The sequence below is a fragment of the Manis pentadactyla genome, chromosome 11 (genome assembly GCF_030020395.1).
Source record: "Manis pentadactyla isolate mManPen7 chromosome 11, mManPen7.hap1, whole genome shotgun sequence".
Classification (NCBI taxonomy): domain Eukaryota; kingdom Metazoa; phylum Chordata; class Mammalia; order Pholidota; family Manidae; genus Manis; species Manis pentadactyla.
This window is the reverse complement of record NC_080029.1, coordinates 104,671,931-104,960,288: the sequence shown is the minus strand read 5'-3', so window position 1 is coordinate 104,960,288 and position 288,358 is coordinate 104,671,931. Positions and strand designations below refer to the sequence as shown.

At 38.0% G+C, this 288,358-nt stretch overlaps 1 protein-coding gene and 1 non-coding gene across 3 annotated transcripts; both read left to right on the top strand.

The window, feature by feature from the left end:
• The first annotated feature begins 80,400 nt into the window (after nt 1-80,400).
• Nucleotides 80,401-277,504, top strand: RFX7 (regulatory factor X7). 2 transcript variants are annotated; one of them, XM_057488833.1, is made up of 10 exons: nt 80,401-80,957; nt 81,112-81,274; nt 166,608-166,641; nt 223,855-223,937; nt 225,411-225,533; nt 264,614-264,734; nt 266,038-266,118; nt 266,848-267,055; nt 269,917-270,212; nt 271,408-277,504. In XM_057488833.1, exons 2-10 carry the CDS (start codon nt 81,114-81,116, stop codon nt 274,675-274,677), a joined length of 4,377 nt encoding a protein of 1,458 aa, XP_057344816.1. In that variant the 5' UTR covers nt 80,401-80,957; nt 81,112-81,113; the 3' UTR covers nt 274,678-277,504. The 2 variants fall into 2 exon arrangements, with proteins under 2 accessions (XP_057344816.1, XP_057344817.1); XM_057488834.1 differs by having other exon boundaries at nt 81,109-81,274.
• A 6,869-nt stretch (nt 277,505-284,373) lies between these two features.
• On the top strand, nt 284,374-284,480 carry LOC118934320 (U6 spliceosomal RNA). Its single transcript, XR_005033431.2, has one exon. It is a non-coding gene; the product is annotated as a U6 spliceosomal RNA (small nuclear RNA).
• The last annotated feature ends 3,878 nt before the right edge of the window (nt 284,481-288,358 follow it).

The following is a 288,358-nucleotide window of genomic DNA, read 5'->3' as shown; positions in this document are numbered from 1 at the left end:
AAAAATTACTCAAGTGATATAAAAGTATTTGTTTTTGTATATCATGTATATATGCATTTCTTAAATACCAGGACACAAGAAATGCCCTAATTTTCAAAGACACTAGTTTTTACTTAATTGGCTCACATTTCATTTCCTCCTGCAATTTACCTCTACCCTCATGGCATGCAATATGCAGAACTTGGTAGGTGTATTCTAGCCAGCATAATGTTTGGCCAGATGCCATTTCCTGTTCTTTTAACAGAATCTCTGCAGTATTTTCTCTAAATGCTTTTTTCTGTAATATAATCTATCTTCCTTCTTTGTGTCACCCTTTTTTTTTTAAAGCCTATCACATAACCCAATAAGGATCTAAAAAGCTTTATTTCAGCAGCTTCTAATCTGCTACTGAATTCTTCCCAGACCCCTGATTTAATATCTGTGTTCAATATTCTAATCTACTAAAGAGGAATGTAGCTCACCTTAACCTGCTTCTTTCAACCTGGGAGAGTAACTCAAAAAAAAAAAAGATAGAGTAATTGAATGCATCAGCTTCCTGATTTGAGATCTTTAAAATATAGCTCCATTATTTTGACATGAGTTCCCAAGATATCAGACTCACCCATATTAAAATTTAAGGCCAAAAGCATCCCAAAGATAAATATAAATTACCTCTGGATTACTCAATCTGTTTTTCCTGATACAGACAATTGAGATGACATTATATTTTTCACAGTGAAAAGTGATACCTTTGGCTAGCAATTAGACTTTTTATACGACTTTGAGATATTGTAGCCCAAAGAGATAGAGTACAGACTTAATAATTCTTTTTAATGTTACCTTTAAAATAACTTTAAAATTGGGTCATAATGAGTGATTCTTCAAAAATCCCCAGCTAATTTTAATGTCTTAGCTTTAAGTAATGCTGAAACACAATGGCTTCATCTTGAAAATTTGACAACCAAATTGATACTAATTAAAGCAATATGTGCAAGTTTCCTAAAGCAAAATGGATTTGAAACTCAGTAACAAACTAGAATCACTGTCACAAAATTAGATAATTAGAAGATTTTAAAAGAAGCACAAGTGTAATACAGTAGAGAGCAGGTAATTCTAAAGGTATTATATGGAATGTAATTTATGTGAATTTTTAAAAAGATGTAATACTTAAGTGCATTTAACAATGCTGATGCTTGGATGAGCCTGACCCTGAGGTGTACTGGTGTCTGAATCCAGGCTAGGACAGGAGGAACAGCTCCAGTTATAGGACTGGTTGCGGAGCAGCAAGCTAGCGTTCAAATGATCAATTCACCACTGATTCAGATTGGCAATTAAATCTGGGGCATTGCAGTTGGCAAGCGTAGAGAGAGTAGAAAATAATGAAGTTAGGGGATGCAGCAGTTTTGGATTTCAGGACCAGAAGTCAAACCAAAGCCTGGGGTTTGTGGGGCATAGTATTCTACCCCTTAAAAGGTTGTTAGGGTCCCATTCACATGGATTTGGTTCAATACCCTTGTTCCAAAGGGGAGCTTGGATTCTGTACAGTTTACTGAGGCAGAAATCCAGTCAAATAACCTTGGGTAACACAGAGGGAGGAGCAGAGACTGTGGCTTTGGGGCCTATGAAAGCCAGGGCTCTCCCCAGGCATGTAAAACCTAGGCTTAAAGCAGCAAAACTAATCCCACACTCTGATGGCTCTGGTTTGAATCCGATAAAATATTTCCTCTTAGGTACAAAGGTACAAAGCAATGGTCAAGAATCTAGTGAGGCTGAATGTCAGGTTGAAGATACAAGTGCCTTCTAAAGAACAAGGCCAGAGAAGGCAAAAATGAGGGCCTAGTCCTCAGGCAGTTATCATGATATAGAAATGGAATACCCTAAAAGGAATGGACTGTATTCAGACAGATGCAAAAGAATGTGCTGCTTAATTGGTATATCCAGTTAGGACACCAGAGTGGTGCCTCCTTAAGGATATTTGGTGAGTTAATTTTTAAAATCCAAAATGTTATGAGAACTAATATTATTAGCTTCATTTAGTGAGCCTCTTTATTGGGCCAAGCACTTTTCATAAATATCTAGAATGCTCTCAACAACTTATAAGGCAGTTAGACTTACCACTATGTTACAGATAGGGAAACTAAGACTGAGAGAGGTATAGTAAATGGCCCTTATCCACTCCGTTTAAAAGGTGCTGAACTGGGTCTGGTCTCAGTAAAGCAATTAAGAAAAAATAGGCTTATATTATGGAATAAAATGCATAGTTTATTACCAGTTAACTTAAGCAAAAAAACCCACAAAAATCATTTGCATATGTAGGTAAGCTTATTTTATATATGTATTTACAGCAAAATGAAAATAAAATATTGACTTCATTACAGGACCTTTAGACTTCTCATGCCAACTGGTCCTGTCTCATTCTGATATTAGTGAGATCTTTAGATAGTGTCTGCTCTTCTCAATCTCTGCCTTGGTTTCTTAGTGTCCACTTTTTTACTTCCCGAATTGGCCTATAGATCTATTGCCCGGTTCCTATGCTAATCCTAAATGAAAGAGAATTTGTGTTTAAAATCTGCTGGTGTTCAATCCTGTCTTTGGGTCACATCCAAACATTACCATGAAGCCTCCTCTCAGTCATTCTCAAGCAACTGACATCAACTAATACCTGATGACAGGAAAAGATAAAGAATGAGGTAATATAATTAGTTAGGATAATAAAAATTTAAAAGAAAATTGCAACAGACTCCTTAAAATTATAGAGAAAATGCTGTGGATGCCATACTATATCTTTCACAAAGATGTTCCATTATAAAGTAACATTTATAATTAACATCCAGTGTTAATTAAAAATTCAATTTCTAATTGAAGATGAAAATAGTATAGGTGTTCTCATATGTAAAATAGGAATCAGATGAGGAAGGTTGCAACACTAAGATATCACTGATTTCCAAGCAAAATAAGAGATGCATCAATAAACAAAAAGCATACATTGGGCATCTGAAAGGAGAGGGAAGTTCAAGGTAAAGGATGAGAGGGGAGTGTCTCTTGGTGAGGCAGGAAAGAAAGGGAATAAAGGAAAAGAAGCACCATCAGCAATAATCTGAGTGGAGAAGCAGGCATTTGTCAGTGCAGGGCAGTTTCCTGGTCCTAGGAAATGCTAGTGAAACTTGAACATCTTTTTGTCAGACCACCCTATCAACTTCCCTCTCTCCCATCTTCAATCAAATGTATTGATGGGCTGTGTTCTATTCACCTGGCCCTACTGATGGCTCCAGAAGTAGAGATAAGGCCCAAGCCAGGTGTGAGTTTAGCCATCTGTACAGTTAGGAGGAGCAATGTCCACACGAAATTGCTCTCGCTTCTGACACCAACTGCAAGTTCAGGGGATTCCCAAAACTACACTCAATATTGATAATTTGCTGGAAGGACTCAGAAGGCACTGAAAGCTTCTATACCCACAGTTACGAGTTACTACAGGGATTAAAATCAGCCAAGAGAAGACATGCATAGGGAGAGTCCAGGTAGTTTCCAAATGCAGTTTCTGGTTGCCCTCTCCACATGCAGTCATGGCCAATGTCAACTCCTCTGGCTCTGATGCGTGATGGCATGCATGGCTGGCCAGGGAAGCTCATTTTTGGTGTTTAGAGGTTTTTGGGGTATCCTGCCGCCATGGCTGACCTTTAGTCTCCAGTCCCTTCTGGAGGCAAAACTGATACTGAATGGCCCAATGCTCCCATCATAAATCGCATTTGTGGACTGATACCACATGGGCCAAAGTCCCCAGGCAACAAAGATACTCCTACCAGACAGGACACTCCAAGGGTTCAGAGATCACCTCCTGGTAGTTAAGGGCAAAGGCCAGCCTCTCTTTGTGTAGTTCATTCTTTACCACATACTGGGCCAATCAGAATTCTTCCCCAGGAATTTTCTGTGTGGAGACAGGAAGGCACCGTTTTAGTTGGGATCTCTAGAAGTAGAGTTTGAGACTGGATTCTTGCGTAAGTGATTTATTGAGGGGGTTTTCTTAGGAGAAAGCTATCGGGATGTAAGGGAAGCATGATGGTATAGGAGAAGATGCTAAGCAAAGATATGGTTTCAGCTGAAGTCCAACCATAGCCTGATCCCACACAAAGCCCTGAACAGGACTGATTACACCTCAGAACTGACCCACCTTGAAAAGGTGTTTTGTAACTTCGTATCAGTCAGCCATAGCTGTGGGCCATCTAGCGGGGTGGACATTTTTTCCCAGGCATTTCCGGATGAGGCAGCAACTAATAGCCCAAGGCAATTCTCCAAAGTTGGGTGCAGCTAGGAGCCAATATCAATCAGCCACACTGGGAGCAGCTCAAGGACAGATGCACTGATATGGCAAAGGGGGTATGGGTAGGCCACCAACAGCATTTACTATAGTTCATGACTTGCACTGCTCAGATCAGCTTGCCTGTCACAGTGAGTTCACTCCAGTCAGTCACGCTTCTCCAGAATTCTGATTGTTCAAAATTTATGGGGGAAGTTACAAAAGGAGGGTCAAAGGACTTCAGCTGCCTTCTGCTATGTTTGATCACAAGGCCAGATACCCATCATGTCCCTCCTCCACTGCTCAATCTAGATTACCCTGTTGGCAAACATTTTCACTGATCTAGGTTTGCCCAGTGGAGTAATTCAGACCCTCACTGCACACAGCTGAGGCCCTCCTCAAGCTGTTGCTGCTACTTTTGCCTATTTATGATGAAAATCGGGCAGGGGGACAGTAAGAGATGCTGCACTGGATCACCTGAACATTAAACCCATTTCTCCCTGCTCCTTTATGTATCAACAGTTCTACTTCTTCATAAGATGAAGGTCAATTACCCCTGCCAGTGTGGTAATTACTTTCTTTGCTTACTAGCTGCTGTAGAGGGACAAGAAGTGCAAAGTGATCAGAAACCAGCTTCAGCATTAAGTTTAGAGGTACTCTATGCTCCTTGGTGGAAGGATTCATCCCTCTGGAAACTTAGGTCTCTCCACCCACAGAAGTGAACACTGCAAGGACACGAAGACAAATTCAGCAGGGAGGTCATTGGAAGTGAAGCAGACTGGGGGTACAACTGTTTCTACCCCTTAGTTCCTGAACTTATGTATTCTAGGTCCCCAGTAGTTAGACGTATACAGCATTCTGAACTGCCCCTTTCTCACATGGGAGTTATCTCCAAGCTAGCACCTCAGCAGAAGCTTCAAAAAGCCACTGAAGCACATTATCAAGCTGACAGCTCCTGGGTTGTGCTGTATGTTTAAGAACAGTGGATTCCAGTCATATGAAAGTTGTCTCATCTCCTTTGTGATAAGGTAGGTCCTTCATTCTAGGGAGATATTACATGGGATCTCATGTCAGTAAATTGGTTTATGAGCCCTCAAACAGTAGTTACATTAGGCTCTGTGAACAAGAAAACACACCCATGGTCAACAATCACAGTTAAAATGAGTCTTTGCTTACTCAAAGGTGGACACTATTCCTTGTAATCAATCTGCTACCAAATGACTGCAAGGAGAACAAATGGTCTAGTCAAGGGATTGTGAATACCCCCCTCAATGATCCCAAGCAAACTCAAGCATCATTGGCTCATCAGCTCCATACCACTCTCTATGGTCATGACTGAGGCCAGTAGTATCCTCTTCTCCTGCTCAGACTTGCAGCATCTCTGACCCAGAATATCTTTCACATATGTATTTAGAAAAGTGTCTCAATCTGTATTACAATCTATATAAAGAATTCAAAATTTATCTAAAGTATCTAGGTACATCAATACTGTTTCCTGAACTGTTAGAGACTTCTATTTTCTTTCTACTTTAAGTTAGTTCTACCTTTGAATGCTGTTTGTACAATAAAATGGAAGGAAAATAGGAGCTAGAGTCCTTACTTAATTACTTAAAAACATTACTTAATCTGCCTAAAAGAGCGAGAGTACCTTTTTAATTCTACTAATCCAATAATCTAAACATCTTGAAAGAAAGTCAGAGAAGTGGCATTTATTTTTAGTATTTCTTACCCAATGGAACTCCAGCCTTCCAGTCTTAAAGACTCATGACACATATTGCTGTTCATCTTTTAATCATGTGCCATTCCCTTGATTTGATTTTTTTTAGATCATTTTAAAGCCAGAGCTTATCACAAAGCTCCTTATAATAGCTAATTTTCTTTATTTATATGCTGGCTACCTCATTTTCCCAATGAGATAATGATTGCATAGTGATAATTTCATATTTATAAGAATCTCTTAAATATTTTGAAGATATTCTAGACCTAGTATCATAACTTTATAGATATTCTAGTCCTAGTATCACAACTCATTTTTCTGTATTTAAAGTAAAAAAACGATTTCTGGCTTTGACAATCCCATTTTCAGTTCCAGAAGAGAGTACATGATCCCTTTCTTCAGAGATTTCAGTCTCACATTATATTCAGCTCTTTGTTACAGATTTAAATCTATAGTTGCATTCCCAATTATTGTATTATTCTACCTTATCAGAGAATTTTTCCACAGAACAAGTATGTATCTTCAGAAATCCTTCTTTTCATTAGATTCTACAAAGAAGTCCAAACTCAAGTTATTTTAACTACTATTGCTACTTTGATTTGGTGGTTTTCTTTATGCTTTTCACATAAAATTATTTTACCTCTCCCCCATCCCCAGAAATCTTGTCCTCTTTAAAATTGTAGTATAGTTTCTGAAGAATAGGTTCTTTGTTCTAGGAGTTCTGCAATATTCTCTAATCAAATGCTGTAAAATTCTACCTGATCTAAATGTTCTGAAGTTCAGAGGTGGGATAAACTGGAAAAAGCAATGGCTTTGTAATTAAATCATGGATAGGTTGTAGCCTATCTATGCATGAGATGGAATGAGCAAATGTATTTCAAAAAAACAAGAAGATCCAGAAAAACTCAAGCTATGTTTAAAGGATGAGTGAATTAGTTTATCTGGAGGGTTGGAGAAAAACCTCCACTGGTCTTGTCAACTGATTGGAAATGTTAGGGTTAGACTTGAGAGTTAAATCTGGAATGATATGTGGAAGATTTACATTCCAAGCTAGGAAATGTGAAAGATTCAGATGCCAAGCTAAGAATTAGGATATTATTCTGGAGTTAAATGGACATCCCAGATGGTATTTGAGAAGGGAATCGATGTTATCAAAGCTTTATTTTGGGGAGACGTATGATGGCATTAAGCAAAACTATTAGATGGAGAACTAATGACAGTAAAGAAATTCTGAATTAACTCAAACATGAAGGAATAAGACCTCATAGGACAATAGCAGAAATGGAAATAATGGATAGATGGGAAACCCATTTCAAAACACAGGGCTTTTTGGCTGTTCCTAAACAAGTTAAACATAGAATTACCACATGACTAGCAATTCTACTCCTAGGTATATACTCAAAAGAACTGAAAATAGGTATTCAAACAAAAACTTGTATACACATGTTCATTGCAGTATTCATAATAACCAAAAAATGGAACCAACTTAAATGTTCAAATAATGAATAAGGAACATGTATAATATTCCATTCATATGATGGAATATTATTTGGCAAGTAAAAGGAATGAAGTACTGATATATGCCAGAACATGGATGCATATCAAAGCCATTATGCTAAGTAAAATAAGCCATACACAAAAGGACCAATATTGTATGATTCCATTTATTTGAAATATCCAGAATAGGCAAATCCAGAGAAACAGAAAGCAAATTAGTGGTTTCCAGGGATTAGGGAAAGGGGATGGGGAGTGACTATTTAATGAGTACAGCATTTCTTGGATGATGAAAACATTCTCAAACTAGACGGTGACAATGGTTGCACACTACTGAGAATGTACGTCATGCCACTGAATTGTAATTTTTAAAGGGTTAAAATGGTAAACTTTATGTTTGTGTATTTTAACACACACACACACACACAAACACACAGGGCTTGCTAACTTATTGGAAATATTAGGGAGAAAGGGTGAGCCATGATATTATTTGAAGTATAGTTGATTGGGATTCTGATGGTATGATTAAATGAAAGAAGAAAATTAATTAGGGAGCTCATCAGCGGGAAACTGGCAATATGGCAAGAGGGAAGGTTGTGGAGGTCAACATGAGGTTTTCTTTAGCTGGCTTATTTGAAGTGGGCAGTTAATCCTTGCACCCAATAGTACACCAGGAAGGGGGAGCTGATGCCTATTGATAATCATGAAGGAGGAGACTTCACCTAAATGCTTTAGACACTGCCTCAACACTGTGAAGGGCACACCATCCAGGTCCCCCTTCATGGAAGTTTTTGCTCCAGCTGCTACAAGTGCTGTCAGTGGGCAGCCTTTAGCTGTAAACACTTAATGGGCTGTTCCTCAGCTACAGATGGCACTTAGCCTAAGGTCATGCACTTTCCAGGGTAGCCCATAGCCAATGACTCATTAACTGGGAGGTACAATGGCTCTGCCATTTGGAGAAACTATGATGGGGCTACTTTAGCTCCAGAGCTCTTCCATGGGTTCCATTAAGGCAGATGTCTGGGCCTGTATCTTCTCCCTCTGCCTAGTACTGCTTCTCTCACCATCTTCCATTGGTATTGATCACAAAGGCATGCCCTAAAAAACATCCTGCACCCTAACCTCCAATTCATTGTGCTTCCCAGAAAGTCTAACCTGCAATAATTGGTGCCAGGAGTGGCCTAAGAAAACAGGTGAGATGGGTTTTTAGCTTATTGATTCATTACCCACCTGGTATGGAGGATACCATCACTGATGGTAAATGAAGCACAGACAAGCCACTTGCTACAGAAAGCAGAGTAATCGTTCAAATTTCCAGCTGGGATGGCTTAGCAGTGGAAAGAAATACCCTAGCTGGTTTGATGTATTTAAGAAATACGGATACAAGAGTAACTACAAAGACAATGGAATTCCATAACTAATGCTAACCTGGACTGATGCTCCAGAAAAAGGTAACAAAACGCTGAGAGTAATTAAAAGGCAATGGAAAATCAAGCAGAAAACCAGGGGGCCCCTTAGCAGCATGCAAGGTGGTTCTCATTTCCTGCAGCAGGAGGGCAGAGAAAACAGGACCGGGCCCAGAACTTAATTGTCAGAGTAAATACTTTCCACAAAAGTTCAACATTCAAACAAGACAGGTGTGCTATGCTAAGGTCAGGCCCTGTTTGAGAAAGAACTGGGCCTTAACACTTGGAGTTGGGATGTTTGGGTTGATACACCTGAAAATCTTGAATTCTCAGATTTCCCTGAAGTCTATGAGCCAGCAGAAGAGCCCAATCACCCCTGTTTAAAGCCACCACTTTCCTGTTGCTTTAAGAAAATGCAAGTTTCTACCCTCTGCAAGACAATATGTACCCCTTTCAGAAACTGTGAGGTAGGCAATTGAGGGGAACTTCTGATGGGGGTCACAGCATAACCTAGCTGGGAACATGTTGGGCCTATTAAGGACAGAAAGGAGATGCAAGACCCAGCCAACATGTGCTGGAAAGAGGGAAGTGTGCCTGGGACTGTACTCTGGAATGTGTGATCAAAAGGATTAGCACAAAAGATTGGAAAAGGAGTTATTAAACCATAAGATATATATTTAACACCTGTAGCAAGGATTCTGAGAAAGTGAGAACTTACTAATTGGATAGCACCTAGAAAATGAGAAATAGAGAAAATGATGACCCACAATAAGGGAGGTCAAAATGCCAGAATTCCGGTGGCAGATGGGAAAAGAGATTTAAAGGCATAAGAAAATGAACATGCTGGAGTAGATACACTGTATCAGACAAAACAAAACAAAACAAAAAAATTCCTCGAAGTGATTATATGCCATGGGAAGACCAGAGAAGACACAATTTAGCAAGACCATAATGGATGTGCTGGTGAGAAAAGCATCACTAAAACCTCAGGGTTGGTTCTCTTTTGTATGTCTGGGCTGATGATAGGGCAGATGATTATAGTACCAGGCTCGCTTATGGCAATAGGGAGGAAGGCTCCCAAACAGAGACCAGGGGTTAGCACTTAGTTATTAGAAGCTAGGTAGAAGCCATTATTGCAATGAGCAGCCAGCTCAGACCCATGGCCAAGGAGCACTGACCCACAGTTACGGAGATGGTTCATAGACTGTTACATTCCTGGGAGCAAAAGAGATCGGCAAAGCCAGATGTATTACTCAGCTTGTCCATCAGAAGAAGTCAAGGATGGCTCATTAGGAGGCTGAGGACAATTTTCCCAATAAAACTTCATGGTCTTCTGCCCAGTTTTCAGAATTCAGCCAGTTGGTTGGATCTAGAGTATGCCAGCTTCTCAGAAGGGAGAACCATACAGCAGCAGAGCAGATGTACATGGTACAATCATTCCCCAGTGGGACCAATGGCCATTTATGCAGATACATATATACCGGGAAAAGGAGACTGCCCATACATTTCAGGAGCTGTTGGATGTCACACAAAGATGAAGACAGCATCTGGAAGAACAGTGCCCCTTTCTCACATGGGAGTTAAAACTGAGAACAGCAGCGGTGCCAGCTGAGGATGAGAACCATCTAGACTGAGACAAACTGCAATTATGGGGGCTGTAGTTCATGTCACTAACATTCCTCTTCTAAGTCTTTCCCAATAGGAGAGGCCCATTGGAATCTTAAGTTTCTCATTGAATATATATTAAGAAGCAGATTTGAGCATGCAGAGGTGTATAGTGATGAACATGAAATTGGGATGTCCAGACCCCCTTTCAAAGAAGGACTTGCTGTCCAGTTGCTGGGTTTTCTGGACCCAGCTCTCAGCTCCTCCCAGGGTTGCTTCAGCTGCAGAGATGTCCCTCACCCAAGGCCACACTCCTTCCCAGTGGCAAAGTTAGCTAACTTGCAGCATGCAAGGAGAGCTCAATCTCAGGTCCTTCACTGCTCTTGACAAATCCCAGAAGTTTTGTAGAAGGAAAAGTGGAGAAAAGAAGTGAAGTAGGAAGTCTCCATTCTAGCTATGGCTGGGATTCTTCTAAGTAATCATAATCAAGCACCCATCCACCCTGAAGTTTAATTTTCTATAACACAATCTCTCTACACAAAGGATTCATACTTTTTCTAGTGGGTATAACTTTGATTTTATTTATAGCAAATTTAGGCTTTATGTTAAAAGAGCACAATATCCTCCTTGACCTGGGCTAAATACAAAGCATCTGAACATTAAGTAACAATAAAGGATATTCAGCTTAAATTGCTTTTCCCTCTCCCTGCATTTCTCACCTGATTATAGCAAGGAGGGTATAGAGGTAATTGTCTTAGCTGGCTCTGTCTCAGTAGGAATACTGGTGGTATCATTGTAAATATGCCAAATTTGGGGTGATAGTGGAATGCCCAAATAGAAGTTTCCAGTAGGTACTTGGATGAAGCTTGGGAAAACCATAAAAACTAGATAAAGATGTAGTGATCTGAATGGCAGTCACAAGCTTGGCTAAGATATACCACTTACTTTCTTTTTCTATACTTCACCTTACTTTCTGACCCTGACTGATATTCTGCCTCCATTTCACTGGGCTGAAAATTGACCTCAGCCATTCTGGGGGAGGTCCTTCTCCTGGGTTTGCTCTCATTCCAGGGTCTAAACATTACCAGGGTAGGAAGGGAACTTACACAGTTCCCACGGAGAGTCCACTGCCCTGTCTCCATGGTCCCTCCAATTCTAGAAGCTCTCTGTTGTTCTTGTGCCAATTGAGTGCCTGGGAATCTTTTTTAGACAGCCTATCTTCCATCTGTCTAGACGCTCCAAGAGCCATTTCTCTCTGGCTGATTTCTTTCCCTCTGCTGCTTCTCTGGTGGCACTAGCTGAAAGCAGTATCCGATTGTCTAAGCTCTGGATCCTACAGCTTTCCTTTTCATCCTGTCTTCAGGGCAAGAGAATATCATTTCAGTCTGAGGTAGATCTCCGCTCTTTCATGTTTCTTCTGAGGCATGCCATTTATGCCTGGGGATTTTATTCTCCCCTTCTATTAACTTTGTCTTTCAGTTTTCCTAAGGGCTTACAAGTTGGGAATGCCAAAGTCAAGGAGACTGGTGGGCTATTTCTGCTTTCCATTCTTCTGCACAGATGATCACAGAGCTGCATGCTTGAATGGGAGGCATGGAGAGGGGAAACATGGAGGTGAAAACTCTACAGATTTGTATCTCAAAATAGCTTCCAGCCGCACAGATTTGATCTGAGCTGAATAAAGGTGAAGTCATGAAAAGTAATGAAGTATTTTTTATTACACCAAAATCCATTGGTCCATCTTTCACTTTAAATCATACTTTGCGGTTAAACTTGTCAAACTGTTTCAAACCGGTAATTCATTTTCTTCTGAACTCACAAGAAGTGATTAACAAAGTTTTCATTTGTTTGGTAATAATCATGTACTACCTTGTGACTTAACTTGCTCTTTAAATATTCTGAGGTTTTGCCCATACTTTTTTTAAATTGCAAAACTAATATGTGTTCATTATAAAGAATCTGAGGAATTAATTTTGTCTCCAGGCAGGTAAGAATTTGAACTAATACTCTTACTGAAAATGCCCCCAAAAAGGTTGAAATAAAACATACACGTTTATTAAAGATCATAATTACCAGGCAAAAATCCAAGGGTGCTAAAGCTTGAGAGAAATCCAGAGAGAAAAGTCACATCAAAGTCACTATTGGCTTGAGGGCTTTTGTTATTCCTGGAAAACTTGAATTCAGTTTTGACAAGCTTGCAGGGTGGTAGAGACATATATCAAATCCAAAGTGGGAGATGGGGAGTCTAGCAGAATATTTACCCAAATTAAACTGAGGCCCTAAAAGGCTACATGCTCAGGGTACAGAGAAAACAAGTAAATTTGCTCTAATTCTCACTTCCAGGGGACTGCAGAGAACATAGCTTTGGAGCTGAAAAGAGCAAAGAAAGAAGAAGAAGGGATTAAATCTTCTCTGAGAATCTGTGACTGTACAGTATAACTTCCCACAGATGTGCTGCCTGGATTTGTAACACGTGGTAGTCCAGAAAACCTCAAGTCATGAACTCACTTGGGGATGGTCCTGGACTGGAGCCTGGCAGAAGCAAATACAAATACTCTCTGGAGAAAGTATTATGGCGGGCTGAGTAGATCTGCCTCCCCACAAAACAAAAGGTGCCCATGTTCTAATCCCTAACACCTGTGAATATATCTTACTTGGCAAAAGGAACATTGCTGATATGATTAAGTTATAAATCTTTAGGTAGATTATCCTGGGTTATTGGCCCATTATAATCACAAGGATCCTTATAAGAAAGAGGCAGAGGGATTAGGGACAGAGTCAGGAGATGTAATGACAGAAGCAGAGGTTCAGGTAATGTGAAGAAGAGGCCATAAGTCAAAAAATGCAGGCAGCTTCTAGAAACTAAAACAGGCAAGGAAACAGATTCTTCCCTAGAGCCTCCAGAAGGAATGCAGCCCTGCTGACACCTTGAGTTTAGACTTTAGAACTATAAAAGAATAAAATATGTTGTTTTAAGCAGTTAAGTCTGTGGTTAGTTGTTATGGAAGCAATAGGCAATTTATAATGTCAATATAGGCCTCAAAGAATCTCCACCACTAATTTTCAAAACAATGAGTTACACAGAGTCAAAATATCAAGCATAGAACAAAATGTAAGGAGAGGGAATGAAAATCAGCAGAAATAACAGAATAAGTAGCTACACAAAGTATTCAGATGTAAGAATGGTCAGACTAAATTGAAAAATCTACTATGTTTAAAAAAAACGAAAGACAATTTGAAATTTTCTGTAGACAATAGGTATAGAACAGATCTAAAATGACCAATTAGAGACTTCCAGAAAGAAAAATACATAATAACCACAATTTAAAATATAATGGATGTGTTTATCAGATTAGCCCGCTGAAGAAAGAATAAGTGAGTAAAAAAAAATAAATTAGGGGGCGGAGCCAACATGGCGGCGTGAGTAGGACAGTGGGAATCTCCTCCCAAAAACATATATACTTTTGAAAATACAACAAACACAACTAGCCCTAAAAGAGAGACCAGAAGACGCAGGACAGTGGCCAGACTGCAGTTACACCAGCGAGAACCCAGCGACTGGTGAAAGGGGTAAGATACAAGCCCCGGGCCGGCGGGACCCGAGCGCCCCTCCCCCCAGCTCCCGGCGGGAGAAGAGCAGGCAGAGCGGGAGGGAGACGGAGCCCAGGGCTGCCGAACACCCAGCCCCAGCCATCCGGGCCAGAGCACAGACACAGTACGTGCCCAGGGGGCCCTGGATACTGGGGGAACAGGGAGTAAGACCTCTGAGCGGGTGCCGAAGCTGATGCCGCTGTGACAAAGAAAAGCAGGGGCTTTTTGAAAGTCTTAAAGGGACAGGGACTTAACAGCTTGACGGAAACAACCCAGGTCACAGTACAGCAGCTGGAAATTACAGGGAAAACCGGGTGCACTAACCCCCTGGGCAACAGCTCTGAGACCCCTCATGGAGGCAAACAGTCAAGCAGCCTCCCCATCCATTACCCCACCGGGCGCTGCGAAAGAAGAGAAGCAGCCTGAGACAAATTCCGCCCACAGAAAGGGAAATTTCTCCCTTTTGGCCAGGCAAGACACAAAGACCCAGTCTACACGCAATTACCCAACACAAGCCACTAGGGGTCGCAGTTGTCCCAGTAAAGAAAGGCCAGTAGCAAGTGAAAATTTTGGCCCTCCCAGCTGACAGTCAATAGCACCTGTCAACATGAAAAGGCAAAAAAATATGATCCAGACAAGACTAACCCAGACAGCTTCAGCATCTGCTACATCTTCCCCTGAGAAGGAATCTGGGGAGATAGATTTAGCCAGTCTTCCTGAAAAAGAATTCAAAACAAAAGTCATAACCATGCTGATGGACTTGCAGAGAAATATGCAAGAACTAAGGAAGGAGAATTCAGAAATAAAACAAGCTCTGGAAGGACTTCAAAACAGAATGGACGAGATGCAAGAGACCATTAATGGACTAGAAGACAGAGAACAGGAATGCAGAGAAGCTGATGCAGAGAGAGATAAAAGGATCTCCAGGAATGAAAGAATTTTAAGAGGGCTGAGTGACCAATCGAAAAGGAACAATATAAGAATTATAGGTATTCCAGAAGAAGTAGAGAGAGAAAAGGGGATAGAAAATGTCTTTGAAGAAATAATTGCTGAAAATTTCCCGAAACTAGGGGAAGAAATGGCCTCTCAGACCACAGAGGTACACAGAACTCCCAAAACAAGGGATACAAGGAGGGCAACACCAAGACACATAATAATTAAAATGGCAAAGATCAAAGACAAGGACAAAGTATTACAGGCAGCCAGAGAGAAAAAAAAGGTTACCTACAAAGGAAAACCCATCAGGCTATCATCAGACTTCTCAAGAGAAACCCTACAGGCCAGAAGAGAATGGCATGATATACTTAATGCAATGAAACAGAAGGGCCTCGAACCAAGACTACTGTATCCAGCACGAATATCATTTAAATATGAAGGAGGGATTAAACAATTCCCAGACAAGCAAAAGTTGAGGGAATTTGCTTCCCACAAACCACCTCTACAGGGCATCCTACAGGGACTGCTCTAGATGGGAGCACTCCTAAAAAGAGCACACAACAAAACACCCAACATATGAAGAAGGGAGGAGAAGGAATAAGAAGGGAGAGAAATAAAGAATCATCAGACTGTGTTTATAATAGCTCAACAAGCGAGTTAAGTTAGACAGTAAGATAGTAAAGAAGCTAACCCTAAACCTTTGGTAACCACAAACTTAAAGCCTGCAATGGCAATAAATTCATACCTTTCAATAATCACCCTAAATGTAAATGGACTGAATGCACCAATCAAAAGACACAGAGTAATAGAATGGATAAAAAAGCAAGATCCATCCATATGCTGCTTACAAGAGACTCACCTCAAACCCAAAGATGCGCACAGACTTCAAGTCAAGGGATGGAAAAAGATATTTCAAGCAAACAACAGAGAGAAGAAAGCAGGTGTTGCAATTCTGGTATCAGACAAAACAGACTTCAAAATAAAGAAAGTAACAAAAGACAAAGAAGGACATTACATAATGATAAAGGGCTCAGTCCATCAAGAGGATATAACCATTATAAATATATATGCAACCAATACAGGAGCACCAACATACCTGAAACAAATATTAATAGAACTAAAGGAGGAAATAGAATGCAATGCATTCATTCTAGGAGACTTCAACACACCACTCACTCCAAAGGACAGATCCACCAGACAGAAAATAAGTAAGGACACAGAGAGGCACTGAACAACACACTAGAACAGATGGACCTAATAGACATCTACAGAACTCTACATCCAAAAGCAACAGGATACACATTCTTCTCAAGTGCACATGGAATATTCTCCAGAATAGACCACATACTAGGACACAAAAAGAGCCTCAGTAAATTCCAAAAGATTGAAACCCTACCAACCAACTTTTCAGACCACAAAGGCATTAAACAAGAAATAAACTGTTCAAAGAAAGCAAAAAGGCTCACAAACACATGGAGGCTAAACAACACGCTCCTAAATAATCAATGGATCAATGACCAAATCAAAATGGAGATCCAGCAATATATGGAAACAAATGACAACAACAACACTAAGCCCCAACTTCTGTGGGACACAGCAAAAGCAGTCTTAAGAGGAAAGTATATAGCAATCCAAGCATATTTAAAAAAGGAAGAGCAATCCCAAATGAACGGTCTAATGTCACAACCATCAAAATTGGAAAAAGAAGAACAAATGAGGCCTAAGGTCAGCAGAAGGAGGGACATAATAAAGATCAGAGAAGAAATAAATAAAATTGAGAAGAATAAAACAATAGCAAAAATCAATGAAACCAAGAGCTCGTTCTTCGAGAAAATAAACAAAATAGATAAGCCTCTAGCCAGACTTATTAAGAGGAAAAGAGAGTCAACACAAATCAACAGTATCAGAAACGAGAAAGGAAAAATCACGATGGACCCCGCAAAATACAAAGAATTATTAGAGACTACTATGAAAACCTATATGCTAACAAGCTGGGAAACCTAGGAGAAATGGACAACTTCCTAGAAAAATACAACCTTCCAAGACTGACTCAAAGAGAAACACAAAATCTAAACAGACCAATTACCAGCAATGAAATTGAAGTGGTAATCAAAAAACTACCAAAGAACAAAACCCCCGGGCCAGATGGATTTACCTCGGAATTTTATCAGACATACAGGGAAGACATAATACCCATTCTCCTAAAAGTTTTCCAAGAAATAGAAGAGGAGGGGATACTCCCAAACTCATTCTATGAAGCTAACATCACCCTTAATACCAAAACCAGGCAAAGACACCACCAAAAAAGAAAACTACAGACCAATATCGCTGATGAACGTAGACGCAAAAATACTCAACAAAATTTTAGCAAACCGAATTCAAAAATACATCAAAACCATCGTACACCATGACCAAGTGGGATTCATCCCAGGGATGCAAGGATGGCACAACATTCGAAAGTCCATCAATATCATCCACCACATCAACAAAAAGAAAGGCAAAAACCACATGATCATCTCCATAGATGCTGAAAAAGCATTTGATGAAGTTCAACATCCATTCATGATAAAAACTCTCAGCAAAATGGGAATAGAGGGCAAGTACCTCAACATAATAAAGGCCATCTATGAAAAACCCACAGCCAACATTATATTGAATAGCGAGAAGCTGAAAGAATTTCCGCTGAGATCGGGAACCAGACAGGGATGCCCACTCTCCCCACTGTTATTTAACATAGTACTGGAGGTCCTAGCCACGGCAATCAGACAAAACAAAAAAATACAAGGAATCCAGATTGGCAAAGAAGAAGTCAAACTGTCACTATTTGCAGATGACATGATACTGTACATAAAAAACCCTAAAGACTCTACCCCAGAACTACTAGAACTGATATCGGAATACAGCAAAGTTGCAGGATACAAAATCAACACACAGAAATCTGTGGCTTTCCTATATACCAACAATGAACCAACAGAAAGAGAAATCAGGAAAACAACTCCATTCACAATTGCATCAAAAACAATAAAATACCTAGGAATAAACCTAACCAAAGAAGTGAAAGACTTATATTCTGAAAACTACAAGTCACTCTTAAAAGAAATTAAAGGGGACACTAACAGATGGAAACGCATCCCATGCTCGTGGCTAGGAAGAATTAATATCGTCAAAATGGCCATCCTGCCCAAAGCAATATACAGATTTGATGCAATCCCTATGAAACTACCAGCAACATTCTTCAATGAACTGGAACAAATAATTCAAAAATTCATATGGAACCACCAAAGACCCCGAATAGCCAAAGCAATCCTGAGAAAGAAGAATAAAGTAGGGGGGATCTCACTCCCCAACTTCAAGCTCTATTATAAAGCCATAGTATTCAAGACAATTTGGTACTGGCACAAGAACAGAGCCACAGACCAATGGAACAGACTAGACAATCCAGACATTAACCCAGACATATATGGTCAATTAATATTTGATAAAGGAGCCATGGACATACAATGGGGAAATGACAGTCTCTTCAACAGATGGTGCTGGCAAAACTGGACAGCTACATTTCGGAGAATGAAACTGGACCATCGTCTAACCCCATATACAAAAGTAAACTCAAAATGGATCAAAGACCTGAATGTAAGTCACGAAACCATTAAACTCTTGGAAGAAAACATAGGCACAAACCTCTTAGACATAAACATGAGTGACCTCTTCTTGAACATATCTCCCCGGGCAAGGAAAACAACAGCAAAAATGAACAAGTGGGACTATATTAAGCTGAAAAGCTTCTGTACAGCAAAAGACACCATCAATAGAACCAAAAGGAACCCTACAGTATGGGAGAATATATTTGAAAATGACACATCCAATAAAGGCTTGACGTCCAGAATATATAAAGAGCTCAAATGCCTCAACAAACAAAAAACAAATAACCCAATAAAAAATGGGCAAAGGAACTGAACAGACGGTTCACCAAAAAAGAAATACAGATGGCCAACAGACACATGAAAAGATGCTCCACATCGCTAATTATCAGAGAAATGCAAATTAAAACTACAATGAGGTATCACCTCACACCAGTAAGGATGGCTGCCAGCCAAAAGACAAACAACAACAAATGTTGGCGAGGCTGTGGAGAAAGGGGAACCCTCCTACACTGCTGGTGGGAATGTAAACTTGTTCAACCATTGTGGAAAGCAGTATGGAGGTACATCAAAATGCTCAAAACAGACATACCATTTGACCCAGGAATTGCACTCCTAGGAATTTACCCTAAGAATGCAGCAATCAAGTATGAGAAAGACCAATGTACCCCTATGTTTATCGCAGCACTATTTACAATAGCCAAGAATTGGAAGCAACCTAAATGTCCATCGATAGATGAATCGATAAAGAAGATGTGGTACATATACACAATGGAATACTACTCAGCCATAAGAAAAGGGCAAATCCAACCATTTGCAGCAACATGGATGGAGCTGGAGGGTATTATGCTCAGTGAAACAAGCCAAGCAGAGAAAGAGAAATACCAAATGATTTCACTCATCTGTGGAATATAAGAACAAAGGAAAAACTGAAGGAACAAAACAGCAACAGAATCACAGAACTCAAGAATGGACTAACAGGTACCAAAGGGAAAGGGACTGGGGAGGATGGGTGGGTAGGGAGGGATAAGAGGGGACAGAAAAAGAGGGGTATTAAGATTAGCATCCATAGCGGGGTGGGAGAAAGGGGAGGGCTGTACAACACAGAGAAGACAAGTAGTGATTCTACAACAGTTTGCTACGCTGATGGACAGTGACTGTAAAGGAGTATATAGGGGGGACCTGGTATAGGGGAGAGCCTAGTAAACAAAGTATTCATCATGTAAGTGTAGATTAATGATTAAAAAAAAAAAAGCAGTTCCTATGTGGTGACCTCTAATGAGTTCTACACAATGATATAAAGGGCATATAAAAGTGTAGGCAAAGGGTCTGTTTGTGTTTATACAGAGGATCAAAGCCTAATTTGGCTACCCCGAAAATGAACTAAGATACGATATGAAAAAGAACTTCCAACATCAGCACTCTCGGGAAGACTCATGACAGAAGATGATCAGCAAAAAAAAAAAACTCCAACAAAGATCCACGCACTGTCACAGGTGTAGATGCACTCATCCCACCAGTTCCTGGACTTGCTATGGGAATGATGAAGGAGATATCTAAGCTGGCCTGAGCATACAGTAAAACAAAAATTGGACTGGATCTATACTGTTGGAACTCAACCAAGAATTAGGAGAAGTGCAAATTGTAGCACTCCAAAATCTTACAACCACAGACTATTTATCGTTAAAAGAACATATGGGATATGAACAGTCCCCAGGAATGGGTTGTTCTAGTTTATCTGAATTCTCTCAGACTGTTTAAGTTCAGTCGGACAATATCCACCATATCATAGATAAGTTTTCACAAATGCCTAAGGTGCCTAACTGGTTTTCTTGGTTTCACTGGAGGTGGCTGGTAATTACAGGTATGCTTTGGTTAGGTAACTATATTCCTATTATGTTAATGTGTGTGCACAATTTAATTAGTAGTTTAAAACATATCCATGCTGAAGTTACTCTACAAGAAGATATGTCAAAGAAATAATCAATCTTCCCAGGTTTTCTTCTGCCTGCTACTTCTATAGCTTTTCTTCTTCCTACCTAATCACAACCTTTAAATAGAATTCGTGCCACATGTCGAGTTTACCGAGTATCATAATTCTTCCAAATGGTAAAGACACCTCAAGACAAATGCTGGGCATAGAAGCCACAGGGCATAAATATGCAAAGAAGTAAAAAGCTAACTTTTCAAACAATATGGCTTCTCTCTCACTTACCAACTTAACATTTCCCTGTATGGCCCCGGAAGATGACTGGTTAGCCAGAGACGGGTAAGATTCCTCAAGGGAGGAACAACCTAAGACAGGCACAGTCACAGGGGGCCATCTGGTGAGAAAATGGGGAGCAGCAGAGGTGAGGCTTAGAATCTCCCCCCTCATGTTCTGAGAGAAATCTTCTGCATACATGGATGTTTATTGCCCTCGTCTAGCTCGGATTAACACATAGTCTACAGGCACACACCTGATCATCTACATTTGCTCTCTTACAACACTAAACTCTGTTTTCTACCTTTATCTCGTATCTATCTACCACTTCAGCATTTTATTAAAAATAATAATAATAGAGAAATGTGGTATCCACATACAAATCAAGTTTAAAAATCAAATGAATATTCATATTTGAACTGACTGTGTATAGTTCATAATGCATGAACAAAACCGAAAGCTTCTGTGATGACTGCCCTTGCACTGTTCACCATGTAACTTATTCACTATGTAAGAATTTGTACTCCATGTAAGAATTTGTTCATTATGCATCAGAAGATTGGAGACTGATGGAAATTAGGCTTGGGGTGGATTAATGATTGTGTATTGAGTATTGACTCCCCTATACAGAAATTTATTGTGGTTAACAACTATTTGATCAATAAATATGAGAGATGCCCTCACACACACAAAAAAAAGTACACACTTCCAATTGTAAAATAAGTAAGTAACCGGGATGTAATGTATAGCATAAGGAATATAGTCAAAATATTGTAACAACTTGGTAGGGTGATAGCTGGTACCTAGAATTATCATGTATATAAATGTTGAATCACTGTGTTGTACACCTGAAACTAATGTAATGTAATACTGTTGTCAACTACCCTTAAATAAAAAAAAAAAATAAATAAATAAATAAAAATTAGAAGAAATCATCCAGAATACAGCACACAATACAAAAAGACATAAAATATAAAACATTAAAAAAAATAGGGATGGAGTGACAAGGTCTAATACACAGTTATCAAAATTCCACAAGGAGAGAATGAACAGAGGGAACAGATGAATGAACAGAGAAGAACAGATAATATTTTAAGAGATCAGCACTAAGAATTTTCTAGAACTGATGAAAGAAATTGATCTACAGTTTCAATGGAATAAGATGAATAGAAAGAAATCTAGGTATATCTAACAATCTAGGCACATCATAGTGAAAATGCAGAACACCAAAGCCAGTCTTAAAGGAGGCCAGATGTAAAAGATCTCCTTGGAACGAGCAACTAACACTCATAACTTATTTTTTAATAGAACAATGGAAGCCACAAGAGTGTAGAATATCTTCAACTGTTCTTAATTAATTAAAAATTAATGAAGCAGGAGGAGCCAAGATGGTATCATGAGTAGGGCAGCGGAAATCTCCTCCCAAAACCATATATATTATTGAATATACAACAAATACAACTATTCCTAAAAGAGGGAACAGTGGATACAGTACAGCAGCCAGGCTACATCTACATCTGCGAGAACTCAGCATCTCATGAAGGGGGTAAGATACAAGCCATGGCCCGGGGGGACCCGAGTGCTCCCCCCACCCCAGCTCCCTGGTGGGAGAAAAGGAGTTGGAGCGAGGAGGGAGTGGAAACCTAGGACTGCTAAACAACCAGCTCTAGTCACCTGCACGGGGAGCGCAGACACACAGTGCACAGTGTGCTGGATATTAGAGAAACGGAAAAGCAAAATCTGTGAGCGGGTCCCAGCAGCTGGCACCCCTGAGACAAAAGAAAAGTCAGTGCTTTTTGAAAGTCTTAAAGGGACAGGGACCTCACAGCTGGATGGAAACATCCCAGCACACTCAGCCCAGTAGCAAGGAATCCCAGGGAACTCCAGGTGCCCTAACCCTACGGGTGGCAGTACAGCTCTGAAGCCCTTTATGGCGATAAGCAGCCTGCCAGTCATTCCCCCAGCCAGTGCACCCCCAGACACAGCAGCCCAGTAGCCTGAGAGCAGCAGCGGCACAGCAGACTGGTATCGGGCATGTGAGCCAGCAGCGGTGGAGGCCGAGTGACTACGTGTGCCCACAGTGGTGGCAGAGCAGCCTGGGAGTGGCTGTGCATTGAGCACCCACACAGAATCTCTTCCCAGCGGGCAGCCACCCAGGCCAGACCCAAAGGCTGCTGTCAGTGCACAGCTTCCTGGAGCAGGCAGAAGAAACCAGGGCAAGGTGTGAAGGGGCACTGCTCTAGCAGGAGAGCACACCCAGCATGCCTGTCATACCCGCAGGGCTCTGGCCTACCCTGACAGTGACGCCGCCTACAGCAGCTTAAGGGATTAACCCGGAGGCTACTCCAGGAGTGCAGGTAACCGACACAGGCAGCAGAGAAGGGCAAGGTGACCAGTAAACAGGAAAGGACTTTGTTCTCCCAGCTGATACATACACTACCTGCCTAGAGCTACATCTATTGCCATGAAAAGGCAGAAGAACCTGGTCCAGTCCAGAATAACCCAGATAAACCCCAAGGGAGGGCCTGGGGAGATAGGTTTAACCAATCTTCCTGAAAAATAATTCAAAATAAAGGTCATAACCATGCTGATGGACCTGCAGAGAAATATGCAATAGCTAAAGGAGCAAATAGGGAGGGAGAATACAGAAATAAAACAAACTCTGGAAGGATTTATAAGCAGAATGGATAAGATGCAGGAAGCCATTGATGGAATAGAAACCAGAGAACAGGAATGCATAGAAGCTGACACAGAGAGAGATAAAAGGATCTCCAGGAATGAAACAATATTAAGAGAACTGTGTGACCAATCCAAAAGGAACAGTATCTGTATTATAGGGGTGCCAGAAGAAGAAGAGAGAGAAAAAGGGATAGAAAGTGTCTTTGAAGAAATAATTGCTGAAAACTTCCCCAAACTGGGGGAGGAAATAGTTGCTCAGACCACGGAAACACACAGAACTCCCAACAGAAGGGAACCCAAGGAGGCAACACCAAGACACATAATAAAAAAAAAGGTCACCTACAAAGGAAAATGCATCAGGCTATCCTCAGACTTCTCAACAGAAACCTTACAAGCCAGCAGACAATGGCACGATATATTTAATGCAATGAAACAGAAGGGCCTTGAATCAAGAATAGTATATCCAGCACGATTATCATTTAAATATGAAGGAGGGATTAAACAATTCCCAGACAAACAAAAGTTGAGGGAATTTGCCTCCCACAAACCACCTCTACAGGGTATTTTAGAGGGACTGCTCTAGATGGAAGCACTCCTAAGGCTAAATAGATGTCAACAGAGAAAATAAAATCACAGCAAAGAAAGCAGACCAAACAAACACTAACTAAAGGCAAAAAATAAAATCAACTTCTCACAAAAACAGTCAAAGGAAACACAAAAGAACACAGAATAAAACACCTAAGATACAAAGAATGGAGGAGGAGGAATAAGAAGTGAGACAAATAATCATCAGACTGTGTTTATAATGGCTTAATAAGAGTTAAGTTAGACAGTTAGTAAAGAAGCTGACCTTGAAACTTTGGTAACCACGAATCTAAAGCCTGCAATGGCAATAAGTACATATGTTTCAATAACCACCCTAAATGTAAATGGCCTGAATGTACCATTCAAAAGACACAGAGTAACAGAATGGATAAAAAAGCAAGTCCCATCTATATGCTGCTTACAAGAGACTCACTTCAAACCCAAAGACATACACACATGGTAAAAGTCAAGGGATGGAAAAAGACATTTCATGCAAACAATAGGGAGAAAAAAGCAGGTGTTGCAGTACTTTTATGAGACAAAATAGACTTCAAAAAAAGAAAGTCACAAGAGATAAAGAAGGACATTACATAGTGATAAAGGGGTCAGTCTGACAAGAGGATATAACCATTATAAATATATATGCACCAAATAGAGGAGTACCAACATATGTGAAACAAATACTAACAGAATTAAAGGAGGAAATAGAATGCAATACATTCCTTCTTCAACACACCACTCACTCCAAAGGATAGATCCACCAGACAGAAAATAAGTAAGGATACAGAGGCACTGAGCAACACACTAAAACAGATGGAGTTAACAGACATCTACAGAACTGTATACCCAAAAGCAGCAGGACACACATTCTCCTCAAGTGCACATGGAACATTTTCCAGAATAGATCACATACTAGGCCACAAAAAGAGCCTCAGTTAATTCAAAAAGATTGAAATTCTACCAACCAACTTCTCAGACCACAAAGGCATAAAACTAGAAATAAATTGTACAAAGAAAACAAAAAGGCTCACAAACACATGGAGGCTGAACAACATGCTTCTAAATAATCAACGGATTAATGACCAAATTAAAGCAGATATCAAGCAATATATGGAGACAAATGACAAAGACGCATAAAGCCCCAACTTCTGTGAGACACAGCAAAGGCAGTTCTTAAAGGAAAGTATATAGCAGTCCAGGACTACTTAAAGAAGGAGGAACAATCCCAAATAAATAGTCTACAGTCACAATTATTGAAACTGGAAAAAATAAGAATAAATGAGGCCCAAAGTCAGCAGAAGAAAAGACATAATAAAGATTAGAGAATAAATATATAAAATATATAAAAAAATAAAATAAAATATATAAAAAACAAGAATAAAACAACAAAAAATCAATGAAACCAAGAGCTGGTACTTCAAAAAAATTAACAAAATAGATAATCCCCTAGCCAAACTGATTAAGAGAAAAAGAGAATCTACACACATCAACAGAATCAAAAATGAGAAAGGAAAAATTATGATAGACCCCACAGAAATACAAAAAATTATTAGAGAATACCATGAAAATCTATATGCTAACAAGTTGGAAAAACTAGAAGAAATGGACTTTCTAGAAAAATACAACCTTCCAAGACTGACAAAGGAAGAAACAGAAAATCTAAACAGACCAATTACCAGCAACAAAATTGAATTGGTAATTTAAAAACTACCCAAGAAAAAAAACTCTGGACCAGATGGATTCACTGCTGATTTTTACCAGACATACAGAGAAGATATAATACCCATTCTCCTTAAAGTTTTCCAAAAAATAGAAAAGAAGGGAATACTCCCAAACTCATGCAATGAAGCCAACATCACCCTAATACCAAAACAAGGCAAGGACTCCACTAAAAAAGAAAATTACAGACCAGTATCCCTGATGAACATAGATGCAAAAATACTCAATAAAATATTAGTAAACCAAATTCAAAAATATATCAAAAGGATCATACACCACAACCAAGTGGGATTCATCCCAGGGATGCACGGATGGTACAAAATTTGAAAACCCATCAACATCTTCCACCACATCAACAAAAAGAAGGGCAGAAACCACATGATCATTTCCATCGATGCTGAAAAAGCATTTGACAAAATTCAACATCCATTCATGATAAAAATTCTCAACAAAATGGGTATAGAGGGCAAGTACCTCAACATAATAAAGGCCATCTATGAAAAACCCACAGCCAACATCATACTTAACAGCGAGAAGCTGAAAGGTTTTCCTATAAGATTGGGAACAAGACAGGGATGCCCACTCTCCCCACTGTTATTCAACATAGTACTGGAGGTCCTAGCCACGGCAGTCAGGCAAAGCAAAGAAATACAAGGCATCCAGATTGGTAAAAAGAAGTCAAACTGTCACTATTTGCAGATGACATGATATTGTACATAAAAAGCCCTGAAGACTCCATTCCAAAACTACTAGAACTGATATCTGAATTCAGCAAAGTTGGAGGATACAATGTTAATACACAGAAATCTGTTGCTTTCCTGTACACTAACGATGAACTAACAGAAAGAGAAATCAGGAAAAGAATTCCATTCACAATTGTATGGAAAAGCATAAAATACCTAGGAGTAAACCTAACCAAGGAAATGAAAGACCTGTACCCTGAAAACTACAAGACACTCTTAAGAGAAAATAAAGAGGACACTAACAAATGGAAACCTATCCCATGCTCTTGGGTAGGAAGAATTAATATTGTCAAAATGGCCATCCTGCCTAAAGCAATCTACAGATTCGATGCAATTCCTATCAGATTACCAACAGCATTCTTCAACGAACTGGAACAAATAATTTTAAAATTCATATGGAACCACAAAAGATCCCAAATAAGCAAAGCAATCCTGAGAAGGAAGAATAAAGCAGGGGGCATCTCACTTCCCAACTTCAAGCTCTACTACAAAGCTACAGTAATCAAGACAATTTGGTACTGGGACAAGAACAGAGCCACAGACCAGTGGAACAGAATAGAGGGTCCATATATTAACCCAAACATATATGGTCAATTAATAAATGATAAAGGAGCCATGGACATACAATGGGGAAATGACAGCCCCTTCAACAGCTGGTGTTGGCAAAACTGGACAGCAGCATGTAAGAGAATGAAACTGGATCACTGTCTAACCCCATACACAAAAGTAAATTCTAAATGGTTCAAAGACCTGAATGTAAGTCATGAAACCATAAAACCCTTAGGAAAAAACATAGGTAAAAATCTCTTGGACATAAACATGAGCGACTTCTTCATGGACATATCTCCCCAGGCAAGGGAAACAAAAGCAAAAATGAACAAGTGGGACTATATGAAGCTGAAAAGCTTCTGTACAGCAAAGGACACCACCAATAGAACAAAAAGGCATCCTACAGTATGGCAGAATATATTCATAAATGACAGGTCTGATAAAGGGTTGACATCCCAAATACTTAAAGAGCTCATGCACCTCAACAAACAAAAAGCAAATAATCCAATTAAAAAATGGGCAGAGGAGCTGAACAGAGACTTCTCCAAAGAAGAAATTCAGATGGCCAACAGACACATGAAAAGATGCTCCACATTGCTAGTCATCAGAGAAATGCAAATTAAAACCACAATGAGATATCACCTCACACCAATACAGATTGCCACCATCCAAAAGACAGACAACAGCAAATGTTGGTGAGGTTATGGAGAAAGGGGAAACCTCGTACACTGCTGGTGGGAATATAAACTAGTTCAACCATTGTGGAAAGCAGTATGGAGGTTCCTCAAAAAGCTCAAAATAGAAATACGATTTGCCCAGGAATTCCACTTCTGGGAATTTACCCTAAGAATGCAGTAGCCAATGCACTCCTATGTTTATTGCAGCACTATTTACAATAGCCAAGAAATGGAAGCAACCCAAGTGTCCATCAGTAGATGAATGGATAAAGAAGATGTGGTACACATACACAATGGAATGTTATTCAGCCATAAGAAGAAAACAAATCCTACCATTTGAAATAACATGGATGGAGCTAGAGGGTATTATGCTCAGCGAAATAAGCCAGGCGGAGAAAGACAAGTACCACATCATTTCACTCATCTGTGGAGTATAAGAACAAAGCAAGAACTGAGGGAACAAAACGGCAGCAGACTCACAGAACCCAAGAATGGACTAACAGTTACCAAAGGGAAAGGGACTGGGGAGGATGGGTGGGAAGGGAGGGATAAGGTGGGGGATAAGAAAGGGGGCATTATGATTAGCATGTATAATGTGGAGGAGTCTAGTAAACATAATGTTCCTCATGTAAGTGTAGATTAATGATATGAATAAATAAATAAATAAATAAAAGCTAGGAATATTACAAAGAAAGAGAAAAAAAATTAATGAAACAATTGCGACCTGCAATTCCATGTACCTAGAGAAAATATTTTTTAGATCAAAGGCAAATTCTAAAGGATATTCTTCAGGCAAGAAGAAAGTAACCTCAAATAGAAGGTCTGAGATACAAGAAGGAATAATGAACAAAAAAGGTGTGCATACATTGCTTAATCTAAGTGAACAAAGACTTGATGAAAGAGAAACAATAATGTCTTGTGAGGTAAAATTACTATATAGAATTGTAAATTTCAACAACATATAAATGGAGAGGGGAAAATGAAGTTCGTGTGTTCTAGTAAACTTGTATTGTGCTGGAGGGAGGTAATGGTATTGATTACACTTTGATAAGTTAGGTGTAAGTTTTAAAATTTCTAGCGTTACCATTAACAGGAGAGAACCCTAACATATAACTTCCAAACTAGAGAATGTTTTTTTAAAAGCAGTCAAAAAGAAGGCAAGAAAAGAGGGAGAAAAACAGAAAAGGTGGGACAGATAGAAATCACAGAATGATAGATTTAGACCCAAGTATGTTAGGAATGGCCTGACATAGACGTATTGCTATAGGCAACAGACATAGATTCAGGCTGGGTAAAATAACACCATCTAACTATATGATGTCTACAAGAAACACATCTACAACAGTAAGATTCAAATAAAAGAGTGGAAACAGATACACCATGCAAATACTAACCTCCTGTCTAAAAAGCTAGTGTAGCTGCTGTTATATTAATATCAAACAAATAAATGCAAGCACAGAAAGCATTACTAGATGTTAATAAGATCATTTCATAATGAAAAAGGTGCAGTTGGCCAGGAAGATATAAGCTTTTTAAATCTGTATAATCCTAACGATACAGTCTCAAAATGTTAAAGCAAAATTCAGAGTGAGACATTATTAATGCACCTCTCTCATTAACTTATATAAGCAGACAAAAAATAAGTATATAGAAGACTTCAATAAATTAACAAAATTGACCTAAATAAAGGATTATTGTAAAACATTTTTTCTAGTACACATGAAACATTTTAGAAAAAATTGGTCTATAAAACCAGTCACAACAAATCTAACACGATTAAAATTACATAGAGAATTTTTTTAAATGAGTAGACTTTACTTTTTGAGCATTTTTACCTTACAGAAAAACTTAGTGGAAAGTACAGATACTTCTGATATACACCCTCCACCACCTCTCTTCCAGTTTTCACTATTATTAACATGTTCTTTTTATTTTTAGTTAGTATGTCCATCACCTCACACAGTTGCTCTTTTTTGTGTGTGTGCATGTGTGTGTACTGAAAACATTTAACATCTACTGTTGCAGCAATTTTCTGAAATTATGTGTTTTGAACTATAGTCACCATGCTGTATTTTAGATCCCTAGGACTTACTTATAATTGAGTTTGCACCCTTTGACTAACATGTTCCCATTTGCCCCATGTTCCAGCTGCAAGTAACCAGCAATCTACTCCCCGTTTTTATAAATTCAGCTTTTCTGGATTCTATATTTAAGTGAGATCATTTAGTATTGGTCTTTGTCTGACTTATTTCACAGCATAATGCTCTTAAGTTTCATCCATGTTGTCAAAATGGCAGAATATCCTACATTTTTATGGTTGAATAATAATAATAATTATATATATATATATATATATATATATATATATATATATAAAACATTTTCTTTATCCATTCATCCATCAACAGACTCAAGTTGCTCCATGTCTTGGCTACTTAGAATAATGTGGCAATGAACATTGGAATGAAGATATCTGTAAGATAGTGATTTCATTTCCTTTGGATATATACCCAGAAGTCAGATTGCTGGATAAATTTTAATTTTTTGATGATTCTCCATATTGTTTCCCATAATGGCTGTACTAGTTTACATTCCCACCAGTAACACACAGTGTTCCCTTTTCTCCACATCATTGTGAACAGTTGTTATCTCTTGCCTTTTTGATAACAGCCATGCTAACAGGTTTGCAGTGATATTTGATTATGGTTTTGATTTGCATTTCCCTGATTACTGATGTTGAGCATCTCTTCCTGTACCTACTGGCCATTTGTATGCCTATTCAGATTCCTTTTCCATTTTTAAATTGGATTATTTGGCTCTTTGCTATTGAGTTATATGGTTCCTTATATTTTTTGGCTGTATGGTTCATAAATATTTTCCTCCGTTCTGTAGGCTGTTTTTTCATTTTGTTGTTTCTTTTGCTGTGCAGAAGCTTTTTAGTTTGATGTAGTACAACTTATTTTTTATTTTGTTGCCTAGGCTTTGGTGACATAATAAAAATATCGTTGTCAAAATCAATGTGAAGGAGTTTTTCCTGTTTCCTTCTAAGAGTTTTGTGGTTGCAGGTCTTATAAGTAGTCAATCCATTTTGAGTTCATTTTTGCAAGCAGTCTAAGATTGGGGTCCAATTTCATTCTTTTACATGTGAATATTCAGTTTCCAACACCAACACCAGTTATTGAATATTAAATAATAAGTAAATTAAATATTCTTGGCTCTCTTGTCAATATTAGTTGACTATATATGCATGGGTTTATTAATTCTGTTCCATTGGTCTATGTGTCTGTTTTATGCCAGTACTATATTGTTTTGATTACAATAGCTTTCTAATATAGTTTGAAATCAGGAAGCGTAAGGCCTTCAATTTTGTTCTTCTCTCTTAAGATTGCTTTGGCTATTTAGGATCTTTTGTGATTTCATAAGAATTTTAGGATTGTTTTCTCTATTTTTATGAAAAGAATGCCATTGAAATTTTGATAGGTCTGCATTGAATCTACAGATTACCTTGGGTAGTATGGATATTTTAACAGTATTAATTTTTCTGGCCCATGAGTACTGGATATCTCTCAGTTTATATATGTCTTCAATTTCTTTTGTCTATATGTCTTAACAGCTTTCAGTGTACAGACATTTCACCTCCTTGGCAAAATTTATTCCTGAGTTTTTTTTTTGATGCTATTATAAATGGGACTTTTTAATTTCTTTTTCAGATAGTTCATTGTTAGTATACAGAAACACAACTAATTTTTGTACATTTATTTTGTATCCTGCAACTTCCCTAAATATGTTCATCAGATCTAACAGTTTTTTTGTGACATCTTTAGGGTTTTCTACATAATATCATAGAGATAATTTTGCCTCTTCCTTTCTGACTTGAATGCCTTTTTTTTTTCTTTTTGTGGCATAACTGCTCTGGCTAAGACATTCAGGAATATGCTGAGTAGGAGTGGTGATAGTGAGCTTCCTTGTCTTGTTCCTAATCTTAGAGGAAAAGCTTTCAAATTTTCACCATTGATTGTGATGTTAGCTGAGAACCTGTCACAAATGGCCTTTATTATGTTGAGGTATATGCCATTTGTTAAGAGTTTTTAATCATGAAAGGATGTTGGATTCTGTCAAAAGTTTTTTCTGCGTCTAATGAGATGACCACGTGATTTTAATCCTTCATTTTGTTAAAGTGATTCATCACATTTATTGACTTGTGGATGGTGAATCATCTTTTGTAGTCCTGGAATAAATCCCACTTGAACATGCTGTATGATTCTTTCAATGTGCTGCTGAATCAGTTTGATAGTAATTTCTTGAGAATGTATGCAACTATACTTATCAGGGACATCGGTAATTTTCTTGTAGTGTTCTTATCTGGTTTTGGTATCAGGGTAATGCTGGCCTTGTAAAATGAGTTTGGGAATGCTCCCTCCTCTTTAATATATTGGGAGAGTTTGAGAAGGACTGGCATTAATTCTTCTTTAAAGGTTTGGTAGGACTCACCAGCAAAGCCATCTTGTCCTGGGATTTTCTTTGTTGAGAAGCTTTTGATGATTGTTTCCTTACTTGTCATTTGTATGTTTGGATTTTCTATTTCTCACGATTCTGTCTTAGAAGGTTGTATGCATCTAGGAGTTTATCCATTTCTTCTAGGTTGTCCAATTTGCTGGCATGTAATTGTTTGTAGTAGTCTATTATGATCCTTTGTACAGTAGGCCCCCCTAATCTGCAGTTTGACTTTCCATAGTTTCAGTTACCTGAGGTCAACCATAGTCAGGAGCAGATGATCTTCCTTCTGACACATTGTCAGGTCGATAGTAGCCTAATGCTACATCGCAATGCCCTCATCATTCACTTCACTTCATCTCATCACACAGCATTTCATCATCTCACCATCACAGGAAGAAGGGTGAGAACAGTACAATATTTTGAGAGAGAGAAAGAACACATTCACAGAACATTGAAGTACATTATAATTGTCCTATTTTCTTATTAGTTACTATTGTTAGTTCTTTACTGTGCTTAACTAACAAATTAAACATTATCATACATAGGTATGTGTAGGGAAAAAACATACTATATATAAGGTTGAGAACTATCTGTGTCTTCAGGCACCTAGGAAAATGAAAAAAAGAAATACATATTTCCAAAGTGAAATGACCATAAGGATGTCAAAGTAGGCTATACAGTGGGTGGTGAGATCATCAAGTATGATTGGAATATTTATAGAGAGGCACATCTGGGGAGAAAATGGGCTTCATTTACGTGCAGGATCAGTCAATAATTGCCCAGAAGTCAGTTGGAAATATGTGTCAGAATGCAGAGGAGATATCAGGCCTAGAGTTATAAGAGTCAGTGTATGAAGTTGTGGATCTGAATTACCTAGGAAGAGTGAAAAATAAGAAAGGGGCCAAGGACTGAATTCTGGGAATCCCCAAAATTTTTCCATGTTTTTATCATTCTTTTCTATTTTTAGTATTTTTTAATATGAAAGGAATACATTAAATAAAAATATTTCTCAATAAATTATTTAAATAAAAATAAAATTTAAGATAAAGAATAAGTAGAACAATGTTGGGAGTATGAAACCATAATTTTTAAATTTTGTCATATTTTTTATTCGAAGAGGAAAACATCATCTTTACAGAAAATTACAATCATGCACACTCTCTTCACTCAGTCATTATTATATTCCATTATGTTTCTTTCCCATCTTTTCTCTACACTTTTTAATTTAACACAACAAAAAAATTATTCAGTGAATATAACTTTATATTCCTTCTTTCTATTTACTATTATATAACAGGCATTTTTACATTCTATCCACATACACTTGGCAATATTGTAATATATTCTATCTAACTGATATCATAACTCATCTGTTCTTTCATTGTTAGACACCATTTTAAATGATATTTAAATGACATTTTTATGCATAAAGGTGTTTGAGGGGTTTTTTTGTATTTAGGATTATTTCCTTAGGATAGTTCAAAAAGTGTAATTACAAGGACAAAGAAATAAACATTGCCAAAATACTTTCTATAATATCTGTACCAATTTACATTTCCATAAGCAATTGATGTAAGCATCTGACACTAATTTCAGGAATTATGCTATCAAACATAAGAAATCTGTTAAATTTATAGGTGAAAAATGGGAAGTCATTTTAATTTGTATTATTCTGATTACTGGTGAGGTTGGACATTCCCCATGTTCACTGAAGTCATGTTTTCTCTTCTGTTAATTCATTTCCTTTGTATATCAGTTGAAGTCTCAGTATTTTACCAAATTTGTATGAGCACTATCAAATTAACTTATTTTTTTCCCTCCAGGTGTATGTTTGTCCTTTAATTGTAGCTTTTTTCTTTTGGAATAAATAGAAAATTTGAATGTATACATAATTAAATATTTCCCTAATTTCTTCTGTTGCTTTTCAGCTGTTTCTCTCCAAAAGTTTGATAAACATTCACTTCTATTTTTTCCTGTTTTGATTTGTTTTTACATACTTAACTTGAACCATCTGGAATTTATTTTGATGCTTGATGGGAGGTGAGAATCTACATAATTTTTTCCCAAAGTGCTAAACATCGTTCCAACATAATTTATTGAATAACTCCTTATATTCCGTTGATTAGTGATATATCCTTTATCTATATTGATTTCTACTACTCATTTATTTCTGGGATATCTTGTGCCACTAATGGTCTCTTCTTGTCCGGTATTTAAAGGTGTTTATAATTAATTGCATGTTATACTCTAAAGCTAGTAGGAACAATACTTGTCAGCTGGTTTTCAAAGTTATTTTTGCTGTTTTTTGTCTAGAAATATCTTCAGTGAGTATTATTTGCTAAATGTGTTTTAAAAACACTGATATAAAAATGTACAGAACCGATTATATAGTCAATAATATTGTAATATCTTTGTATGTTAACAGATAACTACACTTATCATGGTGAGCATTTAGTAATGTATATAATTGTCAAATCACTATGTTGTACACCTGAAACCAATAAAATATTGTATATCAACTATATTTCAATAAAACAATTAATCACAGTAAAATAAATAAAACAATATAAAGAATTTTTAAAATTCTAACAGTACAACATGGTCATAGAAATAATGCATATATTGAAGAAGGCTTAAAGCAAACAGAACCCCATTTTCCCTCCATTGCTTGTGTTGTCTTCATACTCTCAGTTCTGCTCCTCAGGGGCCCTTTTTAAACATTTTTTGGTTGTATACTTCCAAAAATTGTCCATATATAATTATGTTCCACCCACCCCCAATTTTTACAAAAATTGGCTCACACTGCACATTCAATTCTGAAACTTGTTTAAAAACCTTCACTTTTCATTATAGTAGTACATTCCTTATCCAGAAAGAACTTTAAAATAACTTACGAAGTTCCAAAATATCCCATTGAAGTTTTGTCTGGAATTTCATCAGATCTTACACATACTAACAGACATATTGAACTTCCTTCACCTCCTCAGCCATCAAGTGCTTCCTCTTGCCCCTAGATCTTGTGCAGCAATTTCCCTGAGATAGGAACAATACCTTCATCGGCTTCAGTCCCTTTCCCCCGCTTCATCTTCGTTATTCTTAACTACCTTTCAGGTATTAGCTTGTGACATTTTTTCCTGCAAACCTTCCTATATACATTTTACTTGTATCAAGTGCTTTACTGAAATCATATTAATTCTAATGGTTTTTGGAAATTCTGATGAAATTTCTTGATGTTTAATAATATAGTTTGCAAATAATGAGAGACTGTATCTATTTCTGGCTCATCTTTATTGCATTAACTGGAACTTCAAAAATGGTTTTAAGTAATATTAGTAATAGTGGACACCCTAATATTATATCTATTTTTATTAATATGATTTTCTGTTTTATTTTAAAATATGACACTTGTGATGTTTGAAATATGTACACTCTACCATGTTAAGGAAGTGACTATCTAGTTGTATTATTTTAAAGAACATGAATGACTTTTACTTTATTAAATGCCCTTTTGGCATCTGTTGAGGTAAGTGTGATTTTTTATATGATTTATTTATATAACGTATCACAGAAAAAGTTTCCTAATGTTGAATGGAGGTGAGGCAGGGACATGGGACAAATATCATGATTAATTTTCCTGCCTACCATGAAACATGTTGAGATATAAACAGTACAGTAAGAACAGGAGGGACCCCATATTAAGGCTAAGATTCCATTTAAAAAACCAGGGAGTTAGAGGTAAGATTCCTAACATATTTTTTGGTAATTAGCCAAAAACCCACCCTATCTTAAGGCAGGGCAAGCAGTCTTAACTGCTATGTTCCCAGTGCTTGAGGGAAACCACTACCTTGGAGAGGAACCGGATCAATAAATTCCTTGCATTAAGTTTACCTTACAGAATTATCGAGAGGACTGACTAAGGGTGGTGACATAATGTCTCTCACTGGAGATAGATAACCCCCACCCCCGTCTTTTGCCCCATTCTTGAAAGCCTTAAAAGAATCCTAAGCCCTTAAGTGTGTGCCTCCTCTCTGAGGTCGCCCACACTCCCCTTTCTCCGAGTGTGTACCATTTAATTAAAGCTTTCTCACTGTTCGGCTTACTGCATTTTGTCTCTGTGCTCTTCCAGTGGTAAGTATCTTTGTCACTTTGCTATTTCATTCTATTTTCCAGACTTAAGTACAAGTCTTCACCCTGTCTCTGTTCAAATCCATATAAATAGGGAGGGGCTACTGAGAGCTCTGATATGGACTCGCAAGTTCCTGCCACTTCGGTGACCCAGACAGAACTACAGCTGTACAATCATGCTCTTTAGTAGCCTGCCTGAAAATCTCCTTTCTTTGCCTTTGGGGAAGTTCTCAAAAAAGACAATCTCACTCCATCCAATGCTCTGTGGCTCCCCCAAGTCCTAGGGTGGTAGGTGCTTAGTCCCCACACCTTGCAGATCCAAATGGACACTGGACACTAGGTGACCCTGGTTTTAGGAATTGGCAAGGGATTTGCCCTATGCTGAGCAGGGGTTCAATGAGCTTCCCGTTCCTTTCTCTGCTCTTTCTTGCTCTCTGCTGATTGGAAGGCAGCTCCCATTCCCTGCTACTCTCACTTTAATGAATCCTTTCTTTACGTACACTCATCTGATCTGCTTGAGAATTCTTTCTCATTCAGTCAAGACCCCTCCACCATCCAGGCTGAGGTTTCTCCTAGTGCTTCACCTAGTGCACAGGGAGAGACATCCCCAGACGCAGCTGCCCAGCAACAGAACCTTGATTGCTTTCATGGGATAAAATCTCTTTGATTCTGGTGGATTAAGAATACATATTGTTACTTTCTCACTCTCACATTTTGTCCACTATTTTTATACCTATATTGATAGAAAGGATTAGTAGTATCTTATTATGATTTGACATTTGTATCTTAGATTGAGAGAACATCAACAATGAAAGGGTAGATAGTCTCTACTTGGCCCAGAAATACCTTATATATAAATAAAAACAATTTATTTTCTGATATATAAAAATAGTACCCTGCAATTTGATTAGCATGAACCCATATCATCTCACTAACCCTGGATGAATCAAATTCCTCAACATGTAACTTTTAGGAGTGGATACTTTACTAGGGCAGAGATATAAGGTTTAGTAGCCCTGAGTACTGACAGTATGCAGTCAGCCACACCAATTCTCATTACGAGTTCAAAGACCTTATTGTTGAAGTGTAAAAACATTACAAGGTTACTTCAATATATAGATACCATAGATTTCATTTGCTTTTCAGTTATTTTAACTATCTAAGGGTTTGAAACTATCTGCTAATTGCTATGTTAACCAGTATCTTTTTGGGAATTTTCTTTAATAACCAACAAATCAACCCATAAAAGAGTTCTATTTTAATGTCTCTCATTCTGTAACACAAATATCTTTTAAGACATACCAAGCATTTAGGAGCATTTATATTCAGAAATACCAGCACCTTTATAAAGCTGAAGATATGCAAGAAACTCAGAAGTCATTCAACCTGGTCAGTATAAGTTTTTCATCTCACTCACAGAATCTTTCTTACCAATATTTGAAAAAAAAATCTCTGGCATACCTCTGAATTCGAAAGAAAAATCTTGAACTCATTAAGCCCCTCTGAAGACCAACTTTGCTTTGGCTTCTGATTTAATTCACTTACTGATACACCAACACAAATCTCTGGTTGAAATTACTTTAGCAGATCTATACCAGGCATTAGTTATTCACCTGACTTTGTAGTAACATTGATTTTTCTAATTAATGCCCACTTTTAGGCATAAAATCTGAGCTAAGCATTTAAATGATTTAGCCAGGTACTGACAGAAGTGGAAATCATTCCCAGCTCCAATGATTCTGTTATGCCTTTCTTCAGATAACTTCTTCAGGACATCAATTTCCTGAAATCAAAAATATCATGATGGAGTTATGTTCTTTTGTATTTTTCTTATGCATAAGGTTTTCTTATAAATTTGTTTGCAAATGATTAGAACAGGCATAAACTTGCCTTTATTTGTAGCAACTGCTTTTATACATTATTTAATTTGGCACATGTAATTTATTCCTTACGCACAAAAATTACATCTATCATCACCCCTCCAATTTTTGCCTTTAGGTAGGATGTTCAAAAGATAGGAGGGTTATCCCTGTGGCAAAATTATTCCTGATTAACAACACATATATTTTTCAAGGCTTATAGAATGTGGGGGTTTAACAAAATAAATATCATCTTTCATTTCCTAATACCAAAGGCCCTTTCCACAAAGCCAGCTAACGTTGTTAGCAAGGGTAATAGGGAAAAAAAGTCTCCAAATTATTTCTCAGTCTTTATCGTCATACTACATTTTCTATTTATCTGTAAACAAACAATATTTCTGAGAATTTTTTCACATTAACATAGTTCTGTTAAAAAAAGTTCTAATATTTGGGAATAGGTGAAAGTATGAGTACATACTTTTTAAATGTCACTCCAAAGCATTAATGCCCCTTCCAAGGATTATTTAACTAAGTAGGGGATTTTTACTTTTGCTTGACTTACTATTTACGGTTGATTAGAGATTAGAGCCTGTAAAATTAGGTGTTAACTTTAGAATTCTCTTTCGTGCAAGTAATTTATTACTTATGCACAGAAATTATATCTATTATGTCTTTCAAGAATAAACAAAAGATAATAAGTACACATGCACCAACCAAAAGATCCTCAGAATACAGGAAGCAAAATCTGGTAGAATTAAAAAAATACAGACAAATCCAAAATTATGGATGGCAATTTCAACATTGCTCTCTCTGTAATAATAAAACAATTACACCAGAAATCAGTAAGGAATTAGAAGACCTGAACAATATTATCAACCAACTTGAACTATTTAATATTCATAGAATTCTACTCTGCCCACCATATCAGATTAGTCATTCTTTTCAATAAAATATGAAATATTCACCAAGATAAATGATATTCTGGGCCATAAAATAAGTGACAATGCATTTAAAAGAATTAAAGTTATATACAGCATGTTTTCTGGACTAATACAAAACAAGATTTCTGGAAAAAATCTTCTAATTGGAAATTGAAAAAAAAACTGCTCAATAACCAATGGGCTGAAGATCTTGCAGAGAAAATTAGAAAATACTTGGAATTGAATGAAAGTGAAAATACCATATATCAAAACTACTGAGACTACGGCCATTTGTGGAGGAGAGGATCCACACCCGCTGGCTCTGTGTCAGAGGAAAGGCAGGCGGTCTGAGAGGCTTCCTAGCACCGAGAGCTGCTGAAGGGGAGGGGTTTGCCTGGAGCTTACTGCACGGGGGAGGGGAGAGCTGGACGAGGTTGTCTGGGCATGCTTGGCCCAGCTGCTTGGGAACTTTGAGGAGCTTCAGACGCTCCATCCCCCTGGCTGCCTGCTCAGCTCCAAGCCCCCCATCACTGTGACACGCAGCCTGCTGCGCCTCCCTTCTAGCCTGATGTCACTGGTTCGCAAACTGGCAGTCACTGTGCTGGCGTGAGGCCACCCAAAGGGAGGCCCTGCCTACAGCAGCTAGAGACGCCAAGCACAGAGGCTTCACCTGTGTGCTTGGACCACTGGCTCTGACACTGGAGACAGACACTGCAGCTGGGAATCAGGAAACAGCTCTTTCCTCCCACCAGGCACCAGCGCTGCTCCCCTATGACCACCAACCTCACTCTAGGAGCTGAGCAGCCCCAGAGACTAGGGCTTCTGGGCACTAGAGGGCATCACAAAGAATTATGAAATGTAAAAGGAACCTGGTTCAGACCAAAATATCACAAACACCAGAAAAAGGACCAAATGAAACTGAACTCACCAATCTTCCTGAAAGAGAGTTTAAAATAAAAACCATAAACATGCTCATAAACAACAATATTCGACAATTCAGGGAAGAATTTAAGTTGGAGATTCAATCATTAAGAAATTCCATATCTGAAATGAAACATACAACAGAGGGATTTAAAAGCAGATTAGATGTAGTAGAAGAGATAGTAAATGGAATAGAAATTAGGGAAGAGGAATACAAAGAAACTGAGGTACAGAGAGAAAAAAGAATCTCTAAGAATGAAATATTGAGAGAAATGTGTGACCAATCCAAACGGAACAATATTCACATTATAGGGGTACCAGAAGAAGAGAGAGAGAAAGGGATAGAAAGTATCATTGAGGAGGTAACTGCTGAAAACTTCCCCAATCTGGGAAAGAAGATAGTCTCTCAGGCCATGGAGGTACACAGATCTCCCAACATAAGGGAGCCAAGGAAGACAACACCAAGACATATAGTAATTAAAATGGCAAAGATCAAGGATAAGGACAGATTATTAAAAGCAGCCAGAGAGAGAAGTAAGATCACATATAAAGGAAAACCCATCAGGCTTTGAAAAAGACAGATGTACCCCTATGTTTATCGCAGCACTATTTACAATAGCCAAGAAATGGAAGCAACCTAAGTGTCCATCAGTAGATGAATGGATAAAGATGTGGTACATATACACAATGGAATATTATTCAGCCATAAGAAGGAAACAAATCCTACCATTGGCAACAACATGGATGGAGCTAGAGGGTATTATGCTCAAGGAAATTAGCTAGGTGGAGAAAGACAAGTATCAAATGATTTCACTCATCTGTGGAGTAGAAGAACAAAGAAAAACCTGAAGGAGTAAAGCAGCTGCAGACTCACAAAACTGAAGAATGGACTAACAGCTACTAAAGGGACTGGGGAGGATGGGTGGGAAGGTAGGGATAAGGGGTAAAAGGGGCATTACAGTTAGCACACATAATGTAGCAGGGGATGGGGACACGAGAAAGGCAGTATATACAGAGAAGACAAGTAATGATTCTATAGCATCTATAGCACTATGCTGATGGACAGTGACTGTAACGGGGTATGTGGGGGGGACTCGATAATAGGGGAAGTCTAGTAACCATAATGTTTTTCAGTTGTACATTAATATACCAACAACAACAACAAAAACTACTGGTATGCAGATTAAGTTGTCCTTGGAGAGAAATTTTTTTAGCATAAATGTCTTTATTAGAAAACTAGAAGGTCTTATATCAATGATCAAAGCCTTTATCTTATAGTAGAAAATCCACATGCAAAGGTAAAGAAGCTAGTACAACAAACACAAAATTGGAAAGAACAAAGTTGGAGGTCTCTTCCTACATGGTTTCCAGATTCATTATAAATAACCAAGTAGTTAGGATAGTGTCCTATTGGTGAAAGGATAGACACATAAATCAATGGAACCCATTAGTACAAAAATGTATCCTCATATATATAGACCATTTTGTTTTTCAACAATATTGCCAAGACAATTAAAAAAATAAAGGATTAGTCATCTTTTCTCCATACAGTGCGGAGAAGTTGGGTATCCATTTGAAAAACACAACAAAACAAAATCTCACCCCACAACACAGAATACACACAAAAAAAGTCAAATGAATTATATAGGGAAACTCTAAAGCTATATAATTATTGCAACAAAATGTAAGATAAAGTCTTTATGTCGTCAGGTCATGCAAATATCTCATAGACTGATTCTTAGTCAATAATTTCATGAACCATAAAAGAAAAAATTGATGATTTTTTCCCATCAAAATAAAAAACTTCAGCTCTTCAAAAGAACATGATAATAAAATAAAAAGATTAAGTGGCAGACTTGAGAAAAATATTTGAAAAACACGTATCAGTTAAAGGTCTCATGCCCTGAATACATTAACAATTCTAAAAACTCAGTAAGAAGAAAACGAAAATCCCAGGAAAAACTTCGTGAAAGATTTGAGCAGATACTTTATCAAAAAAAAGATATACAAATGACAATTAAAGTGATTTTTACATCAATAATCCTTCTGAAAATACAAATTAAAACGACAATGAGATTCCACTATACATCTATTAGAAGGGTAAACTAAAAAAATTATAATACCAAGGGGTGATGAAAATGTGGAATCGTTATACATTATTGGTGGGAATTAAAATATAGCATGACTAATTTGGAAATAAGTTTTCAGTTTCTTATCATTTTAAATGTATACTTATAACATGGCACAGCAATCCAACTCCTAGGTATTTACCAAGTTCACACAAAACCTGTTCAAACAAAAACCTGCACATGAATATTTATAGTAACCCTACTCAAAATCATCAAAAATTCATAACATAATATTCATAATAGCCAAAAAGTAGAAACAACTCAAATATCTTTCAACTGGTATGTTCATGTAGGAAACAGCACTCAGCAACAAAAAGAGCAAACAACTTACACAACAACATAAATGAATCTGAAATGCATGATGCTAAATAACAGAAGCAAACTCAAAATATATTTACTATATGACTCCACTTATATGACATTCTATAAAAGGCAAAACTAGAGGGACAGAAAAGAATTCAGTGGCTGCCAGAGTCTAAGGATATGGAGAAGTGTTGGCTGCAAAGGGGCATAACCAAATTTGGGGGAACAATGGAATTGCAATATAACCTGAGTAATGGTAGTTTCACAACCTTATGCATTTCTCAAAACTCATAGAACTATATAGTAAAAACGGTGAATCTTACTATATGGAAATTATACCTCAATAAACCTGATGTAAGAAAAACTAAAAAAAGAAGTAATACAGAATAGTGAAATAATCCTAAAAATTTTTAGAAAAAGTAAAAAGATCAGAGAAATAAAAGACATAAACAATATGGTAAATTTAAAGTCAATTATATGAGTATTTACATGAAGTGCAAATAGACTAAATACTCCAAAGAAAAAGATTTTCAGAGTGGATTGTGGATTGAAAAAAACAAGCATGTGCCTGTTATGCCTTAAATATAAGTACACAGATTGAATCCAAAATAACAGAAAAGATATCTCATGCAGTTACCTAAAGAGAGCTTTTATGGTTATATTAACTATCAGACAAAGTTACTTTAAGGCAAGAGGTGTACTAGAGATAAAGGACGGCATTTCCTAAAGATAAAAGGGTCTATTCAATAGGAAGACACACAATCCTAATTTTTGTGTCTGTAATAACACAGTTTCAAACACATTAGTAAATATTGTTAGAAGTAAAGGTGTAGATAAAACCCCAATCATAGTTTAACACACCTATCTCTGGTGTGTGAGACCCTGGAGAACAATTAGATAACAAAAAGCATATAGTACATAGAATAGCTGAACAAAACAATTAACAGACTTGACCTATTATACACACACACACTTAATATATATACATGCATATATATATACCCACACATATACATATAACACTACATCAAGCAACTGCAAAAAAACACGTTCAGGTATACAGGAAATATTTACCAAAATATACTATATACTATGCATGAAAGTATACATAAACTTCAAAATATTAAAAACATATAAGGCATGTTCTTGGACTATGGTGGAATGAAACTAGAAGTCAATTAAGAAAAAGATTACTAGAAAATCTGAAAATGTCTGGAAATTAAACAGTGCTCTTCTATATAACCCAGTGGTCAAGAGAGCACAATGAAAATTAGATAAAGAAAATATGCCACCAAAATTTATGGGATGTGGATAAAGCAGTGTGTGCTGGCTATTATTTATTGCTTCTCAGCTTCTGGTGTGCTTGCTGGGCAACTTCCCCAGCACTAAGATTCTGCCTAGTACACAGTGGCCAGTAGCACCTCTGACAAGTAGCTTCTGTCAGTGCCTCCCTTGGGTAGCTTAGTAGCAAAGTGCCTTCAGTGAGACATTTTCCTGCAAAGAATTTTCCCTGACACCTCAGAGGGTGGATTTCTAGCACATTTTAATAGTATAGCACCACAAGAACTTCTCTGCCAATTGGTGAGCCACAGTGGTGCCTTCTACAGCAAGATCTGAATGCCAGTCCTATGTGAGCCTCTTTCTTGGGTGCACTATCTCAGCTCTCATAGTGTCTGTTCCCTATATTTAATAGTCCTATATTCTTTAGAGTCCTTTTTTACTTCTTGTTGCCAATCCCTCATCACTCTAATCACTTGATATGGTTAATAATTCTCTTTGAACTTCTTCTGTTCAGATTACTGTGAGTTCTATGTTCTGACTGAACCTATTGCTTCACAGTGCTTAGAATGAAATTGACTTTAAATGCATATATTAGAAAAGAAGAAAATTAAAAATAATTTCTAAATTGCCATCTTAAGAAGTTAGAAAAAGGGGGCGGAAGATGGCGGTGTGAGTAGAGCAGCGGAAATCTCCTCCCAAAACAACATATATCTATGAAAATATAACAAAGACAACCCTTCCTAGAATAAAGACCAGAGGACACAGGACAATATCCAGACCACATCCGCACCTGAGAGAACATAGCGCCTCGCAAAGCGGGTAAGATACAAGCCCTGGCCCCGCGGGAGCCCAGCGCCCCTCCCCCCAGCTCCCGGCGGGAGAAGAGCAGGCAGAGCGGGAGGGAGACGGAGCCAAGGACTGCTGAACACCCAGCCCCAGCCATCCGGGCCAGAGTGCAGGGCGCTCGATACTAGGAAAACAGGGCAGCAAGAACAGTGAGCGGGCACTGGAGGCCGGGCGCCAGTGGACATAAGAAAAGCACGCGACCATTTTTTTTTTGCTTTTTTGCTGTTTTGTTTTGGCGAGCGCTTTTTGGAAGTCTTAAAGGGATAGGAACCCCAATACTAGGGAAACAGGGCAGAAAGACCGGTGAGCAGAGGCCTGAGGCTGGCACCGGAGAATAAAGAAAAACGAGCGAACACCTTTTTTTTTTTTAATTAAAAACTTTTCTTTTTTTAATTAAAAAAAATTTTTTTTCTTTTTTTTTTTTTGGTGGTCGTTGTTTCGTTTTGGCGGGTGCTTTTTGGAAGTCTTAAAGGGGCAGGGCGGGTCACTTAATCCAGAGGTAGGGAATCCGGGATCTCTGGGCACCCTAACCCGTGGGCTGCAGGGAGCAGGGAGGACCATTGCGGAGATAAATAGCCTCCCAGCAGCTCCTGCTCCAACGCGACTCCACCATTTTGGAGTAGCTGCCCGAGCCAGGCCACGCCCACAGCAACAGCGGAGATTAACTCCACAGCAGCCGGGCAGGAAGCAGAAACCCTGTCTGCGCGCAGCTGCACAGCACACGCCACTAGAGGCCGCTGTTCTCCCAGGAGAGGAGGGCCACAAACCAACAAGAAAGGAAGTCCTTCCAGCCGTCACTCGTCCCAGTTCTGCAGACTATTCCTATCACCATGAAAAGGCAAAGCTACAGGCAGACAAAGATCACAGAGACAACACCAGAGAAGGAGACAGACCTAACCAGTCTTCCTGACAAAGAATTCAAAATAAGAATCATAAACATGCTGACAGAGATGCAGAGAAATACGCAAGAGAAATGGGATGAAGTCCGGAAGGAGATCACAGATGCCAGAAAGGAGATAGCAGAAATGAAACAAACTCTGGAAGGGTTTATAAGCAGAATGGATAGAATGCAAGAGGCCATTGATGGAATTGAAATCAGAGAACAGGAATGCATAGAAGCTGACATAGAGAGAGACAAAAGGATCTCCAGGAATGAAACAATATTAAGAGAACTGTGTGACCAATCTAAAAGGAACAATATCCGTATTATAGGGGTCCCAGAAGAAGAAGAGAGAGGAAAAGAGATGAAAAGTATCTTAGAAGAAATAATTGCTGAAAACTTCCCCACACTGGGGGAGGAAGTAATCGAACAGACCACGGAAATACACAGAACCCCCAACAGAAAGGATCCAAGAAGGGCAACACCAAGACACATAATAATTAAAATGGCAAAGATCAAGGACAAGGAAAGAGTGTTAAAGGCAGCTAGAGAGAAAAAGGTCACCTATAAAGGGAAACCCATCAGGCTAACGTTAGATTTCTCAACAGAAAACCTACAGGCCAGAAGAGAATGGCATGATATATTTAATACAATGAAACAGAAGGGCCTTGAACCAAGGATACTGTATCCAGCACGACTATCATTCAAATATGACGGTGGGATTAAACAATTCCCAGACAAACAAAAGCTGAGGGAATTTGCTTTCCACAAACCACCTCTACAGAACATCTTACAGGGACTGCTCTAGATGGGAGCACTCCTAGAAAGAGCACAGCACAAAACACCCAACATATGATGAATCGAGGAGGAGGAACAAGAAGGGAGAGAAGAAAAGAATCTCCAGACAGGGTATATAACAGCTCAATAAGCGAGCTAAGTTAGGCAGTAAGATACTAAAGAGGCTAACCTTGAACCTTTGGTACCCACGAATTTAAAGCCTGCAATGGCAATAAGTACATATCTTTCAATAGTCACCCTAAATGTTAATGGGTTGAATGCACCAATCAAAAGACACAGAGTAACAGAATGGATAAAAAAGCAAGACCCATCTATATGCTGCTTACAAGAAACTCACCTCAAACCCAAAGACATGTACAGACTAAAAGTCAAGGGATGGAAAAACATATTTCAAGCAAACAACAGTGAGAAGAAAGCAGGGGTTGCAGTACTAATAATATCAGACAAAATAGACTTCAAAACAAAGAAAGTAACAAGAGATAAAGAAGGACACTACATAATGATAAAGGGCTCAGTCAAACAAGAGGATATAACCATTCTAAATATATATGCACCCAACACAGGAGCACCAGCATATGTGAAACAAATACTAACAGAACTAAAGTGGGATATAGACTGCAATGCATTCATTCTAGGAGACTTCAACACACCACTCACCCCAAAGGATAGATCCACTGGGCAGAAAATAAGTAAGGACACGGAAGCACTGAACAACACAGTAGAGCAGATGGACCTAATAGACATCTATAGAACTCTACATCCAAAAGCAGCGGGATATACATTCTTCTCAAGTGCACATGGAACATTCTCCAGAATAGACCACATACTAGGCCACAAAAAGAGCCTCAGAAAATTCCAAAAGATTGAAATCCTACCAACCAACTTTTCAGACCACAAAGGCATAAAACTAGAAATAAACTGTACAAAGAAAGCAAAGAGGCTCACAAACACATGGAGGCTTAACAACACGCTCCTAAATAATCAATGGATCAATGACCAAATCAAAATGGAGATCCAGCAATATATGGAAACAAATGACAACAACAACACTAAGCCCCAACTTCTGTGGGACACAGCAAAAGCAGTCTTAAGAGGAAAGTATATAGCAATCCAAGCATATTTAAAAAAGGAAGAGCAATCCCAAATGAATGGTCTAATGTCACAATTATCAAAATTGGAAAAAGAAGAACAGATGAGGCCTAAGGTCAGCAGAAGGAGGGACATAATAAAGATCAGAGAAGAAATAAATAAAATTGAGAAGAATAAAACAATAGCAAAAATCAATGAAACCAAGAGCTGGTTCTTCGAGAAAATAAACAAAATAGATAAGCCTCTAGCCAGACTTATTAAGAAGAAAAGAGAGTCAACACAAATCAACAGTATCAGAAACGAGAAAGGAAAAATCACGACGGACCCCACGGAAATGCAAAGAATTATTGGAGAATACTATGAAAACCTATATGCTAACAAGCTGGGAAACCTAGGAGAAATGGACAACTTCCTAGAAAAATATAACCTTCCAAGATTGACCCAGGAAGAAACAGAAAATCTAAACAGACCAATTACCAGCAACGAAATTGAAGCGGTAATCAAAAAACTACCAAAGAACAAAACCCCCGGGCCAGATGGATTTACCTCAGAATTTTATCAGACATACCGGGAAGACATAATACCCATTCTCCTTAAAGTTTTCCAGAAAATAGAGGAGGAGGGGATACTCCCAAACTCATTCTATGAAGCTAACATCACCCTAATACCAAAACCAGGCAAAGACCCCACCAAAAAAGAAAACTACAGACCAATATCCCTGATGAACGTAGATGCAAAAATACTCAACAAAATATTAGCAAACCGAATTCAAAAATACATCAAAAGGATCATACACCATGACCAAGTGGGATTCATCCCAGGGATGCAAGGATGGTACAACATTCGAAAGTCCATCAACATCATCCACCACATCAACAAAAAGAAAGACAAAAACCACATGATCATTTCCATAGATGCTGAAAAAGCATTTGAAAAAGTTCAACATCCATTCATGTTAAAAACTCTCAGCAAAATGGGAATAGAGGGCAAGTACCTCAACATAATAAAGGCCATCTATGATAAACCCACAGCCAACATTATATTGAACAGTGAGAAGCTGAAAGCATTTCCTCTGAGATCGGGAACTAGACAGGGATGCCCACTCTCTCCACTGTTATTTAACATAGTACTGGAGGTCCTAGCCACGGCAATCAGACAAAATAAAGAAATACAAGGAATCCAGATTGGTAAAGAAGAAGTTAAACTGTCACTATTTGCAGATGACATGATACTGTACATAAAAAACCCTAAAGACTCCACCCCAGAACTACTAGAACTGATATCGGAATACAGCAAAGTTGCAGGATACAAAATCAACACACAGAAATCTGTGGCTTTCCTATATACTAACAATGAACCAACAGAAAGAGAAATCAGGAAAACAACTCCATTCAAAATTGCATCAAAAAAAAAAATACTTAGGAATAAACCTAACCAAAGAAGTGAAAGACTTATACTCTGAAAACTACAAGTCACTCTTAAGAGAAATTAAAGGGGACACTAACAGATGGAAACTCATCCCATGCTCGTGGCTAGGAAGAATTAATATCGTCAAAATGGCCATCCTGCCCAAAGCAATATACAGATTTGATGCAATCCCTATGAAACTACCAGCAACATTCTTCAATGAACTGGAACAAATAATTCAAAAATTCATATGGAAACACCAAAGACCCCGAATAGCCAAAGCAATCCTGAGAAAGAAGAATAAAGTAGGGGGGATCTCACTCCCCAACTTCAAGCTCTACTATAAAGCCATAGTGATCAAGACAATTTGGTACTGGCACAAGAGCAGAGCCACAGACCAATGGAACAGACTAGAGAATCCAGACATTAACCCAGACATATATGGTCAATTAATATTTGATAAAGGAGCCATGGATATACAATGGCGAAATGACAGTCTCTTCAACAGGTGGTGCAGGCAAAACTGGACAGCTACATGTAGGAGAATGAAACTGGACCATTGTCTAACCCCATATACAAAAGTAAACTCAAAATGGATCAAAGACCTGAATGTAAGCCGTGAAACCATTAAACTCTTGGAAGAAAACATAGGCACAAACCTCTTAGACATACACATGAGTGACCTCTTCTTGAACATATCTCCCCGGGCAAGGAGAACAACAGCAAAAATGAGTAAGTGGGACTATATTAAGCTGAAAAGCTTCTGTACAGCAAAAGACACCATCAATAGAACAAGAAGGATCCCTACAGTATGGGAGAATATATTTGAAAATGACACATTCAATAAAGGCTTGACGTCCAGAATATATAAGGAGCTCACACGCCTCAACAAACAAAAAACAAATAACCCAATTAAAAAACGGGCAGAGGAACTGAACAGACAGTTCTCCAAAAAAGAAATACAGATGGTCAACAGACACATGAAAAGATGCTCCACATCGCTAATTATCAGAGAAATGCAAATTAAAACTACAATGAGGTATCACCTCACACCAGTAAGGATGGCTGCCAGCCAAAAGACAAACAACAACAAATGTTGGCGAGGCTGTGGAGAAAGGGGAACCCTCCTACACTGCTGGTGGGAATGTAAGTTAGTTCAACCATTGTGGAAAGCAGTATGGAGGTACATCAAAATGCTCAAAACAGACTTACCATTTGACCCAGGAATTGCACTCCTAGGAATTTACCCTATGAACGCAACAATCAAGTTTGAGAAAGACAGACGCACCCCTATGTTTATTGCAGCACTATTTACAATAGCCAAGAATTTGAAGCAACCTAAATGTCCATCGATAGATGAATGGATAAAGAAGATGTGGTACATATACACAATGGAATACTACTCAGCCATAAGAAAAGGGCAAATCCAACCATTTGCAGCAACATGGATGGAGCTGGAGGGTATTATGCTCAGTGAAACAAGCCAAGCGGAGAAAGAGAAATACCAAATGATTTCACTTATCTGTGGAACATAAGAACAAAGGAAAAACTGAAGGAACAAAACAGCAGCAGAATCACAGAACTCAAGAATGGACTAACAGGTACCAAAGGGAAAGGGACTGGGGAGGATGGGTGGGTAGGGAGGGATAAGGGGGGGAGAAGTAAGGGGGTATTAAGATTAACATGCATAGGGGGGTAGGAGAAAAGGGAGGGCTATACAACACAGAGAAGGCAAGTAGTGATTCTACAACATTTTGCTATGCTGATGGACAGTGACTGCAAAGGGATTTATAGGGGAGACCTGGTATAGGGGAGAGCCTAGTAAACATAATATTCATCATGTAAGTGTAGATTAGTGATACCAAAAACAAAGCAAAAAAAAAAAAAAAGGGCAGTTCCTGTGTGGTAACCTCCAACGAGTTCTACACAAGGGTATAAAGGGCACATAAAAGTGTAGGCAAAGGGTCTGTTTGTGTTTATACAGAGGATTAAAGCCTAATTGGGCTACCCCGAAAATGAACTAAGATACGATATGAAAAAGAACTTCCAACATCTGCACTCTCTGGAAGACTCATGCCAGAAGATGATCATCAAAAAACCCCAACAAAGATCCACGCACTGCTACAGGTGTAGATGCACTCGTCCCACCAGTTCCTGGACTTGCCATGGGAATGAGGAAGGAGATATCTAAGCTGACCTGTGCATACAGTAAAACAACAAATTTGACTGGATCTATACTGTTGGAACTCAACCAAGAATTTGGAGAAGTGTAAATTGTAGCGCTCCAAAATCTTACAACTACAGACTATTTACTGTTAAAAGAACATATGGCATGTGAACAGTCCTCAGGAATGGGTTGTTTTAATTTGTCTGATTTCTCTCAGACTCAAGTTCAGTTGAACAATATCCACCATATCATAGATAAGTTTTCACAAATGCCTAAGGTGCCTAACTGGTTTTCTTGGTTTCACTGGAGATGGCTGGTAATTACAGATATGCTTTGGTTATGTAACTATACTCCTATTATGTTGATGTGTGTGCGCAATTTAAGTAGTAGCTTAAAACCTATACATGCTGAAGTTACTCTACAAGAAGATATGTCAAAGAAATAATCAATCTTCCCATGTTTTCTTCCGTCTGCTACTTCTATAGCTTTTCTTCTTCCTTCCTAATTACAACCCTTAAATAGAATTCGTGCCTCATATCAAATTTACCGAGTATCATAATTCTTCCAAGTGGTAAAGATACCTCAAGACAAATGCTGGGCATAGAAGCCACAGGGCATAAATATGCAAAGAAGTAAAAAGCTAACCTTTTCAAACAATAAGGCTTCCCTCTCACTTACCAACTTCACATTTCCCTGTATGGCCCCGGAAGATGACTGGTTAGCCAGAGACGGGTAAGATTCCTCAAGGGAGGAACAACCTAAGACAGGCACAGTCGCAGGGGGGTCATCAGGTGAGAAATTGGGGATCAGCAGAGGTGAGGCTTAGAACCTAACCCCCTCTGTTCTGAGAGAAATCTTCTGCATACATGGATGTTTTATTGCCCTGGTCTAGCTTGGATTAACACATAGTCTACAGGCACACACCTGATCATCTACATTTGCTCTCTTACAACACTAAACTATGTTTTCTACCTGTATCTTGTATCTACCTACCACTTCAGCATTTTATTAAAAATAATAATAATAAAGAGAGAAATGTGGTATCCACATATAAATCAAGTATAAAAACCAAATGAGTATTCATATTTGAACTGACTGTTTATAGTTCATAATGCATGAGCAAAACCGAAAGTTTCTGTGATGACTGCCCTTGTACTGTTCACTATGTAACTTATTCATTATGTAAGAATTTGTTCTCCATGTAAGAACTTGTTTGTTATGCCTCAGAAGATTGGAGACTGATGAAAATTAGGCTTGGGGTGGATTAATGATTGTGCATTGAGCATTGACTCCCCTATACAGAATTTTATTGTAGTTAACAACCATTTGATCAATAAATATGAGAGATGCCCTCACACACACACAAAAAAAAGACAGACTTCCAATGGTAAAATAAATTAGTAACCGGGATGTAATGTATAGCATAAGGAATATAGACAAGATATTGTAACAGCTTGGTAGGGTGATAGCTGGAACCTAGAATTATGTATATTAATGTTTTACCACTGTGTTGTACACTTGAAACTAATGTAATGTAATACTGTGCGTCAACTACCCTTCAATAAAAAATAATTATTTAAAAAAAAAAAAAACAAACAAACAAAAAAAAGAAACAAAAAACCAAAAAGAAAAAGAAGTTAGAAAAAGAATAGAACATAGAAGGAAATTAGTAAAAATGAAAACAAGTAGATAAAACAGAAAGCTGGATAGAGATAGTCCACAAAAATAGAGATATAAAATAGAAAAAAGTCAATAAAATCAGAAGTTTATTCTTTAAAACATAAAAAATCTCACAAATTCTTAGCAAGAATGATTAAGAAAAAACAGTAGAAATTACAAATATCAGAATAAAAGGAGGCTATCGATGCAGATCCGACAGACATAAAAAGATAACAGTGGAGAAGATTAAAGATGGCGGCATGAGAGGAGAGACAGAGGCTTCCTCCTAAAACTGGATACAATTAGAAAATTTAATTGGTGCAACTAATCCTGAGAGAGCCAAAGGAAAGAGGACGGCGTCAGACTGCACACATCTGGAGAAAAGAGCAGACCTCAGTGAACAGGGTAACGTACCAGAGCTGTGGCTCCATGGGACCCGAACCCCTCCCCCACCCCAGCTCACTAGCGGGAGGAAGATAAATGGAGCAGGGAGGGAGTGGAAGGCTTGGGACTGCTGAATACCTAGCTCCGGAGATCTGCGCTGGGAGCACAAACCTACATTTCATGGTGCTTTCATGAGACTCGCATGGAAAGTTAATACAGGCAGAGTTCCTGGGGAGACTGGGATTCTGGCTGCTTGTGGAAAGCAGGGATCCGTATCCAGCTACTCTGGGACAAAAACTTACACTGGTGTGACCAGCCCACTGGTGCAGGCAGTGGAGACAGGCACAGCAGCCAGGAGGCGGGGAACAGCTCTTTCCTCCCCACAGGCACCAGTACCGCTCCCCTGTGACCCCCGACATTGCTTCAGAGGTTCAGCAGCTCCAGAATAGGGCTTCTGGACACTAGAGGGCGCCATATACAAGCATGAAATGCCAAAGGAACCTTGTCCAGAGTAAAATTGTTAATACAACTCCCGAGAAAGACTTAAATGATTTGGACCTCGTGACTCTTCCTGAAAGGGAGTTCAAAATAAAAATCATCAACATCCTAATGGAGGTAAGGAAAGACATCCAAGAACTCAGGAATGAATTCAGGTCAGAGATCCAATCATTAAAGAACACGATGGAGGGTATTAAAAGCAGGTTGGATATGGTGGTGGAGACAATAAATGAAATAGAAACCATAGAAGAGGGATACAAAGAACCTGAGGCACAGAGAGAAAAAAGGATCTCTAAAAATGAAAGAATATTGAGAGAACTGTGTGACCAATCCGAGCAGAACAATATTCGCATTATAGGGATACCAGAAGAAGAAGAAGAGAGAAAGGGATAGAAAGTGTCTTTGAGGAGGTAGTTGATGAAAACCTCCCCAATCTGGGGAAGGAGATAGTCTTTCAGGCCATGGAGATCCACAGATCCCTCTACACAAGGGACCCAAGGAAGACAACACCAAGACACATAGTAATTAAAATGGGAAAGATCAAGGATAAGGACAGACTGTTAAAAGCAGCCAGAGGCAGAAATAAGATCACATACAAAGGAAAGCCCATCAGAATAACATCAGACTTTTCAACAGAAACCTTACAGGCCAGAAGGGAGTGGCATGATGTATGAAATGCCATGAAGCAGAAAGGCCTGGAACCAAGATTACTTTATCCGGCAAGATTATCATTTAAATTTGAAGGAGGGATTAAACAATTTCCAGATAAGGAAAAACTGAGAGAGTTTACCTTGCACAAACCATCTCTGCAGTCTATTTTGGAGGGACTGCTATAGATGGAAGTGTTCTTAGGGTTGGATAGCTGTCACCAGAGGTAGTAAAATCATGGTAGGGAGGGGGGAGCAGCTGATTGCGAGGCAAATGCAAAATTAAATTGACTGTCCCCAAAGCCAATCAAGGGATACAGAAAAAGTATAGAATCTGATACCTAATACATAAAGAATGGAGGAGGAAGAAAAAGGAGGAGAAATAGAAAAGAACCTTTAGATTGTGTTTGTAACAGCATACTAAGTGAGTTAAGTTAGACTCTTAGATAGTAAGGAAAGTAATCTGGAACCTTTGGTAACCACAAATCTAAAGCCTGAAATGGCAATAAGTACATACCTATCAATAATCACCCTAAATGTAAATGGACTGAATGCACCAATCAAAAGACATTGAGTCACTGAATGGATAAAAAAAAACAAGAGCCATCTATATGCTGCTTACAAGAGACTCATCTCAAACCCAAAGACATGTACAGACTAAAAGTCAAGGGATGGAAAAAGATATTTCATGCAAACAATTGAAAAACAGGAGTTGCAGTACTAGTATCAGACAAAATAGACTTCAAAACAAAGAAAGTAACAAGAGATAAAGAAGGACATTACATAATGATAAAGGGCTCAGTCCAACAAGAGGATATAACCATTATAAATGTATATGCACCCAACACAGGAGCACCAGCATATGTGAAACGAACACTAACAGAACTAAAGGAGGAAACAGACTGCAATGCATTCATTTTAGGAGACTTCAACACACGATTCACCCCAAAGGACAGATCCACCAGACAGAAAATAAGTAAGGACACAGAGGCACTGAACAACATACTAGAACAGATGGACCTAATAGACATCTATAGAACTCTGCACCCAAAAGCAACAGGTTACACATTCTTCTCAAGTGCATATGGAACATTCTCCAGAATAGACCAATACTAGGCCACAAAAAGAGCATCAGTAAATTCAAAAAGATTGAAATTCTACCAACCAACTTTTTAGACCACAAAGGTATAAAACTAGAAATAAATTGTACCAAGAAAGCAAAAAGGCTCAAAAAGACATGGAGGCTTAACAACACGCTTCTAAATAGTCAATGGATCAACAACCAAATTAAAATGGAGATCCAGCAATATATGAATATAAATGACAACAACACAAAGCCCCAACTTCTGTGGGACGCAGCGAAAGCAGTCTTAACAGGAAAGTATATAGCAATCTACGCATATTTAAAGAAGGAAGAACAGACCCAAATGAATAGTCTAATGTCACAATTATCAAAATTGGAAAAAGAAGAACAAATGAGGCCTAAAGTGAGCAGAAGGAGGGACATAATAAAGATCAGAGAAGAAATAAACAAAATTGAGAAGAATAAAACAATAGAAAAAAATCAATGAAACCAAGAGCTGGTTCTTTGAGAAAATAAACAAAATAGATAAGCCTCTAGCCAGACTTCTTAAGAGAAAAAGAGATTCAACACACATCAACAGAATCAGAAATGAGAAAGGAAACATCACGATGGACCCCACAGAAATACAAAGAATTATTAGAGACTACTATGAAAACCTATATGCTAAGAAGCTGGAAAACCTAGAAGAAATGGAGAACTTCCTACAAAAATACAACCTTCCAAAACTGACCAAGGAAGAAACACAAAATCTAAACAAACCAATTACCAGCAAAGAAATTGAAGTGGTAATAAAAAAACTACCAAAGAAAAACCCCCCCGGGCCACACAGATTTACCTCAGAATTTTATCAGACATACAGAGAAGATATAATACCCATTCTCCTTAAAGTTTTCCAAAAAATAGAAGAGGAGGGAATACTCCCAAACTCATTCTATGAAGCCAACATCACCGTAATACCAAAACCAGGCAAAGACCCCACCAAAATAGAAAATTACAGACCAATATCCCTGATGAACATAGATGCAAAAATATTCAATAAAATATTAGCAAACGGAATTCAAAAATATATCAAAAGGATCATACACCACGACCAAGTGGGATTCATCCCAGGGATGCAAGGATGGTACAACATTCAAAAATCTATCAACATCATCCACCACATCAACAAAAAGAAAGACAAAAACCACATGATCATCTCCATAGATGCTGAAAAAGCATTTGACAAAATTCAACATCCATTCATGATAAAAACTCTCAGCAAAATGGGTACAGAGGGCAAGTACCTCAACGTAATAAAGGCCATATATGATAAACCTACAGCCAACATCATACTGAACAGCGAGAAGCTGAAAGTTTTTCCTCTGAGATCGGGTACAAGACAGGGATGCCCACTCTCCCCACTGTTATTTAACATAGTACTGGAGGTCCTAGCCATGGAAATTAGACAAAACAAAGAAATACAAGGAATCCAGATTGGTAAAGAAGAATTGAAGCTGTCACTATTTGCAGATGATATGATATTGTATATAAAAAACCCTGAAGACTCCACTCCAAAACTACTAGGACTAATATCAGAATTCAGCAAAGTAGCTGGACACAAAATACACAGAAATATGTGGCTTCCCTATACACTAACAATGAACTAATAGAAAGAGAAATTGGGAAAACAATTCCATTCACAATTGCATCAAAAAGAATAAAATACCTAGGAATAAACCTAACCAAGGATGTGAAAGACCTATACCCTGAAAACTATAAGACACTCTTAAGAGAAATTAAAGAGGATACTAACAAATGGAAACTCATCCCATGCTCCTGGCTAAGAAGAATTAATATTGTCAAAATGGCCATCCTGCCCAAAACAATCTACAGGTTCAATGCAATCCCTATCAAATTACCAACAGCATTCTTCAACCAACTGGCACAAATAGTTCAAAAATTCATATTGAAACACCAAAGACTCCGAATAGCCATAGCATCCTGAGAAGGAATAATAAAGTGGGGGGATCTCGCTCCCCAAGTTCAAGCTCTACTACAAATCCACAGTAATCAAGGCAGTTTGGTACTGGCACAAGAACAGAGCCACCGACCAGTGGAACAGAATAGAGACTCCAGACATTAACCCAAACATATACAGTCAATTAATATATAATGAAGGAGCCATGGACATACAATGGGGAAATGACAGTCTCTTCAACAGTTGGTGCTAGCAAAACTGGGCAGCTACATATAACAGAATGAAACTGGATCACTGTCTAACCCCATACACAAAAGTAAATTTGAATTGGATCAAAGACCTCAATGTAAGTTATGAAACCATAAAAGTCTTAGGAAAAAACAGGCAAAAATCTCTTGGACATAAACATGAGTGACTTTTTCATGAACATATCTCCCTGGGCAAGGGAAACAAAAGCAAAAATGAACAATTGGGACTATATAAAGTTGAAAAGCTTCTGTACAGCTAAGACACCACCAATAGAACAAAAAGGTATCCTACAGTATGGGAGAATATACTCATAAATGACAGATCTGATAAAGGGTTGACATCCAAAATATACAAAGAGCTCACACACCTCAACAAACAAAAAGCGAATAATCCAATTAAAAAATGGGCAGAGGAGCTGAAAAGACAGTTCTCCAAAGAAGAAATTCAGATGGCCAACAGACACATGAAAAGATGCTCCACATCGCTAGTCATCAGAGAAATGCAAATTAAAACCACAATGAGATATCACCTCACACCAGTAAGTATTGCCACTATCCAAAAGACAAACAACAGCAAATGTTGGCGAGGTTGTGGAGAAAGGGGAACCCTCCTACACTGCTGGCGGGAATGTAAACTAGTTCAGTCATTGTGGAAAGCAGTATGGAGGTTCCTCAAGAGGCTCAAAATAGAAATACCATTTGACCTAGAAATTCCAGTTCTAGCAATTTACCCTAAGAATGCAGTAGCCAATGTACCTCTATGTTTATTGTAGCACTATTTACAATAGCCAACAAATGGAAGCAACCTAAGTGTCCATCAGTAGATGAATGTATAAAGAAGATGTGGTACATATACACAATGGAATATTAATCAGCCATAAGGAGAAAAGAAATCCTACCATTTGCAACAATATGGATGGAGCTAGAGGGCATCATGCTCAGTGAAATAAGCCAGGCGGAGAAAGACAAATACCAAATGATTTCACTCATCTGTGGAGTATAAGAACAAAGGAAAAACTGAAGGAACAAAACAGCAGCAGAATCACAGAACACAAGAATGGACTAACAGTTACCAGAAGGAAAGGAACTGGGGAGGATGGGTGGGAAGGGAGGGATAAGGGTGGGGAAAAATTAAGGGGGCATTACGATTAGCATGTATAATGTTGGGGGAGGGGGGCACAGGGAGGGCTGTGCAACACAGAGAAGTAGTGATTCTACAGCATCTTACTATGCTGATGGACAGTGACTGTAATGGGGTTTGTGGGGGTGGGAGTTGGTGAAGGGTACAGCCTAGTAAACATAATGTTCTTCATGTAATTGTAGATTAATGATACCAAACAAAAAATGGATTGTGTAGTCTGTTCAATTAAGAAGGGTTTCTACTTGGGGGTGACAGACACAACATTGGTTGCAGAAAAGCTGTAATCATATAGCTACTTTTTCCACCTGATAACTTGACACACTAGGCAGCCATCAGTGACATTTGTGACATTTTCAGGCAGAAAGGTTGACTAACAAGCTCATCCTGCTTTGGAACTCTTCCCTCATCCTGCCATACCTCAATCCCTGCCTGCTGAGTAGCCTGTTTGGAGCATATCATGAGCTAATTTCAACAGTTTTTTATACTGATTTAAAGGAACTCTTCCTAGAGCAGCTACAAAGCATAGACTATTACCCTCCACATTATCTGGGCTTTTAACTTCCTGAAATCAGAGTAGCTAGTCTTATTTGGTTTTCTTTAGGGACCTCGGAAGGGATAGACATGTATTTGAAATTCCTATGAATGAGATTTCCTAACTGGTTATTAACACCTTCCCCTTTCTTTTTCAATGCCAATGTCGTTATCTGCAGGAGCTTGCTGTCAGACACCTCCCTATACTCTAAGAGCTCTCTCAGATAGCATTTGATGAATCTCTTAATTTTTTTTTGCCTAGTGTATGCAAAAACTTTTTTTCTTGCCATCAGTGGTATCTGTCTCACTACCTGCTGGACCCCAGTTTCAGCCTGGCAGGACCTGAATGTCCTTCCACATGCTGATCAAGGAATAACTCATGGGAATTGCCTGAGGTGCAGGACAGCTTGCAGTGACTATGACCTGTGCTTTATCAGATTTTTTGAAATGGTGGCGCATGATCACCAGGCTGCTGGCTGTCATTGTCAAGGCCCCTGTCCTCTACCAACACCCTGTCTTTCCTGCTCCTCTCCACTTCCCCAGGAACAGAAAGGAAGTGATATTCACACTGATTTGGCTCTTACTATGTGCTTACTTTGTGGATTGTGCTAGGTATTTTCAAGAAACCCTTAGCATTACTGTGTGAGGGAGTTACCCCCATTTTTACCAATTAGGAAATTGAGGCTCAGAAAGGTGAAGGACTTGCCTGAGACTACAAAAGTGGCAGGTAGTAGAGCTTGGATTTGGATTCTGGACCCTATGCTCCAAAGCCCAGCGGATCCCCTGGAGAGTGAGCCTCAAGTCTTGTTCACCCAGGAGTGTGAATCTGAATTCAGATGAGAAACAGGAGGCTGACAGGAGAACATGGTCGACTCTTTTCCCTCAAGGAGCAGGGCTAGCCAAAATACCCTTAAACTGGAGACCAGAGCATTAGATGTCAAGCTGAACAGGCAAAACTGGCTACTTGCAAAATTTTTGTGGAGTCACGGAGACATAAATTTTAAGTGTAAATAACTAAGTTCTCGGCTTTTGCACTATTATTAAGGATAAGCTATTGAGTTTTCTTATTAGCTCATTCTGCTTTTTCTGGCATTCTGCTTTTTTCTTCCCTGCCACCCACCTTGGCCTAAACAAAAGGAGCTCTAATCCAGTAACTCATCTCAAGAAACATTTAGCTTATGAGGCTACCTTATGGTAGGGACTATGCTATACATTAGAGATACATAGAAAATTCAAACATACTTCCTGACCTCATGTAAGTCACATGGCTGGGAGCCAAGGGTGGGGAGGGTAGATACAAGAAATCAACAATACAATTACCATATAATAGGACAGTATCTCTGACATAAGGCGATGCGAGGTACAATAGAACCACAGAAAACAGACAGCTAAATCAGCTGTGGTGGGAACTTCCAAGAGGATGTAATTCTTGACATACGATTGAGCCCTCAGATGGTCAGGACCATAACTGCATGTGTAAGGCTCTTCTACAGGAAGAGAAAGTTACACCAAAGTAAGGGAGCAAAGGAAACCTCCAGGGCATTTGAGGAGATAAATCCCATGCTAGAACTACATTGGAATCTAAATGAATTTTTAGTTCCCTAGATATCTCCAAGTCTCAATGAGGTCACCATTATGTCTGTTTTTGGGTTTCCAGGTGGCTATTCTGGATTCCTCCAAGGCCTGAATGATAAATCTATTCTTCCTCATCTGTGCCCCCTTATTCTGGAGCTCTATCAGAAAATGTACTTAGTTTTTTCTCAACTCCTGGGCTTATGGCTCCTACCATTACTAACCAACTACCTTGTCTACTGTAAGCCTTTTCAGCATGTCTTCTCACAGTTTCTGCTTTATTATTGCCTCTGCTGACTGCTGTTATCCAATGGTTTCTGAGATCTGCCTTCTGTGTTTTTCAGCTACTGTTTTTACTACCACTGCCTAACCCTCTCTCTTTATGATATTCATATTCTCCAAGAAAGGAATCAGTTTAATTAATTACTAACATCTTCCTTGAGCAAAGCCCTTATATTCAACTAAATCATAGGTGTAGCCACGTGATTGGAACTGAGCCCTTTTCCAACAAATGGCCCAGGTTACAAGTGACAAAGATGGAGGCTTGTAACAATAGAGCCCTTTAGAAGTCAGCTATTGAAGGCAGCCTTAGAAGGGGGCCATGGATATGGCAGACAACCTGAGGCTTAGCTGACTGAGAAGAATGATGCTGCAGATTCACTAGAAGACCTATAAACAGAAACAAAACAAACATACTAACATTAACCACAACAGTCCCAAGACATAAGTTTGGTTGAAAGTAGGGGGAAAAAAGGATGGAGAAAAATAGAAAGTTCCTGGGAATGAGTGTATTTATGTACAAGAAAGAACACAGAAAATAAATATATCCAAGGAAAGGGAACAAGGTTTACTTCATAAGAAATTATCTTTCCTGAAGTCCAAAAGAAGAAAGTCCAAAAATTTCTTTCTCTTTTCAAATACACAAAGAGGGAAATGATGTCAACAATATGGTAATACAGACTGGTCCTGACTTCGCTCCCCCTCACAAGAACAACTCAAAAACAAGAGAGAACCCTAGGATGTGGGGGTGAGGCTGAAGCAGCCCCCTGCTACACAGACACCAAGTAGACTGCATTAGGAGGGTAAGAGGAACAGCTACATGTTGACTGCAATGTCCCTTCTCCAGGCGAATGCAGCACCATACAGAGGGATCTCCCCCAAGCCTCTGGTTCCTCCAGTGGCAAGAGAACACAGGGTGAGAAACCAGCATTCCCATCATTGTAGGATGTAGTTCAGAAGCCTCTACCCTTACCTCACCCCAAGGGGACTGCAGGAGAATGCATGTAGCCCACCTGAGAATTTGACTGTGACAGAAAAGTAGGAAAACTAGCATACAAACCTTGGCAGAATGAGTTCATACCTACAGTGCCCAAGCAGTAGTCCCAACCAGCGACTTCATTCATCTGCAGATTCAAGTCTGGGCACATTCTGACCAGGGAACTCAGTGTGGTACAGATCTGCCTGATTCAGATCCTCAAACAAGGAGTTTTGCTGGCCCCAGAGCCCAGTTTGCCCATGCCCAAGCAAGGAGTGGAGTCACAGCCCCATCTGCTCTGCAGTGTCTTCCATCCCCATCTGAAGAGAAGCACTGGTGACAACTCCTAGAAACTGTATGGCCCCGTGTCACTTGAATTAGAAGTGGGCATACAGCACTGATAGTTTACAAAACAAAGACAGTGGCTCTGTTTGGTCAGGCTCTGTTAGAGCTCAGATAACAAAGAGCTTTACTGGCTTTAGAGCTGCTTCCCCCACTGTGCCTGAGCAGGGAACCTGGTTTGTAGCCCTGCTCATTACTGATGACACCCTCCAGCCTGTCTGACCAGGGAACCTAACCAAGGCACAAACAGTCCATTCGAAGGCCCTGTGTACAATGGTACTTGAACAGAGTGCATAGCCCATGGCTTTCCCATCCACAGAGCAAAACCAGTGACCTCACTTGACCAAGTACTTAAGTGCACACTTTGGACTAAGCTTTAGGTCCCCAAACAACAGGCTTTACAGGCCCTTGGTCCCATCCTGCTGCCTTGCCGGAGAAGGGAAGCTAACTCCTGGCCCCATCCACTATTGAATATCGTGCCCAGTCCTGACCACATAGCAAGCCTGATCAGAGAATCCAGACAAATGCAGAGCCCATCCTATAGCCTCACTTGGGTACAGAACTAAGCCAGCAATCTAACTAACAGTTCTCAGCCATGACATACAGCCACTCAGTCCTCAGAGTTTGCACCATAATAGGCCAGAATAGCAGGCCCACAAGCCAAAGGACATTATCAGCAGATACACCCAGAAACCCAGATGGAGCTGACTGGTGAAGAATTGCCTACCAATCCACACATGTAAAGTCTAGAAGAGTAGCTGATTACTCATGCATAGATATCCACTAGTGTAAGGAATCAATGATCACAAAAAATCGGGTACATATTGTAAGGTAAAATCGAGGTGAAATGACCAGGCGAGGAGGCAACAAAGGAGCCAAAAGTTTAATAGGGCGCAATCCCAGGCGATGTTCGCCGGTCTGGTTAGTCACAGGCTGGGGAAGTCACGCCCAGCAGGGCAGTGAATTTTTAAAGAAGTTGGGGGGAGGGAGAGCATAGGTTTACAGTGGTGCGAGGATTGGCTAGCCTAAGGCACCTTTTCCAGGTTGGAAGGGGGCAGCAGCAGGGGATTTTGGCATGTCATCAGGCCAGAATCTGTTGGTCTCTTTCCCTTACTAGGCCGGGATTGGGGGCTTTGCTGCCTCCTTTCCTTATTTGGTGAGGGTTGAGCTTGTCCGACGTGCTCACCCCTCCCTCCAGTGCCTCCAACCTTACATCCCAGCCTTTGGGTTATAGTGGGCACTGACTCGATCTGGCTACTTCTGGCTAAGGAGGGGCAGCGTGGGCAGGGTTAAGGCTGGTGGGAGGCCAGAGGCGGCTTGGAGGGAAGGGGCAAGTACTGATGTACCAGCATTGTCCTGTGCACTTCTACCGTCTGACCTCCCTATCAGTGGCCGGAGGTTCCAGCAGATATGCTGTCCTTGTCTCTCAGGACAGACATATCCAGCATGATTACCCAGGCTTTGCCCCATCTAGTACTGTTGTCTGGATGATGAGAGACAGACTGAGGCTCATTCGTAGCAGGCAGCCTGTACGAGGGAATGGAAAGACGAGCATTGGGTGGGACAAGGGGGTATCTTTCTTTGGGGATTTGGTGGAGGGTCTTGTACCCAGCAAATGGTCTTGCCAACTCCTCCTGGGCAGCCAGTTTGGAAATCTCAACATTATAGCAGCCCAGTATGACTGGTCTCCCTGCTGACAAGGTATCTTTTGAAAGGAGCATGTCCGGGGGACCAAGACCAATTGGTGTAACTGAAGCATACCTGATATGACTGGTTACAGACCCAGTTTGCCAGAGCCGGATGGGTCATTGTGGCCAGCACCAGTGCGAGTAAGGTGCAAACGGAGGGGCCCTTTCTCTCTAGACCTTCACCTATCATGACTGGGCGCTCATTTGAGCCTGGAGATGTGGTACCACGGGGAGTGTCCCAATAGCTTGGCAGCCATGGGAGTGGTTAGGATCACCGTGTATGGTCCCATCCACTGTGGTTGGAGTGACTGAGGTTGGAGTTCTTTAAGAAGGACTTCATCTACCGGGTGTAGAACCTCCATGAGTCCTGGATCTGAGGGGGAGGTGGGTCGAGGCAGGAACTGGTCTGTATGTTCCCTGAGATGTCTTAGGAGTGAGAAGTAAGGTAGGTAGGAGGCTAGAGGGGGTGGAGTTGTAGGCAGACCTGTGTTTAGAAGGAAGGGTCTACCATACATTAATTCAAAGGCACTTAGTCCGGTGGGTCCACTAGGGGCTGCTCGCAATTGGGTGAGAGCAATTGGGAGTAGGTCTGGTCAGGAGGTCTTTACCTCTGAGAGTTTGGTAAGTTGATCCTTGAGAACGCCATTGGCCCTTTCCACCTCACCTATCACTGAGGGTGATAGGGTATGTATAGTTTCCAGGAGATATTTAGAGTCAGCCACCAGTTGTGTGACCTTTGAGATGAAAGCTGGTCCATTGTCCAACTGGAGTGACGTCGGGAGGCCAAAACAAGGGATGATGTGTTCCACCAACATCTTTGCCACCACCGATGCAGTCTCTTCACAGGTAGAAAGGCCTTGATCCAACCTGAAAATGTATCTGAGCTTTTTTGTGTCTAGGCAGGTGGGTGAAATCAATCTGCCAATCTTGTCCAGGTAGCACTCCCTGTAGCTGGTGGAGGGCTGCACAGCATTTGAGGGTGCCTTGAGAAGAAACATGATGACAGGTGGTGCAAGCCTTATGTACCTGGTTAATGGTCTTTCGGAGCCCAGGTGGGGTGAAGATAGGGGAGAGAAACCTGTACGTAGCCTCCAGACCAACATGGAGGAACTGGTGAACTGTAGATACAATTTCCCTGGCCTGGGCCTGGGGAAGGGCTATCCTGTCCTTAAGATGTAGCCATCTCTGTTGTCCAGCCATTCCACCCTGGTCTAAAAGTTGTTGTTTTTCTTCTCTGGAATGATTAGGAGTTATAGAGGGGGAGAGAAACAATTCTGGGGAATAATCAGGACCCGAGGTTAGTTGTCGGGCAGTAGCACTGGCTAGAGCATTCCCTTTAGTGACCAGGTCGGTACCTGTCTGGTGTCCCCGGCAATGAACAATAGCCACTTCCTTGGGTTCCTGTAAGGCCTGGAGTAGGTGGTGAATTGTTTTACCATTTAAATTGGGGTCCCTTGGGTAGTGAGGAATCCCCTTTCCTTCTAGATTGCTGCATGGCTGTGTGCAATTAGGAAAGCATACTTTGAGTCGGTGTAAATGGTTACCCTAAGACCCGCCGCCAACTGTAAGGCTCGGGTGAGGGCTACTAGTTCAGCCTTTTGGGAGGTGGTCTCCATCGGCAGGGGAGCTGCCTCCACTATTTCTGAGGAGGAGGAGGAAACTACCACGTAGGCCGCCCGCCTGCACCCATTTGAATCCCTGACTGAGCTTCCATCTACGAACAGAGTTAAGTCTAGGTCAGTGAGAAGTGTGTCCTGGAGACCCTTGCACAGGAGTCAAAGGGTTTCCACTAGCTCCGTGCAGGAGTGGCTGGGTGTGGCAGAAGAACTGGCAGGAGGAAGGAGGGTGGTTGGGTATAATGATGGTGACACCTGTAGTTAACTGGGGGTGTTCAATAAATAAGAGGTGAAATTCCTGCACTCGTGATGGGCTGAGAGAGGCCAAGGATTTGTGGCCCAGAAGGTCCTGTAAACGATGAGAAGAGTATATGGTTATTGCCTGTAGGAGGGTTAGTTTCAGAGCTTCCTTGACGAGGCACGCTGCCGCTGCCAGGGCTCTAAGGCAGCGTTGCCAGCCCTTAGTGGTGGGATCCAGTTTTTTTAACAGGAAAGTGACCGGTCAGTGTCTGGGTCCTACTGGCTGGACCAGCACCCCAGATTCTATTCCCGTCTTTTCTGTAGTATATAAGAGAAACGGTTTGTTAGGGTTAGGCAGCATAAGCAGGGTTGGGGAGAGGAGGGCACTTCGCAGTTCTTCAGAAGCATGGGCCCCTGCTGTAGGAGAGGTGAGTGGCCCAGAGGGCGTTTCTCTGGCAGCAGCATACAGAGGCTTAGCTAATAAGGCAAAGTTAGGGGCTCAGTGTCAGAAAACCCCCACCAGTCTGAGAAACCACAAGATCTCAGCTCCTGAGGTGGGTGGTAGAAGAGCTCTAACGGAGGCTGTCCGGTTCACCGTGAGTGCCCTGGAAGGAGTTAGGGCCACTCTAAGATATGTAACTTGTGGGGTGGATAACTGAGCTTTTGATGGAGAGGCTCTATATCCCCGCTGAGCCAGGAAGTTTAGGAGGGAAGCTGTGTCTTGAAGAGGCCTCTTTTGTGGGGCTACATAGGAGAAGATCATCAGCATATTGGAGGACAGTGCTGACCCCTGTGTCATGATGGGATAGATCTTCCGCCAGTGCCTGTCTGAAAAGGTGAGGACTGTCCCGGAAGCCTTGAGAGAGGACTGTCCAAGTTAGTTGTCTAGTTTGGCAGGTGTCTGGGTCCTCCCAGGTAAAGGCAAACAGTAACTGGGAATCAGGGTGTAGAGGGATGGTGAAGAATGCATCTTTAAGATCTAAAACTGTAAAGTGGGAGGTGTCCGGGGGAACCTGAGACAAGAGATTATAAGGGTTAGGGATGACTGGGTGAAGAGAGACTACAGCCTCGTTGATTATCTGCAGGTCTTGAACAAGCTGGTAGGCCCCCAATGGCTTCTGGACTGGAAGGATGGGAGTGTTACAGGGAGAATTAGTTGGTACCAGAAGCCCTTGGGAAAGAAGATGGTTAATGATAGGTTGGATGCCCTTGCAATGGGCTTGGGAAATAGGAAATTGGGGCCTAGAAGGAAAGGAGGATGGGTCCTTGAGGTGGATGAGGACCGGAGCATGATGGCTCGCCACTACAGGAGTAGAGGTGTCCTGGACCATTGGGTTAATGTCAGTCGATGGTACAGGAGGGTCCGCGGAGGCCTCAGAGCCCAACTTATACTGGCTAGGGCGATGAGTGAACTCAGTTGGGGATGACTAAGCGGCAGGGAGATCAAGGCACCAAGCTTGGATAGGAGATCCCTCCCTAACAAAGGGATGGGACAGGATGGGATGACCAGAAATGAGTGGGTAAGAGGATGGCCCTCACAAGTGCAGGCTACTGGACCTGCCTCCAGAGGCTTAGAGGGGATTCCCGTGACACCCATGACCGAGACCTGGGAAGGATGTAAATGCCTGTGAAAGGAAGGTAAAACAGAGTAGGTAGCCCCCTTGTCCACCAAAAAGGAGACAGACTTACCCGCTATCCACAGTGTGGCCCTGGGCTTGGCAAGGGTGATAGGGGTGTTAGAGTCTAGGCATCTTCAGTCTTTGAGTAGGCCCAGCAGGTCCGGAGGATAGTCCCTCAGGGGGGCCTACCTCCCACAAGACTCTGTCACTGGGGGATGACCTTCCTCAACTGGGCACTCTACCTTCCAATGACCTCTCTTAACCGCAAACTGGTCAGGGTTTGGTTGGCTTATTGGTCGGGTTGGGGCATCTCTTTGCCCAGTGGCCTTCCTGGCTGCACCAGAAGCAAGATCCCAGAGACTCATGAGCTCCGGACTGGTCGTTGGTGTGATGAGACCCCTGTCCTGTTGGCCGCAGGGCCGCCGCAAAGGCTTGGGTTCAGGACGCTATCCTCCTCTCATGTTCTTCATCACAGGTGTTAAAGACTTTAAAGGCCATGGTTACCAGATCATGGAGTGGAGTCTGGGGCCCCTCTGCCTTTTTTAACTTATGTCTTATGTCTGGGGCTGAATGGGTAATAAAATGAGTAGTCAACACCATGGACCCCAATGATGAGTTGGGGTCGAGGCAGGTACGTACAGAGAGAGCCTCAGTGAGCTGGTTAAGAAAACAGGCTGGGTTTTCATTAGGTTTCTGAGTAATCTCTCTCAGCTTATCATAATTAATGGCCTTTTGAGCCATCTTATTCAGACCTACCAGTAAATACCGGAGCATTTGGTCCCATTGAGTTCCCCTGTCTTTGGTATTATAGTCCCATTGGGGGTCCGTGAGAGGAACTGCCTCCATCCCAATTGGCTCGGCCTGATCCATGTTATGTGCCTCATTTGCACAATGTTGGGCAGTGGAGGTAACACAGTCATATTCCTCAGAGGTAAGAGTGGAGGTGAAGATAACATGTATATCATGCCAGGTAAGTTGGTAGGCCTGAGTTAGGTAGTCAAACTCTTTGGTATAAACTGTAGAGGAAAAAGAGCCTAGGCGTTTCTCAGTCTGGGATAGGTCCCCTAGGGAAAAAGGGACGTGAACCCGGACAACCCCTTCTGCCCCTGAAACTTCTTGGAAAGGGGCTACTGGTTGGGCCTTTGTTTGGGGCAGCCGCTGGGCCTTGGACCTGGTGACCAGGGGGCTAGACCAACTGGGCGCTAAGGGCTGCGTGGACACATAAGATGGTGGCGGGGTGGGAACAGGAAGTGAAGGACAAGATGGTGGCGAAGCCGGAAGAGGAGGATACAAATGGGGAACGGCGGGTGTGGGGAGGGGTGTAGGGTCGGGAGAGAAAGGAGGTGGATCTGTGCTGGGAGGAGTCTTGTCCGTGGCTTCTGGAACCGGAGGGCAGGAGGAGCCTGTTCCAGTGGGGGAAGAGGGTGGTGAAGGAGGAAGGAGAAGGGGAGGGGGTGGCATGGACACCAGAAAAGGAGAGGAGCAGGGAGATGGCATGGCTGAGAATGAAGGACCTAAAGATGGCAGCGACACATGTGAGGACAAAGGACCTAAAGATGGTGGCAACGTGGGTGAGGACAAAGAACATAAAGATGGCGGCGACGCAGGGGGAGGGGATGGCAGGCTGAGGGAGGCAGGCAACCAAGGTCCTCCGGCGGATCTGAAAAGGAGGAAGGACTGGGCAGAGTAAGAGGCTGACAATCCTTAACTGGAGATTGGGCCAGGAGAACCTGGGTGGTTGAACACTTAATGTAAAGGTCAGAGCAGGAGCGCAAAGTCCAAAAGGCCTGGGCATACGGGACTTCAGACCACTTCCCAGTTCAGAGACAGAAATTAGGTGGGTGAGGAGGCTAAAATCAAAAGTTCCCTCTGGGGGCCAGTGAGATTCATTGTCTAGAGGATACTGGGGCCAAGTCTGAGAACAGAGTCGGACCAGTTTCCATTTACCGATCTCTTCTACTATATTTAAGGTCACCAGATTGGATATGAGACACCACAGAGGGGCCAAAAGTTTAATAGGGCGCAATCCCAGGCGATGTTCGCCGGTCTGGTTAGTCACAGGCTGGAGAAGTCATGCCCAGCAGGGCAGCCAGTGAGTTTTTAAAGAAGTTAGGGGGAGGGAGAGCATAGGTTTACAGTGGCACGAGGACTGGCCAGCCTAAGGCACCTTTTCCAGGTTGGGAGGGGACAGCAGCAGGGGATTTTGGCACATCATCAGGCCGGAATCTGTTGGTCTCTTTCCCTTACTAGGCCGGGATTGGGGGCTTTGCTGCCCCCTTTCCTTATTTGGTGAGGGCTAAGCTTGTCTGATATGCTCACCCCTCCCTCTGGTGCCTTCAGCCTTACACATATGACACCACCCAAAGAAACTAATAAAGCTCCAATAACTGACCCTACAAAAAGGGAGATCTGTGAAATGTCAGACAAAGAATTCAGAATAATCCTACTAAGGAAGTTTAGTAAACTATAAGAAAACACAGACAACTAAACAAAATCAGGAAAACAATTCCTAAACAAAATGAGAAGTTTGACAAGGACACAGCAATTATCAAAATGACAAATAAACAAATAAAAATCCTAGTGCAGGAAAATAAATAATTATACTGAAGAATTCAATACAGAGTTTCAAAAGTAGATTTGACCATGCAGAAGAAAGGATCATGGAAAATAAGATGTTGGAAATTAATCAGTCAGAGGAGCAAAAAGAAAAAAAATGAAAAAGAGTGAAGAAAGCCCATGAGAATTATGGTAAACAATGAAAAGAAACAGTATTTGCATTATGGAAATCCCAGAAGGAGAAGAGAAAGAGAAAGAGACAGAAAGTATATTTAAAGCAATAATGGCTGAAACTCTGCAAATGTGGGGAAAGAAAAGGACATTCAGATCCATGAGGCCAAACATATTCTACATAGGCTGAACCTGAATAGGACTACAGTGAGCCACATTATCACTAAACTGTTAAAAATCAAAGACAAAGAAAGAATTTTATATGCATCAAAAGAAAAGAGAAAGGTTACATACAAAGGACCCCCAAAAGACTACTGGTGGACATCTCAACGAAACTTTTCAGGCTAGGACAGAATGGGATGACATATTTAAAATATTAAAAGAAAGAACTATCAACGAGAATTCTATACCTGGTGAAGTTGTCCTTCAGAAACAAAGGAGGGATAAAGACTTTCATGAACAAACAGAAGCTGAGGGACTTACCACCTCTTACCACCAGACCTACCTTACAAGAAATGCTAAAGGGAGTTCTTTGAGTGGAAGTAAAAGAACACTAATTAACATCATAAAAACAGAAAACACAAAAAGGTAGTATAGTTCTCACTAGTAATACAGTCATAATTAGATTCTGCAACATGGCAATAGTGGTGCAACTTACAACTCTAGTTTAAAAGCAAAAAAAAACGCAATAAAAATAACTGTAAGTACAACAGTCTATTATTAGTTACACAATATGAAAAAATGTAAATTGTTAACAGCAATAACCTAAAATATGAGGGGCAGGAGAAAAGTGTAAAGTATATGAATTCTAATGAAGTTATGTTGTTATCAGTTTAAAACAGTATAAGCTTAAGATGTTTTATGTAAGCCTCACACAAGGGAAAATCTTACAGTGACTACACAAAAGAATATGATAAAGAAATAAAAGCATTCTGATGCCAAAAGACCTCAAAACACAGAAAAAGAGCAGGATGAGAATCAGGAACAAAGGATCTATGAAAAATCAGAAAACAATTAACAAAATGGCAATAGTAAGTCTTACCTATCAATAATTACTTTAACTGTAAACAGATTAAATTTTCTCTAATCAAAAGACATAGAATGGCTAAATGGATTAAAAGCAAGATTCAACAACATGCTGCTTACCAGAGACTCACTTTAAAGACACACATAGACTGAGATTAAAGGGAAGAAAAAATATACTTCAAGAAAATGGTAACCAAAAAAAAAAGCAGGGATAGATATTCTTATATCAGACATAATATACTTTAAACTAAAAATAGTAAAAGGAGACAAAGGTCATTATAAAAAGAGAAAATCCTCAACTACAAAACTGTTACATTGTTTTTCTTGTGAAACCTTCATTAGAGTGTATATCAATGATACCTTAATAAAAAAAAACCTTAGATCTAACCAAAGAGTTCAGTAAAGTTGTAGGAGACAAAATTAACATACATAAACCAGTAGCATTTCTATACACTAACAAATTTTCTGAAATAGAAATAAATTGATCCCATTTACAACAGCATCTAAAAATAATATACATAGCAATAAATTTAACAAAGGAGGTAAAAGATCTTTATGCTGAAAACTACAAGACATTGATGAAAGAAATCAAAGCCTATGCAAATAATGGAAATTGTTAAAATGTCAATACTACCAATAGCCATCAATAGACTCAATGCAATCCCTATTATGATTCCAGTGGCTTCTTTTACAGGAGTCAGAAAAACAGTCTTAAAACTTATATAGATCCACAAAACACCTTGAAGAGCCAAAGAAATCCTGAGAAAGAACATGACAGGAGGCATAATACTTTCTGACTTTAAATTATACTCTAAAGCTATAATAATTAAAATAGTATGGTACTGGCATAAAAACAGACAAATAGACCAACTGAACATAATTGAGAAACCAGTAATAAACCCAAGTATATATGGTCAACTAATAATTGACAAGGGAGCCAAGAACAGTCAATGGAGAAAAGACAGTCTCTTCAGTATGTGTGTGCTGGGATAATTGGATATTCACATGTAAAAAATGAAACTGGATCCATATCTTATACCACCTACAAAATTTAACTCAAAATGGATTAAAGACTTAAATCTCAGACCTGACATCACAAAACTTACAGAATAAAACAGGAATAAAACTCTTTGACATGGGTCTTGGTAATGATTATTTAGATATGACACTTAAAGCACAAGCAACAAAATATAAAAATATAGAAGTGGGACTACATTAAACTAAAAAGTTTTGGCACAGTAAAAGAAACCATCAACAAAGCGAAAAGATAACCTATAGAATGGGAAAAAATATTTGCAAACCATATATATTGGGTTAATATCCAAAACATAAAGAACTCTTACAACTCAATAGCAAAAACAAATAACCCAATTAAAAATGGGCAAAGTACTTAAAGAGACATTTTTCCAAAGATTTATGAAAGGTATATGAAAAGATGCTCAACATCACTGTCATTAGGGAAAAGCAAAACAAATTAAAACCACAATGAGTTATCACTTAATGCCTGTTAGAATGACCACCATCAAAAACACAAAAGATAACAAATGCTGGTGTGGATGTAGAGAAAAGGGAACACCCTTGTGCCCTGATGGTTGGGCTATAAATCAGTAACACCAGTATGGAAAACAGTGTGGAGGATACTCAAGTATTTTAAATAGAACTACCATATGATCCAGTAATTCCATTTCTGGGAATGTATCCAAAGGAAATGAAAACACTAACTCAAAAAGGTATCTTCATCCCCATGTTCATAGCAGCATTATTTGTAGTAGCCAAGACAAAGAAAGAACCCAACTGTCCATCAATGGATGAATGGATAAAGAAGTCATGGTACACACACACACACAGTGGAATATTATTCAGCCATTAAAAAACAAGGAAACTGCCATTTGTAACATCATAGATTGATCTTGAAGGCATTATACTAAGTGAAGTAAGTCACACAGACAAATGCTGTATGATCTCACTTAATATGTGGACTCTAAAAAAGCCAAAAAAACAAAATTCATAGAAAAAGAGATCAGACTTTGTGGTTACTAAAGGCAGACAGTGGAGGCAGGGAAAATTGAAGGAAGGTGATCAAAAGGCATGAACCTGCAGTTATAAGATAAATAAGCACTATGGATGTAATGTATGAAGTGATGACTATAGTTAACACTGCTGTATGACATCTAGGAAAGTTGTTAGGAGAGTAAATCCTATGAGTTTACATCATAGGGAAAATTTTTTTCCTTTTCTTTCTTTTTTTAATTGTACCTCTATGATACAGATGTTAGCTCAACTTATTGTGGTAATAATTTCACAATGCATAAATCAAAGCATCAAGCTATAAATGTTAAACATATATAGTGATGTAAGTCAATTATTTCTCCTAAAATTGGGAAAACAATATGTGAGGGGTGACATAAACAGAGTAGTGAATGTGATGGTTAGTTTTTTGTGTCAACTTGACTAGGCTAATGTACCCACCTACTCAAACACTACTCTAGGTGTTGCTGTGAATGCATTCTGTAGATGTGGTTAACATCTACAATCTGTTGACTTTAAATAAAGGAGATTACCATCAGTAAACTGGGTGGGCTCCATCCAATCAGGTGAAAGGCCTTAAGACTGAAAGTGAGATTTTCCTGAGGAAAAAGAAATTCCAGTTGTAGACTTCAGCATCCATTCTTGCCTGAGAGTTTCTGGCTTGGTGGCCTACCTTACAGATTTGAGACTTGTCAGCCCCCAGGATCATGTAAGCCAATTTGTTTAAATTATATAAGAAAATGATTAAAATAAATGTTATCATAAATATCATAATAAATTATAATAAAAAATATATATCCTCTACTGGATGTTCTCTGATAGAACTCTGCCTTATTCAGTTTGGAAGCACAGATTTATAGTTTGGTATCCCATATAAGCTTTATCATCAGTTGTTCACTCCAGTGAGGCCAGTCTCCTGTCTCTTCATGTGCAAGCTCATTTTCCTGCTTCTGTTGATACTGTTTTTCCTTCTGACTTGTTTCTACTCCTTTCTCCACATTTATACACTCCCGCCCTTTCCTTACACTGTAGCTCTGTCCCAACTCCTCTATGAAGCTGCCTATTTCAGCTCCTTTCACTCTTCTTTTTCTGCCAACTCCTTCAATAGCTATTAGCCGTGCCATTTACCATGATTCTTAATCCTATATAGCTCACCTCACACTGTTTTGTATATAGTATCCACCACTAGTAGGTATAGATCTGCAAGTACAAACTTGGGTGTGCAAGAAATGTCACAGTTCTTTGTTGAAATCAAATTAAATTTACCTCAGCCTTAATTCTGCTGGAGTGGAAGGAAACTCAATCTCAGTTATGACTGGATTTCCCTCCCTTCCTCCCCAGGAGTGCACTAGAGTCTGGAAGATTTATATTGAGCCTAGAAAACACAGGAAGATGAACCTCGACATTCAGGGATATATGGTCCCTAGAAGCCAGACAAGCTCTTCTCATGGACTAAGAGTGGCAGAGGGATCCAGTCTCCCTGAGGTCATCATGCATTCATCTGAGTTTTGGACCTTTTGTGGTACTTCTTAGGAATCAATGCTGGTGTCCCCACTACTGAACCTGACTTTTGACTCCTTTCCCATTTGGGGAATATTTTTTTCTGTACAATTCCACCTACCCACACCTGTTCCTTCCTTCTATCTTTTTCCTTCCCTTGCTCCCCAGATGTCTCTATCTCTTGACCCCCTAGCAAAAATCTCAAGGGGCAAGGAACCTGGAATGCAGATTGCCAAGCACAACTCCAGGGATAACAGTGACATTGCTTTCTAAGGAGTTGTGGTTCAAGAGGCTTCATTTACAATGTGAGTGGGGCCCCCTAGAGTTGTCTGAGAGATTTCCTGTCAAACAACTTTCTGTCTAGGAACACAAAATTCAGTTTTTGGAATGGAGGGAGGGAAAATATAGGGAGAGAACATAGTCCAAATTAATAGTTCAGTAAATTGTCCTATCACACCCTGTATTTTTACTTCACTTTTAAAAATATGTGTGGGCTGACATGTCTAGTGCTCCAATTCCATTATGAACTTCTTGAAGGTTAGAACAATATTGTATTTACCACTTATTTTTAAATCTTTCTGAGGTCCCAGCAAACTAATGTGTACATGATAAGTACTTAAATGTGCCTTGAAATGAACTGAGGAATGATAGAGTTTGGGGATTACTGATTAGGCTCCCCTCGTTCGGACTGTACCAGCACTGACTTTCTCACTGTAGGATAGACTCTAGAGTCTTTTACATGATCACTTTCAGGATTAGGTAAACATACTTTTTCTTTACCTACTTCTGTTCACAGCTGCTGCTGGCCTAGATTTCTAAGACATCAAATTTCTACTCAGGACCTTTCTTGTTCCAGGTAATAGTAAACACTTCCTTAAAAATTCAGACAGATGATACTAACTTGAACCTTCTTTAATACAAAGAGAATTGCAGGTCATAACATAAACATGCATATGGTAACAACAATGGAAAATTTCTAAGTGAAATCAAAGCAGTACCTGGCATTTATTTTCATAATACCTTTCACTTGAAGAGCCAAGTACATTATGAGAACTTTATCCCAATAATCATTAGAGATAAGTAAAGGGACCTGAAAGAATGGCTTGACAGATAGGGTCACATAGTCAGGTAGTGATATAGTTAACAGACTGATGTCTTGCCCAGTATTTGAACAGTTAGGCTACTTTGCCTTAACAAACAAACCACTGTTTCAATGACATAATGGAATATTTGTGCCCTAACAGGAGAATTCACATTTCCACATTATATTTATATTAGTAAGTATGGCATGGAGAAATCTATGCAGATTTGTCAATACACACTTAGTTTTGAACTTTCCAGCTTCCCTTTTCTATAATTTTTCTTCCTCTCTGTTGTCCCCTTCCCCAGTCTCCCTTCCTCCCTCCCTCTAATGCTATTAAAAAGTAAGAAAACTCAATTACATTACAGCATTAAAACTTAATATATCAGCTCCCCTAGGACCACAGACATTTTGAGAGACAACAGCTTAGCCCAAAGAAATTAACCATCACTTTCTGATAGAGAGGATTTTTTGGAGGTGGAATTCCTTCCTTCCTTGTTCCCTTGATAACATGTAGGTGATTACACATTTCTACTTTCAGCTCCTAGAAGGTAAAATTTACAGGGAAAGAAGACAGAGGAAGTAGAGATCAAAGAAAAAGAAGATGAAGGAATTTTTTGAAAGCGAAACAAAGGAGAATAGGGCAAAATCTTATCTTTTCCATATCCGTAAACCACCATAATTAAGCACATTACAAATATTTACCACTAATGAAATCTATTTTAGGCCTCATCTTTTGCCAGAACAATCATAACAATATAGAGTAACATTTTGTAAAATAGGCTTGTCTCCCTCTCCTTCCTCCTAAATGCTCAATTAAGGATCTAAGAACAGAGCTAATACTGGGTTCCATATACCCTTTCATGGTTTCATACCAGAACTCATGCTGCTATTGATCTGAAGTCCTCTGCCTTCAGTGCTCTGCTATTGAACTTCCTTCCATTCACCCAGTGAGACTCAGTTCAAATGCTAGCCAAGAGGCCTTCTCCAAACAGCTCTTTTACTCTGAACAGGACCAAAACCTCCCCCCATTATGTCTCCATAGCATTCATTAGTAGACATGATTCTATTTTGTGACTTATCATCTGGTATAATTTATATATACATTAATATGTTTCTCTGCTCCAAAGAATGTAAACTACTTCAACTTGGGACCAGGTCTTATTTACTTATTTATATTTTCTGTGCCTGACGGTATTATGTATCAGGCATGATAAATATATGATAAGGTATATGCTACAGTATGGACAGTATAAAAAGTTTAGAGTTTCATAAAGGAGACAAGGTTTATAGACATAAGAGCAATATGATGAAGTGTATTAGGCTAATAAAATTAAGGTTAGGTAACTACTGAACTCAACAAGTGTTTACTAAATATATAGGAGTAAGGAAACTGTGCTTCAGCACTATTAAGAAAAATAAAATATAGTCACTACCTTTGAGGAGCTGCAATACACCATGTAGATTGTCCTTATATGTGTACAGCACTTCTGTGGCTTGGATAACACTTTACATGTTGTTCCTTGTAACAACCCTGTGAGGTAGGTCATTATTTTCTTTCTTATAGAGATGGAAACAAAGGCTTTGAATTCCCAGGTCTTCTGGCTCCACGACTGGAGTCTTCCCCACTACATCAGTGTTTCCCCAAATTTTCCATCAGAGTACTTTTTTCTCAGGGTAAATAGACTTATGGTCCTCAGGGATGGGAAACATAAGCTCAAAATCTATTGTATTATCTTAAAAATTCATGCTTGCTACAATGTTTCCCATTACTTCTCAATGAGTCAGACTAGAGTTTTGAGAAAATGAGCCACATTGATTCCCCCCTTGAGGGGCCTTAGTACAGGGTTCCATACCCAGAAGGATGTACACAGTTTCCAAAGCACATGGATATAGTGCTACCTTTACTCAGGGTGTCCGCACTTGGTTTGAGTCCCCACCCAAGATTTTAGGTTTCATCAGGTTTCTTCTTGTTTTCTAGTGGCATAATTTTATTCACAGGTTTCTCTCAAGGCTATAACAAAACATACACTCTACTTCCTGATGCTAAGTGAGCAGTGGGGGTTGACTCTCTCCTCCCTTCATGTATGTCTCATTCTGGCAGTAAGATGATCAACGTGATATGATCTGTCAGCCCCTCATTGCTGGTTGAACCCAAAAGAATCTCAGATGTGCCCTCCAACTACCTGTTGGTACTTGAGGGCCCCAAGGGTTCAACAATGCCCTCTAGTCAGTGCCTCCCCTTCCCCCCAGGGCAGCTCAGGCTGCAGCTCTGCTGAGCCCTCTAGTGGCTGCGGGGGTGACAAGGCTTTTTTATGGAGCCTATTAAAAACTCAGAAGATGCACTAGGGAAGCCAGCCTGTGTGACACCAGTAGCTAACTTTTTAAGAAACATCTTGGTTCTCAGTTTCCTTTCCTTAAGGCCTTTGGCAGGTCTCAGATACATTACCTTTCTTGGATGATTCTCCCACTCTCTAGGATCTCCCACTCCCAGGTGTGGCAATGAGGAGCCATCATTCTTTCTTACCCAGGTACAATATTAGAATCTGGGAAACTTGGCAACTATCCCTAATGCCTTTTTACTTCCTCCTTCTTCCCACAGGTACAGAACTTAAATATATGTTCAAGATTTTCAGTATAACTTCATTTTCAGTATGGCTTGCAGATTCCCAGAATTAGACTTTCAAGATTCAAATCTTGGCCCTTTCATTTACTAATTTGTTAAATTTAAGAATGTTCACCTTTCTAAGCTTCTGTTTCTTCTGTATTATAAGGAAAATAATATTACCTACATTATACAGTTTGGGGAGGATTGACTAGATAATATATGGAAAGCACAACGAAAGTGCTTAACATTAGTTATTTTTATTCTTCAAAACTTCTGTCTAGTCCACACCGTGTCTGTCAATTTGGTAGAGAAAAATACTGTCTTTATATAGAACACAAAGGTACATATGCAAAATTAGTTCGTAAACAACCTGTATTTTCTTAGACTGGCTAAGCTAATAGTAAACCTAGGTTATGGGATGAGGTTTCATTTGTGTGAAACCATCAGTGCAATGGCTATTCAGGGCTCAGAGGAATCCAAGAGGCCTGGAATTCTCATGGAGGAGCTGTGTTTTGCACACACATGTTCTGTCAAGGCCCTCCTGCCACCCGCCTGCGCATGCGTGTACACACACGCACACACGTGCAAGCATTCAGGATTAATCTGGGAGTGGAGTCTGTGTGCCAGGCCTGATGGCACAGTGGTGCTAAAGCAAGAAGTGTTCCAGGCCAAGATAGGGAACTGAGCACTTCAAAGGCCAGGAAGCCCAAGTCAATGACAGTCTCCACCCACGTGAGTCTAAAAGGTGGCAAAGCCTCATGGCCCAAAGTCCAAGCACGGCAGGAAAGTGGCTAGAGAATCTGACAGGCAGAAATCTGAGAGAAACTGTCAGAAAAGTTAAAGCTTGAAGAGCTCACAACACCAACAGACCCAGAGAAAGGTCAGTGTGAGCTGAGCAGCTGTTGCATCTGGTGCCAGAGGCCTTGGCTGTTGTCTTCTACACCCAGGCTGTTTAGGCCTCCCTGATCAGCCCCACCTCGAAAAGCCAATTCTTCTGCTCTTAAAGAGGACTTGCTTGTTTCAGCCAGGGAGTCGTACTCTTAGAGGGCAAAGCTGGGGTAAGAATGGGGGGAAAGTGAGGGTTAGAGAGTGCCTCCAGTGGTTCAACTGGACCCAAAGGAAGGAGCCTGGGGCTGGGAGCCTGGGCCTCCACGCTGGGAGAACCACCGGCTTTTCTTTCAGAGGCAGGCAGGGGCCTTGGTTGCCAGGGACCCTGACAAGCTGTGACTTGAGCTGTGCCTTAGAGCCTGGGTTGGCTTGAGAGTGATACAGAGGAGGAGGGAGGGCATTCCTGGAAAGGGGGTGGGGTGGGGAGGTGAGGGGAACAGCATGAGCAAAGACATGAAGCAAGAATGAATCTGCTGCGCGTTGAGAATGGCATGGAGACTTCACTGATTGGAGCCGGGAGTTCTCGCAGGGGGATGGAGGCAGCTATGATTGGATAGCTAAAGTGGGGCCAGATTTGGAGGGCTTTGAATGCCCGACTGAGACGCACTCAACCCAGCTCCTGACTTGCGATTTCCGTTCAAGACTGAATTACCTAAAGGGTGGTTAATTCCAACGGGTGTTCCTCTTTGGGGGCTTCGGAAAAGTCAGCTTATCCTCTTACCTGCTTCAGTTCTCTTCACTTACCCAGGGAGAACGTAATCCTCACACGTCGAGGGATGAGGGGATACTGCTGATTAATTTCACTTCACTTGCTTTGAAGATGCAAAAAGAAAAAAATACGATTTCCATTCCAAATATTAAATTTGGTTTCTCCTCCTCCTCCTCCTCCTCACGCAAGTTGTCGTTCTCTCGCCAGCACCTCCCCCACGTTTTCCTGCTCTCCTCCACCAGCCCGGCCAGCCCCGCTCCAGGCCCTGCGGCCCGCGCCCGCCCTGCGCCCCCGGGCGCCCCCCTCCCGGCCCCCCGCGCCCGCGCCCGTAACCCGCACACGCTGGTCCACGCCCCCCGCCCCCCCTACCCCGCCGAGCGGTAGGTGTTTTGCCGTCTGCGCCGGGCCGCAGTGCGGCTGCGCGTACTGGGTTGCCTCTGGGGCTGGCGGAGCAGCGGCGGCAGCGGTGGCGGCGGGGCCGGGAGTGCGCGGCGGCGGCGGCGGCGGCGGCGGCGGCGGCGGCGGCGGCGGCGTGGGGAGTGGCGTGGAGCGGAGCCTGGGGCTGCAGCAGCGTGGGCCCCCGGCGTAGAAAGCCCGGGGGACAAGAAAGGAAGGCCGGGCCGCGAAGTCCCTGAGCGACCGTTCGTTCTCCTTGGATCTGGGGGACACCTGCCCCCCCACGCCTGGTCTTCTTTCGTTCCCTCCTCACCCCCTAGCCCCGGCCGCTGACGGAAGGAGGCGGCGGCGGCGGGGGGCTGAGGGGCGCCGCCATGCCTCTGCCGCGGTGAAGCGCCCCCGCCGTGACGAGCCGCTCGGTCTCCCCGGCGATGTCCCCCAGGCGGCGGGCGAAAGCTTCTCACTCGAGCTCTGGGGTAAAGGCCTAGTTTATCCAGCTTCCTTCCTCCTCCTCCTCCTCCTCTTACCCTCTCCCCTCCTCCTCTCCCCCTTGGTCCTCCCCTCCCGGTCTCTCCCCTCACCCTTCCCTGCGCCCCCATCTTCCCTCCCTCCCTCCCACCCCTCCAGCAGCGATGGCAGAGGAACAACAACAGCCGCCACCACAGCAGCCTGATGCCCATCAGCAGCTTCCCCCCAGCGCCCCCAACTCGGGGGTGGCTCTGCCAGCCCTTGTGCCTGGGCTGCCAGGGACAGAGGCCAGCGCGCTGCAACACAAGATCAAGAACTCTATCTGGTAAGAGAATCCTCCATCGCTGGGGTAAAAAAGCCCAGGCACATTTCTGCTGCAAAGGGGGTAGGGGGCGGCGGGCTGGGGAGCGGAGAAGGAGGCTGATGCATTCATTGAATGTGGGTATCCAGAGTCCTGTGCATATTTATGGGACCTCTGGACGTGTGGGGACTTTACATCAGCCTCTGGACTCCATAGCCAAAAAATGTTTGTATACCCCTCCTCAATTGTGAGTGCAGATAAACAGGTTATTTGTGTTTTATACTTATATGTAAGAGGAATACGGGTCGAAACTGTCATTTTGCATGATGGTAGCATGAATGTGGGACTGAGGAATGTGAAATGTGTTTACTCCTTTTTGCAGTCATACAGGGAGGAAGAAGTGTATTGTGAATTTTCTCCAGACACTGTGCATAAGAATATTAATATGCAGCACAAAACCGAATGTGTGTCTTCCTTTCATTTGGTCTAGCTGCTGTATCTGGATGTTTTTTCATTCTTTATCCTGAGATTAAATTTCCCTTCCAGGGAGTTTATTCTTTGTATTGATTGTGAAGAAAGTGCCTCTTTAGTATGATATTTTAAGGAGGTAGTTTACACTATAAAATGATTTTTTAATTTAAGAAGATGTCTTCAAAATAAATGCCTTGCTATTTCATGTGTCTTTTTAAAGAAACCATAGATGAAATATCCTTTGCTATTTCTGTACTTTCTTGTATGAGAATTTCCAGTATTTCAGCATTACATTAAACTCTGAAAAGATTGGTGGCAGTCTTTTAATAATTAAATACTGTGAGTTAATTCTATCTTCTGGTAGAGCTATTGCACATATTCTTTTTGAGCATGAACTTGAATTATTTTTGTAGGATTGGTCATCAACTGACAAGTTTTTAAAAAACAGTGCTATTTTAAAAATGGAAAGCAATATTTGGAATTTGGTCTAAGAGACTACTTTAAATAGAAGTTTAAAAACAGTGTTAAATGTGGTTTAAAAAAACTATGATTCTAAAAATGAAATCTTGCATGTCTATTATTGAATATGACTACTGAAATATCAGAACTCCTTACCTTTATATTGCAATTTAAAAATAAATGCATCATAGAACAACTGGCTTTGCAGTACAATATTTACACATTTAAGAACAGTGACACTTTTTAAATACAAAATTAAGATTTGTTATATAGTAATTTTCATTATTTTCTTGGCATACATCCATGTTGTCATGATGCTGATATGAAGTAGGTCAGGGCAGGTTTTAATAGTTTCATACTACAGAATAGTTGGCGGTTGAGTATCTTTCAGTTTTAATTTTAAAATGAAGTTTAAATATTTTAAAAGAATATTTTGGTTTTGACAATCATGTAGCAACTTGCTAGGTCAGATAAATAGGATTGTCGTGTGTGTGTGTGTGTGTGTGTGAGAGAGAGAGAGAGAGAGAGAGAGAGAGAGAGAGAGAGAGAGAGAGAGAGAGAGAGAGAGAGGGAGAGGTTTTATTCTTTGATGGATATACTCAACCCCTTTTTAAAGCAGTAATTTAAAGGAAAAGGTGGTTAATCTCCTGCTTACCATCAATGTTTCTGGAAATCAGAGTGGTTTTTTCACCTATTGACTCCTGTAACTTAGTGTCTCTGAAATCACCCCATTAGATTGAATTAAAATTGCACCTTGGTTTTTACATAAAGGTAAAGGACATCCAAGTTAAAAGGACTAAAATTTTTTAAGAAAGGCAGATTTAAAAAGTTGGATTAGTAATGTATATTTTAATGTATTATGAAAACAGTAGGGGAAAGTAACCTTGTCTTTCTATTATTAAAATAAAATTAGCTGTGTAGGAAGCTGACTGAAGTGTTTAATAATAGTGGAGAGCTCTTTTTGGTAAATCATGTGATTTAATTATTTGTCCATTGATAATTTATATTTACACATCCATTACAACTTAACTGGGCTGACTTTAATGTGAGAAAAACTTAATCTGTAGTAGAGTGAATTCAGTTTGTGCTGCTTGCTCTGAAAAAATAAAGGACAATAAACACCTTTATCCCCAAATGCATAGTTTTATGTATTTTAAAATTGTAATGGCCCACTTCCTAGTGTTTATTTTTCAACTTTAGAAATTCTATTTGCAAAAATGGTTTCTTTATATTAATATTAAAACTTTAAAATATTTAAACATTAGTAGATTTGTAAACATTATTGGGTACATTTTATATGTAGTCTCATATCCCCTGCTGCACAAGAATGGATTTATATTATTCATTAAGTGACTATATAAAATAAAGGTACTAAAAAGTGCAAGTTCCTTCACTACCATCTCCACTTAAGAAACAGTATATGTATATATAGTACATTAAAATCATTTTTAGTGATGATTGCAATTCTTTAGATATTTCATTCCATATTTTTGAAGCAACATTATCTTTTTATCAATTATTTTATCACCTGATAATGTTCTCAAAGATTATCTGTTTTGTACTACTTCCATTATCAATCTTTGGTATCATTACTAAAACAAATGTGATGTTTAAAAATTATCAGATGGGTTTTGCATTTAGGTTGATCATAGTTTCTAAATTATTGTACTTGCAGATCACAAACAAGTCTGTACTTGTCTTTCTTTTCTACAAATATAAATATAGTATGTGAAGTAGGCCTGTAGCTGGACAATGAGTTATTTATTACCTCAATTTATAATTTATTCTTTTTATTAAACTAAAATGCTGTTTGATAAAACTATGTCCATTGTAATTTCAAGCATTAAATGAGCCCTTGAAAAATTACATATTCAAAGTTGAAATCCTGGTACTTAATGAGATCAGAAACTGTAATTCTTAAGGATTGGAAATGTATTTTTAAGGTAGTTCTGGAAAATAAAGATACTGCTAACTTGATAGTTTTGTAATATTTGTGTAATATTAATGAATATCTTCAACTTAAGTCCAAGATGACAAGCTTGAGGCTTGTTTGACCTCCCTCAGTCCCACTCCATAGACGATGGTCCAGATCACTTCCATTATTCACTTGAGATTATTTGCAGATGTATGTTTTAATACTGAATATGCTGTTAGAATCATATGTATATTTTCTAAACACTAGAATTCTAAAATAAACTTTCGATTAAATAAAGAAAACTAGTAACCCATGTCTTTTTTCTAAATGAAGACTTGTTCTGGCAACCTAAAACAAAGCCACAACCTACCCTCACTGCAAACTAATTTAACTTACATTGCACCCCTCTTTGGTTACCTAAACAGAATACCAATATAAGTTTTTCTTCTTATCTCCCAGTGTCTTCATAGTTTAAACAAATGAACAAGAATTTATATTGAGTTAGACCAAAAAAAAAAAAAAAATTTTTACTGAGTACTTTTCCTTTTTAAAGCTGTTTTACTTGAATTCCTGATAGAATAAAATTGTGGAGAAAATAGGATAGAAAAATTACATTTGAGATCTCTTCTGTTTGTGATTAGTTATGTTTAAGAATAATCATTACATGGGTGGGTGTGATTAACGTATTTGCGATTTTGCTGTAAGATAGACAACAAACTGATACCTAAAAATTTAAAAGAAACCCTGATGTTTTATTGTAGAAAATGTTCTAATACTGTATTTATTCAGCAAACAAATTCAGGGATTCTTCAAATAATTTGTTGTCATCAGTTATTATTCTTATTTATGTAACTATTTGCAAGTAAGACATTACCTATTTCTTAAAACAGTCCTAAAAAGATGTGTCATTGTTCTACCCACTTTATGGGAACAGATGAATGACAGGGAAGCTATAGGAGTCTTCTAATTCATTGTCAGGCCCTGGAAGCAGTGCTGGGGCCAGAGTTCCTCATCTTTATTCAATTCTGTAAGTCATATAGATGTCTAAGTCTGGTACATTTAGACTTAGAATTATAGTTACAGTCAAAATAAGATTATATATGGACTATTTTGATATTTTCTAAATTCTAATTTAAACAAATCGAGCAATTTTGTTTTACTTATTAGTTATAGTGAGCAACAGATGGTGATCCATAAGGTTTACGTAATGGTGCCATATTAGTCCTGATTTCTGTTGTGAATCCTAGAACTCAGTAGTTGAGTTTTGCCCTTGGTTGTGGGTCAGGCCATTTATCAGCACTAAGAAGTAATTTTGTTCCTTCAACTGCAGTGGGAAACATTTACTATACAGCTCTTAACTTGAGAGTTTGCTTTAACGATAAGCTCATGATCTCATTTTGCTTTAAAATTAAAGATTGACTAGTACATCAACTGGCTTCTTAACGTTTTTGTTTAGCTGGTTCACATGCTGCCTGCCCTGAGTTCAACCTGCCGTCCATACTAAGCACACCAGAGATTTAGGGTGCTTTTTTGCTTGTCTATATTAAGGCCAACTATGATGGTTGCATCTCAGTACTGTTCCAGAAAGGTGTTTCCTTGCTTTCCTCTGTAATATGAAACTGATGAAATCGTCTTTCCTATTGACCAGAAAAACTAGTTAAGCAATTTTAAGCCCCTTGATTTTCTGGCCTAATGTTTAGCGTAGGTAATAAATATGTGTATGTATAAATAATTGACTGACTTATTCTCCCTATTGGGAGGTGTCTTGAATGATGTGTGCAGAACTGATTTGGTTTCTGTCTCCCTATTAGTTTTTGGTATTATTGGGGGAAATGAGCTTCACAGTGGCGGAAAAGACAGAAGAGTCTTACTTGTGATAGATATCCTTTGAATAAAAACTTATGTGAAGTCACTTTTTATATTAGAAAAATAATGTTGCACATTAAAATTGTACAGATGAAAATAAAATGAGCATTGTTATTTACTCAAATTTGCACGTTTAAAGCAAGAACAGTGTAAGAACTCACCTGACTACCTGCTATATACAAAGTAGTGTGCTAGGGACTGGCATTTAAGGAATGCACATTCACTTGTAATACTAATCTAAGCAAAAATGTGCAATAAAATTTCTCTTCTATTTGGTTAGGGTACCAGGGAAAGAAGTGACAAGTGCCAAAGTGTTGATTATGGGAAAAGTAGACCTTAGTTCCCTTGTCTATAAAATGAAAGGTTTATGCTAGATGACCTTGCAAGTTCCTTTAGCTTAGTTTCTATGACCCTGTTACTAAGTTAATATTGACAGCAATAATAATGCATAACATGAGCACAGTGAAAGACTAACAGATTTAACTAATCACAGGCAATCAGCCCCACATTTTCAATGGACGGATTATTAGGATTTGTCAGCGTTCCCTTGGATGTTAGCCCAGGAGGACTATCTGGAGGTGTTATTCACTTATGTTACCTTGTGCAAGAGTTCTGTTATGTGAGATTCAGTCTGCAAATATTTATTGAGCATGTATACATGTGAAGTTTTCTAAGAGCTGTTGTTGATTATGCAAGGCTATGCAATAACCCCTGTTGTTGGGGAGTTTACTAGTTGCTAGTTGAGAGATTGAACTGGGGGGGCTACTTGTGTGCTAGTTCTGTTTTGTTTATAGAGGGGTGCTTGATAGTTATAAGCACCTCAATATAATAAGCAGATAGGAACTTTCTCGTGTAGTAATAATGTAATATAGAGAAGTAGTGAGTGTTGTATTGTGAATTTGGTTGTATAGATAAAAAAGGGGTGTATTCTTTTAAGAATAATATAATGTAGGGTTAAGCTTCACAACTTTTCATCTAATTTTAATGCATAATTTAATTTAATGCATTTAATCATTTTAATGTGTAATCGTGACAGAGAATTCCTTATAAAGAGAGAAGTAAGATGGTTACTGAGTACCACATAGCTGACAAACTAAACCACTCTTATCCAGTGCCTCCTTTTCCACCAGCCTGTCTGTATTTAGTTGTTTTCTCTTCTGCTTTCTGAAGGGTTCTAAGAGTTCAGGTTAAAGATGAGGAGCAGGCACCAATAGAAGGAAGAATCTTCCTGTCCTGGGGAGGATAGTAAATAAGGAACAATAAACTCTGAAGCCTTAATGCACTTGATTGCTAACTGTGAGATTAAGATAGTTAATGCTTAACCTTAATCACATGAATAAAAACTTTAAAACATTACTTAATTTTTCTTTCTTGAGATGTTTACTTTGTTCTGTTTCATGGACTGTGTTCTCCTATTTATAAGAAAAATTAGGAAACAATGAGGGTTGGTTAATTATGCAGAGTACCTCTGTCAGGTAGCTCCTGCATGTATTGCAAAAAGTTGTGTGGAGGGTGAAGTTTTATAGTTCTCTTACTTAGAACACACCGAAAACATATTGATATTCCTTGCTATATGAATGTCTGTTTGGTTTCTAAATTTGGAGAATGAGAGGTCAGAGTGACAGGTACTAATCTGTTATGTCTTGATATTTTGGAAAGGCAAGAGTCTATTGTGGTGTAAAATACCATCTCCTTCAAATACCCATATTTCAAAAAAAAAAAAATTACCTGAACCAACTTATAGTCTGAGTCTGGATAGCAGGTGTTCGGATAGCAAAGGATTGGTAGCTTTATACTCATTCTGAATCCAGAGTTAATAAATTGATTCCAATTTGCATGCTAAATCTGATTGATTAGTGATGCCTGCCCAGGCATGTGGCTAGGAAGTGACTGTACAGATGCCCTATAATTGCCTCCCCTTCTTCTGCAGTCTGTCGTTTTTAAAATATGACCTCTGTTATAGGTAAGGTATCGGAACTGTTGCTTACCTTGGAGGGAACAAATCCCTAGGACTGTGGTGCCATTTATGATGCCTAATTTTAAGATACAAACCAAGCATGAAGAGCACTTAAGTTTGTGTTTTTCTTTCTCTACTTGTATTCTTTTTATTTTTCTGTGGCTTTTCTATTTTGATCACCTGTGCTTCCAAGTGGCTAGTTACAAGATGAGAACAGGGGATTATTGTATTGAGTGGTCACTGCAGTTTGCACTCTCCCTAACTCTTTTTCTTCGCTTTCATTATCTTGTTTCTCTGTCTTTGCCTGGCTGGTCTCTTTTTCTGCTGATAAGAAGTGTCTAACTTTAAGATCCAACTCATGTGCCACTACTTTCATGAAACATCCCAACTCCCAGGAGACAATGATCTCAGTTGTGTAAATTAATTTTTTTCAGTAATTTAGATTGCCCTTACCTGAGTTGAGTCCATTTTAGTGAAATTTTGCTGAATTTAAATGAAAGTGTCATTTTCTAGTATGTTACGGTCATAGGAATTCAGAAAGACTGAATATACCTGAAACAAAACAATCACTTCATAGTAAGTTATTTAACAATATGACAATAGAATATTGTTCACTATTGGGGTAGCCAGAAACTTTTCATTGTTTTTGCAGAATATATGAAATTTTAAAAACTTAATTGGTTAAGAGTGTCACTTCAGTGACATCTTGCTTGGAGTAAAGTTGGTGCTTCTGGGAGCCTGGGAAATGTATTCAAACAAGCTGATTTTGTTAATGTAAGTGAATCACTTTACTGGTTTTGACTGCAGTCATTAAATCTATTGCATATGCATATAAGCAATCTGTGATCTAGAATTTAACTGTCAGATTATTAAATGCATGATATCTTTTTCTGAAGCAGAAGATATTAACAAGTAGTGTTCAAATTTAAATTCTGTACACACAAGTTTCAAAGCAGTGAGAAGGTCAAAGACTAATCCTGAATTTACGGATGGTCAAGGAAAACTGAATTCAGTACACATTTAATGTCTACCACATACAGGCATAAGAGGATTAAAAAGTAAAAAGACACTGTCTCTACCTTTAAAACATTCAACCCGTGTGTGGTAGTTGTATGCATCAATTGAATTTAAGAAAAGTCAAATTTTGTTCAATGCAGTGATGGTGTAATCAGTAGTATAAACAAATACAGAATTAGATGAAAGAGGGATTCAGTGAGAACGTAATATTTTTATTGGCAAAATTCAGGATGATGGCCTCAATTTAAAAAATCAAGGGATCAGCTATTCATCCAAATATACTTAACAGTGTGCTTACTGGGAAATCTTGATTCCCACTAGCAGGAATTAGTTTCAGTTGTTAATAAGGGTAAGTTTTGTCAGTAATGAGAGCAGTTTGAGGAAATTAGCTTATGACAAAAGTCGCTTGGCCTTACATGAGTGAGATTTCCACCAATCATAAGCCTTTCATCTAAATTTTAATGACGAAAGGTAGGAGAAAGAATATAAAGTGAAAATAGAGAAGAAAAAGAATGGAGTGAGTGGGAACTGGGGCAGAGGACCAGGAACTGTTTCCATAGCAGTCTTGGAGGAGGACGGCGTACCCTAAATTGACTCTCTGTGAATGATAAACACTTCATAAAGAGGATTAGAATATTTGCTGTGGGTTCCCTTATGTATCTCATTCTGCCTGTACTTTGGTTTCTGTATCTTGGCACTATATGTGCTTTTCCATTATCAGAAGCAGTTTGTTTTCCACTTTGAATTCCTCTTTCCCTATATTTAGGGAATTTGTTCTAAAACATTACTCTATTTCTGTCAGCATCATCAAACTTCTTTTCCACCTGCTGCTCTTCCTGTGACTTTATACATGCATATGACTTCAGTAAAGCAGCAGACAACCTTGGAGAAAAAGGTTTTGCACTAAAATAGAGTTGATCTCTCAATGATCTAAAGAGCTCATTCATAGTCATAAGAAAAAAAGTCATTAGGTAAGTGAATAAATAGGAATGCTATTCTATAAATGCTGTAAATGCAATAAAGTAGTATTATAAAATCTATAAAAGTACTGTAAATGCTCATTTTTTAAGTATAATAATATAAACAAGTATTCAAAAATCTTTACTCTCAATAACAAAAAATAAAACAGACAAAGTACTGTGGGGTTTTTTGACCATTAAGAAAAGGTTAAGAAGTAAGGTAACTACTTCTAGCTAATCTCACCCGTTTTTGCTGTTTTCCTTATTCCTTTGTTTTTCTCCAGTCCCTCAGTTATTATCTTGTTGTATGTATGGATACAACAAATTTTTCCACTCATATTTTTGGTGGAAAAAGTTTGAACATACATCTTAAAAGTGTTAACTATGTTTGCATTGCACTTGGGTGGTGAAACAGTATATGATTTCACACCCTACTTAATTCTCCAAATTTTCTTGAATGGAGCAAGTATTCTTTTTAATTTGGAAAAATATCCAAACAAGTAAAATAATGCCCTTTGTCTACCCTGCTGCCCTTCTTCCTTTTAGCTGCTGTCTGTCCATCAGCTTAACCACCCTGACCCTGCTAGTCTCTCTGTTCTTCTCCTTTTTTAACTCTTGCAGTCTGGCTTCCTGCTCTTCTTTCCAATTCAGTAGCTTTTTTTTTTCAATCTTTATCTTTCATTATACCTAACTGTTCTAATCGTTATTGTGATTCCTTTGCACTTTGGAAATCCTTGTTCGTTCCTTTTTGAGAGCTGCCTTTGTGTCAGCTACTCTACCCAGTATTGTGAATTCCATGGGCAAGGATGCAAGTTCCCTGTTTTCACAGACCTTACCTCTGATTAACATTTTCTTTTTTCTGCTCCCCTCCTCCAGATGGTCTGAATTGTAAATGTCCAGATGCTTATTTCTCAGCCATCCATTTTTCTTCTCTTTTCACTTTGCTAAAAACAAGAAATAGATGGGCTGACCAGATCACTCTAACCACATCTACTCATTCATTTGCCAGAGTACAGGAAGCTACTGTCACTTTAAACTGGGCATTTATACAGTAACCCTGCTTCTGTATCATGGTGCCTGGCTACCTCAATTTGCTTTCATTTACAATTGTTCTACTACATTTGGTAGCAGATACCACTATTCTTTCATTCTGTCAGGCCTGCAATATTGGGTACATGTTTGATGTTTTCTCCCCATGTGCAATATTTTAACAAGTTGCCAAGTTTGCAGTGTCACTTAAGTTTCTCCCTGACTTTGTACTTCCTTTGCCAGGACCACTGTTCAGTGCTGTACTGTGTCATTCACAGATTATTATAGCATCTACATTGGTGCTCCAACTCGAGGCCTTTTCCCCCACTGAACTATGCTGTATCTTGCTACCAAAACAAATCTTCTGAACATCCTTTTTCATGTAGTTCCCTTCTAAAACCTACAGTAATTTCACCTTGCCCACCATATGTCTAAAAATTTTCATCAGGTTCAAAGACTTGGATAGTGTTGCTTCATACAACCCTGTTTCGTGCTGTTTACAAGCATTCAACTCTACTTCAGCCCAGTGGGCAATTCAGTGTCTGCCTTATGTTCTGTGGTCCTGCTTTCATTGCTGCTTTATCTTTTCTGGAATCTACACTTCCCTATCTGCAAATCCTACTTATTCATGTTTTAACCATTTTTGAAGTCATAGCTCAAATCACTGTGCTATGAAATGTTATTTAGCTACTATAGTCCATATTGGCCTTGACCTCGTATTGTATAGTGAGTTCTGTACAATTAAGCACTTAATCACTCCTAATGTTTCTCATATATTTTTTAAATAAGCAACAGGTTCTTTAAAGCCAGGGGCAATACCTTTTGCGTTTATTTCTCTAGCAGTAGGTACTAGTGAATACCATTTTTGTTTACTACATTCTTAGTAGCACCTAAGTTTTTTCTGCATTTTAATGTTTTTGTATTTGATATATTTTATGTGGTTAACTCTCTCCCCAAATAAGTGATTAAATTCACGCTGCATGTTATAGAATAGAGGACTTACAGCAATTGATTTTTTTTCTAAAGTGCATTGGTAAAACTGAATTAATAATATATTTAGAGTTTCATTTCTACTAGTCAAATATCTTTTACTATATATTTAGATTTAAAGATAGCCTATGTCCCAAGTGAGAGCCATCTTGTCCCTTATCTTAAAAATATTGAGCAGATGACTACTACAAAGTTCAGTAACCTTTCATGAGTAAATACAGAGATATTTAGTTAAGGTTTTGTGGACTGACCAGCTATCTGTGTCCCACCCTAGTTCCCAAGAGATAAACTTGGAATTTTGAAGAACTTTTTAACATTGAACTGGAGTTAGCTTCCTGAAAGTTTAGTTCTGATGGAGAGTTTGACCTACTTATTTTAGGCTCCAAGACCCAAGGCTAAAGTAACTTGTCAAGTCATGGCCAAAGCCTGAACACAGCAAAGGAAACCTGTGAGTTAGGGCCAGTAACTGAGGGAGGATTTATCTGGGAAGTGAGGAGGGAAAGACTGAAACAGGAAAACAATTCTGAGGGCCCAAAGTGTTTCAAATTCATAAGAGAGGCTGATCTGCTGCACCTGTTTTTAACCTGATATAGAGGCTGTTTTTTGGTTTGATTATCTTTTAGAGAGGTACAGCAACTAGATTATCTTTAAAAAAGGTCTTTCAGCTTTAAAATTGTATTTATATGATTCTCCTTGGTTTATTAGGGTAGTACTCAGATTGTGGTCATATTATCATCACCTGGGATTTGTTAGAAATAGAAATTTTGGGGCTCCATCTCAGATTTACTATAATAGAAATAGGGTGTGACCTTTTCGTGATTCTGATAGATATTGAAGTTTTTGAGAACCACTGGCATAGTGGATATATTTCTAAAAAAACAGATAGTAAGCCAAAACCCTCTGTGACAAACTTTTAGTAGTCTTAATCCTTGAGTACCCCAGGTACAGTTTATAGCTCTCAAAATAATTTTCATAGCATTTAAGTATAATCCTGCTATTGCAACATTTGCCCTATGTTGTAAAAGATTTCCACTAAGCTGAAATCTTTAGTCTTAGTAATTGTATATTAAATAAATTAATGGATCAATTAATGAGTAAAAAAAGGGCACATACACACACACACACACACACACACACACAAGTACCAGTGATAACATGCAAAAAAGTATGGGATGTATATATAACCCAGGAGTCAGCAAACTATTACTTAGAAGGGCCAGATAGTAAGTATTTTTGACTTTGTAGGATGTAGGGTCTCTGTTGGAACTACTTTACTCTGCCACTGTGTCAGGAAAGTAGCCATAGGTAATATGTAAATGAATGGCTGGATTTGTTAGACTGCTGAAAGGATTTGCCCTTGCCACCAGTTTGGGGACTCCTTCCTGTGTCCCATTGCTGTTCTGGGAACACTACTCAAAAATATAGCTAATGGTTCCCAGTCTGTATTCCCTTTTATTCACAAACAATGGATGACAGTCATCTGCTTAATATCTTAACAGTTCTCCTTTGGTTTAACCCAGGATTATGTGTAAAGTATACTAGAATGCAAATGAGTGAGAGTTTCATTTCAACTCTCACTATTCCTGATGATCCTAACTCAGCTCCCAATGATAACAATAAAGGTATTTTGACTTCTGGTTTCTGCTCTGACACATAACTTGGAAGACCTCACTTCTGTCATCACAACAAGAAAAAAGGCTGAACAAACTGAAAATCAACAATTTTTCTTAGATCCATCAGAGAGTTGAGATCACAGAGAGTCTTGCCAATGAGTTTCAGCTCTGGGCAAGTCCACTATAGATTCAATGAGACCAAAGAATGACAGTGGAACATTCTTAGTATGAAAGGGTTGTATCCAACTTTATTCCCATGGTGGCAAGTCATCACTAGAAACCTGTACACTCAGAGTAAATCTGCATGCAGCAAACTAGTCTCTGCCTCTGGGCCTCTCTATCCCCGCAGCTATCTCAGTGCCTGTCCTCAGTGCTGCCACCACTCCAGTCTCGTCTCTGCTCTCCTGCAGCCTTGCAGCCATGCCACCATGTCACTGTGTTGCACAGAGCACTGGCAGAGTTCTTTATATAGAGTCAGTATCAACATATACCAGAGCCAGGTGAGAATCCTGGCAATAGTGAACTTCACTTTATCCACACAGGGCAAACTGTTGCCTGGAAAACTGAAGACAGACAGGCTGATACAGAGAATCACAGCTTTCAGTGGCAGAAACCCAGGAATAGAGGCCCACAGCTGAAGCCCCTATAGGTTGGAGGTCTTTAAACTTTAATTGATGAATTGCAGGAGGCTCACTGTGGGCTAGCATGAGAGTTAAAACTCCTAGGAGGCCCAGTGTTTGGGATAGAGGACACACTCTTGAGTTTTATCTCTAGGAGCCCTGCCACGTTCTTCTGTGAAGACCAGAGAAAAATCTCCTTTTACTTCCTGCATGGAGTTGGGGCAAGAAGGAGGAGAAAAGTAACCATTTTGAAATGTGCTCTTGCTCTCTGTTCTCTTTAATAAGGCCTGTCTCACGGAAAACTGTTTCACCAGAACCTAACCAATTAGAGCTTTAACAAAGCCTAATTGACCTGGGGGAAAGGAAGTACCCAACTCCAGTCCCCACTGGTCCTCCATGTGGGGGGAGGGAAATACCCAACTCAGGCTTACGAAAAGACTGAGACCTAATTATAAGACGGTAGAATGCCCCACCTCCCTGCTTTATCACAGCTCAGTAGAGTGTCTGTATCATAATGGATGACAGGTAAAACAACTCTAAGCCTCACACCTTATTTTAGGAGTCCAGGGACTCCCAAAGACAACATGAGAGACAAAAACATTTAAAGGCAAGAACAACAGAGAAAATTTTAGTCTCAGAAACCACAGGTATGGCAAACAGTAAACACAGCCTAACTCCTAGCCAGATAAACAAAAACTCACACTAAAGGTCTATTTACCTCAGTTCCTTTTATCCAACATTATGCCTGGCTTTCAACAGAAAATTACAAGGCATGCTGAAAGGCAAAAAAAATACAATCTGAACAGGTAAAGCAAGCACTGGAACCAGTCAGATATGACAGAGTTTGAAATTATCACACTGAATTTAAAAGCACTATGGTTAACATGCTAAGAACTCTTATGGAAGAAGTGGACAGCATGCAAGAACAGAGGAGTAACGTAAACAGAGAGATGGAAACTCTTAAGGAAGAATGTAAAGGAAATGCTGGAAATCAAAAATATTGCATCAGAAATGAAGAATGCCTTTGATGGACCCATCAGTAGACTGAACATGACTAAGGAAAGAACTGGTGAGCATGAAGATATGTTAAAAGATTGGTGAGCCTAAAGATACGTTAATAGAAACTTCTAAAACTAAAATGCAAAGAGAAAAAAAGAGTAAAAAGATACCAGAATATTCTTGAAACAGAATATTCAAGAACTGTTGGACAATTACAAAAAGGTATAAATAACATATGTATAATTGGAATGCCAGAAGGACAAGAAGGGAACAGAAGATAAAAATGTAACAGCTGAGAGTTTTCCAAAATTAATGACAGACACCAAAACAGATCCAGGAAGCTCAGAGAATACCAAACAGAACAAATAACAAAAAATTTTACACTAGGCCATATTTAAACTGTAGCAAATTAAAGACAAAGAAAATCTTGAAAGAAGCCAGAGGCAAATAACTGTCTTACCTATAAGGGAACAAGGATAACAATTACATCAGACTTCTCTTCAGAAACCAAGCAACCAAGAAGAGAGTATTGAAATATTTAGCATTGAAAGAAGAAAACCACCAACCTTGAATTCTGTATCCAGTAAAATTGTCCTTCAGATGTAAAAGAAAAATGAAAACTTTCTCAAACAAAAATTGAGGGAATTAGTAGTAGACCTGCTTTGCAAAAAATGTTAAAAGTTCTCCAAAGAAAAGGAAAGTGATAAAGGTCAGAAACTCAGATCTACATAAAAAAAGGAAAAGTGAGAAGGAATAAATAAAGGTAAAATCTTTCATTTTTCTTACATTGGTCTAATAGGTAATAGCTTGTTCAAAATAATGTATTTGGTGATTATAGCTTATGGATAAGTGAACTGAATGACAGCGATGTAGAAGGGAAAGGAGGGGGGAATTGGGAATATACTTTAAAAAACACTTGCACTAACTTTAAAGTGGTGTAGTGTTATTTGAAAGTGGACTTGGGTTAGTGATAGAAGTATCACAAACCCTAAGATAACTGCTGAAATGATTTTAAAAGGAAGTGTAGTTAATATGCTCACATAGTAGAGAAAATAGTCATATAAAATGTTCAAATAACCAGAGAAATAGAAGACTAAAAAAATTGAAACAAAGAAAAAGAACAGTGAATAGTAAATAGTTACAAATATGGTACATATTAATCTATTTCAGTAACACTAAGTGAGAATATTCTAAATACATCCAACTGTCAGAATAAATTAAAAACACAAGATCCAACTATAGTTGTCTACTTGTATACTCTACAAGTATATCATTCACAGACTTTGGTAACCAATTACTTGTAACATACTTTATGAATGTGTTGTAACACTGAATTTGAAAACTTGTTATAAAAGTTGCAAGCAAATGATGAGGTACTTAAATTACAAAGAGCTCAAGGGAAAATGACCATATTTTGGGTCCGGTTTTGTGTATAAACCATTTCTTCCATTTAGAATTAATTTTACAAGTAATTGAATGTTTCTTATGTAGATTCTGATTTTTCATAAACAGCTTTAATGAAATAATTTACATAACATTAAATTCACCTGTTCTAAGCACTTAATACAATGATTTTTAGTATATATATTTACAAAGTTGTACAATCATTACCATGATCTAATTTTAAAATATTTTGATTTTTTTTAAAGCATTTGAAACATGAATGGTATTGGTTGGGTTAATTAGAAGTAAAAGGTTATTTATCAAATTATAATCCTTAAAGTTCAAAGGCAGTAGGAACATTTGAGGTAGAGGTTTTGTTTTACATGTTGGTGAGACTTAACAGTAGAATATGGGTTTCTAGAAACTCAAAAGATGAATTTGAGCTGCTCCATTCTTCTCTGCAGTTCCTTCCTTGACTTAATCCTCTGTAGACCAGTCTTTCATTACTACCTTCAAGATGCTAAAACACTGTCTTCTATTTAGATGCTTACTGCTAAAACACAGTTAATCATCTAGTATTGCCTTGAGCCTCATCGAAACTGACCAAATACTTGTGTGAGTTTTCCTATGGCATACATTATTTTCAGACATTTCTACTTTATGTAGAAATTTATTATTACAGAGCTATTATCAGTGATCACTTTTTCCGTAACATACTTGGAACCAGTGAGGTAACTGTATTTTCCTAAATTAATTTTCTCTTTAAGATGGTTAGAAAATTTCTCTGCCAATTATAAAAACTTACAAAATAGAGTAACTTTTATTTTTAAAAATCTTACGTATTTAACAGTTTTAAAGTGAAAAATAATCAGAATCACAAGGGGGCAATCTACAGTAATCTTATAAACATTATAATTACACATCCCGAAACTAGTTGCCTGGGTTTGCCGCCCAGGTCACGTAACCTTTTGAAGTGTTTGCTTTATCAGTATATCTTGTAAGCCTGTAGTGAAGATTAAATGAGACACGTGTCTTATGTATGGTAAGTACTTGAGAAATGTTGACTTTATTTTAAATCATAACAAATTCAAAGAACTTCTTCACTTTAACACACCATCTGTTTATAGAGTTATATAATTATTTCTACTGTACTGCTGTACTGTGACATAGGGAACCTTGATGGTACTTAGAAGGAATATTACCAAGCCAAAGGGAACAGCAAATGCAAAGATCATGATACGGCTGCAGCCAGGAGGCTAAGGGGCCGGAGTATAGTGAGTGCAGTGGAGTGCAGCAGTGAGGTCAGAAGTAAACGGGGCAGATTTGTTAGGGGCTTGCAGGTCAAGTAAGCACTGTGACTTAGGCTTTCCTTCTGAGTGAGATAGAGCCCGTGGAAGCCTCTGAGCAGAGCAGTGATGATTTGAAAGGCTCACGAGGCTGCTGTCTTAAGTTGAGTCTGTAGAGAGAGAAGGACAGAAAACAGGGGACCAAGCTGTGCTGGATTACAGACATTTTACACACTAGGGGTGTGTGTGTGTAAAAGATGAAGTACTACTTCTATATAGTAGTAAGTTGTGGTCTCATGGTGTTGCAGTTGCTATGAGTGGTTTCATTTTCTTTATACTTTTACCGATTTTCCAAAAATTTTAAGTAAGAGTATTTTTGTAATCATGAGCAATGACTATTACCATTTTCTTTAAATAGAGCTGTGATAATAAAAAAATTGTTAGGCTCTTTATTAGAGAGGCATACTTGCATATTAAATACCATATCATAGGTGCTATTACTAAAATTTGAAAGATTTGCCATCAAAGAGACTAAGTGTTCACATCTGTGTCTTGGAATATAATGAAGCATCAGCAATTTGGAATAAATGACCTAACCAAATTAATAAAAAGTGAGAATTAGATTATAAAACATTTTACATATAATTCAATTAGTTTAACTAGAATGAAACTATATTAACAATATAGGTGCTATTTCAAAGTACATGCAAATGATTATCATTCTAACAATTCAGTTGCCTTACTACTATACTAGTTTCCTCTTGCAATAGAATTTTGTAAATTATTCTTTTTAAAGTCTTAAACTCTTGTTTAAGTAATTGCATTTAGATAGTGGTTATGTAATAGACTAGAACACCATTCTGGGAACTCTTACTGGCCTTGTTCCTGCCTGCCTTCCCCTGCTCCCTTTTTGCCTGGTACATGCTCTCTCATCCCTAATCCCCCCTTCAGTAAATTTCTACTCATCCTTCAGTGCTCAACTCAGTTCTGTAATAGGAAGGAGTCTTTGCTGAGTCTTCAAGGTAAGCTAATCACTCCCCCTAGGTTCTAATTCTTGTTGCCATGCATTACAACTGTAATAAAATAATTGTATACTTTTATAATTTCCTCTGTTAGTATATCTGTCAGTACTGTAAAGACAGGAGTTTTATTTCTCTCACTTACTGAGATTTGCTCAAGTGCAGAATGAGTGAATGTATGCATACATGTACCAGCTAACTGAGTAATCACACCAAGCTTCTTTCAGACTTTCTTTAGGGGTCTGGTATGTATTTCCTGCTATTATTTCTTCCACTTTCTACTGTGCATCCCATCATGTACTGTTAAGGTTGTAGGTTACTAAGTGTAGTAGAAGTTAAAAATAACAAACTAATTTTTTTTTCAGTTAAAAACCTTAGGTTTTCTTGATATGTCATTTTCAATAGTATAAAAGTATAGCTTATTTTAAGTTCCTGTTTATACATGACCTTTTTTAAGTGTTTAATATATTAATTCAGATAGCACTATCAAGAAGAAATCATCTTAGAAGAATTCAAATTAGTATTTATAATTTTGTTGGGGTTTAGCTTGCAGTGTGAAACATTTTTCTGAGACTCACATATATTTTCCCTTCCTCCCCCAGCCAAGTATGGTCGATTTTAGTGGTATATGCTATGTACTATCTAATAATACAATGTTTTATTATAAAGAAGTGTTCAGTGCTCTTACTAGAGATTTGTTAAATTTCTTCATAATTTTTCATTGGGAACATAAATGAGGAGGAAAAAACAGTTTTGTGGTGTCACTGCTGTACTTTTTAATTTTAAAACTCTGGAAATTATGACATGTCAGACTAGTGTAGCTTGACTTCTTGTTGAAGACAACGTATGAGGAAAGTGTGGCATATTGGCAACCTGTGCACTTAGCTGTGATCCTTAAGGCTCAATTTGGGGATGATGTGATTTCTTTCTTGGCTATTTCCAGAGAATTCAAGATACACTAAACACTTATGTTTTTATGGTATCTCAGTTCTTTAAAAAAAAGAATTTCTGATCACTTTTTCTTGGAGAGTAGTAAAGTTGTACTTTATTTTACTACTTCTTACTCCTAGGGAATTTTTAGAGTTTTCTAAAAACAAAACACAGAGAACTCCAAAAAGTTTCTCTAATATAAAATCAATGTGAGGAACCTGCAAACAGAAAGAAAGCTCCCTTTTGTTCTTTGGTTCATAGTCTACCACTCTTACTCCTATCCATATGTGTTGGGTGCCACCTTTAGCTGCAGTTTTTTTTGTAATGCTTTTCCTCTCTGGAGAGTTTCATAATATGCACAACTATTTATATATAACATTCTATGTATCATATAATCATGATAAGGAGATCTTACAATGATAAGGAGTACACGCTTGAATACTGGTGGGCAGTTTATGTCATGGTCACTCTTCAGTTGTGTTAAACAGCAAGTCTCAACGCAGTTAATCACCAATTCCTCACCTCCTTCTAGTTATTACTGTAGGCAGACTCTCTGTGGCCCCCAAATACCTGCATTGGTCTATTACATCTATTTCTTTAAACTTGTGTTTTTAAAATTTGGATCATCTAGTCTAAAACAAGACAAGATAGTTTCCAGTAAAATATGAAGTGAAGTATTTGCTTATGGTGCTCGAGTTAATACAAGGTGTTGATAGCAGATAATTCAGAAACTCCTACTTTGTCTTTATATATATTTTTCTCCATTTCCTTTTTATTCTATTGTCTTGTCCTCTCTTGTTCTTATCCTTCCTCTCTCTCCTTTTACCTTTTTTCTCTGTCTCCCACCTTCCTATCCCCATCATAAAAGAAAAAACTTACCTACATAATTTGTTAAAATTTTATGTCACAACAATAAAATACCTAGGAATAAACCTAACCAAGGAAGTGAAAGATCTATACCATGAAAACAACAAGACACTCTTAAGAGAAATTAAAGAGTACACTAACAAATGGAAATTCATCCCATGCTCTTGGCTAGGAAGAATTAATATTGTCAAAATGACCATCCTGCCTAAAGCAATCTACAGATTCAGTGAAGTCCCTATCAAATTACCAACAACATTCTTCAACGAACTGGAACATATAGTTCTAAAATTCCTATGGAACCACAAAAGACCCTGAATAGCCAAAGCAATCCTGAGAAGGAGAAATAAAGTAGGGAGGATCTCGCTTCCCAACTTCAGGCTCTACTACAAAGCCACAGTAATCAAGACAGTTTGGTACTGGCACAAGAACAGACCCACAGACCAGTGGAACAGAAAAGAGAGTCCAAATATTAACCTAAACATATACAGTCAATTAATGTATGATAAAGGAGCCATGGATATACAATGGGGAAATGACAGCCTCTTCCACAGCTGGTGTTGGCAAAACTGGACAGCTACATGTAAGAGAATGAAACTGGATCATGTCTAACCCCATTCACAAAAGTAAATTCGAAATGGATCAAAGACCTGGATGTAAGTTATAAAACCATAAAACTCTTAGGAAGAACATAGGCAAATATCTCTTGAACATAAACATGAGCAACTTCTTCATGAACCTATCTCCCCGGGCAAGGGAAACAAAAGCAAAAATGAACAAGTGGGACTATATCAAGCTGAAAAGCTTCTGAACAGCAAAGGACACCATCAGTAGATCAAAAAGACACCCTACAGTATGGGAGAATATATTCATAAATGACATATCCGATAAGGGATTGACATCCAAAATATGTAAAGAGCTCACACACCTCAACAAACAAAAAGCAAATAATCCAATTAAAAAATGGGCACAGGATCTGAACAGACAGTTCTCCAAAGAAGAAATACAGATGGCCAACAGACACATGAAAAGATGCTCCACATCACTAGTCATCAGAGAAATGCAAATTAAAACCACAATGAGATACCACCTCACACCAGTTAGGATGGCCACCATCCAAAAGACAAACAACAACAAATGTTGGCCAGCTTGTACAGAAAGGGAAACCCTCCTACACTGCTGGTGGGAATGTAAATTAGTTCAACCATTGTGGAAAGTAGTATGGAGGTTCCTCAAAAAACTAAAAATAGGGGGGAGGGGAGGAAGATGGCGGCGTGAGTAGAGCAGCGGAAATCTCCTCCCAAAACAACATATATCTATGAAAATATAACAAAGACAACCCTTCCTAGAATAAAGACCAGAGGACACAGGACAATATCCAGACCACATCCACACCTGAGAGAACCCAGCAGCTCGCGAAGGGGGTAAGATACAAGCCCCGGCCCCGGGGGAGCCGAGCACCCCTCCCCCCAACTCCCGGCGGGAGAAGAGCAGGCAGAGCGGGAGGGAGACGGAGCCCAGGGCTGCCGAACACCCAGCCCCAGCCATCCGGGCCAGAGTACAGGGCCCTCGATACTGGGAAAACAGGGCAGCAGGAACAGTGAGCAGGCACTGGAGGCTGGGCGACAGAGGACATAAGAAAAGCACGCGACCATTTTTTTTTTTTTTTTGCTTTTTTGCTGCTTTGATTTGGCGAGCGCTTTTTGGAAGTCTTAAAGGGACAGGGACCCCAATACTAGGGAAACAGGGCAGAAAGACCGGTGAGCAGAGGCCTGAGGCTGGCACCGCAGAATAAAGAAAAACGAACGACCAACTTTTTTTTTTTAATTAAAAAAAATTTTTTTTTTTTAATTAAAAAAATTTTTTTTCTTGTTTTTTTTTTTTGTGGTCGTTGTTTTGTTTTGGCGGGTGCTTTTTGGAAGTCTTAAAGGGGCAGGGCGGGTCACTTAATCCAGAGGTAGGGAATCCGGGATCTCTGGGCACCCTAACCCCTGGGCTGCAGGGAGCAGGGAGGCCCCTTACGGAAATAAATAGCCTCCCAGCAGCTCCTGCTCCAACGCGACTCCACCATTTTGGAGTAGCTGCCCGAGCCAGGCCACGCCCACAGCAACAGCGGAGATTAACTCCACAGCAGCCGGGCAGGAAGCAGAAACCCTGTCTGCGCGCAGCTGCGCAGCACACGCCACTAGAGGCCGCTGTTCTCCCAGGAGAGGAGGGCCACAAACCAACAAGAAAGGAAGTCCTTCCAGCCGTCACTCGTCCCAGTTCTGCAGACTATTCCTATCACCATGAAAAGGCAAAGCTACAGGCAGACAAAGATCACAGAGACAACACCAGAGAAGGAGACAGACCTAACCAGTCTTCCTGACAAAGAATTCAAAATAAGAATCATAAACATGCTGACAGAGATGCAGAGAAATACGCAAGAGAAATGGGATGAAGTCCGGAAGGAGATCACAGATGCCAGAAAGGAGATCACAGAAATGAAACAAACTCTGGAAGGGTTTATAAGCAGAATGGATAGAATGCAAGAGGCCATTGATGGAATTGAAATCTGAGAACAGGAACGCATAGAAGCTGACATAGAGAGAGACAAAAGGATCTCCAGGAATGAAACAATATTAAGAGAACTGTGTGACCAATCTAAAAGGAACAATATCCGTATTATAGGGGTCCCAGAAGAAGAAGAGAGAGGAAAAGAGATGAAAAGTATCTTAGAAGAAATAATTGCTGAAAACTTCCCCACACTGGGGGAGGAAGTAATCGAACAGACCACGGAAATACACAGAACCCCCAACAGAAAGGATCCAAGAAGGGCAACACCAAGACACATAATAATTAAAATGGCAAAGATCAAGGACAAGGAAAGAGTGTTAAAGGCAGCTAGAGAGAAAAAGGTCACCTATAAAGGGAAACCCATCAGGCTAACGTCAGATTTCTCAACAGAAAACCTACAGGCCAGAAGAGAATGGCATGATATATTTAATACAATGAAACAGAAGGGCCTTGAACCAAGGATACTGTATCCAGCACGACTATCATTCAAATATGACGGTGGGATTAAACAATTCCCAGACAAACAAAAGCTGAGGGAATTTGCTTTCCACAAACCACCTCTACAGAACATCTTACAGGGACTGCTCTAGATGGGAGCAATCCTAGAAGGAGCACAGCACAAAACACCCAACATATGAAGAATCGAGGAGGAGGAACAAGAAGGGAGAGAAGAAAAGAATCTCCAGACAGTGTATATAACAGCTCAATAAGCGAGCTAAGTTAGGCAGTAAGATACTAAAGAGGCTAACCTTGAACCTTTGGTAGCCACGAATTTAAAGCCTGCAATGGCAATAAGTACATATCTTTCAATAGTCACCCTAAATGTTAATGGGTTGAATGCACCAATCAAAAGACACAGAGTAACAGAATGGATAAAAAAGCAAGACCCATCTATATGCTGCTTACAAGAAACTCACCTCAAACCCAAAGACATGTACAGACTAAAAGTCAAGGGATGGAAAAACATATTTCAAGCAAACAACAGTGAGAAGAAAGCAGGGGTTGCAGTACTAATATCAGACAAAATAGACTTCAAAACAAAGAAAGTAACAAGAGATAAAGAAGGACACTACATAATGATAAAGGGCTCAGTCAAACAAGAGGATATAACCATTCTAAATATATATGCACCCAACACAGGAGCACCAGCATATGTGAAACAAATACTAACAGAACTAAAGGGGGATATAGACTGCAATGCATTCATTCTAGGAGACTTCAACACACCACTCACCCCAAAGGATAGATCCACTGGGCAGAAAATAAGTAAGGACACGGAAGCACTGAACAACACAGTAGAGCAGATGGACCTAATAGACATCTATAGAACTCTACATCCAAAAGCAGCGGGATATACATTCTTCTCAAGTGCACATGGAACATTCTCCAGAATAGACCACATACTAGGCCACAAAAAGAGCCTCAGAAAATTCCAAAAGATTGAAATCCTACCAACCAACTTTTCAGACCACAAAGGCATAAAACTAGAAATAAACTGTACAAAGAAAGCAAAGAGGCTCACAAACACATGGAGGCTTAACAACACGCTCCTAAATAATCAATGGATCAATGACCAAATCAAAATGGAGATCCAGCAATATATGGAAACAAATGACAACAACAACACTAAGCCCCAACTTCTGTGGGACACAGCAAAAGCAGTCTTAAGAGGAAAGTATATAGCAATCCAAGCATATTTAAAAAAGGAAGAGCAATCCCAAATGAATGGTCTAATGTCACAATTATCAAAATTGGAAAAAGAAGAACAGATGAGGCCTAAGGTCAGCAGAAGGAGGGACATAATAAAGATCAGAGAAGAAATAAATAAAATTGAGAAGAATAAAACAATAGCAAAAATCAATGAAACCAAGAGCTGGTTCTTCGAGAAAATAAACAAAATAGATAAGCCTCTAGCCAGACTTATTAAGAAGAAAAGAGAGTCAACACAAATCAACAGTATCAGAAACGAGAAAGGAAAAATCACGACGGACCCCACGGAAATGCAAAGAATTATTGGAGAATACTATGAAAACCTATATGCTAACAAGCTGGGAAACCTAGGAGAAATGGACAACTTCCTAGAAAAATATAACCTTCCAAGATTGACCCAGGAAGAAACAGAAAATCTAAACAGACCAATTACCAGCAACGAAATTGAAGAGGTAATCAAAAAACTACCAAAGAACAAAACCCCCGGGCCAGATGGATTTACCTTGGAATTTTATCAGACATACAGGGAAGACATAATACCCATTCTCCTTAAAGTTTTCCAAAAAATAGAGGAGGAGGGGATACTCCCAAACTCATTCTATGAAGCTAACATCACCCTAATACCAAAACCAGGCAAAGACCCCACCAAAAAAGAAAACTACAGACCAATATCCCTGATGAACATAGATGCAAAAATACTCAACAAAATATTAGCAAACCGAATTCAAAAATACATCAAAAGGATCATACACCATGACCAAGTGGGATTCATTCCAGGGATGCAAGGATGGTACAACATTCGAAAGTCCATCAACATCATCCACCACATCAACAAAAAGAAAGACAAAAACCACATGATCATCTCCATAGATGCTGAAAAAGCATTTGACAAAGTTCAACATCCATTCATGTTAAAAACTCTCAGCAAAATGGGAATAGAGGGCAAGTACCTCAACATAATAAAGGCCATCTATGATAAACCCACAGCCAACATTATATTGAACAGCGAGAAGCTGAAAGCATTTCCTCTGAGATCGGGAACTAGACAGGGATGCCCACTCTCTCCACTGTTATTTAACATAGTACTGGAGGTCCTAGCCACGGCAATCAGACAAAATAAAGAAATACAAGGAATCCAGATTGGTAAAGAAGAAGTTAAACTGTCACTATTTGCAGATGACATGATACTGTACATAAAAAACCCTAAAGACTCCACCCCAAAACTACTAGAACTGATATCGGAATACAGCAAAGTTGCAGGATACAAAATCAACACACAGAAATCTGTGGCTTTCCTATATACTAACAATGAACCAACAGAGAGAGAAATCAGGAAAACAACTCCATTCACAATTGCATCAAAAAAAATAAAATACCTAGGAATAAACCTAACCAAAGAAGTGAAAGACTTATACTCTGAAAACTACAAGTCACTCTTAAGAGAAATTAAAGGGGACACTAACAGATGGAAACTCATCCCATGCTCGTGGCTAGGAAGAATTAATATCGTCAAAATGGCCATCCTGCCCAAAGCAATATACAGATTTGATGCAATCCCTATGAAACTACCAGCAACATTCTTCAATGAACTGGAACAAATAATTCAAAAATTCATATGGAAACACCAAAGACCCCGAATAGCCAAAGCAATCCTGAGAAAGAAGAATAAAGTAGGGGGGATCTCACTCCCCAACTTCAAGCTCTACTATAAAGCCATAGTAATCAAGACAATTTGGTACTGGCACAAGAGCAGAGCCACAGACCAATGGAACAGACTAGAGAATCCAGACATTAACCCAGACATATATGGTCAATTAATATTTGATAAAGGAGCCATGGATATACAATGGCGAAATGACAGTCTCTTCAACAGGTGGTGCTGGCAAAACTGGACAGCTACATGTAGGAGAATGAAACTGGACCATTGTCTAACCCCATATACAAAAGTAAACTCAAAATGGATCAAAGACCTGAATGTAAGCCATGAAACCATTAAACTCTTGGAAGAAAACATAGGCAAAAACCTCTTAGACATAAACATGAGTGACCTCTTCTTGAACATATCTCCCCGGGCAAGGAAAACAACAGCAAAAATGAGTAAGTGGGACTATATTAAGCTGAAAAGCTTCTGTACAGCAAAAGACACCATCAATAGAACAAGAAGGATCCCTACAGTATGGGAGAATATATTTGAAAATGACACATCCGATAAAGGCTTGACGTCCAGAATATATAAGGAGCTCACACGCCTCATCAAACAAAAAACAAATAACCCAATTAAAAAATGGGCAGAGGAACTGAACAGACAGTTCTCCAAAAAAGAAATACAGATGGCCAACAGACACATGAAAAGATGCTCCACATCGCTAATTATCAGAGAAATGCAAATTAAAACTACAATGAGGTATCACCTCACACCAGTAAGGATGGCTGCCAGCCAAAAGACAAACAACAACAAATGTTGGCGATGCTGTGGAGAAAGGGGAACCCTCCTACACTGCTGGTGGGAATGTAAGTTAGTTCAGCCATTGTGGAAAGCAGTATGGAGGTACATCAAAATGCTCAAAACAGACATACCATTTGACCCAGGAATTGCACTCCTAGGAATTTACCCTAAGAACGCAGCAATCAAGTTTGAGAAAGACAGATGCACCCCTATGTTTATTGCAGCACTATTTACAATAGCCAAGAAATGGAAGCAACCTAAATGTCCATCAATAGATGAATGGATAAAGAAGATGTGGTACATATACACAATGGAATACTACTCAGCCATAAGAAAAGGGCAAATCCAATCATTTGCAGCAACATGGATGGAGCTGGAGGGTATTATGCTCAGTGAAACAAGCCAAGCGGAGAAAGAGAAATACCAAATGATTTCACTTATCTGTGGAATATAAGAACAAAGGAAAAACTGAAGGAACAAAACAGCAGCAGAATCACAGAACTCAAGAATGGACTAACAGGTTCCAAAGGGAAAGGGACTGGGGAGGATGGGTGGGTAGGGAGGGATAAGGAGGGGAGAAGTAGGGGGGTATTAAGATTAACATGCATGGGGGGGTAGGAGAAAAGGGAGGGCTGTACAACACAGAGAAGGCAAGTAGTGATTCTACAACATTTTGCTATGCTGATGGACAGTGACTGTAAAGGGGTTTATAGGGGAGACCTGGTATAGGGGAGAGCCTAGTAAACATAATATTCGTCATGTAAGTGTAGATTAGTGATAGCAAAAAAAAAAAAAAAAGGGCAGTTCCTGTGTGGTAACCTCCAACGAGTTCTACACAAGGGTATAAAGGGCATATAAAAGTGTAGGCAAAGGGTCTGTTTGTGTTTATACAGAGGATCAAAGCCTAATTGGGCTACCCCCAAAAATGAACTAAGATACGATATGAAAAAGAACTTCCAACATCTGCACTCTCTGGAAGACTCATGCCAGAAGATGATCATCAAAAAACCCCAACAAAGATCCACGCACTGCTACAGCTGTAGATGCACTCATCCCACCAGTTCCTGGACTAACCATGGGAATGAGGAAGGAGATATCTAAGCTGGCCTGTGCATACAGTAAAACAACAAAATTGGACTGGATCTATACTGTTGGAACTCAACCAAGAATTTGGAGAAGTGCAAATTGTAGCGCTCCAAAGTCTTACAACTACAAACTATTTACTGTTAAAAGAACATATGGCATGTGAACAGTCCCCAGGAATGGGTTGTTTTAATTTGTCTGATTTCTCTCAGACTGTTCAAGTTCAGTTGGACAATATCCACCATATCATAGATAAGTTTTCACAAATGCCTAAGGTGCCTTAATGGTTTTCTTGGTTTCACTGCAGATGGCTGGTAATTACAGATATGCTTTGGTTATGTAACTATACTCCTATTATGTTAATGTGTGTGTGCAATTTAAGTAGTAGCTTAAAACCTATACATGCTGAAGTTACTCTACAAGAAGATATATCAAAGAAATAATCAATCTTCCCATGTTTTCTTCCGCCTGCTACTTCTATAGCTTTTCTTCTTCCTTCCTAATTACAACCCTTAAATAGAATTCGTGCCTCATATCAAATTTACCGAGTATCATAATTCTTCCAAGTGGTAAAGATACCTCAAGACAAATGCTGGGCATAGAAGCCACAGGGCATAAATATGCAAAGAAGTAAAAAGCTAACTTTTCAAACAATAAGGCTTCTCTCTCACTTACCAACTTTACATTTCCCTGTATGGCCCCGGAAGATGACTGGTTAGCCAGAGACGGGTAAGATTCCTCAAGGGAGGAACAACCTAAGACAGGCACAGTCGCAGGGGGGCCATCAGGTGAGAAATTGGGGATCAACAGAGGTGAGGCTTAGAACCTCACCCCCCCGTTCTGAGAGAAATCTTCTGCATACGTGGATGTTTTATTGCCCTGGTCTAGCTTGGATTAACACATAGTCTACAGGCACACACCTGATCATCTACATGTGCTCTCTTACAACACTAAACTATGTTTTCTACCTTTATCTACCTTTTTCTACCTACCACTTCAGCATTTTATTAAAAATAATAATAATAAAGAGAGAAATGTGGTATCCACATATAAATCAAGTATAAAAACCAAATGAATATTCATATTTGAACTGACTGTTTAGAGTTCATAATGCATGAGCAAAACCGAAAGTTTCTGTGATGACTGCCCTTGTACTGTTCACTATGTAACTTATTCATTATGTAAGAATTTGTTCTACATGTAAGAACTTGTTTGTTATGCCTCAGAAGATTGGAGACTGACAAAAATTAGGCTTGGGGTGGATTAATGATTGTGCATTGAGCATTGACTCCCCTATACAGAATTTTATTGTCGTTAACAACCATTTGATCAATAAATATGAGAGATGCACTCACAAAAAAAAAAAAAAAAAGTACAGACTTCCAATGGTAAAATAAATAAGTAACCGGGATGTAATGTATAGCATAAGGAATATAGTCAAGATATTGTAACAGCCTGGTAGGGTGATAGCTGGAACCTAGAATTATGTATATAAATGTTCTACCACTGTGTTGTACACTTGAAACTCATGTATTGTAATACTGTGTGTCAACTACCCTTCAATAAAAAATAATTATTTAAAAATAAATAAATAAATAAATAAATAAATAAAAACTAAAAATAGAAATACCATTTGACCCAGGAATTCCACTTCTAGGAATTTGCTCTAAGAGTGCAGCAGCCCAATTTGAAAAAGACATATGCACCCCTATATTTATTGCAGCACTATTTACAATAGCCAAGAAATGGAAGCAACCTAGGTGTCCATCAGTAGATGAATGGATAAAGAAGATGTGGTACATATACAGAATGGAATATTATTCAGCCTTAAGAAGCAAACAAATCCTACCATTTGCAACAGCATGGATGGAGCTAGAGGGTATTATGCTCAGTGAAATAAGCCAGGCAGAAAAAGACAAGTATCAAATGATTTCACTCATCTGTGGAGTTTAAGAACAAAGGAAAAAACTGAAGGAACAAAACAGTGGCAGACTCACAGAACCCAAGAATGGACTAACAGGTACCAAAGCGAAAGGGACTGGGGAGGATGGGTGGGAAGGGAGGAATAGGGGAAAAAAAGGGGCATTACTATTAGCAGACATAATATAGGGGGCAGGCACAGGGAGAGCTGTATAACACAGAGAAGACAAGTAGTGATTCAATAGCATCTTACTATGCTGATGGACAGTGACTGCAATGGGGTATGTGGGGGACTTGATGATGGGGGGAGTCTAGTAAACATAATGTTGCTCATGTAACTGTAGATTAAGGATACCAAAAAAAATTTTTTTTAATTTAGCTTTTCTTACATTTGGAATCTGTGAAGTTGACAGCTTTATCTTTCTATATCAGGTTATTTTGAAGACTACTAAGGTTGTTTAAGATATGATTAGCCTTTGATATGAAAAAGATTATGCAAAACCATTTAGTAATGTGTAGTAGAGAAGGTGTGAGTCAGCAGGCAAGTTTAACAGAAAAGGAAATGGCTGTACTAGGCTGACTGCTTGCTTCTGTTTCTAGGTATCATTCCAGCCAGTTGAAAGCATAGAGGAATTAAGCTGAAATAATACTTTGGGATTTCCAGCTGTTGTAAGAAGTGAAATGTTGTGAATTCTCTAAAATTCCAACCTGTTTCGATAAAAGTACAACTTAGGTCTTGCTTTGTTTAGATAGTATAATTAAGTTCTGTAGTTGTTTAAAATCGTTTTGTTTTTTTTTTTTAAGTAAGGTGGAATGTGTATTCCAACATTGACAGTGTAGTATGAAGAATTTAGAGTTAACTCAGTCACCTGCTCTCCTGGATAAAGACAATGACCTGTGAGGGACTATAACTGAAACCCAGCCAGAGAAAACCAATTTTATATGAAATTGTTCTGTGATGTCAGGGCTACAGTGTGTTTGCTACTTGATTATATAGCTGAGGCACATGTGTTTAATCTTTGCAATGAACGGGCTTTGGAGTGATTGTGGCAGATTAAAAAAACAAAACAAAACTTTATATTTTGAAACCTCCATATTTTGGCTGTATTGGATTGTAGTTGTTACCCTTTGAGTTACAAATGTAAAACTGTTAAATTCAGTAAAATTTAAAGATGAAATCTTGTTTATACTGTCATTCATGTTTTTCTTTTAAATTCAGAATAATAATCAGTTGACATTTCAGTTATAATGCAGATGTATATTTAGAAGGGATATCACAAATCAGCTGGAGGATTATTTAAGAAATGGTATTAGTGTGATTGGTTAGCTGTTTGGAAGAGGGAAGGAATAAATTTAGAGCCTCAATTCACACCAGTTCATCAGCACAATACCAGATGAATAAATGGTTCAATGAAAGAAAAGGGGGATGATTTTAAAAAATAAAGTAGAACAAAATTGAAATGGACTTCTGGTGGAGTGAGAGATTTTTTTTCTATTAGAAGTAGTAGAAGACATTTCAGAACAAACCAAAAAAAATTCACTACATAAATGCAAAACAAAAAAACAACTATTTAAAATTTTTTTCATTTATACCTAGTCCAGACAAATCAGACAAGAATAAAATTTGAATGGTTATGCCACCATTAAAAATATTTAAAGAGAGTAGGTCATTATGTGAATAAATTCTTTTGATAGAATATTAATGGGATAAAAAATGTAGTATAGTTACGCAATTTCACACAACCAAATACCACATATGTGCATACACCCTCACAAAACTCTAATCTTAGAAAAGGAAGAAAAACACATCAAAAGTTTGCCTTCCAATAATGTTGGCATTGGTGGGATGGCTGATTTTTAAAATAAGTTATTTAAGTATTTCTGAACCCTTCTCAAATAAGCAATTTACTTTAAAAAAAGGTATTTCTTATAAAATTGCTTGCAGAGTCAAGTCCAAACGCTTCCTAATTTTTTTCCAGCTTGACTTTTCCCAGTTTTTGTGTCTTTTTTTTCTTAAGCACAGTGTCTTTACCAGGGACTAGCATAATGCTTTCTATAACATTTTACAAACATTTAATGTGAATACCTTAAACTTATTTATTCCATTTCACTCTATGGCCCACCACATCTTACTTATATTAGGCCCAGCTGTATCACATATTTAGGTTATTTGCCCATCCCTGAAGGAATCCTTGCCTTTGCACTCAATGCCTGATAAGTATTTTAGAGTATTTGCTATTCTCATAAAGGTCTGTTGTATCGTCTTCTCTCTCTTTTCTCGGGCTTTGACTTTACTCTTTAGCAATAGTCCTTTTTCCCTCTTCTTATTCAAAGGGATTTCAAGATCATAATTAGGCTACCCAATTTACCATGTTCTTTCCAGTGTTCCCCCATTGCCCATTTTACCTTGTACTTCCAATATAGCACTAATCACAGTTTGCACACTGTATTTTTTACTGTATATGTCTTTCTTTCCCAGTAGATGTTGAGCCACTGATGGACAGCAACTGTATTTTTTTCATTTTTATATTTCCTCCAGTTGTTAGCAAATATTTATGATCTTAGGTTGATTTAAACAGTGATTTGTCACAGTTTGAATTACTAGTCAGAAAAATGTTTCAGTCCATTTTTACCCACATGCATTTATTTCTCTTTACTATATAATCTTTTTTTTTTTTAGAGGGCATCTCTCATATTTATTGATCAAATGGTTGTCAACAATAAAATTCTGTATAGGGGACTCAATGCACAGTCATTAATCAAACCCAAGCCTATTTCTCAACAGTCTCCAATCTTCTGAAGCATAATGAACAAGTTCTTACATGGTGAACAAGGTCTTACATAGTGAATAAGTTCTTACATGGTGAACAGTGCAAGGGCAGTCATATCACAGAAACTTTCGGTTTTGATCACGCATCATGAACTATAAACAATCAAGTCAGATATGATTATTTGTTTGATTTTTATACTTGATTTATATGTGAATCCCACATTTCTCCCTTATTATTATTATTATTTAAATAAAATGCTGAAGTGGTAGGTAGATGCAAGATAAAGGTAGAAAACATAATTTAATGCTGTAAGAAGGCAAATGTAGATGATCAGGTGTGTGCCTATAGACAAAGTATTAATCCAAGCTAGACAAGGGCAACAAAACATCCACGGATGCGTGTCTTTGTATTTCTGTGGTGTCTGTCGTGATTTTTCCATTCTCATTTCTGATTCTGTTGATGTGTGTTGATTCTCTTTTTCTCTTAATAAGTTTGGCTAGAGGCTTATCTATTTTATTTTCTCAAAGAACCAGCTCTTGGTTTCACTGATTTTTTCTGTTATTTTATTCTTCTCAATTTTGTTTATTTCTTCTCTGATCTTTATTATGTCCCTCCTTCTGCTGACTTTAGGCCTCATTTGTTCTTCTTTTTCCAGTTTCGGTAATTGTGATGTTAGACTATTCATTTGGGATTGTTCGTCCTTCTTTAAGTGTGCCTGGATCGCTATATACTTTCCTTTTAAGACTGCTTTTGCTGTGTCCCACAGAAGTTGGGGCTCTGTATTGTTGTCATTTGTTTCCATATATTCCTTGATCTCTATTTTAATTTGTTCGTTGATCCATTGATTATTTAGGAGCATGTTGTAAAGCCTCCATGTGTTTGTGAGCCTTTTTGTTTTCTTTGTAGAATTTATTTCTAGTTTTATACCTTTGTGGTCTGAAAAGTTGGTAGAATTTCAATCTTTTGGAATTTACTGAGGCTCTTTTTGTGGGCTAGTATGTGGTCTATTCTGGAGAATGTTCCATGTGCACTTGAGAAGAATGTATATCCTGTTGCTTTTGGATGTAGAGTTCTATAGATGTCTATTAGGTCCATCTGCTCTACTGTGTTGTTCAGTGCCTCTGTGTCCTTACTTATTTTCTGTCTGGTGGATCTATCCTTTGGAGTGAGTGACGTGTTGAAGTCTACTAAAATGAATGCATTGCATTCTATTTTCCCCTTTAGTTCTGTTAGTATTTGTTTCACATATGCTGGTGCTTCTGTGTTGGGTGCATATTTATTTAGAATGGTTATATCCTCTTGTTGGACTGAGCCCTTTATCATTATTTAATGTCCTTCATCTCTTGTTACTTTCTTTGTTTTGAAGTCTATTTTGTCTGATACTAGTGCTGCAACCCCTGCTTTCTTCTCTCTGTTTGCCTGAAATATGTTTTTCCATCCCATGACTTTTAGTCTGTGCATGTTTTGGGGTTTGAGGTGAGTTTCTTGTAAGCAGCATATAGATGGGTCTTGCTTTTTTATCCATTCTATTACTCTGTGTCTTTTGATTGGTTCATTCAGTCCATTTACATTTAGGGTGGTTATTGAAAGATATGTACTTAATGCCTTTGCAAGCTTGAGATTCGTGGTTACCAAAGGTTCAAGGTTAGCTTCTTTACTATCTTACTGTCTAACTTAACTCGCTTATTGAGCTATTATAAACACTGTCTGGTGATTCTTTATTTCTCTTCCTTCTTGTTCCTCCTCCTCCATTCTTTATATGTTAGATTTTTTTATTCTGTGCTCTTTTGTGTTTCCTTTGACTGCTTTTGTGGGTAGTTGATTTTATTTTTTTTGCCTTTAGTTAGTATTTGGTTGGTCTACTTTCTTTGCTGTGATTGTATTTTCTCTGGTGACATCTCTTTAGCCTTAGGAGTGCTCTCATCTTGAGCAGTCCCTTAAAATACCCTGTAGAGGTGGTTTGTGGGAGGCAAATTCCCTCAACTTTTGCATGTCTGGGAATTGTTTAATCCCTCCTTCATATTTAAATGATAATCCTGCTGGATACAGTATCCTTGGTTCAAGGCCCTTCTGTTTCATTGCATTAAATATATCATGCCATTCTCTTCTGGCTTGTAAGGTTTCTGTTGAGAAGTCTGAGGATAGCCTGATGCATTTTCCTTTGTAGGTGACCTTTTTCTCTCTAGCTGCCTTTAAAACTCTTTCCTTGTCCTTAATCTTTGTCATTTAAATTATTATGTGTCTTGGTGTTGTCCTCCTTGGGTTCCCTTCTGTTGGGAGTTCTGTGTGTTTCCGTGGTCTAAGCAACTATTTCCTCCCCCAGTTTGGGGAAGTTTTCAGCAATTATTTCTTCAAAGACACTTTCTATCCCTTTTTCTCTCTCTTCTTCTGGTACCCCTATAGTACAGATATTGTTCCTTTTGGATTGGTCACACAGTTCTCTTAATATTGTTTCATTCCTGGAGATCTTTTTATCTCTCTCTGTGTCAGCTTCTATGTGTTCCTGTTCTCTGGTTTCTATTCCATCAATGGCCTCTTGCATCCTATCCATTCTGCTTATAAATACTTCCAGAGTTTGTTTCACTTCTGTAATCTCCTTCCTGGCATCTGTAATCTCCCTCCGGACTTCATCCCTTAGCTCTTGTATATTTCTCTGCATCTCTGTCAGCATGTTTATGATTTTTATTTTGAATTCTTTTTCAGGAAGACTGGTTAGGTCTATCTCCTTTCCTGGTGTTGTCTCTGTTATCTTTGACTGCCTGTAATTTTGCCTTTTCATGGTGATAGAGATAGTTTGCAGGGCTGGCATGAGTGATGGCTGGAAGAACTTCCCTTCTTGTTGGTTTGTGGCCTTCATCTCCTGGGAGAACAGCGACCTCTAGTGGCTTGTGCTGGGCAGCTGCGCGCAGATTGGGCTTCTGATTCTTGCCCGGCTGCTATGGAGTTTATCTCCGCTGTTGCTGTGGGCGTGGCCTGCCTTGGGCTGCTGCTCGGATATGGTGGAGTTGTGTTGTAGGGGGAACGGCTGGGAGGCTATTTATCTCCATGAGGGGCCTCCATACTCGCTGCTGCCCAGGGGGTTAGAGTGCCCAGAGTTCCCCAGATTCCCTGCTGCTAGACTAAGTGTCCTGGGGCGCTTCCGTCCGGCTTTGGGGTCCCTGTCCCTTTAAGACTTCCAAAAAGCACTCGCTTTTCTTTGTCCCGGGTGCACCAGCTTCAGGGACCCCCTCACAGGTCTTACTGTCCTGTTTCCCTATTATCCAGGACCCCACGCATGCACTGTGTCTGCGCTCTGGTGCGGATGGCTGGGGCTGGGTGTTCAGCAGTCCTGGGCTCCCTCTCCCTCCCGGCTCCGACTCCTCTCCTCGCACCGGGAGCTGGGGGGAGGGGCGCTCAGGTCCCGCCAGGCCGGGGCTTGTATCTTACCCCCTTTGGGAGCCGCTGGGTTCTCGCAGGTGTGGGTGTGGTCTGGCTGTTGTCCTGTGTCTTCCGGTCTCTCTTTTAGGAAGAGTTGTCTTTGTTGTATTTTCAAAAATATATGTGGTTTTGGGAGGAGATTTCCGCTGCTCTACTCACCCGCCATCTTGGCTCTGCACCCTCCTACTATATAATCTTAATGTACCATCTTAAAAAAGTTTTTTTTACATCTTAAGAGAAAAGGATAGTAATTTTAGAAAACTTAAAAAAAATTTATTTTCATTATCCTTATAAAACATCTTCACTTTTTTCCTACAATTTTTCATTTCTTTATCATACTGTATAGTGTAGCCTTACTTAATATTCATATACTCAGTAATTCAACAGATATTAATAATTAAGTACCTAGTATTAGGCAGATAATCTTTTAAACTCTGGGGCCATAGCGGTAAACAAATTAGGCAAAAATATCTGCTTACATGAAGCTTGCATTGTAGTAGAGGGAGACATAATAAATAAAAAATGTATGTGCGATGTGATATATGGAAGATTCTCTGAAGAAAAACAAAGCAGAAAAGAAGGAGTATATATGTTACAGAGAGATTGCAGTTTTAAATAGGTTGGTCAGGGAACCCTCACCAAGGTAACGTTTGAATAAAGACCTGAATTACAAAGCGAGCCATGTATGTACTTGAAGACAAAGCATTTAGTTACATTGGTGGGACCTAACTGTCCAACAAAGAGAATGCTTATTATTTTTAAATTGCTATCAAAATGTTATTGTATGACCATAAAAAGGATTCTTGTTGTCAGTTAATGTATAATGACTTGGGAAAATGTCCACCATGCAGTGTTAAAGGAAAAGGCAATATATTAGACTAATTTCCCCCTAATTTGAAAAAAGATTTTATATACATGTATTTATTCAATTACATGAATATAGGTAGAAGAAAAGACACCAGAATTTAGCAGAAGTTCTTTACTGGATGTGTTCTTGGTTTAAATTTTTTTTCCATGTTTAATATTTCTCAGTTTTCTTAATGGGTATATATTAAGATAATCTTAAAAAGTACTTAAAAGTTAATTTCAGTTAGTCTTAACTTCCAGGTCCTGCTATAACGGAGTAAAGAATATTGAACTTATTCTAGTCTCCATAATCAATTATAGAACTAGATAAAATATATGAGGCTATAGGGAGTTTTCTTAGCATTAGATAGCAAAGCATAGGACTGGGATCCTTAAGAGAAGGAAAATCCAAGAGGTAAGCTCAGTCTGGCTGTCCAAAGTGCAGCTCAGGAAGGTGTGGCCCAGAGAGAAACCAGAGATTAGTGGGATGGAGGAAACTGAAAGAATGCATGAGTGTAAAACAGCTGGAATTTGTGAGGCTGGGTATAGAAAGGATGGAGCTGTATAGAAAAGGAGCTTCAAAAATCTCTACAGGGTCCTCGGATTCTTGGGCCAAATACTGAACTGTACATACACAGGGAAGGTCTCTCTTCAGAGAACTACTGGGGACTGTAACTCAGGGGGAGATTCTAGAAGTCACACAGAATTTCAACTAGCTGGTCTGGAATGAGCTTGCTGAGCACCCTGAGCATTAGTTGAGACCCCAGAAAGTCTTATATTGTAGGACTAAGGATACTGTACCCAGAAAGTAAGAGCTGTTCTAGACCCATTCTCACAATGTCTAATACTAATCTTTATCAGGTTGAGTTGCCAGTAAATTAATTTCATTCCAGAACAGACCACATTTTGAAGGAACTCCAGACACTCAGCAACATCGTACCCACAATATCTAGCTATGTATAAAGTTGCTAGACCTTCAAAGAAGCAAGAGGGAAAAAAAGCAATCTCACTTGTAGAAGGAAAAAAAAGCAATAGAAAGAGACCCAGAGATGACAAATATGTGGAATTAGTAGACAGGTATTTTAAATTTTTTCTGGTAAATATGTTCAAGGTCTTATAGGAAAAGAAAGACATGATCCATGCTCAGATAGGTAATCTTAACAGAAGTGGAAACCTAAGTAGGAATCAAATGGAAAATCTAGAAGAGAAAAACTCATTTTGTGAAATGAAAAATTCAGTAGCAAATTGGAAACTTCATTGAACTGAAGAACAGAGAGAGAAAGGAGACGTGAAAAAAAAGCAAACTTCAGTGACCCATTGGCCCATACTGAGTAGTAGAACATACGTCTAAATGGAGTCCCAGGAAGAGAAGAGAGGTTGGAGCAGAAAAATATTTGAAGATATTGTAGTTGAAAGATTTACAAATTTGATGAAAACCCACATAGGTGTGGAAGTCAATAAACCCCAAGCACAATAAACACAAAAGAAACCATACTAACACATCAAGACAAATTGCTGGAAACCAAACACAAAGAGAACATCTTAAAAGCAAGGATGAAAAAGGCACATTCCATTATACATGGGAAACAGTAATAGGAATGAACAGTGACTTCTTATCAGAAATAACAAACTAGAAGATAATGGAAAGTGCTGAAAGAAAAAATGATTGACCCGGAATTATAACTCTAACAAAAATACCCCTCAGTGACATAGGCAAAAAAAAAGGCATTTTCAGATGAGCTAAAGCTAAGAAAATTCATTACCATCAGACTTCACTACAAATAATGCTAAAGTATTACCAGGCTAAAGGAAATGTACCAGTCAGAAACTCAGCTCTAAATGAAGGGATGAAGAGGGCCAGAATTGGTCTTCATATAGGTAAATGTAAATGTCATTTTTTTGTTTCTTTTCAATAAAAGTTGTATAAAAAGTTGCCTCTTTTAAACAAAAATGTTAATGTATTATGGGTTTATAACATGTACAAGTAAAAATGAGGCACAATAGCACCAAGGATAGTAGGAAGGTACACTGATTTACATTGTTGTAAGATGATGAAGTGACAATATTAATTGAAGATAGACTGTGATAGATTACAGATATATATTATAAAACCCTAAAGCTGGAATACTAAAAAATATCAGATGAAACAAAAGTAGCCATTTTAATATTTACTTAAAATGTAAATGGGCTAAACACTGCGAGTTACAAGCAGAAGTTTTTCAGACTAGATGAAAATGCAAGATCCAACTATATACTGTGTACAGTAGATGCACTTTAAATATAGAGATACAGACAATGTAAAAGGAAGGAAAAAAGATGTACTCCACAAACACTAATCATGAGAAAGCTGGAGCGGCTCTATTAATATTAAAGTTGTTTTCAAGACAGAGTATTGCTAGTAGGAAAGAAGAACATTTCATGAAGATGAAAGAACCAATTCAACAAGACCATGATATCCTAAGATGTATTTGTGCCATGTAATAGAGCTTCAGTATATATGAATCAAGAACTGATTAAAGAAAAATAAAATACTGGAGTCTTCACAGTTAATAACTGAGGGTTTATTACATTTTAGTTTTTTATAATAAGTTTCAGAAAGGTGTGAATGCCAGTACGTTGTCAACTTCTTTTTCCTCCAGTGTCATTCTGCTTAATGATTTTTTGTGTGTGAACTGAGTTCATTGATTGATTTACATTTGTTTATTTACTGTTTTAATATACATTAACTCTAATGTGCATTAGGCCTTACTATTAGCTGGTATAAGTAAATAGGATATAGGTTTGTAATAACTAGATTTGAATTCTGATTCCTCTTATGGATTTTGTATTTTTTTTTATTTTGATATCATTAATCTACAATTACATGAAGAACATTATGTTTACTAGACTCCCCCTTCCCCAAGTCCCCCCCACATACCCCTTCACAGTCACTGTCCATCTGCATAGTAAGATGCTGTAAAATCACTACTTGTCATCTCTGTGTTGCATAGCCCTCCCCGTGTCCCCCACACACTATACATGCTAATCGTAATGCCCCCTTTCTTTTTCCCCGCCCTTATCCCACCCTTCCCACCCATCGTCCCCAGTCCCTTTCCCTTTGGTAACTGTTAGTCCATTCTTGGGTTCTGTGATTCTGCTGCTGTTTTGTTCCTTCAGTTTTCCTTTGTTCTTATACTCCACATATGAGTGAAATCATTTGGTACTTGTCTTTCTCCGCCTGGCTTATTTCACTGAGCATAATACCCTCTAGCTCCATCCATGTTGTTGCAAATGGTAGGATCTGTTTTTTTCTTACGGCTGAATAATATTCCATTCTGTATATGTACCACATCTTCTTTATCCATTCATCTACTGATGGACATTTAGGTTGCTTCCATATATTGGCTACTGTAAACAGTACAGCGATAAACATAGGGATGCATCTGTCTTTTTCAAACTGGAGTGCTGCATTCTTACGGTAAATTCCTAGAAGTGAGATTCCTGGGTCAAATGGTATTTCTATTTTGAGCATTTTGAGGAACCTCCATACTGCTTTCCACAATGGTTGAACTAATTTACATTCCCACCAACAGTGTAGGAGGGTTCTCCTTTCTCCACAACCCCGCCAACATTTGTTGTTGTTTGTCTTTTCAATGATGGCTATCCTTACTGGTGTGAGATAATACCTCATTGTGGTTTGAATTTGCATTTATCTGATGATTAGTGATGTGGAGCATCTTTTCATGTGCCTGTTGGCCATCTGAATTTCTTCTTTAGAGAACTGTCTATTCAGCTCCTCTGTCCATTTTTTAATTGGATTATTTGCTTTTTGTTTGTTGAGGTGTGTGAGCTCTTTATATAGTTTGGATGTCAATCCTTTATCGGATCTGTCATTTATGAATATATTCTCCCATACCATAGGATACCTTTTTGTTCTATTGATGGTGTCCTTTGCTGTAACAGAAGCTTTTTATCTTGATAAAGTCCCACTTGTGCATTTTTGCCTTTGTTTCCCTTGCCTGGGGAGATATGTTCATGAAGAAGTCACTCATGTTTATGTCCATGAGATTTTTGCCTGCTTTTTTCTAAGAGTCTTATGGTTTCATGACTTACATTCAGGTTTTTGATCCATTTAGAATTTACTTTTGTGTATGGGCTTAGACAGTGATCCAGTTTCATTCTCTTACATGTAGCTGTCCAGTTTTCCCAGCACCATCTGTTGAAGAGACTGTCATTTCCCCATTGTATATCCATGGCTCCTTTATCGTGTATTAATTGGCCATATATGTTAGGGTTAATGTCTGGAGTCTCTGTTCTGTTCTACTGGTCTGTGGCTCTGTTCTTGTGCCAGTACCAAACTGTCTTGATTACTGTGGCTTTGTAGTAGAGCGTGAAGTTGGGGAACAAGATCCCCCCAACTTTATTCTTCCTTCTCAGGATTGCTTTGGCTATCAGGGTCTTTGGCGGTTCCATATGAATTTTTGAACTATTTGTTCCAGTTCATTGAAGAATGCTGTTGGTAATTTCATAGGGATTGCATTGAATCTGTAGATTGCTTTAGGCAGGATGGCCATTTTGACAATATTAATTCTTCCTACCCAGGAGTATGGGATGAGTTTCCATTTGTTAGTGACCTCTTTAATTTCTCTTAAGAGTGTCTTGTAGTTTTCAAGGTATAGGTCTTCCACTTCCTTGGTTAGGTTTATTCCTAGGTATTTTATTCTTTTTGATGCAATTGTGAATGGAATTGTTTTCCTGATTTCTCTTTCTATTAGTTCATTGTTAGTGTATAGGAAAGCTACAGATTTCTGTGTGTGTTAATTTTGTATCCTGCAACTTTGCTGAATTCCGATATTAGTTCTAGTAGTTTTGCAGTGGAGTCTTTAGGGTTTTTTTTATGTGCAATATCATGTCATCTGCAAATAGGGACAGTTTAACTTCTTCTTTACCTATCTGGATTCCTTGTATTTCTTTGTTTTGTCTAATTGCCGTGGCTAGGAACTCCAGTACTATGTTGAATAACAGTGGGGAGAGTGGGCCTCCCTGTCTTGTTCCCAATCTCAGAGGAAAAGCTTTCAACCTCTCGCTGTTCAGTATGGTGTTGGCTATGGGTTTATCATATATGGCCTTTATTATGTTGAGGTACTTACACTCTATGCCCATTTTGTTGAGAGTTTTTATCATAAGTGGATGTTGAATTTTGTCGAATGCTTTTTCAGCATCTATGGAGATGATCATGTGGTTTTTGTCTTTCTTTTTGTTGATGTGGTGGATGATGTTGATGGACTTTCAAATGTTGTACCATCCTTGCATCCCTGGGATGAATCCCACTTGGTCATGGTGTATGATCTTCTTGATGTATTTTTGAATTCGGTTTGCTAATATTTTGTTGCGTATTTTTGCATCTATGTTCATCAGGGATATTGGTCTGTAGTTTTCTTTTTTGGTGGGGTCTTTGCCTGGTTTTGGTATTAGGGTGATGTTGGCTTCATAGAATGAGTTTGGGAGTATTCCCTCCTCTTCTATTTTTTGGAAAACTTTAAGGAGAATGAGTGTTATGTCTTCTCTGTATGTCTGATAAAATTCCGAGGTAAATCCATCTGGCCCAGGGGTTTTGTTCTTGCGTAGTTTTTTGATTACCATTTCAATTTCATTGCTGGTAATTGGTCTGTTTAGATTTTGTCTTTCTTCCTTGGTCAGTCTTGGAAGGTTGTATTTTTCTAGGAAGTTGTCCATTTCTCCTAGGTTTTCCAGCTTGTTAGCATATAGGTTTTCATAGTACTCTCTAATAATTCTTTGTATTTCTGTGGGGTCCGTTGTGATTTTTCCTTTATCGTTTCTGATACTGTTGATGTGTGTTGACTCTCTTTTTCTCTTAATAAGTCTGGCTAGAGGCTTATCTATTTTGTTTATTTTCTCGAAGAACCAGCTCTTGGTTTCATTGATTTTTTTTCTATTGTTTTATTCTTCTCAATTTTATTTATTTCTTCTCTGATCTTTATTATGTCCCTCGGTCTGCTGACCTTAGGCCTCATTTGTTCTTCTTTTTCCAATTTCTATAATTGTGATATTAGACTATTCATTTGGTATTGTTCTTCCTTCTTTAATCATGCCTGGATTGCTGTATACTTTCCTCTTAAGACTGCTTTTGCTGTCCCCCAGAAGTTGGGGCTTTGTGTTGTTGTTGTCATTTGTTTCCATATATTGCTGGGTCTCCATTTTAATTTGGTCATTGATCCATTGATTATTTAGGAGCGTGTTGTTAAGCCTCCATGAGTTTGGGAGCCTTTTTGCTTTCTTTGTAGAATTTATTTCTAGTTTTATACCTTTGTGGTCTGAAAAGTTGGTTGGTAGGATTTCAATCTTTTGGAATTTTCTGAGGCTCTTTTTGTGGCCTAGTATGTGGTCTATTCTGGAGAATGTTCCATGTGCACTTGAGAAGAATGTGTATCCTGTTTGTTTTGGATGTAAAGTTTTATAGGTGTCTATTAGGTCTATCTGTTCTAGTGTGTTGTTCAGTGCCTCTGTGTCCTTACTTATTTTCTTTCTGGTGGATCGGTCCTTTGGAGTGAGTGGTGTGTTAAAGTCTCCCAAAATGAATGCATTGCATTCTATTTCCTCCTTTAATTCTGTTAGTATTTGTTTCACATATATTGGTGCTCCTGTATTGGGTGCATATGTGTTTATAATGGTTATATCCTCTTGTTTGACTGAGCCCTTTATCATTATGTAGTGTCCTTCTTTATCTCTTGTTACTTTCTTTATTTTGAAATCTATTTTGTCTGATACTAGTATTGCAACACCTGCTTTTTTCTCTCTGTTGTTTGCATGAAATATCTTTTTCCATCCCTTGACTTTTAATCTGTGCATGTCTTTGGGTTTGAGGTGAGTCTCTTGTAAGCAGCATATAGATGGGTCTTGCTTTTTTATCCATTCTATTACTCTGTGTATTTTGATTGGTTCATTCAGTCCATTTACATTTAGGGTGATTATTGAAAGATATGTACTTATTGCCATTGCAGGCTTTAGATTTGTGGTTACCAAAGATTCAAGGTTAGCTTGTTTACTACCTTACTGTCTGACTTAACTCGTTTATTGAGTTATTATAAACACAGTCTGATGATTATTTCTCTCCCTTCTTATTCCTCCTCCATTCTTCATATGTTGGGTGTTTTTTTTTTCTGTGCTCTTTTTAGGAGTGCTCCCATCTAGAGCAGTCCCTCTAAGATACCCTGTAGAGGTGGTTTGTGGGAGACAAATTCCCTCAACTTTTGCTTGTCTGGGAATTGTTTTATCCCTCCTTCATATTTAAATGATAATTGTGCTGGATACAGTATCCTTGGTTCAAGACCCTTCTGTTTCATTGCATTAAATATATCATGCCATTCTCTTCTGGCCTGTAAGGTTTCTGTTGAGAAGTCTGATGATAGCCTGATGGGTTTTCCTTTGTAGGTGACCATTTTTCTCTCTCTGTCTTCCTTTAATACTCTGTCCTAGTGCTTGATCTTTGCCATTTTAATTATTATGTGTCTTGGTGTTGTCCTCTTTGGGTCCTGTCTCTCGGGAGTTCTGTGTGCCTCCGTAGTCTGAGCAACTATTTCCTCTCCCAGTTTGAGGAAGTTCTCAGCAATTATTTCTTCAAAGACACTTTCTATCCCTTTTCCTCTCTCTCTTCTTCTTCTGGTACCCCTATAATGCGGATATTGTCCCATTTGGATTGGTCACACAGTTCTCTTAATATTGTTTCATTCCTGGAGATCCTTTTATCTCTCTCTGTGTCAGCTTCGATGCGTTCCTGTTCTCTGGTTTCTATTCCATCAGTGGCCTCTTGCATCCTATCCATTCTGCTTATAAACCCTTCCAGAGTTTGTTTCACTTCTGAAATCTCCCTCCGGACATCTGTAATCTCCCTCCATACTTCATCCCTTAGCTCTTGCATATTTCTCTGCAGCTCTGTCAGCATGTTTATGATTTTTATTTTGAATTCTTTTTCAGGGAGACTGGTTAGGTCTATCTCTGCAGCTCCTCTCTCAGGTGTGGTCTGAACTATCTTGGACTGGACTAAATTTTCTTGCCTTTTCATGTTGATAGCGGTGGCTGTAGGCAGGTTGTTGTGTCAGCTGGGAGAAGAAAGTCCTTTCCTGCTTGCTGGATGCCTTGCCCTTCTCCGCTGCCTGTGTCGGTTACCCGCACTCCTGGAGCAGCCACCGGGTTAATCCCCTAAGCTGCTGTGGGCGGTGTCTCCGTCAGAGCATCGTGGAGCCCTGCAGAGAGTGGCAGACACACCAGTTGCGCTCCTCCATGATAGCAGCGCCCCTGCCCGGCAGCTGTGTGCCAGCAGCAGCCTTTGGGTCTGGCCTGGGCGGCTGTGCGTTGGGCTGGGATTCCGGTCGGCTGCTTGCAGTGCGCCTGCTCCCTCTGGCTCCACTGAAGGTGTGCACAGGGCTCTCCCATGCGGACCTCTCCCGTCCTCCTCTGGCTCCACTGCTGCCGGGGCCCGCAAACCGCACCTGGGCTGTTCGGTCACAGCCGGTCACAGCTCGCAGAAGCCTCTGGCGCCGTTTGCACATGCAATCTGACCCGAGCACACACTGCCGCTCTCCCGCTACTGGGCCGGTGTGTTGGGTACCGCTCCAGTTGGAGGGACGACTGGCAGGCTGCTTAGTGCCGTGAGGGGCTTCAGAGCTGCGCTGCCTCCCCTGGGTTTAGGGCGCCTAAGGTTCCCCGGGATTCCCAGCTGCTGACTAAGTGTGCCGGGACGACTTCGTCCAGGTATGGGGTCCCTGTCTCTTTTAAGACTTGCAGAAAGCACTCGCTTTTCTTTTGTCTCAGGGATGCCGGTTGTGGGGACCTGCCCACAGGTTTTGCTTTTCCGTTTCTCTAATATCCAACACCCCGTGCACCTTGTGCCTGCGCTCCGGGTGCAGATTTCTAGAGCTGGTTGTTTAGCAGTCCTGGGCTTTCACTCCCTCCCCGTTCCACCTCCTTTATTCCCGCCAGGTTCTGGGGTGGGGGAGCGTTCGGGTCCCACCTGGCCACAGCTTGTATCTTAACCTCCTTCATGTGATGTTGAGTTCTCACAGATGTAGATGTATCCTGGCTGTTTTACTGCATCCAGTGGTGCCTCTTTTAGAAATAGTTGTATTTATTGTATTTTCATACATATATATTTTTTGGGGAGGAGATTTCCTCTGAACTACTCACACCGCCATCTTCCCATGATCCTCTCGGATTTTGTATTTTTTTAACGTCATTTTATAAGCAATAAAGTACTGTGTATCAGTGTTCAATACATGATAGCATAATTACATGTAGTTTGTTTTGTTTTACTGTTTTTTTGGTTTTTGTTTGTTTTGGAGGTAGGTGATTAGGGCCTTCTTATTGCTCAGCTCAGTGAACATACTATTGAAGTTGGGTCTCTGCTTCCTTCCCAAATAGAGACTAACTGTACTTTGTCATTCCTTCTCACCCCTAGAGGCCTAGATGCTAAGATCCATAAATCAGTCTTAATTTGTTTTCTACAGTCTTGCAGGTCATCAGCCTGGCAGTGCATTGCCCCAGCTGTGATTTTCCAAATGGACTATTCACAACCCAGAAACACAATGTTTCTTCTGTTTTGGATTTAAGACTTGGGAGACTAATGATGTGGAACAGTCGTAGTCAGTCCATTGTTGGAAGGATTCCTTAGAACTCTTCTTTAGGGAAGGGATAGGGAAAGGTTAAATTTAAGTTTCAGTCATAACTGTACAGGGAGAAAGGCAGGAAGCAGGAATATTGTATCTCTTAATATATGAATAGTTGAATCTGAGGATTAAACTCTGTGTTACTGCTTAATAGATTGATGCTGACTGAGTACTGGAAAAATAATAAAAATGAAAGAAAAACAGACACATTGGTTTGGTTGAGTAAAAGAATATTGATTACTTTCATTTACTTGAGCTGTTTAGCATTTGTGCCTGAATACTTTGCCAGAAAAAAAACAATTTTGCATATCATTAAATTTGTGTCAGGGTTATAATCAAATAAATCTTCCTTACCATGCATTTCATTTAATGTGTATTCATTCATCCTACCGGTGCTCAAGTTATAAAGACATTGGTTCATAATTTAAAATGTTTATTGGAAAAGTTTGAGTATTTGCTTTAGAATGCTTTCTTTAGCATGCATTTACTTATGACATCGAGAGGAAGCAATCACAGAAATCCACAGTATGTGACATTCTCAATTCATCTGTTGCAAACAAACTTTTCAAAAAGGGAATATCAGGGGAAAAAAGGTAGAAGGACTGTTCTAGAAAAAAGTTATAAGAGCCAATTACTGAATGAACCTGGATGTGATCTGGTTCTGGGGAAAAGCTCTGTAAAACATTCTTGTGATTATTAGGGAAACTGTGAATGTGGACTACATGCTATATATTGTGGAATTAATTGTTAATTTTATTATGTTACATAATGGAATTGTGGTTATTTAGGAGATTTTGCTTGTTCTTAAGAGATGAAGCCAAACTACTTATGGATCAAGTGTCTAAATGCCTTTGACTTACTTTTAAATGGTACAGTAAATACTTGTATGTATATATATATAAGCATATACATACATATATACACACTGTATTTGTGTGTAGAGAAAATATATTTAGAAAATAATTGTTCAGTCTAGATGAAGTGTATACAGTTGTTTGTTGTTCTTTCAAAATGTTTTTGCCTTAAAAACTATTTTTATAGTAAAAGAGAACACCTCCACATATTGGCAGTTTAAAAAATACCTTCATATAGAAAATCATGAGGAAAAAATAAGAAAATATGAGAAAAGGGTGATAATGAAAAGATTCCTATCAGTTTATAGATGGAACTGGTACTTAATTTGTAGAGAAATTTTTGGCTTTACTGATTTGTACTAGGAAAAAGAAAAATGGCAAATTAATGAGCCAAGCTTTCAATTAAAGATGAAAACAGTTAACACAAAATGGAAGGAAGTAATAAAGGATAAGAATATAAATTGATTGAGTAGAAAACTAAGGTGTGATAATATAAACATTTGACTTGGTTTCTCTGCAAAATCCTGTTGAATAAATGGTCAAGATTCAGGAATGATGGATCAAGACAAAAGTAGATGCAAATAACATTAGGAATGAAAAATGAGACATAACTACAATGCAGCAGAAATTAAAATAAAGGCATTTGTAAACAGTATTGATGCCAGTAAGTTTTAAAAATTGAATCCAGTGGATAAATGCCAAGAAAACATTAACTTACCTCAGTAACAGAAAACCTGATTGTCTTTAACTTTAAGGAAGTTGAATCAGTTCTTTCAAACCTTCCTACATATAAAATATCAACTCCCAGTGGTTTTATAAGTGAAATCAACCAAATATTCAAGGAACAGATAATTCAGTCTTAATCAAATTCAGAAATTAGAAAAAGAGGGAATACTCCTTGGTCATTATTAAATATTGAAAACTTTTGATACTTTTACCTTCAAGAGGTGGATGCCTAATCCCTCCACCTGGACTGTGGTGCTGGACCTGATGTTGTAGGGACTTTACAGACCAGTTCATAAAAGGCACTGTGGCTTGTTCCTCACTCTCTCTGTTGGCTTACTCATCCTTGGAGAAACCAGTTGCTTAACCTGAGGACCCTCAAGTCGGTGGACATGTGCGGTGAGGAACTATGGCCTTCTGCAACAGCATGTGAGGGGGCCATGTTGGAAGTAGATACTGCAGCCCCTGCTAACAACCTGACTAAAACCTTAGACAGAACTCACCCAACTAAGCCACTACCAAGTTCCTGACGTGAAATTGGTAGATAACAAATGTTTGTTGGTTAAGCCACTACGTTTTGGAGTAATTTATTACACAGCAATAACTAATACCCACTCATACTCATTTTATGAGGCTTAGCATAATCTTGGCACCCAAACCAGATGGAATACAAAAATGGCCTTTAATTTTATTATGTCAAACATAGAAACAAGAAATCCAAAACAAAAATTAAGAGAATTGAAGCCAAAAATGTATAAAAAAGGTAATACATCTTAGCCAGTTTGAGTTTATTACAGAGTGCAAACTTAGTCCATTAGAAAATCTGTTCATATAATTTACCACTTTAATAGATGAGGGAAGACAAATTATTTGACTGTCTAAATTGATCCAGGAAAGGAATTTAATAGCATTCAATATTTGTTTATGATAAAACTCTTAGCAAACTAGGAAACAAAGAGAACTTACTTAACTTGATAAAGGCTATCTACAAAGATGCTACAAAAAAACATGTAGTGGTGAAAAATATTTAAAACACTTTTTAAAATTAGAAACAAGGTGTGGATGCTTATCACTTTTTTTTTTACTATTTTACTTTTATCCACATTGTACAGAGTTAGCACATTGACAAATAAAGACAACAAAAGTAAAAAGAATAATTAGAAAGAAGAAGTAAACATCACAGGTTAATCTGTATAGAAAACTGAATCTACAAAAAACTTAATGAAATTAAGATAGTCTAGTAAAATCCATTTGCATTTGTATACAGAATTAAAAATATAAAACTTAAAAACATTCACACAGAAAAAGTTCTAGTTAATAATTTAGAGGTGTGCAAACCTTTAATTTAGAAGATTTTAAAGCCTTCAAAGATTTTAAATGGTTTAGACCTAAATAAATGGAGAAGCATACCATGTTCATTGAAATAAAGATTACCGTAAAGTGTTTTTTTCATTTCTTGCTAAGTAGGCCTGTAGAGTTAATCCTATTTTAATCAAAGTACTGTTATATCAAAAATCCACACAATCTTGATTTTAAACTTTACATGGAAGAGAAAATGTTCAATAACCAATATGGCTCCTAAAGGAGGAGGACAGGGATTAAAGATGGTGTGAGAGATGAGACAGAAACCTCTTAAAACCAGATATAATACAAAAATATAATTAATACAAATAATCCTGAAAGAGCAACAGGAAAGAAAGCTGTGCCAGACTGCATACACCTGGAGAAAAGAGCAGACCTCACGGAACAGGGTAATGTACCAAACCCTTGATCAGGTGGGACCCAAGACCTTCCCCCCACCCCAGCTCACCGGTGAGATGAAGAGAAACTGAGCAGGGAGGGAGTGGAGGCCTGGGACTGTTGAACACCTAGCTCTGGAGATCTACTCTGGGAGGATGAACCTACATTGCATGGTGCTCTTGTGATTTAGTGCAGCTGGAAAGCTAAGACAGGCGGAATACCTGGAGAGAATGAGATTCCAACTGCTTGAGGAAAACAGCGATTCATATCCAGCTGATCTGGGCAGGCAGTCTGAGAGACTTCCTAAAAGCAAGAGGGTGGCTAAAGGGGCAAGGATTGCACAGAGCTTACTGCTCAGGAGAACGGACAGGTACACAAAATTGTCCAGGTGCACTCTGCCCAGCAGGTTGGGACCATAAACAATCTTCAGGCGCTTCATCCCCTGGCTGGCTACGCAGCTCCAAGGCCCCCCGCTGTGATAGGCAGCCTGCTGCGCCTTCCTCCTGACTAGCCCACACCTGGCTCGCAAACAGGCAGCCCCTGCCCTGGTGTCAGGCCAGCCTGAGGGAAGCCCCACTGACAGCAGCCACAAACACAAAGCATAGAGGCTTACACCTGTGTGTTTGGCCCACTGGTTCTAGCAGTGGAGGCAGACATAGCAGCCAGGAAGCAGGAAACAGCCCTTTCCTCCCCCCAGGCACCAGCACCATTCCCCTGCGAACCAGCATCACTCCAGAGGCTGAGCAGCTCCAGAGAGTAGAGCTTCTGGGCACTAGAGGGCACCACATACAAATAGGAAACGTAAAAGGAACCTGGTTCAAAGCAAAATCTCTACACCAGAAAAAGGATCAAGTGAGACTGAATTAATAAATCTTCCTGAAAGAGATTTTGAAATAAAAATCATAAACATGCTCCTGGAGGTACAGAAAAATATTGAAGAACTCAGGAGCGAATTTAGGATGGAGTTCCAATTGTTGAGGAACACAATGGAGGGTATTAAAAGCAGATTAGATAGGGTGGAGGAGAGATAAAAGAAATAGAAATTAGGGAAGAGGAATAAAAAGAAGCTGAGGCACAGAGAGGAAGAAGGATCTCTAAGAATGAAAGAATATTAAGAGAATTGTGTGACCAATCCAAACAGAACAATATTAGTATTATAGGATTATAGGGGTACCAGAAGAGGAAGAGAGAGAAAAGGGGTAGAAAGTGTCTTTGAGGAAGTAATTGCTAAAAACTTCCCCAATCTGGGGAAGGAGATAGTCTCTCAGGCCATGGAGGTGCACAGATCTCCCAACACAAGGAACCCAAGGAAGACAACACCAAGACATATAATAATTAAAATGGAAAGATCAAGGATAAGGACAGACTATCAAAAGCAGCCAGAGAGAGAAATAAGATCACATTCAAAGGAAAGCCCATCAGGCTATCATCAGACTTCTCAGCAGAAACCCTACAGGCCAGAAGGGAGAGGCATGATGTATTTAATGCAATGAAACAGAAGGGCCTTGAACCAAGAAGCCCTTATCCGGCAAGATTATCATTTAAATTTGAAGGAGGGATTAAACAATTTCCAGATAAACTAAAACTGAGAAAATTTAGCCCCACAAACCATCTCTACAGTGTATTTTGGAGGGTGTGCTATAAATGGAAGTGTCCCTAAGGTTAAATAGCTGTCACCAGAGGTAATAAAAAGGGATACACAAAGAGTACAGAATATGATACCTAATATATAAAGAATGGAGGAGGAAGAAAAGGAGGGAAAAACAAAGAGAACCTTTAGATTGTGTATGTAATAGCATACTAAGTATGTTAGGTTAGACTCTTAGATAGTAAGGAAGTTAACTTTGAACCTTTGGTAACCACAAATCTAAAGCCTGCAATAGCAATAAGTACATACCTATCAATAATCACCCTAAATGTAAATTGGCTGAATGCACCAATCAAAAGACATAGAGTCACAGAATGGATAAAAAAACAAGACCTATCTGTATGCTGCCTACAAGAGACTCACTTCAAACCCAAGACATACACAGACTAAAAGTGAAGGGATGGAAAAAGATACTTCATGCAACTAGTAGGGAGAAAAAAGCAGGTGTTGCAGTACTTGTATCAGACAAATTGACTTTAAAACAAAGTAACGAGACAAAGAAGGACATTACATAATGATAAAGTGGTCAGTCAAACAAGAGGTTATGACCACAATAAATATCGATGCACCCAACACAGGAGCACCTACATATGTGAAACAAATACTAACAGAATTAAAAAGGGGAAATAGAATGCAGTGCATTCATTCTAGGAGACTTCAACACACCACTCACTCCGAGATACTGAACAACACATTAAACGTGGACCTAACAGACATCTACAGAACTCTCCACTCAAAAGCAGCAGGATACACATTTTTCTCAAGTGCATATTGAACATTTCAAAGAATAGATCATATACTAGACCACAAAAAGAGCCTCAGTAAATACAAAGATTGAAATTGTACGAACCAGCTTCTCAGACCACAAAGGTCTGAAACTAGAAATAAATAATGCCAAGAAAATGAAAAAGCCCACAAACACATGGAGGCTTGACAACATGCTCCTAAATAACCAATGGGTCAATGATCAAATAAAAACAGAGACCAAGCAATATATGGAGACAAATGACAACAATAATTCAACACCACAAAATCTGTGGGACGCAACGAAGGCCATGCTAAGAGGAAAGTATATTGCAATACAGTCCTACCTCAGGAAAGAGGTACAATCCCATATCAACAGTCTAAATTCACAATTAACGAAACTAGAAAAAGAAGAACAAATGAGGCCCAAAGTCAGTAGAAGGAGGGACATAATAAAGATTGGAGCAGAAATAAATAAAATCGAGAAGAATAAAACAGTACAATCAGTGAAAGCAGGAACTGGTTCTTTGAGAAAATAAACAACACAGATAAACCCCTAGCCAGACTTATCAAGAAAAAAAGAGAGTCTTCACATATAAACACAATCAGGAAAGCAAAAGGAAAAATCACTACAGACACCACAGAAATACAAAGAATTATTAGAGAATACTATAAAAAATTATATGCTAACAAACTGGAAAACCTAGAAGAAATGGACAACTTTCTAGAAAAATACAACCTTCCAAGGCTGACCAAGGAAGAAACAGAAAATCTGAACAGACCAATTACAACGAAATTGAACTGGTATTCAAGAAACTACCTAAGAACAAAACTCCTGTACCAGATGTCTTCGCCGCTGAATTTTATCAAACATTTAGTGAAGACTTAATACCCATCCTCCCTAAAGTTTTCCAAAAAGTGGAAGAAGAGGGAATACTTCCAAACTCATTCTATGAGGCCAGCATCAACATAATACCAAAACCTGGCAGAGACACCACAAAAAAAGAAAATGACAGAGCAATATCACTGATGAGCATAGATACAAAAATATTCAACAAATTATTAGCAAACCAAATTCAAAAACACATCAAAAAGATTATCCATCATCATCCAGTAGGATTTATTCCAGGGATGCAAGAATAGTACAGTATTAGAAAATTCATCAACATCATCCACTGAAGGACAAAAACCACATGTTCATCTCCATAGATGCTGAAAAAACATTTGACAAAATTCAACATCCATTCATGTTAAAAACTCTCACCAAGATGGGTATAGAGGGCAAGTACCTCAGCATAATAAACGCCATATATGACAAACCCACAGCCAACATCATACTTAACAGTGAGAAGCTGAAAGCCTTTCCTTTAAGATTGGGAACAAGACAAGGATGCCCACTCTCTCCACTTTCATTCAACATAATTCTGGAGGTCCTCACCATAGCAATCAAGACAACATAAAGAAATAAAAGACATCCAAACTGGTAAAGAAGTTAAACTGTCACAGTTTGTAGATGACATGATATTGTACATAAGAAAACCCTAAAGAATCCACTCCAAATCTACCAAATCTAATATGAATTCAGCAAAATTGCAGGATACAAAATTAATACACAGAAATCTGTTTCATTCCTATACACTAACGATGAATTAGAAGAAAGAGAAATCAGGAAAACAATTCCATTCACAACTGCATCAAAAACAATAAAATACCTAAGAATAAACCTAACCAAGGAAGTGAAAGACCTATACCCTGAAAACTGCAATACACTCTTGAGAAAAATTAAAGAAGATACCAATAAATGGAAACACATCCACGTGCTCATGGATAGGAAGAATTAATGTTGTCAAAATGGCCATCCTGCCTAAAGCAATCTACAGATTCAGTGCAATCCCTATCAAAATTCCAGCAGCATTCTTCAACGAACTAGTGCAAATAGTTTTAAAATTCCTATGGAACCGCAAAAGATCCCAAATAGGCAAAGCAATACTGAGAAGGAAGAGTAAAGCTGAGAGAATTATGCTCCCTCACTTCCAGCTCTACTACAAAGCTTCAGTAATCAAGACAATTTGGTACTGGCACAAGAACAGACCCACAGACCAGTTGAACAGACTAGAGAGCCCAGATATAAACCCAAGCATATATGGTGAATTAATATGTGAGAAAGGAGCCATGTATACAATGGGAAATGACAGCCTCTTCAACAACTGGTGTTGGCAAAACTGGACAGCTACATGCAAGAGAATGAAACTGGATTATTGTCTATCCCCATACATGAAAGTAAACTCAAAATGGATCAAAGACCTGAATGTAAGTCATGGAACCATAAAACTCTTAGCAGATAGCATAGGCAAAAATCTCCTGAATAGAAACATGAGCAACTTTTTTCTGAATGCATCTCCTCGAGCAGGAAAACAAAAGCAAAAATGAACACATGGGACTACATCAAACTGAAAAGCTTCTATACAGCAAAGGACACCATCAACAGAACAAAAAGGCATTCTACAGTATGGGAGAATATATTTGTAAATGACATATCCAACAAGCAGTTAATATCCAAAATATATAAAGAACTCACATGCCTCAACACCTAAAAAGCAAATAACCTGACTAAAAAGTGGGTGGAGGATATGAACATACACTTCTCCAAAGAAGAAATTCATATGGCCAATAGACACATGAAAAGATGCTCCACATTACTATCAGGAAAATGCAAATAAAAACCATAATGAGATATCACCTCACACCAGTTAGGATGGCCAGTATTGAAAAGAATAAGAACAACAAATGCTGGTGAGGATGTGGAGAAAGGGGAGCTCTCCTACACTGCTGGTGCAAATGTAAGCTCATTCAACTGTTGTGGAAAGCAATATGGAGGTGCCTCAAAAAACTAAAAATAGAAATACCATTTCACCCAGTAATTCTACTCCTAGGAATTTACCCAAAGAATATAATTTCTCAGATTCATTAAGAGATATGCACCCCTGTGTTTACTACAGCACTATTTACAATATCTAAGATATGGAAGCAACCTAAGTATCCATCAGTAGATGAATGGATAAAGCAGACATGGTACATATACTCAGTGGAATATTATTCAACCATAATAAAGAAAGAAATCCTACCATTTGCAACAACATGGATGGAGTTGGAGGATATCATGCTCAGTGAAATAAGACAGGTGGCAAATTATTTCCCTCATTTGTGGAGTATAACAATGTAGCAAAACTGAAGGAACAAAACAGCAGCAGCCTCAGACTCCAAGAAGAGACTAGCGGTTACCAAAGGGGAGGGGTGGGGGAGAGTGGGTGGGGAGGGAGGGAGAAGGTAGTCAGGGGTATTATTGTAATGAGGTATGGGGGGACAAGATAACATGGATGGATGTAGTAACCACATTTTTTTTACATGTGAAACCTTCATAAGAGTGTATATCAATAATACATTAAAATAAAAAGGAGAAAATTAAGAACTTCACAATACCATATGCCAAGAATAATTATAATTTTTAAGTATAGTATTTATGCCACAAGGGTTCCACTTTCTATGCATTCTTGCCTACAGTTATTTTTCTTTTGTGTTTTGATAGTAGCCATCATAAATGGCTTATAAGGCAATGTCTCCTGTTTTTAATTTATGGTTGTCCAATTGCTCCAGCACCTTTTGTTGAAAATCTTTCCTCCTTTGAATTGCTTTTGCACCTTTGTCAGAAGTCAACAAACAGTATGTTTGAATGGATTTATTTCTAGGCACCCTGTTCTGTTCCCATCAATCTGTGTGTCTGTCACTTTGCCAATATGATGGTAATGTCAGCTGCATAAAATGAATTTGGAAGTTTTCCCTCTTTTATTTTGTGGAAAAGTGTGTAGTAGAATTGGTGTTAGTTCTTAAAACTTTTGATAGAATTCTCTACCATTTCTGAGCACTTATACTTAATTATAAAGTTTTATTTTGTGTCAACATAATGCAAGTGAAAGCGTAAGTCATAAACTGAGAGAAGATAATTCCAACACAACTGAAAGATAAGTATTTAAAACATATAAGAAACAGCTGTATTATAAGAAAGAAAAACAAGAAAATAAAAGTTAGGGCAAAAACACAATCAGGCATTTCGCAAAACGGAAACATGGTTTAAAAAACACTAAAATGTGTTCAGACTTGTTCTCAGAGAAAGGCTAATCAAGACAAACTTTTCGTACCCACCATAATGGCAAAAATGTCTCTTGCTACTGGCTGTTGTTAACGATCTACCCTGAATACTTTGTTACCTTCATTTTATTTTCTTTCCTTTAATTAGTAGGAGGAGCATTCAATACAGATGAGGGATTTGGACAGATGACAATATTTTTTGAATTATGTTCTTTGTTTTATCAATACTACCCTCCACAAGCCGTAAAAAAATCTTCTCCCTTAGGAGAAATAACCCTCTTTTTGCTTTTATTGTCTTAATTGGTACCCTTATAGGTATTTTATTTTAGATCCCTTTTAATTCTGGACAATGTGGTTATTTCAGATGTTTGTATGTACATTAATTATTCTGGTTGCTTGGTTACTTCTTCAAACTTTGTGCTGTGAAGTTAGTTTACAGAGTTCTTAAACATGCCTAGGTTCAACTGCAGCAGCTTCAGAATCAGATGATTTTTTTACCCTCAATCTCATCTGATTTTATAAAAGTCTGTTTTTGGTCTGCAGGACTTAAATGCCAAAATTTTTTTGGTAGAATTTTAATTAAAATAATCTTGTATTTCATAGCCATTATTACTTGCATATAGGAATTGAGAGTATTATAGCTCTACAGATAGAATAATACAGATCATTTCCTTTTATAGCTGACCACATCAAAAAGATGTTCCTGATAATTTTGTCCTTAAGAGTTTATGTTAGAATATTGTTTGGTACGAGACCCTCTAAGCCTATCCCAACAATATACTCTTCTTAAAGCCTGTATGTACTCCAGCATGATTCTTCCTGGGATAGTCTTACCTGTGCTACTAGATCCTCATTTTCCAACTTGGGATACTAGTTCCTGAGATGATATGTGAATATCAAGTTTGTTAAATTAGTAAGGAAATGCATATTTTAGCCCTCTTTCTAACCCATTCTTAGATGGGCACAGTGCACATTAGCATTCTGAGAGCCATGAATAGTCCTGTATTATAGTGATGGTGGTACATAGAATATAACTTAATTTTATTTAACTCAACAATTTCTAAATTTACTTGAATATCACCATTTTTTCCATGGGATACTGTTTATATTGCTAGAAACAGTCGTCACAAAATGCAACCCTAGAATATTGGCAGTGTCACTAATGTATACTAATCTTACAGTTCTGTTCCAGATGGTTATATGGCTGCTGGCCTCAAACATTTTCATGTTCTTTATACTTGACAGCTGTCTTCTGCCTATGTTATGTTAGTCCTTAACTACTGAAACACATGAATGCTTTATCATCTGTGCCTGTTATTCTTGGTTTTAAGCAAAGGACAGGATATTACCTTAATGACTTCTTTTTGGATGACAAATATTGGGATACTGATCACTTTACTGTCCTAGTATCATCTACCAAGAAATTACGTTGCATGTATCATGATTGAAAGCACTCTACACAGATTTTCATTTTTACATACTTTTCAGGAGTAAGCAATTACATCTATATTTAAAGAGCAAGATGATCTGTTTTGTCTCTGCACGCTCACCTCTGAGGCAGTCATCAAACTTTATGTTTTAAGTGTAGCCCATGAGACATAATGTGCGAATGACCTACAATGTCCAATATGCTAGCCACTAGCTGCATGTAGCTATAGAGCACTTGAAAGGTGGCTAAGTCATACTGAGATGTACTATTAGGTATAAAATTACACTGGATTTCAAAGACAGTTTGAAAGAAGGATCTAAAATTTTTCAATAATTTTCATATTGATTGCATATTGAAGTAGTACTATTTTTAGTATATAAATTAAACAAATTAGTTTCATTTGTGTTTCACTAAATGTGACTACTAGATAATTTAGGATTACTTATTGGTTTGTATTATATTTCTATTGGACAGTGAGATTATAGACACTTTTCCCATAAACCAACAGGTCTCAGAGACTGGACCTCATTATTTATGTTTTATAAAGCTACCTGTCCTAGGGAAGAATTCTGATATTGTTTTTGTTTTGAAAACTTTTGGCCTAAGGTCAAATGATCTGTTATCCCATAATTCTCTTTGAAGTATCCCTAGAAGAGATTACTAACAGACCTTCCTATATGCAATCAGGCTTTAGGCTCAGGGAGAAAGGTGAAAAATCTAGACCTTTCTAATTACATCATTAGTAAATTATTTACCTATTTCCACAGATAATATTTTACCTTTAGAATGTATCAGTCTTGGTATCTTCCTCTCTGCAGCATCAACTGAACTGAGTATTCCTTGGTCTCTGTAGACAGTTCTCTGCTTACAGGTTAGAATTATGTGTTTAGATTAGGCTCTCTACTTTTGGTTCTTTTAGTGCTTTTAGGGGGAAAATTTTAGTAACAATTATCAAGTCGGTTTTCATGTGTTTTGTTTTTCATTATGACAAAGGTCCTGTAATTCTTGGGGTTCAGTAGAGGACAGTAGGACATTGAGCTTGGTCGTTTCATTTTTGGAGGAGGTAATGGGATACTGAAACATTTACTCCCCTAATAAAATTGAGAATAGTAGTAAGCCATGTCTCAAGAGTGAAGTCAGTATATCCAAGAGTTGTTTCAACTACGATTCTAAGAAATATTCTTTGAACAATTATAAGACTTTAATATAATTTCTGCACATCAAGCGTCATTGCCTGAGACAGCCATCTTAGAGGAAATCTCATTCTAACTTTGGGTGTCTACAGACATTCCCATTTTGGTTTCCTTCTTTTAGGATTTCAGTATATACATCTAATAATGAATACTGTAGGTTGGCTTAATGATTTTTAGTTTAAAAAGACTTACACATTTGTTACCTGTTGATACCTAATGTACAAAGCAAAAAAATGAGGTCAGTTCCCGTTATCCCCATGTGTTTTTCAATTTAAAGATCTGCCTTATCCATCTTACTTCACTGATGGGCCGTGACTGCAATGGGTATGGGGGGACACAATAACAGGGGTGAATGTAGTAACCACATTGTTTTTTCATGTGAATCCTTCATAGGAGTGTATATCAATAATAATACCTTAATAAAAAATAAAAAATAAATAAAAAAGATCTGCCTTATCCCTGACCCAGCTTTCTCATAACCTAAGAAAATACTAAGCTGCATCACTGTATAACTCTTCTTCTAAAGCAATGCAGGAGAGGAAAAAGTAATTTTACCCACTGGACTGTCTATACGATTCTACTCTGCCCCATGCTTTAGTTTTTAAAAATTTATGTGTTTATTACAGAAATTCAAACAAGAACAAAAAGTGTAGAAAGCTTTTCAAAAGACTGAAAAGAAAGTAAACCTTAAAATCTCATTTTCTCAAACAAGACAGTCATCCTCATAGATGGGTCTCTGCTCCATGCACCTGCCTTATGATGCATTTCGTTATTCTATGGGCATTGTTACCTGTTCTGTACACCAGGTAAATTTGCCTGTATTTGGAACCAGAGGCTGCCTCTGTAGATCAGCACTTACAGGGCATTGCAGCCCAGCAAACAGTGTATGACTTGGGAGCTAGCCAAAAGCTTCATCTAGCTTAATGATGAGACTAGGGCACAATTCACAATTTAAAAAAAAATAAAATCCCAGTGTAAAACAGAAGCATGGTTATTAGTTATAATAGTAACATCTTTACTGGATAATGGGACCAAATGAAAATCAGTGTGTGACTCTGCACAAGTCATTTAACCTTTTTGATCCTCAGTTTCCTTACTGTAAATGAAAGGGTTAGACTAAGATGTAGTTTCATTTGACATTTATTAGCAGTCTATTACTTGCTTGTTTTTAAAATAAGGCTTTTATATAAATCACCTTGTTTAATCTTCACAGAGAGCTTTGGAGGAGGTGTCATACCTCAAGCAAAACAGTTCATCTAAGAAGGCCATATAACTAGTAGTGGCAGAATTGAAATTCTTTCTTTCAAAAACTTATTTTCCCTTGCTGCATATACCATGGTGTGTCTTACTAAATTTGTTTGAAGGGTTCTTTTTAACTTAAAGAAGCATATTGTGTGAGCAAATGCTTTCCTACTGTTTGCATACTTAATCCTGTTGACTCTGAAACTTTATTATCAATCTGAAAATCTGTTTGCATTGAAAAAATTGGGGAAGTACATATGAGACTAAAGAGAATAGCAAAATTTGTTCAGTACCCTGCCTCCCCAAAGTATAGGTTGCCACAGTCCTTTCAGAGCAAATTTTAATGGTAAAATTCAGCAGTCATATAATGAAAGATGCCTGTGGAAGAACAGCAAAAAAGAAAAATACCTCAATAGAAAGATTTATTTTAATGAGTCGTTTATAGTCTAAACTCTCAAATACTAACATGATGTTTCAGTGTTACTCAGTGGCTACCTAGTAAACATTGATTAATAGTAACTTAGGAGACTTGGATTATAGTGGAAATCTGTGATTCTTAGTTTTCTATATAGTCTTAGAAAGTTTTAAATCCTTCATAGTTTTAATCAACATCAAAAGATATTTAGGTTTCAAATTAGTCTCTGAACTATAGGACCTATGTTTGGTGTACTTTCCTTTTGAAAAGGATCTGCTAAGCACTCCCCCTTTCTAAACTTTATTTTGAAAAAATATTGATTGTATATAAAACAAGAGAAAATACAGTGAACCCTCGTGTTCTTATTCAGCTTCAACTAATAGTCTCATAGCTAATCTTATTTATGTATAGTCCATCTATAATCTCCTATTGATTATTTTGAAGGAAATTTCAGACATATGATTTCATCTGGAAATAAATATAGCTATATGATTAACCCACCAAAAAAATAGTAGTGATTCCTTGATATCTACAAGCATACATTCAGTGCTCAAATTTCCACATCTAGTTTTTTTCTTCCTTTACACTTTGTTTGAATCAGTATCCGTACATAGCTATTGGTTGATAATCTCTTTATTTATAAGTCTTCTTTTAAGTATTTTCTTTAGTCTTTTTATTTGTTGAAGAAACTGGATGGTTTGTTGTCTCGAGTTTCCTATAGTTGGGTTTTGCTGATTTTATTCACATACTACTTTTTAGCATATTTCTCCCCTTCTGTTTCCTACATATATTGGTGGTTAGACATATATATGGTTCAGTGTAGATGTAGTTCAATTTTGTCAAGAATACATCAGATAACACTGTGTATGTCTGCCAGGAGGCTAAGCCCCCTTTTGCTCATGTGAAACATATTTGCTCAACTATACGAGCTGGATACGATAATGTTTTAGGGAGTTATTTTGCTGTGAAGGGCTGTTGAGGCAAAAGTTGTTCTAGGTCCCATTCTTCTTTTCCTTTGTTTTCTGTTGTGTTCCTCTTCTCTGCCTTCCCTCTCCCCCCAAACCCCCATTTGACCTTCAGGTTAGGGATTAAATTATTTAGTTAGGGATACAGAGCCAAATGATTATTCTGAGTAGTAAACACACTGTATCTTTAAACAGCTTGTCCAGTCTCTCTAGGTTTCCTGTGGTACACACAGCCAGCCACCTTTCCTGCAAGGAAAATTCAGCTAGAGTTGCTGTGTCAAATTCTTGATATACCTTTGCCTGTTATACCTAGCCTTTCATGAGCATTCTACAAAAGTTAATGATAATCAGATGATATTTACAAAACATCAGTTTCCTGGATTTTGATCCAGTTCAACACCCAGCAAGGCCATGGTCTTATCCTGAGAAAGAGAAAGCAGAGCCATTACCCAAAAAGTAACATCTTCGCCTGCAGCATTCCAGAGTTCTGGAAAGCCCATCCTGTTGTAGCTGGCCCCCTGAATCTATTTTAATACCTTTTGGCTTGTATGGTTCTGATACTTAGTTTGCACCAAGGCCATGATCAGATGGATACTTTTTCACACTCCCATCCTTACCTTGCCTTCCTTTCTCTCCCTTCTCTTCCCTCAGTCCCTCCTTTAATGGGCACACATTTATAATTGTGTAATGTGTTCCAGAAAAAGTGCTTGATTTAGGAAACACATTAACAAGATGTTGGCCTTGTCTGCAAGGGGAAGAATAGACTGCTGGGACCTTCGGTTATCTATATAAAAAAAAGATACACCACACACAGAATCCAGGCAAACTCAACCCCCAAATGTGAAAAGCTAACATTTAGAAGCAAACCAATCTCCTTGTGACCTCATAAAGAAGAGTTTTTGCAGACATCAAAAGCACTTCTCATGAAGCAAAATATTAATAAATTTGACTATATTAAGAGCTTTATGTAAAACAAACTCCATAAAAGGAAAAACAATAAGCTGCAGATTGGGAGAAGATATTTGTAATCTAAATAGTTGACAGCAAAATAGTATTCAGAATATAAAAAGGAGTCCTATAAGTAAGTCTAATAATAACAGTAAAGATGAAGTTAGAAGAATGGGTAAAGGGTATGAATAGGCATTCACAGAAGAAAGCTTAGTGGCCAGTAAATGTGTAAAGATACTCAAGGAATGTATATTAAAATAGCAGAATATTTCGCACAAGTCAGATCGGCAAAAGTGTATCATTATTAGATTTTGGAGAGAATAGAGAGAAATTGTTCTCATACACACCTGATGGAATATACTTCGAAGGGCAGTTTAGCAGTAATTAGAAAATTGAAGATCAACATACCAGAATTCTCCTGTGGTTTTGTGTTTTGTATATGTGTCTGTATGTCTGTCTGAGAAAATCCACCTTGCAGTATGTATAGCAAGATTTATGTGCCAAGTGTTTGTTGCAGTATTGTGTTTTACATATAGAGCTGGAAACACCCTAAGAGTTCTTTAGTGAAAAAATGTGCTGTGCTGAAGTTTAATTTATAGATTAGGCACAGTTAAGAAATTAATAACAGTAAATATATGAATAAATATTAAATAACTAAATATATAAAATAAGCACTATAATTTATGAATATAATGTAGTGTATATACATAATACAAATATGATGCAATAGTTGTATGAATGTGGACTCTCTAAAAATATCTTACTGTATTGGGCTTGCCCTTCTTCTTGTGATGATGTGATATGATAAAATGCCTGCATGATGAGACAAAGTGAGGGGAATGATGTAGGCATTGTGATATAGTGTTAGGCTACTACTGACTTGACAAGATGTTGGTTCCAAACCATGGAAAATGAAACCTCAGATAAGTGGGGGCTACTGTACTCATATTTGTAGTAAGGTGAACATTCATGGGAATGGTCAACAGCGACTCCTAGATAATAATTACCACTGAGAATGGAATGGTAAAATGAGATTGGAAAGCCCCAAAAGTGCTTCAGTTTTATCTGTACTTTTCTTCCTTAAGAGAAAAGAAAAGGGCAAAATGTTCAGATTTGTTCAAGCTGGCTGGCAGATACATGAGTGTTATATTATTCTTTATAACTTTACTGTATATTTGCAGCTTGATAGTTTTAAAAAATAATAACAAAAGAAAATATTAATTCAATGAATGGAATAATATCACTAAGAAGTAGAATTTTTACTTTTAATGTGATCAGTAATTAAATGTAAACAGATATTACCAGGTGATAGAGTTTATTCTTTCAGTTGAAATTAGTTTTAATGTTCAGAACAGTCATATGAGTTTTATGATAAAATTAAAACTTATAAATAGCCTGTGTGAAAAGCAAGAGGTTAACTTTTTTTTACCTAAACAAGTTGGAACTTACAAAATGACTCATTTTATAGAGCATTACTTTGGGGTATATTAGGGAACTTCTTATATGTGACTCAACACATAGCATACGAATGACTTTGTACTGTCTGGAGCAGTGACTCTCAGCTAGGGACATAAGATAATTTTGTGGGACATTTTTGGTTGTCACAGTATCTACTGACATTTAGTGGGCAGCATCCAGTAATGCCAAACATCCTATAAGGCATAGGACAAATTTGTACAGGAAAGGAGGATGCCTGTAAATGTCAGTGCCCCATTGAGAAACATTGGTCTACAGGCTAATTTCCTTTCAAAGCAGATTTCCCCGAGGTTCTTAATTTAAGATCAGGCAAGAACTGTGAACAGTGATTACTTTTAAAGCATTTGGGTTTATAAAAAGAAACAGAATTGGTACTTTGTTGAGTAGGAACTGGTGGTATCAAAGTGAATTTTTCTTAGTTTTGTGATCATATTTATTTGTTTTTCATTGAGGTAAAATTTACTTAAAAGAAAATTAACCACTTAAATTGCACAATTCAGTGGCATTTAGTACATTCACAGTGTTATATAACCATCACCTCTGTCTAGTTCCAGAATATTTTTATCACTAAATGTATATATCCAATTTTTATTTTTTACCTTTGTGAGAATTTAAATTTTATTTCTTCTTTCAAGGGATTCTTTATTCTTTCAAGTAGGGGTTTCATGCCCCTTTTTAAGGGGAATGTGCTTTATTATTAGGGATTTTCCCCAGATGTGTACCCATCTGAGTATATTCAAGGGAAGCTGATAGAAAGCTCTTTGCAGGTAGATGGGGCTTCTGCTTTCTGATTCAGTAAATCTGGAGTGGGGCTGGCAAATTTGTATTTCTAATTAGTCCCAGGTGATGCTAGTCCAGGAATCCTATTTTAAGAACTACTTTATTAGCTAATGCTCTTGAGATTCACATCTGCGGAGGGAATGGACAGGAAGCAAGCAGAGGGAAAGTTAAGCTGCAATGCTGAAGAATTCCGAAGCTGGAATGGCCCATCAGAATTGTCCCAAACTGGATCAAGGAACTAGGCCTTAATACCCCCATGTTGATTTGCCTCTGGATATGGTCTGGTCCTGGAAGGAGATGTGAACTTGGGAAATGGAATTTTCTTCAGCTTAGATGATCAGCATAGGGGGCTCACAACTGAGGGCTTTCTTTTGGAAGCAAGCAACTTCCAGCCTCTGTGGGACAAAGCCCTTCTTTCCAGAAAAGAGGAAATGAAGAGGTGTATAACATAGCACACATACTCCTTCCCAGTCAGCTTCTTACTCCCTTCTAGAGACATCCACTTTTTCTAATTTTCTTCAAACATGGGTTAATTTTCCTATTCTAGAACTTCACATAAATGGAATCAGATAGCATGAACTTTTCTGGGTAATGTCCTTGGCTCAATATAATGTCCACTAAGATTCATCCATGTTGTTCTATACATCAGAAGTTCTTGAGTTTGTTTTATTGCTTAGTATCCCATTCTGTGAATATACCAAATTTTTATCCATCCTTATGTTGACTGCCATTTGTATTATTTCCAGTTTGGGGCCATGATGACTAAAAATTCTGTGAACCTTCTTGCACAAGTCTGTTTTTTTGCACCAGTTTCATTTCTTTTGAATAAACACATAGGAGTAGAATTGTGGTGTTCTAGGATAGGTTTATATTTAACTACTAAACTTTTCCAAAGTTTCCAAATTTCCAATATTTTTACATTTCCACTAGAAATGTATGACAGTTGCAGTTGCTCCAAAGTCTTGCCAACTTGTCTGTTCTCAGTGCTGTTAATTTTAGTGATCTCAGGGGAGTATATAATAGTATATCACTGTGATTTCAGTTTGCATTTCCTTGATGACTAATGGTGTTGAACATTTTTTCATGTATTTATTGGCCATTTGTACATCCTTTCTTTGTGAACTATCTATTCTGGTTTACTCATTTATTCATTGGGTTACCTGTCTTTATTTCAGGTAGATTATAGGAGTTCATTATATATTCTAAGTATAAGTCTTTTGTCAGATAAATGTTTTGCAAATATTTTCTTTGGATTGATGTCTTTTGATGAGTAGAAGTTGCTTTTCATTTTGGTGGAGTCTGGTTTATTTTTTTAAAATGATTATTGCTTCTGTATCCTAAGACATCTCTGTATATTCTCAGGTCATGATTTTCTGATTTCATCGAAACTATAGTTTAAACTTTTATGGTTAATTTTATGATCAAAATAAATTATTCTACAGAATCAGTTGCTCATTTCTTTATAGATATATCCAGTTACTCCACCAACCTTTGTTGAAAGGGTTTTCTCTTATCCCTTGAATTGCTTTGGTACCACTGTTGCCAATCAGTTAACCCTATTGAAGTCAGCTATCATTCATATCACTTTTTTACTGCATATAATGTTACTTCACTCTGGCTGCCTTCAGATTGGCTTTTCATCTTTGTGTTTTCATCCCTCCTGTTGTGATGTGTCTGTGTGTGGGTTTCTTTATAATTATCCTGCTTGGAGTTTGTTCAGCTTCTTAGATATGTAAATTTGTGTTTTTCACAAAATTTGGGGAAATTGTGGCCTTTGTTAAATATTTTTCTCTCATTCTCTCTCACCCTCTCGTTGTACAGAATTAGACCACTTGATACAACACAACAGATTTCTGAAGCTCTGTGTATTATTTTGAAAATCTTTTTCTCCATTAGATTCAGTAAGATATATGGATTTATTTTCTAATTTAGTGGTCCTTTTCTGCTGTTTCTGATCTCCTGTTAAGGTGATACAGTGAATTTTCATTTCAGATACTGTACTTTTTATTAGTTCTAGAATTTCCATTTGGCTTTTTCATAGCTTCCATTTCTCAGCTGAGATTCTTCTGATGTGTACATTTATTGTGACTATATTTTTCTTTCAAATATTTGAACGTATTTATAATACTGCTTTGGAGTCCTTGTCTGTTAATTCTGATATCTAGATATTCAGGATTTGGTTTCTATGAACTGGTTTTTTTCTTGACTCTGGGTCTCTTTTTCTGTTTCTTTGTTCTGGTAAATTTTGCTTGTAGGAGATATGTTGTAGACTTCGGATTCTGTGATTTTTCTCTTGATGAGTGTTGATTGTATTTGTCCTGTTATAGTTAACATGTTTAGATTCAAACTCTAACAGTATCTGTCTTATGATAGGCAGCAGCAGAAGTCTCAACTCCAGTCTTTTCACCTTCTTGCTATTGCTTTTTGCTAAAACTTTGGGGTCTTCCCCAAAGGTCATCCGAATGTTTGGGCACAGTTTCAGAAGAATTCTGTGGCACCTTTCTTTCTGGAATTTCATCTTTTACTTTATGGTGGCTCTGTCAACCCCAGACTTTATCCTCTGGTTCCTCAGCTGGCAAGAGAGCAGATTTCTGCTTCAGTTCTGAGTGATCATTACTGTTTGGGTAGCTAAATACCCTTAAGCAATAGCCTTAAAAGCATGAATCCTACCCAGCACAGTTCCCTTCAAGTTGTCAAGTTGCTACCTGCTTTTGGTCACTCTCTTTTCCTTTAATGTTTATTTTTAATTTTGCCTACAGTATACAACTGTTATTTGTGGGAAGGTTACTAGGTTACTGTCATTATCCAAAGGAGAACATTACAGTATTGAAGCATTATTTTATTTTAATTGAATCAGTCAAAACCTCAAATATTCAGAGAATATTTTAGGAAATTATAAAACACCCACTAAATAGAATATTTAATATTTAATCATATTAAAATTTTGAAACAAAAATTGGAAACAGCAAGGATGTCACTATCACCACTACTCTCCACCATTAGACTGGATGTTTTAACTAAAGTAAATAGATAAGAAAGAGGACGGGGAAAAGAGGCATAAAAATAGGAAAGGAGAGAGGGGTGGAAAAAGAAGGTGGCATGAGAAGTGAGGCAAAAACCTCCTCCCAAAACCGCATATAATATGAAACTATAGCAAATACAAATAATCCTGAAAGAGTGACCCAAAAGAAGGGTGAAACAGACTGCCTACATCTGGGAAAGAGGGAAGACCTCACAGAAAAGTGTAAACTAGCAAAGCCATGATCCAGCTGGATCTAAGCCCACCCCCCATCACAGCTCACAGACTAGAGGAAGAGAAATTAAGTGGGGAGGGAGTAGAAGCCCAGGACTGCTAAACACTCACCCCTGGAGATCTCTAATAGAATGAACCCACATTATGTGGTGATCTGGAGATTAGAGGGATTGGAAAGCAAAGAGAGGGGGAATACTCGGAGAGACTGAGATTCCAGCCACTTGTGGAGAACAGGTACCCACAACTAGCCACTCTGGGACAAAAGAAAGATGGGCACTTTGAAAGACTTCCCAAGAGCAACAGGGATGCTAAAGGGGCAAGGATTACACAGAGTTTGCTGCTCAGGAAAAAGAACAGGAGGACAAAATTGTCCTGGCACACACAGCCCAGCAGCTTGGAAACTTTCAGGAGCATAACATGCTCCATCCCACTGGCTGACAATGCAGCACCAAGGCCCCTACCCCACAACTTGCAGCCTGCCGCTCCTACCTGGCAGGCACCAGTCTACTCAACTGCTGCCCACCCATCATGCCAGGCTAGCCAGAGGGTGGCCCCGCCTACAGCAGCTACAGGGGTGTGATGCAGAGGCTCCTCTCTGTGTGCTCAGCCTACTGGCCCTGGCAGTGGAGGCAGGCACTGCAGCTGGGAAGCAGGAAAGAGCTCTCTCCTGGCAGGCGGCAGTGCTGTGTGCCTGTGACCCCAGACAGGGGTCTGTTCACTCCAGGTTCTGAACAGCAGCAGAGAGTAGAACTTCTGGGCACTTGAGGGCACAGCTACACAAAGTTATTATTCCATACTAATCATTATAAATGTGAAATGGCAAAACAATCATGTACAAACCACAATCTCTCAAATGCCAGAAAGAGGACTAAGTGAAACTAGAACCACCAGTCTTCTTGACAAAGATATCAAAATAAAAATAATAAACATGCACACAACGCATCAGAAAAATATTCAAGATCTCAGGGAGGACTTAAAGAAAGAAAAAGAAACTGAAAAAATACAGTATCTGAAATGAAACATACAATGGAGGGATTTAAAAGCAGATTAGATGAGGTAGAGGAGATGGTAAATGAAATAGAAATTAGAGAACAGGAAAACAAAGAAGGTGAGGCACAGAGAGAAAAAACGATCTCTAGGAATGAAAGAATAATAAGAGAAGTTTGTGACCAATCCAAATGGAATGATATATGTATTATAGGGGTAAAAGAAAAAGAAGACAGAGAAAAAGGGATAGAAAGTAAAGTCTCTTTGACAAAATAATTGCTGAAAACTTCTACAATCTGGGGAAGGAAATAGTCTCTCAGGCCATGGAAACGCACACATTTACCAACACAAAGGACCCTAGGAAGACAACACTAAGAAATATAATAATTAAAATGGCAAAGATCAAGGACACGGAGAGAGTATTAAAAGCAGTCATAAAGAAAAAACATCACATGCAAAGGAGCACCCATCAGGCTATCATCAGACTTTTCAGCAAAAACCTTGTGGGCCAAAAGGGAGTGACATGAAACAGAAGGGCCTCCGACCAAAAATACTCTACGTGGCAAGACTATCACTTAAATTTAAAGTAGGGATTAAACAGTTTACAGATAAGCAAAAGTTGAATTTACCTCCCACAAAACATCTCTACAATGTATTTTAAGGGGACTACTATAGATGGAAGGGCTCCTAAGGCTGAATAGCTGTCACCAGAGAAAATAACACCACAGTAAAGGAAGTAGACCAATTACTAAGCAAATGCAAAATTAAATCAACTACCCCCAAAGTCAGACAAGAGATACATAAACAATACAGAATACAACACCTAACATATAAAGAGTGGAGGAGGAAGAAAAAGAAGGAAGGAAAAAAAAACCTTTAGATTGTGTTTGAAATAGCATAACAAGCAAGTTAAGTTAGACTGTTAGATAGCACAGAAGCTGCCCTTAAACCTTTGGTAACCATGAATCTGAATCCTGCAATGGCAATAAGTACATACCTATCAATAATCACCTTAAATGTAAATGGACTGAATGCACCAATCAAAAGACACAGAGTTACAGAATGGATAAAAAAAAAATAAGACCCATCTATATGCTGCCTACAAGAGACTCACTTGAAACCCAAAGACATACACAGACTAAAAGTGAAAAGATGGAAAAAGATATTTAATGCAACTAATAGGGAGAAAAAAGCAGGAGTTGGCAGTACTTGTCTCAGACAAAATAGTCTTCAAAGCAAAGAAAGTAACAAGAGATAAAGGACATTACATAATGTTAAGGGGTAAGCCCAACAAGAGGATATACCCATTATAAATATCTATGCAACCAACATAGCAGCACCTACATATGTGAAACAAATACTAACAGAATTAAAGGGGAACGTAGAATGCAATGCATTCATCTTAGCAGACTTTAACACAGCAGTTCCTCCAAAGGACAGATCAACCAGACAGAAAATAAGTAAGGACACAGAGGCATTGAGCAACACATTAGAACAGATGGATCTAACAGACATCTACAGAACACTCCACCCAAACGCAGGATACATATTTTTCTCAAGTGTACATGGAACAATTTCCAGAATAGTTCATACACTAGGCCACATAAAGACCCTCAGTAAATTCAGAAGGATTGAAATTGTACCAACCAGCTTCTCAGACCACAAAGGTATGAAACTGTAAACAAATTATTGAAAGGAGACTAATACACATGTGTATCCAGAAACACATGGAGGCTTAACAACATGCTCCTAAATAATCAGTGCATCAATGACCAAATAAAAACAGAGATCAAGCAATATATGGAGACAAATGCAAACAATTCAATACCCCAAAATCTGTGGGATGCAACAAAGGCTGTTCTAAGAGGAAAGTAAATGGCAGTACAGGCTTACCTGAAGGGAGAAGAACAGTCTGAACTGAATAGTGTAAACTCAGAATTAATGAAACTATGAAAAGAAAACAAATGAGGCTGATAATCAGTAGAAGGAGGGACATAATAAAGATCAGAGAAGAAATGAATAATATTGGGAAGAATAAAACAATACAAAGAATCAATGAAAGCAGGAGCTGGTTCATCGAGAAAATAAAATAGGTAAGCAGACTACCAAGAAAAAAAGAGTGTACACACATAAGCAGAATCAGAAATAAGGAAAAATCACTACAGACACCATGGGAATACAAAGAATTATTAGACATTACTATGAAAAATTATATGCTAACAAATTGGATAACCTAGAAGAAAAGTTTTCTACAAAAATAAAACTATCCAAAACTGACCTTGAAGAAACATAAAATCTGGCAAACCAACTACCAGCAAAGAAATTGAATTGATAATCAAGAAACTACCGAAAAGCAAAAGCCCTGGACCTGATGGCTTTACCACTAAATTTTATTAGACATTTAGAAAAGACCTAATACCAATCCTCCTTGAAGTTTTCCAGAAAGTAAAAGAGGAGGGAGTGCTTCCAAATTCATTCTATGAAACCAGCAACCCCCTAATACCAAAACCAGGCAAAGACACCATGAAAAAAAAAAAAATTACAGACCAATATCCCTGATGAACATAGATGCAAAAATACTCAACAAAATATTAGCAAACCAAATTCAAAAATACATCAAAAAGATCTTCCATCATGATCAAGTAGGATTTATTCCAGGGATTCAAGGATGGTACAATATGCAAAAATCCATCATCATCATCCACTATGTCAATAAAAAGTAGGACAAAAATCACATGATCATGTGCATAGACGCTGAAAAAGCATTTGATGAAATTCAACATCCATTCATGATAAAAACTCTCAACAAAATGGGTATAGAGGGCAAGTACTTCAACATAATAAAGACTGTATATGACAAACCCACAGCCAACATCAGACTTAACAGCAAAAAGCTGGAAGCTTTTCCTCTAAGATCAGGAACAAGACAAGGATGCCCACTCTTCCCGCTTGTATTCAACATAGTACTGAAGTTCATAGCCATGGCAGTCAGACAACACAAAGAAATAAAAGGCATCCAGATTGGTAAGGAAGAAGTTTAACTGTCACTGTTTACAGATTATGTGATATTGTACATAAAAAAACTAAAGAATCCACTCCAAAACTACTAGAACTAATAACTGAATTCAGCAAATTTGCAGGATACAAAACTAACACACAGAAATCTGTTGCATTCCTATATACTAACGATGAACTAACAGGAAGAGAAATAAGGAAAACAAATCCACTTAAAATTGCATTAAAAAGAATAAAATACCTAGGAATAAACCTAGCCAAGGAAGTGAAAGGCCTAGACCCTAGAAACTGCAAGACACTCATGAGAGAAATTAAGACAACAATAAATGGAAATCTATCCTATGCTCATAGATAGGAAGAATTATTATTGTCAAAATGGCCATCCTGCCTAACGCAATCTACAGATTCAATGCAATCCCATCAAAATACCTACAGCATTCTTCAACAAACTAGAATAAATAGTTCTAAAATTCATATGGAACACAAAAGACCCTGAATACCCAAAGCAATCCTGAGAAGGAAGAATAAAGCTGGGGGGATTATGCTCCCCAACTTCAAGCTCTACTACAAAGTCACAATAATAAGACAATTTGGTACTGGCACAAGAACAGACCCAGAGATCAATGGAACAGATCAGAGAGCTCAAATATAAACCTACACATATATGGTCAATTAATGTGATAAAGGAGCCATGGATATGTAATGGGGAAATGACTACCTCTTCAACAACTAGTGTTGGCAAAACTGGGCAGTTAAATTGAAGAGAATTAAACTGAATTATTGTCTAACTCTATACACAAAAGTAAAATCAAAATGGGTCAAAGACCTGAGTGTAAGTCATAAAACCATTAAACTCATAGAATAAAACATAGGCAAAAATCTTTTGAATATAAGCATGAGTTACTTTTTCCTGAGCACATCTCCTGAGGCAAGGGAAGCAAATCAGAAATGAACAAATGGGACTACATCAAACTAAAAAGCTTCTGTACAGAAAAGGAGACCATCAGCAGAACATAAAGGCATCCTACAGTATGGGAGAGTATATTCATAAAAGACATATCTGACAAGGGGTTAACATCCAAAATATATAAAGAGCTCACATGTCTCAACACCCAAAAAGCAAACAAGTCATTTAACAAATGGGCAGAGGATCTAAACAGTCACTTCTCCACAGAAGAAATTCATAGGGCCAACAGAACAGGCACATGAAAAGGTGCTCCACATCGCTAATTATTAGGGAAATGCAAATTAAAAGCACAATGAGATATCACCTCACACCAGTCATGATCACCAATATCCAAAAGACAAGGAGCAGCAAATGCTGGTGAGGATGCAGAGAAAGGGGAACCGTCCTACACTGTTGGTGGGAATGTAAATTAGTTCAATGATTGTGGAAAGTAATATGGATGTTTCTCAAAAAATCTAAAAATGGAAATACCATTTGACCCAGGAATTCCATCCACTCCTGGGACTTTACTGGAAGTAAACAAAATCCCAGAATCAAAAAGACATATGCACCCTTATGTTTATCACAGCACTATTTACAATAGCCAAGATACGGAAGCAACCCAAGTGTCCATCAGTAGATGAATGGATAAAGGAGAGGAGGTACATATACACAGTGGAATATTATTCAGCCATAAGAAGAAAACAAATCCTAGCATTTGCAACAACATGGATGGAGCCAGAGGGTATTTTGCTCAGTGAAATAAGCCAGGCATAAAAGACAAGTACCAAATGATTTCACTGACTTGTGGAGTATAACATCAAAGCAAAACTGAAGGAAGAAAATAGCAGACTCACAGACTAGCAGTTACCAAAAGTAAAGGGGTAGAGAGAGTTGGTGGAGAGGGAGGGAGAAGAGGATTAAGGGGCATTATTAATAGTATGGATAATAATGTAGGTGGATCACGGGGAAGGCAGTATAGCATAATGAAGGCAAGTAGTGACTCTATAGGTTCTTACTACGCTGATGGACATTGAATGCAGTGGGGTGTGGGGGTTCTTGATAATATGTGTGAACATAGTAACTACAATGTTCCTTATGTGAAACCTCCATAAGATTGTATATCAATGATACCTTAATAAAAAATAAAATATGGATGTATAAGTCTAGAGGATGTAACATACATCATGGTTATCTATACTTAACATTACTGTAATTGTGTATTTGAAAGTTTCTAATAAAGTACATCTTAAATATTTTACATATAAAAAAGTATTTTATGTGAAGTGGTGAATGTGTTAACCAGTCTTACTGTGGTAATCATTTTGCAATATATACACATACCAAATTATTACATAATACACCTTACATTTAAATGTTAAATGTTATCTCAAAAGCTTGAAAAAATACAACATAGGATTACTGTATGATCCAACCATTCCATTTTTGGTTATACCCAAAAGAATTGAAAGCAGAGATTTGAATAGATATATGTACACCCATGTTCATAGCAGATTATTTACAATAGCCAAAATGTAGAATTAACCCAGGTGTCTTTCAGTGTATGATGGATAAACCATATGTGGTACATACATACAATGAAATATTCATCCTTTAAAAGGGGAAATTCTGATGCATACTACATCATGGATAAACCTTGAAGACATTATGGTAAGTGAAATATACCAGTTACAAAAGGACAAAACTGTGTGATTCGGCTTAGGTGAGATAACTACAAGTAACTTCATAGAGACAAAATAGAATGGTTACTAGGGTCCAAGTAGATGGGAAAATTAGAGTTTATTGCTTAATGGATACAGAGTTTCAGTTGGAGAAGATGAAAAAAATTCTGTAGATAAATGGTGTTGATGATTATATTACAGTGTGAATGTGCTTAATGCCACTGAACTGGGCACTTAAAATGGTTAAAAAGGTCAATTTTATATGTATTTTATCAGAATAAAAAATAGATTACAAAAAACAATTGGAAAGGAGGAAAATGTTTTCATTGTTGTAAGTGACATTATCTGCAAAAGAATCTACATGAACATGAAGTGTTTAGGTAGGCAGCTGGATATAAGGTCAGTATAGAACACTAGTAGTTTTCTGCATATCAGCATGCACATTAGCAAAAGTCAATTAGAAAAACATAATGGAAGAGATACAATTCACAATACCATTTGTAAGCTACCTAGAAGTCTTTCTAACAAATGCTGATAAATTATAAGGCATTTTTCAGGACAGATAAAAATCCGAATTAGGAGTCAGCTCCCTCAGTTCAGTCTGTAACATCAGTACAATTCAGTATAAGTCTTCACAGGACTTTTGAAATTAGAAAAAATGAAAAACTTATCTGGAAAATTAAAGGTCTAGAATTAAACAGCACTGTCCTAAAAATGGTCAAGAAAGGTCATGTAGTCAAATAACCAGACCTAATTTTTAAACCACTAATAAATTTAAAGAGTGGTGCTGGCCCAGGGATAGTCAACTAGATTAATAATTTTAAAAACAAAATAGTAAGGAAAAAGCCAAAAACAGATTCAATCATATTTGGAAACTTGGCATAATAAAACAGAGACCAATTGGCTTGCCAGATCGAAAAATATATGTATTTCATGCTGTATCATATACAACAATAAATTCTAATTCGAATGAAAATTTAAAAACTAACTTAAAAAATTTTAGAATGAAATATAGAATGTCTTTAAAACCTTAGCTAGATAGGATTTCTTAAGACAAAAGACATGTCATAAAGGGAAAAATTAATAAATGTGGCTCACTCAAAATTTTAAACTTTCATAAGAGATCTTTAGTTAGGTATATGTAACAAAGGAATAGTACCCAGAGTATATAAAAAAGACTACAGTTTAATAAGAAATAGCTTCACTTAAAAATGGGCAAATGATGTAAACTAGCAATTTATGGAGAGAACCATAGCAGGTAAGCAGGTGAAAAGGTACACAACATTGCTAGTGATTGGGAAAAGGGCAAATTAAAAAAAAAAGCATATCCCATCCATTAAGATGGCAGGTTTTTAATAAATATATATAATGTATATACATGACATATACATGTATGTGTATTTTTTTGTACAAGATAATAGGAAATAGGGACTATCAATACTGCAGATGGAAGTGATGCCAGGGTTCTTGTTTGCAGTCGAAGAATGAATTTTGCAAACACTCAAGGTAGGAGAGCCAGGCAGAGGCTTTTATTGAGAGATACAGTGAGAGGACAGAGCTCCTGGCTCGCACCAGGAGGGGACAAGAGAGCCCGTAATGGTGTGTAGTCTAGGGGTTTTATAGGCAGTTGAGGATTTTTGGGAACTGGATAAAGGCTTAGAATGTGGACTTGTTAAGTGATCCCTGAATATTTAGAATTAACTTAACACAAGCAACTTTCTGCTCTGATGATTTCTCCCTGAAATACCAGCATCTTGGTCTGGGAGCATATCAAACAAGGCCACCTGCCCAGCCCCTAAGGTGGGCTGAGGTATTGTTTGCTAAAGAGTAAGTTAAGAATCTTACTTCTTAAACTTCCTGGGTGTTAAAATGCAATCTTATCTTTAAGGTGGAATCCTTCCTGCCTTTTACTATGTTGTTTACTACTGGGTCTGCATGCTAAATTAGTTACCCAGTTTGCAAAATCACCTCATCAGATCTAGAGGAAAGACAGCACATAGGCCTGGGCCTTTTAGCATGCTAAAGTGAATCTTAACGATTACAAATGATTAGCATAGTAAAAACATGTGCTGCTCTTTTTTATCTGGGGAATATTAACTGATCTCACTGAAGAATGACTCCAGAGCTTAATGTTTAACACAGAGTTTCGGTAGGGGGTTTCCTTGCATGTATTGCTCTGACTGTAAATATCCTGCCTTGCTTTTTCTGGAGGCCCTCACCCTATTCTGTCTAAGCTTATGGTCCCTGCCTCAGAAGTATAAATGGATACAAGTGCTTGGAAGAGGAATTTGGTAATATATAAAAAATTTGAAAAGATACATCCATAAGCATGAGAAAATCAATTTCTAGATTTATAACAGAGCTTTTACATGTGTATAACAGTAGACATGCACAGAATTTTATTGCAGCATTGTAGAGAAATTGGAAAGCACATAATTGGCTTTCAGTAGAGAAATAGCTGAATAAATACGATATATTCATTAAATGGAATACTTTCCAGCAGCTAAGAAGAATGAACTTCATCTAAGTATCAACACTCAAAAACAATGTTGGGTGAGAAAAGGCAATTACAGAATATGTAAATGTTATTATGGGTATTTATATAAATAACTTAAAAGCCAGACCAAACAAGAGTGAGTATGTGTTGCTTATAGACATATGAATATTTAATACAAGTATTGCAATATAACTCAGAAAGTTACACATCAGATTAATGATGCTTATCTTTGAGAAGGTAGTGAGCAGACAGCACAAAAGGGAACTTGAACCTCATCTTTATATCCTTCTGTTGTTTGTACTAATATGCAGTAAAAGTAATCAAAGGTCTAGATTAAGTGATGACCATGTTTCATATCTACCTCAGAAGTGCTTTCATTTTACTTTATAAGATTATTTTTTAAAGGGCTGTCTTTTACATACACTTTTTAGAGGTTTAACAAGTTGTTTATGATAAGATTTAGTCATCCTCTTTAGACCCACAGAGCAGTCAGTTTCTAGTAGAAGGGATACATTTAGAGCTACGGTTACGGTTAAAAAAAAAACATTTTCGATTTCATACCAATTTCTCCAAAGCTCTTTCATAAGTGGTTACCAGTCTTTCCAAAAAGCTTCCTTCATATGAGGGACTGAATGTGTTTTTGTCATTTATTCATTCAGCAGATTTTATTGAACACCTAACATGTGCCAGATGATAATACAGCAGTGAGCAAAACAGACAAAGCCTGCTCTCATGAAGTTTAAATTCTAGTCAAGGAAGACAACCGGTAAACTAATTGGAAAGTGTAAAATGATTGGTGTTAAGTGCAATAATGAAAAGTAAAGCAGGGTAAGAGGAATAGTGGTGAAAAGTATTTTATATGGGGAAGTCAGGGAAGAACTGTTTGTAAAAGATAATACCTAGCAAAGTTATGAAGGAAGTGGATAAATTATATGGAAGAAGAGTCTTAAAGGATGACACAAAAAGCTAATAAAAAGACCCTGCTCCTGTCTCGAGAAGTAACTTGGAGGCCAGTGTGGCAGAAGCTAAATGAGTAAGAAGACTAGTAGATGATGTTAGAAAGATAGGGGAGGCCTTGATCTTGCAGGGCTTTGTTTGCTGTGATAAAGACTATAAGGCAGAGGACTAATGTAGGTTGGAAAAAAAAAATCTGGCTGCTTTGTTTGAGAATAGCCCACAGGGTTTGTTGTGGTTGGGGATAAAGAAAGAAGCAGGGTTACCAGTTAGAAGGTTATTGTAACACTTAAGAAATGATAGTGGTTTGGACATAGGTGGTGAGAAATGATTGAATTATTGATATATTACTTTTTAGCAGCAATTCTTAATCTGTAGATTACTGTATCTCAGGGAAACTTTGGGAGTTACTAAGAGAGAAAAATAGCACACCTAGCTGCTGAATGGTAAGCCATACAAATGATCCCAGAAAATTAAAAAACCTCTAAAAAATCTTCTGTGGGATCATGGTAGAAGGGATTTCAGTTCCTCATTTACTTTTCCTGTTCTTTTCAATCATTCTGAACTTCGCAATTGAACTTAATCCAGTTTTGCAGTTATTGGTTGTATTAATTGAAATGAGATTTAAATGTTAGTTTTTATTTGCTTTATATATTAACTATATAGCTATATACAAAGGCAAATGACCACTTTTTTTTTTACATTTATTTGAGTCTAGAACATTTTGTGGAAGGTGATTTGGTTTGTAACATCTTAAAGTTTGTGAAGCTTTCCATAATTGCAATGCATTTGCACTTTAATGTGTTAAAACAAAATCCAAAATAGTTAAATTATTTTTTACTGGTTTCATTTGTGTTATGTATTAATAGTTCACTTATATTCAGTGACTCAGTTTAATTGATATATAGTAATTGTAAGATAAATTCTAGCCGAAATAAGTAGGCAATGAGAGGCAACAAAGGGCCAGGCAGTTTATTTGAGCGCAATTCCCGGGGAATGTTCCCTGGTCTGGCTAGTCACAGGCCGGGGAAGTCACGCTCAACAGGGCAGGTAGTGAGTTTTTAAAGAAGGTAGGGGGAGGCAGAGCTTAGATTTACAGTGGTGCAAGGATTGGCTAGCCTAAGGCACATTTTCCAGGTTGGGAGGGGGCAGCAGCCAGGGACTTTGGCACGTCATCAGTGTCCGACGTGCTCACCCCTCCCTCCAGTGCCTCCAACCTTACATTCTAGCCTTTTGGTTATAATGGGCGCTGACTCTATCTGGCTACTTCTGGCTGAGAAGGGGCAGTGCGGGTAGGGTTGAGGCTGGTGGGAGGCCAGAGGAGGCTTGGAGGGAAGGGGCCAGTACTGATGTACCTACATGGTCTTGTTCACTTTTACTGTCCAACCTTTCTATCGGTGGCCGGAGGTTCTAGCAGATATGTTGTTTTCATCTCTCAGGACAGATATATCTAGCATGATCACTCAGGCTTTGCCCCGTCTAGTACTGTAGTCCGGACAGTGAGAGACAGACTGAGGCTTGTTCATAGCAGGCAGCCTGGATGAAAGAATGGAAAGACGAGCATTGGGTGGGACAAGGTGGTATCTCTCTTAGGAGTGAGAAGTAAGGTAGGTAGGAGAGATGTTCGGGGGAACTTGAGATAAGCGAGTCTAAGGGTTAGGGACGACTGGATGAAGAGGGACTACAGCTTCATTGATTATCTGCAGGTCTTGAACAAGCTGGTAGGCCCCCGATGGCTTCTTGACTGGAAGGATTGGAGTGTTACAGGGAGAATTAGTTGGTACCAGAAGCCTTTGGGGAAGAAGATGGTTAATGATAGGTAGGATGCCTTTGCGATGGGCTTGGGAAATAGGAAATTGGGATCTACAAGGAGAGGAGGATGGGTCTTTAAGGCGGATGAGGACTGCAGCATGATGGCTCGACACTACAGGAGTAGAGTTGTCTCAGACTATTGGGTTAACGCTGGTTGACGGTACAGGAAGATCTGTGGAGGGCTCAGGGCTACAACTTATATTGGCTAAGATGATGAGTGAGCTCAGTTGGGGATGACTAAGAGGCAGGGAGATAGAGGCACTAAGCTTGGAGAGGAGATCTCCCCCTAATAAAGGGAAGGGACAGGACGGGATGACTAGAAATGAGTGGGTAAGAAGATGGCTCTCCAACATGTAGGCTACCGGACCTGTCTCTAGAGTCTTAGAGAGGGTTCTTGTGACACTCACAACTGAGACCTGGGAAGGATGTAAACGCCCGTGAAAGGAAGGTAAAACAGAGTAGGCAGCTTCTGTGTCTACTAAAAAGGAGATGGACTTACCCGCTATCTACAGCGTGGCCCTGAGCTCGGCAAGGGTGATAGGGTGTTCAAGTTTAGGCATCTTCAGTCTTCGAGTAGACTCAGCAGGTCTGGAGGGCAGTCCCTCAAGGGAGCCTGCATCCCACGAGACTCTGTTGCAGGAGGATGACCTTCCCCAACTGGGCACTCTACTTTCCCATGACTTCTCTTACTGCAAACTGGGCAGGGTTTAGTCGGCCTGCTGGTCGGGTTGGGGCATCTCTTTGCCCAGTGGTCTTCTTGGCCACACCGGAAGCAGGGTCCCAGAGGCTCACGAGCTCTGGACCGGTCTTTGGTGTAATGAGACCCCTGTCCTGCCGGCCGCAGGGCCACCGTGAAAGCTTGGGTTTGGGACAGTCTTCCTCTCATGTTCTTCAATACGGGTATTAAAGACTTTAAAGGCTATGGTTACCAGGTCACGGAGTGGAGTTTGGAGTCCCTCTTCTGCCTTTTTAACTTATGTCTTATGTAACTAATACTTGTTCTGGTGAAATCTAGTTCTTCACTAGTTTAGGAGTAATAAAACAGTGAGTATAGGTAACAAAAGACTTATGACAATGGTTAAAGATCTGATGAGAGCTTACTGTAAGACAGTTGTCATAAGGAAATTTGGATATTTCTGTAACACAAAACATTCAGTAAGAAAGTTCAGCATTATTCCCTTTGACAGTGCTTTCTAGGTAATTAAGCAGGTAATTATATATCAGATAAATAAGCCAAATTAGCCAAGTATTTTTCCTGATGAGGAGAAAAAATTCTTCTGACATGTTCCAGGGGCTTTCTGGAAAATATCAGAGTTAACTGAAGGTAAAAGCACTTTTTTTTTTGAGAGGGCATGTCTCATATTTGTTGATCAAATGGTTGTTAACAACAATAAAATTCTGTATAGGGGACTCAATGCACAATCATTAATCCACCCCAAGCCTAATTCTCATCAGTCTCCAATCTTCTGAAGCATAACGAACAAGTTCCTACATGGTGAACAAATTCTTACATAGTGAATAAGTTTCTTACATGGTGAACAGTACAAGGGCAGTCATCACAGAAACTTTTGGTTTTGATCACGCATTATGAACTGTAAACAATCAGGTCAAATATGAATATTCGTTTGATTTTTATACTTGATTTATATGTGGATCCCACATTTCTCCCTTTATTATTATTATTATTATTATTATTATTATTATTTTTAATAAAATGCTGAAGTGGTAGGTAGATGCAAGATAAAGGTAGAAAACATAGTTTAGTGTTGTAAGAGAGCATATGTAGATGATCAGGTGTGTGCCTGTAGACTATGTGTTAATCCAAGCTAGACAAGGGCAATAAAACATCCACGGATGCAGAGGATTTCTCTCAAAACAGGCGGGGTGAGGTTCTAAGCCTCACCTCTGTTGATCCCCAATTTATCACCTGATGGCCCCCCTGCGACTGTGCCTGTCTTAGGTTGTTCCTCCCTTGAGGAATCTTACCTGTCTCTGGCTAACCAGTCATCTTCTGGGGCCATACAGGGAAATGTAAAGTTGGTAAGTGAGAGAGAAGCCATATTGTTTGAAAAGATTAGCTTTTTACTTCTTTGCAGATTTATATACCCTGTGGCTTCTATGCCCAGCATTTGTCTTGAGGTATCTTTACCACTTGGAGGAATTATGATACTCGGTAAATTCGATATGAGGCACGAATTCTACTAAAGGGTTGTAATTAGGAAGGAAGAAGAAAAGCTATAGAGGTAGCAGATGGAAGAAGACATGGGAAGATTGATTATTTCTTTGACATATCTTCTTGTAGAGTAACTTCAGCATGTATAGGTTTTAAACTACTAATTAAATTACGCACACACATTAACATAATAGGAGTATAGTTACATAACCAAAGCATACCTGTAATTACCAGCCATCTCCAGTGAAACCAAGAAAACCAGTTAGGCACCCTAGGCATTTGTGAAAATTTATCTATGTTATGATGGATATTGTCCAACTGTACTTGAACAGACTGAGAGAAATCAGACAAATTAAAACAACCCATTCCTGGGAACTGTTCACATCCCATATGTTCTAACAGTAAATAGTCTGTAGTTGTAAGATTTTGGAGCGCTACAACTTGCACTTCTCCTAATTCTTGGTTGAGTTCCAACAGTATAGATCCAGTCAAATTTGTTGTTTTACTGTATGCACAGGCCAGTTTAGATATCTCCTTCATTCCCATGGCAAGTCCAGGAACTGGTGGGATGAGTGCATCTACAGCTGTAGCAGCGCCTGGATCTTTGTTGAGGTTTTTTGATGATCATCTTCTGGTATGAGTCTTCCAGAGAGTGCTGATGTTGGAAGTCCTTCTTCATATCGTATCTTAGTTCATTTTCTGGGTTAAAAGCACTTTTTTGAATTTGATTTTGGAAAGTTGTCAAAAGAAAGTTTCTTTGGCATTTGCTTAAATAGGATTATAGGTTGCTATGAAGAAATTCTTATCTATTTAACCAGAATGACAATAAAAGATTTTAAAGGCAAATACAGAAGGTTACACAGTTATTAGTAAAGTTTAACATAGTCTTTTGATATTAGAATCTCATTTTCTTAAATACTCAGACAATTCATTGAGATTTTAAGCATGAGAAACTATTTTGATAAAACAATTAGAAAGCCTTTTGCAATCTTCCAACATTAAGAGCAGACTAACAGTTTAAGAAAACTTTGTCTTTTTAACTGAAAACAAAATCTAATTTTGCTGTGTACTTGATATCAAGACTCACTTGCTTTAATTTCACATAGCATGACTATATCAATTTTTCCACAAGCTTTCTACAACTTTCTCTTTATATTCGGTGTTCTCCCCCTTTAAATAAATAGCTGTACTTTAGAACAATTACCTTCTTTTACTCTCAAAAAAATGAATTTCCATTCTTTATACTTTCTCTTATTAAAACACATCTTTAGCATACAGAAATATTTTCCTTATTATATTAAGTAGTTCTCATTAGAATTTAAAACCATTACTTTAACCTTCAGTGAACACTGAAAAATAGGCCACTGTAAACTGTTACACTAGCATTCTTCAGAGTGATACATCTATGAACGTATATTATCATTTTTGGAAATGTGCTTTACAGCACAATTTCTCATTAGGCACAAAATATGTCTATATAACTTGGCAAACTTTAAGAATTTTGGTTACCACGAAAATTCTCAGGCTGTTTGCATATATATACACTGTTATACATTAATACAGTATTATTATTAAGATGTTTATTTGCTACACTTGTTTACTTATTTTTAGCAACTATGCTAGATTACTTACAAAACTTTTACCAAACATTAGACAAAGTCAAGCTTTTCTTTAAGCATCTTCTTGAAATGTTTAACAGATAACATCAACTTGAATGACTTTAAGTAAACTTTGGCAGCTGATAACTATAAGGACATGTCCGTTTCAGTTAAACTTAAATTAGCATTAATGCTTAATATTTTTTATTAGATTTTCTGGAAGTTTTAGAATGCCCAATTTTCACAAGCGCTTGTTTTTAAATCAATTTTTATTAATACCATCCAGAGGTAGGAAAATATTTTTCATTTACACACTTAGACACACAAACATACAAATTGAGACATAACGACTACAGTTAGCAACACTTTTCATATAAAAACATATACAAAGACAGACAAACTGATATAAAGATTTGAGTTACTGATATTTAATTGCTTTCTTTCTTTTTAGCTTCTCCGTCACTTCCAGAAATGGAGGGCGGGAGGGGCATGTTCTGGTGGGGGAAGAGGGCGGTGAAGGTGGAAGGAGAGGGGGAGGGGCTGGTGCAGCCACCGGAAGAGGAGAGCAGGACAACGGCATGGTTGAGAATGCAGGACTAAGATGGCAGCAGCATGGGGGAGGACAAAGAACTTAAAGATGGTGACAGAGAGGGGTGGGGGTAGTGAGCTGAGAGAGGTGGGAGACTAAGGTTTTCCGGCAGATCTGAAAAGGAAGAAGGACCAGGCAGAGTAAGAGGCTGACAATCCTTAACTGGATATTGGGCCAGGAGAACCTGAGTCGTTGAACACTTAACGTGAAGGTCTGGGTGGGATCGCAAAGTGCAAAAAGCCTGCACATATGGTATTTCACCCCACTCTCTGCTCCGGTGGCAATAATTAGTCAAGTCGGTGAGGAAGCCAAAATTGAAAGTTCCCTCAGGGGGCCAGCGAGATTGGTTGTCCAAGGGATACTAAGGCCTGGCCTCAGAGCAAAAGAAGACTAGCTTCCATTTGCGAACTTCTGGGGACCAATATAGAGTAGCCAAATTAGAAATGAGATACCGCAGCGGGGTCTGTGCCTCTGCTTTCGAGGGCTGGTTCCCCATGTCTACACTACTTCCCAACTAATCCCGCTGAGAGGAGCGCCCAGCGTCCCAAGCACACCAAGTCAGGGGAGATGGCCTGGGAGCCTGGGTGAGGGATGTCTCTCATACCGCAGGGCCAGGGGCGGGTATCCCGGATGTCCACAGCGGATGGGCCAGATGCCCAAACCTGGACATAGGTACGATTTTGGATGGACCAGGTGAAACGGAGTTAGGAAGGGAGACAGACCGGGGGAAACTGAGGGACTCACCAGAAAATAGTCCACGCAGCGGAGAGCAGGCTGAGGTCCCAGGTCAAGGAAGGAGTGGGCAGGGCCGCTGATGGCCAGTCAGGGCCCCGCGCTCACGCTCTTTCCCAGGTTTCGGCACCAAATGTAAGATAAATTCTAGCCAAAATAAGCAGGTGATGAGAGGCAACAAAGGGCCAGGCAGTTTATTTGAGCGCAATTCCTGGGCGATGTTCCCCAGTCTGGCTAGTCACAGGCCGGGGAAGTCACGCTCAACAGGGCAGGTAGTGAGTTTTTAAAGAAGGTAGGGGGAGGCAGAGCTTAGATTTATAGCGGCACGAGGATTGGCCAGCCTAAGGCACATTTTTCAGGTTGGGAGGGGGCAGCAGCCGGGGACTTTGGCACATCATCTGTGTCCGACGTGCTCACCCCTCCCTCCAGTGCCTCCAACCTTACAGTAACTTTATTTGTATTTATTTCTGAATATATTCTCCCACTCCAATTTATTACCATACCTTATTACTACTTTTATGTATAGGAATTCCTTTACTTGGGTGTGGTGTGTGTGTGTGTGTGTGTGTGTGTATACATGAGTGAGATGAGTTGAAGATAGGGGCAGAATCTACTTCATAAGGAGTCTTAATATTATACCATTATGGCTTTTAAATGATAAATCATTGCCCAGAGTGGCAGACATAAAAGTAAAAAGTGTAATTCATTGTAACTCTGTGTCCTACTTCTAGGTATAATAATACATCTGCTTGTTCAAAATATCTATTATAGGGATATAGTGTAACAACAGTAGGTTGTAGTGTGAATTCAGAAAATATCTGATAATGCTTTGGAATTGAGTTTAGTACAGTCAATGGAAAGATCTTTGTTGTCTTTTATGAAAAATAGAGTTTAGGGTAGGATGCCTAATCTTAAGAAGTTTTACTTTTTTTCATTGTAGGGAAGACTAATTACCACATTGTTTGAGACTATTTCAAATATTTAATAAATTTATCATTCTTACTAACCTTACTTTTGTTTTCTTTTAGCAAAACTGTACAATCTAGAGTGGACTGCATTTTGGTAAGTACAGTAACTAATCTTAAAGTTCTTTTGTAATAAGACTTTTTTTGCAGTACATAAAATGTTATTCTTGAATAAATATTTATTTTAAATATGACCCAATTTTAGCAAATAAAATTTGACATTTAATTACAGCCCTTAGGGCTAAACTGGCTATAAGGTATCTAGATACTTTTCCTATATCTTATCAATAATGAAATCACAATCTGAGGTAATTGCATGTTTTTGAAACCTACTGTCTTTTACTAAAGATCACTTAGTGGATCACAGAGTGGTTATCTACTTTCCTGTTCTAATAACTGTATAAGAATATTTTTAAGGAAAAAAATGTAAGAATTTTGATGAGTTAGTTTTGTTGTGATAGCACATTTTTCATATTTGGGTTGCTAGATTTAGGAATTAAAGCCACATTAATCATTGAAATTTATGTTGAACTTAGAGAACTCTAAGAATTCGTTTAGATGAAAGCTTTTTCAAATACTTCATGGGTTAGTTTTGTTGCTATATTTTTCAGTGTTTGGTTTTATTACCTTAAAGAATTAAAGTACTAGTTTAAATTTAGGTTGTATTTGTAGTTCCTTAGGTCTTCTCTTAAACATGTGGGGGAAGCATGTAGCTACTGGGGCTGCTGAATAGTATTGACTTGCTTCAGTGAAATCTCTGTGATGGAATATTCCCCAGGCTCAAGAACAATCAGTGACTCCGCACTCTTAGGGTCCCCAAAGTGTTACTGTAGTTAGTTCTTTTCTCTTCTTGACATCAGAACTTCTTATTCAGGTTTGGGTCTTCCTTATAACCTAACTTTTTTAATGGGGGGAGGGAGTGTCTATAGTGTCTAGTGCTGAAATAGTATTTGATATCTTACTAGCTTATGATAGTGTTATTAATGTTATTAGCTTATTAGCTTTTGGGTAGGTGAGTAAATCGGAGTAGTTCATATAAGAAGCAATTTGATCAGTTCTCCTCTGCTTTTCTAATAATATAGTTAAGAAAGAGGACTTTGTGGGGAATGTTCTCCCCTTTTCCTTTCACTTTTTTTTTTTGCCTTACAATAATACTCTGAAGTAGACAGTCTTGTTACCTCTTATTAATCTTATTACCTTTTACAAATGAAGAAACCGATGCTTTTTTATTTCTTTCAAAAATGTAATTATCAAACACCTGTCTGCCAATGGTAGATATAAGTGATACCAAAAAAAAGGACATTCTCCCTTGCCCTCATGAAATTAAGTCTGTTGTCAAAATATTGAAGAGTGCTGTTAAGACATAGAAACCTCTCTCTCTCAGCACTCGAGTCACACTGTACATCTATCACTCAGTAATTATTACATAATTACAATGTGCTAGACCCAGACACAGTGGTAAATAAGACAGATATGGTTATCTGAGAGCATCTGCTTTCCTATTAGTACCTGAGATAATGTTAAAGGATTATTCAGTTTTTTCCTCTTCATTGAGAAAATTGAGGCATAAGACTGGTAAAATGTATAAAACAGACATTTATAAAATAGTAAATAAGAACAGAATTTTTTAATCTTTCAAGAGTTCAGACATGTTTGTATTTTAGTGTAAGACTTAAAGTTATGTATATTTGCTGAAAAGATCTGTCTTTATGAATGGTATAATTTATTGGCTGAGGTAGATGTTAAGTGAATTAAGTGTTATAACTTCAAATAATCATAAAATACTATTACAAAATTTTTAAAAGACAAAAGGAGGCAAGTAATGGTGGGTAGGCTAACCTTAGATTGGGTGATCAGGAAGAGCCTCTTTGAGGAAATGACATTTGACCTGAGTAAGAAGAAGGTAGCTTTATGTAATGAACTACTTGTGACACATACTAAGTACAAAAATTCTGAAGCAGGAGTGAGTTTGGGATATTTAAAGAATACAAAGAATCCCATCTGTTGGAACTTATGGAGGGAGGAGAAGATGATAGAAAAATTCCCGTAGGGAGCAGTTTATGTAGGGTATATTTAGCCATGACAAATAGGGTAGATTTCATTCATGGAAAGTCAAATTAAAAGTATTTTAAGTAGGAGAGTAGTATGATCTAGTTTTTTAAAAAAATACTCTCACTGTTGGAAAATGGGCTTGTTGGGGACAAGAGAAGAGGTAGAAAAACCAGGGTATTGCAGAAGTCCAAATAATACTTAAAGGCTCTAGGTCACATGATGGCAGTGGACGATGGAAAAACAAAGATGGAGTCAAGGCTTATTTTGAATATAAAGCTGGTAGCCTTACTTGCTGATATATTGAATACAGAGGGAAAAATAATTCCTTTTGGAATTGTACCAAGGATAATTCCATTAGTTCTAATGGATTTCCTTTAGTATCTCTTGTAAGATAAGTTTCTTTATAATAAATTCTCTTGGTCTGTATTTATCTGTGAATGTCTTTATTTTGCCTTCAGTTTTGAAGGATAGTTTTGCTGGATATAGAATTCTTCGTTAACAGAATTTTTCACCCTTTCATTGCTTTAAGTATGTCATTCCGCTGCCTTTGGCATTCATTTTTTCTGACTAGTAGTCAGTCGTTGTTTTCTTATGCATCATGAGTTGTTTTTCTCTTGATGGTAACCATAATTCATTCATAATGGGTTCACTTGCTTGTTTACTTACCCACTTTTATTTTCAATAGTTTGACTGTTATAATGTGGGTATGGATCATTTTATGTTTATCCTACTTGAGGTTTGCTGAGTTCACATCTGTAGGTTAGTCTGATTTGGGAAGTTTTCAGCCATTGCTTCAAATACTTTTTCTGTCCTTTAGATTTCCCACTCCTAAAGCTCCCATTATTCATGTGTTGATTAATGTTATCCCTCTTGTCTCTGAGACTTTGTTCATTTTTCTGATTGTCTTTCTCTGTGTTCTAGTTCTCTGTCTTTATTAAGATTCCCTATTATTTGATTCACTGTCATCTTACATTCCTTGAAGATTTAAATACAGGCAGCCTCCTCCTGACAGCACTACTGTCCAAACTATATGGGATAGATAATGAGAGCAGCCCCAGGCAAGAATGGCACAGACTCTCATGTTTATCACTTAAAGTTAAACAATTTTGAATGACCAAACACTTTTTAATAAGTTGTTTGCCTTTATCGTCAGTTTCCAAAGCCCTAAAAATTTTCTTTTTTACCATATTCCATCATTTTATAGTTATTTTGAGGATTTGCTGGCCTATTCACTTCACCTTTCTAGATATCAACCTTTATCATATGTTTTCTTCTACAAGTTGTAGAGTTTTAGCTCTTTTATCAGGGCTGTGAGCCATTTTTTATTGAAATGTATTTGGTTTAAGCTAAACTGCAGTGTTTATTTATTACCATATGGAATGATGTCCAGTTGTTCCAGCACCATTTTTTGAAAAGTCAGCCTTTCTGTAATCACCTCCTGTATCAAAAAGCATTATGTGTGGGTCTTTTTCTAGACTTTTTTCATCAGTTGCTAGCTCTGTGACATCACCACACTGTCTTGTTTATGGTAGCTTTATAGAGAGTCTTGACATCAGGAAATGTAATAGTCTAAATTGATTTTGGCATTTCTATACAATGGAATTAAGATCAATTTGGGGATAGTTGATATTTTAATGACAAGTCTCTTAATCCATGAGTATGGTATAGCTCCATATTAGTTGGTTCTTCTTTAATTTCTCTTAGCAGTGTTTTGTAATTTTCTGTGTATAGGGTTTGTATATATTTTGCTTATATTCCTAAATATTTAAGATTTGGATGCTATCATGAATGACATTTGTTACCAGTGTTTATTATTACTACTTATATTGATCTTATATTATGCAAACTTACTAAGTTTTTATTAGACCTAGTAGCTTTTATATGAAGTCTTTGGATTTTCTATCTACTTGAATTGTCCATGAATAAATACATGTTTACTTCTGTTTCAACCTAAATGTCTCTTTTTCTCACCTTATTATATAGCTAGGACCTCCAGGACAATATTGAATAGAATGGTGAGCTTGGAGTCCCTTTCTCCTTGTTGCCAATCTTAGTAGAAAGCCATTCATGCATTCACCTTATTACATGATGTTAGCATTAGGTTTTTCACTGATGCTCTTTTCAAGCAGAGCATGTCCCTTCTATCCTATTTTGTAAGAGGTTTTTATCATAAGTACATGTTTGTATTTCTGCACTTATTGATTACATGGTACTTGTCCTTTATTAATATGGTGAATTACACTGATTGATTTTCCAAAGTAAACCATCTTTGCATTCCTTTGATAAACTACATATGATGCATTATACTTCCATATGTTGCATTGTACTTTTATATATTGCTGCATTGGATTTTCTATTTTGTTAAAGACTAACATTTGTGTTAATTGGGGTTTTGATATGCTATTTTCTTGTGATACCTTTTTCTGTTTTTGATATCTGTAATGTTGACTTCCTATAATGAGTTTGGAAGTGTTCTTTCCTTCTCTATTTCCTGAAAGGATTTATTTAAAATTAATATTATTTCTATTTTAAATGTTTGATAGATTTCACTACTGAAACTATCTATGGAAGAGATTTTAGATACAAAATCAGTTTATTTCAGTATTATGAAGTTATTAAATTCAAGAACAGTCAAGAACAGTTCCATCACACAGATTCCTTGTGCTACCACTTCATAGCAACTTACCAGTCACCCCCTTCCTCCCATGTCCCTGATCCTTCATAACCACTTACCTGTTTTCGTCTCTGTAATTGTCATTTCAAGAATATTATATAAATGGAATCACACATTACGTAATAACCTTTTGAGACTGAGCTTTTTTCACTCAACAGAATTCTATGGGGATTCATCCAAGTTGTCATGTGCATCAATATTCATGTTCCTTTTTATTGCTGATGAGTATTCCATGGTATAGATGTAACAATTTTTTTTACCACTCTTTAAACATTTGTTTAATAAACTGTTTAGACATTTGGGTTGTTTCCAGCTTTTGGCCATTACGAATAAAGCTGTTACGAACATTCATGTACAGGTTTTGCTGTGGATGTAAAGATTCTGTCAGATTTTGCTTCAGGTATTGAATCTGTTATTAGGAACATACATATTTAAGATTGTTATGTCTTCTTCATGAATTGATTATTTTATTATCCTGATGTTTCCATTTTTATCTCACGTAATACTCCTTGCTATAAACTCTGCTCTGTCTGAAATTACCATAACCCCTCAATCTTTCTTATAATTATTTAGTGTTTGTTTGCATAATACATCATTTTTTCATCATTTTAATCAGTCTGAGTCTTCATAGTTAAACTGGTTTTTGTTGTTTTGTTGTTGTCATCACATACTTCTGTCTTTTTTATCCAGTGTGACATTTTGTCTTGTGTTTACCTGTATGGTTGAGTGTATATATATCATTTTGCTATTTATCTTCTTGTAATATACATCTACTATTGATTAATTCTCCCAGTTTCAGTGTTTCTGAAAAAGAGCTTTAATCTCCCTTCATTTACGTATTTCACTGAGTATAGAATAGACTGTTTTTCAGCATTTTAGCAATGTTGATCCATTTTCTTCTAGTTTGCATGGTATCTGTTGAAAAGTTTATAGACATTCTTGATCTTGTTTTGCTGTATGTAATGCATTTTGTTTTTTCCTGGGTACTTTTAAGGTTATTAGTAGTTGTCAGCAATATTATTAAAATAGCCTTAGTATGGTACTGTTTTTGTCCTGCTTGTGGTTCATCAAACTTCCTCAAACCTGAGGGTCTATATTTTTTCATTAATTTTCAGAAATTTCCAGCCATTCAAATACTCTTTTTTGCCCCTCCATCCTGGGACTCAAACTATGTCTGTGTTATATGCCATGTTTTCCTACAGGTCACTAAGGCTATGATTGGTTATTTTTTTCTCTTTTGCTTCATTTTGGATAGTTTATATTCCTTTTATTATCACAATTCCCTGATCTTTTCCACAAAGCTGTCTCATCTGCTATAATTCACTGCTCATCCAGTAAATATTCATTTTATATCTCTTGTATTTTTCAATTCTAGAAATTCCACTTGGTTCTTTTTTTATATCCATTTATTTCCTCATTAAGTCCTTGAGCATGTTTATAATACCTGTATTAAAGTCCTTGCTTGCTAATTATATTTGTTTTTATTTACTTATCTTTTTGTTGCAATTATGGGTCATACAATTTTTCTGCTTCTTTGTATATTTAGTAGTTTTTAATTTACTATTTACTTTGTCTGCATTTTGTTCTCTTCCTTTAAAGGGTATTGAACTTTTATTTGTACAGCAGTGGATTACTTGTATATTCATTTGATCCTTTTGAAACTGTTTAAGCTTTGTTGGGGCAAGTCGAAAATGGCATTTACTGTAGAGTTAGCTTTTATACTGAAATATTACCCCTCTCATGTCTGTACTGCATTCCTTGGGTGTTCATTGAGATCTCTCAATTGTCTGATTAGAACCTGAACATGTCACAGCCAGTTATACTTCCCTAGCAGTTCATTGCTCAGCCTAATGGGGATTTTTTTCTCTACCCTTACACAGTTTAATATTCAGCAATATATTATAAGTCTACAAGGGATTTGTATCAGTTTTGAAGATATTTCTTCATCTTCCTTCCATTTGAACTGTGCCTTCTAAAACACTGATCACGACCTGTTTAGCTCATCAATACTACTGTTTTCTGTTTCAGTTCCCCCTCCCTGTGCCTCAGTTCAAAAGTTGTCTTCAGATGGAATCATCTTACTTGTTTCTTTAAGCTTTAGCAGTTCTGTGCTCTGTGTTTTCCAGTTTCTAAAAACAGATGTTGCATCTATTTTGTTTAGGTTTTTAGTTGGAGAAGCTGGTAGAATTGCTTCAGTATCAAGTCTCCAATGTGGCCACATGTTGAAGTCCATTAATAGCTATTTTAAGGATTCATTATAATGTATAGGACCCTTCAACCCTCTTCATCTCCTAGTGAGTTTCTTTCCACTCTTCTCCACCAAAACTGTTTAGACTTCTTTAAGCTCCTAAACCCACCTCTTCTTTCATTGTCAGCAGATGATCTGCTCTTCTCTGAGAAAATAGGATGGTACAGTGTGGATATTCATAAAACTAACACCACTCCTTATCCCCAACTCAATAGTTGCCCACTTCTATATCTGTTCTTGTCTTCTCTTTTCTTCCAACAATATAAATCTTTTTCTATCTGACTGAAAGTTGGTCTCTCTCTAAGCTCTGGATCCTGTCTTCCCATCTCAGAATTTACTTCATTTCTTTTCTCTTGTTCTTTTATTTTCTCCATTTCTACTGGCTTTTCCCTTTAATACTTAAATGCTTAATTTTTCCCCATGTGTAAAAAAAAAATCCTGAAACCCACAGTCCTTCTCTAGCTACCACCCTGTTTTCCTTCCTTCTTTCTTTTGAAAGGAGAAAGTCAAAGTTCAAAGTTGGTTGAACTCAGTCCCACACCTTACCTTGATTTCAGTCTTTAGCCCCAGGAACAAGTCTTCTCCTTAATAACCACTCCTCTGAAACTTATGTTATCAAGACACCATGGCCATTTATTGCTAATGTAATAGACAGTCTCAGTCTCTAACTTGCCAACTGTTTTTCAGTTGACCCTATTGACCATCATCTCCTTATCCCCCTTGTTTAGTACATTCTTATTTTAATTCCTTCAGCACCATACTATCCTGGTTTTCCCATTACATCTTAGGCTATGCCTTCCCAGTTTCCTTCTAGGATCTCTGTCCCTCCTACTCGAAGTCTTCTACACTCTGTATCTGCCTATGGTGATTTCATCTACTTTGATCATTTCAGTTAATCTCAGTATAGTGATGACTTCTAATTATACATCCCCAATTTGAGCTCCAGACCCATATATCCAACTATTAATTGACCAGTTTTTACCAAGATGTCCCAGAGGTACTTGACACTCAGCTTTTCCAGAACCAGACTCATTGTATCATACCCTAAATTCTGAACCTATCTGTATTAGTTTCCTATTGCTGCTATAGCAAATTACCATCAATTTAGTGGTTTAAACAACACGTATTTATTATATTATAGCTCTGTGTCAGCAGTTTGACACAAGTCTCACTAGAATAAAATGAAGGTTATAAGTAGTCCTATGTTCCCTTAGGGCGCTCTAGGGAAGAATCTTTTTCCCCTGCCTTTTTTGGCTTTTAGTGGTTGCATCTTCAAAGCCAGCAGTGGCTGCTCAAGTCTTTCTTAGACTGAATCACTCTGACACGTTTTTTGTAGTCAGATCTCCCTCATCCTCTCTCTTATCAGGACACTTGTGATTACATTTGGCATACTGGATAATCCAGTATAATCTCCTCATCTCAAAGTCCTTGATTTAATCACATCTGCAAAATCCTTTTTGCCATGTAAGGTAAGAGATTCACAGGTTCCAGGGATTAGAGCATTAAGACATGAACATCTTGGATGGCAATTATTCTTTCTACTATACTATCTTAGTGAATATACTCACACACCTAACCTAAAATTCTGATAGTCATTCTTGACTTCATCTTCTTCCGCATCCTGCCTCACATCTAGTTAATCACCATGTCATCTCAGTTCTTTCTCCTTAAGTGCCCCATTTTTGTCCATCCTTACTGCTACTGCATTAATCCAGATTATTGGAAATAGTGCAACTGTTTTCCTGCTTCTAGACTCTCCACTTCCATCCCATTCTCCACAGCTCCATTGCAATCATCTTTAAATGGGAATCTGTTTATTTTAGACAATCTTGAAATCCTTCACTGGCTTCCCATTATTCTGTCTTAAGGTATTGAAGACCCTTTATACTCAGGCCTTACTTTTCTTGTTTAATTAAGTTAATATTTTTCCACTCTCACCACAGGCTATCAGCAAGCTAGTTGTGAACAGTTGTGAAGCAAGAGAAGAGAACATATAGTCTGGCAGAGCATTGTTCATTATTATATAATGGTAGAAATGTTCTGTATACATATTATTCAATATGTCATTAGCCACATATATATATTAAGCACTTGAAATGTGGCTAATGTAACTGAGGAACTGAACTTTTAATTTTATTTAATTTTAATTAACTTCAAGTGAAATAGCCACAAGTAGCTAGTGGCAACCATTCTGGATAGTGCAGATCTAGAACAGTGGTTCCCAACCAGAGGCAATTTTGTCCTCCAGGGAACATTTCACAGTATCTGGAGACAATTTTGATTTTCACATTCAGTGTGTGTGCTCAGCAACGAGTAGGTAGAGGACAAGAGTGCTATTTAAACCTCCTATAAAGCATAGTCCATCATAACACACCTATCAGCCCAAAATTGTCAATAATGTTGAAATTGAGAAACTCTAGGTAAAAACTACCCCCTTCTTTTTTTTTGGCTATACCTACTTGTAGCTTAAGATTGATTTTAGATATCACCTCCTCTGGAAAGGGGTTGTGATTTCTCAAGTCTGAGTTTGATATATCTTGTGTCCGATAATATTCTGTGTTTGGATTTTTTGATATTATGTAGTCACTTCTATGGTAATTATAACTGGCATCTTTTATTCTTAGCTTTTAAGTGTAGGAACATATTCATTGGAATATGCCCAGAGGCATATGAGGATGATCAATATTTATTTGTTAAATGTATGAATGAGTATAAACTGATGAATTGATTATTGAACATTTTGCAAGTTAAAATATGAGGAAGTGTTGCCACCTTCAGTTGAGGCCTTTTAGAGACCTACACTTGCTAAAATATTTGAGTTTATTATTTGGAATTACTTCACAGTTTGCCAGTAAGAACAGAAACATGTCTCATTCCTTTAGAACGAAAGAACATTTTTTCTTTTTCTGACATTCTCCTGTTTTCTCCTGTTCTACTCAGCTTACATGAGCCCCTTCCTTCCATACTCTCCTGTTGAGATAATGATTCTGAACCAACCATGTTTTTATCCACAGAGTACAAATAGGGAAAACTGTAACTTTATTGCATCATTGCAGGAAGGATTTAAGTAAGTGAAATGGGACTAACAGGGCAGAAACTGAGGGAAACTGATAAGCAGTATAGCAGAATGGCTCAGAGCTGAGGTTATAGAATGAAACAGACCTGAATTTGAATCCTTGCCCCTTACTGTTGTTGTTGCCATTACTGTCTTTCTTTGGACAATTTTAACCCAGTTTAGTTGTGTAAAAAAGGAAGTAATAATAGTACCTAATCCATTGGGTTGCTGTTAATATTTAATGAGGTAATTAGTATAAATATAGTGCCTGACACATAGCGCACATGGCAGCTTCACTCAAAGGTGTTAATGTGTGCAAATTGATAATGTGGGTCTAGTTGACTTAATTGCCATAAATCTTTGTTTCTAGAAGTCTAAACATTAGTCAAGGATCACATTTTATGTTCATTATCACAGAATTTACCACTTAAGAGTGAATGATCCCCATATGGAACTACTGAGGGGAGAGTATTGAATCCCCAAAACAGAGGGACTAGAAGATGGACAGGGTGGGGAATGACTTGGCTAAAGCCATCTGAGAAGCCAGAGGGTACATACTGTACAACAGATGCTGGGATCAACACTCCTACTCCTTTCCCCTCCAGGCCTTTGTGGATGCTGTTTCCTCTGCCAGCTGTAACTGTGCCTTTTCCGTATTTCTTTACTTGGATAATCCCCTACTCCTTCTGGACTCAGCTCAAAAACTTTTCCAAAAAGCTTTTTTATATATGAGGAATGCTTCTGGCTGCAGATAACAGAAATCCAACTTTTGGTGACTTCATTAAGAATTTGTGTCATCTAACAAAAAAAGTCCAAAGTTAGACATTTATGAGTGGTTCAATAACTCAGCAATGCCACTGGACCCCTAGGCTCGCTCTTTCTTTGCTATGTCATCTTTTTTCCTGTCACATCATTGGTGCCTGCTGCACTTCTGTGCCTTTTGTCTAAATGGTAAGGCAGGAGGAAGGGAGGAACAGCCAAAGGCCTTTCTTCTAGGGAAGCTCTTTCTTTCTTTTCAGGACACCTACTTCTACTCCCAGAAACATACTTCAATTTCCAAAGTAATGACACTTGGGAACCCTACCAAGGGAAGACACTTGGGTTTTCCTAGCAAGACAAACTAGGACATAGAGTTTTTTTGTTTCCTAGCCTCTATTCCAGAGGAAGAGAAAGAAGAAGATGATTAGCAGTATATGTACAGGTCTAACCTACCTGCCATGTCTTCTCACTTAAGGACCCCAGCTTTTATGCACCCTGTAAAAATTTCCATACTCCTCTTAAAGCAGTTACTGTATAGTATGCTAATCACTGGATTAATTGTTTGCTTCTCCAAAAAAAAGCTTTTGGAATTAAGGACTGTGTCTTAACGGTCTTTGTATCCCCAGTGCTTACTTAGCACAGTGTCTAGTACGTGGAATATACTTAGTAAATATTTGCTGATTATTCATAAACAATAATTACCAAAAAGGATATATAATATGTGCATAATATACCTTAAATAGAGTTTCTTTGTTGTTATTGTTAGTCTTTATTGAGTATTAATTACCGTGTGTCAGACAAGTGCTTTACATGTTTTATCATTCAGTTCTTAAAATTTGCCAATGAGGTTAATCTATTATCGTCCTTATACAGATAGAGAAACAGATTAGGACAGGTTAAGTAATTTACCCACGTTATAGAATTTTCTAATTCATAGAATTAGGCTTTTAATCCACATAGTCTGACTCCAGAGCCCAGGCTTTTTAAAACTATGATATACTATCAGTTTTTTTAAGTATGTGAAATATGAGTTTATATGTGCATTTTTTGAAATTCTGTTTCTTATAATCAAGAAAGTTTCTGAAAGTAATTTTCCAACTTGAAAATAAATTTGCAATGAAAAAATTAAAAGCGGGCCTTATTCTCTTACTGAATTTTAGTAATAATTCTAAATACAATCTTAAGTATTTAGTATGCTTCAATCCCTTTTCCTTCATAAAATGTCACATGAAACTGATGTTGTAGGGCACAGTATTTCGGAAATGATTGGCAAAATCTTCAGAGCAAGCTTCTTGAATAGAGAAATAATTTCCCACATGTTACCATTCAGAACTCTTCAGGTTCAGTAAGATAATAAGACCAGCTTTTAATTTTTTCATTTCAGATTTATTTTCAATAAATTTACTTTTTTATTGAAAATTACTTTCAAATATTTTTAAAGACACTTTCTTGATTATAAGAAATAGAATTTCAAAAAATGTACATATAGGGGAGAGGAGCCAAGATGGCGGTGTGAGTAGTTCAACAGAAATCTCCTCCCCAAAACATATATATTTTTGAAAATACAACAAATACAACTATTCCAAACACAGAGACCAGTGGATACAGTACAACAGCCAGGCTACATCTACATCTGCGAGAACTCAGCATCACACAAAGGGGGTAAGATACAAGCCGTGGTCTGGTGGGACCCAAGCGCCCCCTCTACCCCAGCTCCCCGGCGGGAGGAAAGGAGTCGGAGCCAAGAGGGAGTGAAAGCCCAGGACTGCTAAACAACCAGCTCTAGAAATCCGCATTGGGAGCGCAGACACACAGTGCACAGTTTGCTCGATATTAGAGAAACAGAAGGGCAAAATCTGCGAGCGGATCCCTACAACTGCCTCCCCTGGGACAAAAGAAAAGTGTTTTTTGAAAGTCTTAAAGGGACAGGGACCTCACAGCTGGACGGAATCATCCCGGCACACTCAGCCCAGCACCTGGGAATCCCAGGAAACTCCAGGTGACCTAACTAACCCCCTAGGTGGCAGAGCACCTCTGAAGCCCCTCACAGTGATAAGCAGCTGGCACCGACCCCGACACAACGGCGCAGTAGCTCGCAAGCTGGCAGCGGGTGAGGTAGCGGCCCATGCGAGCCAGCCGTGGTGGCTAAGGGAGCAGCCCGTGAAACCCGGCGGCAGTGGCAGCAGAGACGAGTGAGGGGCCCGGGAGCGGCTTGTGCAAACCGGCGGCGGCAGTGAGTGGCCGAGCAACCCAGGAGCGACCGCACCACCAGCAGCTGCCCAGAATCTCCTCCCAGCACGTAGCCGCCTGGGCCAGACCCATAGGCCGCCACCAGCGCACAGCTGCCCAGCAGGGGCACCGCTCTCACAGGAGAGCACACCCGGTGTACCAGCCACTCCTCACAGCACTCTGTACTCTCCTGATGGCGACCCTGCCCACAGCAGCTTAGGGGATTAATGCAGAGGCTGCTCCAGGAGTGTGAGTAACCGACACAGGCAGCAGAGAAGGGCAAGGTGACCAGCAAACAGGAAAGGACTTTGTTCTCCCAGCTGACACACATGGTACCTGCCTACAGTTACCTCTATCACCATGAAAAGGCAGAAGAAATCGGTCCAGTTCAAAATTATCCAGACAACCCCTGAGGGCCTGGGGAGATAGATTTAACCAATATCCCCGGAAAAAAATTCAAAATAAAGCTCATAACCATGCCAATGGATCTGCAGAGAAATATGCAAGAGTTAAAAGATAAAGTTGGGAGGGAGAATACAAAAAACAAAACAGTCTCTGGAAGGACTTAAGAGCAGAATGGATGAGGTGCAAGAGGCCATTAATGGAATAGAAATCAGAGAACAGGAAAACAGGAGCTGAGGCAGAGAGAGATAAAAGAATCTCCAGTAATGAAAGAATAATAAGAGAACTGTGTGACCAATCCAAACGGAACAATATTCCCATTATATGAGTACCAGAAGAAGAAGAAGAGAGATAAAAAGGGATAGAAAGTGTCTTTGAAGAAATAATTGATGAAAACTTAGCCAAACTGGGGAGGAAATAGTCTCTCAGACCATGGAGGCCCACAGAACTCCCAATACAAGGGACCCAAGGAGGACAATACTAAGACATGTAATAATTAAAATGGCAAAGATCAAAGACAAGGACAGAGTATTAAAGGCAGCCAGAGAGAGAAAAAAGGTCACCTACAAAGGAAAACCCATCAGGCTATCATCAGACTTCTCAACAGAAACCCAACAGGCCAGAAAAGAATGGCATGATATATTTAATGCAATGAAACACAAAGACCTTGAACCAAAAATACTATATTCAGCACGGTTATCATTTAAATATGAAGGAGGGATTAAACAATTCCCAGACAAGCAAAAGTTGAGGGAATTTGCCTCCCACAAACCACCTCTACAGGGTATTTCCGAGGGACTGCTCTAGATGGATGCACTCCTCAGGCTAAATAGATGTCACCAGATAAAACAAAATCACAGCAAAGAAAGCAGACCAAACAAATACTAAACTAAAGGCAAAAAATAAAATCAACTACTCACAAAAGCAGTCAAAGGAAACTCAAAAGAACAGAGAATAAAACACCTAACATATAAACATTGGAGGAGGAGGAATAAGAAGGGAGACGAATAAAGAATCATCAGACTGTGCTTATAATAGCTTAATAAGCGAGTTAAGTTAGACAGTTAGTAAAGAAGCTACCCTTGAACTTTTGGTAACCATGAATCTAAAGCCTGCAATGGCAATAAGTACATATCTTTCAATAATCACCCTAAATGTAAATGGACTGAATGCAACAATCAAAACACACAGAGTAACAGAATCGATAAAAAAGCAAGACACATCTATATGCTGCTTACAAGAGAATCACCTCAAACCCAAAGACATGCACACACTAAAAGTCAAGGGGTGTAAAAAGATACTTTATGCAAACAATAGGGAGAAAAAAGGAGGTGTACCAGTACTGGTATCAGACAAAATAGTCTTCAAAGCAAAGAAAGTAACAAGAGATAAAGGACATTACATAATGTTAAGGGGTAAGCCCAACAAGAGGATATAACCATTACAAATATATATTGACCCAATAAAGGAGCAGCTACATATGTGAAACAAACACTAACAGAATTAAAGGAAGAAATAGAATGCAGTGCATTCATTTTGGGAGACTTCAACACACCACTCACTCCAAAGGACAGATCCACCAGACAGAAAATAAGTAAGGACACAGAGGCACTGCACAACACACTAGAACAGATGGACTTAACAGACAACTACAGAACTCTACACCCAAAAGCACCAGGATACACATTCTTCTCAAGTGCACATGGAACCTTTTCCAGAATAGACCACATACTAGGCCACAAAAAGAACCTTGATAAATTAAAAAAGATTGAAATTCTACCAAAAAACTTCTCAGACCAAAAAGGCTTAAAACTAGAAATAAATTGTACAAAGAAAACAAAAAGGCTCACAAACATATGCAGTCTTAACAACACGCTCCTAAATAATCAATGGATCAATGACCAAATTAAAACAGAGATCAAGGAATATATGGAGACAAATGACAAGGACAGCAAAAGCCCCAACTTCTGTGGGACGCAGCAAAGGCAGTTCTAAGAAGAAAGTATATAGCAATCCAGGCCTGTCTAAAGAAGGAAGAACATTCCCAATGAATAGTCTTAAGTCACAATTATTGAAACTGGAAAAAGAAGAACAAATGAGGCCCAAAGTCAGCAGAAGGAGGGCCATGATAAAAATCAGAGAAGAAATGAATAAAATTGAGAACAATAAAGCAATAGAAAAAAATCAATGAAACCAAGAGCTGGTTCTTTGAAAAAATAAAGAAAATAGATAAGCCTCTAGCCAGACTTATTGAGAGAAAAAGAGAATCTACACACATCAACACAAAGAGAAATGAGAACGGAAAAATCACAACGGAACCCACAGAAATAAATAAAAAATTATTAGAGAATAGTACAAAAATCTATATGCTAACAAGCTGGAAAACCTAGAAGAAATGGACAACTTCCTGAAAAATACAACCTTCCAAGACGGACCAAGGAAAAAACAGAAAACCTAACAGACCAATTACCAGCAATAAAATTGAATCGGTAATCAAAAAACAATCCAAGAACAAAACCCCGGGGTCCAATGGATTCACTGCTGAATTTTATCAGACATACAGAGAAGACATAATACCCATTCTCCTTAAAGTTTTCCAAAAAATAGAAGAGGAGGGAATACTCCCAAACTCATTCATTGAAGCCAGCATCACTCTAATACAAAAACCAGACAAAGATCCCACCAAAAAAGAAAATTACAGACCAATATCCATGATGAACATAGCTGCAAAAATACTCAACAAAATGTTAGCAAACAGAATTCAAAAATACATCAAGAGGATCATACACCATGATCAAGTGGAATTCATCTCAGGGCTGCAAAGATGTTACAACATTCGAAAACCCATCAACATAATCCACCACATCAACAAACAGAAGGAGAGAAACCACATGATAATTTCCATAGACGTTGAAAAAGCATTTGACAAAATTCAACATCCATTCATGATAAAAACTCTCAACAAAATGGTTATAGAGGGCAAGTACCTCAACATAATAAAGGCCATAAATGACTAAACCACAGCCAACATCATACCTAAGAGCAAGAAGCTGAAAGCTTTTCCTCTAAGATTGGGAATGAGACAGGGATGCCCACTCTCCCCACTATTATACAATATAGTACTGGAGGTCCTAGCCATAGAAATCAGACAAATCAAAGAAGTACAAGGCATCCAGATTGCTAAAGAGGAAGTCAAACTGTCACTATTTGCAGATGACATGATATTGTACATAAAAAACCCTGAAGACTCCATTCCAAAACTACTAGAACTAATAAGTGAGTTCAGCAAAGTTGCAGGATACAAAATTAATACACAGAAATCTGTTCCTTTCCTAGACACTAATGATGAATTAACAGAAAGAGCAATCAGGAAAACAATTCCATTCAAAATTACATCAAAAGAATAAAATACCTAGGAATAAACCTAACCAAGAAAGTGAAAGACCTATACTGTGAAAACTACAAGACACGCTTAAGAGAAATTAAAGAGGACAATAACAAATGGAAATTCATTCCATGCTCGTGACTAGAAACAATTAATATTGTCAAAATAGACATCCTGCCTTAAGCAATCTACAGATTCAATGGAATGCCTATCAAAATACCAACAACATTCTTCAATTAACTGGAACAAGTAGTTTTAAAATTCATATGGAACCACAAAAGACCCTGAATAAGCAAAGCAATCCTGAGAAGGAAGAATAAAGCAGGGGGCATCTCACTTCCCAACTTCAAGCTCTACTACAAAGCCACAGTAATCAAGACAATTTGGTACTGGCAGTAGAACAGAGCACAGACCAGTGGAACAGAATAGAGAGTCCAAATATTACCCCAAACATATATGGTCAATTAATATATAATAAAGGAGCCATGGACATACAGTGGGGAAACGACAGCCTCTTCAACAGCTGGTGTTGGCAAAACTGGACAGCTACATGCAAGAGAATGAAACTGGATTATTTGTTTAACCCCGGATCTAAAAGTAAATTCAAAATGGATTGAAGACCTGAATGTAAGTCATGAAACCATAAAACTCTTAGAAAAAAACATAGGCAAAAATCTCTTCGACATTAAAATGAGCAACTTATTCATGAACGTATCTCCCCAGGCAAGGGAAACAAAAACAAACATGAACAAGTGGGACGATATCAAGCTGAAAAGCTTCTATACAGCAAAGGACACCACCAATAGAACAAAAAGGCATCCTACAGTATGAGAGAATACATTCATAAATGACAGAACCAATAAAGGATTGACATCGAAAATATATAAAGAGCTCATGCACCTCAACAAAGAAAAAGCAAATAATCCAATTAAAAAATGGGCAGAGGAGCTGAACAGACACTTCTCCAAAGAAGAAATTCAGACGGCTAACAGACACATCAAAAGATGCTCCACATCGCTAGTCATCAGAGAAATGCAAATTGAAACTGCAGTGAGATATCACCCCACACCAGTAAGGGTCACCACCATCCAAACGACAAACAACAACAAATGTTGGCGAGGTTGTGGAGAAAGGGGAACCCTCCTACGCTGCTGGTGGGAATGTAAATTGGTTCAACCACTGTGGAAAGGAGTATGGAGGTTCCTCAAAATGCTATAAATAGAAATACCATTTGACCCAGGAATTCCACTTCTAGGAATTTACCCTAAGAATGCAGCAGCCCAGTTTGAAAAAGACAGATGCACCCCTATGTTTATCACAGCACTATTTACAATAGCCAAGAATGGAAGCAACCTAAGTGTCCATCAGCAGGTGAATGGATAAAGAAGATGCGGTATATATACACAATGGAATATTATTCAGCCATAAGAAGAAAACATCCTACCATTTGCAACAACATGGATGAAGCTAGAGGGTTTCCTATTTTTTTCTTTTTTTTTTGTAGATAATTATTTTTTATTGAAGGGTAGTTGACACACAGTATAACATTACATTAGTTTCAGGTTTACAACACAGTGATTCAATATTTATATACATGATAATTCTAGGTACCAGCTATCACCATACCAAGTTGTTACAATATTTTGACTATATTCCTTATGCTATACATTACATCCCGGTTACTTACTTATTTTACAATTGGAAGTGTGTACTTTTTTTTTTCTTTGTGAGGGCATCTCTCATATTTATTGATCAAATGGTTGTTAACAACAATAAAATTCTGTATAGGGGAGTCAATGCTCAATGCACAATCATTAATCCACCCCAAGCCTAATTTTCGCCAGTCTCCAATCTTCTGAAGCATAACAAACAAGTTCTTACATGGAGAACAAATTCTTACATAGTGAATAAGTTACATGGTGAACAGTACAAGGGCAGTCATCACAGAAACTTTTGGTTTTGTTCATGCATTATGAACTATAAACAGTTCAAATATAAATACTCATTTGATTTTTATACTTGATTTATATGTGGATACCACATTTCTCTCTTTAATATTATTATTTTTAATAAAATGCTGAAGTGGTAGGTAGATACAAGATAAAGGTAGAAAACATAGTTTAGTGTTGTAAGAGAGCAAATGTAGATGATCAGGTGTGTGCCTGTAGACTATGTGTTAATCCAAGCTAGACAAGGGCAAGAAAACATCCACGTATGCAGAAGATTTCTCTCAGAACGGGGGGGTGAGGTTCTAAGCCTCACCTCTGTTGATCCCCAATTTTCACCTGATGGCCCCCCTGCGACTGTGCCTGTCTTAGGTTGTTCCTCCCTTGAGCAATCTTACCGTCTCTGGCTAGCCAGTGATTTTCCGGGGCCATACAGGGAAATGTAAAGTTGGTAAGTGAGAGAGAAGCCTTATTGTTTGAAATGGTTAGCTTTGTATTTCTTTGCATATTTATGCCCTGTAGCTTCTATGCCCAGCTTTTGTCTTGAGGTATCTTTACCACTTGGAAGAATTATGATACTCGGTAAATTTGATATGAGGCATGAATTCTATTTAAGGGTTGTAATTAGGAAGGAAAAAGAAAAGCTATACAGGTAGCAGGCGGAAGAAAACATGGGAAGATTGTTTATTTCTTTGACATATCTTCTTCTAGAGTAACTTCAGCATGTATAGGTTTTAAACTACTAATTAAATTGCGCACACACATTAACATAATAGGAGTATAGTTACATAACCAAAGCATACCTGTAATTACCAGCCATCTCCAGTGAAACCAAGAAAACCAGTTAGGCACCTTAGGCATTTGTGAAAACTTATCTATGATATGGTGGATATTGTCCAAATGAACTTGAACAGTCTGAGAGAAATCAGACAAATTAAAACAACCCATTCCTGGGGAATGTTCACATCCCTTATGTTCTTTTAACAGTAAATAGTCTGTAGTTGTAAGATTTTGGAGCGCTGCAATTTGCACTTCTCCTAATTCTTGGTTGAGTTCCAACAGTACAGATCCAGTCAAATTTGTTGTTTTACTGTATGCACAGGCCAGCTTAGATATCTCCTTCTTCATTCCCATGGCAAGTCCAGGAACTGGTGGGATGAGTGCATCTACAGCTGTAGCAGTGCGTGAATCTTTGTTGGGGTTTTTTGATGATCATCTTCTGGCATGAGTCTTCCAGAGAGTGCTGATGTTGGAAGTTCTTTTTCATATCGTATCTTAGTTTATTTTTGGGGTAGCCCAATTAGGCTTTGATGCTCTGTATAAACACAAACAGACCCTTTGCCTACACTTTTATATGCCCTTTATACCCTTGTGTAGAACTCATTGGAGGTCACCACACAGGAACTGCCTTTTTTTTGGTATCATTAATCTACACTTACATGACGAATATTTTGTTTACTAGGCTCTCCCCTATACCAGGTCCCCCCTATAAACCCCTTTACAGTCACTGTCCATCAGCATAGCAGAATTTTGTACAATCACTGCTTGCCTTCTCTGTGTTGTACAGCCCTTCCCTTTCTCCCACCCCACCATGCATGCTAATCTTAATACCCTCCTTCCTTCCCCCCCCTTATCCCTCCCTACCCACCCATCCTCCCCAGTCCCTCTCCCTTTAGTACCTGTAAGTCCATTCTTGAGTTCTGTGATTCTGCTGCTGTTTTGTTCCTTCAGTTTTTCCTTTGTTCTTATATTCCACAGATGAGTGAAATCATTTGTTATTTCTCTTTCTCCGCTTGGCTTGTTTCACTGAGCATAATACCCTCCAGCTCCATCCATGTTGCTGCAAATGGTAGGATTTTCCCTTTTCTTATGGCTGAGTAGTATTCCATTGTGTATATGTACTACATCTTCTTTGTCCATTCATCTATCGATGGACATTTAAGTTGTTTCCAATTCCTGGCTATTGTAAATAGTGCTGTGATAAACATAGGGGTGCATTGGTCTTTCTCATACTTGATTGCTGCATTCTTAGGGTATATTCCTAGGAGTGCAATTCCTGGGTCAAATGGTAAGTCTGTTTTGAGCATTTTGATGTACCTCCATACTGCTTTCCACAATGGTTGAACTAATTTACATTCCCACCAGCAGTGTAGGAGGGTTCCCCTTTCTCCACAGCCTCGCCAACATTTGTTGTTGTTTGTGTTTTGGATGGCAGCCATCCTTACTGGTGTGAGGTGATACCTCATTGTAGTTTTAATTTGCATTTCTCTGATAATTAGCGATGTGGAGCATCTTTTCATGTGTCTCTAGGCCATCTGTATTTCCTTTTTAGAGAACCGTCTGTTCAGTTCCTTTGCCCATTTTTTAATTGGGTTATTTGTTTTTTGGTTATTGAGGCGTGTGAGCTCTTTATATATTCTTGACGTCAAGCCTTTATCGGATCTGTCATTTTCAAATATATTCTCCCATACTGTAGGGTTCCTTTTTGTTCTATTGATGGTGTCTTTTGCTGTACAGAAGCTTTTCAGCTTAATGTAGTCCCACTTGTTCATTTTTGCTGTTGTTTTCCTTGCCCAGGGAGATATGTTCAAGAAGAGGTCACTCATGTTTATGTCTAAGAGGTTTTTACCTGTTTTATTCCAAGAGTTTAATGGTTTCATGACTTACATTCAGGTCTTTAATCCATTTTGAGTTTACTTTTGTATATGGGGTTAGACAATGGTCCAGTTTCATTCTCCTACATGTAGCTGTCCAGTTTTGCCAGCACCATCTGTTGAAGAGACTGTCATTTCGCCATTGTCTGTCCATGGCTCCTTTATCAAATATTAATTGACTGTATATGTCTGGGTTAATGTCTGGATTCTCTAGTCTGTTCCATTGGTCTGTGGCTCTGCTCTTGTGCCAGTACCAAATTGTCTTGATTACTATGGCTTTATAGTAGAGCTTGAAGTTGGGGAGTGAGATCCCCCCTACTTTATTCTTCTTTCTCAGGATTGCTTTGGCTATTCGGGGTCTTTGGTGCTTCCATATGAATTTTTGAATTATTTGTTCCAGTTCATTGAAGAATGTTGCTGGTAGTTTCATAGGGATTGCATCAAATCTGTATATTGCTTTGGGCAGGATGGCCATTTTGATGATATTAATTCTTCCTAGCCACGAGCATGGGATGAGTTTCCATCTGTTAGTGTCCCCTTTAATTTCTCTTAAGAGTGACTTGTGGTTTTCAGAGTATAAGTCTTTCACTTCCTTGGTTAGTTTTATTCCTAGGTATTTTATTTTTTTTGATGCAATTGTGAATGGAGTTGTTTTCCTGATTTCTCTGTCTGTTGGTTCATTGTTAGTGTATAGGAAAGCCACAGATTTCTGTGTGTTGATTTTGTATCCTGCAACTTTGCTGTATTCCGATATCAGTTCTAGTAGTTTTGGGGTGGAGTCTTTAGGGTTTTTTATGTACAGTATCATGTCATCTGCAAATAGTGACAGTTTAACTTCTTCTTTACCTGTCTGGATTCCTTGTATTTTTTTGTTTTCTCTGATTGCCATGGCTAGGACCTCCAGTACTATGTTAAATAACAGTGGGAAGAGTGGGCATCCCTGTCTAGTTCCCGATCTCAGAGGAAATGCTTTCAGCTTCTCGCTGTTCAATATAATGTTGGCTGTGGGTTTATCATAGATGGCCTTTATTATGTTGAGGTACTTGCCCTCTATTCCTATTTTGCTGAGAGTTTTTATCATGAATGGATGTTGAACTTTGTCAAATGCTTTTTCAGCATCTATGGAGATGATCATGTGGTTTTTGTCTTTCTTTTTGTTGATGTGGTGGATGATATTGATGGACTTTCGAATGTTGTACCATCCTTGCATCCCTGGGATGAATCCCACTTGGTCATGGTGTATGATCCTTTTGATGTATTTTTGAATTCGGTTTGCTAATATTTTGTTGAGTATTTTTGCATCTACGTTCATCAGGGATATTGGTCTGTAGTTTTCTTTTTTGGTGGGGTCTTTGCCTGGTTTTGGAATTAGGGTGATGTTAGCTTCATAGAATGAGTTTGGGAGTATTCCCTCCTCTTCTATTTTTTGGAAAACTTAAGGAGAATGGTTATTATGTCTTCCCTGTATGTCTGATAAAATTCCGAGGTAAATCCATCTGTCCCGGGGGTTTTGTTCTTTGGTAGTTTTTTGATTACCGCTTCAATTTCGTTGCTGGTAATTGGTCTGTTTAGATTTTCTGTTTCTTTCTGGGTCAATCTTGGAAGGTTGTATTTTTCTAAAATGTTGTCCATTTCTCCTAGGTTTTCCAGCTTATTAGCATATAGGTTTTCATAGTATTCTATAATAATTCTTTGTATTTCTGTGGGGTCCGTCGTGATTTTTCCTTTATCGTTTCTGATTCTTTTGATGTGTGTTGACTCTCTTTTCCTCTTAATAAGTCTGGTTAGAGGCTTATCTATTTTGTTTATTTTCTCGAAGAACCAGCTCTTGGTTTCATTGATTTTTGCTATTTTATTCTTCTCAATTTTATTTATTTCTTCTCTGATCTTTATTATGTCCCTCCTTCTGCTGACCTTAGGCCTCATTTGTTCTTCTTTCTCCAATTTTGATAGTTGTGACATTAGACCGTTCATTTGGGATTGCTCTTCCTTTTTTAAATATGCTTGGAGTGCTATATACTTTCCTCTTAAGACTGCTTTTGCTGTGTCCCACAGAAGTTGGGGCTTAGTGTTGTTGTTGTCATTTGTTCCCATATATTGCTGGATCTCCATTTTGATTTGGTCATTGATCCATTGATTATTTAGGAGCGTGTTAAGCCTCCATGTGTTTGTGAGCCTCTTTGCTTTCTTTGTACAGTTTATTTCTAGTTTTATGCCTTTGTGGTCTGAAAAGTTGGTTGGTAGGATTTCAATCTTTTGGAATTTACTGAGGCTCTTTTTGTGGGCTAGTATGTGGTCTATTCTGGAGAATGTTCCATGTGCACTTGAGAAGAATGTATATCCTGTTGCTTTTGGATGTAGATAGAGTTCTATAGATGTCTATTAGGTCCATCTGCTCTACTGTGTTGTTCAGTGCTTCCGTGTCCGTACTTATTTTCTGCCCGGTGGATCTATCCTTTGGGGTGAGTGGTGTGTTGAAGTCTTTTAGAATGAATGCATTGCAGTTTATTTCCCCCTTTAGTTCTGTTAGTTATTTGTTTCACATATGCTGGGGCTCCTGTGTTGGGTGCATATATATTTAGAATGGTTATATCCTCTTGTTGGACTGAGCCCTTTATCATTATGTAGTGTCCTTCTTTATCTCTTGTTACTTTCTTTGTTTTGAAGTCTATTTTGTCTGATACTAGTACTGGAACCCCTGCTTTCTTCTTGCTGTTCTTTGCCTGAAATATGTTTTTTCATCCCTTGACTTTTAGTCTGTACATATCTTTGGGTTTGAGGTGAGTTTTTTGTAAGCAACATATAGGTGGGTCTTGCTTTTTTATCCATTCTATTAGTCTGTATGTCTTTTGATTGGTGCATTCAGTCCATTAACATTTAGGGTGACTATTGAAAGATATGTACTTATTGCCGTTGCAGGCTTTAAATTCGTGCTTACCAAAGGTTCAAGGTTATCCTCTTTATTATCTTACTGCCTAACTTAGCTCGCTTATTGAGCTGTTATATACACTGTCTGGAGATTCTTTTCTTCTCTCCCTTCTTATTCCTCCTCCTCCATTCTTCATATGTTGGGTGTTTTGTTCTGTGCTCTTTCTAGGAGTGCTCCAATCTACAGCAGTCCCTGTAAGATGTCCTGTAGAGGTGGTTTGTGGGAAGCAAATTTCCTCAGCTTTTGTTTGTCTGGGAATTGTTTAATCCCACCGTCATATTTGAATGATAGTAGTGCTGGATACAGTATCTTTCGTTCAAGGCCCGTCTGTTTCATTGCATTAAGTATATCATGCCATTCTCTTCTGGCCTGTAGGGTTTCTGTTGAGAAGTCTGACGTTAGCCTGATGTGTTTTCCTTTGTAGGTGACCTTTTTCTCTCTGTCTGCCTATAAAACTCTTTCCTTGTCCTTGATCTTTGCCATTTTAATTATTATGTGTGTTGGTGTTGTCCTCCTTGGATATTTTCTGTTGGGAGTTCTGTGTATTTCCGTGGTCTGTTCGATTATTTCCTCCCCCAGTTTGGGGAAGTTTTGAGCAATTATTTCTTCCAAGATACTTTCCATCCCTATTCCTCTCTCTTCTTCTTCTGGTACCCCTATAATAGGGATATTGTTCCTTTTGGATTGGTCACACAGTTCTCTTAATATTGTTTCTTTCCTGGAGATCTTTTTATCTCTCTCTATGTCAGCTTCTATGCGTTCCTGTTCTCTGGTTTCAGTTCCATCAATGGCCTCTTGCATCCTATCCATTCTGCTTATAAACCCTTCCAGAGTTTGTTTCATTTCTGCGATCTCCTTTCTGGCATCTGTGATCTTCCTCCGGACTTCATCCCATATCTCTTGCGTATTTCTCTGCATCTCTGTCAGCATGTTTATGATTTTTATTTTGAATTCTTTGTCAGGAAGACTGGTTAGGTCTGTCTCCTTCTCTGGTGTTGTCTTTGTGATCTTTGTCTGCCTGTCGTTTTGCCTTTTCATGGTGATAGGAATAGTGTGCAGAGCTGGGATGAGTGATGGCTGGAAGAACTTCCCTTCTTGTTGTTTTGTGGCCCTCCTCTCCTGGGAGAACAGCGACCTCTAGTGGCTTGTGCTGCGCAGCTGCGCGCAGACAGGGTTTCTGCTTCCTGCCCGTCTGCTATGGAGTTTATCTCCGCTGTTGCTGTGGGCGTGGCCTGTCTCGGGCAGCTAATCCATCCAAAGAGATGGATTCGCGTTGGAGGGGGAGCGGCTGGGAGGCTATTTATCTCCGTAAGGGGCCACCCTGCTCCCTGCATCCCAGGGGATTAGGGTGCCCAGAGATCCCTGGATTCCCTACTTCTGGATTAAGTGTCCCGCCCTGCCCCTTGAAGACTTCCAAAAAGCACCCACCAAAACAAAACAACGACCCCCCCCCCAAAAAAAAAATATATATATATATATAAATTTAAAAAAATAAGTAATAAAAAGAAAATGGCCGCTCGTTTTTCTTTATTCTCCAGCGCCAGCCTCAGGCCTCTGCTCACCGGTCTTGCTGCCCTGTTTCCCTAGTATTGGGGTCCCTATCCCTTTAAGACTTCCAAAAAGCGTTTGCCAAAACAAAACAGTAAAAAAAAAAAAAATGGCCACTCGCTTTTCTTATGTCCTCCAGCGCCAGACCTCCGGTACCAGCTCACTGTTCTTGCTGTCCTGTTTCCCTAGTATCCAGGGCCCCACGCACGCACTCTGTCTGCGCTCCAGCCCGGATGGCTGGGGCTGGGTGTTCGGCAGCCCTGGGCTCTGTCTCCCTCCCGCTCTGCCTACTCTTCTCCCGCTGGGAGCTGGTGGGAGGGGCACTCGGGTCCCGCGGTGCCGGGGCTTATATCTTACCCCCTTTACGAGGCACTGGGTTCTCGCAGGTGTGGATGTGGTCTGGATGTTGTACTGTGTCCTCTGGTCTTTTTTCTAGAAGAGTTGTCTTTGTCATATTTTCATAGATATATTTTTTTGGGGGAGGAGATTTCCGCTGCTCTACTCACGCCGCCATCTTGGCTCTCTCAGAACTAGAGGGTTTTATGCTCAGTGAAATAAGCCAGGCAGAGAAAGACAAGTACCAAATGATTTCACTCATATGTGGACTTTAAGAACAAAGAAAAAACTGAGGGAACAAAACAACAGCAGAATCACAGAACCTAAGAATGGACTAAGTTACCAAAGGGAAAGGGACTGGGGAGGATGGGTGGGAAGGGAGGGATAAGGGGGAAAAGGGGGCATTATGATTAGCAAACATAATGTGGGGGGGGGGCACAGGGAAGGCAGTACAACACAGAGAAGACACGTAGTGATTCTTTAGCATCTTACTATGCTGTGGACCGTGACTGCAATGGGGTATATGGTGGGGACTTGATAATGGAGGGAGTCTAGTAACCATAATGTTGCTCATGTAATTGTAGGTTAATGATACCAAAAAAAATGTACATACAAACTCAGATACTTTAAAAAGGTGATAGTATATCATAGTTTCAAGAAGCCCAGGATGCTGGTGGGAATGTAAACTAGTTCAACCATTGTGGAAAGCAGTATGGAGGTACTTCAAAAAACTCCAAGTAGAAATACCATTTGACCCAGGAATTCCACTCCTAGGAATTTACCCTAAGAATGAAGGCACCCAGTTTGACAAAGACATATGAATCCCTATGTTTATCGCAGCACTATTTACAATAGCCAAGAAATGGAAGCAACCTAAGTTTCCATCAGTAGATGAGTGGATAAAGAAGATGTGGTACATATACGCAATGGAATGTTGTTCAGCCATAAGAATAAATCAAATCCTACCATTTGCAACCACATGGATGGAGCTAAAGGGTAGTATGCTCAGTGAAATAAGCCAGGTGAAGAAAGACAACTACCAAATGATTTCACTCTTCTGTGGGGTATAAGAATAAAGCAAAAACTGAAGGAACAAAACAGCAGCAGACTCACAGAACTCAAGAATGAACTAACAGTTGCCAAAGGGAAAAGGACTGGGGAAAGTGGGTAGTAAGGGAAGGATAAGGGGAATAAGGGGCATTACAATTAGCACACATAATGGGGGGGGGTGCACGGGGAAGGCAATATAGCACAGAGAAGACAAGTAGTGACTCTATACCATCCTACTACGCTGATGGACAGTGACTATAATGGGCTAAGTGGTGGGGACTTGATAATGGGGGGAATCTAGTAACCACAATGTTGCTCTTTTGATTGTATATTAATGGTACCAAAAAAAAAAAACCTGGGCTCTTCAAGTCAGTCAGACTATGTGGATTAAAAGCCTAATTCTTCCAGCTGTGAACTTCTACAACCTGTGTAAGTTACTTAACCTGTCTGAACCTGTACAGGATATTGAGAATTTCCTGTTTATATTATTCTGTTTTAGGTGTGCATACTACCAGGAAACAATCTTCTCACTAGTTCTAATGTACAGGTCCCCTAAATTGAGTAGTTCTATTGTGGAATTATTAGAACTAATAGTGGTTAAAGGGGTAAAAATGTATATTTTAGTTCTGTTAGGAGAGGCTAATGTAAATATTAAAATAAATAGCATTCAGCTTGTCAGGAAATTAGCTGAAAGCAAGAAGGAAAATATTCGTCTCATGTTTTAGACAATTCAACAGCAATCTTAGTAAGATTATAAAGATAACAATAGACCTCCATTGGCAAGGGAAACAAAAGCAAAAATGAACAAGTGGAACTATATCAAACTAAAAAGCTTCTGAACAGCAAAGGACACCATCAGTAGATCAAAAGGGCATCCTACAGTATGGGAGAATATATTCGTAAATTGCATATCTGATAAGGGGTTGACATCCAAAATCTACAAAGAGCTCACACACCTCAACAAACAAAAAATCAAATAATCCAATTAAAAAATGGGCAGAGGATCTAAACAGACACTTCTCCAAAGAAGATATTCAGATGGCCAACAGGCACATGAAAAGATGCTCCATATCACTAATCATCAGAGAAATGCAAATTAAAACCACAATGAGACAACACCTTATACCAGTTAGGATGGCCACCATCCAAAAGACAAACAACAACAAATGTTGGCCAGGATGTGGAGAAAGGGGAACCCTTTTACACTGCTGGTGGGAATGTAAATTAGTTCAACCATTGTGGAAAGCGGTATGGAGGTTCCTCAAAAAACTCAAAATAGAAATACCGTTTGACCCAGGAATTCCACTCCCAGGAATTTATCCTAAGAATGCAGCAGCCCAGTTTGAAAGACACCCCTATGTTTATCGCAGCACTATTCACAATAGCCAAGAAATGGAAGCAACCTAAGTGTCCATCAGTAGATGAATGGATAAAGAAGATGTGGTACACATACACAATGGAATATTATTCAGCCATAAGAAGAAAACAAATCCTACCATTTGCAACCACGTGGATGGAGCTAGAGGGTATTATGCTCAGTGAAATAAGCCAGGTGGAGAAAGACAAGTACCAAATGATTTCACTCATCTGTGGAGTATAAGAACAAAGCAAGAACTGAGGGAACAGAACAGCAGTAGACTCACAGAACCCAAGAATGGATTAACAATTACCAAAGGGAAAAGGACTGGGGCGGGTGGTGGGGAAGGGAGGGATAAGGGGATTAAGGGGCATTATGATTATTAGCACACATAATGTGGGGGGCACAGGGTAGGCAGTATAGGACAGATAAGACAAGTAGTGACTCTATAGCATCTTACTATGCTGATGGACAGTGACTGTAATGGAGTATGTGGTGTGGCCTTGATAATGGGGGGAATCTAGTAACCACAGTGTTGCCTATGTAACTGTATGTTAATGATACAAAAAAAAAATTTCTAATGACCAGCTTGCCATTATAACAACCGTATATAATGATGAAAATCAGTTCCTAGAAAAGTCATTTTAAGCAATTATTTTCTATTCTCTGACTTATTAAAATCACTGTTGCTATTATTAAAAAAAAAGATAACAATAGCCAACCTTTCTTTAGTTTTCCCCCCTCCAGCTGGAGAGAGAAAAGTCTTACAGCTAAGAATAAGGGAGGCTGAGTATTTTAAATCCATTTAAGTCAATATTTTAAGCCTCCCAATACTGTCTTACTTCTAAGGCTCTCTTACTGACCAGTGTTCCAAGAGGGAACTGTTAACATATTGCCAACTGTGTCTAGGTTTTAAAAATGCAGTATTGGCCCATTTTTTGGTGACTGAGGGTTGCCTAATAAATTCTATTTTATAGAGCATGATTTGCTCTGCATTTGAAGAAGGTCAAGTAAACTCACTGGACAAAAATTACAGGTGAGTATGTAGGCTTCCCGACCTAAGTCACCTCTACTCAGATAGGACTTCCTAGGAATATCTTTAGGAGAAAGAAGTTTAAAGTGATGTGGAGTTGCCAGAATGCTTATTCGTTCTGGAGGGCTAGAGAAACCTGAAACTATGTGACTAATGCCATCATTTAGATTATTCAGTTGTGGAGAACTCTCAGTAGGGTCCTCTTGCAAGGGAATAGAGTAGAAAACATGAAGGCCATGTTCCACAGAGGTATTTTGTTTGGCCCACACTAACATTTTTTACATTTCAAATTGGTTTCCATATTTCAAAATTGGGAGAGTTCACAGAAAAAAAATTAGTTGTCTGGTTTCTCTTAAAAACTTAGGACACTGAGTTCTTAACTTCCACATGACAACAGTTGGCTGAACCCAAGTAGCAGTTACCCTTTTCCAACATGACATGTACTGTTCCATCTTCTCAGTCCTCGCCATGCTTTTAGCTCCTCAACAAAGATGTTTTTATTACCCGTAGTCTGCTTTAATCATTTACATTACCTTTCTGGCATTTGAGTTTGTGGCCTCTGTGTTAGATTCTTCTGCGGGGAGCAAGGTTCTTCTGAGAGTCATTCTGGAAGGATGCGCTGGGGAAGCCATAATAATAGTGTGTGTGAGGACAGATAGTGAGAAGACAGCCTCTTATTTTTGTCTCTTAGTAATGTGAATTCTTTACTGTCCTTGCCCTGGCTGGTCATTTCAAGAGACAATCAATATGAAGAAAATTAGGATAGAACAGAAAATAATGCTAACTCCTGTGAGTCTTTCCTTTTTGAGAGACTTTTTGAGAGTCTTTGCCATTGTTCAAAATATTTTGTCTTCTTAGTTCCCAGTGAAACCTTCCCTGACCTCTCTAGTTTAAACTGTATCTCTTCCAAACAGTTTTTCTTCATAGCATTTATCATCATCATGTAATATGTTTTATTTTTAAATTGTTGATTCTTGGTCTCCCTGTACTAAACTTTAACTGTCTGTGCTAAAATTTAAGGTCGTGTTTAAAGCACAGAGGCACTCAGTGCTGGATTGATTAATTAATTAATTAATGTCTCATTTAAATTTTAAACTTTTCAAGTCGATTCCATGGTGAAAGTTCTAAGTTAAAAGCCAGTTCTTTTAATGTGCCTAGTGTTGAAGTGATTAGATAGGAACGAAAAGATTGTGAAATATTAGGGTATAGTGTAGCTGCTTCCTGAGAACCAGACTAATGTTACTAGAGTGAGATTTTTCTAAGATAGATGGTATATACTTAGAGAAATTAATTTGACTAACTCGCTCAAGGAATAATTTAACAAAAGTCACACCTCATCTCTGCCCTTAAGAGATATGTAATATGTCATTGAGAGGGCATGTGTGAGGTGTATACAATTTGAAAAGAATTCCTTCCTCCCTTTTTTCCGTTTTGGGAGAAAGCATGCTTTCTCACCACAAATCCTGATGTAATGAATAGTAAATGATAACCAAGGTCAACTTGCTTGGTAGAGAAAGTAGGTAACTTTCAAAAGAAAGAGCATTTTTGTGTAGAATTTACTTGGGGGAAGAAAACTTGACAGAAGGGTCAGATTTAAATGGCTGATTTTGTTGAGTATCACAAAAAGAAATCACCTGTGTTAAGGCCATGTCACAGGATTTTGAACGTGTTACTTCTTTATTTCTCATTAAACACATAAGTTATTTTATCCTCTCATTATGGAGGACAGTATACTTATAATTTCTTTGGTTTTCTGTCAGGGACTCAAGTGGATTAAATTGCCACTAAGGCCCAAATTATGAAATCTAGTATCTTCTTTTTCTTAATTATTAAGAATTCTCTAACCACTGTCAGCTAGCTCTCAAATTCATTTTATTGTCACAAATAGGAAAGAATACAGTGTCAATCTCTCACCATTACCTGAAAGAAACTCAATTTTCATTAATGTCTATATTTAAGGATTGTACTACACAAAAAAATGCTTTGATAGAAAACAAATGAATTCTTACTGTGGTTTTAGATTTTCTATGTTTGCATTTTAAGTCATTTGAAATTACAAAAAAGTAAAGTAAGGGAGAAACAAGGTGAGGTTACTGGGAACAGAGACAGCAATTAAAAAACTTTTTCCTCTCCATGGCCTACCCCTTTGGTGAGGCTGTAGCTCTGTCATCCTGACAAGTCCGTTAGAAATCCACATTTTTGGAAACACAATAATAGGTAGGCTTTCACGAACTGTCCTTTCCATGCTGGAAAAAGTTTAAAACATAGTGACTAAAGAGATCTAAACCTTATCCTTCTTGATAGTGCCCCCACCCCAGTCCCCAGCTACTAGTAGAACCCTAGGGTCTTTTCAAACAGCATACAGAAACATTGATAATAACCTTTTCCTCACCTGAGCAATTCAGAGAAGTATTACATGGTCATTCCATGTGTGGGTAAAATTATAATATTTCCAGAATATCTTGTCAGGCTTTAGTACATCTGCATATCAACAGGCGTTCAGAGGTGGAAAGAAGTATGGCTTTAGTGGATTTGCATCATTCCTCAGTGGTGGAGAGAAGTGCATCTCCATATCAATGGGTAATTACCTGGGCAAGGAGGGCTTATCTGTACCTGAGAGGTGAGGGGGTGGGTCAGTTTTGGTGCTGCTGGAGCAGGAGAGAGAGACGGGCTGGACTGCAGTTTTGTAAGCAATAAATGGGTTTTAAACTTTATTTCTCTCCTAGACTGATTGTGGTTTTTAGAGGTATTTTGCCCTGGGATTTCTTCTCCCTGGACTTACACCATGATAGTCACTTTTTGTAGAATTTAACTATAGGCAGAAGTATTCTCTCTAGAGGTGGCTGTCATTTGAATCCTATTTCAAAGGGACTTAAATCTATCAGTTTATGTACCCTTTGCCTATTCAAACCCTAGTACCTACTATATGAGTATTTTAGCAATATCCCTTGTCTCTCAGCATTTCATCTGTCCCTTAGTCATTGGGCATCTGTGTAACCATTGTAAGAATATAGTAATTTATCCTCCATTTGCCCCGTGATTCCAAGCACAGAAGCCGGTGAGAATTGTCTGGGTTTGCCTGGGGCTTGACTGGGTTTACCCGCCTTATCTCTAAACATCCCGACCCTCCCCCAAAGCAACAGGCCAAGCGGATCTGCCACAATAAAAGGCACCACGCTTCTGCTCTCTCTCTCTCTCTCTGTGTCTCTGTCTGTCTCTCTGTCCCTCTCTCTCCCTCTGTCTCTGCCTCTCTGTCCCGCTGCTCTCTCTGCTGCTCCCTCTCTCCCCACACCCCTCTGGGGCAGCCACTCTCTCCTTCAGATAATAAAGTCTCTTGCGTGGGCCCGTGTCTCCTGAGTCGTTCTGGGTAAGGAGGGTCGCGGCGAGATACCCTTTCAGCCATGACACTGGCTACCACGTTTTTCATTATTTTTAGTTTCAGACATTTAACTTCCTTTTTTACAGTGAAGCTCTGAAAAGAAAAATCAGAGTATGTTCTAGAGCACACTCATACCACTGTTTAGATCAAATTAATGTCCTTGGCTATCTTTCATTTTTATCTTTCATAATTTAGTCTATCCCCAATTTTATCTGCAGAAAGAACCTTGCTAATATACCTAAAATCTACCCATACTTACCTTGGAGTGTGAATTTTCCAGTGCTTTTTGTTGCAGCCCCTTAGGGCTTCTTAATGTCAGAAAAGTTGAAAGGGTTTTTTGGTTTGTTAGTTTGGTTTCAGATGGTCATGAATTCTCTAGATCACCCAGTAGAATTAAAAAAGGAAACAAATTTTGGGTTTTACTTAAGTTTGCTTCTCAGCCTTGCTTCACTTTTCCTTACCTGTCCCCTAGCAGCTTCCTGGTTTGGGAGCATATCAATTAAAACTGTCTGCCCTGCCTCCAAGATGGGCTTAGTTATTGACTGTTTGCTAACGAGTATGTTAAGTTACTTAACTTTCTGGGTTTTAAAATGCAATTTTAGCTATAAGATGGAATCTTCCTCTCTTTATTATGCTGTTCATAGCTGGGCCTTTTTGCAAGCTAAAGTAAATCTACAATGGCATGATCTAATTGACACAATGAAGACATGGGCTGTGCCCAGATACTTTTCCTTTATCTGGGGAATATTCAAACATTCAAGGCCAAGTGCTCCTGACCTTTCCAGCTTTAACTGATTAACTCTTTAACTGAGTCTTTTCTGGCTTTCTAGTTTTAACTGGTTAACCCTTGAGTCTCCTGTAGTGGGCTTTCTTGGCCTTGTTCTCTTTCCACCCCGCTCATATCTATTTTCCTGCCTAACACCTTGCTTTTTCAAATAAAATATTTTATATTTGTTGACAGAAGTTGAATTATAAACTCTTCTCCCAAAATCTGATTTTAAGGAATTATACATTTCAGAATAATATTAATGTAACAATGATACTGAAAGGGTATCTCCCCGCGACCGTCCTTACCCAGAACGACTCAGGAGACACGGGCCCACACAAGAGATTTTATTATCTGAAAGGGAAAGTGGCTGCCCCAGAGAGGGCGGTGGTGGGGGGAGAGAAAGAGAGAGAGAGGGAGCAGGGGGACTGAGAGACAGAGCGAGCAGCCTGGTGCAGAGCATTGTGCCTTTTATTGTGGTGGATCCGCTTGGCCTGTTGCCTTGGGGGAGGGTTGGGATGTTTAGAGATAAGGTGGGGTAAACCCAGGCAAGCCCAGGCATAATTCTCACGGCTTAGGTGCTTGGGACCATGGGGCAAATGGAGGATAAATTACTATATTCTTACAGATACCTCTTATATATTTTATAAATTGCTTTTAATCTTCCCCAAAATTTTATTGAGCATTTTATCACTGTATTACAGATTTGAAAATTAATACTTAGCTTGAACAGCTTGCCTAATATTAGAAAGCTAGTAAGTGGCAAATCTGGACCTCAGATCCAGGCCTTCTAATACTGTGTCCTGTACCTTATTCTGTCTGTTGTATTGCCTTAGATCCAATTTGAAGTGTCAATCAGTCAAGCTCAAGTAGCAGCTGTTTCATTCATCTATAATATAAAATAAAGATCCTATATTCTTATGAGCTATTAAATTATTCATAGGAGACTTGCCTGTTAACCTCGGGTTTAGAAAAGGTCCATCAAAACTGCCTTATTACTATACTTATCAGTTGCTGGGTGATACTCTTATGAAAAGTCTGTGACACCAGTTCAGTAAGGATCAGTGAACCATACCGTTTGCTATATGACCCTTTCAAGGATAAATTGTTGACTTTTTCTAAATTAAATTTCACCTCAGAGAAAAATGTTTTTAAATACGGAAAGTAAAAATGGCATTCTTTTAAATCTATAAAAAAATAAGAATCTCATATTAGATGTGACACATTAAAAGGGAACTGTTGAATTAGTCAATAAATTGTACTGGTCCAATGAGCTTAACCCTGTGGAAAATTTTTAATTAGGTGCCTACTTAATAGCTCATAGAAAAATAAATCCAGAGGAATTCAAGACCTAAATGTGAAAAACAAAAATTTTTAAAGAAAATACGGGATATTTTTATGACATTAGGATAGGGAAGGATTTCAAAACAGGACACATAAAGCACAGATTATAAATGTAACGATGGATACATTTCATTGCCTGGAAATTTAAAACTTCTCTGCATCACAAGACTCCATAAACAAAAGACAAGGTGCAACTAGGAGAAGATATTAGCAGATTTGTAACTGAGATTAGTATACATGATAGATACATGTCTAAGTACTGCCTTCTTAAATACAGTTTCTTGAGCTCTGGTTTTCTTCAGATGGTGATCCTCTGACTAGCAATAACAGCATCTGTAGGAACTTACTAGAAATCCAGATTCTTAGGCCCCCCAGTCCAGATCTACTGAGTCATAAACTCTGGTATTAGGGTCCTGAAATCTTTAACAAGATCTCCAGGTGATTCTGATGCATGCTAAAATTTGATACCCATTGTACTGATAAATAATATGGAAAGATACTCAGCTTCATCATCAATCAGAAAATGTAAAATACAGCAAGGTACTTTTTCATATGCTAAGGTTAGATTTCATACCCATAAAATTTAAGTCTTAAGTTTTAATAAGGATGTGGAGAAATTTTAGCACTGATGTTGGAAATAAAAATTGGCATAACAGTTTTGGAGAATGTGGGTAAAATTGTAATATTTCCAGAATATCTCACCTGGCTTTGGTGCATCTGCATACCAACAGGCATTCCTTAGGGGTGGATAAAAGTAGTTCATCTCCATATCAATGAGTAATTACCTAGGCAACCAAGGGCTTATGTAAACCTGAGAAGTTAGGGGAAGGGCTGGCTGGCTTCTGCTAGAGCAGGGAAGAGAAAAGGCCCCAGACCGTAGTCTGTAAGCAGAAAACAGGTTTTAAACTATTTCTCCCTTTTTTCTGATTTCGGTTTTAGAGATAGTTTGCTCCGGAATTTCCTTTCTCCAGAGCTACAAGAAGCGAATAGGAAATAATCAACTTGAAGATGTGCATCTTTTGTCACTAAGTAGTGCTTTTAGGTACATACCACAGAAAAAACTCTTCACATAAGACACAAAGATTTTCATGTTAGCACTGTTGGAAATAGTGAAACTTTTTTTTCCTTGCTTACCTTTTCCTTTTTTCTTTAAAAAAATTTTTTTTGAAGTATCATTGATATGCAGTCTTATATCAGTTTCAAATATACAATACGGTGCTTCAGTAGTTACCCCTATTATTAAATTCATCACCCTCACTATCTGTCAACATGGGAAGATGTTACAGAATCATTGGCTGTATTCTCCATACTGTACTACCATCCCCATAACGAATTTATCTTTTGATTGAGAATTTTTGTGCCCTTTTAACCCCCTCACTCTTCCCATGGAACCACTGCAACCCCTCTCCCCTGGTAACAACCAGTCACTTCTCAGTGTCTATGAGTCTACCGATATTTTGTTCATTTTGCTTAGCTTTGTTTTTACATTGCACAAATAAGTGAAATCATATGGTATTTGTCTTTATCCACCTGGCTTATTTCCCTTAATAGAGTACCCTCTTGTTTCATCCCTATTGTTGCAAATTGCAGGATTTCTTTTTTTTTTTACTGGCTAAATAATATTCCACTGTGTATACTTATCAACTCTTCTTTATCCATTCATCTATTGATGGATGCTTTGGTTGCTTCCATAACTTGGCTACTGTAAATGATGCAGTAGTAAATATAAGGGTGCATGTATCTTATTGAATTGGGCTTTATTTTCTTCGGGCAAATTCCTAGACGTGGAATTATTGGATCAAATGGTATTTCTATTTTTAGTTTTTTGAGGACCCTCCATATGGCCTTCCATACAGGCTTCAGTTGACATTCCCACCAACAGTATGGGAAGGGTTCCCTTTTCTCCATATCCTCGCCAGCACTTGTTTTTTCTTGTCTTTTGGATAGTGGCCATTATGACTAGTACGAGGTAATATCTCACTTGTTGTTTTGATTTACATTTCCCTGATAATTGGCCATGTGGAGCATCTTTTCATGTACCTGTTGGCCATCTATATTTCTTCTTTGGAGAAATGTCTGTTCAGGCCCTATGCCCTTTTTTTGATCAGATATTTGTTTTTTTTGTTGTTGAGGCATATATTCTTTATATATTTTGGATATTAATCCCTTATTGGATAAAGTATTTATGAATGTATTGTCCCATAATGTAGATTGCCATTTTGTTTTGATGGTGCTGTCCTTTGCTGTACAGAAGCTTTTTAGTTTGATGTAGTCCACTTGTTCATTTTTTATTTTGTTTCCCTTGCCCAAGGAGATGTGTCTGAGAAAAAATTGCTCATATTGATGTTGAAGAGATTTTTCCTTATATTTTCCTCTAAGAGTTCTATGGTTTATGTCTTACATTTAGGTCTTTGATCCATTAGAAGTTTACTTTTGTATATGGAGTTAGACAGTAATCCACTTTCATTCTCTTGCATATGTTTCTCCAGTTTTGCCAACACCAGTTAGTAGAGAAATGAGTAATCTAGTTTTAATCCATATGACAGTATTGTATCATTTGTTTAAAACTCAAAGAATTCTGAAGCAAATACGGCAAAAAGTTGGCATCTTTTAAGTGTGGATAATGACACATCTACCTACTTTCTATACTTTGAAATAGTTTATAATTTAAATTTTAAAAATTAAGTGGGGTTTTATAATATTAAAAGGATTCTATCTGGCTCTGTCTTATCTTTCAGGATTCTGTCTCAAAAGGTGATTGAGTTTGGATAAACCACAATCTTCAGTCTAGTTGAAGGGGAAAACGTATAACCAGACACTGAAAAACATTTTTTAGAACAATCAATAAATACAAATTAACTGAGTAACTTTCTGAGTAATTGTTGTTTGCCCAAAATAGAGGGACAAAAGATCATACTGTAGCATGTGTACAAAAAAAATAGAGTTGAATTTTTTTTAATTTATTTGGTATCATTAATATACACTTACATAAACAACATTATGGTTACTAGGTTCCCCCCATTATCAAGTCCCCACCACACTCCCCATTACAGTCCCTGTCCATCAGCATAGTAAGATGCTATAGAGTCACTACTTGTCTTCTCTGTGAAATACTGCCATCCCCATGCTCACCCCACATTATGTCCGCTAATTGTAATGCCCCTTATACTTCTTATCCTTCCCTTCCCACCTATCCTCCCCAGTCCCTTTCCCTTTGGTAACTGTTAGTCCATTCTTGGGTTCTGTGAGTCTACTGCTGTTCTGTTCCCTCAGTTCTTGCTTTGTTCTTATACTCCACAGATGAGTGAAATCATTTGGTACTTGTCTTTCTCCACCTGGCTTATTTCACTGAGCATAATACCCTCTAGCTCCATCCATGTGGTTGCAAATGGTAGAATTTGTTTTCTTCTTATGGGTGAATAGTTTTCCATTGTGTATATTTACCACATCTTCTTTATCCATTTATCTAGTGATGGACACATAGGTTGCTTCCATTTCTTGGCTATTGTAAATAGTGCTGTGATAAACATAGGGGTGCATATGTCTTTTTGAAACTGGGCTACTGCATTCTTATGGTAAGTTCCTAGGAGTGGAATTCGTGGGTCAAATGATATTTCTATTTTTAACTTTTAAAGGAGCCTCCATACTGCTTTCCACAGTGTTTGAACCAATTTACATTCCCACCAGCAGTGTAAGAGGGTTCCCCTTTCTCCACATCCTTGCCAACATTTGTTGTTGTTTGTCTTTTGGATGGTGGCCATCCTGACTGGTGTGAGATGATATCTCATTGTGGTTTTAATTTACATTTCTCAGATAATTAGCAATGTGGAGCATCTTTTCATGTGCCTGTTGGCCATCTGAATTTTTTCTTTGGAGAACTGTCTGTTCAGCTCCTCTGCCCATTTTTTAATTGGATTATTTGCTTTTTGTTTGTTGAGCTGCATGAGCTCTTTGTATATTTTGGATGTCAACCCCTTATCAGATATGCCATTTATGAATATATTCTCCCATACTGTAGGATGCCTTTTTGATCTACTGATGGTGTCCTTTGCTGTTCAGAAGCTTTTTAGTTTGATATAGTTCCACTTGTTCATTTTTGCTTTTGTTCCCTGGCCTGTGGAGCTATGTTCATGAAGAATTTATTCATGTTTATATTCACGAGAGTTTTGCCTATATTTTCTCTAAGAGTTTTATGGTTTCATGACTTACATTCAAGTCTTTGATCCATTTCAAGTTTACTTCTGTGTCTGGAGTTAGACAGTAATCCAGTTTCCTTCTTTTACATGTAACTGTCCAGTTTTGCCAACACCAGCTGTTGAAGAGGCTGTCATTTCCCCATTGTATATCCATGGCTCCTTTATCGTATATTAATTGACCATATATGCTTAAGTTTGTGTCTGGACTCTCTATTCTGTTCCACTGGTCTATGGGTCTGTTCTTGTGCCAGTACCAAATTGTCTTGATTACTCTGGCTTTGTAGTAGAGCTTGAAGTTGGGAAGCGAGATCCCCCCTGCTTTATTCTTCCTTCTCAGGATTGCTTTGGCTATTTGGTATCTTTTGTGGCTCCATATGAATTTTAGGACTATTTGTTCCACTTCGTTGAGGAATGCTGTTGGTATTTTGATAGGATTGCATTGCATCTGTAGATTGATTTTGGCAGGATGGCCATTTTAACAATATTAATTCTTCCTAACCAAGAGCATGGGATGAGTTTCCATTCATTAGTATCCTATTTAATTTATGTAATAGTGTTTTGTAGTTTTCAGAGTATAGGTCTTTCACTTCTTTGGTTAGGTTTATTCCTAGGTATTTTATTCTTTTTGAGGCAATTGTGGCTGGAATTGTTTTCCTGATTTCTCTTTCTGCTAGTTCATCGTTAGTGTATAGGAATGCAATAGACTTCTGTGTATTAATTTTGTATCCTGCAATTTTACTGAATTCAGATATTAGATCTACCAGTTTTGGAGTAGATTCTTTAGGGTTTGTTATGTACAATATCATGTCATCTGCAAACAGTGACAGTTTGACTTCTTCCTTGCCTGTCTGGATGCCTTTTATTTCTTTGTGCTGTCTGATCACCATGGCTAGTACCTCCAGTACTATGTTGAATAAAAGTGGGGAGAGTGGGCATCCCTGTCTTGTTTCTGATCTTAGAGGAAAGCGTTAAGCTTCTCACTGTTAAGTATGATTTTGGCTGTGGGTTTTTCATATATGGCCTTTATTATGTTGAGGTACTTGCCCTCTATACCCATTTTGTTGAAAGTTTTTATCATGAATGGATGTTGAATTTTGTCAAATGCTTTTTCAGCATCTATGGAGATAATCATGTGGTTTTTGTCCTTTTTGTTGATGTGGTGGATGGTGTTGATGGATTTTTTAATGTTGTACCATCCTTGCATCCCTGGGATGAGTCCCACTTGATCATGGTATATGATCCTCTTGATGTATTTTTGAATCCAATTTGCTAATATTTTGTTGAATATTTTTGCATCTATGTTTATCACAGATATTGGTCTGTATTTTTCTTTTTTTTAGGTGTCTTTGTCTGCTTTTGGTATTAGAGTGATGCTGGTCTCATAGAATGAGTTTGGAAGTATTCCCTCCTCTTCTATTTTTTGGAAAACTTTAAGGAGAATGGGTATTATGTCTTCTCTAAATGTCTGATAAAATTTAGTGGTGAATCCATCTGGTCGGGGATTTTGTTCTTGGGTAGTTTTTTGATTACCGATTCAATTTCCTTGCTGGTAATTCATCTGTTTCGATTTTCTGTTTTTACCTTGGTTAGTCTTGTAAGGTTATATTTCTCTAGAAAGTTGTCCATTTCTTCTATGTTATCCAGTTTGTTAGCATATCAATTTTCATAGTATTCTCTAATAATTCTTGGTATTTCTGTGGTGTCTGTTGTGATTTTTCCTTTCTCATTTCTGATTCTTTTGATGTGTGTAGATTCTCTTTTTCTCTTAATAAGTCTGGCTAGGGGTTTATCTATTTTGTTCATTTTCTCAAAGAACCAGCTCTTGGTTTCATTCATTTTTATATTTTATTCTTCTCAATTTTATTTATTTCTTCTCTGATCTTATTATGTCCCTCCTTCTGCTGACTTTGGTCTTCATTTTTTCTTCTTTTTCCAGTCTCAGTAATTGTGCATTTAGACTATTCATTTGGGATTGTTCTTCCTTCTTTAAATAGGCCTGCTATATTCTTACCTCTTAGAACTGCCTTCACTGCGTCCCACAGAAGTTGAGGCATTGTGCTGTTGTTTTCATTTGTGTCCATATATTGCTTGATCTCTGTTTTAATTTGGTCGTTGATCCATTGATTATTTAGGAGCATGTCATTAAGCCTCCATGTGTTTGTGAGCCATTTTGTTTTTGTACAGTTTATTTCTTGTTTTATACCCTTGTGATCTGAGAAGTTGGTTGGTACAATTTCAGTGTTTTTGAATTTACTGAGGCTCTTTTTGTGGCCTATTATGTGGTCTATTCTTGAAAATGTTCCATGTACACTTGAAAAGACTGTGTATCCTGCTGCCTTTGGCTATAGAGTTCTGTAGATATCTGTTAGGTCCATCTGCTCTAGTATGTTGTTCAATGCCTCTGTGTCCTTACTTATTTTCTGTCTGGTTGATCTGTCCTTTGAAATGAGTAGACTGTTGGAGTCTCCTAGAATGAATGCATTACATTCTATTTCCCCTTTTAATTCTGTTAGTATTTGTTTTAGATATGTCAGTGCTCCTGTGTTCTGTGCATAGATATTTATAATGGTTATATCCTCTTGTTGTATCAACCCCTTTAGCATTATGTAATATCCTTCTTTGTCTCTTGTGACTTTCTTTGTTTTGAAGTCTGTTTTTTCTGATACAAGTAGTGCAACACCTGGTTTTTTCTCCCCATTATTTGCATGAAATATCTTCTTCCATCCCTTCAGTTTTAGACTGTGTATGTCTTTGGGTTTGAAGTGAGTCTCTTCTAGACAGCATATAGTCGGGTCTTGTTTTTTTCATCCATTCAGTGACTCTATGTGTTTTTTATTGGTGCATTCAGACCATTTACATTTAGGGTGATTATAGATAGGTATGTACTTATTACCATTGCAGGCTTTAGATTCGTGGTTACCAAGGGTTCAATGTTATCTTCCTTACTATCTAAGAGTGTAACTCACTTAATATGCTATAACAAACACAATCTAAGGGTTCTTTTTTCTCCTCCTTTTTCTTCCTCCTCCATTCTTTATAAATTAGATATCATATTCTGTACTCTTTGTCTATCCCTTTTTATTACCTCTGGTGACTGCTGTTTAACCTTACAAACACTTCCATCTATAGCAGTCCCTCCAAAATACACTTTAGAGGTGGTTTCTCAGAGGTAATTCTCTCAGCTTTTGCTTATCTGGAAATTGTTGAATCCCTCCTTCAAATTTAAATGACAATCTTGCTGGATAAAGTAATCTTGATTCGAGGCCCTTCTGCTTCATTGCATTAAATGTATCATGCTACTCCTTTCTGGCCTGTAAGGTTTCTGCTGAGAAGTCTGATGATAGCCTGAATGGTTTTCCTTTGTATGTGTTCTTATTTCTCTCTCTGGCTGCCTTTAATGGTCTATACTTATCCTTGATCTTTGCCATTTTAATTATTATATGTCTTGGTGTTCTCCTCCTTGCGTCACTTGTATTGGGAGATCTGTGCACCTCCATGTCTTGAGAGAGTATCTCCTTCCCCAAATTGGGAAGTTTTCAGCAATTAGTTCCTCAAAGACATTTTCTATCTCTTTTTCTCTCTCTTCTTCTGGTACCCCTATAATACAAATATTGTTCCGTTTGGATTGGTCACACGATTCTCTCAGTATTCTTTCATTCTTAGAGATCTTAGAGATCCTTTTTTCTCTCTGTGCCTCAGCTTCTTTTTATTCCTCTTCCCTAATTTCTATTTCATTTATCTTCTCCTCCACCATATCTAATCTGCTTTTAATGCCCTCCATTGTGTTCTTCAATGATTGGATCCTAAGTTCGTTCCTGAGATCTTGAATATTTTTCTGTACCTCCATGAGTGTGTTAATGGTATTTAATTTGAAATGTCTTTCAGGAAGATTCATGAGGTCAGTTTCATTTGACTCTTTCTCAGGTGTATTCATAATTTTGCTTTGAACCAGGTTCTTTTGACGTTTCATAATTTTGTCTGTGGTGCCCTCTAGTGCCCAGATGCTCTACTTTCTGGGCTTCTCAGCCCCTGAAGGAATGTCAGGGGTTGCAGGGGAACAGTGTTGGTGCTAGGGGGGAGGATAGCTGTTTCTTGCTTCCCAGCTGCTATACCTGTCTCTACTGCCAGAACAAGTGGGCCAAACACACAGGTGCAAGTCTCTATGCTTTGTGTTTGTAGCTGCTGTAGGCAGGGCTTCACTCTGGCTGGCCTGTCACCAGGGCAGGTGTTGCAGGTTTGCGAGCCTGAGCCAGGTGTAAGCTAGCCTGGAGGAAGACACAGCAGGCTGCATATCAGGGTTGGGGGCCTTGGACCTGCATAGCCAGCCAGGAGAATGGAGCATCTGAAGATCGTTTAAGCTCCCAACCTGCTGGGCAGAGTGCACCCAGACAATTTTGTCTACCGGTCCTTTCTCTTGAGCAGTAAGCTCTGTGCAATCCTTGCCCCTTTAGCAGCCCTCTCTCGCTTTTAGGAATTCCCTCAGACTGCCCACCCAGATCAGCCAGATATGAATCCCTGTTTTCCACAAGCAGCTGGGATCTCCATCTTCCTGGTATTCTGCCTGTTTTAGCTTTCCAACCCCACCAAGTCACCAGAAAACCATGTAATGTTATGTTCATGCTCCCAGAGCAGATCTCCAGGGCTAGGTGTTCAGTAGTCCCAGGCCTCCACTCCCTCTCCGCTCTGTTTCTCTTCCTCCCACCAGTGAAGTCGGGTGGGGGGAAGGGCTTGGGTCCTGCCAGGCCACAGCTTTGGTAGTTACCCTGTTCCGTGAGGTCTGCTCTTTTCTCCAGGTGTAAGCAGTCTGGTGCAGCCTTCTTTCCTGTTGCTCTTTCAGGATTAGTTGTATGAATTATATTTTCATATTATATGTGGTTTTAGGAGGAGGTTTCTATCTCACCTGTCACGTTGCCATCTTTTAGAATTGAATTTTTAACTAGGTTATTGGTCTTATTAGGAGTATACTTAAGAGGAAGAGAGCATGGAGGCTATCTATTCTAAACTGGTGCTTCTCATTCCTTTTTTTTTAGCCCATGCCCCATTTTGGTAAACATAAGTAACATAAATATCTTGGTTAATATAATTTGTAATTGCAAAATATGTTAAATTTCAAAATATTCCAAAAATGAGTGAATGAAAGCTTTTGTGATTACAGAAAGGGGCCCTTTTCCTCTACTCACATTTTTATCTGCATATGTGAAAGGGATCTTCAGTTCTCTCAGAAGTGCTAGAGGGAAAAGTAACTTTCTAGATTAATCAGGATGGAGTACGATATGCTTCCATAACAAAGTAAGGCTGGAATATCAGCAGTCTAACAAGGATTTATTTTCTTTCACATTATATTTACAGCACAAATCACTGGAGGCCCCTGCTCCACATAGACCCTCAGGAACCCACATTGACAGGCACTGCCTTGGTGTAGCCTCACCAGTGAAACAGATGGCTTCCAGGGTGCCACAAAGGGGGGAAGAAATATAGGGGTGACACATTAATTCTTAACTATATCAGCTGAGAAATGAAAGTTCATGGCCCTAAGCTCACTGCAAAGGAGATTGAGAAATGCAGGTGAGCAGATGGAATATTTGATGAGTGTTGTTTCTGTCCCACTTTCTCTTTACCTTTTGCACCTCATAGAAGGAATTAGGTAGGTCAATCCTACTAGTAGTTCCTTGTGTGAATATTCTTTATCAGTCAGAGCATCAGAAGAGTAGGGCATTGAATGGTAGAATTTGAACACCGAACTCCTCCGTGAACTTCTAGAATTAACTTGATTTTGCATATCTCACATCACACCATTATTTTCCTCTGGATCACATGATATCAAAGTTGATTTGAGTGTCTGCTACAAATTTTCTGCATGTCCAAAATGTGAAAGATCAAAGCTTTCTCTGTTCATTTGCAACATTAAATCTGTAGCATTGCTTTATTTTCATGGTCAAACATTTGGAAAAAACAACTTCAGGAATATATGCTTATGTAAGTAGGATGATGACAGAAGATCTCACTTATTTGAGAGTAAACTGGGAGATTTTTACCAGAAATTCTCCAGATTTTGGTTTCCTGGAAGGTCTTTGACACCTAAATCAAACTTTTGTTCGAAGATTTCCTTTTTGGATATGTTCTTACTAAGATTGGAATGTGTGAGAGACATCCGCAAAAGCTTGCAGACAAGATCTTAGCCACAATAGTAGGAAATTATCACCTTAGTTCATTCAATAGACTAGGTAATATCTGAGGTTCCCCCTAAACTTGGAACCATTTTCAATAACTTTGCTTTGAGAACTTCAGTCAAGAAAATGAAGGCTTTTAAGCCTAATGAACAGGGATGTTGATGTTTTTCATTTGAAGTTCCAGGTCAGATATTCAGATATGTCGTCCAAATATGCCAAGCTCTATTAAAAATTGTAATCTTTTAATGTTGCAAAACACACATAACATAAAATTTACCATTAGTGACACTGAGTATATACTACAATGTTGGTTAACCATCACCTCTGTCTAGCTGCAGTGCATTTTCATCACCCCAAAAAGAAACTCATTTAAGTGGTGACTCCTCAAATTCCCCTCCCCACAGTCCTTGGTAACCACCATCTTTCTCTCTCTGGATTTGCCTGTTCTGGATATTTCATTGAAATGGAATCATACAATAGGTGGCCTTTTGTGTCTGGCTTCATTCACTCAGCATAATGTTTTCAGGATTCATCCATGTTGCTGCATGAATCAATACTTCATTCATTTTCATGGCCAAATATAAAAATAAATTTTTAAAAGTTCATGCAGTTGTTTTTTTCCTAATGCTTTAAAAATAGAGCAACTTTGTCTTTCATTTTAAAAGTCCAGCCATCCATTTCTTTTTGACCATCTGTGAATCTCAACATGAAACAGAAAACTTCTGTTCATGACATTTGAATCTTAACAAAGCATATCAAATAATTATGTTTAACTACTGGCCTCATGATATTCTTGCCTTGATAAGCAAGCAAGGTTAAAGTCTCCTACACTACTAGTCATTTGGGGAGCCAGTGATTAGCCATTAAAGACACAGTATACCTAAAGCCAAGTATCTTCATAGTGAACTCTCAGCCCTGCTGGACCAGAATGCCATCTCTACATATTTGAGTCATTTTGTTCCCATTTGCTTCACAGAATTTTGATATGATCAGTGTTGGTAAACTGTCCAGACTTTTTTTTCTGTATGTTGAGTCTCACATAACAAATGAAATAGTAATTGACAGTAAATTTTTATTGTTGGAAAGGCAAAAACAAACACAAAGCAGGACAGTGAGTTTGATCTTTTTCAGAACTCTTTCTGACATCCATCTTTAAATGATCTCTTTGCCACTTTATCTTAACTTGGATTATCTTTTGAATTCCTTCTGGAATTTCTTCTGTTTTTTCTCTAGTATGTGTAAAATTCAAAACCTACAAAATCCAAGGTTTCTCCAGGAGTTGAAGTGTTTTTATTCATGGTTTTTATTCAGAGGAAAAAAAGTGATTTTTTTTCTGACTTTTCAAAAATTAGGGGTAATTGAAAATATATTGTTTCAGATATGCAGTGTGATGATTCAGTATTTGTATATATTGTAAAATGATGACCACAGGAAGTCCAGTTGACCTCCATCACCATGTATAGCTACAAAAGAAATTTTTTTCTTGTGATGAGAACTTTCAAGATCCACTCTCCTTGCTACTTTCAAATACGCAGTACAGTAGAACTAATTATAGTCACCATGCTGTACATTACATCTCCCATCTTACTCATTTTATAACTGAAAATTTGGACTTTTGACCCCCCTTCATCCATTTTGCCCACCCTCCACCACCTGCTCAGGCCACCACCAGTCTCTGTTTCCGTGAGCTTGGTTTTTTTGTTCGTTGCTTTTTAGATTCTACATACAAGTGAAGTCCTATGGTATTTTATCTTCTTCTGTCTGATTTCTTTTGCTAACATAATGCCATCAAGGTTCATCCATATTGTTGCATATGGCAAGATTTTAGTCTTTTTATGGCTGAATAATGTTACATTGTATATATCACATTTTCTTTATCCAAAAAATGATAGTTTGTATTACATTTTATCAGACTTTGCCCATACTGATACTAAGGCCTTTCTTTCATAACATAACCACCTTTGGGTTTTGATAGGCATTATTGGGACAACATGGGTGATATTAATAATATTCACAGAAAGTATTTTAGGAACACTATTTAGGAAAGATTAGAGTGGGGGGGGGCCAGATGCAGGGAAACCAGCTAGTTAGACATTTTAGTAATTTAAGAATCATTATTAATAAGTTCCTTAAAGGCAAGATCCGTTGTGTTGTTCATCTGTATATTTCCAGTCTTGGTATAAGTGCAGTATAAGTTCATAGTTACTGTATATCATTTGTGGAACATGGCAGAAAATGAAATGAATATGTAAATGAGTAAGTGAATTCTCCTTTATTGCTTAAAAAACAAAAAAATATAGCTGAAGACCTAGACTGATGTGACAGGGAATATAAAGAGACTGAAAGAATATGGGGGCAAGAGTAAAGAGGGAAAAATAAAGTATTAAAGTGAAGTGCACCAAGAGGAACAAAATTAATCAGCCTCCAAAACTGAACATTGGGTAACTGCAGAAAAAGAAGGTGTTAAATTGAGAAAACAGTTGAGAAAGGAAATGTCTTTGTGTGTTTTGTTTTGTTTCTTTCTTTGAGGGGAGAGTTAGGATCTTGCTTGTAAACCAACTAGGTGTTAGAGCAAGAGCTAATTGGAAAATATCCACAGACAGTAGCATTTTTTTAAAATGTGTATTTGGGGGTTAACTGCATATAATTGATAAATTAAACTTTTGTGGATGAATTCTGCGATATTCCAGTGAGAGTAAGAATAGGATAAGATATATCATTTTAAGCTTTTTAAAAAATTTGGGTCTTTGTTTAAGCTGTACTTTATTGTGTAAGAATAAATTTTGTCACCAGGAGTGCTAAGAACCTGTCCATATTATTAATTGCAGTGGAGTTTTGCTTGAATTGCTACCAATATTTTATTGCTTTTATTGTAATAGGATTTATGGCACATTTAAAGCTATAGTGTGGCAAACTCAGTGGGAAAAGAATGCTATACAGAATAGCTTTTTGTTTAGCAGAAATTATTTTATAATTTGAAATTCTAAATATTCAAATACTAAAAATATTTTTTAATTGTAAGATAGAAAAATTTGTCAAAAACAAAATGACATGGTTACAGAACATTAGTAATACGGAATCTTACAAGTAAGTTCTCCAAATAGTAGCCACTGTTGCAAGTTCAGCATGTTTAAACCTCACATCCAGCCACAGGTGACAAGGACATCATCAGTCATGTGTTCTAGGTTTTTGGAAGTTAGAAAAGGATTCTAGAAGTCATCTCATCCATTTTATAGTTGTAAGAAAAATTCTCCAGAACACCAAAGTCTCAAAGCCAGTTAAATGGTTAGGCTAAAACTAAAAATATTCTGTTGACTTTTTTTTTTTTTTTGGTAGATAATTATTTTTTATTGAAGGGTAGTTGACACACAGTATTATATTACATTAGTTTCAGGTGTACAACATAGTGATTCAACATTTATATACATGACAATTCTAGGTACCAGCTATCACCATACCAAGCTGTTACAATATCTTGACTATATTCCTTATGCTATACATTACATCCCGGTTACTTACTTATTTTACAATTGGAAGTGTGTACTTTTTTTTTTTTCTTTGTGAGGGCATCTCTCATATTTATTGATCAAATGGTTGTTAACAACAATAAAATTCTGTATAGGGGAGTCAATGCTCAATGCACAATCATTAATCCACCCCAAGCCTAATTTTCGTCAGTCTCCAATCTTCTGAAGCATAACGAACAAGTTCTTACATGGAGAACAAATTCTTACATAGTGAATAAGTTACATGGTGAACAGTACAAGGGCAGTCATCACAGAAACTTTCGGTTTTGCTCATGCATTATGAACTATAAACAGTTCAAATATGAATACTCATTTGCTTTTTATACTTGATTTATATGTGGATACCACATTTCTCTCTTTATTATTATTATTTTTAATAAAATGCTGAAGTGGTAGGTAGATACGAGATAAAGGTAGAAAACATAGTTTAGTGTTGTAAGAGAGCAAATGTAGATGATCAGGTGTGTGCCTGTAGACTATGTGTTAATCCAAGCTAGACAAGGGCAATAAAACATCCATGTATGCAGAAGATTTCTCTCAGAACAGGGGGGTGAGGTTCTAAGCCTCACCTCTGTTGATCTCCAATTTCTCATCTGATGACCCCCCTGTGACTGTGCCTGTCTTAGGTTGTTCCTCTCTTGAGGAATCTTACCCGTCTCTGGCTAACCAGTCATCTTCCAGGGCCATACAGGGAAATGTAAAGTTGGTAAGTGAGAGAGAAGCCTTATTGTTTGAAATGGTTAGCTTTTTATTTCTTTGCATATTTATGCCCTGTAGCTTCTAAGCCCAGCATTTGTCTTGAGGTATCTTTACCACTTGGAAGAATTATGATACTCGGTAAATTCGATATAAGGCACGAATTCTATTTAAGGGTTGTAATTAGGAAGGAAGAAGAAAAGCTATAGAAGTAGCAGTCAGCAGAAAACAATGGGAAGATTGATTATTTCTTTGACATGTCTTCTTGTAGAGTAATTTCAGCATGTATAGGTTTTAAGCTACTACTTAAATTGCGCACACACATTAACATAATAGGAGTATAGTTACATAACCAAAGCATACCTGTAATTACCAGCCATCTCCAGTGAAATCATGAAAACAAGTTAGGCACCATAGGCATTTGTGAAAACTTATCTATAATATGGTGGATATTGTCCAACTGAACTTGAACAGACTGAGAGAAATCAGACAAATTAAAACAACCCATTCCTGGGGAATGTTCACATCCCTTATGTTCTTTTAACAGTAAATAGTCTGTAGTTGTAAGATTTTGGAGCGCTGCAATTTGCACTTCTCCTAATTCTTGTTTGAGTTCCAACAGTACAGATCCAGTCAAATTTGTTGTTTTACTGTATGCACAGGCCAGCTTAGATATCTCCTTCCTCATTCCCATGGCAAGTCCAGGAACTGGTGGGATGAGTGCATCTACAGCTGTAGCTGTGCGTGGATCTTTGTTGGGGTTTTTTGATGATCATCTTCTGGCATGAGTCTTCCAGAGAGTGCAGATGTTGGAAGTTCTTTTTCATATCGTATCTTAGTTCATTTTCGGGGTAGCCCAATTAGGCTTTGATCCTCTGTATAAACACAAACAGACCCTTTGCCTACACTTTTATATGCCCTTTATACCCTTGTGTAGAACTCATTGGAGGTCACCACACAGGAACTGCCTTTTTTTTGGTATCATTAATCTACACTTACATGACGAATATTTTGTTTACTAGGCTCTCCCCTATACCAGGTCCCCCCTATAAACCCCTTTAGAGTCACTGTCCATCAGCATAGCAAAATGTTGTAGAATCACTACTTGCCTTCTCTGTGTTGTACATCCCTCCCTTTTCTCCTACCCCCCCTTGCATGCTAATCTTAATACCCCCTACTTCTCCCCCCCCTTATCCCTCCCTACCCGCCCATTCTCCCCAGTCCCTTTCCCTTTGGTACCTGTTAGTCCATTCTTGAGTTCTGTGATTCTGCTGCTGTTTTGTTCCTTCAGTTTTTCCTTTGTTCTTATATTCCACAGATAAGTGAAATCATTTGGTATTTCTCTTTCTCCACTTGGCTTGTTTCACTGAGCATAATACCCTCCAGCTCCATCCATGTTGCTGCAAATGGTTGGATTTTCCCTTTTCTTATGGCTGAGTAGTATTCCATTGTGTATATGTACCACATCTTCTTTATCCATTCATCTATTGATGGACATTTAGGTTGCTTCCAATTCTTGGCTATTGTAAATAGTGCTGCAATAAACATAGGGGTGCATCTGTCTTTCTCAAACTTGATTGCTGCATTCTTAGGGTAAATTCCTAGGAGTGCAATTCCTGGGTCAAATGGTATGTCTGTTTTGAGCATTTTGATGTACCTCCATACTGCTTTCCACAATGGTTGAACTAACTTACATTCCCACCAGCAGTGTAGGAGGGTTCCCCTTTCTCCACAGCCTCGCCAACATTTGTTGTTGTTTGTCTTTTGGATGGCAGCCATCCTTACTGGTGTGAGGTGATACCTCATTGTAGTTTTAATTTGCATTTCTCTGATAATTAGCGATGTGGAGCATCTTTTCATGTGTCTGTTGGCCATCTGTATTTCTTTTTTGGAGAACTGTCTGTTCAGTTCCTCTGCCCATTTTTTAATTGGGTTATTTGTTTTTTGTTTGTTGAGGCGTGAGAGCTCCTTGTATATTCTGGACGTCAAGCCTTTATCGGATGTGTCATTTTCAAATATATTCTCCCATACTGTAGGGATCCTTCTTGTTCTATTGATGGTGTCTTTTGCTGTACAGAAGCTTTTCAGCTTAATATAGTCCCACTTACTCATTTTTGCTGTTGTTTTCCTTGCCCGGGGAGATATGTTCAAGAAGAGGTCACTCATGTTTATGTCTAAGAGGTTTTTGCCTTTGTTTTCTTCCAAGAGTTTAATGGTTTCATGACTTACATTCAGGTCTTTGATCCATTTTGAGTTTACTTTTGTATATGGGGTTAGACAATGGTCCAGTTTCATTCTCCTATATGTAGCTGTCCAGTTTTGCCAGCACCATCTGTTGAAGAGACTGTCATTTCGCCATTGTATGTCCATGGCTCCTTTATCAAATATTAATTGACCGTATATGTCTGGGTTAATGTCTGGATTCTCTAGTCTGTTCCATTGGTCTGTGGCTCTGCTCTTGTGCCAGTACCAAATTGTCTTGATTACTATGGCTTTATAGTAGAGCTTGAAGTTGGGGAGTGAGATCCCCCCTACTTTATTCTTCTTTCTCAGGATTGCTTTGGCTATTCGGGGTCTTTGGTGCTTCCATATGAATTTTTGAATTATTTGATCCAGTTCATTGAAGAATGTTGCTGGTAGTTTCATAGGGATTGCATCAAATCTATATTGCTTTGGGCAGGATGGCCATTTTGACAATATTAATTCTTCCTAGCCACGAGCATGGGATGTGTTTCCATCTGTTAGTGTCCCCTTTAATTTCTCTTAAGAGTGACTTTTAGTTTTCAGAGTATAAGTCTTTCACTTCTTTGGTTAGGTTTATTCCTAGGTATTTTATTTTTTTTGATGCAATTGTGAATGGAGTTGTTTTCCTGATTTCTCTTTCTGTTGGTTCATTGTTAGTGTATAGGAAAGCCACAGATTTCTGTGTGTTGATTTTGTATCCTGCAACTTTGCTGTATTCCGATATCAGTTCTAGTAGTTTTTGGGTGGAGTCTTTAGGGTTTTTTATGTACAGTATCATGTCATCTGCAAATAGTGACAGTTTAACTTCTTCTTTACCAATCTGGATTCCTTGTATTTCTTTGTTTTGTCTGATTGCCGTGGCTAGGACCTCCAGTACTATGATAAATAACAGTGGAGAGAGTGGGCATCCCTGTCTTGTTCCCGATCGCAGAGGGAAAGCTTTCAGCTTCTCGCTGTTCAGTATGATGTTGGCTGTGGGTTTATCATAGATGGCCTTTATTATGTTGAGGTACTTGCCCTCTATTCCCATTTTGCTGAGAGTTTTTATCATGAATGGATGTTGAACTTTGTCAAATGCTTTTTCAGCATCTATGGAGATGATCATGTGGTTTTTGTCTTTCTTTTTGTTGATGTGGTGGATGATGTTGATGGGCTTTCGAATGTTGTACCATCCTTGCATCCCTGGAATGAATCCCACTTGGTCATGGTGTATGATCCTTTTGATGTATTTTTGAATTCGGTTTGCTAATATTTTGTTGAGTATTTTTGCATCTATGTTCATCAGGGATATTGGTCTGCAGTTTTCTTTTTTGGTGGGGTCTTTGCCTGGTTTTGGTATTAGGGTGATGTTAGCTTCATAGAATGAGTTTGGGAGTATCCCCTCCTCCTCTATTTTTTGGAAAACTTAAGGAGAATGGTTATTATGTCTTCCCTGTATGTCTGATAAAATTCCGAGGTAAATCCATCTGTCCCGGGGGTTTTGTTCTTTGGTAGTTTTTTGATTACCGCTTCAATTTCGTTGCTGGTAATTGGTCTGTTTAGATTTTCTGTTTCTTTCTGGGTCAATCTTGGAAGGTTGTATTTTTCTAGGAAATTGTCCATTTCTCCTAGGTTTCCCAGCTTGTTAGCATATAGGTTTTCATAGTATTCTCCAATAATTCTTTGCATTTCCGTGGGGTCCGTCGTGATTTTTCCTTTCTCGTTTCTGATACTGTTGATTTGTGTTGACTCTCTTTTCCTCTTAATAATTCTGGCTAGAGGCTTATCTATTTTGTTTATTTTCTCGAAGAACCAGCTCTTGGTTTCATTGATTTTTGCTATTGTTTTATTCTTCTCAATTTTATTTATTTCTTCTCTGATCTTTATTATGTCCCTCCTTCTGCTGACCTTAGGCCTCATCTGTTCTTCTTTTTCCAATTTCGATAATTGTGACATTAGACCATTCATTTGGGATTGTTCTTCATTTTTTCAATATGCTTGGATTGCTATATACTTTCCTCTTAAGACTGCTTTTGCTGTGTCCCACAGAAGTTGGGGCTTAGTGTTGTTGTTGTCATTTGTTTCCATATATTGCTGGATCTCCATTTTGATTTGGTCATTGATCCATTGATTATTTAGGAGCGTGTTGTTAAGCCTCCATGTGTTTGTGAGCCTCTTTGCTTTCTTTGTAGTTTATTTCTAGTTTTATGCCTTTGTGGTCTGAAAAGTTGGTTGGTAGGATTTCAATCTTTTGGAATTTTCTGAGGCTCTTTTTGTGGCCTAGTATGTGGTCTATTCTGGAGAATGTTCCATGTGCGCTTGAGAAGAATGTATATCCTGTTGCTTTTGGATGTAGTGTTCTATAGATGTCTATTAGGTCCATCTGCTCTACTGTGTTGTTCAGTGCTTCCCTGTCCTTACTTATTTTCTGCCTGGTGGATCTATCCTTTGGGGTGAGTGGTGTGTTGAAGTCTCCTAGAATGAATGCATTGCAGTCTATTTCCCCCTTTAGATCTTTTAGTATTTGTTTCACATATGCTGGTGCTCCTATGTTGGGTGCATATATATTTAGAATGGTTATATCCTCTTGTTGGACTGAGACCTTTATCATTATGTAGTGTCCTTCTTTATCTCTTTTTACTTTCTTTGTTTTGAAGTCTATTTTGTCTGATATTAGTACTGCAACCCCTGCTTTCTTCTCGCTGTTGTTTGCTTGAAATATGTTTTTCCATCCCTTGACTTTCAGTCTGTACATGTCTTTGGGTTTGAGGTGAGTTTCTTGTAAGCAGCATATAGATGGGTCTTGCTTTTTTATCCATTCTATTACTCTGTGTCTTTTGATTGGTGCATGCAGCCCATTAACATTTAGGGTGACTATTGAAAGATATGTACTTATTGCCATTGCAGGCTTTAAATTCGTGCTTACCAAAGGTTCAAGGTTAGCCTCTTTATTATCTTACTGCCTAACTTAGCTCACTTATTGAGCTGTTATATACACTGTCTGGAGATTCTTTTCTTCTCTCCCTTCTTATTCCTCCTCCTCCATTCTTCATATGTTGGGTGTTTTGTTCTGTGCTCTTTCTAGGAGTGCTCCTATCTAGAGCAGTCCCTGTAAGATGTCCTGTAGAGGTGGTTTGTGGGAAGCAAATTCCCTCAGCTTTTTTTTGTCTGGGAATTGTTTAATCCCACCGTCATATTTGAATGATAGTCGTGCTGGATACAGTATCCTTGGTTCAAGGCCCTTATGTTTCATTGTATTAAATATATCATGCCATTCTCTTCTGGCCTGTAGGGTTTTTGTCGAGAAGTCTGATGTTAGCCTAATGGGTTTTCCTTTGTAGGTGACCTTTTTCTCTCTGTCTGCCTATAAAACTCTTTCCTTGTCCTTGATCTTTGCCATTTTAATTATTATGTGTGTTGGTGTTGTCCTCCTTGGATATTTTCTGTTGGGAGTTCTGTGTATTTCCGTGGTCTGTTCGATTATTTCCTCCCCCAGTTTGGGGAAGTTTTCAGCAATTATTTCTTCTAAGATACTTTCCATCTCTTTTCCTCTCTCTTCTTTTCTGGAACCCCTATAGTACAGATATTGTTCCTTTTGGATTGGTCACACAGTTCTCTTAATATTGTTTCATTCCTGGAGATCCTTTTATCGCTCTCTATGTCAGCTTCTATGCGTTCCTGTTCTCTGATTTCAATTCCATCAATGGCCTCTTGCATCCTATCCATTCTGCTTACAAACCCTTCCAGAGTTTGTTTCATTTCTGCGATCTCCTTTCTGGCATCTGTGATCTCCCTCCGGACTTCATCCCATTTCTCTTGCGTATTTCTCTGCATCTCTGTCAGCATGTTTATGATTCTTATTTTGAATTCTTTTTCAGGAAGACTGGTTAGGTCTCTCTCCTTCTTTCCTTCTCTGATGTTGTCTCTGTGATCTTTGTCTGCCTGTAGCTTTGCCTTTTCATGGTGATAGGAATAGTTTGCAGAGCTGGGACGAGTGACAGCTGGAAGAACTTCCCTTCTTGTTGGTTTGTGGCCCTCCTCTCCTGGGAGAACAGCGGCCTCTAGTGGCTTGTGCTGCGCAGCTGCGCGCAGACAGGGTTTCTGCTTCCTGCCCGGCTGCTATGGAGTTTATCTCCGCTGTTGCTGTGGGCGTGGCCTGGCTCGGGCAGCTGCTCCAAAATGGTGGAGTCGCGTTGGAGCAGGAGCTGCTGGGAGGCTATTTATCTCCGTAATGGGCCTCCCTGCTCCCTGCAGCCGATGGGTTAGGGTGCCCAGCGAGCCCCGGATTCCCTACCTCTGGATTAAGTGTCCCGCCCTGCCCCTTTAAGACTTCCAAAATGCACCCACCAAAAGAAAACAACGACCACCAAAAAAAAAAAAATTTTTTTTTAATTAAAAAAAAAAGGCCGCTCGTTTTTCTTTTTTCTTCGACGCCAGCCTCAGGCATCTGCTCACCGGTCTTGCTGTCCTGTTTTCCTAGTATTGGGGTCCCTATCCCTTGAAAACTTCCAAAAAGCGCTCGCCAAAACAAAACCGCCAAAAAAAAAAAAATTGGTCGCTCGCTTTTCTTATGTCCTCCGGCGCCCGGCCTCCGGTGCCCACTCACTGTTCTTGCTGCCCTGTTTTCCTAGTATCCAGGGCCCCCTGTGCACATGCTGTGTCTGCACTCTGGCCTGGATGGCTGGGGCTGGGTGTTCGGCAGTCCTGGGCTCCGTCTCCCTCCCGCTCTGCCTATTCTTCTCCTGCCGGGAGTTGGGGGGATGGGCGCTCGGCTCCCGCCGGGCCGAGGCTTGTATCTTACCCCCTTCACGAGGCGCTGGGTTCTCTCAGGTGCGAATATGATCTGGATATTGTCCTGTGTCCTCTGGTCTTTATTCTAGGAAGGGTTGTCTTTGTTATATTTTCATAGATATATGTGGTTTTGGGAGGAGATTTCCGCTGCTCTACTCACGCTGCCATCTTCCACCCCCTCTCTCTCTCTCGTGACTTTTAATCTAGTACTTTTCCTGTAACACTGTACAGACTTCCTTCTATATATGTGATTAAGAAGAGAAACTTTTGCTAAGCATTGATCCGTGGTTTTGTTTATTCCTAGAATATAAGAATTAATGGGAAAGTATCATTTTCTCTTACCAACTTTTAATATGCAATATATTTATGGAACAATGTATTATTTTGGTACTGAGAAAAAAGTTTAGTTTTGTTTTCTTTGACAGGTAATTCATTCCATCTGAATTTAGGTGGAATTTAAATTTAGACAGTCAATACTTTTTAGGGTGGTGTTAGTAAATTTTGTTGAGGGAGAAAGAAATGTTTTTAAAATGGTCTTTCTTTTTAATCCTTTGTAACCAGAAAGAAGTTGGGAAATTTACAGACCTAGAGAAACTCTACCTCTACCTTCAGCTGCCTTCTGGTCTGAGCAATGGAGAGAAAAGGTATATCTCTTCTGTCTTTGCCTTAATTGAACACTGTCCATAGGACATCTCTAGGATGTATGTGAAGTTTGTGTGTTGTGGTTGTAACTGTTTTACACCATTCCTAAAATCATCAGAAAACAAAATAGCTATACAGGAGGTCTTTTTAGTCTCTGATCATATTGGGTAAGTGGTTACCTGCAGTTTTGCTGATTGATTTATGTACCTTTGTAAATGCTGTGAAATGCAGTTTGGGTTATGTTTTATAAACAGATCAGTATATTTATGTATAGCAATATGCATATGAATTGATATACATGTCAATAGTTTATTATATGGAAGATTTGAAAATTGGACAGAAAACCAGAATAAACAGTATTATGAGCAATAAAATTGCAAGATATTTTTTAAGTACTGTCAGGTGAGCAGATCACAGAATATAAAAAAGAAAAAAAGTGAAATTGCCTGTATGGAAAATGAATTTATTATAAATGTAAAATGTTTTAAGTGCTTGAGGGTATTACTATATTTTCATTATTATAAGTATGTAATAGTCTCATCTAGAAAATGGAAAAGTTGTTAGTTCGTGTCTTCTATTGCTAAATGAGTTTCTTTACCCTGTTAAGTATATTCCAGGATTTATTACATTTATATGCTATACTTAACATTCTATCACTTTAAAATTGTATATAAAATGTAATGGAATGAAAACTCAGTTGCCTTTACCCTTTCTTCCTCAGACAAAATTTTAAAACTATTGTTATCGTTTTTTCGTCCTTGAAACTTGCTCAAATCTTCTTTTGGATTAAATAAACTATTATTATAGTTAGTTGAGATGAATACCAGAATCAATAGAGGAGCTTCCTTCATGCTATCTTGGGTGTTCTTTTTATGGATGTAACTTATAGATGACACTGCCATATAATAAAAACTTAAGAATGTTTAGTGGGAATTTTGGCTTGGGGAGAGGACCCAGCTATAGGAAGGACTGTGGGGAGATATTTGTCCTCTCTAGATCTCTCTGGTGTGAATTCCATTCTGAAACAGAGTGGCTTTAGAAAACTTTCAAGGTGGTTACTTGAGAATGCTAAGGAAATAGAAAATAAACAATTTTTTCCATAACTTTTATTTTAAACGTTTGATTTGGTAAGTTTAGGCAAATGAACAGCCAAGTAAGTGAGCAAATATCCACATAAAGGTAATTTTGACCCAAACAAATACCTAACGTTTTCTATGCCCCAACACCAGTGCCACTCGAGACGATGGGGAGGAAGGGATGGAACAGGGCAATAAATAACTCCAGAAATGGCTCACAACCACAGGTGGACAATTTGTATATAGATAACTAAGCATTTGTTGTATGTCCCGAGTTTGGCTTGGTCATTTATAATGTGTTTACACCCAATTCTTTAGGGGAACATTTAGGTTGGTTCAAAAATTATCAATTATTTGCTGTCTAGTTCAGCTGAAAAAAAATTTTTTTTTTTTGATCAGTGATCAGAATGCCATGTCATCTAGTCGGGCACAGCAAATGCATGCCTTTTCCTGGATTCGGAATACCCTAGAGGAACATCCTGAGACTTCACTCCCCAAACAGGAAGTCTATGACGAGTACAAGTAAGTATAGTGTGTGTATGCCAGGCATACTGATGTTTTGAAGAGCTTGGGTACTATACTTGGCTACAGTGATTTTTTTCTTATTGTTGGTGAATATCAGACTCGTATATTGGACTTCAACTTAGAAATCTCAAAGATTTCTTCTGTCTCTAAGCTTCTCTGGTAACATATTTAATAATGGACAGGATTCCTAAATAAAAGGATCCCTTTATAGCTGTTAAGAATGACAGGAAAGGTGTGCTGGGGTTAGAAGGACAGTGGGAGACAATAAATAAGCCAATGCATAAGGAAAAGCTAGAACATGCTTTTTATTCAGACTTTCTAAAGGCCTTTTTTGTGAATCCCAAACTTTTCTTATCCTCGGTGCCAACCAAAGAAAAAGATAAGTTTCTAGAGTGTTGTGAATTACTCATGGATGAGTGAGTTCAGTGGGTTGCACATATTAGACGTTCAGATAATTTTGATTATACAGATAATTTATTTAAACACGGGAAATAAATTTATGGAGGCCAATCAATGGGACTTTCTGGATAGAGAAAAGTTAATAGTTGCTAAATCTCTTGTTTAATAATTTTATAATTGATTTTGAAGAGAGAATTTATTGTGACAGATGAAATAAAACCAGAATGTTCTGGGTATTGAAATGTTAAACCAACAAGCATTAATTATACAGTTTGGAGGAAAAGTGTCAAACAAATGCTACTGTTAACCATGTAGGATTATGCAAAGACACTACTTGGGATTATTGGTATCTAGAAAGAAAACTTTCCACCCTCATTCAAAATTCTGATCCCTCACGTTAAGAAACATAGTAGAGCCAGAGGACATCTAGAGAAAAATGTCTGAGGGAACAAAGTTAAACTGAAGAGCTTTAGATTTTTTCTCTTTAGGAAAATTAAAGCTAGGAGTGCATGTAACCCAAGTCTATAAAGTTCATTCTCTCAATTTATAACAGTCTGTTGAATACCTACTATGTGCCAGGCCCTGTAATAACTTCTGAGGATACTGTAAATAAGATACAGATAGCCCTGCCCTCATCAAGAAAATATGTGTATTTACAGTAAGCATGAATTAATCACTAAATTCAGTTAATTAATATAGAGATACCCCATGAAACTACAAAAAAGCAAATTTCAGTTCATTAAAAGATTATTAATATCAGCAAATGTGTGATATCTTGAAGAAATCTTGGATTGAGGATCAAGAGAATAGATTCCATCACTAAACTTGCATGAGTTTGGCAAGGGTTTTAACAACTCATTTTGTCACATGTCATCTGTAAAATAAGTAAGGCAATCTTTTACCTCTAGAATTCTACAAGTTGACTGAAGTAGGAAATGTTGAGGATTTTATCCAAAGATTGGTCACTAGTTTCTCAAAGGGCAAATTAAACAAATTAATATATATTTCCATAATGAATTAATAAGGATACCTGGGATATTTATATGTATTTTGAAGTGACGTCCTTCCATTGTACAACCCTTTGCTTACTAGAGACAGAAAAGTACTAAATGCTACCCATTTAAACAATCCTTAATGTTCCTAAAAGTTCCCTGCCACGGACAAGGTATGGTTATATTTTTCTATAATATTTTTCTGAAGTTTTTATTAATTCATTTTTCTAAGGTTTCCATAAATCCTTAGAATTTATTTCACTGAGAAAGTTAAAGGTTTTTCCTAAACAAAAGGGAAAGAACAAAAACATTACATTGTTTTGGGGGGAAGAGTGGGAACTTCAATTTTGAGTAATTTGCTGTTCAGTAGAGAGCAGCAGAAATGAAATGAACTTAGAGTTTTAAAAGGAAGTAGAGTTGACCCTGGAACAACACAGGTTTGAACTGCACAGGTCCATTATACACAGATTTTTTCAATATATATATTGGAAAATTTTTTGAAGATTTGCAACAGTTTAGACTGTTAGTTAATCGACTGTTTATGTTACCAGTAGGCTATTAGTTAAGATTTGGGGGAGTCAAAGTTATAAATGGATTTTCGACTGCACAGAGGTTGGTACCTCTTAACCCCACATTATTCAAAGGTCAACTATCATATGTAAGGGAAATTCTTGACAACATGACTAGGAAAGAAATGCCAGTTCTGTTCATAGAATTTGAAAGAATTGTGCTAATGATATGCCTCTCTTTATAGTCATCATAGTGCTATACCAGAGTCTGGTTATTTTAGTTTAAAAACATTTTGCTAAGAATGTAATTTATTATTGTTGCATTCCCCACAGTATTTCCACATAGTAGGCACTAATTTAATAAAGAATGATTCGAATGGAATCTGATCCATAATATTAATAATAAAGTTTCACTGTTACAAAAGACTTTGTAACTCTTCTAGTACACTCCTGTCCCTTTTGTATAGATGAAAGCATCGAAACCCAGAGACGTTGGGTGGCTCTTCCAGTATTAGAAAACTTGTAAGAGGCAGATATAAGGCTAGAACTCAGATTCCATGAGTGAGTCATAATAGGTGGGAAGGCAAACTTGTTAAATTTGTGTGGTATCAGACTGAGTGGGTAGAAAAGGTTGGGCAAGTAATTAGGAATAAAGTTAGCTGGGACTTCCAGTTAGTGTGAATAAATAAGCTGCTCAAAGTATGAATGATTTTACATACAACTAGTATACATACATACAAATAATATGAGTGTGGTAAAAGACATAGCAGAGTAAATGTATTAGCAGCAGAACATGGGCTAAGAAGAAATTACGTTTGTCTTCCACAGCATTAAAACATGTCAGAGGTCCAAGTTATTCTTATTTGATTGTACATTGCCTAAAACCCTATTTTGTCATGTGGGTTTATAACTTGAGAGCTGTGAAAAATGTAGAAAGACTACACAGACAGGCAAGAAATAGATTAAGTATTAGGAATACCTAGTAAAAAGTTTTTAATTTTAAATTAGATTGCCTAAGTAAAGCAAAATTGACTACAGCTATATATATTTTTAAAGAACAAGAGTTAAATCAGATGAGATTTCAGTAGTAGATACAAAATTATACTTTCTGCCAATAAAGATTTTTAGAGAAATTTTGTCCTTTCCTAAAGGCCTTTTAGGCTAGTCATATTCCTATTTGGAGTGCTTCAATGAGGTTTGCCAAATAAAACCTTAACATAGAATGACCAGTGTTAAATTGATTCTGTTCTAAATATTCACACAAAAAATTATTAACATGAAAATACCTTTATTTTAGGCTTTTCCGATTGTGTGGCCCCTTGTATAATTCATTGCAGTGATGTTTGGATGTATTTGTGTGAAAACTGATCCCTTTAATTTTCATTCATTAAAGTCTCTTGGAGAGAAAGAAATGAAATAATAAAAGGCAGTATTGACTGATTTGTAACTGTATTTTCATGCCAAATTAAGATTAATAGAACCATAAAGCTTAAAGGGGCTTTCGGCATGCAAAAACACTTTAATTTACAATCCATTGTGAACTTTTACATTTATGGAAACTTTTGAATTCTGATAATCATGTGTCTATGAAAATGATCATTAATGTGTTTGTTTTTATAGTATTTTTCTAATTATAAAAGTAATATGCATTTGTTTTGGCAGAGGGTTATAACTGTAACAAAGAAAACTTGCATTAGTAATCATAGACCCTAAAAATAAACCACTTTGGGATATTTCTTTTTATTTTGTCTAATGCATTCTTTTTGTGTATATATTCTTATTGTTTAACAAAATTTGGACCCAAAAATTTGTTTGGTGGGGGAACAGTTGCAAATAACAGTGCAACGAACGTTCTTGACTATATAATTTAGTATAGGTCAGAATTGGGATTGCTGGTTTATGAACCTTTATATATTAAGGATATTAATTAGTAAAATATAATTTGTTTTCAAGATTGCTGTTTATTTTTTAATTTTAGTATATTTTTAAATAAGTAGTCTGATTTGTCTACTTTCTTTGCAGCTTGTAACATTGCTATTATGCATATAAAGAATTTCCCAATGCCTTTGTCAGCAGAATAGTTATATGTATTTTTCCTAGATGTTATTTCACGTTTCACAAATAACATGTTAGTTCATCTGGCATTTGTTTTGGCAAATGCCATTAAATAAAGCAGTAATTTCATTTTATTTTTCTGAATGGTTAATTATCCTGGCCTCATTTACTGAATAATTTTTTTTCTCTTAACACTGTTTATAATGAAACTTTTATCTTAATAAAGCCTTTTGGACTTATCTTCTTCCTTTATATTTTCTGTTCTTGTTCTAGTACCATACCATTTTTAACTGTTTTAGCTCTTAAATATTTAAAAAACTGGTGGGGCCAATCTTCACCATTATCCCTCTCTCTCAAAACTTTCCTTGGTTTTATTTTCAGACCAATTAGTTTTTTTCATATGAATTTTGGGGTCACTTTTCTAAGTTCTGAAAGTAATCCTCAAAGGAATTTTGATTCAAAATATATTTAATATGAAGTTTATTTCAGAAAAATTAACTTCAAAGCTAGAAGTATGTTACGTCTTTGTATGCCCTTCTTTAAAGTTTGTTTTTTTCCTTCAATTAAGTCCACTTATTTTTCTTAAGTTTACTCCTTGAAAATTTTTATTATTTATATTATGAAAAATATATTTTCCTATCATTTTTATTCATAGAATATAAATTTCTGTTATATTTATGTTGCACATTTTTTATATACTGAACTTTGTTTAATCCTAATTTTTCAGTTGTTACTTTTAACTGTGTGTGATTATCCTGTATATCTTATTCTCTGTATTTTATTATATTTAATAGAGATTTTCCTTCTCTTTTTAAATAAAAGCAATGAGAGGTGTCATTTCCTATCATATTTCCTTGATGTTAAGGATATATCCTTTATAGTTGACCAAGACTTTTATTTGCTGTTTTATGAGAAATGGATATTGAATTTATCAAATGCTTTTTGGGCATTTATTGAGATTATTATTCAGTGCTTTTTCTTTACCTACTGATATGATATTATAAAGGTATTACCTAATTTAAACCTTTTAGTCCTAGAATGAATGTTGTCCTCATGTCAAGATGTGTAATCTTTTAGTGTACTGTTGATCTCTATTTCCAGGTATATTATTTAGGATCTTTGCATCTATATTTCTGAGTGAATATTTTGGCCTGTAATTTTCTTTTTTTGTGCTGTTTCTGTCAAGTTTTGTTATCAGGGTTAGGCCAGCTTTGTAAATGAATTAGATCTCTTTCACTAATTTTCTGTGCTCCGGAACAATTTATGTAGTATGGGACTTATTTGTTCTTGAAAGTTTTAAAGAACTCAACTGTAAAACCAACTAGACCTGGAGCCTTTGTTGGAGGTAATTCTTCTGACAATTTTTTGTGGGTTTTTTTTCCTAGTTTGGTTTTTACTTCATGAGTCAATTTTGATAATTTGTTTTTCCTGGAACTCATTTAGCTTTTCAAATATATTGACATAGCATTGCATATATTTTTCTCTCCTAAACTATCTACTGTATCTTTTATATCCATATTCATATTTTCAGTTTTATACGTTTGAATTTTTCTTTCTTTTTTTCTTCAAATTTTACTTAGCCATAGTTTATTTTATTTTTTTTGCTTTTCCTTAGGAGAAAAAAAAGAAAAAGACTAAGATATATATTTGTTTTATTATTTCTCTGTTTTCTCATTTATTAGGTGCCTGTATTTTTCTTCTCCTGAATTTCTTCATTTTGTTTTTCTTACTCTTGGAATGCTTACTTTTGTTTTCCTTCTGTATTTAAGATATGAACATTTATACCTGTGAGTTTGCCTCTGATTATAGTTCTGGCTTTATCACATAGGTAGGGTTATGATTTATAAAAATTAGCATCATCATCTTTAATAGTGTGGAATTACAGTTCTAATTTCTTCTTAGACCCAAAATAGTTAAAAGTGCTTTTTCTTTTAATTTTTCATGTGCTTGAGAGAGTTCCTTCATTTTGTTTTGTTTTTCCCTTTTATTAATTTATACTTTTATTATATTGTGGTCAGATAATGTAGCTCATTCAATTTATTATTTTATGTATTTGTTGAGGTTTATTTTCACCTTAACATGATCAGTTTTATAAATATTTCTGGACATACTCTTTATATCACACTGTGTGTTCACCATATATTGATATGCACTAAATCCACTTTGCTGTATTTTTCAAATTCTGCAAAAAATTGAGTTGAAGTTGAGTGGCATGTTAATCTATTAAAAAAGTGATGTTTCTCACAGTTCCTTACAGTATGTTAATTTGTTTTTGAGATCTCTGGGCTGTTTGACACAAAAAAGGTTCATGACAGTATATAACTTTATTATAGTTGTGTTGCCTCTTACCATCAAAAAGTGATCCTGTGTCATGTTGAATATTTTTTGTGTTAAATTCTCCTTTGGTATCAATATCTGTGACCCATTCTGGATATCTGTCATATATTTGTGTATATATACATATATATATTTGTCCATCCTTTTATTTTTACTTCTTGTGTCATGTTGTTTTAGGCCATTACATTATTGTATTTCTAAAGTTTTTAATCTAAAGGTATCCCTGGTCTTGAAATCTAACCAGTAGAAGACACTGGTTGAATGAACCAATCTGGAAAGTCAGGTGTGTGCAAACACAAGCATTAGTCTTAAAGGGATTTCTTAATAATAAATGGGAGGATTAAAAATGGTGACATGAGAGGTGAGACAGACAGAGGCTCCTCCTAAAACCTCAAATAATACAAAAATATAATTAATATGACTAATTCTGAAAGAGCAACAGGGAAGAGGGCTACACCAAACTACATACACCTGGAGAAAAGAATAAATGTCATGGAACAGGGTAACATACCAAAGCTGTGGCCCAGCAGGATGCAAGCACTTCCCCAACTCCAGCTCACTGGGGGGAAGAAGAGAAATGGAGTGGGGAGGGAGTGGAGGCCTGGGATTGCTGAATACATAACTCCGGAGATCTGCTCTCGGAGCACAAACCTACATTTCATGGTGCTTTCATGGTACTCTTGTGATTAGGGGGTTGAAAGCTAAGACAGGCAGAATACCTGGAGAGACGGAGATTCCAGCCACTTATGGAAAGCAGGGATCCAAATCCGGTTGCTCTGGGACAAAGGAAAGGTGGGCAGTTTGAAAGACTTCCTAACAGCAAGCGGGCTGCTAAAGGGGTGAAGATTGCACAGAGTTTACTGCTCAGGAAAAAGGACAGGTAGGCAGAATTATCTGGGTGCACTCTGCCCAGCAGGTTGGGAACTTTCTCGATCTTCAGGTGCTCCAGCTCCGTGTCCAACTCCAGCTCCAGCTTCGTGGCTACACAGCTCGAAGAACCTGCTCAGTGATACGCAGCCTACTGTGCCTTTCTCCCGGCCAGCCCCACCTGGCTCACAAACTGGCAAACCCTACCCTGGTGTTAGGCCAGCCAAAGGGAAGCCCTGTCTACAGCAACTACAAACACAAACCACAGAGGCTTATACCTGTGTGCTTGTCCCACTGGTTCTAGCAGTGGAGGAATGCATAGCAGCTGGGAAGTAGGAAACAGCTCTTTCCTCCCCTCAGGCACCAATACCACTGCCCTGCGACCTGCGACACTGCTTCAGAGGCTGAGAAGCTCCAGAGAGTAGAGCTTCTGGACACTAGAGGGCACCATATAATAATATGAAATGCCAGAGAAACCTGGTTCAAGTAAAATTATGAATATAACACCTGAGAAATATTCAAATGAAATCGACCTCATGAATCTACCTGAAAGGGATTTCAAAATAAAAATCAATAACATGATCATGGATGTACAGAAAAATATTCAAGAACTCAGGATTGAATTCCAATTGGAGATCCAATCGTTAAAGAGCATAATAGAGGGTATTAAAAGCAGACTAGATGTGGAGGAGATGATAAATGAAATAGAAACTAGAGAAGAGGAATACAAAGAAGCTGAGGCACAGAGAGAAAAAAGGATCTCTAAGAATGAAAGAATATTGAGAGAACTGTGTGACCAATCCAAACGGAACAATATTCACATTAAAGGGGTACCAGAAAAAGAAGAGAGATAAAAAGGGATAGAAAGTGTCTTTGAGGAAGTAATTGCTAAAAACTTACCCAATCTGCGGAAGGAGATAGTTTCTCAGGCCATGGAGGTGCACAGATCTCCCAACACAAGGGAGCCAGGGAAGACAACACCAAGACATATAGTAATTAAAATGGCAAAGATCAAGGATAAGGACAGATTATTAAAAGCAGCCAGAGAGAGAAGTAAGATCACATACAAAGGAAAACCCATCAGGCTACCATCAGACTTCTCAACAGAAACCTTACAGGCCATAAGGCAGTGGCATGATGTATTTAATGCAATGAAGCAGAAGGGCCTCAAAACAAGAATACTTTATCCAGGAAGATTATCATTTAAATTTGAAGGAGGGATTAAACAATTTCCAGATAAGCAAAAGCTGAGAGAATTTACCGCCCACAAACCACCTCTACAGTGTATTTTGGAGGGACTGCTATACATGGATGTGTTCCTAAAGCTAAATAGCTGTCACCAGGAGAAATAAAACAACAGTAAAGAGAGTAGAACAGTTAATTACAAAGCAGATGCGAAGTCAAATCAACCACCTCCAAAATGAATCAAGGGATAGACAAAGAGTACAGAATATGGTACCTAATATATAAAGAATGAAGGAGGAATAAAAAGAACCTTTAGGTTGTGTTTGTAACAGCATACTAAATGAGTTAAATTAGACTGTTAGATAGTAAGGGAATTACCTTGAACCTTTGGTAATCACAAATCTAAAGCCGGCATTGGCAGTAAGTATATATCGATCGTTAATCACCCTAAATGTAAACGGTCTGAATGCACCAATCAAAAGACAGAGTCACGGAATGGATAAAAAACAAGACCCATCTATATGCTGCCTACAAGAGACTCACTTCAAACCCAAAGACATAAACAGCCTGAAAATAAAGGGATGGAAAAATATATTTTATGCAACTAATAGGGAGAAAAAAGCAGGAGTTGCAGTACTTGTATCAGACAAAGTGGGCTTCAAAACAAGGAAAGTAATGACACAAAAGGACATTATATAATGATAAAGGGGTCAGTCCAACAAGAGGATATAACTATTAGAAATAACTATGCACCCAACACAGGATCACCTACCTATGTGAAACAAATACTAACAGAATTAAAGGGGTAAATAGAATGCAATGCATTCATTTTAGAAGACTTCAACACACCACTCACTCCAAAGGACAAATCAACCAGACAGAAAATATGTAAGTAGACAGGCACAGAACAATATATTAGAACAGATGGACCTAATGGACATCTACAGAACACTCCATCCAAAAGCAACAGGATACACATTCTTCTCAAGTGCACATGGAACATTTGCCAGAATAGATAATATACTAGGCAACAAAAAGAGCCTCAGCAAATTTAAAAAGATTGAAATTGTACCAACCAGCTTCTCAGACCACAAAGGTATGAAACTAGAAATAAATAACACAAAGAAAATGAAAAAGCCCACAAACACATGGAGGCTTAATAACATGCTCCTAAATAATCAGTGGATCAATGACCAAATAAAAACAGATCAAGCAATATATGGAGACAAATGACAACAATAATTCAGCACCACAAAATCTGTAGGATGCAGCAAAGGTCGTGCTAAGAGGAAAGTATATTGTAATATAGGCCTACCTCAGGAAAGAATCTGTACAAGGAAGGATAAAGACTATCACAAATAATTAAAATCAAGATGAATAAAATAATGGGAAGAATCAATGAAAGCAGAAGCTGGTTCTTGGAGAAAATAAGCAAAATAGATATACCACTAGCCTGACTTATGAAGAAAAAAAGAGAGCCTACACACATAAACAGAATCAGAATTGAGAAAGGAAATACCACTACGGACACCACAGAAATACAAAGAATTATTAGAGAATACTATAAAAAATTATATGCTAACAAGCTGGATAACCTAGAAGAAATGGACAACTTTCTAGAAAAATACAACCTTCCAAGGCTGACCCAGAAAGAAGCAGAAAACCTGAACACAGCAATTAGTAGCAACGAAATTGAATTGATAATCAAAAAGCTACCTAAGAACAAAACTCCTGTACCATCAGATGTCTTCACTGCTGAATTTTATCAAACATTTAGTGAAGACCTAATACCTATTCTCCCTAAAGTTTTCCAAAAAGTAGAAGAGGAGGGAATACTTCCAAACTCATTCTATGAGGCAAGCATCACCCCACCAAAAAAAATTACAAACCAATATCCCTGATGAACATAGATGCAAAAATACTCAACAAAATATTAGTAAACTGAACTCAAAAATACATCCAGAGGATCATACACCATGATCAAGTGGGATTCATCTCAGGGATGCAAGGATGGTACAACATTCGAAAATCCATCAACATCATCCACCACATCAACAAAAAGAAGGACAAAAACCACATGACCATCTCCATAGATGCAGAAGAAGCATTTGACAAAACTCAACATCCATTCATGATAAAAACTCTGGACAAAATGGGTATAGAGGGCAAATACCTCAACATAATAAAGGCCAAATATGACAGACCCACAGCCAACATTATACTTAACAGCAAGAAGCTGAAAGCTTTTCCTTTAAGATCGGGAGCAAGACAAGGGTGCCCACTCTCTCCACTTCTATTTAACATAGTACTGGAGGTCCTAGGCATGGCAATCAGGCAACACAAAGAAATAAAAAGCATCCAGGTTGGCAAGGAAGGAGTCAAATTGTCTCTGTTTGCAGATGACATAATATTGTACATAAAAAACTCTAAAATATCCACTCCAAAACTACTAAATCTAATATCTCAATTCAACAAAATTGCAGGATACAAATTAATACACAGAAATCTGTTGCTTTCCTATACACTAACAAACTAGCAGAAAGAGAAATCAGGAAAACAATTCCATTCACAATTGCATCAAAAAGAATAAAATACCTAGGAATAAAACTAACCAAGGCAGTGAAAGACCTATACCCTGAAAACTACAAGACACTCATGAGAGAAATTAAAGAAGATAACAATGAATGGAAATACATCCCGTGCTCATGAATAGGAAGAATTAATACTGTCAAAATGGCCATCCTGCCTAAAGCAGTCTACAGATTTAATGCAATTCCTATCAAAATACCAACAGCATTCTTCAATGAACTAGAGAAAATCGTTCTAAAATTCATATGGAACCACAATAGATGCCGAATAGCCAAAGCAATCCTGAGAAGGAAGAATAAAGCTGGGGGGATTATGCTCCCCAACTTCAAGCTCTACTATGAAGCACAGACAATTTGGTACTGGCACAAGAACAGAACCATAGATCAATGGAACAGACTAGGGAGCCCTGATATAAACCCAAGCATATATGGTTAATTAATATATGATAAAGGAGCCATGGATATACAATGGGGAAATGACAGCCTCTTCAACAACTGGTGCTGGCAAAACTGGACAGCTACATGGAAGAGAATGAAACTGGATTATTGCCTAACCCCATACACAAAAGTAAACTCAAAATGGATCAAAGACCTGAATGTAAGCCATGAAACCATAAGACTGACAGAAGAAAACATAGGCAAAAATCTCTTGAATATAAACATGAGCAACTTTTTCCTGAATGCATCTCCCTGGGCAAGGGAAACTCAAAATTAAAAGCTTCTGTATAGCAAAGGACACCATCAGCAGAACAAACAGGCATCCTACAGTATGGGAGAACATATTTGTAAATGACATGTCCTTCAAGGGGTTAACATCCGAAATATATAAAGAACTTACACACCTCAACACCCAAAAAGCAAATAACCCTATTAAGAAATGGGTGGCAGATATGAACAGACACTTCCCCAGAGAAATTCAGATGCCCAACAGGCACATGAACAGATACTCCTCATCACTAATTTTCAGGGAAATGCAAATTAAAAACCACAATGTGATATTACCTTACACCAGTTACGATGGCCAACATAGAAAAGACTAGGAACAACAATTTCTGGCAAGGATGTGAAGAGGAACCCTCCTACCCTGCTGGTGGGAATGTAAACTAGTTCAACCATTGTGGAAAGCAATATGGAGGTTTCTCAAAAAACGAAAAATAGAAATACCATTTAACCCAATAATTCCACTCTTATGAATTTACCCAAAGAAAAGAATTGCTCAGATTCAAAAAGACATATGCACCCCTATGTTTATCACAGCACTATTTACAATAGCTAAGAAATAAACCAACCTTAGTGTCCATCAGTAGGTGAATGGATGAATAAGAGGTGGTACATATACACAATGGAATATTATTCAGACATAAGAAACAAATCCTACCATTTGCAACAACATGAATGGAACTAGAGGGTATTATGCTAAGTGAAGCCAGAGAAAGACAAATATCAAATGATTTCCCTCATTTGTATTGTATAACAGTGAAGCAAAACTGAAGGAACAAAATAGCAGCAGACTCACAGACTCCAAGAAAGTACTAGTGGTTACCAAAGGGGAGGCGTGGGGGAGGGCAGGTGGGAAAGGAGGGTGAAGGGGATTTTGGGGTTTCATGATTGGTGCACATGGTATGTGTTGGGTCACAGGGAAGACAGTGTAGCTCCAAGACAAATAGGGACTCTGTGGCAACTTACTATGCTGATGGACAGTGACTGCAGTGGGGCATAGGGGTACTCGATAATAAGGGTGAATGTAATAACCACATTGTTTTGCTTGTGAAATCTTCATAGGAGTGTATATCAATGATACCTTAATAAAAAAAAATTTTTTTAAGTAAATGAGTTTGTAACAGGTCTCTTCTCAGTTGTTAGAAGCTCTTTTCTGAGTGTACTGTTTCATCCAGCATCCAGACTATAGACATGACCAGGGTATACCTATCAATGCACCTGTCTTCTCTTTCTGAGAGGTCAGATATCCTGGAAAGGTGGGAGAAATTTTATAAATAAACTTGTCACTTTAGAGTAGTTGATCTCAAACTTGGCTACAAATAGGAATTACCTGGGGAGTTTTCAAAATAGTTCTGTTTCCCACCACCTTCCCTCCAGATGTTCTTACTTAATTTGTGGGTATGACTGGTCATTAGGAAATTTTAAAAACTCACCAAGTGTCCCTACTGTAAATCTAAGGTTGGCACTTACAACTTTAGGTAACTTGCCCCCCAGGGGATATTTGGCAATGTCTGGAGACATTTTGGGTTGGCACAACTGGAATGTACTATGTGCACCTATTATAGGGTGGAGGTCAAGTGTGCTACTTAGTATCTTTACAAAGCACAAGACTGTCCCCCACAACAAAGAATTCAGCCCAAAATGTCAGTAGTGTTGCTATTGAAAAGTCCTGCTTCATAGAGTGTTGTAGATAATTTACCATCTCATTGGAGCTCCTACTTTATCTGTGGAATTGATTCTTTAAGCAGTGCTCTGTATTCTCTAGTGACTTCAGCATAGCTTCTTGGAGGGTTTTTTTTAGCATGGATGATAAGAATAGATATAGATATAGATAGATAATAAAAATATTACTGATATTTTAAGTCTCTTTAAAACCATTAATATCCTTAGTCTGTTCTCTATTTATTAGCTGTGTGAATGACAGACTAGCAGCAAAGAAGTACGTAAAGTACTAATACACTAGGTCTTCTTTTATAAAGCCAGTTAACTAAATTAGCCTTGTAATTGTAACATAATGGTAATAATTAAGACCCTTCAATATTTATTTCATTGCATGTTAGATGGTCTGTTTAGCTGTTTTGATGTTTGGAAACAAATAATTTTTTTTAATATATATAATTATTCAAAATTTACTTACTGTATCAAAGTATCTATGATTTTTTTGTTTATTGCAGCCTAGCTTCAAAATATTTGGTGAGGAGTGTTGAGGGTAAATTATAACAGTTTATAGAACATGCCCTCTGTTGTTTTTGTCTGTGCTTAATTAAGCTCTGTAATTACACTTGTGGCTAGGAGGAAGAAAGGTACCTACCTATGAGGGTCAAACTCACGTAATTGGCTAAGCTCTAACTTGGGCTGTCTGAACTTGGAGCTTCTCTTCCCTGCCCCACCATATGCTAAATTCCTACTGCGGTTTTGCTGTTAAAGGTAATCTGAGAAATTACACAGGGGTTATTTAAGCTCGTTTTACCATGTTAGATTTGTTGTCATGTCTAGGTTGTATTATTTTAGATTCTAACTTTTCAGAAGCCTTATCAAGGTAGTGTGCCTAGATATTTTTGTTCTTATATTTTACTGGGCCACATTATTAAAGGATAAGAAGATAAAAATGTGGAAGAACAAATATATCTGTAAAGAAGTATAAACAGGAGGTAGTCCTCTGGGCCATGTAAGAGGAGAGGCAGTCTACACTGCGCTCTATTGAGTCAGTAATGCCAACAGTAATGCCAATTAACTATAGGAACAAAGTCCTAAGCTTTAAGTTTGGAAAAAAACAATCCACATAATCATTTTTAATCAGCAAATTTCACTGTGAGCACATACAAGTGTATTTAAGAAAACAAGCTGTGTTACAGGATAGAGTGCTTTCAGCTACCATTTACAAATGGCTCACGAAGATCTTTATGTATTATATCCTGGGAAAAGCAGCCCAGTGTGCCATAGCCAAAAAAATCAACCATATGGGGCACCATAAGAAAAAGCACAAAACTAGAACACAAACATTTCACCCTTTTACAAAACCATGATGCTGCCAAGTAATGCAGCCTGAACTTTGCCAAGTAGACACTGCAAGACCTTCATAAATTCCCAGTTTGGGAAATAAACATTACTCTTCTGTATCTCTTCACTTTATATTCATTGCTATTATCATCTACCCTGAAAATCGCTTTGTTTACAGGGCTATTTCTCCAACTTCCTTTATAAAAATTTTCAAACATAACAATGTTGGAAGAAGAAATAAGAATATCTACATCTGTATATTTTCTACCTAATTAAACATTTTTTTCTTGTATCATATGAAAGTTACAGATATGAGACTTCTAAGAATAAGGGGGATCACTTTTATAACCATAATAACTTTATCACTATTAAGAAAATTAACAATTCTGTAATCCACCTCTTACCTGGTTTAGAGCTATTTTTAAATAGAAAAAACATTTTTATCGTTTTCAAGACTGCAAAAGTCAATGATTTCAGAACAGTTGAAGGCTTACTGGAGATGCAAATGTTATTAGCTAGCTCATGTCCCAGCAAATCAGTCACATTTTTTTTCAATTAAGGTGTCATTGATATACAATCTTATGAAGGTTTCACATGAGCAACATTGTGGTTTCAACATTCACCCATATTATCAAGTCCCCCCCACTCCATTGCAATCACTGTCCATCAGCATAGTAAGATGCTATAGAGTCATCACTTGTCTTCTCTGTGCTGTACTGCCTTTCCCATGACCTGCCTATATTGTGTGCTAATTATAATGACCCTTAATCCCCTTCTCCCTCCCTCCCAATCCACCCTCCCCACCCCCTTCCTTTTGGTAACCACTAGTCCCGTCTTGGAGTCTGTGAGTCTGCTGCTGTTACGCTCCTTCTGTTTTGCTTCGTTGTTATACTCCACAAATGAGTGAAATCATTTAAGTACTTGTCTTTCTCCACCTGGCTTATTTCACTGAGCATAATACCCTCCAGCTCCATCTATGTTGTTGCAAATGGTAGGATTTGTTTTCTTCTTATGGCTGAATAATATTCCATTGTGTATATGTACCACCTCTTTATCCATGCATCTACTTCTGGACACTCAGGTTGCTTCCACAGCTTGGCTATTGTAAATAGTGCTGTGATAAACATAGGGGTGCATATGTTTTTTTGAATCTTGGCTCCTGCATTCTTAGGGTAAATTCCATAGAGTGGAATTCCTGGGTCAAATGGTATTTCTATTTTGAGTTTTTTGAGGAACCTCCATATTGCTTTCCACAATGGTTGAACTAGTTTACATTCCCACCAGCAGTGCGGGAGGGTTCCTCTCTCTGCATCCTCACCAGCACTTGCTGTTTCTTATCTTTTGGATGTTGGCCATCCTCACCGGTGTGAGGTTATATATCATTTGTGGTTTTAATTTTCATTTCCATGATAGTTAGCAATGTGGAGCATCTTTTCATGTGCCTGTTGGTCATCTGAATTCCTTCTTTGCAGACGTGTCTGTTCAGATCCTCTGCCCATTTTTTAATTGGGTTGTTTTTTTTGGGTGTTGGGGCCTGCTAATTCTTTATAGATTTTGGATGTTAACCCCTTATGAGATAAGTCGTTTACAAATATATTCTCCCATACTCCCACAAGTGCAAATTAGTCACTTTTACTCCCATCTTAAAGCATATGATTCAGATTTATGCAGCAAAAAAAATCTTTATTTACTGCATGTCATAGATTAAGACAGTTGTTCACAGATATACAAAACTATAGAAATTTTTGGCTTACTATATTTTATCTTTTGAGATATAAATCATATTCATTTCAAAGCACACTGACCTTTGAACAACATAGGTTTGGACTCTACAGGTACTCTTAAATGCAGATATTTTTCAATAAATATATTGGGAAATTTTTTGGAGATTTGCACCAATTTGAAAAGAAAACATTATTTAGCTTACTTTATTGTAAGAATACAATATATAAAAGATACAACATACAAAATATGTGTTAATTGTCCATTTATATTATCACTAAGGCTTCCAGTCAACAATATACTATTAATAGTTAAGTTTTGGGGGGGGTCAAAATTTATATGTGGATTTTTGACTGCAGAGGGGTTCAGTGTCCTTCTATCACACTGTTCAAGGGTCAGCTGTATTTTCTAATTCCTCTTCTGATTTCTTTTTGACCGATTTGTAATTTCCACATATTCATGAATTTCCCATTTCCTTCAGTTACTAATTTCTACTTCTATTCCATTATAATTAGAGAAAATACTTGGTATGATTTCATTCCTTTCAAATACGTTGACATTTTGTTTTATAGCCTCATATATGATCTGTCTTGGATAGATAGTGTTACATGTGCACTTCAGAAGAATGTATATTCTGCTGTTGAGTGGTTGAGTGTTCTCTAGTATCTGTTAGGTCTAGTTGGTTTATACTGTTGTTTGTCTTCTTTTTCCTTGTTTATCTTCTACTTATTTCTATCAGTTATTGTAAGTAAAGTATTGAAATGTCCAATTACTGTATTTCAGTTACCTGTTTCTCTCTTCAATTTTGTCCATGTTTGTTTTGTATATTTTGGAGCTCTGTTGTTACATATATAATAGGTTATGATTGTTTTATCTTCTTGTTGGACTGACCCTTTTATGATAAAATAATGTCTTTTTTTGTCTCTAGTAACAATTTTTGTCTTAAAAGTCTTTTTCTGTATATTAGTTTTAGGCACTCCAGTTCTCTTGTGGTTACTTTAGGCATGCTATATCTTTTTCTATCCTTTTACTTTCAAACTATATCTCTCTTTGAATCTAAAATATACATGTAATATGTAGGTGACATACATTTTGACCATATTTTATTCTAAACCCATTCTGCCTAGCCCTGCCTTTTAATTGAGGGCTTTAATACATTTACACTTAATGTAATTACTGGTAAGATAGAATTTGTATTTGACATTATGCTCTTTGTTTTCTGTATGTCTGTTGCAATTCCTCATTTCCCCCCAGTACTGAGTACTTTTGTGTTAAATAGGTATTTTCTAATGAGCCATTTTAATTATCTTTGTTTCTTTTATTATGTGTATATATATTTTTAATTATTTTCTTCTGTTGTGGTCCTAAAGAGTACAGTTAACATCTTATTTAATAAAAGACTAGTTTGGACGAGATCAGGCATGTTCAGGGTGGTATGGCTGTAGACATAAAAGACTAATTTGAAACTAGAACTTAGTTTCAAAAGTATTCAAAAACCTTTGCTCCCATGTGTCTCTGCCCTCTCCCCCAACCCCATTCTTCTTTATGTATTGTGTACCATCAACACAGATTCATATTTGGTGCTTTTTAGTTGTCTTTTAGATCAGATAGAGTAAAGGTGTTACAAGCAAAACAAATATTTAGACTATTTTTATATTTACCTATATAGTTACCTTTACTGTAGCTCTTTATTTTTTCATTTGTATTCACGTTCCTGTCTATAGAATTCTTTCATTTAAGTCTCAGTGACTCCCTTTAGTATTTCCTGTAGGAAAAGTCTACTAATTATGAGTTTTCTTTTTTTTTTTTCTTTTGTCTGGCTATTGAAGTACTCGATTCAGTTAGTTTAGTGGTCGGCTATTGATTGGGTAGAGAGTCCTTAAACACCTTGAATCAGTAGTCTCCTAGTAATTGCCAAAGGGCTGTGTGTGTGTGTGTGTTTGTGTGTGTGTGTCTTGGGCACACTATAAACACTCAGTTGAGCAATTGACAATCCTTCCTTCCTTCCTGCTTTTGCATAGCCACAAGTTTAGCCAGAGGTAAGAGCTTAGTGCCTTTGTTCTTAAAATGCATGTAGCCCTTTGCCTGTGCAAAGCCTAGATTCCCAGAAATATGTTGGAACTTTTCCAGGCGTCTGTGGACATCTTACTTCCTAGCTTTTACTTTAAGCTTTTTGGTTAGTCTGTTATTTGCCCTAGCTGTTACTCTCTGTCTCAAGCAGCCAGGAAATTAAGACACTTGCCTATAATTCTTTTTAACAGTTTTCCTTCTCCACCCTTCCACCCCCATAAAGGAGAAAGCTTTTGCAGTGGGCAAGCTCCAAAACAATTTAGCCTGTAGGTGGAGTGTTCCACAGAAGACAAATAATGACAGTTCTTTGGGGTGAGGCTTTGAGAGAACTCCAGCTGTGTTTTGTTTATTCTGGTGGCTACCAGGCTGAACTGGGAATACTGGGCTGTGACTTCTTAAGGCTACTGCTAGAGAATGGGGGATCAGATTAGGGCAAGTTAAAATGATACAAAACTATTCTTACTGAAAACCAGCTGTATTTCTTGGAAAATGCTCCCTAGTTTGCTGCAGGCCTTGGGTTAATTTGCAGAGTTCTGAGAAGTTTATATTGACCAGCTTTGGACATTTTTCCATTGCTGTATGGAGAAGTAAATTTCAGTGGTCCTTACTGTGCAGTTTTCACAGATACCACCAAAACTATAAAACTGAAATCCATGAATGTTAAAGGACCAGAAATGTTATGTGCAGTTCTAACTGCTGTACTTCAATGAAAAGTTAACTGAAATGATCCAGCAAAGGCAATAGCCATTTTAATCATAAGATGTAAAAGCTATTCAGCCTGGGAGATGAAAACTTCTATGAAGTCTATAAAAAGCATAAACTGTAAAAAGGATTCCTTCCAAATTGTATTTGATATTTCCCATTGTTGTAGAATAAGATGTGAAAGCTTTTATTTTTCAGAGAAAGACAGAACTGTACAGTAGAGACAGATTGGACTTTGGAACTAGCCATATAGAAGTCTGAGCCCCAATTTAGACATGTACTAGGGTTTGTAGCTAGGCAAGTCCTTAACCTTTAGTGTCAGTTTACTTTCCATACCTTTGTAAAATGTTAAAATGTCATACTATTTTTATTAAGGTCTAACACTATACATGTAAAATGTTTATCACAATGCTTGGAACATAGTAGGCCCTCAATATTTGGCAGCAGTTATTATTCAGACTCTTCCATAATCCAACATTTTGGCTTCACCTTCCCTTGTTTTGTATAAGCCTTTCTTCTCCCTCTTCTTTTCCCTACCATTCATCCTACACCGTAGCTGTTTTGAACTTTTTGGGATTTCAAAAACACCCGTGCCCTGCTTTTCTCAGTTTTTGTTAAGTCTTTCTACATGAAATAGATCTGCCTCATGCCTCCTACCACCCTAACACATGTATGATTAAATCCAGTTGTTTTCTAAGATCTAGTTTAAATCTGCATTCTCCGTACGTATCATCCCCTTAGTTATCTAAGTTAAAATCACTTTCTTTTCTGTGATTATATAGCACTTTATTTGTAACTGTCACAGCATTTTATTTGCAGGGCTTTATGTAATTTCTATTGAGGTATAAGATACATACAGAAAAGTGCACAAATTATAAGTGTACAGCTTTGGTAGATTTTCACAAAGTGAGTACACTCATATTAGTAGCATCCAGATCAAAAAATTGAGCAGCTACACCATTCCAGAATACTCTTTGTATGTGTGTCCTCTGCTAGACTCTATGTTTCCTACCACACCACCCCACTTCTGCCAAGAGTAACTGCTATCCTGATTTCTAACACCATGGATTAGATCAGTTTTGCTTGTTTTGAACATATATGAATGAAAATTTATAATAATTTTGTATCTGGATTGTTTTTACTCAACATAGTGTTTATAAGATTCATGCATTTTGTTTTGTGTAGTTCTGGTTCATTCATTTGAATTGCTGTTTAGTATCCATTTATGAATATATACCACAATTTCTTTGTCCATTCTATTCTGTATGGACATTAGGTTTTTAATTTTCAAGTGTCTTTTTGTTTTTTGTTTGTTTTGCCAATTGGATACCCTTTTTTGTGAAGAAGCTATTTTAAGACCTGGTCCAATTTTCTCTCCTATATAATCATTAAAGGCTGGTAAATATCTCACTCATCATTTTCTGTTCACATAGTTTCTCAGAAGAATGCCATACTGTATACATTATATCTGTATATATTTATAGATTTTAGATTTTTTACAGCAAATCAAATGAGGGACTAATTTGACAAATCAATGTTCTTCAGACAGAAACTTTTGGAAATCTTGCAGTGCCAGATTCAACAAATATGTGTTGAATACCCATTTTATAAAACTCTGCTTGGCTCACCAGTGATATGAAGAACCACTCATTAATTAACTACCCTTGCAAATTATGGCTACCTGTCTATTAGTTTCCTCATCTACAAGATGGGGTGATTACACAACATGATGTTGGAGTTTGTTTTATTTTTTTTAATGTAACCAACCTCATTCCCATCTGAATTTATCCTTTTACTAACATCATTTCTGAAGGAGGCCTAATAGGTAATTACATGGCTTCAGCCTGAGGGACAGGCTTGTAATTAGCACACATATAGGGGCTGACTGTAATCCTTTCCAGGGACTTCAGAGGGTGGCCACTGTCTTTGCTCTGTTCCAGTGCCATGCTTTAGAGTACCAGTATCCTCCAGAGCTTTTTTTTTTTTTTGGTATCATTAATGTACAATTACATGAGCAACATTATGGTTACTAGACTCCCCCCATTATCAAGTCCCCACCACATACCCCATTGCAGTCACGGTCCACAGCATAGTAAGATGCTAAAGAATCACTACGTGTCTTCTCTGTGTTGTATTGCCTTCCTCGTGCCCCCCACACACATTATGTTTGCTAATCATAATGCCCCTTTTTCCCCCTTATTCCTCCCTTCCCACCCATCCTCCCCAGTCCCTTTCCCTTTGGTAACTGTTAGTCCATTCTTGGGTTCTGTGAGTCTGCTGCTGTTTTGTTCGTTCAGTTTTTTTTTGTTCTTATACTCCACAGATGAGTGAAATCCTTTGGTACTTGTCTTTCTCTGCCTGGTTTATTTCACTGAGCATAATACCCTCTAGCTCCATCCATGTTGTTGCAAATGGTAGGATTTGTTTTCTTCTTATGACTGAGTAATATTTCATTGTGTATATTTACCACTTCTTTGTCCATTCATCTGCTGATGGACACTTAGGTTGCTTCCATATCTTGGCTATTGTAAATAGTGCTGTGATAAACATAGGGGTGCATATGTCTTTTTCAAATTGGGCTGCTGCATTTTTAGGGTAAATTCCTGGAAGTGGAATTCCTGGGTCAAATGGTATTTCTATTTTGAGCTTTTTGAGGAACCTCCATACTGCTTTCCACAATGGTTGAACTAATTTACATTCCCACCAGCAGTGTAGGAGGGTTCCCCTTTCTCCACATCCTGGCCAGCATTTGTTGTTTGTCTTTTGGATGTTGGCCATCGTAACTGGTGTGAGGTGATATCTCATTGTGGTTTTAATTTGCATTTCCCTGATGAATAGCGATATGGAGCATCTTTTCATGTGCCTGTTGGTCATCTGGATTTCTTCTTTGGAGAAGTGTCTGTTCAGATCCTCTGCCCATTTTAACTGGTTTATTTGCTTTTTGTTTGTTGAGGTACATGAGCTCTTTATATAATTTGGGTGTCATCCCCTTATCAGATATGTCATTTATGAATATATTCTCCCATACTGTAGGATGTCTTTTTGTTCTAGTGATGGTTCCCTTTGCTGTACAGAAGCTTTGTAGTTTGATATAGTCCCACTTGCTCATTTTCGCTTTTGTTTCCCTTGCCCGGGGAGGTATGTTCATGAAGCAGTTGCTCATGTTTATGTCCAAGAGATTTTTGCCTATATTTTTTTCTATGAGTATTATGGTTTCATGACATTCAGGTCTTTGATCCATTTTGAGTTTACTTTTGTGTATGGGATTAGACAATAATCCAGTTTCATTCTCTTACATGGAGCTGTCCAGTTTTGCCCACACCAGCTGTTGAAGAGGCTGTCAGTTCCCCATTGTATATCCATTTATTGTGTATTAATTGACCATATATGTTTGGGTTAATATCTGGACTCTGTATTCTGTTCCACTGGTCTGTGGGTCTGTTCTTGTGCCAGTACCAGATTGTCTTGATTACTGTGGCTTTGTAGTAGAGCTTGAAGTTGGGAAATGAGATCCCCCCTGCTTTATTCTTCCTTCTCAGGATTGCTTTGGCTATTCGGGGTCTTTTGTGGTTCCATATGAATTTTAGAACTGTTCCCCCAGAGCTTTATACACAGCCTGGTTTTTATGTCTGGTGTCCCAGTTTTTGCAGCTGCTGCCCAGGGGATACTGCTTGATCTCATGGCTCTTGTGCCTGGGGTGTTTGCGCAAGGGTCAGTTTTCCTAGGTTCCACAGGACTGTGGAAACTGGAGAAATGGGTTTTGCCGGTTTGTGACCCCCAAAGCACTGCACAGACAGACTGGTGTACCTGCCTAATCTTTCAATGAAGAAGGCCTCTTTACTTGTCCTAAAGCTTCAGCATTAGGGGCAGACTTCAGGTTTGGCATACATCTAGTGGTCTGTGGAACTGCTCTCCAGGAATGGAGACTGGGCAGCAGCTTGATGCACTGCCTCTGCCTTGTTCCACATCACTGGTATCTCCTAGAAAAGTGCTATATACTCATCAGAACCCCAGTTTTTGTGACTGCCACTCAAGGGACACCTCCAGCTCACCTGGCTATAGTGGCTAGCAGGGCTTACACTTGCAGTCCCATAGGACTGTATATATTTGCGTTCTTTTAAAAGCTGATACCTGAGGATCTGGCTTCCAGTCAGCTTGATTTTAGGTGCTGAGGTCTTCCTCTCTGGGACACTGACAGGTCTTGGCACATACTTAACTACTGGGAGCTATTAACAATGTAATAGGCTGCTTTGAGAAGCACAAAAGTTTGAGAGACAGCCAAGAACTAGAGTGAGTTTGAGAAAAAAAAGGTTCATGTCTCCATGCGCCACTCCAAGACTGGGAGAGGTGGCTCTTTTATCTACTGCTTAGAAACCAACATAGAGAGTCAAGCAGAATGAAGAAGTGGAGGGATGTGTTCAAATCCAAGAAAAAGGTAAAACCTCAGAAAAATCTTAATGAAACAGAGTAAGTAATATACCTGATAAAGAGTTCAAAGTAATGACCATAAAGGCACTTTCACCAAACTCAGGAGAAGAGAGGATGACAGTGAGAATGTCAACAAAAGAGATAGAAAATATAAGAAAGTACCAAATAGAAGTCACAGAACTGAGAGTACAATAATTAAACTGAAAAAATATATACTAGAGAAGTTCAGGAGCAGACTAGATCAAGTAAGTGTAAGAAAGGGGTCAGTGAATTTGCAGACAAGGCAGTAGAACTCACCCAATTACAGCAACAAGTAGAGAAAAGAAATAAGTGAAGGTAGCTTAATGGACTTTATTGGACAACATCAAGTGGACTAACATTCACATTATATAGGGCTTCCAGGAGGAGAAAAGAGAAAGGGGCAGAAAACTTATTTGAAGAAATAATTACTATAAACTTCTTTGACCTAGGGAAGGAAGCAATCATCCAGACCTAGGAAGTCCAGAGAATTCAAAATAAGATGAACCCAAAGAGAACCACACCAAGACACATTATAATTAAATTGTCAAAAGTTAAAGACAAGGAGAGAATTTTTAAAGCAGCAAGAGAAAAATAACTTGTTACATACAATAGTTCCCCATAAGATTATCAGCAGATTTGTGAACAGAAACTGCAAGCCAAAAGGGAGTGGCATATTATATTCAAAGTGCCGAAAGAAGAAAATCTCCAATCAAGAATACTATATCCAGTAAAGTTATTATTGAGAATTGAAGAAGGAATCAAGAGATTTCCAGGCAAGCAAAAGCTAAAAGAGTTCATCGCCACTAAACCAATTTTACCAGAAATGTTAAAGGGGTTTCTTTAAGCATAAAAGAAAGGGTGAAAACTAGTAACAAGAAAAATATGAACAAATCTCATTGAAAAAGCAAATATATAGTAAAGGTAGTGGATTAATCACTTATAAAGCTAGTATGAAGTACAAAAGTAGTAATAACTTCGATTATAATAGTTAAAGTCTTTGCAAGATTAAAAAAGATGTAAAAATGACTTAATATAGAACTTCAGAAAGAGAGTAAAATGTTGAGTTTTAAAATGGGATCAAACTTAAGTTATCAACTTAAAATAGACTTAGAGATATAAGTTGTTATATGAAAGCCTTATGGTAAGCACAAAGCAAAACCTATAGTATTTTAAATACACAGAAAAGAAAGAGAAAGCTAAACATACCACTAAAGCAAGTCATCAACCAGAAGACAGCAAAAGAAAAAGGAACAGAAAGGAACTACAAAACAACCAGAAAACAATTAACAAAATGGCAGTAAGTGCATACCTATTAATAATTACTTTAAATGTAAATGCAGTAGATGCCCCAATCAAAAGACATAGGGTGGCTGAATGAGAAAATAAAACTCATCTCTATGCTGCCTACAAGAAACTCTCTTTAGAAATAAGGACACACACAGACTGAAAGTGAAAGGATAGAAAAAGATACTCCATGCAAATGAAAACCAAAAGAAAGCTGGGGTGGCAATACTGTTATCAGACAAATTTAACTTTAAAACAGAGACTACAAGAGACAAAGATGGGCATTACGTAATGATGAATAAGGTCAGTCCAACAAGAAGACATATATTTGTGAACATTTATGCACCCACTATAAGAGAATTAAATATATAAAGCAAATATTAACAGACCTAAAGGAAAAAATAGATAACAGTACAATGATATTAGGGGACTTTAATACCTCACTTACATCAGTGGATAAGTCATCAGACAAAAAATCAATAAGGATTTATTGGTCAGCTTTAAACATATTAAACCAGATGGATTTAACAGATACAGAACATTCCATCCAAAAGCAACAGAATACACATTCTTCTCAAATGCATGTGGAAAACATTCTCCAGAATAGAACATATGTTAAGCCGTAAAACAAGTCTTAATAAATTCAAGAGGATTGAAAACATATCAAGCATCTTTTCTGACCAGAATGATAAAAAACTAGAAGTCAATTACATGAAAAAAACTGGAAAATTCACAAATATGGAAATTAAACAGCATGCTACTAAACAACCAGTTGGTCAACGAAATAAAAAAAGTAAAAATAAAAAACCTTGAGACAAATGAAATCGAAATGTATAACTTGCCAAAATGTACAGGATTGAACAAAGAGTTTAAAACGGAGATCATAGCAATAAATATCTAAAGAAATAAGAAAAGTCTCAAACAACCTAACTTCACATCTCAGCCCAAATTTAGTAGAAGGAAGGAAATAAAGATAGAGTGGAAATGAATGAAATAAAGACTAGAAAGATAGTAGAAAAGATCAATGAAAATAGAGCTGGTTCTTTGATTGACAAAATTGTTAAATGTTTAGCTAGACTCACACACACAAAGAGAGGACTCAAGTAAATGAAATTAAAGGGGAGATACTAAAACTGAACCCAGAAATACAAAGGATAGTGAGGCCACTATGATCAATTATATGTTAATTGAACAGCCTAGAAGAAATAGATAAATTCCTAGAAATTTAACAACCTGCCAAGGTGGAATCATGAAGAAGTGGAAAATCTGAACAATCAATCACTACTAGTAAGGAGATTGAATCAGTAATCAAAAACCTCTCCACAAAGAAAAGTCCAAAATGATTTTGTTGCTGAGTTCTACCATATATTTAAGAAAAAGTAACACCAATATTTTTCAACTCTTCCAAAAAATAGAAGAGGAGAGAACTCTTTCATACTCATTTTACAAGACATATTACCCTAATACCAAAACCAGACAAGGAAACCAAAAGAAAAGAAATTACAGGCCAATATCCCCAATGAACATAGATGTAAAAATCTTCAACAAAATATTAGTGAACCAAATTCAACAACAGATTAAAAGGCTCATACACCATGATCAAGTGGGATTTATTTTCAGGACTACAAGGATGGTTCAGCATCTGCAGATCAGTCAGTGTGATACACCACGTTAACAAAATGAAGGATAAAAACCATGTAATCATCTCAATCGATGCAGAAAAAGCATTTGACAAAATTCAACATCAATTTGATAAAAACTTTCAGCAACGCTGGTATAGAAGGAACATATCTTTCTCAACATAATAAAGGCCAGATATGACAGGCTCACAGCTAACTTCATACTCAACAGTGAAAAGCTGAAAGGTTTTTCTCTAAGATCAGGGACAACAAGACAAGGATGTCCACTCTCACCACTTTATTCAACAAAGTATTGGAAGTCCCAGCCAGAGTATTAGGCAAGAAAAAGAAAAGGCGTCAAAACTGGTAAGGAAGAAGTAAGTAAAATTGTCACTGTTTGGAGATGACATGTTACCATGTAGAAAATCCTAAAGATTCCATTAAAAAACTGTAGAAAATAAACAGTAATGTTGCAGAATACAAAATTAATATGTAAAAATTTGTTGCATTTCTATACACTAAGAATGAACTGTCAGAAAGAGAAATTAAGAAAAAAGTCACATTTATAATTACATCAGAAAGAATAAGTACTTAGGAATATGTTTAACCAAGAGGTGAAAGATCTGTATACTGAAAACTATAAGACAAATCAGAAAAAATAATTGGAGACACAAACAGATATTCCATTGCTATGGCTTGGAAGAATTAATATTATTAAAATGTCCATACTACCCAAAGCAATCTACAGATTGAGTGCAACCCTATTGAAATACCAATAGCATTTTTCTCAAAACTAGACCAAATAAAGTTTGTATGGAACCACAGAAGACTCCGAATAGCCAGAGCAATCTTGAGAAGGAAGAACAAAGCTGGAGATAATATGCTTCCTGATTTCAAACTCTATAACAGAGCTTCAGCAGTAATCAAAACAGTATGGTACTTGCACAAAAATAGACATGTAAGTCAATGGAACAGAATAGAGAACCCAGAAATAAGCCCATGCTTATATGGTCAATTAATTTATGACAAAAGAACCAAGAATATACAGTGAGGTAAAGATAGTCTTTTCAATAAATGTCCAGGTGGACAGCAGATGAACAGCTACATGCAAAAGCATGAAATTGGTCCACTATCATACATACACTATACACTTAAAATGGATTAAAGACTTGACCATAAGAACTGAAACCATAAAACTTCTAGAGAAAAACATTGGCAGTAAACTCCTTCACATAGGTCTTGGTGATGATTTTTTTAAATCTGACAAAGTAAAAGCAACAACAAAAAAAATAATCAAGTGAGACTCCCTCACACTAAAATTCATGCACAGCAAAGGAAACTATCAATAAAATAAAAAGGTGACCTACTGAATGGGAGAAAATATTTGCAAATCATCTCTCTGATAATGGGTTAATATCCAAAATATATAAAGAACTAATACAACTCAATAGCAAAAAATCTGATTTTAAAATGGACAGAAGATCTGAGTAGACATTTTTCCAAAGACATACAGATGGCCAACAGACATGTGAAAAGATGCTGAACATCACTAATCAGCAGAATGCAAATCAAAACCACAGTGAGATAATCACCTCACACCTTTCAGAAATGGCTGTTATCAAAAAGACAAGAAATAGCAAAATGTTGGCAATTAGAGAAAAGGGAATAACCCTCATTGCACTGTTGGTGGGAATGTAAATTGGGACAGCTACTATGGAAAAGAGTATGGAGGTTCCTCAAGAGATTAAAAGTAGAACTGCCACATGATCTAGAAATTCTACTTTTGGATAATTATCCAAAGAAAATGAAAACAATAATTGCAAAGATATATGCATCCCCATGGATAAATAAATAGTGGTATATACATATGTACAATGGAATATTATTCATCTATCAGAACAAATGAAGTCTTGTCATTTGGGATGACATGGATGAACCTCAGGGGCATTATGCTAATAAGAGAAAAACAAATGCTATGATCTCTCTTGTATATGGAATCTAAAAACACACAACATAGAAAACAAGCTCATAGATACAGAGAACAGATTGGTGGTTGCCAGAGGCAAGGTTTTGGGGACTGGACGAAATAAGTGAAGGGGTAGTCAAAATATATATATTTTTAATGGATCTTGAATCATATATTAAATCAGAATTACAGTATGTGTTGAGTTGTATGAGTCCCTGGCTGAGATTATGCCAATTAGAATCTTTGCTGCACAAATTAAACATATATTCTTATAACTGAAGGTAGACATTTATAACATTTTATACACATAATTCTGATTATGCTAATTAGAATCTTTGCTGCACAAATTAAACATATATTCTTATAACTGAAGGTAGACATTTATAAAATTAAACATACATTCTTATAACAAGGTAGACATTTATAACATTTTATACACATAATTCTGTCTTCAATTATTTTCTTTGTGGTAGTGTAGGATAACCTGTTTGCATCACATTTTTATAGGTAGTAATCTGCCATTGCAATGAGACATCTTAAGTGCATTTTAGGTCCTACTGTATTGTCATCCTCTTCAACTGGCATTTATTAAATTCAAGAACTATAATACTCATACCTTATATATTTAGTGAAACATTTGCATGTTTTCACATAAATAATGTTGGGGCCATTTTCTTTTTTACATTTACAAGAAACTAGGAGCTCATGTATACTGGCTTTGAAACTTAGTGTCTCAAAAGGAGTATAAAAACAATTCCACAGAAAAAAAATTCCATGCCTCAAAGTTGTTGGTTGTGTCAAATGATGTAATAGAAGCATTCAAAGAGTATCCTTGACTATGTTTTGCACTAGTCTTTAAATTTTTTGTTTATATTTTTCTACCTTTAAACAATGTTTACCTTTGCCTAGTTAATTTGTAAATGATATTACATTAGAGATTGACTTGCTGCCAAAGATTTTGAGTGACATGTTGATGGTCATGTTGAATGTTAGGCTTAATTTTAAAGACTTAAAAGCATACTTTTAAAAAAAAGTGAGACAAAAACAAATGATCTCATTTTAAGAATGGCATTAGAGTGTTGGTTGTCCTATAAACATCATTCTCTGTTCCTTCCCATTTCTTTTGTTTGTTTGAATCTTGCATAAATATAATCTGATGCTGAGTTAGGTGTTAATTGACACCATATCTTGTTTGATCAACCAACAGTTAAACTTATGAAGCAGGAAAATGAGATGTAAACTAACCAAGATCTCCACATGGCCTAAAATGACCTGTGGCTTGTTAAACAGCACTGGCTTCAAAATTATGAATAGATAACAGAAATATTTAGAGTAAGAACAGAATCATTGAATATCTGTATCTTCCCAGTGGAGAAGAGGATCTGATGATAAAATGATTTGAAAATTAGAAGGACTGAAAATTGGATAGGCCACTTAAATTATAGCCCCTCCCCATTAGGGGAAGCATTTACATTGAGGTAACCTGACATTAAGGAGTATGGCCATTTGCATGTCTGATAAGAAGTGGAACTATGCAGCTTCTGAACTCATTTCCAATTCTAAGACTTCACAAAATTTAAGAAATTGAGGGTTTATTCCTGTATTGTTAGTGTTGATTTTAAATTGAGCCTCTCCTTACTTTCCTTCTGACATGTAAGAGGTCAAAGTATAAAATTTTGAACCATAAGCAGCTTTATTCTTAGCATTGCCTACTTAACTGTTTGATTCAGGAGGAATAATTTGAGTTCTTTATTTGTCTACAAGGTACTTTTTAAATATTTATCCACTAAAGAGTATTTTAAAGTCCAGGTCAATAAAAACAAAGCAAAAAAAGTAATAATTGTTACAAAAAAGGTGAACTCCCCTCTTTTAATGGAATAAATAAAAATAAAAATAACAGATAAAATCAGATGGTCACATTCGGAAATCCCACTTAGGAGCTGGCAAGCAAATTTTGCATTGATCATCTTGATACTCACCCACATATCCCTTGTGCCAAAGTAAGAAAAATTGTTATACTAATATAATGAAAAAACATAAAAAAAATTAAGTGGCTATTATATCTATTATGAGACTCATTGCCCTGCTTCTCTTTATTTGTTGTTAGCTTTTTAAAGCCATCTGTGAGTGCTGTCATAGTAGCCAGTGGGCAGTGTTCTATTTTGTTTTGTTTTTTGGCCTTTTTATCTATTTTTTTCAAAGTTTCTTGTCTTTCTTTTTTTTTTTAACATCAACACAGATTTATTACCTTACAATTCTGGAGGTCAGAAGTTTGAAATCAGTTTCACTGGGTTAAAAATCAAGGTGCCTGGCTGCACTTCCCAGAGGCTTCAGCAGAGGCTCCAGTGTCTACAGGCCAGATTCCTTGGCTAGTGGCTGCTCCAACCTCTGCTTCTGTTGTTAATCTCCTTCTCCGTCATCACATCTACTCTGGTTCTGACACGCCTGCCTCTTTCTTTTCTTCTTTTTTCTTTTTTTTTAAATTTTTTTATTAAGGTATTATTGATATGCACTCTTATGAAGGTTTCACATGAAAAAAGAATGTGCTTACTACATTTACCCATATTATCAAGTCCCCACACATACCCAAATGCAGTCACTGTCCATCAGTGTAGTAAGATGCCACAGATCCACTATTTGCCTTCTCTGTGCTACACTGTTCTCCCCATGATCCCCCACACCATGTGTACTAAACATAATACCCCTCAATCCCCATCTCCTTCCCTCCCGACCCACCCTCCCACACTCCTCCCCTTTGGTAACCACTAGTCCTTCTTGGAGTCTGTGAGTCTGCTGCTATGCTGCTATTTTGTTCCTTCAGTTCTGCTTCATTATTATACTCCACAAATGAGGGAAATCATTTGCCATTTGTCTTTCTCCACCTGGCTTATTTCACTGAACATAATATCCTCCAGCTCCATCCATGTTGTAGCAAATGGTAGGATTTGTTTCTTTCCTGTGGCTGATTAGTATTCCATTGTATATATGTACCACATCATCTTTATCCATTCATCTACTGATGGGCACTTAGGTTGCTTCCATATCTTGGCTATTGTAAATAGTGCTGCAATAAACATAGGGGTACATATGTCTTTTTTGAGTCTCAGAAGTTATATTCTTTGGGTAAATTCCAAGGAGTGGGATTCCTGTGTAAAGTGGTATTTCTGTTTTTAGTATTATGAGGAACCTCCATATTGCTTTCCACAATGGTTGAACTAGCTTACATTCCCACCAGGAGTGTAGGAGGATTCCCCTTTCTCTGCATCTTCACCAGCATTTGTTGTTCTTAGTCTTTTGGATGCTGGCCATCCTTACTGGTGTGAGGTAACATCTCATTGTGGTTTTAATTTGCATTTCCCTGATGATTAGTGATGTGGAGCATCTTTTCATGTGTCTGTTAGCCATCTGAATTTCTTCTTTGGAGAAGTGTCTGTCCATATTCTCTGCCCATTTTTTAATCAGGTTATTTGCTTTTTGGGTGTTAAGACGTGTGAGTTCTTTATATATTTTGGATGTTAACCCCTTGTCGGATATGTCATTTACAAATATATTCTCCCATACTGTAGGTTGCCTTTTTATTCTGTTGATGGTGTCCTTTGCCGTACAGAAACTTTTTAGTTTGATGTAGTCCCATGTGTTCATTTTTGCTTTTGTTTCCATTGCTCGAGGAGAGGCATTCAGGAAGAAGTTTCTCATGCTTATATTCAAGAGATTTTTGCCTATGTTGTCTTCTAAGAGTTTTATGGTTTCATGACTTACATTCAGGTCTTTGATCCATTTTGAGTTTACTTTTGTGTATGGGGTTAAAGAATAATCCAGTTTCATTCTCTTGCATGTACCTGTCCAGTTTTGCCAACACCGTTGTTGTAAGAGTCAGTCATTTCCCCATTGTATGCCCATGGCTCCTTTATCGTATATTAACTGACCATATGTAGTTGGGTTTATATCAGGGCTCTCTGGTCTGTTCCGTTGGTCGATGGGTCTGTTCTTGTTCCCGTACCAAATTGTCTTGATTACTGTGGCTTTGTAGTAGAGCTTGAAGTCAGGGAGCATAAGCCCCCCAGCTTTATTTTTCCTTCTCAGGATTGCTTTGGATATTCAGGTCATTTTGTGGTTCCATGTGAATTTTAGAATGATTTTCTGCAATTCGTTGAAGAATGGGATTAGTATTTTGATAGGAATTGCGTTGAATGTCTAGATTGCTTTAGGCAGGACGGTCATTTTGACAGTATTAATTCTTCCTATCCATGGGCACGGGATGTGTTTCCATTCATTGGTATCTTCTTTAATTTCTCTCATGAGTGTCTTGTAGTTTTCAGAGTTATAGGTCTTTCACTTCCTTGATTAGGTTTATTCCTAGGTATTTTGTTCTTTTTGATGCAATGTGAAAGGAATTGTTTTCCTGATTTCTCTTTCTGCTAGTTCATCGTTAGTGTATAGGAATGCAACAGATTTCTGTGTATTAATTTTGCATCCTGCAACTTTGCTGAATTCAGATATTAGATCTAGTAGTTTTTGAATGGATTCTTTAGGGTTTTTTATGTACAGTATCATGTCATCTGCAAACAGGGACAGTTTAACTTCTTCCTTGCCAATCTGGGTGACTTTTATTTCTTTGTGTTGTCCAATTACCAAGGCTAGAACCTCCAGTACTATGTTGAATAGAAGTGGGGAGAGTGAGCATCCTTGTCTTGTTCCCGATCTTAAAGGAAAAGCTTTCAGCTTCTCACTGTTAAATATAATGTTGGCTATTGGTTTGTCATATATGGCCTTTATTATGTTGAGGTACTTGCCCTCTATACCCATTCTGTTGAGAGTTTTTATCATGAATGGATGCTGAATTTTGTCAAATGCTTTTTCAGCATCTGTGGAGATGATCACGTGGTTTTTGTCCTTCTTTTTGTTGATGTGGTGGATGATGTTGATGGATTTTCTAATGTTGTGCCTTCCTTGCATCCCTGGAATGAATCCTGCTTGATCATGATGGATGGTCTTTTTTATGTATTTTTGAATTCTATTTGCTAATATTTTGTTGAGTATTTTTGCATCTATGTTCATCACAGATATTGGTCTGTAATTTTCTTTTTTTGTGGTGTCTTTGCCTAGTTTTGGTATTAGAGTGATGCTGGCTTCATAGAATGAGTTTGGAAGTATTACCTCTTCTTCTACTTTTTGGAAAACTTTAAGTAGGATGGGTATTAGGTCTTCACTAAATGTTTGATAAAATTCAGCGGTGAAGTCATCTGATCCAGGTGTTTTGTTCTTAGGTGGTTTTTTTTTTATTACCAATTCAATTTTGTTTCTGGTAATTGGTGTATTCAGATTTTCTGTTTCTTTCTGGGTCAGCTTTGGAAGGTTGTATTTTTCTAGAAAGTTGTCCATTTCTTCTAGGTTATCCAGTTTGTTGGCATATAATTTTTCATAGTATTCTCTAATAATTCTTTGTATTTCTGTGATGTCCATAGTGATTTTTCCTTCCTCATTTCTGATTCTGTTTATTTGTGTAGACTCTCTTTTTTTCTTGATAAGTCTGGCTAGGGGTTTATCTATTTTGTTTATTTTCTTGAAGAACCGCTCTTGCTTTCATTGAGGCTTTCTATTGTTTTATTCTTCTCGATTTTATTTATGTCTGCTTTAATCTTTATTATGCCCCTCCTTCTACTGACTTTGGGCCTCATTTGTTCTTCTTTTTCTAGTTTTGTTAATTGTGAATTTAGACTGTTATATGGGATTGTTCTTCTTTCCTGAGGTAGACCTGTATTTGCAATGTATTTCCGTCTTAGCACGGCCTTCGCTGAGTCCCACAGATTTTGCAGTGTTGAATTATTGTTGTCATTTGTCTCCATATGTTGCTTGATCTCTCTTTTTATTTGGTCATTGATCCATTGGATATTTAGGAACATGTTGTGAAGCCTCCATGTGTTTGTGGGCTTTTTCATTTTCTTTGTGTAATTTGTTTCTAGTTTCATACCTTTATGGTCTGAGAAGCTGGTTGGTACAATTTCAATCTTTTTGAATTTGCTGAGGCTCTTTTTTGTGGCCTAGTATATCATCGATCCTTGAAAATGTTCCATGTGCACTTGAGGGGAATGTGTGTTCTGCTGCTTTTGGGTGTAGAGTTCTGTAGATGTCTGTTAGGTCCATCTGTTCTAATGTGTTGTTCAGTGCCTCTGTATCCTTACTTATTTTCTGTCTGATTGATCTGCCTTTTGAAGTGAATGGAGTGTTGAAGTCTCCTAGAATGAATGCATTGCATTCTATTTCCCCTTTTAATTCTGTTAGTATTTGTTTCACATATGTAGGTGCTCCTGTGTTGCGTGCATAGATATTTATAATGGTTGTATCTTCTTGTTGGATTGACCCCTTAATCATTATGTAATGTGCTTCTTTGTCTATTGTGACCTTCTTTGTTTTGAAGTCTATTTTGTCTGATACAAGTCCTGCAACTCCTGCTTTTTTCTCCCTATTAGTTGCATAAAATATCTTTTTCCATCCCTTCACTTTTAGTCTGTGTATGTCTTTGGGTTTAAAGTGAGTGTCCTGTAGGCAGCATATAGTTGGGTCTTATTTTTTTATCCATTCAGTGACTCTGTGTCTTTTGATTGGTGCATTCAGTCCATTTACATTTAGGGTTATTATCAATAGGTATGTACTTATTGCCATTGCAGGCTTTAGATTTGTGATTACCAAAGGTTCAAGGTTAACTGTCTTACTATCTAAGAGTGTAACTTAACTCACTTAATATGCTATTACAAACACTATCTAAAGGTTCTTTTTTCTCCTCCTTTTTCTTCCTCCTCCATTCTTTATATATTAGGTATCATATTCTTTACTCGTTCTCTATCCCTTGATGGACTTTGGGGATAGTTGATTTAATTTTGCATTTCCTTAGTTATTAACTGTTCTACTTTCTTTATTGTGGTTTTATTACCTCTGGTGACAGCTATTCAACCTTAGGAACACTTCCATCTATAGCAGTCCCTCCAAAATACACTGTAGAGATGATTTGTGTGAGGTAAATTCTCTCAGCTTTTGTTTATCTGGAAATTGTTTAATCCCCTCTTCAAAATTAAATGATAATATTCCCGGATAAAGTATTCTTGTTTCAAGGCCCTTCTGCTTCGCTGCATTAAATACATCATGCCACTCCCTTATGGCCTGTAAGGTTTCTGCTGAGAAGTCTGATGATAACCTGATGGGCTTTCCTTTGTATGTGATCTTATTTCTCTCTCTGGCTGCTTCTAATAATCTGTCCTTATCCTTGATCTTTGCCATTTTAATTACTATATGTCTTGGTGTTGTCTTCCTTGGCTCCCTTGTGTTGGGAGATCTGTGTTCCTCCATGGCCTGAGAGAGTATCTCCTTCCCCAAGTTGGGGACATTTTCAGCAATTACTTCCTCAAAGGCACTTTCTATCCCTTTTTCTCTCTTCTTCTTCTTCTGGTACCCCTTTAATGTGAATATTTTACCATTTGGATTGGTCACACAGATCTCTCAATATTCTTTCATTCTTAGAGATCCTTTTTTCTCTTTGTGCCTCAACTTCTTTGTATTACTCTTCTCTTTTTTCTATTTCATTTTATTGTCTCCATCATATCTAATCAACTTTTAATACTCTCCATTGTGCTCTTCAACGATTGGATCTCCATCCAGAATTCATTCCTGAGTTCTTGAATATTTTTCTGTACCTCCATTAGCATGTTAATGATTTTTATTTTGAAATCCCTTTCAGGTAGATTCATGTGGTCGATTTCATTTGAATCTTTCTCAGGTGTTGTATTCGTGATTTTACTTTGAACCAGGTTCCTTTGACATTTCATATTTGTATATGGCACCTTCTACTATCCAGAAGCTGTATTCTCTGGAGCTGCTCAGCCCCTGAAGCAAATGTCGGAGGTTGCAGGGGAGTGGTATTGGTCCCTAGGGGGAGGAAAGAGCTGTTTCCTGCTTCCCAGCTTCTATGCCTGCCTCCACTACCAGAACTAGTGGGCCAAGCACACAGGTATAAGCCTCTATGCTTTGTGTTTGTTGTTGCTATAGACGGGGCTTCTCTCTGGCTGGCCTAGTGCCAGGGTAGGGTTTGACAGTTTGTGAGCCAGGTTTTTGTAGCTGGAAGAAAGGTCAGTAGGCTGAGTATCACAGATGGGGTCCTTGGACCTGTGTAGCCAGCCAGGGAGCTGGAGCTTTGGGCATAGTGCACCCAAACAATTTTGTCTACCTGTCCTTTCTCCTGAGCAGTAAGCTCTATGCAATCCTTGTCCTTTTAGCAGCCTTCTTGCTGTTAGGAAGTCTCTCAAACTGCTTGCCTTTCTTTTGTCCCAGAGCAGCCAGATATGGATCCCTGCTTTCCACAAGTGGCTGGAATCTCAGTCTCTCCAGGTATTCTGCCTGTCTTAGCTTCCCAAACTCCTAACCACAAGAGTACCATGAAAGCACCATGAAATGTAGGTTTGTGCTCCCAGAGTAGGTCTTCCGACTTATGTATTCAGCAGTCCCAGGCCTCCACTCCCTCCCCATTCCATTTCTCTTCCTCCCGCCAGTGAGCAGATGGGGTGGGGGAAGGGCTTGGGTCCCACCAGGCCATGGCTTTGGAACATTACCATGTTCCATGAGGTTTATTCTTTTTTCCAGGTGTATGCAGTTTTGCGCAGACCTCTTTCCTGTTTCTCTTTTCAGGATTAGTTGTATTAATTATATTTTCCTATTATATGCAGTTTTAGGAGGAAGCCTCTGTCTCACCTTTCATGTGCCATCTTTAATCCTCTCTTGTCATTTTAAATATGATATAATGTCATATTAAGGCTTAATGTGACTCTGAAATCTTATTCCAGGTACTGAGAATGCAACAGTGAACTAGATATGGTCACTGCCCTGGTTGAAATTAAAGTCTAGTGGAGCCAAGAAACAAGTAAATTGACTGTTACCTAAGCATGAGAAGAAAAGAAACAAAGTATACCAGTAGGGAATATAATGAAGGTGTGTCAGGAAGACACTGCTTTAGATAAGGTAGTGGGAAGAAACCCTTTGGAAATTGTAACATTTTAAACTGGGACTTGGAGGATAAGCAAAAGTTATGTTCCAGGTAAAGGAAACAAAGTGTCAAGCTCTTGAGGTCCAAGAGAGCCTCATTCACATTTTCTTTCTGTGGGGTTTCAAGCATAAAGATAACTGATTTAACTTGCTACTGAAATGGTTATAATTGAGACCATTCACTTAAATTGTCATCATCCAAAAATAGCCACCCTTTCACTCCATACCTTAAATGATGACCCCTGGACCATTCAGAGTATGACTATGGCATGTAGTCTTATTTTAAATATGACTAATCTAATAATTCCTGTATAAGGGATTTTCAATACCTGGTAGCTCCTTTCCCTTCTCCCTACTCTTCAGCATTGTTAGGGATGTGTTTGCTGGGCAACTCCTCTTCTGTGCACCCCTTCCCATCTCCCCTCCCGCTCCATCCCACCAGTTACGTGGGATTTCATGTGGGGATAGAGAGCCCAACCAAGAAAAATGTCATTGTCCCAGCCCTGCCCCTCTTCTCTGTATTAAGCCTCCCAGGGGCCCCTGTCTTCTAAGTCTCTTCCAGTTTGACATGTTGAATTCGGCTCATTTCATGAATGTTATCAGGACGTTCAGCAGTCTGTAAGAACTCAAGTCCCAGTTACCACTCTACCCTGCCCACCAGGCCTTCCAGGTTTTTCCCCTTTCTTCATCCTAACGGAGACCTTTGTCTCTTGCATGACTTCTTCAAGAAGAAGCTGTTCTGGTTCATGCTGAAATGGAGAGTGAGGTGGGGGGGAGGGGCTGGTTGAATTACTTTGGAATTCCTCTGGCTTCCTCTTTGGTATTTCTCAGGTAATCATTCTCCCAAAGGCCATCAGTTATGAAGGTCTTGATAGCCAGAACAAGATGTGGCCTTGGCTGCTGCTGAGCTGGTAGACGAGGGACTGGCTTTTTACCTATGACTGGCAGCTCTAGAGAAAGACACCGCCTGATGCCAGTAGTAGTTAAGACTTTGCTCGTTTCCCTGGTCCCACGTGAAGTCGCTGCCGTATGAAATACTTTTTTCCTGGCAGTAATAGAAGTGGTGGGGGTGAGGAGAGAACACTGGGCCTTCAGAATCCCTCTCTGTGACTTCATTTTTCCCTTATCAGTAAAATGAGTGTCTAAAGTCCCTTTTAGTTCTAATATATCATGTTTCTATTTTAAACCATGTAGTAGTTTTGTCTCTAGTGTCTGACATATATAATGTTTATATTGGAATTTATCCCAGTATATGAGATGAATGCATATGTGGAAGCTTATAGCCCTACTGGACGAGCTAGATGTGCTCATTTAACAGTGGGGGTTGAACTGTAGTTGGAAAACTTTGTAACCAATATCTCTTCCTGCAAGTTTCTTGAATGCCATTGAAAGCAGCTGTACTGTATGAAACTAATAGAACCTGAGTTGGTCCCCAAAGAATGACCACGTGTCCCTGAAAATGGTGGTGAATAACTTGAAGTGTTTTTCACTCTGTCAAGGGGATACAGTTGTATTGACGTAGTACTGTGCTGTGTAATTCTGAGTTCTGTTGCTCTCTAAATTGGTCCCTCCTTCTTTTGCAGGAGCTATTGTGACAATCTTGGTTACCATCCATTAAGTGCTGCTGACTTTGGAAAGATCATGAAAAATGTCTTTCCAAACATGAAGGCACGTCGTCTGGGCACAAGAGGCAAATCCAAATATCCTTTACCAGAATGGTTTTTAGTAATCTCTTCAAGTTCTCACTTACTACAGAACATCTGCTGTTGTAGTTCAACTAACAACTATATTTAGAAATAAATATAAATCAACAAATACAAACAACTCAAAAGTACTTAGCAGTGTTATTTTCCCAGCTATTTATCAAATTGCCAATGTTACTTCCCCAGCTATTAATCAAACTGCAAGAGAAATAAATAGTGGTTACTAGGATTGTGATAGAGTTCTCCCCTGTCACTGTAATGTGTTCTTAATGGTCTGATCTTTTCTTTATCAGTAAGAATTACAGAGGCATGCCAAAGTACAGCAGTTGTAAATTATATCAATAAAAGTAGAGAAAGATGTTAACTTATCTTCTTCCCTTGTTCTAATTTAGAAACAGGGATCCCCTTGGCAAACTATACAACATTCAAAAATGTTTCTTTTGGAACTTGTACTGGAAGATTGGTGTTCTCTTTGAAGCATATTTCAGCCAACCATGTAAAGCCTGTATTAAAATGAAAGCCAGGGCAGAGCAAAGGTCCCTTTGTAATAGAGAAATACTTAGGGGCAAACAGAAGCAAGGAAATGAAAATTAAGAATTTACTAAAGGTCTTCCTGCTCTTGGAAGAAGATTGTAAAATAGAGGGTCTCTGTATTGTATTAGAAATACATCGTTTCTCTCTACTTAGATTTTGGCCTTTTTCAAAGCATGAAAATTCCCTGCTATGGGGGGATGGGAGGAAGGCAGAGGGGGAAGGCTCCTTTCCTAAAGTGGTTCCAGGTGTTGTTTAACCACTTGTTGCGTGACCTTACCCTTGTTTCCTCAGTACGAAGATGTCTTAATATGTCTTTGGCATGTTACAGGCGATAATCCTGTGTGTTTCAGTGGAAAAAGAGGATTGAAAAGGTTAAAGCTCTTGTGACACTCTCAAGAGTTGTTTTTGTCCCAGTGCCTAGGCTAAAGTTTCCCTTCTCTGTGCCAGGTTTCCATCTGGATATTGCTTTCCTTCTGACCTGTTTGTTACTGATGGCTGGCACAGCTTATTAGGAACATTTATTCATAAAATTTATAACAGATGAGAATCATTTTGTTTCATTTAAGACAGTAACATTCTACAAAGAGTATTCCAGTTTCAAAAGCGTAGAAGTGTCCTGAGTTTATAATATTAAGATTTCTCATGCTGAGGAACTTAGAAAGTAGATGTTAATGTGTGGTTTCTCAATTCATGGTTACTTCTCAAGGACTGATTATATAAGCAATTCATATAATTTAGAATACTTTAGACCTTAACTGTTCATTACATATTGCTACAGTGGACTAAGAAAAAAAGCTTTTGTTCATATGCCTACACTGCCCAATCTTGACTTCCACAAAACTGGAGATGGGGTAAGAATTCTGCTTTTTTTTAATAAATAGAACTGTGCCTTATTATCAACATTGAAATGCATACTGCATAGTCTCATCAGATAAAACCAGGGACCAGGAACTGTGCCTTTTACAAGTTAATGAGATGAAAAATTCAACATTGGCTGAAAAGCATTAGCATATATGATTTATGTCAATGTGGCCCATGAAATGAGGGGGAACAGAGACCTAAGCTTACTGATTTGTAAATGTATCCATGATAAATACTGATTGTATGTATTGTGAAGAGGAAAAATATAATTGTACAGTAATATATATGGTATGATCCCTTTTTCTTCTTTTTTGGTTGATTTGATTTCCTTTTTGACTTATTTATCTAATACCACCTTGGTGTACAAGAGACTCAGAGTGGCCAAAAGTACATAGAAGAGAAAATACAGCTAAGTGGCATAGCTTGTTTTATTGACGTAAGAAAATGCTGTTAGAAAGACTCAAAAGATCTCTTAGTCTTCGTATGTGTCTGACAGCTGTTTAGATGTATTCTCAAGGCTGCTGGCGGCTGTGCACTGGGGGGATGGGCTTCTTACTTGCAAGGCTCTTACATGCCTGCTAACAGGTCTCTTCACAGTACTTCCACCCAGCAGATTGAGATTATATCTCCTAATCAAGAATACACATCTTCAGGGTACTTCAGTTTAACTTCTCTGAACTTTCTTCTTAAAGCTAACTTTTCCTTTTTCCTTTGTTTAGTTGGAAGGAGCTGAACCTTCTGGGCAGCTTCAAAATATTGACGAGGAAGTTATCTCTTCTGCTTGCCGCCTTGTTTGTGAATGGGCCCAGAAAGTGTTAAGCCAGCCATTTGACACAGTCTTGGAATTAGCCCGCTTCCTTGTAAAAAGTCATTATATAGGCACCAAGTCAATGGCAGCTCTGACTGTGATGGCAGCAGCGCCACCAGGTAAAAGTGATTGTCAACAAGCTGGTACTGGCGGGAGTATTACTGTAACTAGAGTTGGTAGCAAAAGAAAAGTTTAGGCAATGAACTTAATTGTTTTTTTAGTTTTTGAATGAGTTTAATTTTTCATTTGCTTTTTTAAAATTTAAAGGATGTATATGTATGTACTTCTAAGCACATATGTGTATCTAAATAAATAGTGGATACTAGACTCCTATCCCAGAAACGAATGCTTTTAAATAAAATGATCTTTGGACAATGTGAGAGTAACCCTAGTCTCACAAAAAATAAACTGTATAGAGCATTACTATAAAAGAGCAAGAGTGATTTTTTTAAATATGTACTCAAATGAGTATTGTCATTCAATAGGAAATTTAGAATTGACAATTTTAGGAACTGACAGTATTGTAGAAATAATAGAAATAAATGACTGCCTCCCAAATTAATAGCTGGCTACAGTATCTTCTGATAAAATTTATATCTCCTTTCGGTCATACCTTGTAAGTCTAAAAAAGAGTGAATAAATTATGTGATTACTCTAGGAAATTATAATTTCTGTGAAAAATGTATTGACATGAAACTTGTTTTCCAGAGAAGTGTTCTGATTGTGAAATGTAAATATTTTTAAATATTCAATAGCTTTATTCCAGCCATATTGTAGTCTCCTAAATAACTTCATTTTTTTTATGTGAACTGATCATTTTAATAATCATTTTTTATTTCAGTTTATACTTCTCAGAAGCTTTGAGTATTTGTGGTGGGTGTGTGCAGTTGTTCTGTCCTTTCATTCTGTGGTCAAGTGAGGACCCACTCAGCAAAATGACCTCATACAGGAGCATTGTCATGATTTTTCTGTCTGGATGTAAACTATATGACCCATATTGGTACACTTACACTTACACATGAGCAGGAGAGTTCTTCGGCAGCCTCATCTGGCTAGATAGCTGATATGTGACTTATTTATTCCCCTAGCAGTCATTTGAGGTAGGTAGTTCTTTTTCCCATTTCACAGATCAAGAGCAGACTTAGGCAAGTTAAGAAATTTGTCCATGGGCAGGTAAATAGTGAGATCAGGCTTTGAATTCTGATTTTGTCTGTCTCAATAGCCCAGGTTAACTGCATTACACCATACTGTCTTCTTATTTTCTGGAAAAATGAGGTTTTAAAAGATAATGGGTCATTTAGTTTGCTGAATTCTCTTTCTCCTGCCCCTATTGACACCTAGAGGGTACTTTTAAGAAGTTGAGGGCTTAGGAGGTATCATAGGAAAATTAACATCTGTCTTCCTCATTTCCCAGACATTTCTCAGACATTGTTCACAGTCTGACCGAAAGAAATGTTGAATTGAATTAATGAATTTTTAAAACATAGTGTAAAGAAAGGTGCTTTTAAAACAAACATACTAAAGATTACATATGTAAACATGTGTTTTCCCTTTGTGAAAGTAGTCAGCTTGGGAGGCTGTTACTTTAATAATTATATCATTACTCAAAACATTTTTTGGAGGCCAATGCCTTAACAAGGCATTGTAGAATATAATCTCTCTTGTAATTTTGTGCTCAGCTATTGCCACATTTTTTGAAGTATCTTTGGTAGTGATTAATCTTCATCCTTTGAAGGGGAATTTGGCCTTTTATAAATACAGTCTCCATATTAAGAACAGGTTGTGTTACAAATGTCCTTTTGTAAGTCAGCTGCTTGGAACTCATTCCTGTCCAGAAACCCTGGCAGGAGGGGCAGACAGCCTAGCTTTGAGCCACTGGCAGGGACTCCCAGGGGTGCATATTCAGGAAGCCAGAGCTGAGGCTGGGGGCCAGGAGAGAGCAGTGCAATTTGAGCTGGATTTGAAGAGAAAAAAAATAGCACTTAGATGATCAAAAGGGGGTCAAAAGATGAGGGGTTATTGAGGAGTGAGTGTGTGAGTTTACAGTCACTTTTTTGCTCTCCTTCCCATCTTGCCCTCCCCAAGTTGTTGCTGTTAACAGAATTATGGAAAGCAGAAACAGAGGAGGAGAGGATGGGCAAGGGGTGCCGGCGGTGGTGGCGTCCTCCCCTTCCTCCTCTCCACTGTGTGTGCTGACCACAGCTCATTGCTAATGATCTTAATGCCATGCTCCAAATCTGAAACAAACTTTTTAAAAGTTTGTATTATACAATCCATTTTTCTAAAATTAAAATTTATCCCTTGCTTATTTTTTATCATTTTTCTCAGTGTTGATCTTATTACTGCTTTAAAAAGTTTTCTCAGTGACACCTTCTCAAAATTTCTTAACTTGAGTCTTATTAAGAAACTCTGCCTGGTTTCTTCTAGGTCATACTGGATAACTGTACAGTATAGTTAAAATAGTAGTACCTATTTTTGTGAATTTCTGGTAGAATTAAAGACTTGTTTTCCCCATACAAACTTTTTTCTAAGATGTGGATGGTTTCAGCAAATATTTATTGAGGCCCCTTATGGGTTAAATATTAAAATCATGAAGAAATATAAATTTCTAATTAGAGAAAGGGGAGGTTTCTGACATCTACTGGTAAAGTGTGAAACATGCTCTCAGCATTTATTTATCTTAGCTTCTGCACACTTATGACAGAGCTACTTATCTTTTCAAAATCTTCATCTGTTATTGCTGATGTAACTGAAGCTGTTGCCTGAGTTGAACCTTACTTTAAAGTGTCAGTTGAAACCATATCAGCAAATGTTTACGAATTGGAAGTCTAACACTTATGCTTTATAAAGAAATTATGTAAAAATTTGTGGATTTTGGTGCTTCATCCAATAGATGGCTACATATTCAAAGAAACTGAGTTGTAACTGCCTTCTATAAAGGTGAGTATTTATTTTAGCTTTCCTTTCTATTTATTTTCAGGAATTAAAGGAATTGCCCAGCCTTCTGCTTTTATACCTACAGCTGAAAGTAATTCCTTTCAGCCTCAAGTGAAGACTTTGCCATCTCCTATTGATGCTAAACAGCAGTTGCAACGGAAAATCCAGAAGAAGCAGCAAGAACAGAAACTACAATCCCCTTTGCCAGGGGAATCCTCAGCAAAAAAATCGGATGGCACTACAACCAATGGAGTGACTAATCTCTCTAATGGAAATCCTGCGATCCTTTCTCCTCAGCCTATTGGTATCGTGGTGGCAGCTGTCCCTAGTCCCATTCCGGTAATACCATTAAGTAGTGTTTGGCTTTACTGGATGGTGGGAAATCAAGCACTAGCACTGAATTAAAGGTGGCACATGAGAAGGAGGCAAGTGTAGGTGTAGATTTAGTTATAAATTGCTTTTGTGACCAGAAATTGACTTAGCTTCAGTCAGTTGTCCTTTATTCAGGATATAGGTCCATGAGTACAAAGCTAGCTATAAAATGAACATAAGTGAAAATATAGAGACCCAGGATATAATAAAGTATGCACCTAACCAGTCCAAGCTTTATGTAAGGGCTGAGTGATTTTCAGAGTTGCTTCATCTCTAGTTAAGCCAAGATGACAACTGTGAACATCTTTTAGTTTGATCTTTTTTTTCTTTTTAACATTCAAATGAAGCAAAACTGTGATGTTCATTGGTAATACTTTTTTGTGCACCTGTCTCTGTGGCTTGCTGGACCTAAGAAGACCTTGGGCAAGCCCCTTAGCTACTGTGAGTCTGTTTCCTTATCAATGAATCGAGGTCCTAGTCTCCTTCCCTGTCTCACACAACTGAGACTGTGATGAAGGGGCTTTTAAAATGAGAGTGCATCAAGCTAAAACTAGGTGGAGTTTTATATTATTTATGGTATTATTAAGGAGATATTTTATCTTTGTTATTTTCTTGTTCTTATCATCGTTGTCATCATATCATTAAAACATGGAATACCTGGTAACCACACTCTTACACTATTCTTTGTGGAGCAGACTTGGGGAGACAGTAGTTTAACCTGAGACCTTATCCATGGTAGTTTAGTTATAACATCCAAGGCGGACCAGTTTGTAAGACAGTCTTCCCCGTGGAGGAGTCGTCTTGGCAGACTCCAATAGATACCTTTATAGTTTCTTCAAGATTTTATCCCCTCTTCCTGTAACTACTTAAAAGTCATTGTTTTGGCAAGTATTCATCACAAGCATGAAGTTTTTGTTGTGTTCATTGAAAAGTATCTTCATGTTCTTACATATTATTGCATTTTATAACTATATTCTACTATATTGCCATGTATTTCTAATATTTGTGTGTTTGTATAGAACCTGGTCCAGTCTAACATAGAACTTCTTTTTCTTTTTAGCATTATATTTATTAAATGCCTTAATATTATACAGATATATGAATTACTATTTCTATCCTAGGCTTGTTAAATCTGATATTTTTGTCTTCCACCTCTTAACAGGTCCAGCGGACCAGGCAGTTGGTAACTTCACCAAGTCCAATGAGTTCTTCTGATGGCAAAGTTCTTCCCCTCAATGTACAGGTGGTCACGCAGCACATGCAGTCTGTGAAACAGGCACCAAAGACTCCTCAGAATGTTCCAGCCAGTCCTGGTGGAGATCGTTCTGCCCGGCACCGCTACCCTCAGATCTTACCCAAACCGGCCAACACCAGTGCGCTCACCATCCGCTCCCCAACTACCGTCCTCTTTACCAGCAGTCCCATCAAAACTGCTGTTGTCCCCACTTCACACATGAGTTCTCTAAATGTGGTGAAAATGACAGCAATATCCCTTACACCCAGCAACAGCAGTGCCCCTCTTAAACATTCTGCCTCAGCAAACAGTGCTACAGGAACAGAAGAATCAAGGACTGTCCCACAGATAAAGAATGGTTCTGTTGTTTCGCTTCAGTCTCCTGGATCCAGGACCAGCAGCGCCGGGGGGACATCTGCTGTGGAAGTCAAAATGGAACCTGAAATGCCGTCGGACGAGCATCCTGCACAGTGCCAAGAGAATTCTGAAGGAACTAAAGCTCCCAGAACAACACCTAGTGCCCTTTTGGGGCCGAAGTGTAACACCGAAGGAGTAGCGCAAAAACCTTCCAATGAAGGTGTCATTGAAATAAAAGCAACTAAGGTCTGTGACCAGAGGACCAAATGTAAAAGTCGCTCGAATGAAATTCTGCCAGGCACTTCAACAGGCAATAATCAAAGCACGATCACTCTCTCAGTTGCCACTCAGAACTTAACTTTCACCAGCACCAGCTCACCATCTAATGGTGACTCAATAAATAAAGACCCTAAATTATGCACTAAAAGTCCAAGAAAGCGACTTTCTTCTGCATTGCAAGAGTCCCAGGTGCCTCCAGTAAAGAAACCAATTGTGGAACCGCTTTCTGCAGTTATCACAGAGGGCCAGAAACCAGGCAGTGTTACGAAGGACCAAAAGGTTCCACATTCAGGGAAACCAGAAAGTTCGACAGCAGGTGCTCAGATTCCCAGCAAGGTATCAGTAAATGTCAATTCACACATAGTGGCAAGTCGACCCTTGAATTCAGCTCTGATTACCAGTGATCCAGCTTCAGAACAGCAAACACCATCATCATCTCCAGATATAAAAGTAAAACTTGAAGGGAATGTCTTTCTCTTAGACAGTGATTCAAAACCCGATGGCAGCTTTACTTCAAATGAATGGCAGCAGGTCACTAAGGATTCTGAGTTCATATCTGCAAGCTGTGAACAACAGCAAGATATCAGTGTTATGACAATTCCTGAACACTCTGACATCAACGACTTAGAGAAATCTGTTTGGGAATTAGAAGGAATGCCACAGGACACATACACCCAGCAGCTGCATAACCAGATGCAAGAATCTTCTTTGAATCAAATACAAGCACAGTCTTCAGATCAGTTACCTCTACAGTCTGAACTAAAGGACTTTGAGCCTTCTGTTTCCCAAACAAATGAAAGTTACTTTCCTTTTGATGATGAGCTTACACAAGATAGTATTGTGGAAGAGCTGGTGCTTATGGAACAGCAAATGTCAATGAACAATTCTCATTCCTATGGTAATTGCCTGGGAATGACCATTCAGAATCAGTCAGTAACTCCAGGAGCTCCAATGTCATCTCACACCTCGAGCACCCACTTCTATCATCCAATCCATAGTAACGGCACTCCAATCCATACTCCCACCCCCACCCCCACCCCTACCCCCACCCCAACCCCAACCCCAACTCCAACATCTGAAATGATAGCTGGATCTCAGAGTCTGTCACGGGAGAGCCCTTGCTCCAGGCTAGCCCAGACCACTCCTGTGGATAGTGCTTTAGGAAGTAGCCGACACACACCCATTGGTACTCCACATTCTAACTGCAGCAGTAGTGTCCCTCCCAGCCCCGTTGAATGTAGGAACCCATTTGCATTTACCCCAATAAGCTCCAGTATGGCGTACCATGATGCCAGCATTATCTCAAGTAGTCCTGTGAAACCGATGCAGAGACCCATGGCCACTCACCCTGACAAAACCAAGCTTGAATGGATGAATAATGGGTATAACGGGGTTGGTAATTCATCCGTTTCTGGCCACGGCATTCTCCCAAGCTATCAGGAACTAGTAGAAGACCGTTTCAGGAAACCTCATGCTTTTGCTGTGCCTGGACAGTCTTACCAGTCTCAATCCAGACATCATGACACTCATTTTGGTCGTCTGACTCCCGTCTCTCCTGTGCAGCATCAAGGTGCCACTGTAAATAACACCAACAGACAGGAGGGTTTTGCAGTCCCTGCCCCTCTTGATAATAAAGGAACTAATTCATCTGCCAGCAGCAATTTCAGATGCCGGAGCGTGAGCCCTGCTGTTCATCGCCAACGTAATCTTAGTGGAAGCACCCTCTATCCAGTATCTAATATCCCCCGATCTAATGTGACACCGTTTGGAAGTCCAGTAACCCCAGAAGTTCATGTTTTCACAAATGTTCACACAGACGCATGTGCCAACAACATAGCTCAAAGAAGTCAGTCAGTTCCATTGACAGTCATGATGCAGACAGCCTTCCCAAATGCTCTTCAGAAGCAAACAAACAGTAAAAAAATAACCAATGTTTTGTTGAGTAAACTGGATTCTGACAATGACGATGCAGTGAGAGGTTTGGGCATGAATAATCTGCCCTCCAATTATACAGCCCGGATGAATCTCACTCAGATTTTGGAAACTTCCACTGGTTTTCCTAGTGCCAATCCACAGAATATGATTGATTCCAGCACTTCTGTTTATGAATTCCCAACACCATCTTACCTCACCAAAAGTAATAGCACCGATCAGATCAGTTATTCTCCTGGAGAGAATCAAGCACAATCAGAAATGGGAGAGCAAGAGTTAGATTTCAGTAGCACTGTTAAAGACCTGTTGAGTGGAGATAGCCTGCAAACCAACCAGCAGCTGGTAGGTCAGGTAGCATCCGACCTCACTAACACTGCATCTGATTTCTCTAGTGATATCAGGTTGTCTTCTGAGCTCTCAGGCAGCATCAATGATTTGAACACTTTAGACCCAAATCTACTGTTTGATCCAGGTCGTCAGCAGGGACAAGATGACGAAGCTACACTGGAAGAATTAAAGAATGACCCATTGTTTCAACAAATTTGCAGTGAATCCATGAGCTCTATGACTTCATCAGGTTTTGAATGGATAGAAAGCAAGGACCATCCTACTGTTGAAATGTTGGGTTAAATTGTGTTTTATAATATGTAGCACACTGTATCTAAAGACATATGTATTGTATTTGTCTTAATGGAAGTGCCTCCCGCAGCAGAAACACTTACTATTAATTGTGACATTTTAAAAGAGTTTGCTGCAGAAGTGGTTTCTTCTTCAGTAGGAAATGGTTAGACTCGCCTCAGTTCTTAACAAGTTTCTGAAGACAGTAGGCTGTAGAAGAATAAGTACTAGGTTTTAAATTTTATAATGTTCCCCATTTAATCACATTGTTTGCTAGTAAACAGTTGACTAACCAGCTTTTAACAAGAGCAGTCTAGATCTTTATTTCGTGTAAGTTCATTTTAATTCATTGGTTGATCTGCACAGACTTTAGAGGAAACCATTGATTTTAGGTATAGGCTATTTTGTTGTTGGCATTATCTTTTAGATATGAAACCATAGTTAAGGTGAACTGTAGACAAGAAGGTCTTCCTTGAAACAGGGATAATATTCAGGTTATTATAAAGTATTTAGGCTTGAAGCATAGAGCTACTGTAGAGTGAAAAATCTCTGTAGGACTTTCTGGGACTTCAGTACCATTTGCACCTGCAATGAAGGGCTTGAATAGGAGAAATTAATGGAAAGTTAAATATTTAAGGAAAACAAAAGCTGCACTAAAAATTTTTTAAGGCAAAGTTAGTAGCCATTTATATTTGTGACCTTGCATTAGTCTTATTTTAAAATGTTGCTTTTAATGTGGAGCCAGCACACCCACACAGACATGCGCACATGCACACGTCCACAGAACAGTAACTCCAAATGCTGTAATTCAATAAAATAAAACAAGCATGTTAGGAAAATATTTTGCTTTGTTATTTGGTAGTTGAGATAGGGGAATTTAGAAAGAAAATAACATTTTCTTAGTTTCATCACAATGGATGCATGCACATATTAAAATTCTATTTAAGCTTTATTTTGAAGGTTTTTAATTACAATTATTCTTAAGTCCTCAGTTAGTGACTGACTCCTTCACTCCTCCTGAATTTAGTAATACTATTTGATCATGGGACCCCTTTGAAAAACAAGTAGGAAAGAGATAATACAAAAAGCTGCATAGAAACATTTCACCACCTGAGGTCGGAAGCCACGTATCTTTGTATCTCTGATAAAACAAAGGGGATATCAACAGTACTTGAAGAAGAGGAGCATTTTATTACATGCTTAATTTATTTATTGTGATAACCACAATTGCAAAAAAGCACTCAGGATTTGTTTTAAAATGTTCTCTCTGTGGCTCCCGTTTTGTTTTATGAATAATTATTTATGAATTTCACATTGACACAAAGCTGCTCACTAGTTGACAGTTCCATTTAAGTGAGTTTCAAGATCACTTCCAAATAGATTTAACAATTGCCATTAAGTTTTTAAAGCTAACATTAAACCATTGCTAGGCCACCTTGAACCCAGCCAAGTTTTTCCTTACCTTCATTAGTAAGCCAATCAGAGACTACAATCAATGAATATTTAACAAATGTGATGTAGTTTAATGTAATAAGGTTTCATTGTTCAATAAATTTGCAAGGTAGGGTATTAACATTTTGATAAATTCATGGTGCTAGGGTTGGCTCAGAGGTTTATATATTGATAATGTCCTAGTTATTGGCATTTGTATGTGTTTGCTGTTATCTTGATTTAATGATCTGTTAGGTCTTTTTCTTGATGCTAGTTATTTCTTCACTGTACATTGAGACACAGCACTACTGCACACCAAAGTATGCAATACCCAAAGGAAACTACGTGATTTCTTAACAAATGACGGGAGCCTTTCTATATAAGATACTCTGAAAAGGAGATTTTGAGGCCATTCTAATCCCTTGTTTACATTATTAGCTTCCTACTAATATGAAAATAATGGAAATCTTTTTTTATAAAAATATAAAGACTGGAGGATTTTAACCCCCTGTACAGTATTGCAGCAAACACTTTAAATTTGGTTGAATTCGTCCAGCAAACTTTCTGAGGTTCATATATTGCACTAAATTTGTTGAACCTGTGGTAGGCACATCTCTTAGGATAAATGCAACCAATACAGTCCACAGATTAAACTTTTTAAATGTGTTTCATTATGAAAAGACAAAATGTCATCAAAGTGACAGATAAAATTGTCTTATGTAGCAATGTGCATTGATCTCAATGAGATATTTCTATTTCTTATTCTCTTACATGAGAATATTACAGCAGGAAGAATTAAGTTTAGTTTGCTCACCATGTTAATACATGATCACAAAATGTGCATGAGTGTAATTGACTTATCTTGTACAGTACTAGGTATTCCTGTAACCACTCTTTTTTTCTCTTGGCTGTATTGAAACTGGTTCAGTGTTAACCAGGCAAACATAGTTATTCACAAGTTACTTGTTTATGTTTACTAATTCTGCTTAGTTGAATATTTTCTTTTCTCAGATTATTTTCATTGTTTTGATGTTTAAAACATTCGCATACTGTTTATCATAAGACTTCATGAAGTAAATAATTTTGCATATAATTGCAATAAGCACTGACTTTTGAACTGAAAAGAAGGAAAAGTGTTTTTTCGTGCAGTGCATCTGAGGTTCATCTAATAGTCTTGTACGATAATGTGCTTTACTACACCACAAATGACAAAAACAAGCCCTGTTTCATGTTTTCATTTAGTGCAAAAAGTCAGATTTCCCCAGTGTTTTGTTGTCTGTTGTACCTGCTGAAACTACAGTAGTTGAATATTGCAGTAGCATTTCAGTTCTCTTTTTTTATTGAAAGTGCTCAAAATTGTTTTTTAAATGTTTTCAAAAACAATTAAAAACATTTTATATTAAACTGACTGGACCTTAAGGTGATTTGTGAGATTCGTTTTATATAGGCAGCATGCCATTCTGTAAGCAACTCTGATGCCTCGCTTCCTTTGATCTCGTAAAAGTTGGGGAACTGGATAACAATCAGCACAAGGCAGAAGAGTACTGTGTGTCTGTCCTCTACTCTTATTAATCCAGAAGGATGCACAGAACTTTTTTTACCCATCGGAACTCTGCTGTTCACTTAGGGTTTGTTACTAATGAATGGTATGTGGTTTTTTTTCTGCTTACTCTCACACTGTTTGCTTTAAAATGTTAGCCTGTGGACTACCTAGATATGTATACTTTTGGAGCTTTGAATAGAACAGTAATAGGCAAAAATGGAGAAAATTTTAAAGCACAGCTGTGTCCAAAAGCAATGTAGGCATTTTGGTGAAACAAATACAAAGTGATATGTGCACTGAATTTGTAACCCAGGACCTGAGCTATACATATAGAAGCAGGGAAGAGCAGCCAGAAATTTCAACTCTTAACAGAGTAATGATGAAACCAGGGTCTGAGATGGAGTTCCCTCACTCCTGAAAAGAAACTGTGATGCAACTAGCAGTGCCTGTAACTTAAATTGTAGCCAGGGCCTGAGCCACAGGGCCTACTCAGCTGTACAGATCTGAAGTACTGGGAGAAAATGAAACCAATCCTAAGGCAAACAATCACAGAAGATGAAAGTGAGAATTCATATTCCCAGGCGTGAAGAACAGGACAAAAGAAGATTCTTAGTAAGGACTACATTGAGAAGTAGACTATTTTTTCTCATTCCTGCCTTCCCTCTTTGAGTTGGAAAATCAGGTATTATTGAGTATCATAAATGCAAATTGCCCCAGCACCTAGTACCATTTTAGAAGGCCAAAATTTTTATTTTTTTTAATCTATGAAGTAGAGATTGATTTTGATGTATATGTTGTAAATGGATTTTAGAATTACAAATTTGTGGATGGGATCATTTATCAATATTACCTAAAATCTTTTAAAGTATGTATATGACCAGCCCTAGAGCTACAATCTGCTTATAAGATGGAAGGGGAAAAGCAAAAAGACAATTTTCAAGACAGATTTTATTTCTAAAAAGTACTTAATTTTGGAGAGAATTTTATAAATATGAGAATGGTATTACTACCAATATGGAGTATTTCCTTACAGTAGAATACTTCATGTATGTTTTCATTTCCTCATTGTAACAATCCTGAAAGAATAGAATTTTTCAAGTGAGAAAATTTTAGCTCAGAGATTAACTGGTAGGGGTAACAGTTAATAACTGGAAGAGCCAGGATTGGCTTGGTTCCAAAGCCTACTTCTTACCCATTATGCTGTACTTGAGATACTTGATTAAACTATGTACTATAATAGTTTAATTTGGTGGCTGCTTTGAAACTTTCAGTCTGGCTTAAAATTTAGAATTAGGTTTGATTTTTGTAGAGATTTTATTTCTCTTCAATCTTTACATCTCCTACACTTCTTTTTCACTTTTGTTGCTTTTGGGTTTTACCTGCATTTCATAGCTTTCCTCTAAATTATTCTAGTCCCTTTCCTTCCTCTCCCCACATAGAAATAACATGCCCTAACATGTTGGAAGTCAAAGGAGAAGTAAGGTTTAAATACAAAATTTTGTTTTACACACAGCTTTTCAAACACATTTCTCAGATGTATACTTAATCATGTCTATTTTTAAGCCACTTTTAAATTTCATCAAGAAGTAAAAATTAGGTGTTGAATGAGTGATAAAATGCTGAAATGTCAGTCTTTGTGCCAGGTGCTAGAGAAGACACACAACTAGATTGCAGGATGCAGTGAGGTTACTACAGCAGAGACTGTAGCATTCCCCTAAACCAACTGCACACAAGACTATTTACCAGCTTCCCTTGAGTTAAGTGGAGCCATTTGCCAAGGACTCAAAAGGCTTGTGCAACTTCCTTTGGTGTGTTCTTGCCCTCCTCCCTCCCTGCTAGCTGGAATGTACATGTGATGACTAGAACTCTGGTGGCTGCCTCTGCCTGAGGTACAGCCAAATGCTGAGGATGATGGAGCATATACAGAACACAGAAGGAGCCTTAGGCCCTGGTGACTGAGGGAAGCTGACCTATCCACTAGTTCTGATTGTCTACCTCTGGATGTGTTTCACATGAGAAATTTCTTTCTGGTTTAAGTCCGTTATTTTGAGTATTCTGTCACTCAGTGCAAATCCAAAGTCTAACCCAACAGAGCCACCAGAAGGTTTTAAGCAGGAGTGGGGAATGTTAGATTAGCATGAGGACCACTAACTCAGCATGGTTTCCCCAGAAGAATGCAAACCGCATCTCTTGCTCACTGGAATTGGCAGATCAGGATAGGATCTTAGAATACCTTGATGTTAGGATGGCATTTGAATACTGGTTCATAACTATCCAAAAAAAAGATAAAGATAAAATTAGGTGGATTATAGCCTGCTTAAACAACTTATAAAAATTACAAATTGAAAGGCATTCTGGTCATTGGCATCAGACCTCGATTTAGGTCTCAGTTCTGTCAGGTTACAACCATGACCCTGAGCAGGTCATCTGAATACTAGTAAAGACAGCCACCTGGGAGATGGGATCGCGTTTGCCAGCAGTGGGCCACATTGTCCTGCGTGTTCACTGTTTGCCAACATCTTGAATGAAGACAGAAAATGCTGTGGCAAATATTATGGACTTGCTTGCTGCATTTCTGTTCCAGCCTCTTCCTGGTATGCAGATCCTTGGAAGCCAAAAACTGCATTTTCTAGATGTCCTCACTGCTTGGGTTCTGGATATGAATTACATTCCATCTATTAGATGCATTCTTGAAAGATTCGGAGGATGAAAATGAAGCAGAAACTATCCTCCTACTCACTTGTGGTGACTTTTTCTTGCAAACAAGTTCATAGTGACAAAGTTTCTCAGCAGCACCATTCTGGAGTCTATTCTTGAGATTCTGAACCATCAAAGGTCCATGTGCCAGTGACAAGTCACAGGTCTGCGAATGCCAAGATGCAGGGGAGCGGTGGCGGTGTGAGTGCAACAGGGTCAGCAGCTTCCTGGTCTGGCTTCCTTGTCTCTGGTGATTCCAGATAGGAACTCACTTCCCTGATGGTCAGCCATCCACTGCTGTTCTGGGAGTCATTTCAGGAATCACACTGTAAAACTTGTTCTTCCACTTACATAAAAGCACCTAATTCTCTGCATTAAGTCTTTTTCTGCCTAAAATACCTAGCCTAAGCATTTCCTACTCTGAACTCTGACTCATTGCCATGCCTGTAGACTAGGAGTCAAAAACATCTGAGATCCCGACCTCGTTCTGTCATTCTTTCCCCTTTCTGCACTTCATGAATAATGATCCCTGTCCTGGTTACTTTCCGAAATCTTTGGTGAAGTTCAGTGAGCTATGACAATATTTTGTAAACCCTACATATAAGCTATTAAAATCACTATAAATGTCTACATAAAAGAAACATCTAATGGGAAAAACTCTTGTCCTTTTCAGCACTAAAATTTTGCACTTTACTTGAAGGCTCACACACATCTGTCAAGAGATAAAGTTAGAATGTACAGCTGAACTTTGATTTTAGGTTATGTGACCATAAACAAGAAATAATGTAATTTAGTTTAGGTCAAGTTCTGTCATCTGAGCGTCTTTGTTTAACTGACACCTTCATAGGTTGTTTAAATCATGAGACCTCTGTATTTGGATTTCACGTGTTTGAAATACACACAGTTTAAATTTCTTACACAAATCCACGCCCCAGTCAATATGATCTCTTCGTCTTTCACAATCTTACCTCACTCTAGTAACAGCTCTGAAACAGCTGTCTGGAACGCTGGTGATTTCAGTTGGTCGACCCAGTGACACTGTTCTTTCAGTTTCAATGACTTGACATTCTGATTCACTTCTTACACCTGAGACCCCTCATTGTTGGTTTCTTTCAGGGATCAGCTTCCTCTGGGTATCATCTACATATAGAAATCCTTAGACACGCCACCATTGGCTTTCCCGACTCGGCTTTCTCTCCCTAGTCATTCCAAACACTCCTGCAGCTCTACCTGATGGCTTCCAAATTCTACATTTTCATTATTGTGTGCCCTTTCCTTCCTGCACTCCTCAACACCAAATTAGTTTCCAAGTCCTATACCTTGAGGTACATGTCTTCTTTCTACTTCCTTGCTTCCTGACACTGCCCTGGTACAAGGATTCATTTCTCAGTTGAAATGATGAATTATCTCTCACTTCGGCAATAATTTCTGTACAATGTCACAATAGAAATCCTTAACTGCAAAGCCTTTGGATTCAGAAGTCAATATTCTTCATATATATAAACAATAACCAGCTAGAAGATATAATGCAAGGGAAGACACAATTTATGCTACCAACAAAAAAAAAATATCCAGGCACAAAGTTAGTCAGAAACATGCAAAACCTATATAAGGAAAACTTTTTAAACACTTTTCTGAAAGACTCAAGATAGACATGAGAAACCATGTTCTTAGATGGGAAGACTCAACATCATAAAGATAGCAATTCCCCCTCAGTTATTTGATAAATTTAATATCCCATCAAAAATGTCTGGTTTTTTTTCTAGGGCTAGACCAGTTGAATATACATTTAAAATAAGAACATAGACAATTACAGGCCAAAAAACAGACAATTATTGGTGGAAAAAAAACATTGAGAAAAATGCACTGGAAGGGCTAAAACTACAGAGTATTAAACATAGAGTCACATGCCAAAAACCTATAAGAAAGTTAAATAACAAACGACAAAGTAGGAGGATATAGGTGCAACACATACAAAGGAGTAATAACCCTAATATAGAAAGAGCTGCTAAAAATAGGGGAAGAGGAAAGCCAATAACCCAGTAGAAAAGTGAGCAAAAGGTAGGAATAGACAGCTTACAGAAAAAGAAATGATCCTTAAACATGAAAAAAAAAACACCTGACTTATGAGAGAAATAAAAATTAAAATTATACCCAAGTTACCACTTCTTAACTCTCAGGGTGGCAGAAAAAATCTAAGCTTGACAGCATCCTCTGTTAGAAACATTGTGGGGACACAGGCATTCAATATTGTTTCCCTGCATATTTCCAAAACAGTCTACAAGAGAACAAATGTCAGAAGACCAAATGACTAGAAAGACACTGACTTAAAGACTGGTGGTGAACATTAAATACCTACTTACTTGTAAAACCAAGATTACATGAGGGTTAAAAAGGGTATGCTATTTATTGGATATGTGCTCTGAAAAATTAGATAAAATATACCTATAGAAAATGGAGATAGTATGTGTAAACAATGTTTTAATTTTTTCAATAATATTGGTTGTGGTAGAATGCGTGATTTTGCTGAGACTGTTGTGTGTATGCAAGACACTACAAATGGTAACTGTGATTAATAATTTTTTGTTCTCTGGTCTCTGAGAACCTAGATTCTCAGAAGAAAGGGTATGCTGAAGTAAGATAGAAATGTTAAGTAAAAATACAGCATTGACTGAATTGAAAATATCTGTCTGAACTCATGGAATATCTTGCCATATGATAGCAAGGAAGCTATGAAAGACTGCTGATACCATCACGCCAGCTTGAAGAAGCTGCCACTGGCCAAAAGTGGGACAATTTAAGGATAACTTAAGTGGATTGAAAACTTAAATATGCTTAAACCTATGAGTTCTAATGATCCTAAAAAATTCATTAGTAACCCTTTGGAGATGATAGGAAACCAATCACTATATTTAAAATTGGGTAAAGGGAAAGAAAAAAATATTTACCGTGCTTTTCATATGTGACCTGTATCACTGGGTAACCAGATAATAGCTGAGAGGGAGCTGCTTTATACAGAAATACTCTAGCAAATAAATAAGGAGGGATTGGTAAAATTGGTATATCGTCATTTTGCAACCCCCAATGAATTTATCTAGACAATAGGCATCAACAGTTGCCGACATCATAAAGAAAGAGGCAAACAGACATAATGTGGCTCATAACAGAAGAACACAACCCCAGTGAAATAATCTTGCCTCCAAAAATTAAAATGAAATCTAATCAGGTCCCTATATCAATTATAGGAAGTATGTAGATCACAGAACACAGTATCATGAGGATACAATTTGTAAAATCCAGAGTATGGTCAGCTACAGATCAAACAATCCAATTTCTGTAACAAATTTCAAGGGGGGAAAAAGGCAATGGAAGGGGAGCCAGTAGATTTTTAAGAGACTATTTTTTAGTCATATTAAAGTTCATATTAAATAAAAAACATATGAAACTATACTATTTAGGAGTACACATTTGGGTGATAAATATTTTTTAAAAATGTAAATGACTATCATAAAAATCAGAATAAGTAGGCACGCAGAGGGCTTTTAGGGTGGCTGCCAAAGTCCCATGCCCTTACCTAGGTGGTGTTTACAGGTTGTTTGCTTGTAAAATTTATTAAGGTAATCGTTTGTTTTATATGGTTTTCTGTATCTCTGTTGTACAGTTTTAAAAGGTTATTTTTTAAAAAGTGTGTTGAAAGTTGAAAATTATAAGGAAATTTACCTTTTATTTTGATAAATACATTATCAACTGTATTTAGGATGACCTAATAGCCCTAGTTGACACAGAAAACTTTTCTTTGTGAAAAATTCTGGGTAATAAGTGTAGAAAGCATGTTAAAATTAGAAAACCACCACTTTGCAACACCTGATGAAATAGAGAATTCAGGCAAAGATCATCAATGGATGAAACCAACAGTCAGATAAGAAATAGTGGATCAGGCTGTCACCACCTGAACCCACTGATCAATCTTAGCATTACTATTAATAAATGTGGGACAAGCAGATATGGGATAATTTCCATTTATAAGAAATACAGGAGTGCTCGCTTGGGCAGCACATATACTAAAACTGGAATGATACAGAGAAAATTAGCATGGCCCCTATGCAAGGATGACATGCAAATTCATGAAGCGTTCCATAAGAAAAAAGAAAAGAAAAGAAATACAGGAGATAGAGGAACACGTTAAACACCACCATAGGGAAGCAACCAAACCAATCCAGAATTGGGAGCATCCTGAGGGACAATTGACATAGTTTCCTCAACAATAACCTAAAGAAAACAAAGTGGAGTGAGAGAGGCTGCGATAGATTAAAATAGACTTAAGAGCTATAAAAACCACATGCCTTGTATAGAACATGATTCAAACCAACCAGCTTAAAAAGACATTTTTGAAATAAAGAAATTTGAATGTGAACTAGGGTATTTGCTGATCTTAAGGAATCACTGTGATAATGGCATTTTTTTCCCTAAGACAATATCCCTACATTTTAGAATGCATGCTAAAATATGTAAAAGTGAAAAACAGAATGTCCAGTATTCACTTTGAAATACTTTAGTAAAAGACAGAGACAGGAAGATAGAGGAAGAAAGATAAAAATCTTGGTAATTGTTTAGTTTGAATCTGGGTTTATGGAGATTCATAGTTCACTTTCATATATATATATATATATATATATATATATATATATATATTTGAACATTTTTCATTTAAAAAGGTCTTTATGATTCTCCATTCTATTAAATAAGAGATTTAAGATATGTAATGTGAAGTGGCATTGCACAATCAGCTCCTTCAAGTTGTATAAGCTGAAAAGGGCAGGCAGAGTTCCCCTCAAGAAAAAAAGAGTCCTGTTTCCAGGAGGGGCATCAAGGCCAGGCAAAAAACATAATAGATGCCCACTACAACTTTTTGAGCTTCACTGTACAAAATATATCTAGCGAACAGAACCACTTGCTGTTTGCTGAAAAGAGCACACGTTCTTATTCATTTAAGTCTTGTTCAGTCTGTTTTCTGTGTTCTTTTTAGGAGTCATATTTTCCTTCAAAGTCCACTTCAACTGCCATCTGAGAGGAAGCTTTTCCCACCCCTTCCTATAAAATAAGAAGACTCCTGTGGCACCAGTTTCAGGCATCTATGATAGGATTCTGTCTTGGATGGGCAAACGGGTCTGTACCTATACCCCCACTAAATTGGAGGCACCTTAAAGGCTCCTTTTATTGCATGGCCCAGAGCAGGAAGCCCAGTGACTTGTCTGTAGCAGGGATACTATCCTTGTTTGCTGAATTCAATTGACACTAATGATTTTTCAGATGGAGTTTCTCAAGAAAGCACAACATATTAAGCTAAGAAATGTTCATCCTTCATAATAACAAATAAGTACAACATTTTTATCCAATAACTCTTGCCCATTTAAAGACACTGGAAGTTATTTTAGTTGAAACTAAATATTAGATCCAAATCATTGATACACAAGATGCATGCTTTGGGATCTGGAGGGGGAGACTGAGATGTGTTCACACTTTGAAATATGTTAATTTCTTTGCCAACCACGGCAGATGGCCACCCTTACTGCTTGTAACAGAAATTTAACTGATTTAACAATAGCCTTATGGTCTTTCTGGTAGGATGCCAAATATTTTACATTAAATGAATTTTTTATTAAGCTACTATTTTATTATGTGAGTCTGAGTGTATCAATGGGAATATCCTCAAAACCGCTTGAATCTTTTTATATTTTTATTTTTTATTTGGTGTCTGGAGTAAAATTACCCTATGCAACTATATATTTTTTTTAATCTTAATAAGACCCTTTCAAAGGAATTCTTGGTGTAGGCCTGTGTCTGAAAATCAGAAATATTTCTCTTTCTTGTCTGGGTGACATGGTCCTGCAGAGGGAAGATGGGCTTCACCTACAGAAAGGGAACCAGAGGCAGGAGCCTGATATCCACTGAGCAATGTGGTAGATACCTTCATTTAAGCTATTCTGAAAAGTCACGGTCAGTTCGGGGTTTTGAACACAAACACAAAGTGAAGAAGTAGTTCCTCCCACTTCTCAAAGATCTACTAGCCACCCACGGAAGCCTCCAGAGGCTCTAATTACACACCCCTCCTGAGTCTGCCCCTCTCCAGTAGTCTGCAAGTTTTTCTCTCATCACTTGTTTATTGATCCCTGGACCTTCAGAACCTGATATCCTAGAGAAATTAAACTATTTCCCTCCTTGTTCAGATGGGAAAACAGGGTTTGGAAAGGTGAGGAAAGAGATGAGTCAAAACCAGTACCCAGGCTGCGTGGCACCTGGCCCAGTGCTTTTTCCACTACAAGTTCAGGGCCTCCTTGAGAATGTGCAGCTGCCTGAGGAGGTGAGACTAGATGAAGCGACACACACTTAGAGTTCACAGCACTTGTAGCTAACGGCACCCCAAGTGGATATGTCTCTCTTACCCCAGGTTTCTTGCCTCCATTTCTGTTCCTTAGTCTTCCTCCAAGCCCCTTTGTAATCAGCATTATGTGAAGGGTGTGTGTCAGTTGAGGTTGAAGACAAATCTCAGCAGAGAGACTTCTGTCAAAACAAATTCACATTTGGTTCCTTATCTTTATTCCAGAGACAGAGCTACCGAACACAGTGGTCTTCCTGAATGGGTTTGCCTGGTCATGAAGCTAGGGGTCTTGAGAGCAGAAGAGCAGCATCTTGCTTTGCCTGGAAACCAACCACCTGATCTTCGGCCCAAACAACTACATCATCAATTCCCTGGCTCATTCTCGAGGAGGCTTTTGTTGCTGACTGATTTTGGTCCCATGGTCCTGAGTCCTTCAGCAGTGCCCAGGATATGGCAACCCTCAACCCTATAAAGGTTTTCTTCTAGTTCTGGGTGGAAGACAATGAGCTAAAGCTTTAAGGCTGGGCTTGTTCTAAGCCTTTTAAATCTTCAGGCTCCCTGATACCAGAGAGAAAGCCGTATTTCTTTTATATTCCCCCAAATTAAGACTCATATAGAAAATATATAATTATTGAAAGTCCCTTATTAATTGAATTCTGCCAACAGATGAGCAACTCCCAGGACTGATATCAGAGCCAGGCAAAGCGGCTGTCAGCTTGAGGATGGCATCTGTTGCAGCAAACTCCTACTCTCTCTGATTTCTGATCCAGGCAGAGAACACAAAAATTTGTTGCATCAGATACCTGCCTTGAGCCAGATCAAGGCAAAATGCCAGTGCTTACATGAGCTTCTGAACTTCCCATCTCCTGCCTTCAGCTATAATTAGCAGACAGGGAAATCAACAGGAGGTATGAGACATGCCTTCAGAACTACATGGAAATCAATACGGAAATGATTTGCTTTACAGAAATCTATTCTGCATGCAAAGTTACAGGAATATCTTAAAAGGTGGTCTATTACAGGTTAAATGCAACATTTAAGTAAGATTTAGATCATATAGCCAATGAAATTTCTAAATGATCTTTAAAAATACCTCCCATCCATCATATGAGGATAGAAACCTCTTTCTAAAAGAAGTAGCAAAAATCAGATTATTAATAAATTTGCTCATAGCTGTGAAAGTTTTTCACATTCTGATGCTTTTCAGTTCTTTGATAAGCGACATGTAATTTTAAAACTTTTTATTACAGAAATTTTAAACGTAAGAGATATAATGAACCTTTTGTACACTTAACCCAACCTAAGTATCCATACTACCAATCTCACTTCATCTCTAACCTCACCCATTTCCTCATGTTCCCCAGATTATTTTGATGGAAATCACTAATACATTTATTTTAAATATTTTAGGAAGTTATAACCAATGTTAAGTCCAGTCCTCAAAAAAGACTTTTTTTTGGTTACACCTGGTTTGTAATAGTAAACAGTTGCTTAAAACTCTGATATAGTTTCCATAATAATACAAATATTTTCTTATATTTTCTTATAATTTATTATAAATTCCTTTTCAATAAGATTTAGTTACTTCATCCATTCATTTGTTATTATACATTCAGAAAAATCTATTAAGTATGTGCTATGTG

What these genes read in the sequence shown, in the direction of transcription:
- RFX7 (XM_057488833.1), top strand. Translation starts at nt 81,114, where the DNA reads ATGGCAGAGGAACAACAACAGCCGCCACCACAGCAGCCTGATGCCCAT. An exon ending in GAAGTCTATGACGAGTACAA is followed by an intron (nt 225,534 to 264,613) that starts GTAAGTATAGTG and finishes CTTCTTTTGCAG; the next exon opens with GAGCTATTGTGACAATCTTG. An exon ending in GATGGCAGCAGCGCCACCAG is followed by an intron (nt 267,056 to 269,916) that starts GTAAAAGTGATT and finishes ATTTATTTTCAG; the next exon opens with GAATTAAAGGAATTGCCCAG.